At 36.7% G+C, this 288358-nt stretch overlaps 2 protein-coding genes and 2 long non-coding RNA genes across 8 annotated transcripts; 2 read left to right on the top strand and 2 right to left on the bottom strand.

Moving 5' to 3' along the window:
- The first annotated feature begins 2132 nt into the window (after positions 1–2132).
- LRRIQ1 (leucine rich repeats and IQ motif containing 1) lies at positions 2133–109487 on the top strand. 5 transcript variants are annotated; one of them, XM_034402877.3, is made up of 27 exons: positions 2133–2552; positions 3393–3532; positions 6377–6488; positions 8011–8105; positions 10499–10616; positions 11027–11256; positions 13529–13603; positions 15947–17347; positions 17892–18044; positions 20158–20308; positions 25140–25333; positions 26469–26596; positions 37935–38008; positions 43218–43311; positions 47107–47277; positions 50659–51111; positions 55276–55474; positions 56717–56836; positions 58802–58891; positions 60822–60937; positions 61499–61594; positions 62860–62945; positions 73160–73261; positions 94870–94999; positions 100241–100301; positions 104794–104914; positions 109155–109487. In XM_034402877.3, the coding sequence occupies exons 2-27, from the start codon at positions 3398–3400 to the stop codon at positions 109286–109288; spliced, it is 4839 nt and encodes a 1612-aa protein (XP_034258768.2). In that variant the 5' UTR covers positions 2133–2552; positions 3393–3397; the 3' UTR covers positions 109289–109487. The 5 variants fall into 5 exon arrangements, with proteins under 5 accessions (XP_034258768.2, XP_060550623.2, XP_060550622.2 ...); XM_060694639.2 differs by having other exon boundaries at positions 2468–2552; positions 6410–6488; XM_060694638.2 differs by having other exon boundaries at positions 2534–2833.
- A 22174-nt stretch (positions 109488–131661) lies between these two features.
- Positions 131662–168256, top strand: ALX1 (ALX homeobox 1). Its single transcript, XM_034402883.3, has 4 exons — positions 131662–134452; positions 139742–140046; positions 158235–158363; positions 167616–168256. Exons 1-4 carry the CDS (start codon positions 134230–134232, stop codon positions 167928–167930), a joined length of 972 nt encoding a protein of 323 aa, XP_034258774.1. The 5' UTR covers positions 131662–134229; the 3' UTR covers positions 167931–168256.
- On the bottom strand, positions 157314–158730 carry LOC148112818 (uncharacterized). The gene is made up of 2 exons (XR_015728937.1): positions 158652–158730; positions 157314–157439 (listed from the first exon to the last, which is right to left on the bottom strand). It is a non-coding gene; the product is annotated as an uncharacterized LOC148112818 (long non-coding RNA).
- Positions 159456–267009, bottom strand: LOC117655429 (uncharacterized). Its single transcript, XR_004588657.3, has 4 exons — positions 266701–267009; positions 265484–265641; positions 170087–170184; positions 159456–159637 (listed from the first exon to the last, which is right to left on the bottom strand). It is a non-coding gene; the product is annotated as an uncharacterized LOC117655429 (long non-coding RNA).
- Between the last annotated feature and the right edge of the window lie 21349 nt (positions 267010–288358).

Genomic DNA, 288358 nt, shown 5'->3' with positions numbered 1-288358 from the left:
CCATCATTGAGGGATGGGACAAATGTTAATTATTTCATAACTTTCTTCATGGAAATTTCAGACAAGGAATATCAGACTTGAGGAATGAGGACATTCCAAATTATTAGCTTGTGCAACCTCACCGCATATTCAAATTATTCACTGAACCATCTTCAGAGCCATAAGCCTTGTCTTAATAAGGCAAAAAGCAATAAGCCACCTATTGCTACAATTAAATTACCACAGACTTTGGAGTTCTCTACATTTTGGGGGGTCTGAAACTCAAAGAATTTCCCATCAGTATTTAAAATGAGATACTGAATATTGAAGAGAGCCAGTTTGGTCTAGCAGTGAAGGCACCAGGCTAGAAAGCAAGAATTCTGCCTTAGTCCTGAAAGCCAGTTGGATCACCTTGGGCCAGTCACTCTCTCTCATTCCAACCCCCTCACAGGGTTATTTATTTGCGGGGAAAATAGGAAGAGAAAAGTGTATTGGATATGACTACCACCTTGAATTACAAATAACAAAGGCTAGATACAAATAAATAAAGTAAATAAATAAAATATGGTTCAAGGAAGTCTGGAAGTTGCAATCCCAATATAAATGAAGAGATCCAAACTCAGCTTTCCTGAAATTGGGGAAAGCTGAGTTAGCACATCTCCTTTTTCTTTTAAATTAGGTGGAGAGAGTGGAATAGCTTATCAGTTCAAGGAAGAATTGCCCCTGCTTCAAAGGAAAAAGAAATACTGACATGAATGTTGGGCATATCCTGAATGGCTATCTAATGTTGCTACTATTCATTATAGCCCATCATGAAACTGCATTTTCATGGGCAGGGGACAGAATGTATCTGCCCTCAGTGTGGAAGGGATTGCCACTCTCTAATTGGCCTTTTTAGTCACACTAGATGCTGTTTTAGGACCTCTTTCCAGAGCACCATACCATAGTCTCTTGAGACTGAAGGATACCAATGATGAAACTGCATTCTAGCTGTTCAGGTAGTATTGATTTTCTTCTTTGAGACCTACAATAAGAGTCACCGTGTAACATGAAATTGCTGTATAAGGAGCACCATAAATTATGCCTTCCCCCAACAGCTGCTGCAGCATGAGAAAATTGCCCACAATTTACGATAAACCAATGGATATAAATAGTTGCAGTTTAAAATTATTTAAAATAAAGTCTACGGGGTTCCTACTTTCTTTATTTTTTAATCTAACAATGCTGTTTTTAAGTTAAAGCAGCCTTCTTTCTTTCATTGGTTCTGAACACATCTTTACATGGTGAAGGGCATCATACATACAAGAAAGCCAGTAACTTTTTTATTTTTAATGTGATAGGCATTATAACACAATGCTGCCACCTTGTGGGAGGTCAGTACTGGGATGGTTGATGGAAAATGGAGCATACAGTAACTTTGCCTTTTTAAAATGTAATTATAAAGTACACATATAAGCATTTATGTACTCACCCAAGAGTAAAAGCCTGGTTTCTATCAAATGAAATCTAAAGATTTTGAATACTAGAAATGTAAGACTTAATACTTGAAAATCTGACTGATGCTACAGGTAGAACATATGATCATCTCATTTCATTATACAATTATATAACTGCTTCTCACCAGGAAAACTCCAATGAAGATATTTAAGAAATATTTTATTATGAAGAGTTTCCCTTCTTTTCCCTTTATTATTTTTTTTCCCCATTGGCATCTGAATATAGGAGTTAACAACATCTTATTCATTGTTCCAACAAACCTGAATTGTACCACATATCAGGGTAATTTTGAAAAACTGATACTTCAGTTTAATGTATCATGTTTTTCTAAAATATATGATTAAACATTTTACTAATTTTTTTTTTTTAGTAAAATATATCAGTGTCTTAATCAAAGCTAAAAGTAAGCAGAAGGATCATACTTAATGTAGAAGCTGGATTCTGTTTTTCATTTGCCTTTTTTAATGATGCTACAGAATTCAAATACAATTTTATGGGAAGGCCTGATTAATTTTAAAGATATTTGGAGGAGTAGTGGTAGTGATAAAGAGATCTTACATGTTCCTGCTATGGTTGATCGGTCCATCCATTCTATCCAACTGTTACTAATGTAAAGATAAACATTCTTAAAACCAATAAATTATTTTTTAAATCCCAATAATTGAAAGTTAAGCTTTGAAATGACATAAAATGCTTTACATACATTAAGCTCATCAACTATTGTTCTGATATTGTTTCCTAATAGTCTTAACTATGGCTAGCTGCTTTTCAACAGGGAAGGGACAGGGGAGTCGAAAATCGGGCTAAGGTCTCTGTTCGCGAAAGGACACGAAATTGCAAAACGAATGTCTATTTTGATTAACAAAAAGGGGTAGAAATATCTCCCAAAACCCAGAGCCGTTCAGCCCCAACAAAAAAGCCACTGGCCCTCCACCACTCGCCGCTTCGCTTTCTTTCTATTACGGTCGCTTTGGGCTTCCATAGCAAAGGCGTAACCACCTACGTCTCCTGTCACTATGGTTACACTTCCTGCAACAGTGAAGCTCGCCGCTCTGAAGTCTTGCGTTCTCAATCAGGTTGGTGATTAGCGACGTCAGAAACAAGTAAAGACCGAGGGTTTCTGAATAACGAGAATAGGGATTATTCTAATCTACAATTTTTTTAAAAAAGGTCATGGAACATTTTTTAAGCGTCGTGATGATACGGGGCAGTCTTTATCTGAAAACAGAACTCAAAACTACGACTCCCAGCATTCAACGGGATGCTTTCAAATAAGCTTTTAAGGATTGCTTTTCAAAGGCACCATGGAACTGGTAGTCCTCACGCACTTAGAAGAAAGCGGAACTCTATGGGCAGGGTAGGCACGAGTTAATTGAAAATCTGAGCTAAAGCTTAGATAATTCCATCTATCTTTTCTATGCCAATGTAATAGTTACCGTGAGAAACAATAATTGCTTTAACTGAATTATGCACATGCCACCTCAAATCTGGATAGCCTGAAATTGGATAGATAGATGTTACTTTAACATAAACTTGAACGCTTCTATTTTATTAATAGATGGCAGTTCCAACTCCATTTGCACCACACACAGAGAGACATAAATACATGTAATATGAGAGGAGATGAACTAATGAGCATTTTAAATATTTATTTAAAATAAATATTTTAAATAATAAATATTTAAATATTCACTCAAGAACGATTACCTCTCAACTTTAAGATTTTGCCCATTTTAATTATTTTCCTACCACTACATTCACTATTTTTGAGACACATTCTTTTTATTTTAAAACGATTTTTTGTAATTAAAGGCTTAAAGATAACACTAAATAGAAAATAATCTGTATATATAGATGTAGATAGATGCATACATAGATATTTGTTTATTTATATGTATTCTTTGTTTTTACAATAGAAAGGATGGAAGAAGTGTATGATGATGTAGGAATTGAAGAAGAAATAGAACTTGAGTTAAGGAAAACTAACTATTCTTCATCTGAAGCAGATGATTGTGACACTGATTTATCAGTAGAAAGTTCAAGTGATAGCGAAACAGTAAGTATTCCAGAAGAATAAGAGCAATAAAAAGATTTTACTGTGTTAACATTATAAAATAATCTGTCATGTTTTGTGTGTGAATATCATTCACAAACTGACTGATAAAATGAAAGTTTACAGAGCATTTTGTGTCTGTGTACTGAAACATGTACAACAAACTATGACACTTAAATGATGACACACATTTATCATAATGCAAATGCAGCTATTACATATTTGTGTCAGACATAAGGACACAAATATGTAAGTTGCAGCATTGTGTAATAATGTAACACATGTTTTATTTATTTAGCCCCCTTGCTACATATATATAGTCTTTTCGTGTAGAATGCTGTTTGTTTTCCAATTTGGTTTCCCTTTTCTGAACCTTTTAGAGATGTACTTTTATTTATTTTTTTCTGACTCCAATCTAGGAATTTGATCCTTGCTCCTCCTGGTTGGTGAAAACCTCCAGGACGGTAACCAATAGTGGGTGGGTTCATGCAGTGGTAAATTCCTCACTGCAAAAGGAGGTATTCCCAGGACCTTTTAAGGGAGCCCTGGTTATCCCTCTTCTTTAAAAACTGTCAGCTCCACCTGCCCTGACAACTTTCGTCCAATTTCCCATCTTCTCTTTTTGCGGAAGGTGATTGAAAAGATGGTTGCTTGGCACCTTCAGGGGGTCCTAGATGAAATGGATTTTCTGGACCCCTTTCTGTCAGGATTCAGACACAGCTATGGAACAGAGACAGTTTTAGTCATACTTATAGATGATCTCTGGCAAGAGCAAGATGGGGGCAATACCACCATTTTCACTCTCTTTGACCTTTCAGCGGCCTTCAATATCATCAACCATGGTATCCTTTTAAGCTAGCTATGGTTGTTGGAGGTGGGAGGTACAATTTTGTGCTGGTTCAGCTCCTTTCTCCAGGGCCAGTCCCAAATGGTGTTGATAGGGAGTGAGAGATCATCTCCCTGACCGCTCGCTTGCAACATCCCTCAGGACTTGATACTTTCTCTTCTCCTATGTAACATCTATATAAAGCAGCTGAGTGAGATCATCTGTCACAGGTGATGGTCCCTGGAGGCTGTAGGACCTGAATGGGAGACAACAGGCTTCATCTGAATCCTAGCAAGTCCAAATGGCTTTGGGTGCATGGAGCCTCAAAATTTGAGTTTTTATCATCTTTAGTTCTGGACAGATTGCACTATCTCATTCAGATCCAATTCTCCTGGATTCACGGCTCCTGTTTGAAGAGCAGGTGGTGGACATGACTAGGAGAGCTGTTGTCGAGCTTTGGTTTGTACACCAACTGCGACCCTACCTGGAACTTGACTCCCTGCACTCAGTAACTGAAGCTCTAGTCATCTCTCATGTGGATTACTGAATTCACTGTACGTGGGGCTATCCCTGAAATCGAATTGGAAGCTTCAGCTGATTCGAAGTGCAGTAGAAAGAGCAGTCTTTGGGGGTCCTAGAATGGCCCATATTACACTGCTGCTCCACAAACTGCACTGGCTGCAAATCTGCTTCCAGGTACAGTTCAAGGTATTGGTTATGACTTTTAAAGTCCTTAATGGCATAGATCCAGGCTACTTGATAAATTGACTTGTCCCACTAGGACAAACCTACCACGTTCGTGCTGGCAGAGAGGGCCTACTTCGGATCCCATCAGTCAAAGAACTCTGACTATTGGGATCCAGAAGAATAGCCTTCTCTGCCATAGCACCTACTCTTTGGAACATCCTACTCTCCAAGTGAGATCTACCTCCAACCTCCTAGCCTTCCATAAGAGCCTGAATACCTGGCTCTGCCAGTTGGCCTCAAAGGGGGCGTACAGACTAGAGGTGGCTACTGGATTGATATCACCCCTCCCTCCTTGCTTCCCCACCTATCCATCTTTTATTCTCATATCACTGTCATTGTTTTCTTTTTCATTATTTATTCTATTGTTTCATTAGTTTACTCTTCTTATGCTTACACTTCTTTTCATTTCTCCATTTTTTGTTGTTGTTGTAAGCCACCTAGAGTAGCCCCATGGCAAGATAGGCGGCAAATAAATTAAATAAATACATTTATGCTTATTTCTCTTTTGGCAACAGTAAGGACCATTTTAAATCTTATTTAAATTGATTGTTTGTTTCCCTATGGAAGAGGAGAATATCCTTGTGTTTTTTTAAAAAAACTCAGAGTAGGTAATCTTTTTCAAATAGAGAGAATCACAGTGATGTCTGGGGAGCTATTTAGAATCTGCAGCAATTGGGGGCAGGATATGAGAGAATGTTCTCACACTTCTTCCCTGACTCATTTTCTTTCCCAGAAGAATGTAATACTGCTTTCAGAAATATGATTGATATTCTGCATGCTGAATTGACTAATAGACTTGCATTCCAACAGCCACCAAAGAGGTGAAGGGTAGAGCTGGGGAATATAAATTGATAGGAAAGGCTTGGACATCATGGTGGGCTCTACAGAGGCCTTCCACATGCTTGGGCTATCTATATATGAATTAAAGACAGAATTCTGAGTCAATATACATAGATCATATATTTGGGATCTTTGTAGATGAAATGGTTGACTTTGCCTAAAAGTGCACTATTAAAAAGTTTAGTTGTACTCCCTTCAGTAATTTATTTTATCTTAAAAAGAGAGTAAGTCAAATTTTTCTTCGAACTATCAGCATAGATTGGGCTAATTCAACTTTCTAAAATTACTGTTCTATCTAACAGAGCTACTAAATGTTGGCTGTAAAAGTTCTAGTTTTATCTTGCACGTGTAGGGACAGGTTGAAAACAAATCTAATTTAAGGATAATTAATAGTAGTAACTGTCAATTTTATATAATGTAAAATCTACATCTAGATTCCAGAAGAATTACCAGAATCTGTTCTCCAGTATTTAGATTTTGTGAGAAGCAGAAGTCAAAATGCAGAAAAGCTTCTATTGCAAGATTTGGAAAATGTTGGACTCTCAAGTAAGTAGTGATTTAGCAAAGTGTTTTTTTCATATGCATATGCAATATATTCTATAAAAATTCTTCAAGTAATACTACTTTGTATCTACATTCAACTATTGTAATATATATTTCTACAAATAATAGACTACTATTTTTATTCTGAAGCAGAATATTATGAGACAAAATAATATATTACTGCATAATTTCTGCTGAACTGTCTAGTGATCACATGTTAGGGCATACCTATTTTCTCAATAACTGGGTTCCAGGGAGAAAACTGCTGGTGAGCGTTGAGGACAGTGAGGAAGAATAATATTTAACCAATTTGTCCTGTTAAGGGAGAATAACCACTAAACCAGTCTGGTTTAGTGGTTAAGGCCCCAAACTAAAAAAAACAGGAGTCTGTGAGTTTTAGTCCCACCTTAGGCATGAAAGCACACTGGATGACTTTGGGCTAGTCCACAACATCAGGCTTGGACAACAAGTCAGTCAGTCAATTTATGTCATAACCAATGGATCAAGGAGCCTTGGTGGCGCAGCCACCTAAAGTGCTGTTAAGTAGCACGTAGCTGCCAGCTGCCTGCAATTACTGCAAGTTCAAATCTCACCAGGCTCAAGGTTGACTCAGCCTTCCATCCTTCCGAGGTAGGTAAAATGAGGACCCGGATTGTGGGGGAAATAAGCTGACTTTGTATAAAAAGAACACCGCTTGGGGGGGGGCAAAAGCCCTACTAAGCAGGTATATACAAAAGTATGAAGGCTATTGCTTAACGCATTGTAAGCTGCCCTGAGTCTCCAGAGAAGGGTGGCATATAAATCGAACCAATAAATAAATAAACACTCGGTTTATTTGAAGAAAAAAAAAAGCAAACCCTGTATTTGAACAAAAATGCTAGGGGGAAAAAAGTCCTATTGAAGGAGAACACTGAAAATATTTTAGTGCTTCTGATTTCTGTAAATTGAAATTAACTGTAAATTTTCTACTTCTTACTATATCTTTCTGTAGTATTTGTATTATTTTAAAATGTGTTTTAAAGAAGAGAAACTGATTTGGTATGAGGTATTTATAATCTTTGACTTGATGGGGTAGAAAAATGAATAATAATTTCAGATAGACTGACTATTTCAGCAAAATAGGGAGAATGGGGTTGTGTTCTCTCATTTTGTTGTTTGTTAGATGATGAAAGTCCTGGGAGATTTTTGGCAATCCTGCAGTTTGAAGGGATGCTTTTGATTGTCTGTCTTTTGGTAAGTTCATGATTACTCAAGTGATATAAAATTAGAAATGCAGTTGTTTAAAGACTTTTGGGTTGACACCAACACCCTAATACTAAGCATGTCTACCTGGAAGAAAGTGATAAGTAGATTGCCTGAAACTGTCTGAAGTACCGTATTTCATTTTTGTTTAATGTTGTTATCTTTGAGATATAGAATTATGTTCATCAGAAATTTAACTAACTTGCAAGAAATGTTTCATCTGAATATTCAGGAATTAAAATGAGTGGTCTTAAAGTCTGAGTAACAGTTTCTTCATTTGCAGGTGATGTCTATTATATTGTTCCTAACAATGCTTCGGAATATTTAGCTGAATTAGCTTCTCAATATAATGAAGATCCAGAAGAACTGAAAAAAAGGGTATTATATATATATATATATATTTAAAAATACATGTACTTGATTGCACCATTTTATCCCTCAGCCCTATTTTATAGCACTTTAATATTTTCTACTGTGTGAAATTGCAATAAATTCAGCGAGACCAATTTATGTTATCCTGTAATCAAATTATGTTGGTGAAAAGAAATCATTCAGCTGAATCTGAACAAGCAAACTCTTATTGCTTGAAACAGTGCATGAAACATCAATCTGAGGCTTTTGAGTATTGAACAGATGTTTTAAGGGCTAAAAATCTTTGCACAGTACATTTTTAGAGGTTTGTTTTTGTTTTTGTTTTTACTTAAAATTAAGTTACACTATCAATTAATAGCTAGTTTCTCTTTGTTTGCTAAAAAGAGCCTAACTTAGTTCAGTGGGAATTAACTACCAGATAAGCTTCTTTAATCTTTTGTTTTTTAAACATTTGGGGCTAGATCATCTAAGGGCACTTCATTCTTCAGAAGTATGTTTTATTCAGACAATCACAAATCTGATTTTAATTAGGAATTGAGTATAGAAAAGATAATTGTCTCCTTTTCTTGTGGACTTCAACCTCATTCATCAACCAGAATGACCATTAGCAAGAATTCTGGAAGTTCAGGTCCACATATTTGAGAATATTTAGAATAGAAAAGACTGCTGTATCATTGAAATTCTTTGTCCTCATAGTGATCCATTGGGTGATAATGATTGCAGTGATATTTAGTTTTAGGGAGAGATGGGAACAATTGAATCATAGATTTGGATTTTCTAGATTCTGAGTATATAGTCAGCCATTAAGTTATTATTTGTACCCAAAATAGAATTGTATAAATTAAGTTTTTTATATTTAATCTTCACACAATTAAGGGAAATTATTTGAACTGACAAGTATCAGTCTAAGATCATTGAATAAAATGTGGAAGTAATATTTATATCTTAAATTGTTTTTATTTAAATAGTGTATACTGTAATAATTTTTAGTTAGAAATTAGGATGCAGATGTAGGAAGAAATGTAAAATGTATTCAGATTATTAAAGGTTGTTTAGATTTTTAAAACTTGTACATTTTTTTTTATCTTTAAATATTCCCATCTTTTATCACTTTATGACTTTCTCATAACACTAAGCCAGATGTTGGTAATCTGTGACCTCTGTGTCCTTTTTAGTGGTCCCCAGAACTGTCTTTGTTCATGTCTGCTGAAAGTTATAATTTCCTGTCATTTTAGTATGAACTGCAGAAGAAGAAAATTTTACAAGGGGTAAAATACATGTAAAACAGTTAAAAAGCTAATGATGCCCTAACACTCCACTCTAAAACCCAGTCCCACCAACATGTTTCATAGATCCTTCAGCCTCTCCCCAAATTCAGATGTGACATTTAGCGACCAAATATCTACCAACAGCCAATAAACCCTGTTGTAATTTTTTTAGCCTGGATTAGCTACATGTTTAATGTGGTTTACTTCTGAAACAGATGTATAGGATTGCACATACATTTATAAATTTTTCTGTGAGAGGAAATATGTATACATGTACATCAGCTCCTTATAATTATTTTGTTTTTACTATTTTATCAGTATTTATTTTAAAAAATGTAGTTGCATTCCTTTTGGTTAATAAACATGACATATTATCATAAAATAAGATAAATTTTGGCAGTATAGTGTATCATGTTAGACCATAAATGTTTTGGTGGGATTTTTTACATTTATATGTGTGAAAAAATCTTCATTAATCAGATCAGTGGTGGGAGTCAAAAAAATTTACTACTGGTTCTGTGGGTGTGGCTTGGTGGGCGTAGCAGGGGAAGGATACTGTAAAATCTCCATTCCCACCCCATTCCAGGGGAAGGTTACTGCAAAATCCCCATTTCTTCCCTATCAGCTGGGAGTCGGGAGGCAGAGAATAGATGGGGGCAGGGCCAGTCAGAAGTGGTATTTACCAGTTCTCTGAACTACTCAAAATTTCTGCTACTGGTTCTCCAGAACTGGTTAGAACCTGCTGAATACCACCTCTGAACCAGATGCCACTAACTGACTAAGAAATCTTAAATGCAAACCAATCCCGCACTGCCTATGCAGATCCAGCTGTTGGGGTTGCACACAAAAGTCCCTGTGAGAAATGAATGATATCTCTGACCAGCAGTTCATAAAGAAGAATAAGGGAGCTGAACCCAGCTCTTCTTTCTACCAAACAATTGAGCCAAAAGAGTGCTATTTTTCTAACAGCTCTTTGTACAAACATATTTGGATTGTGGTTGATACAGGTGCTCTAGACATTTTCTTTTATAACAAAAAAATCCTGTTTTTTATTTTCTAAACAATAAAAATCATTTTATGGAGTACTAAGGTTTCATAATTTTAAGGTTCAAAATATTTGCTGGTTTTTAGGTATTATCTGAAATAGAAGATGAGGAGCAGATGAGCGAGTTATCAGAAAATACTATTGAATTAAAAACCAATCAGGATATTTCTTCCAACAATATAGCTGATGGCTATTCTTTGACAGGTAAACAAACATGCAAGCAAGTTTTAATTGCATTAAATTTGTCTTAAATCAGAATTAAGGAACACCTTTCTTTCAGGTCTCCGAAGGCTACTTTTACCCCCAGGCACTTTGAAGAAATAATGGGCACCAAGTTCACTATCCTAATTGCTCTTTAAATGTATTTCTTTATTAAATTTAAATCTATTTAGTATTGCAAATGATTATTATATTGTCAAATTTATTTGCCACCATCTTGTGGTCTGAGGCACCTCTAATGCAGCCTTTAGGGAAGTGTTAAAATGTATCAACACAGATAGAAATACAATAAGTGCCTTTTTATTTTAATGCATGTAAATCCCTTAAAATCATCATGAATTAATAATATAATTTTACTGAAAATCATATATTTATGTTTATATCTATTCTTTTAGATGCCAATGACATACCCATCAACTTTAGTTTCCAAGAAGTTGAAGAAAGGTGCAAGCAGGAGTATCAGTATTGGTTGGAACAGCAAAAAGTACTATTGAAAGAGAAAATGAATCAATTGAAAGCTAAGAAGGACATAGAAATCTCTCAAAATGAAGAAGAGAAGCAAAGACGACAACTACGTCAAGAAGAACTTGAAAATGAACGGCTGAACTTAGAAATGTTTAATGCGGTAATATATTTAGAATAAAATAACTATACTTATAGGTTATATTATATAAACTATAGCAACTGGATTTTGCAATGAACTATTACCATGTGAAGTGCTCCTTTCAGGATATATCTCTTTTATTTCCTGTTATTTCATTGAACAGTCAGATTTTCTACCGACTGAGCATGTTCAGTCCTCTTTGCAATTTTGAAGATATTTATCCCTTTAGGTTTTTATTTTTGCAAGTTTTTTGATTTCTTGAGCCTGTCAACATTTTTTTTCCTATATTGTCAGACCCAAGGAACCAAGAACAACACAAGGAGTTGCTTCAAAGTAGTTTCTTTATTGTTACTTGCCTTTAGACAGAAATCTTGCCAAACCAAAGCAATTATCTGCATAACTACTAGATATAGCCTGCAAACTACTGAGGGGAGTAAAGCTTTTCTCTTTAGCCATATCAAAGATTCCAGGCATGTTTGTCTTTTGGCTTTTTAGGGAAGAGCCTCTCCCTCCTGCGACTCTGGCCGACATTCTACCACATATATGTAGACACAGGTAGTCCTTGATTTACGACCACAATTGAGCCCAAAATTTCCATTGCTAAGTAAGACAGTTGTTAAGTGAGTTTTGCCTCAATTTACGATCTTTCTTGCCACAGTTGTTAAGTGATTGATTGCAGTTGTTAAGTTAGTAACATGGTTTTTAAGTGAATCTGGCTTCCCCATTGACTTAGCTTGTCAGAAGGTTGCAAAAGGGGATCACATGACCCAGGACACTGAAACTATCATAAATACATGCCAATTGCACCGCATCTGAATTTTGATTACATCATTGTAGGGATGCTGTAACGGTTGTAAGAGTGAAAAACAGTCATAAGTCACTGTTTTCAGTGTCGTCGTAACTTTGAACAGTCACTAATCAAATGATTGTAAGTTGAAGACTATCCATATTACCAATTTAGCTTCATAAGGATCAACACAATACATTGAGGATACTGTTAGTAGCAAGTCCTACATGTAGCCTGTGTAGGTGTTTTGATTCTTTCTAATGTGTTAGTCACTGATTAAATATTCTTTGTCAGCATTATTTATTTTAATACTGACCTACCTTTTATAATACTGACCTCATAAATTCAAGATGTTGAGCTCCTCCTATTTGCCCCACAACTTTGGGCTGAGTGAAAGTGATTGGCCCAGTCACCCAATAAACTTCAGTGTCTGAGAAAGACATAAATCTTGGGTCTTCCTGTTCATAGTCCAATACTTTAACCTATATACTGCAGTTTTACTCTTGAATAAAACTGATAAAAATTTGAAATGATTTTTAAAAGCAACCACCTTTTTGATAAGTACAAAAAGGATCTTTTTATCTTTGGTAACTTCACAAATCAGACCTTCATAGTTTTCAGAAACTATTTTGTATAATGGCATAAATAAATTTACAGAGATATGATCTGATGGATGGGGTCACAAAGAGTTGGACATGACTTAGTGACTGAATAACAAAGAATTGATGGATATGCATTTATATATTATGGAAATTACAGTTTCTCCATTTGAAGTACCCATTTGCTATCTGTAAATGCCTTTGAAAAATATTTTGAGGGAATTCTGTTTTTGATAGTATAATTTTGCTTTTTGAAAAATAATTTCTGCAATATTTAACTGTATAATTTGGGGCTCAGGAATCCTACATATATACATTCCTGTCTTTTTCTGGAGTAATTCTTCAATTAATTTGTAAATGGGACCCCTTCCTTCCTTCCTTCCTTCCTTCCTTCCTTCCTTCCTTCCTTCCTTCCTTCCTTCCTTCCTTCCAATGCAGAAATAGAATCCCTTCATTAAAATGAGGGATTCTGTTCACAAATGTTATTTTTAGTTGCGTATTAGCCTGGATTGCAAAATCTGTTTCTATTTATAGCATTATAAGTGCATAAGTGCACCAGCGTGCCGTGCCTACTATCCCTGTCCTAATATTCCTTTTTACTTACTCTTTTCATGTATTCAAATTATGTTTATACTGTTATGTTTATACTTTATAGATATAATCCTATAAAAGGATTGAGAAGAAATTAAATATATATATTATTCTTTTCACTAAATATAATCCTGATATTTCAATATGATTTTGGTATGGGAAAAAGGGGAAATGTTATTTTTCTTCTCTTGAAATCAATGGAAATAAAAATATTCCACTATAATGGGACTGCATAATGTATTGATTCCAGAGAATAATTAAATCCCAATATTACCATAATTAAAATAATGGCAACAAAAGTCTATATTCTGTACAGAAACAACAAACTGTGATGGAAGAGGAACTGCTGAAGGAAGAACAGATTTGGAAAGAACAACTGAAAGAACATGAGGTAATTTAGATTCAGGAATGTTCCCAATTACTTATATGGGACATGCATCCCTACAATCTGCATGGTTTGGCTTATAGGTTGTGCTAAAATCAAACTTTGAATGATTTGGAAGATTAAAACATATAATGAACGTATAGACTCCATCCTTCTTGCATACTTCCTTTCCTTGCTATTTGTATGATTCTCAGCAAATTGTAGTTTACTATTGTAAGAATATAGTAAACTGTGGTTTCTGCAAATCATAGGATAAATGGCAGACAGAATTTCAAATTCAAAGTAGAATCTGATTTGTAGGTATAATGTGGTTTGGCGATGAACTGAAAATTTAAGGGTATAAATCAGAACATATTAGAAAAAGAATCTCCACATATGTATTCTTTCATCCAAATTCTTTTAGGTTATAATTTGAAACCCTAAAATATTTAAATAAAATTTCAGTATTTGAAAAAAGAAAGTAACATTTTCACTTTTATAAAAATATGAAGCTGATTCTTTTTTCACCTGGATATTCACCTCTATACCATAGAAATTATTCTTAATGTTACAATTTTATGCATTTTCAACATGTTGCATGATAGTCTTGGAGAAGCTGTATCAGTGACTGTTTGGTTAGCCTGAAGGTAATTTTTTAAAAAATTATGCTGCTACTCTCCCCTTCTCCATGAAAAACTGGGCTGAATTTAAAAAGGTAAGGTAAAGGCAGTGCTGAATTTCATTTATTAATCCCATTAAATCAAAAACCAAAGAAGAGTTGAAATCCAAATAAACAGTAAAGAATAGGGAAGAGGCAAGAACATAAAGTTAAAGTAAATGCTGATCATTTGCCACAGTTTCCTTTATACCATAAAATCACTGAGAAGCTGATAAAATCCTCCTAATATCAAGAATGATTTGTTTTTTTAGAAATAGTATTGGCCCAGTTATACATTTTGACTTTATTTTTTATCATTAATTAAATTTATATGCCCAACTCCTATTGACTCTAGGTGGTTTACAAATTGTTTAAAATATGAAATCTCATCATGAAAATTACAAGAAACCAAAGGTGGGGGAGAAATGGCAGAATAACAAACGGGGTAGAAATGAGAAAACAACCCAAGTTAAAAGTAGGCTTCAGTCAGCCCCACCGACAGCTTGGGTAAGAAGCCAGGACTTCAGGCCTCTTTGAAACACCACCAGTTTGGGGGCTGTTTGAATCTTGGGAGGAACACCATTCCAGAGGCAGATTCTGCTACAGAGAAGGTGCACTTCTGGGGTCCCAATAGATGTCTTGCCTAAATCAAGGAATTTGGAGTATGCCAACTCTGCCAGATGAATCTACTGGAAAGATACTATGGGAGATAGGTGTTCCCTCAAGTAATCAGGCTCTACATGTAGGGCTTTATAGGTGACAACCAGCTCCTTGAATTGAACACTAACCCTAACCCAGAAGGAAACTGTGGCAACTGAAACCTGCCCGTCATTGTTCGCATGCTATTCTGGACCAGTTGGATCTTTTGGGTGTTGAGTGGAAAGTCAAGAATGCAATATAATATAAAATATTAATATAAATATTAATATAAAGCAATATAAAAGCTCTCCTGCGCGAGCTGCACTGGCTCCTGGTGGTCTTCCGTGTGCACTTCAAGGTCTTGGTTACCACCTTTAGAGTGCTCCATGGCTTAGGATCTGGTTACTTACGGGACTGCCTGCTGCCTCCAGTAGCCTCCCACCGGCCGGTACGCTCTCATAGACGGGGGCTCCTCCGGGTGCCGTTGGCCAAACAATGTCGACTGGTGGGCCCCAGGGGGAGAGCCTTCTCTGTGGGGGCACCTACTATCTGGAATGAGCTCCCCTCGGAGATACAGAGGATCCCGGATCTATGTGCCTTCCACTGCGCTCTCAAGACCTTTTTATTTCATCAGGCTGGCCTGGCCTAACTGTTTCCCTTTTTCCCCTTTTTAAAACATAAATTTTAATTCATTTTTAATTTATTGGGGTGTTTTAAATCTGTCTTCGGCCAAATTGTTTAATTCGATTTTATTCAGTTTTAAATTTTGTATTTATGTTTTTTATCCTGTGGCTGTTCACCACCTTGAGTCCTTCGGCAGTAGGGCGGTATACAAATCAAATAAAACTAAAACTAAACTAAACTAATATTAGAATATAAATGGGGAACATGGAATATAAACAGAAAGTAATAGTTCCATATGAAATACATAGAAAACTCCGTTTTTTAATCTTCAAGAAACTAATGAGATTTGCAGATATGTAAATTCATTATAGAAATAGTGTTAATGTGTAGCTATCCAGCTTACAGCTGTGGTATTTCTTATAAAAGCATCTTGTCTTGTTGGAATACAGGAATTCATTATGAAATTACATACACAAATAGAAGAAGAAAAAAAGGCCTTTGAAGAACAGAAAGCAAAAGAAAGACAACAATTGTTGGAACAGCAGAATAATGCAGCTATAAAAATTCAGACAACATTTAGAGCTTTCATGGTGTACAAAAGATTTGGTCCTGTCTTGAAAAAAAAGAAAGAAGAACGAGAAAAGGAAAGAGAAATGAAAGAAATAATGGAAAAAGAAATGAAAGAAAAGGAGGAAAGATGGAAAAGGTGGGCTTTAGAAAAAATGCAAGAAAAGAAGGAAGAAAAAAAGAGGAGAGAGGAGAAAGAGAAGAAAGAAAATGAAGAGAAGATGAGACGGCATGAAGAATATGAAAAAAAGAAAGATATAGTGCGACTTCAACGAGAATTAATTATTGGAGAATTGAAAAATGAAGAAAAAAACAAACTAGAATTTTTGACAGCAAAGAGTACTGAATCTCAAGATATAACTGAAGATACTGAACAAACTAAGAAACAGCAAGTAGTAGAAAAGGAAGTAGAAAACACAAATGAAAAAATCCAGAAAGGAGATGAACTTGAAAATGCAGCTAACCAAATAGAATCAGAAGAGGAAGGTAAAACCTTTGAAAATATAAAAGTAAAAAAGGAAAGGAGAGCTGCAATAATATTGGAACCCTCAAGTATAAATAAAGCTTTAGACATAACAAATAAAGAAAAAGAAACTAAAAAGTTAAAAGAACAAGAAGATAATAGTGACCCAAAAAAGCTAATTATGGAAAAGAAACATTTAAAACAAGCATCAGACCAAAAGTACAAGGAACAAAATGAACAAGAAACACATGAACAAAAGAATGATAAATTATGGAATGATATTGGAAGAAGTAAAGATGAAGAGTTAAAATCAGGAAGAGAAGAACATATTGAGATAAATAATGAAGAATCACTGGAGAATAATGTAAAAAATTCTTTAGAAACTGCAGAATGTCAGCAAGATAGCAACACAAATGCTCTTAGTTTTGAAACCAGTGCAATAGTTAATCAGGAAAGTATCATACACTACCTTCATGTTCAGTTAGATTCTGGGGACACTGGAAAAGTAGCCAGATCTTCTGCTTCAGAAAATAGTAAAATAGATTTTGCTCCAAAAGAAATTCATGAGGAGGTTAATAATCAGTGGGCCAAAGGGGAGAACTCGAACCATTTCTTTGAACAACCACTTGTATCTGATTCTGTTGAAACCAAAAGACTGGCTTGGATGAAAATGTATAAATCTTGGTCCAGAGTTTATCAGGAACACCAGACGAAGAAAATGGTTGAAAGAAGCAAACCTCGGAAATGCTCATCTGACCAGATGCCTCCATTGAGTGCTACTATTATAATTCAGGCGGGTCCCTGGAGTTCTCTGCAACAGGTAAATCAATGCTAGAAATCTATCCAATGCCCTGTAAATACTATTAGTATTTATGTATAGTGACTTTTAAAAGTTGTTCTTCTAGTTGTTACCTGAAAGTTATGCAGGTTTGAATCTGCAGGAAGGCCCGCAATCCTCCATTTAATGTCCAGGAGAATTTCTTGCACTCAATAAAGAGCAGTTTTCAGTAAGCGGGGTCAGATTCCTATTTGATTGCAGTATAACCTAAGCTGGCAAACAGCATGCTTTCATAGGAATATATTATTAACCATGTAGAAATGAGTGCCTGAATGAGTGATTAAAGATAGATTCCACAACTCAGGAGTGGGTAATATTCAGTTAGGCAGGCAACTGGCTTGGTATAAATGCAATTTCATGTGTTTTGAATAGCGTTGTCTGTTTGATCCAGGTTAGAAATATTTTTTTCCACAAGTACTATTTTGAATTTTTCTTAGCTCAGCTCAGCTATGTAGAATTGCCATTTTTATTGCTATCCAATTCAAATGTTATCAAAATGTATTTATTTCTTATTGGATACATATAGGTGACCACAGTTAACTTTCAAGATTTGCCTGGTTGCAGCCTGTCCACATTATCACAATGTGCAAGGCTTCAGTTTTTGAGCCTTAGACGCTGTGGATTGCTTGCCTTGGAAGGACTCAGTGACTGCAAGGATTTGAAATATATAGATGTAGAGGTAAAATGTATTTTACTGTATGTCGAAGTGAACTATTTTAAGTTGTAGCCATCTCTTCCAACTATAGTGATTGAGTTGTAAATGTGATGTTTGCAGACTATAACTGGATTAAAATTAGTTTTTATTTTTTATATTTTTGTTTCATTTTAATATATATTTAAAAGTGCATCCAAGAAAAAGAAGAAAAATCAGAAATAAACAAAGAAAGGGGTGAAAAGAAATAAAAAAGATTTACAAGCTGCATAAAAATGAATAATAATGTTCAAAGAGTATATCAATTTATCAATTTAATACATTTTTCAGTATCAAATAAAAATGAGAAAGGCAGCCACAATAATAAAAATCATCACTCAGAATAAGTGAAAGAAGTTTTTTTCTAATTTGAGAAAGCTGTTATAAAAAATCAGGGAAAAAAATCTATTATTTTAAAGGTTTATGTTAAGAAAAAAATCAAATTTGGGGGTGCTTTAAGTCCATGCACAGAATTATCATCTGTAAATGGTTTCCGGGTAAAATGAAATTCAGTAATATTTATGAATATAACTAGTAATATTCCCAGAAATTATTTTTTAAAACATGCTTTCGATATGCATAATTTGAGAAGCTGTAATGCTATCTAGTGTGCAGATCTCCCATTTTTTTCAATATTTGAAGAGACTACAAGGCTCACTTTTCTATTAAACTTAGAAACTGAGAATTAGCTGTGACATCATGCTTTCTCATTCTCTATCCAAACAATTTCCCCTGAACTGGAGAACAATGTTGTATGTAATTCTGCTGATAAAAAAGTCAGAAATGTTCCCAAGCTTACTGTGAGAATCTTTATTTAAAACATTAATACTTCAGCCTAAAAGGGGGATTTATGTAAACATGACTTTACATCCTGCCTCCAATCATTAAATTATTCTTGTTGTCTGAACTGGAACAAATCAGTAATGCTTATTGCAGCATGCCTTAAAATACTGGCTGCTGGGAACAAGAGTGGAATGGGACTATGACTTCTACCAATCTGAAGTTCCCAAATGCACTGGATGCTGAATTGAATCAGCCTATGCCTCTAGAGAACGCTATCAGAGCGTCTAGTGAATTACATCTTGGAGGGAGTTCCTTTTTCAGATGGCAAAAGAATGGATTAACTTGTGGGCAGCGGAGAAAGAAATAATTTAGAAGATTCCTCTGATCATTCCTATGAAAAAAAAAACAATCGGACAGTGACTCAAAATGTAGCAATTTCTGTGTCATGTCACTTTCTCCCAGTGACATGACACAGAGCAAAGCTATTACTAAGAGGATAGAAAGAATGCTAAAGGCCATGCTCTATATGCTACTTTGATTTGATGTTTTATTGTTTGAAAACTAGAGATGCATATTAAAAGTCAGGGTAATGGAACAGTGTAATTTTTATAGCTTAAATTGATCAGATGACAGAAGAATCCTATGAAGCATTTAAAATGTAATCGTTGTCCTATAATTCATAGCATTTTTTTTCAGAACTATTCTGAAAAACTATTCACAGTTCAGAATAGTTCAGAACTATTCACAGTTGCACAATAAAAACAAAAGTACTGTTCCAAATATTTTGCTACATTAAAGCCTGCAGCAATCAAGATATGAATATATTTAAATACATTTGAAATGTGAAAATTATGACTGGAAACTTAGATATGTTTGCATCAGTGTTCTAATTTGAGAAGAATGTTTAACAAGAAAGTAATGCAGTTCTGAATGACATACTACTATGTCTAAATATTTCTTTAAGATTATTACTATAATCAGACTGATTTTAATGATATTTCATCTTTTTCATTATAAATTAGAAACTGTCATCCTAATTCCAAATGTTATTCAAGTGGGAGTCAATTCCAAGTACCAAGCCAGCTGGCAAAAGATGATATGGAAATAAATTACCGTATATATTTATAATATATAAATATATATTTATATAATATACTATATTATATACTATAAATATATAGTATATAATAAATTATACTTAATTTAGTGAGACTTAATTCTGAGTAGATGCTCATGGGATTAAAACATAGAATACATTTTGTTTACCTTGAACTTGTTTTTATGTTTTTGATTTGCTTTGTTTCTCCCCCCCAAATAGGAGAACAAAATTCAGGTGATTAATTGTGAGAATCTAGAAAACCTCTGCATTCTCATTCTGAACAAAAATAATATTTCATCACTTCATGGTTTATATGGCTGCAGTAATCTCTTGAATCTTGAACTTTCCTATAATAAAATAACCCGAATTGGTAAGATACTAATTATAAATAATAGAGTTGCAACCTTTAGCATATTTAATTCATGTAAATATAAAATATTTTCTGTCTTAGGAAAAATTAATTCCTACTATTTGTTGAAATCTATTTTCTGTAGTATATCTTTTTTAAAAATACGTATGTGTTGAATAAGTAGGATTGATTTAACGATACTGAGTTCTCAAGTTTGGTTATGAATTTCTCCAAATTAATAATTTATTATGATGAAGGAAGAAGAGTTTGCATGTAATATTACAGGAAGTCATAGTAGTTTTGGTGGAGGGTCTCTATTCTGCCACATATATTTTGGATGTAGACTGTATGTTTGGTAGCTTAATAAACATAGCGTTTGTAAGATCCGTTAAAGGCAAACAAAATATGGAAATTAGTTTGTTCACAGCTGCAGACAATTATTACTATTTAATATAGTATTTCACAACTATTTAATCAAGAAGAGAAGCAACCTAGAACTAAGGAGAAATTTCCTGATAGTTAGAACAATTAATCAATGGAACGATTTGCTTCCAGAAGTTATGGGTGCTCTAACACTAGAAGTTTTTAAGAAGAGACATTTGTCTGAGAAGGTATAGGATTTACTGCCTGAGCAGGGGATTGGACTAGAAGACTTCCAAGTCCCTTCCAACCCTGTTGTTCGGTTTGGTTCGGTTTGGTTCGGTTCTTTCTTTAGAGTATATAGCTATGGACAAATTTAGATTTTAAATGGGACTTAATGTATTATTTACTGGGCATCTTATGATCCTCCAGATGGTAGAATTCAGTTTACATATCCCTATTCAACTTGACTAGTGATTAGGAAATATACAAGATGAAATAATCAGCATTTGAAGCCAAGCAGTTGCTCACTTATGTTGCAAGAAGTTTTTTTTAAGAGCTAACCTGGCAAATATCTTCTTCAATTATTGTGTGCTATTCATCTATACAGTATGGAAAAGACCCAGAAACTACGTAGTTAAAAAAAAAATAGTTTTCAGTGTGACCACATAACTAATTCATTCCCTTATTCACATCAACTGTCTTAAATATTCAGGAAGAGAAGGGGGAGGGGGAGGGGGAGGAGGAGGAGGAGGAATTATTTTATTATTATGGTTGGTTGCACAGTCAGCTAGATATTTAGACTGGATTTGGCATTTTTATTCATCTACTGAGTTCTCCCCAAGGATCTCTGATAGGTAAATATTGTTATTTAGATTTATATTCTGCCTGACCTCCAACAACTGTGGCATTAACTGAAAGAAATTCCTGCTTGACAAGAGGTTATAAATGGTGATCACATGACCCTGGAACAGTGAAACGGTCGAAAATATATGCCAATTGTAAACTGCCCAAATTTTGAACATGTGACCATGGGGATTCTGCAATAGTTGTTAGTCTGAAAACCAGTCATAAGTTGCTTTTTCAGCACCATTATAACTTCGAATGATCACTAAATGAATGGTTGTAAGTCGAGAACTACCTATACATCCAGTGGTGGATTCAGCTGATTTGGGCTGGTTTGGATGAACCGGTTGTTAAATTGCTCCCCACCCCATAAGTGCAGGGAAGCCTACTAGGCCCAAAATGGGGCACAGGGGGTGCACCCCCCCCGTGGCCCATTTTTGCTCCCAGGAGGCTGCAGGGAGGCCTACTAGACCCAAAATGGGGTGCAGTGCATCCCCCCCTGTGGCCCATTTTTGCTCCCAGGGGGCGTGCAGGAGGCCAAGTCCTACCTGTCACACCCCCTGGCCACACCCACCATGGCCACGCCCACCCAGCCAGTCATTAAGGCAGAGAACTGGTTGTTAAATTATTTGAATCTCACTACTGTGTACATCTGAATTGTTGGTGTAAATCTGTCAATGTAAATATGATCAGTCACAATTGGGACATTGTCTGTATCATCCCACAAAAATGATAAAATCCACAGATAAATTAAATAAATATGCAACAGATGTAAAATTCAGGCAAAGCATACACCACACATCTCATGCCAAACACCAAATAGAACAAACCTAACATGCATAACTGGAACATTTTTTCTTGATGCCATTTTATTGTGGATTATTCTTCTGAGATACTTAGCTATGGTTCAAAATGGACATTACGCCCCAGTGTCCACCTTTTATTTTAAAGTATGATTTTGTATCTCAATCAACAGAGACTCTTGAAAATAACTTGTAAAAGACAGTGGTGTTTTGTGTTTTGTTTTTGCTTTATACATGCTAATCTTTGCATTAATCTTTAATTGCACTATTTTTAAGTTAAATACAACTTAAACAACAATAATTAAGGGTATAATGTCTGATAAGCAGTAAAGGAACTTTTTACCTCGCACAGGAATGCTCACACAAATACAGGTTGAAAATATGTTTAATTATTTATTTAAATTATTTATATGGCCACCCATCTCATAGCTATAACTCTGATTTCACAACATTATACAAACTATAAGAATATTTAACACAAATGCATTATGATTATACATAATTCAAGCAATAAGCTAGACAAATATGAGGTCTGAATGTATCTGTAAAAAAAACTTTTATATGAGAAAATTACATGTTCTGTAGTATGTGAAAGACAATAGAGTTCAATGGTTATAAAAAAAATAGTCTTTACTGAGTATATTAATCTTGACAGTTAGATGCTTTTTACATTTAAAAATTTTAAACAGTCAATTCCATTTGCTATGATTTTGTTATTACTCATTTTAAAATGACATCGTTTTCTCAGCCCAAAGCTTCTAATGAATGTTGGTGTTCATTAAATGTCAAAAATCAGAAATCCAAGATAAACCAAGAACATGGACCAACTGAAATGTTGGAATCTATGTTGGAATCTGTCTTCAGTGCCAGTTCTGCTGTAAGGGATTTCTTGTTTTGGATAGGTTTCCTTAGGTAGAGTATCTGAAAGGTTAATATGAAAATGGCATAATACAAATTAATGTGTCTTGGCTATGAAGCCTACCCAGCCAACAGTGTAAAAGCCTCTTGTCCTGTCTGTATATATAATGAAAACATTGTGCTTATACATGAGAAGAGTCTGAATAAGAAAGTAGATTTTGAAGAAAATCAATTTGTTTTCTGTCTTCATCATCTGCTACTTTGAGGAAGTCTGGTTGGTAGGCTGTGTAACTTACATTTCATGTTACACATAAATATATTGATCATTTTAAAAACATGGAATCACACAAAAATATGCTTGCATTCCACTTCTTTCATGTCTAAATCCAATAGAATTTCCCATAGTTATACAGTACTGGAAATTGTGAAGCTGTCACTTTAAAATAAGGCTTAATAATATTTTAGTCAACCTAACTAATTTTTAGTGTTTCTTTTATTTCTAAATCCTCTGAAACAAAAAGGACCTTAGAAAAGCGATAAAAATGTGATTGTTAAGAAAACCTATTTGTTCTGAAAGAGTTCTAAAGAAATCCATTTCTAAAGAAATGTGATGAATCTATCAACTGTACTTCAAATAAATTATTTTAAAAATAGCATAGATGTGAGAGTAGTGAATTTCTTCAAAATAACATTTTATTTGCTAATTTTCATCAGTACCAAAGATGATCAAGATTTTCCTTCTGAAGATCATCCCCAAAGGTTCCCTGTGCTGTTTATTGCAGAAAACAAATGTAACATGGTAGAAAGGAGCTTACCCACATAGCCCCTTTTAATGATTTTGAGAGGCAAATTTTATTTTGTGTTGGGGGGGAATGAAAAGTTTTCCCCATGTCTTTTATTAATTATTTGTAACAATGTACAATCTTACTTAGTTCAACCTTCATAATAACCCTTGAGGAATATCTATTTTGTGTAGAAATCCAAACCAATATGTTAGACTAGGAGGAAGATATTTGTTGTAATATCATCTCAGGAAGTGTTTGTGGAGGTGCATTTGTATTTCCATTTTTTTCCCCAAACTGGAAGTTCAGATGAAATAATTCAACATCCTTCCACCAAATCTAAATGACTGTTTTTGTTCTATTGTTATATTTTATGAATCCACTAGGTGGTGCTGGTTAGCTTCTGAAGCTATTTTCATTTCAGACAATTCAACAAGATATATGCAAATTTGGGGGATAAAATCAGAAGCACATCTAAAATTATGTCCTCATAAGTAAAGTGGTCAAGATTAAAATATACCAAAAAATAATATTTTAGTTTTTAGCTTAAATAGTTTTTCTCTATTAAGAAAAGTCCTTGCAATTTTTATAGTGCAGCACAATCTTAGATAATGATACATATTAATGTATTATTGTATTAACGTTTAACATTTTTTTCCTCTTTCTTGGTTCAGCATTCAGGATCTATTATAAAATTCTTTTTTCCTATACATTATATTGTTTTGTGATATAATGACGTGTGGTAGATTTCTTCCCATATAGTCAGGCTCAGTCATCAAGTCTAATGTGATTAGGATGTACCTGTCTGGAAGGTTTATGCAGACAAAGTACAGATAACAAAAATCAAACTGATTTTCTTTACTGTTGTCAGTTTGGGTAAGTTTTAATCATGAAATGTGAAATAAGAATTTGTTGAAGAACAAAACATAAATGCTAAAGAAATGCATTTGTTTTTCATGAATAATATAGCGGTACATAATTTCAAAAATAGAAAATGAAATATATTGTGTACAGGCACTAAGCTAATATTTCTGGTTTCAAGAGAATTTGAATAATAATTATAGTACGGAAGATAGATTTTTATTTTATAAGCATATTTTATAAAAATATTAAAACCAAATAGTATACCATTATAAATAAATTAATCAAATACAATTAATTTCAATATGTCATACAATATGATTTTTTGTTTTTTGTTTTTAGGAGGCTTGGAGACATTGAAAAAACTCCAGCGACTGGCTGTGGATCACAATCAATTGATCAGTACAAAAGGGCTCTCTGCTACTCCAACTCTGTTATATCTAGATTGCTCCTTTAATCATCTCACTCATATTGAAGGCATTGAAGACTGTGGTCTTCTTCAGATTCTGAAGTTACAAGGAAATAATCTCAATGAGGTAAAAACTTGATGTTCTATGGCAAAACTAAATAATTAAAGAAATGTGTATAGAAGTAAATCCAATAATGCCCGATCAAAAAGCACTCTTCCTTTATTTTTGGATAATAAATTTCATTTTAGATAAATTCCTTGTTCAGAAAAGAGGGCACCTTTTTCTTAATTTGAGGGTATTTTATTGTCTTGAAAAGGATTTGTACAATTTCATTTTCCAAGTAACATTTCATATTTTATATTTTACTTCAAAAGGAATCTGTAATTTAGAATTCCATTTTATGTCATGATTTATATTACAGCAGCACTGTTAAAAAAGTATGAGTGAATATTTGTGTTTGTTGACATAATGATGTAAGCAGACATGTGAGTAAAAAGAATTGAGGAAGATATATATTATAGACACAGTGACATAAATCTATAAAGAGAAACATGCACACACAAATACATGAACAGTACATGAATTATCATTTCACTAGCTACAGTTGCCAGAAGTACCTACTGACTTTTTAAAATACATGTTTGAGCATGTCATGAATTTCCCAGCAAGCAAAAAGAAGCCTGAATAACAAATTGGCAATATGTTAATGTTCTTATATGCACTTCAGTGTGATAATTAAAATACAATTTCTGTTTTCGATTAAGTGTCAGAAGCATATCAGATAACTGAAAAAGTTATGAACGGGGCAAATATTTGAAGATAAGGAATATTCTCCTATGAGAGAGATATGTAGTAGCTGGAAATTTGTATCTTGGAGAGAAGGAATTTCAGCGTTCGTATAGAAGTGATTCAGTATATTTAGTTCTTGCATCATACTGAAACTTTAAAATGTCTCTCAACTATGTTTGTGATAATCAAGGTACCTGGTCTACCTTTCTCTGGAATTTGATGTAAACAGTACAATGGTATTATAATGAAACACATTCCCGTTCCATCACTTCACCTTTATATTAGAGACTTAATCGAAACTATGAATTTGATAGCTTTTTGCTGTAATATTTGTATTTAGGATTACTGCCCTAGTAACTGTAACTGATATACAATGGTTTGCATTAAGTAAATTAGTACATAAAGATTATTTATGAAGGAAAAAAATTCAGCTACTTTTGCATTGTTTTGTTAATTACTAATTTATATTTAGTTCCCCAAGTTGGAAAATCATGTTTTGCTAAGAGAATTATACTTGGAAGACAATAACATATCCAGATTGGGAAAATTTACTGACTACTGGCTGCCTTTGCTACAGATACTTTTCATCTCACAAAACAGGTAAAATTAACACATTTTATTGGCAGAAAGCAGTTACAAAAAAAAAAGAGAGTAGTACCCTACATTTTTCTGCTAACTGCCAGCATGGTAATACAAGTTATTGACATTTTAGCAGCCAGCTTTGAATGAAGTTACAAGCTTTTACTGTAAAAATTTCAAATTGTAGTGGGTTATGGGTCCACCCAAATCTTTTATTGTAGACTTAGAATCCTTAACACTGTAGTATTCAAAAATACATCTTGTCATGTACTGAATTTCAAAACAAATTAATGACACTGTACCTACTCTACATTCAATTGATTTTTGTAACTAAAAATCTATGATGGATTGATGGCGTACAACTTCTGTCATTCTGTGAAAATTACAGCACAAATCTAAGATGTCTATTCAGAAAGAGATCCAATTATGTGAAATGTAGCTTACTTTCAAATAAATGTGCATAGGATTGAAGTAAATCAAATTGAATTCAAAAGAGTTTACTCTCAAACAGAATATGATTGCAGTTTGAGTCTCAAAAATCTTTGAAAGAGGCGGGTTCTACATAGCGGTATTTTTTTTTTATTATTATTTTTGTATTGAACATTATTGAATGCCTTTCTTATCTATTTTATTTTTTTCTGATCTGAACAAAACATCCTTTGAAGAAAAGAAGCAGATCCGGATGCATTTTTCTGACAGGGATATTTTCCAGATCTTCTTTTTCAGACTTTATTTTAAAGTTGGAAATATAAAAGCTTGAGCCCAGGATCTTCAGGATATAAATTATATGCTGTACTACCAACCTATAGGCTGTCTTATATATATCAGTCCATGAAACTCTCTCATACCATCCCCCCTTTACCATTCTTTTTGATGCTCTGTGTTACAGTTGACAGCTGGTGAAGTACTTCCTGTTGTGTGGAAGGAAGCACTTTGTCATAATCACTGAGCAGATATCTGGCTGACATTTCTAGTAGCAAAAACTTCCCCTAAGTCTGCTCTATGTGTCAACATCTTTAACATAAATCATTTAGGCAAAAGTGAGAATGAGGACAAAATGAATAGCCATGACTGTAGATATAGCTAGAATGGATGACAGTATCAGCAAAATGCTGATTAAAGCAGTAAAAAAGTAATATCAGTAGCTGATATTTGTACTTGCCTTATCAATATGACTATGTTCTAAGCAGCTCCATATGCTTTTCTATGGCATAAGTGATTGGATGTTCTTTACAGAAAGGATTGAATGTAATGAAATAAGCTGTTGAAAGAAAAGCTGTTCCTTTGCTTTTATCCTACAATTGTGGGATTTTTTTCTCAAGAGTGTGCATTGACTGTCTTTTCCTCTTTTGTTGATTGCAGGAAATCCTTATTAATGTTAGGATTGTGAATCCATATATTTCTTAAGATTAAAGATCCAAATAGAAAAGTCAAATTTGCAAGTGATTAATAAAAACAAGCCTTCATCTTTAGTTTAGGAAAAATGCATTTTAAATGTTAATATGATTCCAAATAAAGTTTATTGATCATAATTCAACTGGTAATGCCTAAATATTTCTGGAAACATTGCTGACATTCCAAATATATTTTAAATGCAGACAATTGGACAATATACCCATTTGACTCACTATCATTGCTAGAACATTGAGAATTACTTGTAGAAACTATAAGAGGTGATTTTGCCCCAAATAGAAAATAGTTTCAAAAGTTTATGGTTCTGTTCACATACTATATTAAACTATGATCTATTTGTTTGTTTACTTGCTGGCCCCAAATACTGTACAAACTAATATTTGGGGCCAGCAAGTAAATTATCTTTTTGAATGGTACAGTTGATTCCAGTTCATTCTAAATTTGCAAGGGTGAAATAAGTAGGATTCTACTTAGATGTTAGTATATGTTTACAATACATAAATAAAAATTGCATACATCAATTTTTGTCAATAAAAACCAGAATCTTTTCATTGGAGTTTCCCAGTCATTGAGGATTGTCTGTGCAGATAATTAATTTAAGAACTTAATTCTTATCTTTCAGCATGCCTTGTTTTTCAGCGTGCCATGTTTTTCAATTCTTTTGCATAATTGTGCTAAACAAGCTTAGGGCTAAGAAATCAATTGGTCCTCAGAATTCTTATGAATAACATATTAGAATAATACATGTTAAATAGATGTAGAATTTTATATTGTTTAAATTTATATTTGCAAGCTCCATTACTTTTGGCAATATGATAAAAAATGGTGTCACACCATCTTAATGTAGGTTCAACCTCTTTATATATGTTAATAATACCATGATAGATATATAAAGGAGTCATAATTTGCATCACAATGGCACCACACAGTGGTGGGTTGCCCCCAGTTCAGACCGATTCTATAGAATTGGTAGTAAAACCGGTGGGAGGCTCCGCCCACTGACCCTGACATCATCAGAAGCTTCTGCACATGCGAAGCGACCACACACGTCCATCCCCGCTGAAAACCGGTAGTAAAGGTAAGTAGAACCTACCCCTGGCACCACACTGCTCTCGTCATTTCCCTTCCTTGCCTCTGCAGACACCTGGACACTAGTTACCCATTTTTCAAAGTCCATATTTAACGATTGGCACTCTTATAGATTTTTTTTATTGGATTCTATTACTTAAATTACTATTTCTTAGAGAAAGTAGTATATAAACATATTAAATTAGCCTTGTTATCAGCTACTGAAACAGTATGTGTACAACTGCTGCTACCCCTTGGCTGAACCAGAATATATCCTGATCATTAACATCTTACCATATAGCTGGTGCTTTGTGGCCTGCAGTTCTCAGAAGTTAGCATTTGTCAGGCAAGAGTAAATCCATCATACAGTGTATATTTCTATTGAGAATTTGGCAGATTTTCCAATGACATCAGTAGATGAAAAATCTCATCTTGAATCCTGCTAATAGTAGTTTTATTCAGAAATTAAGAAATTAATTCCTATGAAATAAAATCGAAGGCATTCAGTAGAGTCAGTCAGATAAGACTGATGTGGAATACGATAGCATTCTTTAAATATTATGAAATGTTGTAATACAGTAGGAGTGATTATATAAGAAGAAGAGAATAGAAGCAAAACCCTTTAGTAAAAAGTGCAAAGGACGAAGTTCAGGCTAGAATGTGAGAGGAAATTTCTGGCTATTGGCCAGTAGAACATGCTGCCACCTTAAGCTGTGAGTTCTAGGCTTGCAAACACAAAGTGAATGGCCATTCTCTTTGTCATTGAGGCAAAAATGCTTTTTGAACTTTAGGTACTGTACAATGGATTTACATGAAAATAATTTTTATACAGACAAGTCAGCTGCTAACCTGCCATTTTGTTGTGAACGTTGTAAAATATGATTGTGTCGGTGAGAAGTGAATTGTGTTGTGATGTTTTCATTTTTTTTAAACTCTTATGCACAAGGTACCTTCAGGGTAAAACAGTTGAGAAGGACTGTTTTAGTGGATCCTGTACTGAGCAGGGAGATGCCCAGAGGAAAAATAAAATATTAGTAGGTGACCCTCCTGGTTATGACCTTGGCCATATCTATTTCCTGCTCAGCTGCATGTTGCAGTTTCTAATTGTGGCAACTTTTCCACTGGCACTGCCTATCTTCCTGGAGAAAGGAAATGCATTGTCCAAGCTCCTCACCAGCTTGCAAAAGAGATGTGGCTTTCACAGCTATGTTTAATGGTTGCCTGGTTGAATGAAGAAGAGAAAGGTTTGCCATGTCTCTCCTCAGAGAATGGGGGATTACCTATTCACTACAAACTCCGAGGTCCCTTTTCTGATACTATAGTTCTATGCAATACCTGAAAAGTTATCAAAAGAAAGTCACAATCTGCTCTCTTTTATTCCGTATTCTATATAAAATATATATTTAAGTTACAGGACGGTTCATTCCGATTGAGTATTTGAGAAGAAGGGTCTTTATTTCAACATAAATAACTTAACCAGAGAGAAATGTTCAAGAAACGACAGCCTTCTACTGGGAATGCTGTTTGTTTCTATGAGGACAGAGTCAAAGGATATTGCCTCTTACAATTCTATAATTCTGCATCACACTAAAACTAAGTTCAGTGAGATTTATCTTCAACTTAGAAATTGGTCTAACATTGAAGCCTTAACCATGTGTGTATCTCTTAAAATATGAACTAAAATATTCATCTGAATTGTTATATTACCCTACTGAATATTTTGCAAAATGTGTTAAGTGAAACACAAAATAAAATACATTTTAGTTCATTCCTTTTTGTAAAAGAAAAGTATGTTGCCTTTTAAATTTTATAAATTATTCTATTCATATATCTTTAATTCATTGTTAAAATGAATATGCTATCATTATAAATAATCTGACAAGTCATCTCAAAGATCTAATGTTTAAACTTCACTTTTTGGAAGAAAAATCTGTTGGTATCATGGAAAACCTGCTGGCATCAAGCAGGCAAACAGTAATTGTATTTTGGATCCAGGGCATGTTTAATATGTTTATTGTAGACTTTAAGAAACTTTTTTTCTCTTCTGCATATGTGTAATTTCAAGTATATTTCAGATTTACTTTTTTTTATACTTGTGTTGCTAACTGTCCAGTTTTTGTGAGTGCTTTGAGTTTAAATGATACCAGAAAAAGGAAGCTATTGGATTCTTAAAAAATATCTTTTTGGTTTTGTGTCGTCTTTGTAATTTATATCCTTTTAAAGCCCAGGGCTAGTGGGACAAGGTCAAGTGGTATTAAGTTTTCTGTAATGTCTTTTGTTTTTCTGGTTTGAATTTTCCTTTAAAAGAAAAAAGAAAAGGACAAAGACCGCCAGTGAAAAGGAAACTATAGAATGACAAACTGAAAAGGATCTTATTATTTAAAGTAGAGCACACAATATGAATTTTATATTAAAAAAACAGGTTAACCATTGAGTTTTCTACATCATGCTACTCTAAATGTCATTATTGAAACGTAATATATGATGTGAAATTTACCAAACAGATAGTTACTCAAATTAACTTCTATTTTACCTTGGTCTATAATTTTACTGCATAGACAATACTTATTTTACAAATAAGTAGTACACTCACCATAAAATATGTTTGAATAGTGATTAGGAACACCATCACATCAAAATTTGAGTTATCAGCTGCTGCTCCAAGTAATTAAGCCTCTATAATTCATGATAGCCATAATTTAAGTTTTTAGTAATGGATGTGCTTCATTAAACACTTTGCTGAGCATTACTGTTAATTGTTCTGTCCAAAATTATAAACTGTCAATCTGCAATTTTTAACTCTGGTGGAGTAAATATAACATTTGGAAAGAAAGGATAAATTGACCTGTATCTGAAACATCTCACAAATATTGCCTTGCAATCTATCCTCTACAAAAAGCTTTCATAGTTTTCCATTTATATTAGTTTCTCTCTTTACAAATTTGGGGAATGTAGTAACATTTATCAAAACTAAATATCAGTTTAAAATAGCAAATCATATGCAAAATATTTTGCCTCACCTCCCAGAATCTACTTTCCAGAATTCACAATTACCTATAAGAATGAATTTTAAATACACTTTAAGCAGATAATTCATTACTGAGTTATTTTTGCTGAGAAAATCAATCAAGGAGTAGCAGAAAATCAAAAGAAAGTGATTTTAAACTAGGTACCGTATATTCTGCAAATTGGAGGTAAGAAAAAGTTGTAACATTTTTAACAAAACTTACTTAGAATAATAGATTAGAGATATTCCTTTCCATCACTAAATATTTTCAGTAATCTCTGATCAAATTTCATATATTTGAAATAAACAAAATGCAGTTTTTATTATTTAACACTTGCAGTACTTTTCAATTAGATTTAGAAATAATAGATAATATAACACCACTGTAAAATAAACAGAAGCATAAAGACCAAAGAGAATTAAAGATGTGTGATGTTCAAGCCAGCTGATTTTCAGTTAATGAATCTCAGTCAGAGACATTGATAAACAAAGAACCCTAATGACACAATAAAAAAAAAACCTCTATACATATTCAGGTTCAGTACACCATATTTTCAATTAATTCCTTCCTTCCTTCCTTCCTTCTTTCCTTCCTTCCTTCTTTCCTTCTTCTTTTTTTAAAAAATAGCTGTTTTTTGTCACCTTCAAGTTCAAAAATCTTCCAGGTAAGGAAGAGTAGAATAACAATGCCTAAATTTGGGCTTAAAATGTAAAAGATAAGAAAAAGATGGGATGGGTGGGATGAACAAAAGCAAACACAGAACCCATTTTCAATGTATAATTCATATTATGATTTGCTGTGAGAAACAATCAAGTAACCTGTGGAGGTGTCAGACTGGAAAACTTCAAATGAGGGACTGGCAAATTAACTGAAGAAGCAATAGAATGTCTCCTCTCTTTTTCTTCATCTGCTTTGCAACTTTTTAGAGTAACTATTCCTTGGAGAAGTTTACATTTCCCTTTAGTTGCAGTTTTCTTCCATAGATTTGTCAAATGAAAATAAATAGCGGTGTATAATTTTCTTATGTACTATTATATATATATTACGCCTATGTAGTATTATACTTTTACAGCTATTTTAAATTGAGCTTGGCCCGTGTAGATTACACAGATACATCTGTGTTAATCATGCTTTCATCTACAATGTTTTCTTAGCAAAATATAGAAGCAATTTGACATTTTGTTCTTTGTAAGTTTTCAACTACCCATTTTTGTCTTCAGCCCTGAAATGCCCTGGTGTTTGCCCACCCAAATACTAACCATGTCTAACCCTATTTGGTTTTTTGGAGACCAGTCAAAATCAGATAGGTTCTGCAACCTGTTATGATGCTTTCTTTGTTATCTTGTTTCCTATAAATTGGATTTTCCATTTATTCATGATTTCTGCGCTCCAGATTTATAAATGTTGTACTCGGTTTAAATATTTTAAAAGTGTTTTTATCTTATTGATAGTTCATTTTCAGTTAGGTGTGTGCTTAAAAGGCATTATGGCATTAACTGCCATAGTAAAACTATGTGCCTGTCCAAGTTACTTAAATTCTTCTCTATTTTTAGTTGTGAGGAGGTGTCTCTTTAATTTAATTTAGTTATTCAGTCTTGTCATCATCCGTTCAGGTGATCCTGAGCTCAAGCCTTATGGTATATAGGTACAGAGATATTTGTTGTAGAACAGATTTAAAACATGTGTATTTACTCCACCAAAATTTTATTAAATATCTTAGAAATCTATAAAGTGGGGAGAAACCAGAAGCGTCGCAGCAAGACCAGCTGGAAAAATAGCAGGCTCTGATGAGCTCCACAAAAATCCAGCTGGACAAACCGCTGTCGGGGGGTCTTCGGACCGGAACCATCCTGTAGGGACGGTGAAGAAGGAGAGGTGCCTTGGATGACCAAGAGGAACCGGCAAGTTCCTTGAAAGGTCGGAGGCTGCTCTTTGAACTGGTGGCGGGGGTGGCAGCCATTGAAAAATGACTGCTCTGAAGCTGGGGCAACCGGACTAAGTTTTTTGTGCAGGAGCGGAATCTGAACCAAAGCCCAAGAAAGAAAATTTCACAACTGGATTTAAAATTGGATTTGGAGAAACAAAAAATAATATAAGAAAAAGAAACCTGAGGGAAAATACTTTTTATGTGGATTAAAAATATTTTTGACAGCTTCGATACTTAGTTGCTCTGAGAATATTGTGGATTTGAGAGAGACATCTGCAGGTGGAAAGAGAGAACTGCAATCTTGGTTGGAAGGTAGAAGAGAAAATAACAGCTGTGACCTTGACTAATAAAAGATAAATTCAGAAACTATGAGAACTTTTAGGGAGTATTTGTTTTTCTGCTTAGTTTCGATTTTTACCGGTTGTGGAAGATAATAAAGTTTTAATTTGGAGTGGATTGAATAAATATTCCAATTGGATACTATTTGGAATTAAAAAAAGACTATATGGACTTTAAAATTTTAATTAAATATAAATCAAAAGTCTTAACAATTTTTTAAAATTGACAATATGGAATCTTGGATGTGTGAGGAATTAATTGAGATGTTTAAAAACATATGTGAATAACTAAAGGGTAATAAAAAGTCAGAAATTTTGCTGGAACAGACAGAACAGGAAAAAGGGAGCATGAATGAGGAGCAAGAAATAATATTGACGGAAAAAGAATTGAATGCAAAAAGCAGTTAGATAAGAGTGGATGGGGGGAATATCTCCCCCAAAAAGAATCAATCAAAGGGAAAAGAAGGAAAGAGTGGAAAGAGATTAGGAGAAAGCTTGGGGAGAATTACTTGAGTAATATATCTAAAAGTGAGAAAAAGGATTCAGGAGAAAAGATATAATAAATAGAAGAAGAAAAAGAAGAAGTTAAAAGAATGGGATAAAAGGAGAAAATTATTAAGAAGTGGAATTTTGGAGAGACCAAGAGAAAATGGTTAAAGAGAGGAAGAATAGTGGAAAGGAGGTAGGGAAATAAGCTATATATTAGTAGATTTAAGGGAACTGTAGTAATATTATTAATTGTGGGTCAAATAAGTTAAAGGGTTTTAATGTAAGAAGTGAATATAATGATGTATATTGCTTATATCAAAACAGAATAGCAGATCAAATATGAAATGGCAATGGAGTTTAATTATGAAGACAAATTAAATTAAGAGACAAAATTTAAATGTTAAAAAGTGGGATGGGATTTGAAATATATATACTGTAAATGAAGAAGTAAGATAATTGATGTTATTGTAAGAAATTAGGAATTAAAGAGCAGATAGTGATACTGTTTATGTATTATGTGTTAAGAAGAGATTAAGATAAGATAAAGAAATATGGCTGAAATTGGAAATATGTAAAATGTACTTGGGGGGAGAGATGAAATAACAAGATATGGTGAAAAATGATGAATTTGTGATAAAGAATTATATAAAAGGGATGAATTTGGAAAAAGCAGGAAGAGAATAGATTATAAAAATTAAGATGTATAAGATGTGACCCGGTCAACACTCTGTTCATAAAATATGTATGATGAAAGAACATTTTTAATAAAACTTGTTTACCAAAAAAAAAAAAAAAAGGAAATCTATATGTGGGCTAGTAGAAAAGGAAGAGTGTGTGGCGTGTATGTATATGTATGTTTGAGGCCACATAATTGAGGCCTTTTGTTGACTGATTATTACTTTCACTAAACATGTATATTGTATAGCTTTTTATAATAACTACATTAATTCTTCATTTTAAAGTTTTAAAAAGAACAGCCAAGAGAAAACAGACTATTTCAGATGAGTTTAAAAAGAAAAAGAAAAAAAAATTAAGAAATCTCCAGTGAAGATAAGCATTTCTCATCAAAGTAAATGTGATGAGATTTGAATGAACGGCATGATATTCTGGGTTATCAGGCTCTTGTGATAAATGTTTTGAGGATAAATTTATGCAATTTTTGCAAAATATGATGAATCTTATTTTAATGGTGGAAAGATGCTCGACACTTAGATGATTTAGAAAGATGCAAATTTAGCATTAATACCTAAAGATTTGACCAGTATAATTATTGAATTATTTTAAATTATTCACAATGATTCTAGTTGTTAGATTGTAAATAATGTTACAAGAACTTATTCATGAAGATAGTATGGGTTTTTATCTAAAATAGTTAATAGTTATTCTACAACATAGAATTGTGCTAGAAATTTTAGAATATTTTGAACACCTTAATTGTATGCAAAGAAAACATTGAACAATCTGAATTAGACTTTCTATTCAAACTTTTGGAAGAATGAATTCTGTAGAGAATTTATAAAATGGATAAAATAAATTATATCTCACAGTAGATATAAAAAATCCCTAGTGATCTTAAATAGAATAGAATAATTAGAATAATTTTATTTCTATACCGCCCTTCTCCCGTTGTGACCTCACAACAGAGAACCCATCGCTTCTAAATGAAACAAGAGCCTGAAGATGACAGGGTTGTGAGCCTGTCCAAACGTTGCTATAAGAAAAACTTTTAAAGTCACTGGTAGGATTTTAGCTGAGGTTTTAAAGACCTTGCAGAGTGCTCTATAAGGATTTTTAGAAGATTTTAAGCTGGGATTTTAACCAGAATTTTAAATATTTTAACCAACTTATTTACAATGACGCGGGAAAACACCCGAGATTTTAATTTTTTTGCATATGCACACCCGTGAAAACTTAAGAAGACATATATATATATTTGTGTTATTAAAATTAATATTATGTCCTGTTGTATTTATGTGTTGAACTAATGATGATGTGTGTTCTTGCTTTTGTATTGAGTTTTTGTGTTCCTCGATGCGCACACTCATTCTTCTGTTGGTCTGTCCAATGTATGTTGATGGGCAGGAAGCACACGGGATTTCGTATATGCCTTGATCTTCTAATTCTGTTTTGTCCTTAGGGTTTCTCAGAATGGACGATATCTTTCTATCTGTGCAAAATATGGTTTTGATGTGTCTATGCAGTACTTTGCTAATTTTATCTGTTGTTCCCCTTATATAGGGCAAGATGGCTTTCCCATTGTTTTGTTCCTCTTGTTGTTTTTTCTTCTGTCTAGGTGTTGCATGTTGGATCATACTGATGATTTTATTTCTACAGAACCCATTTGATGTCAGTACATTAGTTAGTGTATATAATTCTGTTTGTAAATGTGCTTCATCAGCCAGACGTTTAGTTCTTGTGGTTAATGTTTTGGCAACAGAGTTTATTTGTGCTGGATGGTGGTGTGATTTGGCGTTGAGATAGCGGTTCGTATGTGTCTTCTTTTGATAGATGGTATGTCCTAAGGTGCCATCAGATTTTTTATAAATTAATACATCGAGGAAAGGTAACTGGTTTTCTGATTCTATCTCCATGGTGAACTTTATTTTGGGATGGAGGCTGTTCAAATATATTTTCTAGTTTATCTCTTCCATGTGGCCAGATCACAAAAGTGTCATCAACATATCTGAGCCATAATTTTGGTTTGTTAACAGTTTTTTCTAAAGCATTGGATTCGAAATCTTCCATGAAAAGATTAGCGATGACCGGTGATAATGGTGATCCCATTAGTGCGCCTTCTACTTGTTTATATCTCTGTCCTTTGTGTATGAAATATGTGTTGGATAAACAATGTCATCTCGAAAAAAAAATCATTCATTTCTTACTTTGAAAGCTGCAGCTCTTATGCAATTGCTGGCACACTGAAAAATGTTACCTTGCTACTTAAAGGAAGTATCCACAATTTAAGGCAGTTAATAAGCAATTTATAAGTTGGTAACAGATGATGAATCATTGCCTGACTTTTAGCTACATTTGGCCTGTTATATGCCAGCACCTAGAGGGTAGGTTTAGCACAAATGTTTATAAAACTCTTGGTTGATTTCTTCTTTTTTTTCTAGTTTGACACAACTTGTATCGCTTTGTTCGTATGTGTCATTGGAAAAACTAAATATAAGCAACAACTGCTTACTAGGTAAGTTTACAAGATAAATGGGGAAAAATATTTCCAGTTTCCAATGCCGCATTATAAACCGTATGTGAGTTTGATTACTAACATATATATCAAAAAAGGCTCATTCCATTATATATAAAGTTCAGTTTTACAGCCAGATTCATATGTTGTTCATTTTTTAACATTGAGCATTCCTATTAAGTTTAACCACGGCGGTTTACTTTACTGGTAGTCCTTAACTTATGACCAGTTGTTTAATGGTCATTTGAAGTTAAGGCTGTGGAAAGAGTGCTTTATGGCCTGTAAAGCACTTCCAGCCATCGTAAAATATTGTGGTGTTCCCACATTACCACTTCTTGAGCATTTGACAACTGGCTTGCATTTATGAGCAGCTGCAGCATTTTGCAGTCGTGATCATGATTTGTGATTTTTTTTTTATGGTTCTGACAAAGACACCGATTCAAGAGAATGGATTTGTTTAATGACTTACAGCCACATGATTTCTTAACCATCACCATAAAAACAGTAAAAAAAAAATTGGGAAAAAGTCAGGGCTGGTCATGTGGGTGCCTCAACTTATGACCACAATGACTTACAGCCAAAAGCCTGGGTCCAGTTGTGGTTTTAAGTCAAAGACTACCTGTATTCTATAATGTCTAATACTTATAGTTAAGAGGATTTGAGCCAAGGTTTTAATCCTTTTAAACTCTATATTTACTAATAGTCCTTGTATATTGTGAATTATAATTATGTAAATGAAATTTAATATTGTTTAAGAATATTTTAAAAGTGGAAGAAAGTATTCTGATTATTCCACAATTCGTTCTTCACCCCATAATCATCTTAAAATATATGTTTCCAGATATATTTTATCTTAAAATATTAAAAATACAAGACCATTCCTTGTATTTCTAAGTTTAATTATCCATTCTGGTGTAGATTAATCTTTTTTTGGTTATATAAATTTCAAACTTGATAAATGACATGTGTCAGTTGAGGAAACAGTCCAAGGGGGCAACATTCAGTATTTCAAAGATAAATTTTGTATTCAAAGCATTTATGTACAATTAGGATTCTAACAGATTTTTTAAAGGAGACTATATAATGGAATGTTAAATTTGAAACAGAAAATATACCCAAATTAGGATCTAGAACCCTCCAATGTCATTTATTGCTTTTTGAATTTGACCAAAATGGTTTCAATGATTGCAGTGTTATTAGAATGGAGTACTGTACACTAAATTAAAATTTAGGGATTTCATTTCTTCATTCATCTTTCATTCATTTTTCATTCATCTTTCATTCATCTTTAAAGACGCTTAAAAGAGTGTTCCTAGACATAAAGATTTCATTGTATTCAATATTTGATAGTTATTTGCTATGATCCCTGTTAATATGGGGGGGGGAGTGCGGGAAGATCCCTTGCAGGCAGTGGTGGGATTCAATTTTTTTAACAACAGGTTCTGTGGGCGTGGCTTAGTTGGGGGTGTGGCTTGGCAATCATGTGACTGTGTAGGCGTGGCTAGCTGGTCATGTGACCGGGTGGGCGTGGGTATGTGCATAGGGACTACTCAGAGGGCTGAAAAAAAGTCATTTCTGACTAGGCCTCGCACTTTTGACCAGTCCTCACACTTATGACCATCCTCACATTTATGCCCGTGAAGCTTTCTTAACAACCATGTCACTCATTTCACAACTGCTTCTCTTCACCATGGTGACAAGATAGGGCAAAAACGTAAAATGTGAGGACAGTCGTAAGTTCGAGGACTGGTCAAAAGTGCGAGGACCAGTCAGAAATAACTTTTTCAGCCCTCTGAGTAGTCCATATGCATAAAAGGATACAGCAATAGAGAGGGATGAAGGAAGGGAAGAGAAATTAGAGTAGGAGGGAGGGTAAGAGAGGGAGGAAGAGAGGAGGAGAAGGAGAAAGGAAGAGGAAGTAGGGAGGAGAAGAAGAGGGGGAGGAAGAGAAAGTAAGAAGGAAAGAAAAGAGAGAGGCGGTAGGTTTGAGGAGAAAGATTGCTGTACAATAAAAAAGATGAAAGGGAAGAAAGCCAACCCCAAACAAATATAAAGATATTAAGATAAAAGAATGAATTGTTAAACTTTAAAGAATAAAAGAGAACATATATGAATAAATAACAATAATTAGAAACACACATACAAACATACAATATATTTTCTTAGAATAGAGTATTTGGCCGGTTCACAAATTTAAACAGTGTTTAGTCATTTCAATTAAATTTACAATTTCTATATTTCCTTTTTGCCATATTTATTCCTCATCTATTTTTGTAAAAAACCAATATTACCCTTCTTCCTCATCTCTAATCTTAATCAAATTCAGTTTTTCCCTTCTATTCTATATTATACCCCTTCCCATTGTCATCTATTTTTATATCCATCCTCACATTGGTTAATTATGTAATATTAATTGTTTAATATAAATTCAACATTTTAATATAAATCAATTAGTTATATAACTATCTTTTTTGTATATTAATAAATATGAACATGAATATTCCAATTATTTCCATGCAATCCAATTTCTTACAAATCAATTAATTATATTTACCAATAATAATAAACCAAATAATTTCCCCCATATATTCCTCCAAACCACAACTTAACCATTTCTGCTTTCAAAATATACAATTAATAGTATCTCAATTATTACAATTCCCTAGTTAAATAGAGCTTTTTTTCTTTTGTGTTTTAAAATCTTGAACTCTCCTCTTTTTCCCTAAATTTCCCATTGTTTGCACCTACCTTTTTTGGTGAGGAAAAAGAAAAGAAATCGGCCTGCCTAATTATCCAACCTTGCAGCAACAGCAAAACAGTTTCAGTTTCGTTTTTCAGGATAGCTAGGGGGGAAAAAAATGCTCCAGCAAGCAGCAGAGCCCTGAGCAAAACAGCTGAGACAAATCAGCTGAGACTTGGGAGCCGATCTAAGCAAGGGCTAATTAGCCTATGCTGAAGCTCCGTGGGCCAATAAAATTACAAAAAAACACCGAACCATTTGTTAAATTGCTGGCTCGCCTGCCCTTCACCCACCACTATTTATTGGCAATAAATAGTGGTGCGGAGGGGTGGGGCAAGCCAGCAATTTAACAAATGGTTCGGCTGCACCACTGGCTATAGGGCGGCCCTTTGAAGCCCCGCGGCAAGAATTTGAACAGTTTTTTTTCCTCTAGCCATCAGGTGGGACTCCGGAGGCAGCAATAGATTGGGAGTGGGGGGGTAAGTGAACAGCCGCAATCCAACAGAGCAGAGAGTGAGGGTGAGTGAAGGCGTGGAAGCTGCTTTCTCCATCCTGCTCTCTTGCGTCTGGAGCCGGTGGGGAACCACGTGGCAGCCCACGTGGATCCCAGGCAGCGGAACTCAGGCTAGGGAAGGGGTGGGCAATTGTGGCTCTTTTACAACCTGTGGCCTTCAACTCCCAGAATTCCTGAGGCAGCCAAGCTGTCTCAAGAATTCTGGAAGTTGAAGTCCACAGGTTGTAAAAGAGCCACAATTGCCTACCCCTGGCTACGGTAGGCTGGCGCCGCGCAGGTGGGAGGCGGGGCGGGGCGAGTGGCGGGCGAGCCAGCAATTTAACAAACGATTCAGTGTGCTGCGGGGCCAATAAATTACAAAAAAACACCAAACCGTTTGTTAAATTGCTGGCTCGCTCGCCCCATTTATTGGCAATAAATAGTAGTGCGGAGGGGCAGGGCAAGGGGCAGGGCGAGCCACCAATTTAACAAAGGGTTCGGCCGAACCCCCTAGAAGCCCCAGAATCCCACCACTGCTTGCAGGGATCCTTGCAGGGTCGTGCTGAGGATTTTGTGCAATTCCTGCATGATAAAGTCGCTCGGATTCAGGATGGCTTGGACTCCGATTGGATGAGTCCAGGGGAGGAGACGAGGGTAGGTCTTGAGAATGTTATCTGGGAGGAGTTTGTTCCTGTGGCTCCCGAGGTTGTGGACAGGGTACTGGGTAAGATTAGTGCCGCCATGTGTTTATTGGACCCGTGTCCCTCCTGCTTGGTACTGGCCTCCCGGGAGGTTACACGAGGCTGGCTCCAGGGAATTATAAGTGCGTCTCAGAGTGAGGGTGCCTTTCCTGCCGCCTTGAAAGAGGCAGTAGTAAGGCCCCTCCTCAAGAAGCCCACCCTGGACCCGGCTGAATTAGCCAACTACCGTCTGGTCTCCAACCTTCGTTTTGTGGCGAAGGTTGTTGAGAGCATGGTGGCACGACAGCTTGATACCGCCCATGGTATCATGCTGCAGCGGTTGAGGGGGTTAGGAATGGGGGCACCATTCTGCAGTGGTTCTCCTCCTTCCTCTCTGACCGCTCGCAGTTTGTGTTGGCAGGGGGGCAGAGGTCGACCTCGAGGCGCCTCACATGGGGAGTGCCACAAGGGTCGGTCCTCTCGCCCCTTCTGTTCAACATTTATGTGAAGCCGCTGGGTGAGATCATCCGTGGCTTTGGGGTGAAGTGTCATCTGTACGCTGATGATACTCAGCTGTACATCTCCACCCCAGACCACCCCAACGATGCCCTTGATGTGATGTCTTGCTGCCTGGAGGCCGTGCGGGTCTGGATGGGGAGGAACAGGCTCAGACTCAACCCTTCCAAGACTGAGTGGCTGTGGCTTCCAGTGTCCCGATATAGTCAGCAGGCGCCATCGCTGACTATTGGGGGTGAATCTTTGCCCCACACTGCACTGCACTGCACTGGCTCCCAGTGGTCTTCTGGGTGTGATTCAAGGTGTTGGTCACCACCTTTAAAGCGCTCCATGGCATAGGACCCGGGTACCTTCGAGACCGACTTCTGCCACCAATAGCCTCCCACTGGCCAGTTCGCTCCCACAGAGAGGGTCTCCTCAGGGTGCCATCGGCCAAGTTATGTCAGCTGGCGACACCCAGGGGGAGGGCCTTCTCTGTGGGAGCCCCAGCCCTGTGGAATGAACTGCCCCCGGAAGTGCGTAAGATCTCTGGCCTCCGGGCACTCAAGACCCTGTTGTTCCACCAGGCCGGGCTATCAACATAATAATTTTAAATTGGGTGTTTTAAATTTCTGGGGTTTTAAATTGAGCCGAATTATTTAATAATTTTAAATAATTTTAATTGATGTTTGTCTTGTGCTTTTAATAGGCTGTACACCACCCTGAGTCCTTCGGGAGAAGGGCGGTATAGAAATAAAATTATTCTTATTCTTATATTTGTTTTGTCCTTAACAAATGCAGACCTGAAGACTCTCATTCAATGCCTTCATGGCTGTGATAGCCTGAGGGAGCTATCCCTACTTGGAAATCCTCTTCTTCAAGAAGACAGCTGGAGGTAAATAGATAAGAGAAACTGGGTATGAGACATGTGTACAAAAAGGTGGATAGCTTTGTAATATAACATTTAATAATATTATTATTGATACATTAATAGAACAATATTGGTTTAGTTCATCTATATTAATATTCCAATAATGGATTATATTATAAGATAAACATTGAGAAAATCTTTTCATCTTCCCCAATATTTTCACTTGTTGGATGTTTTATAGGAGTAGGTTTGATCGTGGTTTTCAAACTTTTTCAAGTCCTGGAACGGTACCTGTTGGTTAAAAGATAATAATTCTTGGAATTTTGATCCCCAAAATGGCAGCCATTATTCTTTTTCACAGGAGAATAAGCCCTGCCTTTTTCCCCAATACCTTAGAAAAATTTCTTTGGATGCCTCTTACTGTGTTTGAATAAACTTTTTTTTCATCTTTAATCATTCATAAAATCCCATCAAATTCTCCTTGAACTTTAAGATTCCACAAAACAGTTTAAATAACAGGGAAATGGTAAGAAGAAGATAAGAGTAAAAGCATGATGATTTTATGTAGCCTTTTTCTGGAGAGGTTTAGGGTAAAACATGAATTTAAGGTAAAAATATAAGAATCTGTTACCAGTTATGATTAGTTACAGTAATTATCACAAACCAAGCTAGTCCTGTAGTCTGGAAGAAATATCAGTTGCACTTACTTTTAACTGAAATGAGCATTCCTTAATGACAAATCAGCAATGTTTAGTGACCATTTTTTCTTATTGATTTCAGTGTGAATGAGTTCATCCTGTTTCAGCACTCTATCACTGGCAGGATAAAATAGTTCTGAAGTATTAATGAGAGCAGATTAATTCACATTATTCTTATAACTATAATTTACAATTACTGGAGATAGTTTAGAAATACCAACATGTGCAAATGTCAGAAAAGGCAAGGGCTTTGTTTTACATTTGTTTTGTTTGTTAGCTAACTATATTAAATACTTAATGGTAGATTACATGGAATTATTTACATTTCCCTCTTTAGAAACTACATCTGCTTATTATCATCAGAATTCATACTTGTGTTGTTTTGCTTCCATACTAATCATATTTTATTCTTTTCTGTTAATAAGAAAGTTGGAACAACTTATGTTTGATCTGTGCTTTGATTAGGAGGATATTTTAAACAAATTAAATTCAAATTATATTAAATATGTATAACAAATTTTACTTTCGATTGGATTTCTATACATTCATTTTGTTTTGTTTCCTAAGCTTTTAAAATTATCCCATTTTAATCGTATTTTCCATATTCTATTCATTGATTTATTCATAGTTGTTAAATTTTCTTTTCAGTTAAACTTAATGTACATCTAAGTTTTGTAAATACACTCATAATAGTTTCACACTCCTATATTTAAATTTACTTTAGCTCAGTCTGATCTGATAGCTGTTCAACATAATCTTGGATTTGAATAAGTATACATTTGTCTTTTTCAACATCTCATATTTATTTTCTTCCTTTGTACTTTTTTTTGAGGGGGGGGAGGCAGGGGGAGGATTCTATGCTAATTGTAGAAGGTAGAAAGTTAGAAGTAGAAATCAACTCATTTTGAGTTTTTAAAGGCTTAGAACTTCCATTTCTGTTTTGCTACAACAGTACCTTCTTTTGTATTGATTCTGTCTAGTTCAGTACTAACTAATAAGATTGAAACAAATTGTCAGATGATTAGGAGCCTTAAGTACTCTACAAATTGTATTTAAATGGAAGCATTAGTAATCATAGATAGAATCTATTCTTAATAATTTGCCCTGTATTCAGTTCCTGTTTATTTTCATTTTCATTTCTCAAATAATTTAAAGTTCTGGGGGGTTTTTTTTGGCAGCTGGATTGGTCTTCTGCCATTTTCCTCATTTAGCTTTACAGTTTGTTTATACCTATGCTTCCAAACTTTTTGGATTATTTTCCCATTGTCTCTTTTCCCCATTGAGCTTGGCTGACATAGTTTTCTATTTTTCTAAAGCTATTTTTCTAAACCTAGTCATTTTAACTGTGCATATGTGCTTAGGAATTTCATTATTGATTGCAAAGTTAGAAAATATTAAATAAAGCTTGAAAGCCTTTAAACCATGGGATCAAAAATCCTTCTACATTAAATACTGCTAATTTCTTACAAGTAACAAAAGAGAAATAGAGGGATTTTTAAAAATTGGTACATTGTTCTTAATTTGATGTATTCTTAATTGGTGTATAATTGCTATTCCACCTAAGTTCAGTTTAAAATAACTCTTGAAATTCCAGAGTCATCAAGATCCTCCTACACTGCTTGGCCATCTGAGCTTTCGTGATCAGAGAAAGATTAATTTATCTAATGGGATACTATAAAGTATGGATTTGTTGAATTCAGCATTGACAATAACTGCAAGCAATATGTTTGAATGAACTTTACATAACCCCCTGATACCAACAAAGGAATTACTTATAAAAGTTCCCAATTGGTTTCTTACTTTCATGTCCAGCCAGTGATAACACTGAAGAAACAGAAGTACTGAGAAATCACTTTTTGGAAATTAAACCCTAAGATCTGTTTGAGCATTCCTAGGGGAAATATGTTTCATTGCAGTAATGATTAATAGAACCTCTTAAGTGACAGAATATTCACCAGGAAGTTTTCACTAAATGAAATATTGATTCAGCCCTCACTAGCAGAAACCCAGCTGGAAAAACTAGATCTAAGATCCCATGGCTCTAAGAAACCATGGTTTCCAACATTAATCAACTTGATATGGCACCTTTTGAATATCTCATTATTCAACATTGTCTCCAATATCTCCAGACAGCATATTCACAGTTATTCATTTAACGTTACCATCTGACATGTATGCACTTGTGAAAAGGAAATTCAGATTTTAGATTTTTTTTGTTCTGATATAAATTGTAATTATGATTCTAATGATATATATTGAAAAAAGGAATATGAGTCAGCCAAAATTTGAATCCATCATGTTAACTTTATATTTGCTTGTTTTTCTATTCAAATATCTGGAATTCTTGGCCAGATTTTATCTAAATTTTCTTTGATAATTGATTGTAAAATTTGGCATAAGAGTCTATTCAAGCTAGCCTGGGGGTAAAAAGGGTTTAGTTCAAGAAAATATTCCAAATCCTATAAGTCCTTTTCATGAAATATATTGGACTGAATTGCAATTTTTTCCTTTTCCTTTTTCTGGATGGCATTTTGCTATTGATGCTGTGAGGAAGGTTGTTTTTACTTAATCCTTACAGAATCATCATTGGAAATAGTTCTATAGACCATCAAATACAACTCACTTTGTATCATCTGTAGGAACCCTATGTAAAATATTATATCCTCAACAAATGTCTAACAAACATCTGTTTGAACATATCCATGAATGGGAGTCCACCATCTCCTTAGTTAATTAGTTCCATTATTAAACTGTTTTTGCTATGAGGAAAATCTTCAACTGTTTTCCTTTAACTTTAGACATTATCCCATTTCCTGCAATGTGAGATGATAGAGAACATATTGTATCTCTTCAGTTACCTGATATACAAAAATCTCATAAATAAACAAGGGTTTATTTAATAATTGGACTAGCTCCAACATCAAGGTGCCAGTTTCAGCTGGAGAAGCAAGCATTTACAGCAGTATTTAACCCCTTGTGCTTTTCCTCTTGAAATGCCAAATTCTGTATGGTTAAGATGTTGCTGCCTTTGTGTTTTGAGGTTTTAGTCATGGATTTTCTATGTAACATGCTTCCTAAAGCTAATTTATGCTAAAGTTATGGTTTCTATGTCATTTTAAAGATGCTCCTTACTCAAAAATTTGCCCACTTTGAAAATACTTAATGATGAAACTGTAAATTGTGGTGCAGAAAAGGTTTATGAAAAAACCTCGAAGTCAGAAACATTTGCAGCATTTTGTCAAGCTCAGATTCAAGAAATGGTATCACTCCACAAAAAAGCTACAACTAGAGTGTAAGTATTTACAATTAATTTCAAGAAATTAATTTTCAAGTTTTTTGTTCCTTGATGCTTATTATTGATTTAACAATATATACATTGGAATAACAATATGGTAGAAAAGTGATGAAAGTCTATTTTAAATTTTCATTGATTATTAATGGTTTTTGACACCTTTTAGAAATCTGATCAGATGGAAATACCCTTCACATGAAATAAGATTACATGAAGTAATCTTTCTTCATTTCTACTGTTTTATGTGCACTAATCCATTAGAATTAATTACAGATACTTAGGAATTAAAGATTCCTAATGAAGTCTTGTGCAAACTGAACTGCACAAAACCAGAAGACTCCTAGATATTAGAAAATAAATAGAATAGGGTTGTAATTTTTTGCTAGTATCTGGTAGTCATCTGGATTTTTTGGATCTAGTAACCCTACTTAAGGAGCTTAATTAGTGCTAAATCTGTATAGGACAAAAGTAATATATGAAATGAAAATAGTATGATATTATATTACATTTCAAGAATATTGAAATATGTGCAACTACTATATCTTGCATATTATATCGTAGGTATGAAATACCTTTGTGTTCAATTATGTAAGTGTAACTGTACTATGTCTATATAGGGCACCCATGGGCAAATGTACAAACTGAATGGAAACAGAAGTGGGATAATTGTTGAAAAATCCATAAAGTAACCCATAAAGTAGTTACTTAAAACATTTCAGTCATCTTGTAATATCATCATTCTGCATAAGAATACTCATAGTTATAGATGGCAGAAGCAATGGTTGTGAGGGTCAGGAGGAAGAGCTGCTAGCAAGACAACGGTCAGATAAAGGGAGCCCGAGCCTCAGGAAAGAATGTAATATGAATAAGCATCCCAAACAAGCCCCTCCTTAGTTCACAAAAAGATAAATGGAGAGGGAGGACAAACTTATTTCATTACTAAAGTTTACAATGAAAATAGTACTGACTTACTTAGCATTGGTTCCTATTCTGCTGTATCTTGAAGAGCTTACAGTAGTAGATTTGAATTTCAATAAAGGAGGTATTGTTTTCTGTGGCAGTTTGGTAATAAGAAGCTACCTATGTTATTTAAATTTATTGTAGTATTTTTCTTGAGATCATGTCTGTGATATGTCATATAAGAACTGCTATGTTTTATAGTAGAATATGTGTGTTAAATGCAAATCATTGTTGTAAATACAGTAGTGGCCAAAATTGTGGAAACCTTTTGGGAAAAGTATTTTTGAGGTTTGATGGCTAATAACACCACTTTTTTGAGGTGGGGAGTTTCAAGATAATCACATTCTACTGCTGGAATGGCCTTGGAATAGCCCAGACCTTAACCCAATTGAAAATCTATGGATTTTCTACTAAAGAAACTTGTTAGTCAGAAGTGACCCAGCAATAAAACCCAGTTAATAGAAACAATCATTCAATCTTGGTTTCACATTATTACAGCTGCAGAACTAAAAGACTTGGTTCACTCCATGGAAAGACATTGTAATTCATGCTAAAGGTTACCCAACTAAGTATTAACTTAATTCAAATAGACAAGCATCTGACACATGATATCCCAGACTTAACTATTATTGATAAGAAAGACAAAGACCTGCAAATAGAAGTAGAATGACTATGACAAAAGAAAGCAATGATAATACCGATAGTAATAAATGCCTTGGATACAATCCCAAAATATCTGGAGCATTCCTGAACACCATCGGCACTGACAAAATCACCACCAGTCAATTGCAAAAGGAGCTTTACCTGAAACAGCTGTGACAATACTTTTAACACCACCAAACAACATCTGCCTATCCCAGGTCTTTCGGAAAGATTCAATAGGTGGATAAAATGTTAAATCCAGTATAAACATCTCGCTGATTATGCAACAACAATATTAATAATTGCCTTCCATAGGGCGCAATGGGATTTTTTTTCCTCTAAAAAGAGTCCATAAGATTGTAGCCTTAATATTATATTCCTAAAGAACAATATGAAACCTCACAAACATTTTGGCTATTTGACATTTCATTAAATAAAAGATCCTATAGATACAACCTGAAGTAAGTAAGCTGGCACATATAATCATAGCCATGTTTACTAAGTTGTTTTTTATAACAGAGATGTATAGCTAAATTTGGATGTTCCATCCTGATTTCACATAAAGTGAGCTTGCTCTTGTTTAAGAATTATATGCTTTTTAAAATTATTCAGATCTAATAAAGGTCTGTCAGTTAATCTTCCAACACCTACTTGAAAACAGCTATGCAAAAATGTACTTCTGTTTCAGTGTTTTGACTTTCAACAGGCCTTGTATAGAGGATTGGAAATAAAAGACCCTAATGGAAGCTGAAACCCTTTTAAAAAGTCACAGTTTAAACAGGTGAAAATAACATTAAAAGCTTATAAAAGGAATTGAAACTGAAGAAATATAAACATTAAAACTCTTTATGAAGTTTAAAGGCTTTTTACAAGAAAGAAGGAGCAATAGGAATATTAGCAGATACATCCAGTTATATAGAATTACATAATATTACTGTATTGTTTATTTGTGATGGCTTTTATTGTTGGTAGAGATATAACACACATATGCTCCCTCTGTGTGTATGTCTCTCTCTCTTTCAACAAAATTTTCTTCTCTGCAAAGCATTCTGCTCAGAAGACAATTATTTGTTCTCTCTTAAGTTGGAGAACATAATATAGTAGATAGTATTTAAGTTGTTCATGCTTTCCTGCTAAATGAAGATATGCTGATTTGTTTGAAATAAAACAATTATCTAATTCACACAAAAATATATAACTTTTAAATATTATACAATATAATTGTTAATGTTTTATTTAAAAATTAAATAATATTTAGTGCTGAATTTTATATCAGATCACATTAATCTTGACTGGACATTAGTGGCACCTAGGAGGGATATAAGAAAAAGAATGTCCAACATCAGCACCATTGTAGCATCTCAATGCTTTTTTTCCTATATGTGTTGTTATAGCCCACAGATGCCTCAAAGTTGGCAGAGTTTTCAATGAAGAGATACAATGCCACTTTTAGCAGATTGATCCCAAAAGCAAGTTCTTTTCTAGATATTGTCAAAGACTTATTTGCTGGCCCACCAAAAACAGCAACTAATCTGGCTTGTCCAGGATATACTGTAAGACTTTATCAGTAAAGCTCTCTAGGGTGATATATATTTCACCAACGTTGTATTTTAAGATATATTGATTTTTTATTATTATTATTTTAAGATATATTTAGAAAAACTGTTAGTTAATATATATGTAATGCATTTTCATGTTATTAATCTTATAAACCATTTTGGGAGAGCAGTATGCCTGAAATAAATAATAATAGATATGTTTTAACTATTCCTTTTCCAGAGATAAATTTTCTGAAGACTCTGTACAGCTCCAATGTTGGTATTTTAAAAAGCTGATGAAACTTAGTATTGAACATCGCTATGCACATGAGTATGGAGTTCTAAACATTACAAAGACAGAAGAACCAAAAAATCAGGCAGATCGTTTGACTCAAGACTTCATAGAGAAAAATAGCTTCTTTACCTCGGGTGTAAAAGAAAATAAGCAGGACTTGTTGAATATGCCTGAAAGATGGATCACTTCTGGCCATACTCATGCTGAGCTTATTAACTCCTTCATGACAGTTCCAGAAACAGATGAAAATCAAGTATACATACAAAAGAATACTCAATATACTACAAATGACAGTGAGGAAAGCAATGCATTAATCAGTCCTAAGAGAAACAAATTCAACAGGCAAATTACAACCATTGAAAGAGGAAATTACCTTCAACATTTTGACAATTCACAAAAGTAAGATCAAAGGGTCAAACTTTTTAATGGAAATATAACTGTATCTCTGTGTAATCTTAAAGCAGACAGCGTCATCCCTAAGTACATATACTGTACATCTACTTTGACAGCACATCAGTAATAATAGAAACATTTGAGCAGCACACCATCAGCAAGAAAAAATCAACTACCATGTTGCCTTCTATTTCTACTCTTTCTCTATTCTGTATAAACATAATTATACTAATTGTACTAAGAATATATCCATAAACATTAGGCTATGCAGTGCATTGCAAATTATTCCTTTGTAAAGCTTATTAGCATAAACAAATCACCTGTCCTTGAAACATTTAGGAAGCTGAATCTCTTGATGTATAGCAGGCTGGGGAATTCTGGGAGTTGAAGTCCACATGCCTTAAACTTGCCAAGGTTGAGAAACATAGATGTATAGGACTGTTCCAAAGGCTATTCCTAGCATAACCACGTAGCTTTTCTGGTGCTCCCAATGGAAGAGAAGTTTATACATGCATACACAAAAACCTAAAGAGTCTCTAAGATCATTTTTCTCTGTTTTTTCTTCTGTTTCGTTCTTCTATCTCAATACTACTTCCTTCTGTCCCTAAGTATTCTAGCAAACAGAATAGTCTCTAATCAACTGCTTTCTCATTCATTTTGCCCTAGATTCTTATACATTTGACATCTGAATGAAATTAACTTTATAAGTGACTGAAATATTATTTTGAATTGTTGAGACATTTTCTAAAATGAAATATGAAATAAATATAATTAATGAAACTGAGCAATATTCAGGAATTTTACCCGCGCAACACATTCCAACTCCAACCTCCACAGTATACTGTATTATAGGACAGTAGATTTATAATTGATTCAGTGACCTATTTTCATATAACTGCCAGATAATGAATTTATCAATTTTAAAGTACTGTCTTCTATACTGTTGGCTACAAGGATGGCAAGAAAAACAAAAGTTTTTCTCAGTATTTTCTCTTTATTTTCTGTTTCTCAGTATTTCTCTGTAGTGTTATTACCTCTTGTTTATTTGGTATTTTATTTAAAACATTTTTGCAAATATATACATATCCTTCTTAGATGAGCTATCTATGGTGAATTTGTGCTAATGTTATCAATTTTCATAAAGCATTTTTTTGGAGAAGGTTTAAGTAACATAATATGAGTACTGTTGTATGCTGCTATTAGTCATTCTTCTGCTCCTCAGCCTGAAGGGCTTTCCCTGTCTCTGTGACTGCCCTCTTTGTTGCATTCCTGGTAACGCCTATACCAAAATGGTGAGCTGTGTGGTTTCACTGTATCCGTTATCTTCCTAAAGTTGCTGGTGATATAAAACTACAGAAATTAAGCTAGTTGATTGGTGAAATAACATTTCTGACAAAGATAATTCATGGGTATTAATTTAGAAGTTTTCAGGATAGTGTGGGATGGGTTGGCAAGGCTATAATCTATAATTTGATAGTTGTGGAAAAACTATTAATACATTTTTGTATGTTTTCTTTTGCTCTATGTGGTAGTTTATAACAGAAAAATTGTACAGCAATTGTAAAATGTTTTGGATATATTTTGACAACACCTTTTAAATTATGTGACAATTTCTCAAGATTTATTAAGAAAAGGGTCCAATTTATTATTGCTGATGTATGCAAATTGCTTTATGTTAAATCTGAATTTAGGTCCATTTATGTCAGTAATATCTATACTGATTAACAGCAATACTCCGAAATTTTCAAATGAAATTTTTTCTCATCCATCTAGGAAGGCCAAGGTTTTAATGGGAGTCAGCATGCATGAAACACTACCAATAATCTTTCACATCTTTATTTATTTATTTTAATTGAACATTCTGTAGATGAATAAATCTTTTCAAATGAGGATCGGAAGAAATGGATACACTTAGCCAAGATTTGAAGCTCACTTACTTAGTTGTTCAGGCATGTTTCAGGCATGACTTCCAATCAGATAATGTAACTTTTTCATACTTGAATTCAGTATCGCACAAGTGCTTCTGGAATGTAAGGTTTGTTTCCATAATTAAATATTTGAACCTGACTGCACATTAAAAACTAATCTGATTGTTATAATATCTAAGGCTTTCTGATAGTTCTTATGAGTGAACATTGCATACAAAATAGTTCTACCAAAATAGAGAACTAATTTTGAGAAAAATATATACCAGTCTACTTTTTTTTTCCCTAGTACATAAACCTATTTCGCCAATAGCGAAAATACTCCAGGGCTAAAAATCAAGGAAGATGTTTAAATTTTAAAATGCAATCTGTTATCAGCCATAAAGGAGACAAACTCTTATTTAATTCAGATCAAACAAATCCTCCCGATCAGTGAAAAAGTGGTACTTTGCTGTCTCCTGGTCTAAGCTTATATACCCCTGAAGATCACCCCTGGATTCTACTTCATAGGTAACACACAAAATATTCTGGTACATTTTTTTAACAGGAATTCTTGAAAATATTTTCTAGTTGGCCACTCAACTCATCTGGGATGAATAGGGCACAGATCTGCAGTCAGAGATGTCCTAACCTTTAAACCTTATGAACTGCTTTCACTTGCTTTCTTGCCTTATAGTTTACTGCTGAACAAAGAAAACCTTTGGTGTAGTGGTTAAGGCATCAGAATAGAAAGCATAAGTTTTAGTCCTATCTTAGATACAAAAGTCAGCTAGGTGAGTTTGTTATTTCTCTCATCCCTAGGAGGATGGCGAGAGGAAACCATTTCCAAAAAATGTTGTCATGTAAACTGCAGGATCTAGTTAACATTGACTTGGAGGCACAGAAGAAAATGATCAGATCAGAGACCCTGAGTTGCATTTGAATACCTTGTTGCATTTTATGCTGCTGTAAACTGTGAAATGTAAAGATTGGCCTTTTCAGGATTTTTCAGGTTCAGTAAGTACATTCTATACATGTTCTTATTGATATTGAAGCAGCAGGTTACTACAAATGCTATTTACTGAGTGATGCAAAGTATATGCTCAGCTTCTGCATTTGGAACAGAAATGAGCTTCAGGCCAATAGTGAGAGAAATGTACTTTTTTCTGATACTAGTATTAAAAACAAATCATCCTATGTATTAATTTTTCCTGGATTTCTATGACTGAACAAGCTGCAAAAAATGTCCTATCAACTCAGGTTGATTCCTGGCGGCTGCGCAGGTAAAGGCTGCCATTTGAATCTTTCCCAAATAATAATTGTCATTCTTCCACAGATATTACAATATTTTCTTCACTCCACCCATCCATCTTATTCGATATCTTCACTTCTTTTCTACTAGAATAGTATTTCTAGTCTTGTCATTCATTTACATCAGATGAATGTTTCCTTGTTGCCTCAAGGGAGCAGTTGGTCTTTCAAGATCAATTGATTAATTCTTCTTGCAATTCATAGTATCCATAACAACCGTCTCCATATCTATAATTCAGAGTCATCTGTCTTACCTCTCTGATTCTTTCACACCTGGACATTTCCACTGGAAAAAAAAATAATGCTTTGAATAGTCTGATTGTTATTTTCATAGAAATTATCTACATTTCTTCTTCTCCATATAATTGTTTTCCTGATTACCTCACTGATATACTTCCATTTTTATTTGCTCTTGAGCCAACTATCCAAACTAACCTTCATTACTTTGATTGTGAGATCATTAAGCATGCTGGTTGCCATTACCTTGCTTTTAATATTAACACTAGTTAACACTAAAACTACCAGTTCTAATGACAGTTAGAATTGGAAATTATTGTTCAAATACTAATAATTTCTGGTTCTGATTTGAATTCTGATTCTAAGTGTCCTATCTTCCAATTCTGACATTTCATATTTGCTGTTAAATAAATTTAACAGATATGAAGATTAATTCTCTAATATTAAAGCTTCCTTGCATTCAATAGTCTTCTCTCTCATGATAGAGATGATTTTTTCACCACAAAGTGTACATGGGGAAAAGACTAAATTGGGCTTTTTTCCAGGGCTCAACTTGTCCTTGGTTTCCAGTAAAGGCGCATTTATATTTGTTAGATCTAATCTTCTTTATTTGGTCCATAAATAGTATCCCACGCTAAAAAAAACCCAGCAGTATACAGTACAATTATTGGCACAGCCTATATGTTTAAAGTAATGTTTTTTTTAATTTTATTTATAGCTCAGCAGCCATAATTATCCAGTCATGTTGGCGAGGTTATAGAGTTCGTAAAGAGATCAATTTTTATACAAGGCTACATCTGGCAGCAACTGTAATCCAGTCTGCTTGGCGGAGCTACTGCCTCAGAAGAAAGATTGTCAGCTGTGGAAAAAATAATAATCATTTTTTGGATAGGCATAAAGCTGCTACTATACTTCAGGTTAGTGAGCTAAGGTTGGTAACACGTGCCCTCTCACCTCCTTTTTGAGAACTCAGCTAAATGGATTTAAAGGTACTTTTTCAAAGAAATAGAAATTAGCTGTTGAATTCATGCAAACTGAAATATAAAGTTGCATTTACCTTAAATCATTCTGGAAAGTCCTCTTGAACTTTCAGGAAAGAAACTTACTGAAAGACCACAGTCCGCTTGTGGTCTTTCAGTAATACAAGTAATTGGCTTGTATAACTCAAGTCTCTTTTGAGTGATTCTTTATGGGTTACTTGAGCATAAGAGCAAGCATCACTCACAGTGATATGCACAAACCAGAATCTTGAGTCATTTTGCTAATGTTAATCTTTAAAGTGTACAATCTCTTCTTTTATCATTGTTGCAACAGACCGCAAATTATCTTACCTAATCATACAATATAAATCCATTATTATATATAACCAAACCTCATTGGTTATTTGAAGGAGCAATTCTAACTGGCAAAGCCAATTCTGTCAGTGACAAGAACAGCAGAATTACAAATTCAGTGTTTCATTTTTAATTTAATTTAATTTCCCAATCTATTGGGTTTGAAATATTCTCAAATGTAGCCTCTCAGAGCTTTACACTAGAAAGCAAATGATTAAATTGTGTGTACATATCTCGGGGGGAGTCATTAAAAATAAATATTTGCAGAAATGTTTAAATGTATTGGACGTTTTAAAACATTTTATTGGGAAGTTTATTTGAAAAGTATTGAAAAGTGGCAGAAATTATTTAACTGTATTTAAAAAAGTAATAAAATTAATGCATACATTTATGGGATGTTTACTGTAAATCATTATTCCAGATTTCACCTCCTCATTGGCTTTGTTGTATTTTATTTTTCAGTGGAATGAATACACATATACACACACTCACACACACATTTTTCTGCACTTATTGTAAGTCCTGAAGGAATTGTCAAATAATTAATTAGTTGACCTTAGTTTGTAGTTGAAGGAGTTTAGGATTCCATTCTGCTTGCTTGAATCAAACCTCCAGAGTGTTCTGAGCTCTAGGCATATGCTGATATTTAATTTGTCTTCTAGTTTTAAGTGTCACATAAAGTTCAAAAAACAGATCATTGAGCTATTGCTAGGCAAAAAAAAAAAAGAGTCTAAAATGTTTTATCTTTCTAATGGGATAACGTAGAGAATCTGGATGTGGACTTGATCTATGGCTTCATATAGCATGCTTTACATTTTTCTTTAGGCACTTTGGAAAGGGTTCCGTTTGAGAAAGAAACTAGCCAGTGCTTTGGCAGCTGTTAAAACTGATGAAGTTGAGGATGACTATAAAGAAATTAATGTGGACGAATTTGTGTTTAATGAAGTAAGTAGGTAATGGGATACAACTTTTGATTATAAGTCCTTTAGTTAGCAAATGTTTAAAAATGTTGTATTTTTTGTGCCAAGAAAGCAACTTAAAAGTTGATAAAACCAAACAAGGAGTTGAGTTGTTGTTGTTCCTGGGTTTTGTTCTGGTTGTTCTGGTTGTTATTTTGATCTTCTGGCTGTCTTTATTAGGGGGGGGAAAAGAAATTAGGAAAAGATTGGGGAAAAAAGGAAAACAGTAACAACATGGAAGCCTTTCTCCCAGCATGAGAAAGATTATAAACCTGACCCAAATTCAGTTGCAGATAAGAGAGTGAGAAGTCTTTAGGGAAAAGACTTTGGCTCAGAGAGATCATCTGAGTGCCCAGAATAACTTTTCAAGGGTTACCTTGTCATTAGAACTAACCAATAAACTAGGTTAGCAAAATGACATTCTCTGAGGCTGACCTCTGATTACTTTACAGACACTTTCATGTGATTAGCAATTATTCAAAAGTGGCTTGCCAGAATATTTTTCAACTTCCCCAACCAGTCAAGAGCCCTAGAATTCTCTGATTATGGCCCATTCAATATTAAGTACACCTAAATCTGCTTAATTTATGAACTCGATCACCACTAGCACTACCATCTGATGTCAAGTAGTGGTGTTAATTTCGTTCTGCATCTTTTATACTTTTATTATTAATTAGGCTACTGGCTAAAGAATATTCCTATCTAGAGGATCTTTTCACCTAAACTGTGGACAAATTTATTCTTTTCTGAAATTGCCAGGAGCCCTTTCCATACAATGAGTATCTATGTGGAAATCCTGGGCAGATGGAAAAATTTAAGTTACTATACTATGCTGTTTCAGCACCACCACTTTCAATAATTTTTTTAAGTCTTGCTGTACTTTGTCAGAGTGCCCTAAACATTCTGGTTTATAGGTTTCTGATTTGAGTGACTGATTTGGGAGGCATTGCTTGACTGGATGTGTTTGCTTCTATGCTTTGATAATAGTTGCTCAGCTTTTATGTTGTAAACAAACATTATTACAAACATATTACTTGTCTCCAGTGTGCCTTCTTTTGAGATTACAATTTCAAAGGTATAGCAAAGGTAATAGATGGAACTGTAACTTATTATGTACTTCTTTGGTTTTAACTGAAAATGGAGAAAAGAAGAAAGTATATGTACTTCAGGGAACACAATTGGAATTATTTTAATGTAAATAGTCTCAAAAGTCAATCATTGTGATATTTCACAGCTGTAATTTTCAACTTATAAATTTTGAAAGCAAATTTTAATTTCAAAAAGTAACAGTTGCCTCAGGAAACAAATACTAAAACCTGATTTTTTTCTTGGCCATGGGGCCACAATGATTTGAGTTTCTGTTCAGAGAAAGGTAGAAAGGTGGGCCTCTATTTGCCTAGGAATATCTGTTCAATATTAATTGAGACTGTGTATCTTGTTTTGTTTTGTTCTTTGTTTTAATATATGCCTTCCACAATTGCAGTGTTCAAGTTTGGCAGCTGTGTACATTCTTGAGACAAACTAACTAACTAATTAATTAATTCTCCATAATTCCATAAGAATCCTGTACTTTCGGTTTTCCTGTGTAATTCTAACTTTCACAAAATTCAATTGTGCAATTTTACATAAAAACACCTATAACATGCAGGAGATAATTTTCTGAGTTAAATCCAGTCCCTGGCAATATCTGGAGCTAAATATGAATGAAAAATAATTTAGAACCTATCTCTATTAGTGTTACTATTAATCAACAGTAAGTTTTTAAGTATATCATTAATCCAAAACTATTCCTTATCGCTCCTTATTGTTTGGCTGCATGATGGGTGACAATTCTAATATATGATCCAGGAATACTGGAAAACTCATGCAACATAGTTAAAATGTTACTTTATTGAAGTTATCAAAATGACTTTATATTGTCCTTGCATTCACTGCCTTTTTTTTTAACCAGGCTGTCATTGAGAAAGAATGGCCAGCCTTGGATTCCAACTGCTTCCTTTCACAAACAGTGCTTTGCTCAGACCAGTTGCCCTCGCCAAAGGTAACATGTCATGGAAACTTTATTCATCTTTGGCCTTTGTTCATTCCTTTAGAAACGTGCTACACTTGGTATGATTAATACCACAATTTATTGACTGAAGAAACATAATTACTTTTAGAAGTCTGTAACTTCCTCCTCATCCCCAGATATAATTTTTCATGTAGCTTTTCTTTGATTTGCTTAATTTTCCCCCCTTTATTTTGGATTTCTTTCAACACTTTACTTCACAGTAGCAAAACAAAAAATGATATGTCTCAGCTGCACATTTGGCAGTGGATTAAAAATGGCTAGTTGACAAAGTACTTTTAAAAAAGACTGAAGTATACATTATATAGCAACAGCTGAAGGTTTTCAGAATATCTAAAAATCGTTGAACTGTAATATTTGTTAGTTACTTGATAAACTGAAGTGTAAACATTCATTATATTTTCTAAAGTGTATCTTAATTATATGTGTAGTGTATTCCTTCCAGTAGTAAGAGAATGATCATAAGATGCAGAGAGTAGTGCTTCATATCCATTAATTTTCCTCTTATGAAAGTAGTTAAGATTTGCATCCTTTTCTAAACCCATGCCCTTGAGTGAATTCATTGATTTTAAGTGTGACCCCTATCCCAGTAAATGTACCATAAGCTGGAATGAAAAAATACTGCAAATATGTTTAAAAATTAAATTCATGATCTAGCAGCAGTGTAAACTGAGGTTTAAATCTGCTCACACCATAGGTATATTGAGAAAATTTAGTGCATTCCAGTTTATGGTAAAATGACTGGATCCTGTTAAAGTCTGTGGCTGTGATCCAACAAAAGAGACTATGGGTATAGGAGAATGTTCCACAATGCCGGATGTTTCTTTGAAGTTTTCAGTTGGGCTGCTTCTACTGCTACAGAGGCCATTGTTTCATTAAAAATTTAAAATGCATCCTGTCTTTGCAAGATGCAGCTGTTATAAAAACCTCAAGCCTCTGACTTCACAGGGTTCTCTCTACACATAACTTACTTTATGTCAGGTCCTAAGAGAATAGTAAACAAAAGCATCCTATTCTTATTCCATGCACTTTAGTGTACTTACTTGCCTTGTCTTCCATGTACATTATGCAATGTCTTGCAAATCTTGTGAAAACTTTATTCAACAGTGCTACATATTCCTAAAAGTATAATTTATAGGTGAAGAAATATTCCATACAAACCAAAAAATTATATAGCAGGCTGCATTAATTATTAAATCCAGATAAAGAAACCCTACCACATAAGAACAATGTGTTATGGAAATACTGTAAATTACAGTATGAGATTACTTTGAATGTAACCTGGAAGTTTCAGCTAATGAAAAAAATCTAATGACTGATATATAAGTATTTTGACTATGATACATAATTTGATCTGGCTGGCTGTGCATTTCCGTACAAAATTAAAAATCCTACTTCGCTGTTGAGAATCTTTTTTCTCTATGAGACTGCATATTTTAGAGGCCTCCTCTTAATTATATTCCCCATTAGGCTTACTATCTATTCCAACAGTGCAAGCTCAATTTTTAGAAGCAGACCTTAAATAGGAATTGCCCCAAGGCAAGTGTTAGTGATTGCCTCCATTCACTCAATGTCACAACTCAAGAGTATTGCTACTTTTATTTCAGTTTCTGTTTCAACTGACTGAGTTACTTAAGTTTTGATTGACTTGAAATTGCCTGTGTTGGCACTGGTTTCATTCTTAGAACTAGTTGAAGCTTCATCTTTTTCCTCTATTGTGGTTTTTTTGATATTAGTATTTTCTTTAGTTATTAATTTATTTGTAGATTATCTTGGCCCTAAAGAAGCAGCTTATAAAAATTTCAGTAAATGAAAGTGGTACATAATTCAGCCCTTCTTTCATATTTCATGTTCAGGCAAAAGTGAGGTAATTATTGATTTTTAAAAATTCTCTCTTTACAAGTGCAACAAATCAACAGGAAGTGAGGACAGCTCATTTCATTTAAAATCACCTCCCCATAAAATGTGGCAGTTTAGGAAAATGACAACATTATCAGAAAACAGCGATGTTAGCAACCGGTAAGTCAAATAAATTGCTTTATTTGTTGCTCTGGTTATTTGCATACTGACAATACCCAAGATGAACACTGGACAAATAATTGAAAACATCTAGATGCTTTGCTATTCTAATTCCTGCAAATAATTAAAAGCACATGTGTTCATAACTAAAATGGCACACACCAAATTCAGAATTTTAACTTTTCAAGCTAAGCAGTTGACTTTTAAAGCCATCCTTTATGCATTTAAAGAAAAGCATAACAGTACTAATTTCTCAAATCCTAAAATTTTAAGACAATAAAAATTATATAGAGTTTAAAAGAAAAATATCTAACATAAAGAAAGCTTTACTATACCCTATATTTCTTTGTAAAAAAAAATCTTGAGATATGTTTGAAGTACAAATATAAATATTTTATATAAATCTCTAACTTCTATTATTCTTCAGCATAAAGCTTTCCTGGAGCTTAGATTTTATTTCTTAACTTCAGAAGATAATGGGAATTTATAGCACAGCAAAAGCTGCAGAGATTTAAATCTTGTTGGACTAGCTTTTTAGCATCTTGCTCCTGCTCCCCTTAGGTCAGGAAGAAACACTGCCTCACAGCTTTCTGAGGCAAAGTCCTCCGAAAAGTTATCATTACGATCTGAAAAGGAGGAAAAAATTTCAGAAGAATGGTATGTTTGGGTCATTATTTTCTTTTAAATTTGTTTTATTTATTCATTTTATTTTTATAGCTGTCCATTTCAACAAAATGATTCTGGGTGGCATACATCATAAAACATAAACATAATTTAAAAACAATTAAAATAATTAAAATAGTACAAATAAATATACATGGCACCAAGTAAATCTGTTACCCTGAATATTAATACAGCCAGGAAATGGGACCCTTAAGACATTGGGGTCATAGGCACACAATGCAAAAGGCCAACAGGCTCAGGGTCATCCTGATACCTGAAGGGAGAGGGTCTAGGACAAGTCGCTGCAGCCAACTTGCTGCTCACCATGGCCAATTCACCACAGGCCAGCTCACCTCAGGACAATTCAATGCTTTATTAATCATTTAATTCAGTACTTTTATTATTGGTGGCCATGTTTTTGTCAACATTATTGTAATTCTTATATTTCTGGATTGACTTTCTTTATTTTATTATTGGCCATGCTTCCACCAAAATTAATTTAACTATTATACTTGTTGAATTGTCCCGTGGCAAATTGTCTTCTAGCAAGTTTGGCTGCAGCAAGTTGGCTGTGGCAAGTTGTCCCATTCCAGAAGAGAGAATATGCCAGAGGAGAGGAGCTACAGCAGAGAAGACACATTTCCTTGTTCCCACTAGCCAACATTCCTTGGCTGACAGCACCTGTAGCATGCCCAACCTAGGTCATGACTAGTTTTTAACCATAAATGGTGGGTTGAAAGTATACAGTATATTTAGATGACAGTTTTGCACATGTTGACATTATGATATAAAATAATTCTGCTATTCTGCTCAGCAATATTGTGTACCTTCTTCATAAATGATAGCTAGAGCATTAGGTATTCTTTCATCAGCATTCCTAATGGTAACCATATTGTTAGGACATATGTATATAGTTCTGAGCTCTATGATTATAAAATATGTTTTGAATACCCATAAAATCAAAATTATGTTCTATAGGTTGCACTGTAATATATGCAGCAAAATCATATATTTTGTTTTAGAATTGGATAGGAGAAATATATGGAACCCAAAGAGTCACATGAACTTTTTTCCTGCATATTTAACATTTTCTCTGCATGTCTCCTGGCTTTACACTTCCTTGAAAAGATCAAAAGACCTCCCAGAGCCAAATTCAGTGTTGCAAAAGGGCTGCTGCTAGCATCCAGAAGTTACTAGCCTGCATGCTTATTAAACAAACATCTATGTTTGCATGTGGAGAATAACTGTTTCTTCTCTAGGGGTTTTAAAGACATTTCTACTGCACAGCTGATGCTAAAAAGAGCACATAAGATGAAAGCAAAAAAATATAATGCTAAAAAAGTTGGTGAGTACCTTTTAAATCTAATATAAATATAAATTATGCATATTACTTTTTCTAAAAATTGTATTTAAAATCAGCCTTTAGCATGATGGCATATACTAAGATGTTTAATAATAAAGAAAGCTCTGCTTAATTGATTTTAAAATATATATATATATAGCTAAATCTTGGTATTGCAGCCAGTTGCAATTGAAAGTTCAGTTCACAAAACTGGAGAACAAAGAGAAAAGCATATATGACAACCTCACACTAATCTTTTTCCCCCTCAATTTAGTGATGGTCAGTAGGATTATTTGTTGACTTTGAATATATAATTCTGTAGGCAATAATTAATTCTCAGTAGAATATGCTCTAGAAACTCTTAAGTCATCCAAATATATACTTTTAATCTACCCAGAATTATGGAGTTGAATGTTCTTCATCGCTATCTGAATCTATAGAGGTGGTTACAGTCCTACTGAAGCTATCTATTTTCAAATCATTTTTACCATTTTTGAACTCAAAAAAGTACGTTTATGTTTTACTATTTATAGAAATGCCAATTAATTAATATTGGGTGATGGTAAAGTATTTAAGGACTGTCATCACATACCCTTAAATATTTACAATACAAATTAGCTATGATGTAATAACCCAAAATAGGTCGTGGAATAATAACTATATTTATGGAGGTCTGGAGTTAAGTTTGAGTTTATATGGTGTGATTGATTGATTTTTTATTTATTTAAATGGTATTATAAGGAAGAGTGATCAGACACCAAATAAGTTTTTTGTCACCTGATAACAGTGCTGGTCAGCTTCAAGAGAACAGCAGCTGGAAACAAATTACAAATGGGAGCCAAAATGGAGGCTCGTGGGATGAGTTCTTATGGCTATAGCAACAGGGTCTTGAGGTGGCTCTTCCAGTGGCTTCATTTAGCTCTGCTGATTCTTGAGTCCCTTCTCAGAGTTGGATGTATGTCCAGACCTCCCATATGAGTGCTGAAGGTTTAGCACTTACATAACTAGCTGGGCTTTTCCAATGATCTAATGACAAATTCAGAAGAAGCTTTGGTGCCTGCCTGGAGGGGCTTTGGATTAGATGGTTCCTACAGGGTTTCTCTGTGGGTTGATCCTGGGGTGCTCCTTGGTTTTCTGAGCAACTTCAGAAAATGAAATGCCAGAAAAGACCCCTAGAGTGCAGATGGGGGAGGATGAGATGTGAATCCAACCAAACAACAACAGATCATATTAGATGTTACATAGGTATTTTTCCACTCTTATTATATCCACAGACAGTCATTGAGCTGCCCTTTTTAAAAGTAACTTTTAATTGTTGAGGAGGGAAAAACCACAGGATCATCTGCCAAGTCACTGAGAAATATTCTAGGCATCTGGCAGATAGAATAATTCAGTTTCACATGGAATAGATTTTGACTAGGCAAATCTTGTGAAAATATCAGAGGCAAGGTCTTATGTGATTAGCTGCTTTAAGCATGTAATTCCTAAGGAAGACAGCATCCTGAGATCTACTAACTCAATCACCTGTTTATTATCCATTCTTCTCCTCATTGGTAAAGGTAATCTACAAGGTGGTTTAGCCAATGCTAAGCCAAATGGTTTTGAACAATTTGGTCCACTTTCTAAAGAAAGAGAAGTTGGTTGGATTCCAGTTTCAGGGTGCTTCAGAAGAAACTTGAATATATAGACCACGGGTGTCAAACTCACAGCAACACATTGGCGGCACATGACATTTTGTGATGTTTTTCCCATTTGTGGAGCTGGGGTGGGCATGGCCTGTGTGATGCCAATTTGACACCTGTGATCTAGAGCCTTTCCAGTCAGGCTTCAGACCAGTATATACTGTAATATTGAGACAACATTTGTTCCATTTGTTAATGATGTCTAGTGTAGAAGAGTGAGAGTAGTGCAACCTCCTGGTTCTCCATGGTCTCCCATTAGTTTTCAATGTCATTGATCATAGTAGCGTTCTGCATCATTTGTGGGGATTGGGTGGGCGGTGTTTACAGTGTTGCAGTAACTCTCTGTTCTCTGCAGTCAAGTCCAATTGGTGTTGGTAGCAGAGAACAGGTAGATCTCAAGGTGTTTAATTTGTAGAATGCCTAGGGCTCAATACTCTTGCCTCGCCTGTTTGACACCTTCATGACACCTACATTGTTAAGGTCATATGTTCATTTGGCATTGGGTACCATGAGTACATTGACAATACCCAATTGTACCCACAGACCTAGGCTAACTGAGTGATTGTGTCAAGATCTTTTTCTAATGTCTGGAGGCTTTGGGGGGCCTAGATGGGAAGAACAGACTCAAGAAGAGCTCTGAGAAGTCCTGTGATTATTTGGATTTCCCAGGACCAGTGATATTCCTGAACAAACCTATGCTTCTGCCTTCAGAACTAGTGTGCAATTTGACAGAGCTCCTTTTCAAGGAGAAAGTGATTACTGTAACCAGGTTTTTGCATAAATATATGTTGTTTACCAGTTGGGCCTTTATTTAGCCTGGCAAGTCCTTTGGCCAGTCCTTTGATCAGTTTGTGTATAGATTATTGCAATGTGCTCTATGTGGGGCTGCTTTTGAAAACCAGTCAACACATATATGCTTTCTGAGTTTTGCAGGCTTCCAGGTACTGGTTATTATCTTTAATATCCTTTATGGTGCCTGGTAGCTGAAGGACTGGCTGTTTCATAGCTCTCCCTGTTTTGTACAAGCAGGCAGAGATGGCCTGCTCCAAGTCCCATTCATTAAACTTTGTTATCAGTAGGACTCAGAAAGCTTGTCTTTTCTATTTCAGTGTGTGTGTGTGTGTATGCATGTATGACACTGTGTCCTTCTTTAAAAGAGTCCTTAAAACCTGGCTTTCATCTCCATGACTTCAGCTAGAGTGAATAGCAAGCCTGTTGTATGCTATGTGGCAGTTGTTGGAGATTTGTGTGGGTCTTTTTGTTTTGTTGTTGTTTTGTTTTGAATACTTATTATTATTTTGTTTATATTTTTAAATTGTTTTACTATTGTACATCTCCAAAGTCACAAGATCAAATAGCCTTATTGATTGATTGAATAAATGAATGAATGAATGAATGAATGAATGAATGAATGAATGAATGAATGAAATACAATACTAACCTTTCCATAATGAGTATTTTTAAAAAAATAAACAATTCTTATGCCAGATAATCAAATTTCTTTATGTGTTATCTGTTATTGCTTTAATAGAGTTAGGGAAGTGTTTCATATTAGTAATATTCATATCAATCTCCTAACCATATGCATTAATATAGAAATATGTTCTAATTTTTTGTTCATATAAAGTAAGTGCCTATAAAAGCATTTCTTTAAATTATTCTGCTTTTTATATTATATTATTATTATATTATTTATATTATATTATTATTATATTATTTATATTATATTATTATTATATTATATTATATTATTATATTATATTATTATTATATTGTATAGTATTGATTTATACTATAATTGGAAAATGTTGGATTTTAGATCTCTTAAATTCTAATTTCAAGTGTTTACTAACTTGGGCTCATTAGGTTGGCCCATCCTCAAGTGACTATACAGATAAAAGCTTATCATCTTGACTTCTGCTCGGGGTTTTCCGACTATTATATGTTTCTGCAAATTGTTTTGTTTCTATCTTCTTCTAGACCATGAAAAGCTGTTGGGTTGTTTTGAGTGTGGTACATCAGTTGTCTGGATAGAAATCAGGGAATAATTTATAAATTGCAGGGAGTGATTTATAATCATATTCCAGATGTGTTCTGAAAACCATTTGGATTTTTTTGAAATCCAGCTTTTTCCTGCTGTTTGTTTGTTTAAACCTACTGTATGCTGCCTATCCTGATTACTCTAGACAGTATTGTTGTCTAGTATTGCTTGTCTTCCCATAATTTCTCAAGATCTCTTTTGTATAAATTAACTTTACCAAATCTTTTCATTCACTAATCTTATATTCTAACCAAATTTCTTCCACACCATTCATTAGGTATTCTGATAATACCCACTCTCTTTTAAACTAATTAAAGTTTAAACTCTAAAGTCTAATTAAATTGTATATTTAACACTAGTAAACCATGTTCAGCTCCACAAATTGTACCAAGAAATGTCTTGGCTGATTGAATTGCACATCTTTGGTTTTCTGTTATATAGTTAATTTGATTCCAGTGTTATTCATCCAGTGATGACCAAGTTTAAAATGTTCATTTATGTTACCTGAAGCAGATGAACAACCACAAAATGCTTAATAAAGTTATTTCCAGCATTATTTTATTTTTTTTAATCCAACTCTACTTGTAATTCCAGGTTCTTCTATTTTCCTAACTTTTAGTTGTACATTTTTTCCAGATTTTGTAGTACTCATCTCATACACTTTACCATAGAGTTCATCAGGGTCCTTCACCATTGTATCTGTAGTAGTTACACAGACTTGTCAATATTAATATCCATTGGATATCTACTAATCTTGTCATTTATTGGATTATAGCAAAATATCACTATCACTTTTCTTTATCATGTAATATTTAAAATGGCCCATTCCAGTTCACTTGATAATATGTTCCTAAAACATTCACTTCATTTCCATTTTGATATTTTCTTGTTTAATGCCTTTAATACAATTCGTGTTTCAGTAGTGATCCCATTGGTGATTAGATTTCCTTTCTGCTTTTATCTGGCTATATCGTTCACTCTTCCCAATAACCAAAGAAATTATTTATTTTTTTTATTAGTTATATTTCTATGCCGCCCACTCTCCGAGGACTCTGGGCAGCTTACACCAAAGACAGTATACTAAATAGCATATTGCCCCCAACAATCTGGGTCCTCATTTTACCCACCTCGGAAGGATGGAAGGCTGAGTCAACCTTGAGCCGGTGAGATTTGATCCGCTGATCTGCTGAACTAGCAGTCAGCTGAAGTAGCTGCAGTACTGTATTCTAACCACTGCGCCACCTCGGCTCAATGTCTTCCCAACTGGAGATCTTTCCATCTGACACCCAAACTCCCCTGAATGTTACAGTCATAAGCATAGAGTTTCCTTGGCAATTATGAAGAAGTGATTGGCTTATCCATCTTCCAAGTTTGATTTTGAAGTACTTTCTCTGGGAGGATTGCTTTCTATTAATTCCTACAGAGACTTGTCTTGACTACTCTTGCCCCTGTTATAGGTTATAGCTTACCTTCATTGCTTCCTTTTCAAACTTAGTGAAACACATTAGGAGGTCTCACTCCCACTGGCTTCAGAGTCATTTACTGAGTCCTTGTATCACAATAGTTATGCTCTGTGAGTGATTATATAGAGTGATCGATGGATTATGTGACATCAAGTTGTTCTTAACTCCTAGCAGCCACATGGATAGGTTTTCTCCATAATAGTAATAATCTAGGGTAAGCTTTCTACAAGTTTACTTAGAATAGGCTGAAATAAATATGCCTATGTTGAGAATGAATTTACCTGGATTCAAGCAATGCCAGAATGACATTTTTTATACCTTTTGTAACTGACATATACCAAAGCTGAAGATGCTCATTTAACACTTTGGTATTAAATATTTAATCCATTATCGCTAGTATGATCAGGTTTGAAATTATTAAATTAGAAAATTATCTGGCCCCAAAAGGCTGCATAAAAAATAGCAATTCTCATGGCCTTCTGCCTTATTCTATTACACTATTTAGAAAAGAAGAGAAGGAAGGAATCCAGTTGAATCTTCCACATATGTTCAACTTGGTGGCCCACATATCATTGGAATGTATCATCTTTTCTCCACATGTGATCTGTTTTATGTAACTAGTGACTAATCCAGCCATAAATATTTTTTTCTTAAAGAATATCAAAGTCAGCTATTTTGTTTTTGTCATCTAGGAAGGGGCTTCTGGGGCTTCTAATATTAAGGGGCTTAATATTAACAATACTGAAAATACTTTTCTTATATGTTTGCTTACTAAAAAGAATTCCCAAGTAGATGAGAATGTAATTAATATAAAAATAGAGACCAGCTGTAGCAGAACAGTGAAAGAGCATCAGATACGAGTTGTCTGGAAATTATGGGTTAATATTTAAATGGATATTAAATAACTATTTACTGAGTGGTAGTCTCACCCATAATACAGAACTAATCATGCAAAGCATGTTAAAATGATTACTGAGCAATAATACATAAGGTACTTTAAATACTTGTGAAAAACTGTAAATAAATAAGCTTGATTTGTATTTTTTTAAAAAAAAATCTCAACAAAAAAAGGAGAGTGGTAATGTAGTCCATTATTATATTTTTGTATAAATGGCTCAAAATGAAATCTTAATCATGTGTATCAGGTAATATCAGGTCTGAACAGGTTTTGGCTTAGATATAAGTTAGAACTAAGGAGAAATTTCCTGACAGTTAGAACAGTTAATCAATGGAACAGCTTGCTGAAGTTATGGGTGCACCATCACTGGAGGTTTTTAAGAAAAGATTGGACAACCACTTGTCTGAAATGTTATATTGTCTCCCATTTGCGCAGAGGGTTGGACTAGAAGACCTCCAAATCCTGGGGAGGGGAGGGTGGGTTCCTGAAAAAAATCCAAACATATCCCTATTCAAAATCAAAATAACTAAATCCAAGAATGGGAAACATATAACTGTAGTTTACATCCCATTAGCCTTAGCTAGAAAGACCAATAGTTTTTTCTATTGGGTAATGGGAAATATACCTAAAAAAGAAATTTAGGAGCTATTTATTTATGGATTTATTGATTTACCATTTCAGCCTTTATGGACTTAGGCAATTTAGGATATTAAGGTAGCTGCAACAATAATTCATATATTATTAAGAATTCAATAATAGTCTTAATGGTTAATAAAAATAATAGAAATGTATTTAGGCATTTGTGTATATATCTATTTCTGCATGCACATAAACATAAACTTATGTATTTATTTTGGTGAAGACACACACACATACATATGTCACCCAATTTCCCCAAACTGTGGCCCTTGTGACTCACAGATTTACTGGTATAGACTTACCATTAACATGGACTTGAATAATGGATGGGAACATACAAAGGATTATTACAAAATGAGAATATTAAGTGAAATTAAACACAGTTTAAACAGAAATTAAACAAAGTTTTTAATACTTTGCAAAGCATTTGTATAAGTTAATACTTTTAGCATGACAGAAACTGGATTTAGATTGATAATACATACGCCTAGCTGTGCCAAATATAATATAAGGAGTGGCAAATACTGAAGCTCCCTATTTCAACTTCTAGTCTTTTCTCATTAATCTAGACAGCCATAATTTCTATTCCAATCAATTAGTAGCTAGGTGTTGATTTCCATTGGTTTTGTTTAGACTTTCTCAGGATTATATCCTTTTATCTGGACCATCTCCCATTAAAACATTTCCAATGCAAATTATAATTTCTGGTAGGAAATTATACATATGGTACATCCGGATTCATGAGCATATACGTTCATGTCAGAGAAATCCTAGGTGGTGGTAAGTTCCCCAAAAATGGATATGGACAAAACACAAACTTATGTAGTAACCATTTGCAGAATATGTAAAGGACGTGCTATTTCTTAATTCATCTAGTCATTTTGTGCATTTCAGGCTTCAGAACTTAGTTTTAGATTTTCTGTTTTTTAAAACATATTTACATATTTTCTATGAACTAAACTTCTTTCAAGAAACAAACCAAAATAAAACCAGCATTTCAAAAATTCATTTTTTATATCATTGTATTCACTAAATCACTTGGGGAGACTTAACTTACTGTTAAATCTCCTAATATAATGACATTTGTAGAAGCATAGTAGGAATTAATAGATTAAATCTTTTATGACGATATAAAATAAAGAACTTCCCTTTTACCTCAAACCAATAAATTTGCTTGCCAGTTCTAAGGGTTGACAAGCTCTAATTTAAATTAAATACTCATAGTTTGTTGATATTAAATATACCTTTGACAACATATCTCTAATTCCATGAGAAGTAAAGCAGTTGTTCACACTAAAAACAGAGTACTAACTTGAGCGCAAAATAAAATTGGTGACCAAGACCACTTGCATATCATATTATTTTACTCAGTATGTATTAATGTCTGAAAACTTACTTGAAGGAAAATTAAATTCAAAAAATATAAAGGTTTTGTGGCTTTTATCAAAAGAAAAGATGACTCCCAGCTTTGCTTTCCATACAAGTTGTACTTATCTGATGGCTGAATATATGCATGTGGATCAATGCTGTTAGATAGTGGCTCAGAAGGCTATTCTTCTTTAGAGTCCATGATAATGATGAATTTTATTCAGATAGTTAAATAAATTGTGGCCACAGTTTAATTAAACCAAATGTGTGCTGTGATTTATTCATCTACTGTCCACTACAACTATTTTTCTCTATTAAGGGGTAATAGAAAAGGGGTTGGCATCATACTGGAACATTTCTAACCAAGAATATTGGCAAATATTCCTTAAGATACAACTGTAATCAAACAGTAGAGCATAATGCACCTCTTTGACCTTAAATATCTATTATTATTATTATTATTATTATTATTATTATTATTATTATTATTATTTATTGGTTAATCTTTAGTGAGATTCACAGCTTTTGAGGCTGGTTAATAGCTCAGCAGCTCGAGTCCTAACCAAGGACCTAGGAACTGTTAAGGTATCGTCGGAGGATGTAAGCTGTTCCGAGTAAGGTGGTTTTTTGTAGAGTCAAAATGTTCAAGTCCGGCAAATTTAGAATTTCTAAATAGCGGGGTAGCCCTTTGGGTATTGCTCCGAGGGCTCCAATTACAATCCGGACAACACACGATTTCTTTTTCCACAGTCGCTCAACTTCAATTTGTAAGTCCCGGTACTTTGTGATTTTTTCTTGCTGCTTATCTTCAATTCGTGCATCACCAGGTATTGCAATGTCAATGAACCATACTTTTTTCTTTTCAACTATTGTTATGTCAGGTGTGTTGTGGACCAAGTGCCTGTCAGTCTGAATCCTAAAGTCCCACAAGATCTTGAGTTTCTCATTCTCTAAAACTTTCTCAACCTGATGTTCCCAGTGGTTTTTGCCGTACTCAAATCCAAACTTCTGGCACAATTTCCAGTGAATGATTTTAGCAACACGGTCATGGCGTTGTAGGTAGTCAGTTTGTGAAATTTTGCTGCACCCACTGATCAGGTGGTCAACTGTCTCTTCTTTTTCATTGCAGAGGCGGCAATTATTATTATTATTATTATTATTATTATTATTATTATTATTATTATTATTATTATCAACCTATTTTATTTTTTACCCTCTGAATTCCACTAATTCAGTCAGAGTAATTTTGAAGTTGGATTGGGAAGAGGAGCAGGAACTGTTTCAAGTTAACCTCAAGTTAAAGATGTGAAGAATAAGCTTTTTAAAAACACTGATTGGACAAAATTATTGTGCCACAGTTGGACTATTTCCAACTCTGGTGGAGTATAAAAGCAAAAGAGGTATAGATTGTCATAGATTATTGCCCACTCCTCATGTAGTTCTCCTATTTTCAGAATCCCAGCTAGTTGGATAACCCCAACTAAACTGAGAGGAAAGCTCAGTGTTTTAGAAAGTAGCTATGCATGAAGACAAATAGAGAGACAGTGCAAAGTAGTCTCTTGCATTAGATTGTTTCTTTAGCTTTAGCATCAGATCATAAGATATTTAGATTTTTAAATCTCAAATTAGACTCTTGATTCAACTTAGTAGCAACCTTAATTACTGAATTCCTTTAGGTTATAATACTGTTCCTACTTACATGAGAAAAACTTCCATTGAACTCTTTTATTTTATTTTATTTTATTTTATTTTATTAGTAAATGAGAGCAAGAATATATACACTATAGCTAAGTGTATATTTTGCATTTTTTAACTTAGTAGAAAATACATGTTCAAACCAGAACATTCAGCTATTAACTCAAGTATACTTTTTATTGTAGTTTTATGACAGCAATTTTGTATATTGTAGCCAAATTAAAACAATAGTTGTTTTAAGATATATGATTGAAATTGAGGCGCTCTAACTTTAACTCTTTAATGTTAGAAATAGTATATTTTCCTTCCTAATGTAAAACCTACAAGGATATTCTGTTTCTCTTAATAAATGGCTAAAAGGCGAATATTTCTTTCAAGGAACGAATGAGCAAGATCTGACCTTTTGATTTTAACTTGTTCTTGTCGTCTAGACCCAGCTGTCCGACTGGCGTTGTTCAAAAACAATGAAAATAAACATCCCCCCATGAAACCACCAAAGAAGCCACAGACTACAAAAATTGGTTACTTTGAAGGTAGGCAAAGACATTTCATTCTATTTATCTTTTGGACAAATCTTCGAAAATTATAAAAGTCGTACCAATATTTTGATCAATTTTCTTAAAATACTTTGCTTTGGTTAATAGGAAGAAAAGCTTTAATGCATACAATTTAAATCTGCTAATGATGCAGGTATACGTATACATAAAATGTTCAGGTGAAAATTTTAAATTGTAATGCCTCAGGAGCTTCATTCCAAATATATTTCCTTTATTTTTTGAAAGTTAGAAATACAGAGTGGAATTTAACACCATGAGCAAGTACACATATGTTATTTGTTAAAAGAATTGCTAGTTTGGAAAGGGTATGCCCTAGGAAGTGAAACAATTAGATTTTTTTAAAGATTTTGTTAAACTGGAATATATCACCATCATGAAAAATCATAAGACATCTGAATATATGGTGTTTCCGGAGAAATTCTTCTTTTAGTCGCTAACTGATACAACGTTTATCAGTATTAAAACTAATCCTAGCATAGTCTAGAAAAGAAAAAAAGGATTTCTAATTGGCAACCATATGTGAAAGTGCTTTTGATGCTGTGGTAAGAACCTATGACTAATTTATTTAAATAAACAATTTTTTTATATTGCATATTTTCTGGATTTAAATATTTTGCATCTGATAATGTATATCATAGGAAAAAATAAAATTATTCATATACTATTAAAATATCACTGAACAACTAATATTGCCTCATTTTAACAAATAAATCCCTGTTTTGTTGTGGAAAGATATTTCAGTTCCCCTGATCCTTGAACTGCAAATGAACTATTGTACAGTGGTTCACCTTTTCCCATGTATTTTTATATGAATATAACTGATCTCAATGTTATGGTAACAAAAAATATTTAACAAGAGAAATTGTTAGAATCTTGTTTTCTCCAAATGAAATATCAATCACATGGATGCATGTAATACGCAGGAAGATGAACAGATTCTAAGAACAATACAAGATGTAAAATGCGTTATACCAGTAGATAAAGAAAATATTTTACATTAAAAATGTAACCTACGGTTAAAAATGTACCTACAGTTGCATCTTTAATAAATAGAAAAATAGATATATATCTGTCCCACATCACTCACCTAGTTATCATGACTAGAACATCCTAATTTTATTATTTTCTTTCCAAAAGTTAAGTTTTATTCTCTTATTTTTTTCCTTTCTTTTGTTTTACCTAAAGTAGAAGTTTAACACTTTTTCTATTGTTGCTATATATATTTTAAATTATGCAAAAATTTTAAAGAACATTAAGCGGCTTTTTTTATTCTTTTATATTTTTTACATTTCTTTTTGCTTTCAGCAGTTAGATGAGGACTTTCCATTTGTAAGCACACTGTATGATTGGTTAGTGCCTTCTATTGCTTGAGGCATTACAAATCCTTAAAACTCTTAATTATGTAGTACTAGTGTTACTTAACTATAGTTGAACTGCTTAGTTTTTAATTAGTTGGATCCAGAGTTAGACTTATAGTAGCTCTAATTAAATAAGTGATCATTGTTAACTGTGACTTTGCCATTAATCTTGGAAGGGGGTGTCTGTAAGCATGGCTTTTTCTATTATGGATCTAATTATTGTGCATGTATCTTTATATTGTATTGTTTTACATTGTCTGTAAGCTACTCTGGCAGCTCTTTGTGTACCTTTTAAAACAAAGTGATGGATAAACTACATATTTTTTTAAAAAGGTTCAAGTTTAATGAATTGAAAGAATGCAGAAAAAAGACTCTATTATAAAAGGACATATTGAAAATACAATATATTTATATTTATATTTACAATATATGCATAGCCCATTCAAGGGTTTTTTTTATTTAGTGGGAAGGATCAGAGATTATTTGGTACATAATCCTAAATGATAAATAAATAGGTGTGTATGTGTGTGTGTATAATGTAATATGATAGTATGAGTGTCAATGAATATGAACATTTGTATAATATACCATGCAGCTTTTTTCATTTGTTAGAATGAGGAAGTACTTTCTATTCTATCTCTCTGTCTTTCTCTCTCTCTCTTACACACACACACACTTCTGACAAACCCTTCTTCTACTTTAGCAACACACACACAGTTCTTGAAATAATGTCCCCGTGGCTCAGTAATAACTAGAGATAAATGCCAAGTCATACTTGTGTTTATCTTACACTGTTACAGTGTATATAGTAAGATAGTAAAACTACCACATGGGGTGTGGTGCAAAATGTGCACATCATATGAATTATAGAATCCCATATTTTTGCCAGACATTCATACAATAGAAGAAACATAATGATCTCATATAACGAAACCTCATATTTCACTTTCTTACCAGTGCTCTTGCTATTCCATCTGAAACTTCACTTCTACATTTTGTCAGCAAGCTCTGTTTTTTATATTATCTCTCTACATCAGTGCTTGATTTCAATGGATACATGGTTATCACAATACTTTGGCTTTGATACTTTTGGTCTTAGACTTGAGTTTTAAACTAGTGGATGAATTTTTGGCTAATTTGAACTATTATTTAAAAAGGTCTGGATCAAACATTATTTTCACTTGTTTATAAAATCATAAGTACAACCAACTTGCATTGTTTAAATTTGGTTGTTACAGGGAAATCTAATTAATTTAAAAACAGATGTGGATGCTTCTAGTCCCTATACAGTCATGTCAGAAGAAAAACATGCAGGAGCCCATGAAGCTTGTATGTGCTCATATATGTGTACTGCCAGAACATTCGTTAGGATTACCTTCTAACTGAACTAATTATTCATTTTAGAAGGCTGAAACCAAACTAAGCATTGTATATTCTTTATATCCACATTTGTTGGAAGAAGGACAAAATAAACCTGTTCTAAAAAACAGGTTCCTATTTATATAGTCAATATATGAATTAATGGTAAATTAAAAAGTGTTTTGGAGCATGCTTAGATGGGCTCTGCTTCATATTCACATGTCTCAGGTTAGCCCTTTAATTTTGGATATTATATTAGAACCGGCCTGTATTTCTTTGAACTAAGAGTTGCAATTTACTATTTTCCCTGTTGTAACACAATTAGAATCATAAATTCTCTTAAATATATATAGTCCACAGAAATAATTTCTGTATAATTTCCCCAATACATAAAACATATAGCTTGAGTGAAATTTGGAATATATGTATATTATCAGTAGCACCTCTTCTGTTGGAATCTTAATCATTCATGCATTCCTCAATTTTTCTAAATTCCATTTTGTGTTATATAGAGTCAGAATGTAATATGAACTCATGAGTTGCAATAAAAGGTTCATGAATTGATTTTAACTAAATGCAATGACTATATAATTATCTGTGTGTGTGTGTCGGGGGGGGAGAGAGAGAGAGAGAGAGAGAGAGAGAGAGAGAGAGAGAGAGAGAGAGAGGGTACTAGACTAGAGAGTACTGGCACTAGACAAGAGTTAAAGAAATTCAAGGGAGGCTAGACTTGGATTGCTTGTGAGAATGTAAGGACTCTAGACTGATTACTCTCTTGACTCAGCCCCCAAGCTCTGCATCTTCTCCTAGAGAGAGTGAGAGACAGAAATATAAAGGGCTGGAGAATATGCAATGTAGCTCTAACTAATTTTCAGGTTATCTGAAACAAAGATTATGCCATAGTCTGATATTTCTATTATATCAAAAAGCAATAGACTTTTGTCACATTCATAATTCCTCTAAAAATAGAGCCTGCTTATGACTCTTCAAAATTAATTTCATTTAAGGATGATTCATCAACACTAGGGAATAATATTAGCTTTTGGAAACCACAATTTACTTTTTGATTGATCCCAAACTTAGATGCTGCATTATTTAACTGGCCGGTGTAATATCTCACCAATTATTATTACAGCTTATGCCTTTTTTATAAAGCCTAAGATCACTGTCTCCTGATTATTAAGAATGTTTTTAAAAAGATTTCAAGACAGAAAGGAATCTTTCACTCAAGTATCATAATCCTATAGCTTGTTTCTTATTATCTAATGTGAGCTCACAGAATTGTGCATTGAAATATTTAAAGAAATTAATGGCTCTCTACCAGTTCTTTAACATGTAAAATGAGTAGGTTACTTGTGTCCAGTACATCCAAAAAGAGCCAGGATAAAATAAACATAAAGAGTTAGATATCTTGGAAAAAATCTGTCATGGGTTTGGGCTAATCATCTCCAGAAGAAATTCAACTTGATGCCTGAAATGTAAGACTTCTTGGAGAACTCCGCAAAGCCTGAGGCTGTGTTGATCTGAAGGAGTGCTCTCCATGGGTCAGAGCTGCTTTGCCGGCAAAGTGCAAACCCAGTTCACAATAGAACTGCTCTGAAAAGTTGTAAGACAACAGGGCCTTACATGCATTTGTTGAAGTTTCAGTTACATTGTTGAAATTGTCTGCTTTCTCATTGTTTAAAAAGGGAGGAGCGGCTGTTGTTAAGGTAATCTGTATCTCAATTTCTAATGTCCCTATGAATAGCAAGAGAGAAATAGAAATACTGGTGAGGAATGAAATAGTGTAAAACCATAGTATCAGATTAAAATAACAGTTAATCAAGCATTTTCATGAAATATTCAGTCAATCAATAGTCAACCTTTATTACTATAAAAAAACTCAATATAAAACATTAGAAGTGATAAAATACGACTGCATAGTAAAAATTATTTTAATTTTCTAATATGTGTATATTTACAGAATCTCTTGATTTTGAACACTAGTCATTCTTCTACATAAAGTATTGAAGGGTGGAAGTATTGTTATGCTGCCATAACATAAGGATTAATACAAAGGAACATTTGTAGCTAGTGTCATCAAAATTCTGCTATTACTTCCTTTCTGCGAGCTCAGAGATTACACCTCCAAATACCCCCCTCCTCTTGTCTTTAGGTTGTAAGAGACTGGTATGGAAGAGTAAACTAAATATGAATTCAGGAAAGATAAAGTTTGTATTTATACCAGGAGTTGAACTTCAGGGTTCAGATATATATGCTCTGGATTGGGTTCCACTCTCACTTAAGAAACAGATACACGTTCTCCAGATCTTTCTAGATATAGTGCTGATGCAGTAAGTCTCTTTTGATAATGCAGTCTACTTGGGGGGAGAGAGTAGTCCAGCTCTGAAAGTTAGGTAACTTTCAGAGCTGGACTACTGCAATGATCTGAGGTGGGAATGCTCTTAAATGACAAGAAATTCAACTGGCCTAGTATGTGGCTACATGAACAATTGCTGAAGCATCCTTAAAGCCCTTCATTATTTCTCATATTGAACCAACTTTCTGATTCCCAGTTGTTATCTGAGCCCAACCCAATTTTTAAAAAAGGCAAACTACTTGCAAAGCTCAACAATTCACCAATATAATTTTGGTATTTGACAAATTCATGGCTCAATCTTTTAATGGAATTATCTATGACAGATAGTACAAACATTTACATTTGACAATTTCTCCGAACAAAGAAGCATAACACACACACAATACAAATTTCACACAACATTAGGTTTAAGTCCATTAATACTTAATTTCCACATCATAAAGAATTTAAAAACTACAATATAATTATATATATGGCAGACAGCATGCTTTTTCTTATGTCCAGCTGATAAGATTTCTGGAGTCACTTACATTTCAGCACCATGTGGCCTCAGACCCATGCACCTCATTTCACCCAAACAAGGCAATAACTAGATCCAGCAACATCTACATTAGCTATGGATTTCTGGTTGGATTATTAGTGGGTGGCTGTGACAGAAGTTGCTAATTGTGAGTCAGCCTCCACTTGTGCATACTAAATGCATGTTCCCAGCAAGTAAATTATCTTCAAACAAACAAGGAAATGGAATGAGGGAAACCTTTTGGCAGGAAAGTAGGAGATGTAGACTAGCAATGTCAGGTAAGAAAATATCTTTGTCTCCATCACTCTGCTATATTTTTAACCAGTCTTAAGTGCTTAACTAAGCAATTAAAAGTACACAGTATTATTAACTGTAGGGAATGAGAGGAAGGCTGCTTGGGTAGATAACACTTGACTCAGCAATGAATCTCAATCTTCATAGTTGACTATGATTTTCAACTTGTGCCTTTCAATGAAAGAGCAAACCAATATAGTTCTCAATACATAAACATGAGTCTAAATGACTCTCCCTCACTCCTATACCATAAACTGACCAGCCAAGACAGTTGAGAAGAATGTGTGCTTTTTTCTTTATTATTCTTTATTGCTTATAGAATTTTTTTTAGCTGACTACAAAATTAAAGTACATTCAGAAAAGATTGGACAACTGACTGTTCAATATTCTGTGCTCATAATATTTATACATTCCTCTAAATTTTAGCCTAAACAATTATCTTTGTCTATTATCTAGCATATTTTCATAAACCTGAACATATTTACATTGAATCCAATGGGACTCTACAAGAACTCTGGTGTAGAAATGCAGATCACTTACTTTTTGGATTCACTATTAGACATTTTTAAAGAATAAAAACCTATTGAATTCATATTAATTTATGATTTATTCTTGCCTCTAAAATTTTTAGTCTTTATCAGATCACATAAATGTGGTACATCAATTATTTAAGGTTTTAATTTTGTGCCTCCATTACCTGAAACTTTGCTAAATTTTCTATAGCCCACATAAATAAATAGAAGTGAAAGAAGAATGTTGACATATTTTATAGCATAAGGCAGATATTTGGAAGAATAAATCCTGAGTGCTGAAGCATTTCAAATCCTTTTCATCTGACCAGTCAGTGACCTTATGACTATTTCCTCCCTCTAAGTAAGGTTGTGACCCAGGTCTTAGAGTGCAAAAGACATATAATTTTAGTAACAACTTAAAATTCAAATAGATTTAGCTAACAGGAGAAGGAAAGGGACAGGTAAACAAGTAAGAATTTTTGAAGAAATATTAAATAAAATAATGGTTATACATTATAAAAACTCTTCTAAACATCACATAAAATGCTGTATTTTATTTTTATCAGTTCATTAATTATCTCAGTTTTTATTCCTAACATGGTTATTTTCTGCTGTTTATCTATTTTATGTTATTTTAAGTCTAGAAATGAAATCAGTTGCCATTTAAAAATCATTTTAAAAAGAAAATAGTATATGTCTATTTACCTTTCACATTGCAGAAAAGCTTTAAAATCTGCCATTCTTCAGTCACATTCTTAAGCAATACAAAGTAATCACTTTTATGCTTTGGAAAAAAAGGCTCCCATTTTCATGTTTCTTCCAACGTAAATAGCAAATGAAGAGGACCATTCTAGACTAGGATTAAGAATGTGAAGGATTTAAATGTTGTCATTCTAATTACCCAGTTCTTTACTTGCTAGTTAAATAAATGGCATTTTGTTTGCACTGAATATTCTTATCAGGACAATGTATACCATCCTCTGCATTAAAAAATTAGATTACCTAATATTTACCCTGTAAAACCTATTAGGTATTATTTGTACCATAATCATAAAGGTTGGCTAAAGAGTCCATTCCTACTTTTTCACATGGAATTTTGATGTGAATGTTATTCTGTATTTGTACTGAGATTTGTAAATTCCAAGTGGTACAAAATGTGTACAAAAATTACACATTTTGTTGTGTAATTCCCTGATAAGTATATACTGACAAATGGTCAGAAGATAAATTATTTATGAATAATAAATGAATTTTATGAATAATAAATAATTTTATGGTGGCATATACAGACCATTGACTTTTAACTACTTGACATATTCTTAAGCTTTTTCTCCTCAACAGAGGATTTTTTTCCTACTGAAATCTTTACGACATTATATTCCACTGCCTGCAATTTCTACCCTCCATTTTGCAACTATAGTTTAAGAAATATTTATGACAAATTATAGTTACAAATGATTCAAAGACCATTTCTAATGGAATTATATAAGAATATAACTCTATGTCTCTAATAAGGATTAGATAATGTGTTTTATATACATGTTCTCACCTTTTGTTTCTTCACATTGAATACAGTTAAATATGCACTATGAATATAGCTATATATGCCAAAGAAATGTCAGATGGTATGTCAGCAATTTTTGACAATTATTTATACTTAATTGCATTCTGTATATATATGGCCCAAAAACAGCACAATATTTAGGGGTACATTTGAACTGAAGGTCAGGACGCATTACATCAGAACATATGTTGGTTTACTGATAACCATAAAGGGAAAGACAGTCATAAATAGTGTGGTATTATAGATATATATAAATTAGAATATATATGCATTTGGAAACAGCAAATAAGTATTTCACATGTGCCTAGTGAAGTCAGTAAGACTAGTAAGATGTAATTATGAGGAAAAGGGACAGAACTACAAAGACAATGAGATTTTGAACAAAGAGGTAATTATTTCATGAACACAGTTTTTTTTCTAGGGAGCTACTTGCATTTCCTTTCCCAAAGCTCGGCTCACATCCCAGTGTCTTTCCATGGCCTTCTAAATGTTCTGTGTCTAGGCTAATAGTGTTGTTTCCCAACAATTTGTTTTTGTAATGGTGCAGTTGAATAGCTGAATTTGTGCTTTGTTTTTTTTTTTCCCCCAGGAAGATGTATTTTGGGTTTTAACTTAGCTCCACAAAATCACCTATTAAGAAGGTCAGCCTTTGACAGGTTGTTCAAAGGCAGAAGAAGGGAAGGAAGGCCAGTACTGAATGTTCTCATTCTCCAAGAGCTAGTGCATATTGCTAACATATAATGAATTAACCATCTGTTGTTTGAATCAGTATGATTCATTTTGCATGAGGAGAATTAATCTATCCAATCGCTTTTGGACAGTATTGTTGGGGTACCTATTTCCAGAAATGTAATTTTGATGTAGACTTTTTCTTTTACATATGAGCAGAATTTAGGGAATACAGCAAACAGTAAATAAAACTCTTATCTAATAAAAGGAGATATCAAAAATGTTAACTGCCTTTTTCTTTTTATAACACAAAACGAATATAGCTATTCATTTTTATTTATGTTTATTTATTTACATTAGAGTAGTAGGGGATAATAAATGCCATTATAATTCAGAGATTTTACTGAAATGAATAAAATTAATTTTATTACAAAATTATTCTGTACCACTCTTAAGTCAAAACTAAAGCAAAGAATGTTAATAATAATAATGCATCTTGGAGGAAAGAAAACTATATAATTAAATAAGGAATAAAGTGAATGTTAGCAAAAAATCTGATTTAACCTATAGATGACCTGGTGCTGTTTGTTCAGATGACAGCTCTAAAAGTGTACATGGAATATTCCCTTGTAATACAATGATTTGCCGCAAGCCCTGACCTACTGACTGTTAGGGAGCAGACCTGAATTGGCCCTTTCTCTGATATTGTGACACTGCTTCTGTTGCCTCGATTGTGACCTCTGATTGAAAGGAACTCCTGGGACTTCTGTATAATAAGCATGACTCCTGACTCTTAGCCAGGTCTGCCTTCGTAGATTTTTGTCAGAGTTTTCTAGTAGGCCAAACTATGCTGAAATTTACTTGAGCTGTCAAAGTGCTCTGTGCACTTGGTGCACTCATTGAAATCTTTTTTTTTCTTTTGGACTGTTGTTATTGTTTCAAAGACATGCATCTTGTAAATAGGATAATATTATACAGTTATGTACTACATAAATCACTTTCTTAGTGTGTGCATGTGTATGAAAAGCAGACATAAGAGAGATTTATTTTACCACAGCTATAAGATGGGAATGCTAAAACTCCTAGCTATTTACAATTTTTCATTGTTTTATTCAAACAATAAAACCAATTTATAAAGAAAAGTAAATAAAACCTCCCCAAAACCTCTGTGCCTATTAATAGTAACAGTCTATAAATGAAAGGGCTTCATCTTCCTAAATGATAAAGGGAGGTCACCACATGAATGTTTAGAGCTAAGAAATTCCAAAAGGATAGAATCATTATGATGATGAAAAATTATCTCCCCTCTTCCCCCTAATTTCAGATAGGGAAACCTTTAATAACCCAGCCCTTCACATGTAAACAGAGTGTTTGCTTCTCCTGGATTAGTTTGAATTTATGTTTTTGTTGGGTTATTTTTTTTAAAAAAAAATGTTCTTTAATATTGAAACCCTATACATAGCAAAAATTTAAATTTAATTTAGCAAATAATTCAACTCTTCACTTTTGAAAAAATAATTTTATTAAATATTTTAAATGGAACAATAAAAATAATACAAACTAGAAAAGGTAAAAGAGAGAGGCGGAAGAGAAAAGAATAGATACATATATACACACATATTCCCACTTCCCCTCCCTAAGAAAAGAACTTCCCACCCTCAACATGCCAGGTATAATATAGATAATAAAGTAATATAGATAATATAGCAATATAGTATAGTAATAATATAGAACCTCTTTGGTCTAGTGCCGTGATGGCGAACCTATGGCACGGGTGCCACAGGTGGCACGTGGAGCCATATCTGTGGGCACGTGAGAATTGCCCTACTCAGCTCCAGTGCGCATACACACGCCGGCCAGCTAATTTTCGGGCCTTCCCGGCCCACATGAAGTTGGGAAATGGGCTGTATCCAGCCTCCGGAGGGCCTCCAGGGTGGGAGGGAAGGCCGTTTTTTCCCTCCCCAGGCTCCAAGAAAGCCTCTGGAGCCTGGGGAGGGCAAAAAAATGGGCTTACCGGGCCCACCGGGCCATCATGTGCCAAAAGTGGGGGTAGTGTGGGGGAGTGTCACACACGCATGCGTGGGGGGTGGGGCACATTGGATTATGGGTATGGGCACACACGTGCGTGACCCCCCCCCCGCATGATCCCCATTTTTGGCACGCGATGGCAAAAAGGTTAGCCATCACTGGTCTAGTGGTTAAGGCACAAGGCTAAAAATCAGGTGATTGTGTGTTAAAATCCTGCCTTAGCCATGAAAACCAGATGGGTAAACATGAGCCAGTCATTCCCTCTTAGACCAACCCACTTCACATGGTTGTTGTTGTGGGGGGAAAAGGAGGAGGAAGGAGTATTAGATTTGTTCACCACCTTGAATTATTTGTAAAAATAATAAAGGTAGGAATTAAACAAACAAATTTCCGTGATCGTTTCATCTGCTTTTAACTACCAAATATAAAACTCTTCACCCCATAGTCCATCTCTTAACAACAGACAAATCAAATAGATAACTTCTTCAATCCAGTTATTAGCAAAAGATTCAAATTCAACAGTAAAATTTAAAGTCTGAAGAACAAAGCAATGATTTTTCCCCCCCTTCTATTCATTTGAATCCCATTCACAGAGACTGGACTACTCCTTGCAGGTTTTTTAAGCAAAATTTTTCAGAAGTAGTTTTCCATTGCCTCCTTCCTGGAGCTGAGAGAAAGTGACTGCCCAAGGTCACCCAGCTGTCTTTGTGACCAAGGCAGTGCTTCTATGCCTTTCTTGGCTAAGTCTTCTCACTTTCAAAAAAAGGTATACCTATTCTGGATTACTGATTATATTAGGTATATTAGAAATGAAGAACTATAGTTCAATTCTTATTTGGTATTTAGTAGGATCTCAATGCATGGTTTTAAAATCTGGATAAATAGATATCTAAATAAATACATACCTGTAAATCAGATTAGGGAGTATCTACACTTACATCAGCAAGAATCAATGAAGAGAGGCAGCAAAATGTGAATTCATAGCTGTGTTATTCATTCCCAACTTGCTAAAACATAATAAGGCCAGGAATATGCAATTGAACTGGGCCATGTCACTCTGAAACATATGCTGTTTAACAAAACCATTCAATTGTAATCAGACTTACCTTTCTATGCAGTTTCTTACAGATGTCAAAGCTGTTCTGATCCCTTGGGATAGATTATACTACATTGTTGACAATACTGTAGGCAAAATGCCATTTTTCAGTTGTAATAAGATCCCACATCTTGGAAATTTCAAAAGAAATAACCAAAATTAGGATCCAACAATAGATTAAAGTTATGAGTCGTCCTACTATAATACTTTTTTGTTCTTTCAGGCATAGTAATTATTTCTGAAAGTGCAAAAACATGTACTGGTGCAAATTTGTTTGCCTGAATCATTTGATATCTGCAATACACATATCCTGTTTATATTGTGTGTATGTTATACATAGACATGTAGATAGCTTTATTCTAAGTGCACTCATTTCCCAGTTTACAGTATTGACTTTAAATCATTGTTTTATAATGTAATGGTACAATAAAAAGGATATTAGATAGATGTGATTTTCTTATTTAATTTTTTAGATATATAAACACTTTCCTTAATGTAAACTTTGTTTTCAAAATCTGCAGTCACTATGAACAAAGTATAAACCACTTTTATAAGTAAAAAATCTCAATTACTATGCTTTGCTTTCAAACCACAAATAAGATTCTTCTGATACCTATCTTTTTTTAATGCAACCTCAAGCAAGCTGAGTTTTTTGTTGTTGTTGCTGCTGTTAAATTAAATATAGATCTAGATGTTGGCACAGTAGTACAAGGCTGTGAAATTCATCCAGGATGTAGGAATTGAATAACTACCTTCTTTATTAATCTTATCCTGACAGCAGTAGCATTGATATTTGTGTGGGTCATAAATTATTCCTAAAAATCAGAAGATTAAATAGCTCTTTAAATTTTATAATGTATGTGGTTACCATATATGCACATTTTTATTCAGCCTTTCTCTGTGCCCCTCCTTTGTACAAAGATCTATTTTGATTTTTTAAACTAGTTTAGTTTCTGGGAAGATTGTTATACTGAAACATTCATCTTAAATAGTTGTGTTAATATTGGAAAATATTCATTACCTTGTTTGATACAGATCCTATTAATATATTGAGTTAAGATTAATGTAGTTATAAAAATAAACTTTGAATTCTGATTCTGTTGATATTATTATCAGAACATCTAGAACTGTAGATTGGTGGTGCACTCCCATAAATATTTACTCAGAATTGAATTCATTGGGATTTTATCCCGAATCAATCTATATGAGTAAATCTGTGGTATTTTGTTTATTTACTCATGTTTCTAATTTGTAATGCACCTATAATGAGTGTGTTAGAAAAGGATTTTTTATGGTTGGATGGAGCAGAATGTTTGTAAATGTGGATTGGCATCCTGAGCAGCTGGCCAAAAGAAAACCAGCACAGAGTATAAAGAAAGGTTTTATGTCTGTAGACCAAATTTCCAGAGTAGGTTAACTAATCTTTCTGCACTGCTTCTTTTAAATAACTATAGATCTAAATAATTGTACCACTGTTTCTGTTGATACAACATTGATTTTTAGGGACTTCCGGTGGCACCGCAGGCGCCGAGGACGCTCTTTTCTTGAGCGCCAGCCCCGTGATCTCGTAAAGCCGCTAGAACAGCGCAAATCAGCTGTCTAGCGGCTTGAAAACTTTCTCCCTGGGAAAAGGGGAGGAAGAGAGCAGACGGGCGTAGGTAGAGCTCCCCAAGGAGCCGCAGGAACAATTCTGGGGCTTAAAGGGTGAGAGCTCCCTGGAAGCCCGACAGAGCTCTGGATCCGGGACGTTTCTGCTTCAAGCAGAAGAAGACGCCATGGCCACCCCTGCAAACAACGTTTGAATAAACATCATTCGGAAGCAGGCTGAGCAAACTCAGGAGAGATTAGATCTGCAAGTACTGAACTTTAACTCCAAATGTGTATTACTTCCTTCTGACTTATTAAGGGGAGAAAGTGAAACCAAGATGGTGATTGAGCTTTAATGGGGCGTGAAAGTGAAAGTTAAAAAGGAAAGTTTCTTTTAGTGTTGGCAGCCCCTGTTCAAAATTAGAGATTTGTGTTTTTTTTTTAAGAAAGAGAAGATTAAAGATTACAGCAGTGATTTTTTTAAAAAAAGGATTGATATTATTTAAAGACTGATTTCTGGATTTGGTGGATCTACTGTTCTGGCAGCTGATTAAATTTAAATTGGAAACCAAAAATGGCTTCAAAACAAATTAAGGCTATTGTCCCCAAAAGTGCTGGGACTTCGCCAGCTCAAACGTCCAGATTGCAATCTCTCTCTGTTCCAATGGAACCAACAATATTAACATTTGAAATGTTGCAGGAAGCCCTCAAAACACAAGCCTCTGTTACAGAAAAAAAAATACTTCAATGTTTCAGGAGCAAACTCGAGAAGTTGCTGAAGAAATAGCTCAGGTCAAAGAGACTATTCAAAAACGAAACCAAGAAATTAGAGAAGATATTATTATGGCAGTACAAGGATTGGCAGGACACATTGAAGTAATAGATGAAAAAGTGGAAGAAATTGGAAAATAAAATGGGGGAGGTCCAGGACAAGATGGAAAGATCAGAGGCGGATGTGATAATGATACAATATAGAGACATGGAATTTGCTCTGAGAATAAGAGGCCTCAAGGAAAATAAGCAAGAGAATTTGAGAGAGATCTTTTCAGAAGCATTTGCACAGATAATGGAAGATCAAAAAGCAAATTTTGAATGGCAAATTGACAAAATTTATCGTGTCAATTTATGGGTGGCCAGACAGAAACATCTACCAAGAGACATTGTACTTTATTTTACAACAAGGAGATTACGCAATGAAATCCTACAAGTCACTTTTAAAAATAAACTTCAAGTGCAGGGGCAGGAGGTTTTAACACTGAAAGAAATTCCCTCCAAAATGTTGAGAGCCAGAAAGGATTATGCCTTTCTGGTGAAAGAACTGAGAAACCATCAGATTCAGTATAGATGGCAAGTTCCAGCTGGTCTAGGGGTGAATTATTCAGGACAAAGATACCATCTCAATTCAGTGTGGAAGGCAAGAGATTCAAAATATTCTCAAAAAGAAGATAAAATTTACTCCACAGTTTTTTCTGTTAGGCATAATTACAGATTGTATTGTTATAGAGACTAAGTTGATTTTAAATTTAATAACAGCAGCCAGACTCTTGGTGGCACAGTACTGGAAAAAGGAAGACTTGCCTACTATTGAAGAATGGACACTAAAAGTAGTGAATTTAGCAGAGATGGCTAAAATTTCAGCGTATTTGAAGGACCATTCAAATGAAAGATATATATTGGAATGGAGAAGATGGATTGACTATATTCAAAACAAATATCGGACTAAAACGTTTCAAATAGTTTATGAAAGAAATCTATATTTCCTTTTTGAATTATGTTTAGTTAGTTGAAAGGGGAGTTAAAGAGCAAGGGGGAGTTTGGAGACCACAGAAAGTTAGCTTATTTTAGCTTATGTTTGTTATGCTATACCCTGTTTTTGCTCTGGGAAGTCCGGGGGGTGGGTGTCGGTGGGGAGGGGGGTTGGAGGGAGGGGGGGTGAGAGGGGGAAAAATTGTTGTAATGATTGTTAAAACTTTTTAAATAAAAAAAAAACATTGATTTTTAAAAAGTATTTTTTTATAAAGTGAACATGTTCCACTGAAGGCTATAGAAACCTGAGTGGATGTCCATAGAATTATTGCCTTCTGGTGTAAAAGCTAGATATGCTATTATTCAGTATGGTTAGGATGGCATCTGAAAATGCTTAATTAAAATATATTTTCTAGGAGCTGCTTGTTTGCTCAGATATGTCCATTAGGCCTACTTTCATAGAATTAACTTCTGCATGAGGAAGGATAAAGTATTAAAATTCAAATCTTAGCTAAGGGCCATACATTCACTATTAGGCACATCCCTAAATAACAGTCTAGAAGGCTGGATTGGAAGCAATTGGGGTTATGATTGGGGCTTAATTAAGAATATAAAAGGAGGAGTTGGATTATATTGATCCAACTAAATGGAATTGCAAATATGGAAGAATTGTACATAAAATATAGTATTGAGGTGGAGCTACAGAGTGCTATGAATTCACTGTAAATAACTAGAAAACTTTTTTAAAAAAATTATCTAACTCAGAGGTAGATAGTTTGCAGCATGCATGTACCACTCCCTGGGATTTTGATTAGCCATCAGAACCCACAGTGTGAAGGGTTTTTGCTTGAGTTCAGTGGCAGTTCCTAGTTATCTGCTTCTCACTTGCCTTTCAAAGCATAACAAGGCCTGTTAAAGTATCCATTGACTTCAAACAGTCAGAAGAAACTCATCAATCACCATTCTCATTCATTCTTGAATTTCCACAAAGCCCATCACTTTTACTCTACTCATTCAATCCCATTATCATACATCCATTCATATCACCATACCTATCAAAACATTCCCCCTTCCTCTGAATTGTATTGATTCAGAATGTTACAGTTTTTCCTAATTTTGCCTCTGGTTCTTCCATTTATCACCATTCACTGGAGCATAGTATGCAATTATCATCAAATTACATGCAAATGTTAATCAACTTATATTTGTTATATATTTTAGCCCTTTAATTTATACATAAACTTACTGCCTTATTCCCATGAATGTATTTTTCAATGCAGATCTTCATAGTTTCATTCATTCATCCCTTTCTCTCAGTTTTATAGAAACATTCATTCATATTTACTCCTATTTATTGCTCTTACTTTGCAATTTTCTATGTGCCATGATCATTATCGGATGGGCACCAAAGATACTGATCCCTAAGGCACATCATGGCTTTTGTCAATTGAAGTTTTCACAGAAGGTTCTTTCTTAAGTCACAAAAATTACATATTAGCCTCACTTATACCCATGCCAATACAGGATTCCCTGCAATCAGTTTTGGTATATTTTGGTCAATGCACCATAGTCACAATAAAAATCTAATTTGCTATAGAGTACTTAGTCAAATCTTCTTTTGAAATAAAGATATACTAACCTTATTGTTACTCTATAGTCAACTAAAGAGGGTAACACATTAAAAATGAAATTAGAGTATTCTGATAAGACTTGCTTTTGGCAAACTATCACTAGGAATAAGCAAAATTCTTATTCTGTTCATCAAGTTCAGAACATTGTGAAATCAATACAGCCAGCTTCAAACTGTAAAGAACTATTTCAGAGTGCTTTACACCCCCATAGTAATTATAATTTTAAGTGTACTTTCATAATGTTTCTTCACTATTTGTCTAGATCAGTGGTTCTCAACCTTCCTAATGCCGTGACCCTTTAATACAGTTCCTCATGTTGTGGTGACCCCCAACCAGGGGTGGGTTCTAAATTTTTTTACTACCGGTTCTGTGGGCGTGGCTTATTTTGTGGGCATGGCTTGGAGGTCATGTGACTGGGTGGGTGTGGCTAGCTGGTCATGTGACCGGGTGGCCATGGCTATGTGAATAGGGACTACTCAGAGGGCTGAAAAAAGTCATTTCTGACAGGTCCTCGCACTTTTGACTGGTCCTCACACTTATGACCATCCTCACATTTATGCCCGTGCAGCATTCTTAACAATCATGTCACTCATTTCACAACTGCTTCTCTTCACCATGGTGACAAGATAGGGCAAAAACGTAAAATGTGAGGACAGTCGTAAGTTCAAAGACTGGTCAAAAGTGCGAGGACCAGTCAGAAATGACTTTTTCAGCCCTCTGAGTAGTCCATATGCATAAAAGGGTACAGCAATAGAGAGGGATGAAGGAAGGGAAGGGAAATTAGAGTAGGAGTGAGGGTAAGAGAGGGAGGAAGAGAGGAAGAGAAGGAGAAAGGAAGAGGAAGTAGGGAGGAGAAGAAGAGGGTGAGGAAGAGAAAGTAAGAAGGAAAGAAAAGAGAGAGGTGGTAGGTTTGAGGAGAAAGATTGCTGTACAATAAAAAAGATGAAAGGGAAGAAAGCCAACCCCAAACAAATATAAAGATATTAAGATAAAGAATGAATTGTTAAACTTTAAAGAATAAAAGAGAACAAATATGAATAAATAACAATAATTAGAAACACACATACAAACATACAATGTATTTTCTTTGAACAGAGTATTTGGCCGGTTCATAAATTTAAACACTGTTTAGTCATTTCAATTAAATTTACAATTTCTATATTTCCTTTTTGCCATATTTATTCCTCATCTATTTTTGTAAAAAACCAATATTACCCTTCATCCTCATCTCTAATCTTAATCAAATTCAATTTTTCCCTTTTATTCTATATTATACCCCTTCCCATTGTCATCTATTTTTATATCCATCCTCACATTGGTTAATTATGTCATATTACAGTTGTTTAATATGAATTCAACATTTTAATATAAATCTATTAGTTATATAACTACCTTTTTTGTATATTAATCAATATGAACATGAATATTCCAATTATTTCCATGCAATCTAATTTCTTACAAATCAATTAATTATATTTACCAATAATAATAAACCAAATAATTTCCCCCATATATTCCTCCAAACCACAACTTAACCATTTCTGCTTTCAACACAATATACAATTAATAGTATCTCAATTATTACAATTCCCTAGTTAAATAGAGCTTTTTTTCTTTTGTGTTTTAAAATCTCCTCTTTTTCCCTAAATTTCCCATTGTTTGCACCTACCTTTTTTGGTGAGGAAAAAGAAAAGAAATCTGCCTGCCTAATTTTCCAACGTGCAAAGCCAACAGCCTGTTTTACTTTCTCTTTCGTTTTTCAGTATAGCTAGGGGGGGAAAAATCAGCACTCTTTGCAAGCAAGGAGCAGAGCCCTGAGCAAAACAGCTGAGAGCAAATCAGCTGGGGGTCGGGAGCTGATCTAAGCAAGGGCTAATTAGCCTATGCTGAAGCTCCGGGGGCCAATAAAATTACAAAAAAACACTGAACCATTTGTTAAATTGCTGGCTCTCCCGCCCCTCGCCCACTGTTGTGGCCCCGCCCTCTGAGCCTGTCCCATCGGAGGAAGAAAGCTCCGAACATGAGGAAGAGGAGTCAGCCAGGCCTCCCTCTCCAGGCCCCTCCCCTCTGGCATTGTCTCAAGTGCCGGCCGAGGGAGAGGAGACAGCTGATTCAGATCAGAGTGATAAAGAAACATCATTCCTGGACGCACACCTCCGAAGGCATGATAAACGTTTGCAGCAGCTTAGGAGGTGTGCTAGGGATTAGAACTGAGTCACTGGACCACACCCCAGAGACTATATAATAGAGGGTGGTGGTCAAGGATTTTTGTGACGAACAAAGCAAACCTTGGATAGTCACTAAAGCCTCGTCCGGAGCTGCTGAGAGAAAGATTTAAAGTGTCGGACATTTGGACTCTTGAGTATTTGTCTTTCTGTTTTACTTTGAAAATAAAGTCACTTGGCAGACGGTGTGTCTATCACTGCCAAGTGGGAGATAAGAACTGGGTGCGTTCCAAAGTGTTTCCTTAACCCTCGACTGGCTGTGTGTGTGTGTGTGTGTGGGTACGGGGACAGATCAGCCCACCACTATTTATTGGCAATAAATAGTGGTGCGGAGGGGCGGGGCAAGCCAGCAATTTAACAAACGGTTCGGCTGCACCACTGGCTATAGGGCGGCCCTTTGAAGCCCCGCGGCAAGAATTTAAACAGTTTTTTTTCCTCTAGCCATCGGAGGCAGCAATAGATTGGGAGTGGGCGGGGTAAACGAACGGCCGGCGATCCAACAGAGCAGAGAGTGAGGGTGAGTGAAGGCGTGGGGGGGCAAGAGAGGGCTTTGGCTACCCCTGTGAAATGGCCGTTCGACCCCCAAAGGGGTCGCGACCCCCAGGTTGAGAACCGCTGGTCTAGATCTTTCCAGAATCATTGTCGGGGAGGCTGATTTACAGTTCACTGGGTCTTCTTTTGTCCCCTTTTTCAAGGGGACAAAATAGATAGGGTTTATTCCCCTCCAATTATTTGGATCTTCAGTTTTCCAGAGTTTTTCAAAAATAATACTATGTTTCCTTATACGTAAAAAAAAACACCAAACCTTCACATATAAACTTTACATAAAACAATTGTTGCTGGCAAGGAAAAAAGGAATTAAAAATAGCTAAAATATAAAATGTCTTTATTACTCTTGAGACTTCCAAGTTTTAATAAAGGATGCTTTTCTAGCATATAATCACGTGAAGAGATTAAATATTCCCACAGACTGCCCTGAATCAGTTTTAGGAAACAGGTGCTAGACATGTTACTTGATTTTGAACAAGTTCGCGCTATAAAAAATCAGGAATTAATTAGGATGTTCATTCCAACACCTTTCACTAAGTGTTTTTTACACATTATACAATTAGCCAGAGGATACAAGCTTCCTGGACTGACAAAACAAAAAATAAAAGACATCCCCATATATGTATATGTAAGATATAATACTACATATTCTGATGTGAATTTCTTCATTCATAAATGGAGTTTTACCAGCTGGTGGTAAGTAACTTTTCAATATCTCCTGCATTTCTGAAGCAATGTCTGCACAGGAGATTACCTCACTTCTGTCTGGTACACTATTTGGTTCACACATGTTTAGGTATGATGGTTTCTTTCTTCCCATCCTTCTGTTTTACAAATTCATCTGTTGGATAGAAGTATCAAATTTGGCTAGGTTCTGGTATGCGTTATACCTACCATAGTTTTCTCCCTCCTAATTTTGTATGTCAGTAAAGAAAAGTATAGCTTTTAAAGTTGTACTGTTGTACTTTTAAAGTTGTACTGTTGTACTGTTACTGCAGCCCATTCCTACATTCTTGTCCACCACCTATTCCTATTCTTTGTTTTGATTTGGCTATGAATAAGGTAGAAGTGATAGGATTCTATGCACAGGCAAATTGAGGAGAAAACAGGAAGATAGAGGAATATCTTGGGGCTCAGTGAGAACAGAAGAGAGTGTAGAAGGTAAATAAATGGCACCATTAAGATTTTCATAGATCTTTCCCTTTAACTCCACAGAAGTTAAATCTCAGCTGTTTAATACCACCATTTAGGGGAGAGCTGCCTTCTTTTATGATCTGAGGAAAAATCTCTGCGTATCTGTAATATAAATGAAATTATAGAAGTAATGTATGGAAGCTGACTTATGTATTTCTTTTAAGTTTTTCTATTCTTTTGTCTTTTATTTTTTTTTAAAGGAAATAATAAGAAATAATAAGAGTTCTTATATAAATACATGCACAGATACAGATATATGTTTTCTATATAGAGGATCATTCTGTAAATGGGCATTGCAGTAAGATAACAAAGAATTTACATGATCTATTGCAATGTGCTCTACTTGTGGCTGCTCATGAAGCTACAGCTTGTTTGAAATGCAGTGGCACAACCAGTAATGAATGCCATCAGTGTGCCATGCTGCCTTGGATGCTACTTGGCTTCCAAATGCAATTTGAGGTGTTAGTTCTTACCTATCAAGCTCTGTATGGCATAGGACCTGTATACATGACAGACCACTTGTCTCCAATTATTTCTGCTTAACCAGTCATTCCAGCAGGGTGGGTGTGTTCCCGGTTCCCTCCATTAAAAGTTGCCATCTTGTGGGACTGAGAAACTATACCTTCTCTGTTGTGGCCTTCATGCTCTGGAACAGTATCCCTCTTCACCAGAGATAAGGACAGCACCCTCTCTTCTAGGGTTCCAGAAAGTTTTGAAAATCTGGCTTTGCTCTCAGGCCTGGGATTAATATTTTTAAATGTAATATTAATTATGCACAAATTCAAGATGGTTTACTATATACCATAGCCATATCCAGAATGTCCATCTTATTTTGGGTCTTCCACAAATAGTTTATACAGAAGATCAGTACTCAATATATCTCTCCTTCACAGGTAAAGGAGAAGAATTTTCTCACTTAGATTTTGCAACAGAGAGGATACAAAGAAGTAAAGAACGTACATGCCAATGGCTTTATACACAAGTTTGGGATTATGAAGAAGCTAGTCCCAGAACTGAAAAATGGTGAGATCATTGTTTTTAAGTTAAATGTTTGGATTTTTCTAATATTGCATGTAATACAAAACCCATCTTAATTATTCTAAAAGAAATACACTTCCCCCATCCCCCCGTCCCCAGGGTACTATTACTAAGTTTGAAATGTGCTCCTGTTATGAATTAATTTAATAAAAATTTCATCTCATTCTGCCAGTTTTTAAGCTATTGCTATAACACACCAGCATCTCTTCAATATAACCATGAACATATTTTGTGTTAGAAACTAGAATATTTTTTATGAACAATGCAGGACAAAAATATTTTCCTATAGTTTTTAAATTATGGAATGAATTTAAATAATTATAATTTAACAGCCAACCAGATACAATAAAGGATGCTGTGATATACTAAACTGTGGCAGGTGAAGTTTTTGAACTAAACAGGGACTAAGCTGAAGAGTCAGCAGCAAAGTGAAGGACTAAATTTGAGTGAATTATAAAGAAAAGTAATTAGGTCAAAAATAGAAATATTTGTATTCTTTAAAAATCAGGTAAGTATTCTTGTTTCTATAGCTAAGAAAACATTTTTCTTTCGATTTCTATTGGTTCTTTTTAACATTGTTTTAAATCAAGAAAAAACACTTTAAGCAAAATATGTCTTGGCCTGAAATATCATATCTTGTATGGTATGTATGTCTTAAAATGAGGTATAGATATTTTTGCTGTATTCTGTAAAAATGTAGAAAATCAATATAATCTTTTCAACTGTATTTTAAATGATAAAAATTAAAAACATCAATTAATGAAGCATTAACTTTGAAAAATAATTGTTATGGTTAGATACTATTTTTTAAATCAAATATCCTGCTTTCCTATGTTTTCTTGTCTGGATGTATATTTTAGATGATGAAAAAAATACTAAATTAAAACTTTATGCTTTTTTCATCTTTGCATTTAATTCTTGAAAAATAATTCATTTAATTCTTTTCCAAGAATTAAATTTGAATTAAATTATCTTTGCATATAATTGCATTTGAATACTTGTTGGCATGCTGTTTTGTTTTTAATCTTTTTAAAAAATCTAGAAAAATATTATGTTAAAAAATGTTAATGATGGTAAAGCTCTTTAAAGAAAAAAGTGTGTTCAACACGCTGTTAAACATACTGTATCTGACAAAATCCAAGATTATTGCAGCAGAGGTACACTTTCAATTCATTAGTAAATTTGATAAAGTTGTAGTTACTCAATAACTTATGTTTTGAGATTTTTCTTACTGCTTACTAGTAGTACCAAACTACAGGTAGTCCTCACGTTACGACCACAATTGACTTCAAAATTTATGTTGCTAAGTGAAACATTTGTTAAGTGAGTTTGCCCCATTTTATGACTTTTCCTGCCAAAGTTGTTAAGTTAGTAACATGGTTGTTGAGTGAATCTGGATTCCCCATTGACTTAGCTTATCAGAAGGTTGCAAAAGTCACTCACGTGACCCCAGGATACTTCAACTGTCATAAATATGAACCACTTGCCAAACATCTGAATTTTGACCATGTGACCATGGGAATGCTGTAATGGTTGTAAGTGTGAAAAATGGTCATAAATCACCTTTTTCAGTGCTGTTGTAACTTTGAACAGTCACTAAATGAACTGTTGTAAGTCGAGGACTACCTGTACTTATTTGTTCTGGTTAAATTGTTAAAAATATATGTTTAAAACAGGAGACAAATTTGTTAATGATAACATATTAAAATGTTAACATTTTAATAAGTGGGAGGGGCAGGTATGGCGGACGCAGGGGGCCATATCAAGTGTCGGGGGTGCGCATGCGCTGTCTTCAAGCGATTGCACACTCCGGCCCCCAATGCGCAACTCGTGTCCTGGGCTGCGCAGAGTTTCAGGCTCAGGGTCCACGGCTGATGTTGTGTAATGCCAGGTCGGTGGTTAATAAAGCCCCCCTCATTTGTGATCTTATTTCGGAGGGGGGTGCGGACCTGGCAGGTATTACGGAGACCTGGTTGGGCCAAGAGGGGGGTCCCCCTCATCGAAATGTGCCCGCCAGGTTTCCGTGCATTTCATCAGCCAAGGGCCCAGGGGAGGGGTGGGGGAGTGGCGGTGATTATTAGGGAAAGTCTTTGTCCGAGGGAGACCACTGTTCCTCAGATAGCCGGATGTGAGTCCCTTTGTGTGAAGTGGGGCCGTGGGGTGCAGATGGGTTTGCTGGCCACGTACCTGGCTCCCTGCCACGTGGCAGCGACCCTGCCCGAGCTACTCGACGTCATTGCCGGGGTGGCGGTTGATACCCCCAGACTTATTGTCATGGGGGATTTCAACCTTCCATCTGCGGGTGAGGCGTCAGAGGTGGCTCGGGAGTTCATGGCTTCCATGACGGCCATGGACCTGACCCAGGTAGTTCAAGGCCCCACTCACATAGGGGGACACACTCTGGACTTGATTTTTATCTCTGGTCAGTGGTTGAATGATCTTGGTAGAGGGGATCTAGACATCAAACCCTTGTCATGGACAGATCATTCGCTCCTCCACCTGGACTTTCCTACTACTTTCCCCCACCGCAGGGAGACGGAACCGACCAGATGGTTCCGTCCCAGGCGCCTGATGGACCCCGAAAGGTTCCTGATGGAGCTTGGGCCATTTCCTGATACTCTGACACACGACTCGACTGAAGAGCTGGTGGCCGCCTGGGAAAGGGCGGCCGCTGGAGCTTTGGACCGCGTCGTGCCTTTGCGGCCTCTGACCCGATGCCGATCTCAATTGGCTCCTTGGTTCTCTGAGGAGCTGAGAGAGATGAAGCGTCGGAAAAGACGCCTAGAGAGCATTTGGAGGACTAGTCAATCCGATTCCGACCGGACACAGGTGAGGTCTTATATCAAGACCTACCTAGTGGCGATAAAAGCAGCAAAATCTAACCATTTTTCTGCTCTTATCGCATCTGCAGAGAACTGCCCAGCCGCCCTGTTTAGGGTGACCCACTCCCTTCTTCGGGGGGGAGTGCGGGAAGATCCCTTGCAGGGTCGTGCTGAGGATTTTGTGCAATTCCTGCATGATAAAGTTGCTCGGATTCGGGATGGCTTGGACTCCGATTGGATGAGTCCACGGGAGGAGACGAGGGCAGGTCTTGAGAATGTTATCTGGGAGGAGTTTGATCCTGTGGCTCCCGAGGATGTGGACAGGGTTCTGGGTAAGATTAGTGCCGCCACGTGTTGGACCCGTGTCCCTCCTGGTTGGTACTGGCCTCCCGGGAGGTTATACGAGGCTGGCTCCAGGGGATTATAACTGCTTCTTTGAGCGAGGGTGCCTTTCCTGCCACCTTGAAAGAGGCGGTAGTGAGGCCCCTCCTCAAGAAGCCTTCCCTGGACCTGGCTGAATTAGCCAACTATCGTCCGGTCTCCAACCTTCGTTTTGTGGCGAAGGTTGTTGAGAGCGTGGTGGCACGACAGCTTCCCTGACACCTGGATGAAGCTATCTATCTGGACCCGTGCCAGTCGGGCTTCAGGCAGGGGCACAGCACAGAAACGGCATTGGTCGCATTGGTGGATGATCTCTGGAGGGCTCGGGACAGAGGTTGTTCCTCTGTCCTAGTCCTATTAGACCTCTCAGCGGCTTTTGATACCATCGACCATGGTATCATGCTGTGGCGGTTGAGGGGGTTGGGAATAGGGGGCACCGTTCTGCGGTGGTTCTCCTCCTTCCTCTCCGACCGCTCGCAGTTTGTGTTGGCAGGGGGACAGAGGTCAACCTCGAGGCATCTCGCATGGGGAGTGCCACAAGGGTCGGTCCTCTCGCCCCTCCTGTTCAACATTTATGTGAAGCCGCTGGGTGAGATCACCCGTGGTTTTGGGGTGAAGTGTCACCTGTACGCTGACGACACTCAGCTGTACATCTCCACCCCAGACCACCCCAACGATGCCCTTGATGTGATGTCTTGCTGCCTGGAGGCCGTGCGGGTCTGGATGGGGAGGAACAGGCTCAGACTTAACCCTTCCAAGACCGAGTGGTTGTGGCTTCCGGCATCCCGATATAGTCAGCAGGTGCCATCGCTGACTATTGGGGGTGAATCTTTGCCCCCCACAGAGAGGGCTCGCAATCTGGGTGTCCTCCTGGACTCACGGCTGTCTTTAGAAGAACATATGACGGCCGTGGCCAGGGGGGCCTTTTATCAGGTCCGCCTGATTCGCCAGTTGCGTCCCTTTCTGGATCGGGACGCCCTGCGCACAGTCACTCACGCCCTTGTTACCTCCCGGTTGGACTACTGCAATGCTCTCTACATGGGGCTCCCCTTGAAGAGCACGCGGAGGCTCCAACTGGTCCAGAATGCGGCCGCGCGGGTGGTTATGGGTGCAACCCGTTGCGCCCACATGACACCCCTCCTGCGCGAGCTGCACTGGCTCCCAGTGGTCTTCCGGGTGCGATTCAAGGTGTTGGTTACCACCTTTAAAGCGCTCCATGGCATAGGACCCGGGTACCTTCGAGACCGTCTTCTGCCACCAATAGCCTCCCACAGGCCAGTCCGCTCCCACAGAGAGGGTCTCCTCAGGGTGCCATCAGCCAAGTCATGTCGGCTGGCGACACCCAGGGGGAGGGCCTTCTCTGTGGGAGCCCCAGCCCTGTGGAATGAACTGCCCCCGGAAATTCGTAAGATTTCTGACCTCCGGGTATTTCGCTGCGCACTCAAGACCCTATTGTTCCGCCAGGCTGGGTTAGCAATATAATTTTAAATTGGATGTTTTAAATTTTTGGGGTTTTAAATTAAGCCAAATTTATTTAATATTTTTAAATTATTTTAAATTGATGTTTATTCTGTTTTTAATTAGGCTGTACACCGCCCTGAGTCCTTCGGGAGAAGGGCGGTATAGAAATAAAATTATTATTATTATTATTATTATTATTATTATTATTATTATTATTATTATTATTATTAACCAATATCTAAATGTCTTTCCCTCCCCTCCAGTGTAAATTCTACTGATTATTGATAAACTTACTAGCAAGTAAACAAATGCAGTCTTAAGTCAAGAATCAAGAATTTTTTGTGTGCTCAAGTAGAATTTAGATTTATCATGCAATCTCTATATAAAGCTAACTTGTAATATAATGTAGAATAAGTTATAGGTGGTTGCTAAAAATCATAGACATACGTTCCTAAGTCTGTGAAGTTGTTTAACTAGGGAGAGAAATATATCCCACTTTAATTAACTTGGATGCATGTTGGACTATCACTGATATTATACCTATTTTCTAATCACTATATAGTAAGCACTTCTTACCTGAGATAGATCCAGAAGTTCTCAAGGGAGGAAGAGTCCAGCTTGTGGTAAGATACTTTTTCCATGATAAAAGTTTGCAATAAATGATTGAAGCTGTAATCCTGTGCATGCTTATCAGCACTAATAACAATAATTACTTCTAAATGAAGAAGTGTAGAACTATATTGTAGTAATTCTGAAATATGTATTAAATACTTACCATACTTATTGGAGTATAAGACGCACTTTTTCCCCCACAAAAGAGGGTGGAAATGTTGGTGCGTTTTATACTCCGAATACAACCATTTTTGGCCTCCTGAAGCCCTGCCCCGTGCATCCCGTTTTTCACAAAAACAGGGCATGCAGAGGCTTTGGGAGGCCTGCAGAGTGCTCCTGTGGGCTGGGGAGGGCAAAAACGCCTCCGTTTTTACAAAAAATGGCCCTTTTTTTGCAAAAACGGCACGCAAAAGCTTCGGGAGGCCTGCAGAATGCTCCTGGAGGCCGGGAGGGCAAAAACTTTTTTTTTTCTTGCTTACTTCTTAGAAATCTTGGTGCATCTTATAGTCTGAAAAATACGGTAGGTTCTAATTTCTGTAATTTTATAATGTTTTACAATGTTTTACAATGATGTTTTACAATGATGTTTTACAATGTTTTACAATGTTTTAGGCCCTAACCACTTTGTCACCATTTATTAAATTTTAAATTTATATAAAGTTTAGTTTCTGATTTCAGGGAGACATGCATGAACATTCCTATCGTAGCTGTCAGAAATGCATAAGCAGTAGCTCCTAGTATTTTTTTTCAGCTTGCTTATCCATTTATGCTTATACTTTTTAAAACTCTTTGGGAAAAAAATTCAATTTACTGGCTTCCGAAAGGAGAGACTTAATAAAAAATACATACATTTGTGAGGTATTTGCATAATTTGATTTTCATGTTTTATTTATTATCTATGGAGTCCTAGGATAGAACATTGTAAAAATCCTCAAGAAGTTCAAAATAAGAACATGAAAAAGAGCAGGGGAAAGGAAAGATTTTTTGCTGGAAATTGTAAGTAAACACTGAAAACCAGCAAAATATGCCAAAAATTGTGACAATGTGAGTGTGGGATGCTGCAAATGGCGTAAATGTAAGCCAGTTGCCAAGCATGCAAAATGCAGTCGTGACCACAAGGGAGATGCAGCCATTAGAACTTAGAAACCGGATCATAAGTATCTTTAGGTGGGGTCTGTTGTGACTCCGACCCCCGATCCCGTCTTATCGGAGGGAGAAGACTCTGAAAGTGAAGGAGAGGAGTTGGCAAGGCCTCCCTCTCCAGGACCCTCCTCTCTGGCAATGCCTCAGGTGTCTTCCGAAGGAGAAGAGATAGGCCAGGAACCAGGCATCTCCGAGCAGCCGCAGTTAGACAGCGACGGAGATAAGTCTTGGCTGGATCCCCGCCAGCGTTGGAAAGACAAGCGCATGCAGCAGAGAAGGAGGTGTGCCAGAGATTAAGCTGAGTCACTGGACCACACCCCACAGGGGATAAAAGGGGGTGTGGTGGCCATTCAGGCTTTGTGACGGACAAAACTGAACATCTAGCAAGTCATATTGTGTCTCTGGAACTTCGTTATCTGCCTTCCTTGGATTTATTATGGACTGGACTTGACAATTCTTTGGCTTTGTGAATTTATTTTGGTTTATCTGACGGAGGAGGAACACCTCCCTCTGTGAGTAAAGTTTTTGGCAAGGAGCTACTGGGTTGCTGCCAATTCTGTTATCAAAGGAAATTATTGTCTGCAAGTTTATTTTAACTCCTGGCTGACTGTTTGTGTGTGTGAGAGAGACGGGGACAGAACAGGGTCCATCATGATGTTGAATGGTCTCTAAGCAACTGGTCATTAAGGAAGAACTTTGTTCCCTATGCCATCTGTCTGGTAAACTTGCAAGATTCATTTTTCTTGCCATGTACATGTATACATCCGAACTAGACTGTGTTGTTCCTCTATCTCATATAATATTTTTTTTTATTTTTATTATTTATTTATTTATTTATTTATTTATTTATTTATTTATTATGTTTATGTAGTGTATATTGGAAGTGGTGACTCTTTGAGCTGTGTGCAACAAAATTTCATTTTAATCTATGCCAATTAGTGTACATTTAAAGTGGCAATAAAGTTATTCTAAGTCTAAGTACCTACACTGAATTAGAAAATTTGTATATGTGTGTATTCACATTCATGTTTGCACAAACACTTTAGATCAGGGGTATCAAACTCACATCGTCACAGTGGTGTCACATGTCATATTGGCACTTTTTCCCCCTTTGCTAAATCAGGCGTGGCCGGCGCGTGACACATCCGGCCCATAGGCCGGGAGTTGGACAGCCCTGCTTTAGATTCAAAGATGGAGTCTTGACTTCTTGACTTCCTGGACACTTTTCTTGTATTTGGCTCATGGAAAAGAAACAATAGGCCACTTAATGATGATTCAAATTTATGACCAACACCTCAAAACTATATGCAACCCCTATTTCAAAGTTACAACAGCTGTGGTGCCAACCCCTGCCTCCCTTCCCCCCCACATCCCACCTGCAATGCTTGGGCTGGTTCCCCATTCCTCCATTTTCAGGGCCCCAACCCTTGCAGAAATGGCGAGCGCTTTCAGAACTTTCTGCTGGGAAGTGGGAGGCTGCAAAACTCTCCTTTCTCTTCTCTGGGTTTGGAAAGTCTCCCCTTGCATAAAATGCAGCTTCAGGAAAACCTTTCCAAAACCTTTCCCTTCCCTCCCTGCTCCTTCCCTCAGACAGCTACATTTCCTCAATGAAAAACAAAAAAAAGATCTTTCTTTCCTCCCCCAAATTAGGTACTAAAACTCTCTCTTTGGTCTCTGATATGTATCCCTTTTAAAAACCTTACATTGACTCCAAGCTGAAGAGTAGAGGAACAAAGCGAGGAAGGAAATAAAATCTTTCTGCAGTTTTTTTCCCTAAAGAAAAAAAAAAACATCTCTTAAAAGTTGTGCAACCAAATGGGGGACTCTGAGTCTTTGCAAGCTTTAGCTGTCTGCCTTTAAGTCCTAACTGGATTCTACAGGGCGTCAGAAGGACAGGTAATGCGTGCAAAGACCCAGCATCCTCCATTTTGTTACACAAATTGGAGATGAAAGATTGTTTTATTTTGTTTTTTCAGTTTCAAGGGAAAAGTGCAGAAAAATTTTATTTCCTTGCTCACTTTGTTCCTGAAGTCAAGGTAAGGCGGGTCTTTGTTTTAAAGTATGTCAGCTTCCCACTTCTTACACCTTGTATTTTTTAAAAATATACATATCAAATAAGGTAGGAAACTTGGTGGTCATCAAAAGAGTTGTCTGCAAACATATTGACAGCCTAAGCTCATTTTAGGAATATATCAATACCATTCACATGTACATTTTATGGTAGCACTGATTTTGCCATAAATATTAAGCCACACACAAACTGATATTTATATCTATATAATACACACACATACAGATTTCATAAATACGGATAATCCTCAATTTACAACAGTTTGTTTAATGACCATTCAAAGTTACAATGGTACTGGAAAAAATGACTTATGACCAATTTTCACACCTTCAACCATTGCAGCATCTCTGTGGTCACGCGGTCATAATTAAGACACTTGGCAACTGACTCATGTTTATGACAGTTGCAGTGTCCCAGGGTCATGTGATCATCTTTTGGGATCTTCCGCTAAGCAAAGTCAATGGGGAAACCAGATTCACTTAACAACAGTTTGACTAATTTAACAACTACAGTGATTCACTTAACAACTGTGGCAAGAAAGGTCGTAAAATGGGGCAAACTCACTTAACAAAGGTTTCACTTAGCAACAGTAGTTTTGGACTCAGTTGTGGTCGTAAATTGAGGATTACCTGTATTACATTTATAAGTCATATAGGGCTTTTTGTAGAAATCAATTTTAGCAAGATTTTAGCTTCAGAAGATATGATCCTTATGTGAAAGTAATTCTTCTTTTACTTAGAAATATAAATTTGCTTATACATCTATACCAATAATTGTGTAATCTAAATATCTATATCTACATCTATATCAAACTGTTAGAGTTTAGTTATATAGTGAAGGTGAAATAACTTAAACCACTATAGAATTGATAAAACAGACACTTACATAGGATTAAGTGGACATATGACAACAAGAATCAGATATAACATTTCTGGCATTCAATTCCAACTTTAAATTACAGACTGCCCAGTAAATGATCTTAAGCTGTTTAAGGTTTCATCAGTTGTCTGCAAGATTTATTTTCTTCAAAATTACAGTACTAAAATGTTGTCTTTTGTTGCTGCGCTGATTCTGATCACAAACCACAATTTTAAGATCGCCTCCCATTTACCAAAATGCTTTGACATAGTGCATTTGTTCAGAATGGGCAGCAATAAAGGATTGTGGGATCATTCTGAAGAAGATTGTTTGACAGAGCTGGCTTGTTTATTTGAGAGTAATGTGAGCTGCATTCAGAAAATGTCATATTTTGTTTCTTGATTGTGTACATTCTCTCTCACTGATTCCAGACAAGCCCTGTAAGGAGAGAAGATACGGATTTAGAGCTTGTTTCCCTGACCAGTGGAAGTACTTTGACTCAGAACAGAGAAAAAAATAATCAGCCACACAGACACTCTGCAGAATCTTCAAGTAAGCTGGGTTTTTTTTTTCTTTTTAATGATAGTAGATAAAATTCAAATCACCTGATTAGTTTCCATATTACAATTGTTTTTAGTAGTGTGGTCAAGTTTTTGCTTTGGATCCTGTCCTTCTTTGAAATGTTATTCTGTATATTTCATGTATATATAGAGTATATAAAACTATATATGGGTACATTTAAAATGTATAGACTTGAAAAAGTTTTATTTCTGCATTTCTCTAGCATGTGTGTGTTAACTAATTAAATGTATCTAGAAAAAGGGGAAAATCTTTGTATATTTAAGTTTATATGTGCATATATATTGCCTTATAAATTCAACCATGTGAAAAATTACAGTTGTCAATGATTTTGTTTAACTTGAAAACTAATTTAATTACTTATTCCTGTAGGCCTTACCAAACCCTTAATATTTAATTTCCTAAGGCAGGTACTTATCTCATTTTTAAGCCACAGTCCTAAAACCATTTGCTTTTTGGCAGCTTTCACTTAAATAAATGACACATGCTCATGTGCTTTGCTTTTAATGATTTAAATAATCATTATTTATGAATAAATGGGAAGACTACTTTTTATAATTTTAATTTCTACAGAATGTAATGAAGTGGCAGCTGCAACAAATTTATATTCTATTCTTTTTTCTAAACATCTTATAATTTTGATTTGCAAGTGAGGGCACAAATAATTATATTAGGAGTATTGGAGAGCATGAATGAACCTTGTGATTTTGTTTCAAATTTCATGCTTGTGTGTGTGTGCATGCACACATGCATACACATGCATACACACACACTATCAATAATTAGCATTCAAAAAAATCTTGTGGAGATAATTGCTAAGGAATAGAAATTTAGCTCCTTTATTTGGAGCTATCCCAAATGTTTAATACTACATCCTAGGTACATTACTGGTAAGTCTTGAGAACTAGAATGGATTTACTTCTGAGAAATTATTGCAAGGATTACACTATATGGAATAGCACTTTCCAAAATATTTTCATAAGATTTATTTTCATGAGAATATAAAACTCTATAGTACTTTGTTTTGCTCCTGCCACTGTTAGGTAATTACAATTATCATCAATGCAGATAGTACTCATTTTACTTGGATCAATAGAAAATCATATGCATTATATTAAATGAGACATACTGAAGTTTGGGGTGCTCAAATTCTTCTTTTTAAAAAAAATAAATCTAGTATCATCAAAGGTATATTTATTTGCAGCAGAAACAATCACCTGTCAATATCTTCTGTTTTCTTATGAAGCATTAAAAGTAATTCCAATACCCAAGTAACATATGTAAGGAGTAAATTCTATTACTTCCCTATTGTAATTTAATCTATTACTATATTTTGGAAGTAGAGAAAATAGAGTAGATGCATAATATTAAATTGAAATTGTAGATAGTAGGTACTTTAAATATATAGATATTAATGGAATTGCAAAGAAGAACTAAACATTTCATGCTTTCAACCCCAAAAAAGCTATTTTTTATCTTGTTGTCTAATCAGAATCCATATCCATACTTATATAAATTTTTGAATGAAATCCAGCAGGATTTTCTATTTCAATGTAATACTAGACTAAATAGGAACTGTTGGGAACATAGCTGTGCTCTCCCACAATTATTTTTCATTTCAGTATCTTTTTTGAAGATGTCTTCATGAGTTACATCTTGTGGTTTTAGATTTACATAGTTATCTTATAGCTCTTGAGACCAGATGTTGGTGTTTGTTTTTTCTTTCCTTTTCTTTTGTAAATGAAAACAGTTCTAACTTTATCCAGTGGATAGGAAGTAATTAGTGTAATAGATGGACAAAGAAACAATTTATAACTATATAATATTTGTAATAGGTAGCAACATGTAGTGACAAATATGGAATTCATATCTTATGCAAAAACAATAGCTTTGAGGGGGTTTTAAGACTAAACTCATTCATAAGAAAATATCATTTTCAAAATCTCCAATGAAGTTCCTCCCTTTTTTTCAACATATTTGAAATTTTGCCAAATTTAAAATTATGCCTTAAGATAAAGAATCTAACTCAATTATATTTTCTCACTTGGCATAATTAGAAACCTCATCAAAGACATTACTCAATATCAGCATTTTACATTACTGATCAGCTCTTTATATGTAGTTTCCTGTGTGGTTCTTATAATTTCAGTGAAGAGTTCGCTGCATATCCAAAGTTGTTCCTACTGATATTTTAGTGCATTATAAACATTTCCAGTGCTTTAGAATTAACTTTAATGCTTCTTTGCATTAGTAGAGCTTTAATTGATCAACAGACAATGGCTAAAACCCACCAAGAGATAGCACCAGTGTTAAAAATTCTAGAAAATAGAATCTGTTTTGGGCTTAGTTGCTTGGAAAATTTATTCCATAAGTAGACTTACAGCACTTACGAACATGTAGTTCAGCTACTTATAGAGATGAAAACCAGGTATTGACTGTTATTGCCTGCAGCTATTGTATATCAAGTTTCTTTTAAATGTAACATGGGAAGATGATATTCATAGTTTGGAAACCAAATACAGCACATGGTATCTCTGGAAAGCTCTCTCTCTTCACATGGCAAGTTCATTTCCCATCTGATTGTAGTTTTTTTTAATTAAAATAAATTGAATGAGAAGGTGACATGCTACAATCTCTAACTCTATCTTTGTTTATATTAATGCTTCTGGATGGTTCACTAAGCCTGTCCTTCCTACCCACTGCCTGTTGTCTCCTATTCTGCAAATTGTCCTCTTCCAACGAACAATTTTCTCAAACAGACACATTGAAAAGCATGGAGAAGAAGAATCAGTAATTACTAGGAGGAGACCAGCAGATACTAAAAGACAGACAAACAGGTGTATATGCCAGTTTTGGAGAGCTGACTATAAAATACTGCAGCTGAATTGCCTAAAAAAATACAATAGCCATCAAACTACATAGATCGACTTATTAATTTATTTTTCAATTTTTTCCTCTGCTGCAGCTTTCTATAATAACCCATATTTAATTGATATTCTGCCTAATTGTAGGCTGGCGGATTGACTGGCTAGCTGGTTGGTCTGAGGAAGGGAAATTACAATAAACAATTGTGTGCTGAGTGGAAATTATTTAGTATCATAAAAAAGAAAGAAAATACTTTTTGCTGATGTTATTGTTGCTTGCACATTAAGATCTTTATCTCTTAAACTGAAACTTTAGAATACCATATGGAAATACAGTATTTTACTTGAAGTCTAATGTATATTAATTGATCATGGTTTTTAAGGTGAATTCTTGTTCATAATCTATCATCAATAAATCATATTCAATGTATGGCATAGAATTGGAATATGCCAATCATACCAGAAACAAAGCTTTAGTAAACTTGGAGTGCATTCAATGGTATCTATATTCATAGATACATATAGAAGCCATACCTTTACTGCAAAGCAATATTATGTCAGTGGGATAATGCTTATAGCAGCAACAGGCCGCAATAACACTTTCCTCACCAGTTTATTCATCCACAATATCTCTATTGACACTTGGGTTTTTTTCCACTGAAAGCATCATTTACTTTAAAGCTATGACCCCCCAATGCAAAAAGTTTCAATTTGATATCTATCCACCCTGTTTTATGCACTATTTCTTACTCTTATTACCTTGTTTATTCTTGATGGGTTAAAAAATGTCCAAATCTGTGAAATTGATGTGCAAGAAATAATTGTAGGGAAATTACAAAAATAAATGGATAAAATATTTTTAAAGATCATAAAATATATATTTGCTTAATTTTTCAGCTTCTTTATATCCAGCTAATTCTGAACATTTTGAGTTCCACTAAAACTATCAAAAAATCATTAGGTTTTAGGAAGTAGCAGGTAAAAGATTAAAGATATCAAGGCAATTTATATATGGTTATATACTTGTTTAAAGTAAATATATTTATGCTCTGATGTGAAAGATAGTTCAGCATTAAGTACATTATTATTATCCAACATTTTTCTTGTTTCAGTATGTTGAATAGATGCATTGTGTTGCAATTGTAATAAATATTTACAAATCAGCATTTGTGATCTAAGTTTTATAATCAATAAATGATTTAAATGTAGTTTGGATGCAGTGTCCCAATGAAACCTTACTGCATAACAAAATCAAAGCATTCTGGGAAGTTGCTGTTTTCTCATTAAGCTTAAAGGAAGATGACTGGATTCAAATGTTATCATTTGAATAACATTTTCTGTTTCTGTAGAAAAGGATATACCTTCACCTGAGAAATCACAACTGAGCCCTGCCCACAAAGAACGAATATCATTTCGAGACCATCCAGTTCAACTCAGCGCTGGATGGGGAAGTGGCAAAAAGAAAACAAAATTATTGAAATAGTAATTGACCTTCAGCATTTAAATCTAAATGCAATTTCTTCTCAGTTGGCATACAAATTATCATCATGTTTTAATGGCCCAGATGCAAAGAACTTAAATATTGTGTGTGCTGTATTTAATTTTGCTCTCTGTGATTTTCCAACTTTTCAGTTTTTGGCAAAGAAGTTTTGTAAATGTTAAATAAATGAATGTTACTGAAATTTGTTTTTGCAATGCAATTTAAATTTCAAAAACTTATCTGCAATTATAAACAAGTGATACATAAATGGAAGAATAAATTTGGAAGAAAACATATAATAATGGGTATATGATTTTATTGTAGTGTACAGTTGAAATGGTTTGCATAAAATACTTGTATTAAGACATATTTGTTCAGATTATATATATCAGTAAAAAAATAGTATGTCTAGATATTTTGCTTGGCTACTGTGTAAATTGGAATATATAACTGTTAGGAATATGTATTTGTAAAGAATAAAATATTAAGTTGTCATATCTCTCCACACATATGAACACTATAAATACATTTTGTGTACGGAACTTTTCAGAAAGTGCTCATAGTACAACACATCTAGATAAGATTGAATGAGTGCATACTTACAATGCTTTTAAATTCAGCAATGTTAAGTTTTATTTCATATTGCTAAATTATGTTCATTCTGTGGTATTCTGGCAGTCTTTTTATTCTCCAGAAATAAACAGTTATCAAAAACTACACAATTATTTTGGTCTACTCTAATGATTATTTGTATTTGTTAAAATCTTGGTTTTCAATCTCATAATAGTTTTTTCCAATTCCATGAAATGATATCATTCTAACTGAAGCAATATGATGATTAGTGCAACAGAAATTAATGATAAAAACTGAGGTGAGGATAATTACAATGATCATCATCATCTATATTTGCTTATATATAATTGCATTCCACATTCAAAATAACTGTCAAAATGAAAAAACAAGAATGAGCAAAGATTCTGATCAATAAAATAAGCATGATATCCATAGACAATAGTATGGCTCTGTGTAAAACCTATTGTACCTTCCTTGACATACTAAAACTCCCATATTTTCTGTTTATATTAGTGTCTTCAAATTAATATGAATTGAATATATTTTTAGAACATTGCAAGAAAGCCACAACAATAGAGGTAATCAAGGGCATCAGATATGTTATGGGTAAGCTGTAGAAAAATAGACAATCACTTCCCAGCAACTTACCATTTAAAAAATTAAGTTCCGTATTTTAATTTATCATATCACTGTGTATTTTTTTTAATGGTACTGCAGCCTAAATAATTTTAGCTCCCTCAATTTACTTTTTCATGTCTTCAATTTCAGAATTCTGAATGCACGTCAATTGAAAGCTAGTTGTGCAAAAAGTGGAGTGTAAAATGATTGATTTCAAGTTCAGATTTAGATATTTCCTGTTCTTGATTTATGGAATGCAATTCTAGATTAATTTTTTACTTTTCATTTTTCTTCTGTCTTTTTTCTTTTGTCATTCAATTGTCTTTTGTCATTAATATAAGTGAATTTTACTTAATGAATACTGTGAATATGTGAATGAGAACACTATCATGTCACAGTCTCAACTCAAAGTTGTCACCTTAAGCTTACTAGAAATTTCAGATCCTTTGGAATTATTTTTATTTTTAAAATGTTAAGACAAGGGAGAATGGTTGGAAATAATCGATTTAAAATGGTATAATCATTGTACATTAATATCTAAAGGTATTTTTAAAACTTTTGAAAAGCTACAAAGGGAATATCACTTTTTAAAAACAGCCAAATGGCAATATATTCAGTTAAAATACTTATTATGTTTGGCTATGACATTCTTACCAGCCTCTAAAAGTCCAGATGTTTTACCTCTATTGATGAAGGTTTTTACAGGAGTAAGCCTAGAATTCATTATTACAAAAACTACAAAATTCTATAAAGATGGATTTAAAAAGTAGACTAATTTAGACTACATAGTATCTTTTATTGCAATTATAATTTAGGTTTTTTAAAACCTAAAAATGTGACTATATTTCTTGTTTAAAAACGATGATGATGATGATGATGATGATATATTTTGGACACTATCATAGATGTTTGAAAAAGAATGTTATCTTTTTATTGCAGATGGAACAATTTTGAGGGAACATTAGTATGTATGTTTTGGCTATATCCACTGGTAGTTTCTTCTTGGTTAGACAATAAATACTATGTTGGAGCAGTTTCTTGCAAGTAAATTAATGCTTTAATACAAATTAAACATAAATTATATTTGTACATTTTAGAACCTGACTGTATGAAAGCTCTGAATGTATTATACATCAGTGGTAGTACAAAAGATTATTTGAGATCATTCTTAGAAAGATTTGTAAATATCAGATTTTAAGTATAATTCAATTAAACCTGTCAGCTCTCATACAAGATCAGATAATATGATTCATATCTATGTTTAATTTGTAGTTTGAAAATTGAATACCACAATATTATTTGAAATAGCCAAAACTGGTTTTTATCTCCCCTTTTTCTATTCTTTTCTCATTGTTTGTTCACCTCTTTCTACTGTTTACTAATGCAGCTTTTTGTGATATTAATTTAAATTCAATGAAGTATAATCAAGAAACAAAAAATACACCTATGAATATAATTGTTTGAAATTTAATTATAATAATTATGGGATGTGACTATGAACATGTATGTATGTGTGGTCTTATTCTAGTTTTCTCTGCAACTCCAAAAAACACAGTTAATTAAAATTGGCAGCTGAATTACAGAATTACATTTACAGTCATAGCAATTTTTTCTTACCATCTTTTTGAAGCTTCATTGCATCATAAAGATATCTGCCATGGCAGCTCTCACTCTTCTAGAATTTGATTATTTTTTTCTCTCTTTTTCTAATTAATTTGTTAGAAAATAAAACCCACAAATAAATCAGTAGGATTTGCTTCAGATTTGCTACAACTCAAGCAACCTGCTTGAGTTTTTAAAATATCCCAATTTGTATACTATAAAAAAGAGCTGGAGCATTAAGGATAAACATTGTCAAATCTCTACTTCAGTATTAGAATAGAATAACAGAGTTGGAAGGGACCTTGGAGGTCTTCTAGTCCAACCCTCTGCCCAGGCAGGAAACCCTACACCACTTCAGACAAATGGTCATCCAACATCTTCTTAAAAATTTCCAGTGTTGGGGCATTCACAACTTCTGCAGGCAAGTTGTTCCACTTATTAATTGTTCTAACTGTCAGGAAATTTCTCCTTAGTTCTAAATTGCTTCTCTCCTTGATTAGTTTCCACTCATTGCTTCTTGTTCTACCCTCAGGTGCTTTGAGGAAGTTCCTATTAGTTTCATCAAAATTTGTATCTCAATGAAATCAGGAGTAGTTGCTGAGGAAGGGGGTCTTCATTTCCTATTGCAGGACAAGTCAGCATCTCCTGCAAACTCACTGAAAAACTATTTTTCCCCCATCCTTCATACTCCAAAACAGATCTAAAGACCTTTTACTTTCTTTCACATCCTATCAGGCCCAAGGTGTAACATTAATTTAGCATATTTCCCCTCCATCTTCTAGCTTTCCCCAGTTATAACGGAGGCAATGCAAAATTGTGTTCAATATTGGGTGATGCTCTGTGCTCCTATGTCACTAATAGGAAAATCATTGATGAAATATTAGCAATTATAGAGAAGAAGAACTAGTTTCAAGTACCTTCCTCATATCACTGCAGAATGAGGGATTCCTAAAACTGTGTTATTCTCTCCCGTTTATCTTTAGCCCAATAGAAGTACAAGAATCTTATTGGTTGCAAAGTACCTGTCAGATTAGAACTCTTCAGTGTTTTCTATTATTTTGGATAGGAATTAGACTTCATATATCATGGATTATCTAGATTTCTTGATGATTTATAATGAAATAACAAAAACAGGATGCTAAACTGGTCTAAAGCAAAGGATGAAGACTCTTTTCTAAATATATCCCCTATTAGTTTCTTAGCCTGGGGGGATCTGGCTTAATTTAGCTTGAAAGTCCAAATTGGGTGGCTTGAATCAAACCCTGGAACAGCAAAGCTAACGCATTTTCTCCACCAGCTGCAAGCTGCCATAGCCCTTTAGCAGAAGTGATGGTGATGTCACATGTGCCATGCTGTCATCTGGCAAATGTCAAGAATCATGTGGTCTGCATTATTTGCACCATGATGTCATGAGATGCCTGGCGTCACATTTCTTCTGCAGACACCAAGTCTGCACACGTGGTCCCCATGAAAATTAGGTAATCCAGGGACATTGTTTCTGGTATATCTAGTAGCTGCTCCTAAAGAAATCAAATTTAGGTACTCAAACTCAAAAGCAGCTAAACTGTAAGTAGGCTTGATCATATGTGCCAAAGGACAGTTTCTTTCTCACTAATCTGTAGGCAATCTGTCTGATCAGTGCATTGTGAGTGTTCTTTGATTGTTGTGTGGAGGCCCATTTAATTCCACTGGAACACATTTTATTTTCTTAGACTGAATTTCAGAGACTTCCCTTCAGGTCGGGAGGAGGTTTTGATTCCTATCTAAGAGAGCATGAAAGAACAAATATTAAAATCGGGTTTTAAGTAGGAACAGTAGGCAGTAGCTGGCTAATTCAGCCATGTCACTTTATATCTCTGAGAAAGAAAGAAAAAAAACCTCTTAAGCAAAAGAAACCATTTAAGTCATAAGATTTCGATATTATGCCATTTTTCTACAAGCCTTTATGTAAGCACGTTAAGAGGAAGGTGATCGGTTAACCAAAAAGTCTCAGCAGTTCTATTTCCACTCTGTTGCTTGTGGGCGCTAACTTTCCTATCAGACCAAAACTGTCCCATCCATGGAAAAAGATTTGGTAATTCTGTAGGACTGTAGTCTAAGGTTGCTATAGGAGCAAGGAAATATGGCTGGGGAGGGGAATTAAGTGAATGACACTCAAAAAACGGAGGGGAGGGTGGAGAAGAGGAATCGTTCTTGGTTACCAACTGGGTGACTTTGAGCCAGTCATTTTTTTTTCAGCCCAACCCACTTCACAGGGTTGTTGCTGTGAGGAAAATAAAAGGAGGATTGTGTGTCGATTTGGTTTGCCACCTTGAGTTATTCGTAAAAATAATAAAAGTAGAAGATAAACAAGCAAGCTATATGGGGTGTGTGTGTGTTAAAACGTCACACAGAAACATTGTGTTGCATCTTCCACTAATAAACCACCAACCCCGATCTGTACTAACCAGTCATGAGTAGGTCCATGCATTATATGTGTGTCTGAGAAATATGCATGAATGACACCAATTGAAACCTTGAACCAATCCACGTTTCTCTTTGAGGAATCCCAATGAAACAAAATCGGAACGATGCAAAGTGCTGAGGTCAGCACAGCAGAGGCTAAACGAGCCACGCTGGTCTTTCAAACTGAAGCTAAGGAGAAAAACCCACCGTGGAAAGCGACGAAACCGGCACCAACGTGGTCGGGATCTTCGTCGATCTGGCCAAACAAACGTGAGAGAAGGCGATTCTTCTTTTGGTGCCCACGAGGCACCCTAGAAGTTCTTACAATCTCGATTTCTGTTCTTGTTCCTCATAAGTTTCAGAGAAAATCACGAAGAATACGAGTCCTTCAGAAAAGCTCTCAACCTCCACTCCAATGTCTCGGTTTTCTTTCAAGAAATGGGTCTCCCCGCACTTTTTCTGCCGCTCTGGTTCAGAGCAAGGCTGGTCACAACCGCAGAGGCCAATCCTCCAGCACCCAAAACACCAGGCAGAACCAAGAACCTTTCTCTCCAGCCCTCGCAGAACCGGGCAAGCTAAATCTCTGCCGGCCAAGCCCAAATGGCTGCACCCAAGATCTGCATGGAAAAGCGAGGTCTCCGGTAGTGGTTACTTCTGTCTTCAAGATGTCTCCAGAGAATGGGCTCCTCTGAGTTCGAAGAAGCCAGCCCAGTTTGCCCGCAGAACCCCACGTGGTGCCCACTCGCCCCAGTTCGAGCAAGGGTTTTAAGGCATTTTTAAGGGAGGGGGCTTTAGGGGCCCATATCCGACACTTGTCTATCCCCGGAGTTTCTTCTTGAAGGAGCAACTTCTATTGGCCCCAACCATGAGACAATGTCTACAGAGATTCTCAATCAACCCAACCCTGGGAATGATGGGGACCAATAGAACGGGCGGACGGGTAGAGAAAGATCTTCAAAGCATTTATTCCGAAGTAGTTACTCCTAGCAGCAAAGAGGCCTTTTGGCCTTAAAAGCTCACAGTTCTAGAAGGTTCCTTCTGTGTGAGCCCTCATGCTTTATCTCTAGCGAGCAGGTTGTGTTTTTCTCTCTATCTCTCTTTTCGGGGATCCTTCACACTCTGGATCCAAACGATCTTCAGCGTCAGTTTTAATCAGATAACCGAATCAATGAAGGAAAACATAACAACCGAACAGTCACCATCGGCCAACATGGACTAACTTTCTACCCGAACAAAAAGGGGGCGCCGACTATCGGAAGTCACTTTCCTAAAATTCAAGTCGGGGACTAAGATGACATCCGTCCGACTTTGTTTGTCCCAGGAGTTCATCCACGCAATACAATCCCGAATATCTCTATTCGTCAGAAAAGCCAATGTGGTCAGGATCGGCTGCCAGATGAATGCGGATGAATAGGATGGTGTCTCCTGGACCTCCTTCTCCTTCGGGGCAAAACAGTGTCATTTTCTCCCCTACAAAAATTTAAATCTTTCTTTCTTTCTTTCTTTCTTTCTTTCTTTCTTTCTTTCTTTCTTTCTTTCTTTCCTTCTTTCTCTTAGAAATTCTCTCTGCTGCTCTGGACGGATTACAATGAAACTTGGGCCCTTGTTTCAATCATGAACTGGATCAATAAAATAATTGATGCTTCACTGTGGGTGGCTTTAAAGGTCTCGGCCAGAGACGAGGGCTTATTTGTGGAGCGAGAGAGAGGGTGTCTATCTTAATTCCCAAAATTACCATCTTTGGCTGTCCTAAAATGGCTTCTCCCACCCTTCCCCCCTTCTGTTTTGCACTTAGAAACCTATAGGCTTCGGCTGCCACGTGGAAATAGAAAGGAAAAGCCGCAACTCCGGAAGTAGGAAAATTATTACCACAAAACCCCAGGAGGCTAAGCCAGCAAAGCCCTAGGCATAAGGTTAGCTGAGGCATACATAGTCTTGTCAAAGTGGCTAAACAAGATGTCCTTCAGAGGCTCCAGACACACAAGAGAGGGAGCCATAGTAGAGGTCCAGCCCCACAGCAAGTGTGGTCAGAAAGAAAAAGACGCTAGTAATCCAGAATCTGTCCAACAGGTTATGGGGCCTTGGACTTGTGCCTGAACATGAACAAGCCAAGATGACTATACCCTGAGGACAGCTCCGAAACCAGATTGGGGTCACAATCCATCAACTTTCTGTTCCTGGACAATTTACACATGAACTTGAGCTTAAAGGAAACTAGATTCCAAGGAAGCAGATTCAAATTTGAATTTGTGGATTCCTGCACAGAGATAGAACTTGGTTTTTGACCAGTCATGGATAAGAAGACTGCCACTTGCCTTCATCTTTTGCATAGGTAGCATTACACAACTGAAAGGAAGATAGTCATGTCTGACAAAGGAAACTTGGCTTTAGCCTGGTATTCCACATCAGCCCTTTCTTTATACAAGGCAATGCTTAGCTTTCAGGTCAGTAACAACTGGAAAAGATTTGCCAGAGCTGCGCAATCCAATCCTTTGCCTGTTTGTTCGGAAGTATGTTCAACGAGCATCTCTTGCTTATTTTAATTCTACTCAGTATATGAAGCATTTGTTATTCTAACAGAAGAAAAACAAAGAGGAGGAGGAGGAAGAAACAGCAGCTAATTTCTGAAACACCAGTCTCACCACATTTAGTTATTTATAGCTGGATTCGGTCATAAATCTTGATGCTATCAGACACACTGCTTCCTACGCGATGCATATTTGAAAGTGTCAGGGAATGTAATATTCTACAAAGAGATTTAATTCCAAACCAAAACTCTCTGGAGAAAGTAGTGACATCTGCAAGTCTAAAGCTACAATATTACGCTCTTTACCGCATGAGTAAGTTACAGAGGCTGGGCTGTATTACTGCCATTTTAGAATTCTTACTGGAGGTGAAAACAGCAGTAGCAGCAGCATTTTGTGGCAAATTAAAGATTAGAACACACATATGGAAATATATCTTGGGGTATGTGTGTGTGTGTAGTGTATATAATATTCATACATATGTATGTATTCTAATGTATACATACATACATACGTACGTACATACATACATACATACATATAATTGAATTAATTTCGAGCCATCATTTTTGTGCTGCTCGTTCGCTTGTTGCTGGTAAAATATTCCGATACCCTGCTGGAAAGTGTTACCTAGGAAATAAAACCAAAAGGGCTTGTTATAATTAACGTTTATATGACTTATTACAAACCTACAATGTGCCATCCTGATAACACATCAGCCCAATAAAGCTGAATAAAAAGAAAAGATACAATTTGAGGAAAAGATCATTTAGAGAAAAAAACCTCTTTATGAGAAATGATCGTGTTGTGTACAATTTGCATGTCTGTCTCAATCTCTGGAAAGAAATGCGTAGGCGCTCTTATTTCTCCAAGTTTTTGCAAACATTTCCTCATTAACACTATATTCTTGTCCCAACCAGAGTTCGAGCTGATTTGTTTTTCATTTGTATTGAAATTCTGATCCCAGGCATTTTTTCTTTAAGGACAAATGGATACCTGTGTTCTTCCCCTATTTCTGAAGGGATACTCCCCCCCTCTTCCCGGAAAAATACGAAGGTTGAGGAGGGCGAATCAAGTCCGCCCTGTCCGACTGCTTCTTGGCCAGGTCAACCAACTGTCAAACCAAGCGCCCACTGCCCCTCGACGGTTCTACTGGAGCAAATGAAAAGAGCCTGGTGGCCAGCAGACTAATAGCCTGTTATTATCATTCAGCTGTCTGCAATTACTGCTAGTTCGAATCTCCCCAGGCTCAAAGTTGACTCAGCCTTCCATCCTTTCTAAGGTAGATAAATTGAGGACCCAGTTTGTGGAGGCAATAAGCTGACTTTGTATAATATATACAAAAGTATGAAGGCTATTGCTTAACGCATTGTAAGCCGCCCTGAGTCTCCGGAGAAGGGCGGCATATAAATTAAATTAGCGGCTGCGATTTTCCCGCTGAACTTATCTGATCGTCCCAGGGGCCACTGTGAATTCAGGTTACCTATACTCTTCTTGTTGGGAAGTGGGACCCACCCTCCGTGCTCCTCCCCCCCCCCAATTCTGCGTCACCGGGCTCCGGGCGGAAAAGTCAAAAGAAGGAAGGCAGGAAAGGCGCGCTCCTTCGAGTTTCTGGCCAAGCCCGATCCGAATTACGGTCTAATTCGCAGAAGGCAACCCGGCTAACAGCTACCTCCTAATACAAGCATCCTGTTTGGGGTGCAGAGGCGGCCTCTCCCTGGCTTACACTACTACACGAAGCCTGGGAAGCGAGCTAGCAAACTGCATCGACTCCTTAAAAAGTTTGAACGCAGAAACAGGGGAAGGTGGCTCTTTTGGACAAGGAATTGTGTCCCCCCGTGGTTGAACTCTCGCACTCTAGATATTAAGCCGGTTAGTGAGGATGCCGAAGCTCGCTTTGCTTCCGTATTCTAAAATCACAGGCAGGAAGCGGGATGCCTGCCAGATCCCACCGGCCGCAGCCGGCAGGGCCAAAGGTAAAGGCTCTGGGAATCGCAAATAGCTGTGGGCGCTGAGTTGCTTCCTCGATTCGATACGACTCTTAATGCTCGAGGTTTTAAAATGCAGAATGCTGGCTGGGGCCCCGAGGTCGCCAGCTAGGATACCTCTTCAGACGACCAAGATTTCTCCATCAGAGGCCTTTCTCTGCTTGAACCGAGGAGCTAAAATGCTCCGTTCTGAAGTAGGATTAGAAGACCGGGGAACCGTTTTCCCTGCGGAGCTTTGCAGTGGGTTGAGCCTAGACCCAGACCCAGTTTTCTTACCTGGTTCCAAAGAAGAAGGTCACCGCTCAGGGTCTTTAGTCTGGGCACCGCTACAATCAGGACTTTGCTCGAATCTAGGTGCCCACCCGCCACACGCCCGAAACCGAAGGGCATGTGTGCTTGTGTGTCTGCAGACACAGGCTTCAAGGTACCTGCCAAGGAACACTGTACAGGTAGTCCTCGATTTATGGATACAATTGAGCCCAACATTTCTGTTGTCAAACCAGACATTTGTTCAGTGGATTTTGCCCCATTTTTACGACCTTTCTTGCCACCGTTGTTAAGTGAATCACTGTAGTTGATAGGTTAGTAACCCGGTTGTTAAGTGAATCCGGCTTCCCCATTGACAGAAGGTCACAAAAGAGAATCACATGACCTTGGAACCCAGCAACGGTCAGAAATATGAACAGGTTACCAAGCATCTGAATTTTGATTGCATGACTTTGGGGATGCTGTAAAGGTCATAAGTGTGGGAAAACGGTCATAAGTCACTTTTTCCAGTGTCCTTGTAACTTTGAATGGTCCCTAAACGAACCGTTGCAAGTCGAAGACTACCTGTACTGATCCCCGAGGTGTCAGAGCAGAAAGGGTCGAGCTGTCAGGTCACTTCCTTTCCAAACTGCTCCATAACCTGGGCTTTGAAACAGGGGTGAAATCCAAAATTTTTCCATACCGGTTCTGTGGGCGTGGCTTGGTGGGCATGGTGTGGCTTGGTGGGCGTGGCTTGATACGCATGGCAGGGGAAGGATACTGCAAAATCCCCATTCCCACCCCACTACTGGGAGAAGGATATTGCAAAATCTCCATTCCCACCCCACTCCAGGGGAAGGATATTGCAAAATCTCAATTCCCACCAGAGGGCCAGCCAGAGATGGCATTTACTCAAAATTTCCGCTACCAGTTCTCCAGAACCTGTCAGAAGTTCCTGCTGGATTTCACCCCTGCTTTAAAACCTGGTTCCTGCTGGTGGTCTTAGATCCCAACCAGGATAGGACTGGCCGCTTCTCTTCCTTGCCAAGAGCCGAAAAGGCTTTGGGCTGATTGTGGAGCCTTCCCCGAGGCCTTTTAAGCCACCCGATTCCCTCGGGGTGATTCTCCGGAGGCCTGTAAGACTTTAAAAAAAAAAAAAAAGCTGGACAGCCGGATGGCAGGACAGAAGGCGAGTCCGGATATTCAACAGGTTCCCTTTGCTACCCCCCTCCCTCCGGAATATGACACGGAAAAGCGAAAAAAAACTTTTTAAGTGGTGAAAAACCATCTGAGCGATCCGCTGAGCAATCCAGTTATATCGTATAAACTACACGACCTTGAACCGGTGCGTGTCGTGGGTGCTGATTCTGTTTCTTAAAGGCTCGGCGCCTTCGGCTCAGAAGCAGATTTCTGCCTTAAAACCGACAAAATGCAATCGCTCCGGCTTTTTTTTTTTTTTTTATTATTATTATTATTATTATTATTATTATTATTATTATTATTATTATTATTATTATTATTATAAAAAAGGATTTAGTTTTATTTAGCAGCAGAAATGGCGCCATTCAACCGGCCTTTGCTGAATTCAGGGAAGTTTACTCAGGATTAACTGCGTGTCGCCTCCGGGTCATATTGGCTGCATCCATGCCATTCATTTCTAGCCTTGGACAGCGGAGCTCTTATGGAGCGGATTGTCAATTACAAATCATATCATTTAGCCAGCGTTGCCCCTAGAAAAAGTTCACTTCGCGCTCTCCTGCCTGTAAGTCGACTTGACTGATCCGGGTCCCTCTTTGACTAGTAAATGTGGATCGAAAAGGCAGCCGAGATGCATATTGTACATTCTTCTTGGTAGGATATGAACTAACTCATATATCCTGCTAAACACTTAATATCAACTAATCTGAATCCCAATTACTTTTGGCTAGCCCACATGTTATTATGTAACATTTTAATACATTTGTGGGATTAAGATTGCACAGCAATCAATTTTTCTTTTCCTTTCCAAGAACAACAATGAAGAAAAAAAATCTGAGACATTAAACAGGAACATATTGCTTGGTCTATTTAAGAAAGGAAAATATTTGCATTTAATCTTCATATTATTAGTCTTGGAATTTATCCTTTCACGGGTATTGATTGGTTCAACCAGAAATTGAGGCCTATGCTTTTTTTCTTCTGTTGGTAATAGTGGGATTTTAAAGTCTAGAACAGGCTGGATCTCATAGACATTTTAAAATAAATAATGGGATTAGATATTGTGAACATAGAATTCAGATATAAAAACAAAAATGTTGTGCAAAACATAAAATACTTCCTGCACATCATAGACAGCATACTGCTAGCAATGAATATAATAACTTAAAACAAAACAAAACAAACAAACAAACAAACAAACAAGGAAAGTCAGAAGGTAGGGAGTCAATAACTTGCTTTACAAGTCTTGGCTTAAAATGCTACATTTTGCATGAGCAGAGAACTATAGTTTGCTAAGTATTTCTTTTAAAATCATATTTCTATCTAAAACTAATTATGAATTTTCCTCAGGAACAACCAGTTTAGCCTAATCCTCAAAACTCATGTGCAGGAACTCATTCATTGCACAAGTCTGTTAATTCTTTGCACAAAAACTTCTTTGGAATCTTGTCACTTTTGAAATTAACAAGAGTCAGTAATGTAGGTTGGATTGGATTGCACAGCACTTTCCACCCGAAAGCTTTGCTTTAAGTAGAGCTCATTGACACACTAATTTTCAGGATTTCAGAGAAACTGAAAAGGCATCATGGGGGGATGGGGGTGGCAAAGGAGAACGGGAATGTCTGAAATATATACTCCATTGTTGGCTCCAGAGGAAATAAAGAATCCTCCAATTGTAATGCCTCAAAGAATATATCCACTCCTGTCTGATGCTTGCAGGAGACTGACATAAGGCCTCAAGCTGGTTTCAGGATATCTAGATAAGGAAGGACCAAGTCCTATAGAAGTTAAGGGGATTTCCATCCAGGTAGACATTTGCAAATTCACCTCTGGGACTCTAACCTCATAAAATGATGCAAAATTGGATGGCTGGGTTTCCACCAGAGGCTTACCTAGATAGTTTAAAGAGTTAGCAATTGCATTTTGATTTGTTAAACCTGATCACTTTAACCGTGGTTAAGCGCTTTTTGGTAACTTTGCATTGTTATACAACCCATATTTTTAAGGATCGGAGTATTATACAAACCCAGGAAAAAGTGGTTAATTCAGAAACCAAATTAGAGGGACAATTGTGAGGATTCAGTTAATGAGTTTTATTATGAGTCACGTTTCTTAGGGTTCTCCTTCAGAGCTGTGATTTTGTGTGCTTTTTTTTTTTTTTTTTTGCAAATATTGAGATAAGGACATGTAGGGCATGCTACCTGATTGCAATCTTGTGCATATTTCCCTGGAAGATCATAAAATGACTAACCATAATATGGTTTGGTTGGATTTCTTTTAGCATGTCATGTGAACTCAGCCGTACTTTATGCCTTAGGATATTGATGTCTTCTCAACCAATAGTCATTTGTTCAAGAAACCATGGTTAAACATGGGGTATCTGATTATGGATTTGTATATGTGGAGTCCTTGGTGCTCTCTGAGTTTGATTCAGAGGTTTCATTGCCAAACTAGGTAACATCCTCAGTGCAATCCAACAGTTCAACCCTGAGCTACAAATATTGTCTTCTATCAGTATTTGTGTGTGTGTATCATGTGTGAATAATTGAATTGATTAAATCAGTAATGTTAAATAGAGTGCCGTTTCTGACAAGTGGCAGGTCTGTCTTGCAAGTAAAAGACTGATAAAAGACTAGGAGACTAGGCATCTCCACTGGAGACTAAGCTAAGCTTGTGGGTCCACCTCTAGTGTCCACCCAGGGTGCCCTGCTACAAGAAAAAGGATACTCAGAGCCTGATGCTGTTTGAATTAAGAGGAGGATGACAGGTCCAGATTGAGCCACATTTGGAACCTCATCTCTTCTTATATGTTTCAAGCTAATTTTTTTGATCCCTTTGAGAGATATCGGGGTGGGCGATTGGGTCATCCAGATAAAAACCTGATTTTAAAGGAGTCACCTTTTCCACCTTAAACAGTGGAAAGAGAAGTTGTTCTCACAAACTCTTTGATGTCAGTTACATTTGGAATTTGCTTATAACACAGTATTAGAGTTGGTGGATTGATGGATTGTATTCTGAATGTCCCAAGTTCAACCCTGGCTTCTCCATGCTATGGGGGAAAAAATGGCAAGACAGACTTAAGGTCAAACTTGGTATAAGCCAGAATCTTATGATTCACTAATTCACATGAAAAACCCAACACCCAATAAGGGTCATGGCAAGGAAATACCTTACCTCTGTTTTTAAGCCAAATCCATTAGTCTCTCATCATTTCCATAGAAGATGTGAGCTGTTTAACAGAGAGAAGAGTGGTAAAATAACATTATTGCTGAATATTTTGTGTAGCAGTAGATGTACCAAAATAAACTTATATTCAACTGAAGTTCTGTTCAGTAATATATCATGCATATTTATTAGCATTAATACGCTATATGTGCTTTCCCTTTTCATTTACAATGGGGTCCCATCTGGAGCTTCCCTTGCACTAATTGCTATTGGAGCAGGACAAGGAGAGTTTTCCAGATATTCCAAGACCTCGTCTATCAATGGTAGAATCGGCTACATCATTTACTAATATGGGGGAGGGAGTGGGGAAACCTGCACTATGACTTTTTCCCTAACTTCATTTTTGTTTCCTAAGACACCTGCCACCAAAATACTGGGCTGCTGCAACTGACAAGCTGTTTTACTGAATTCAAGTGGAAGTTTCGGCAGGTCCAGCAGTCTAAGCTTAGGGCCTATGGAGGGGGCACCAAGGCATACTGTATATAGATTAGCCAAATATGTTTCAATATCTGCTGTGATCACCTATATAGGGATGATTTTTAGTTGAGGTAATCAAAAATAGTTGGCTAAAATATTTCAGTTATTTTAGTTTTCTGCACATCAAATGAATTATTAGCCTTTGGTTTCAAGGGATACAAAATAACAAATAAAAGTATTTGCATAGACATGGACCCAGAGTAGATTAAACATCTTGCATAGATGTTGGGTGCGTGCACATGTCCAGTAGAATATTCTGCACTTGATTTTCCCCAAATGGTGAAAAGATCCTGTTGGTGCTGCTGATTTGCTACATTTGGGGCTCCCTGTCCAAGCAAAAATTGAGAGGGCAGTTATCTTGAAATCAGATGTATTTTCCTTCCTTTCTAGTGCACAGGATTGTGATATAGTTCCCTGGGCAAGTACAACTGGGAATCAACTACATTAAATTAGTAGATTGTAGATCATTTGGGATTCTGACTTATCTTTTGAATCTCACATTTACACATTTTCTTCTCTTTATCTCCCAAATCATCGCAATTCTTTATAGGACAAGATCAGTGAGTGTGCTTGGTGATTTTATTTTAACAGATTACTTTGACCATCTTGAATAAAACGGATCAATCCACATGTTTCTTTTAAAAAAAAACTGATCTATACTTTTCATAGTGGTTTTCTCCTGATGTGGGACATGGGGAAGTTTCTTCTGGTACCCTTCCAAAAAGACTAAAGAGGATTTTGTGTCAAGGTGAATATTCACATTTCCAGTTTCAATCCAAGGGAATTGTTTGTACGCTCTGCGCAAACGAGATTGCCAAGTGAATTTCTCAACTTCGGCTGATTCCTGCTCCAAATCTGTACTGTGACTTTCTCATTGTTATCTCGAATTACATCTCTCCCTTCCAATATGAGCACATGCCTTTCAGGATAGAGGTCACTTTCACTACTCACAAATAAACTTCATAGATACAGCTTATATTGTATCTGGACAGTATAGATTCCATCTGGACCTCTTCAAGCTATGTTGGAGCAGATTTCCATTATCCTCAACTACAAGGACCAATGATGATAGGTGTTCTAGCTCAGAACATCTGGAGGGCATTAGATTGGGGAAAACACTGGTACTTTTTAAAGTAGATTCATTGCCATCGACCAAGGTTTAAAAACCCTTTACCTTGCACCACTTCCCCAGGAGCAAATCTCACAGAACTAAATTTGGAGTAAACCTGCGTAGAAGCAAGCTGCAGTTTAATGCCCACTTGCCAGAGAAGATGCCATCGGAACTCGCTGGGATTTTAAAGGAAATGTGTTGGGAACCAGGCGAACGCTACTAGGCAAATAAATCAGGAGGTGGGGGAGGGACCGCCGACCGATCCGTCTAGGCAAATAGATAGATGGCAGGTCCACCGACGGATCCTCCGTGCACAGCAATAGTACATCCCCAGATCCTTGAAAGAAGCACTGACAGGGGCGGGAGGGAGACGAGGTTCATGCCCTGCATGTGAACTTTTCAGAGCATCTGGAGAACTGCTGTTGGGAAGAAAATATAGAACGGGGGGCTCCAACTCTCCTCAAGCTAACTTGGCATTCACTCCTGTTCAACTCCATTGTGGGATTTTCGATCTCTGGTCTTTGGACGGACTTTGGTCTGGATCCAGAGGGGTGGTGGTGGTTTATATTTCTTCGGCCCCTCTCCCGAGCCCAGCGGGGTCGCTTGAGGGATTAAAGTAAAGCTGACCTTCGCCGTTTCCGTGAAGGATACCTGCCCATCGAGACAGAAACCAAACCGGTCGCCTCTAATTCGAGAAGGAACCGAAGACCGTAAACCAGAGAGATGCTTAACGCATTGTAAGCCGCCCTGAGTCTCCGGAGAAGGGCGGCATATAAATCAAATTATAAATCAAATCAAATTATCAAATTATAAATTATATGCATTTCGACTTTATGAAAGATGATATACGTCAAGGAAACCCCTCAGGAAGAGTTTTCTTGCAGTCCCTTCTGAGCCAAGGGAGGCAAGAAAGCGCTGGAGTCTTTTAGACGGCTTAGGCAAGCGGCCAAGCCTTGACGACCGGCCTCAAGTCGGTTCTTGTGCGTTGAGATCTCCGTTTTACTCCTTCTCTGCCCGCGTGCGGCGGGACTCCTGCTTCGGAGAGGAAGGGACCGATGAGCACCCCCCGGCCTTCACGGCAGAACTTGGGATGCCCATTCCTCGGTGCCTACTTCCCACTGGGCATCCGAGGACCCTAAATATAGCCGTGGCAATGAAAGCCAATTTTCTTTCCCTTCCGACACCAAGGAGAGACTGGCGCCTTGGGGCTCTGTCCTCCAGGGCAGAGTCGGGTCCCTTCAGACTAAACCGTGGGCGGGCCCAGAAATTTCATCAATATAATTTCCCTTTAAACCGCTTTGTAAAGTTATCAGATGCTGCCAAGTTGCTGTGTCGTTTTTAAAACTTAAGGTTAGCAGAGAAACTTTCGAAGGCTCTCTGGGGAGACACGGGCAATATTTAAAGGGGTGCTAAGGCCCCTTGGCCCTTTGGAGTCCTGCGGCTGACTCTATCGGAATTGGATGGTTTAATTTTATTCTTGAAAGAGAATTTCCTATCAGGATGTTCCTCTGGCTCACTCCAGGCACGCTAATAGCTCTCCGTGCTCTTTCCCACCCACCCACCCCACACCCCGCTTCCCCAACTGAATTTCTTTTCACGCTCATAGCTGAGCGAGCTTGTCCAAAACTAGCACAGGAATGTGAAGGAAAACGGGAAGCGTTGGGATGCGGACAGATCTGCCCCGAAGGCTTTGAATAATCCTCTTTCCAACCGGACGATTTACACCCTACCCATCAATCGGAAATGAAACCACGTGCTTTCCTTTGATTTCTTTCTCTGTTGGGATACCTAGCAGACCTAACACCTATTTTTAGCAGAAACTATTTTTATTGGTGTGTAAGTTTGTGTACGTTGTGTACTCCTACACCACTAAGAACGACTGTATCGAACGCCATGGGGTTTACCTGGGCGGTTGGGTGGCAGTGGCGCGTAAACCTACCGAGTCCTTCCAGTTCGAGGAGACGTGTTGAATGTGAACTGCGCGAAGGCAACGAAAGAGCTTTGCAAACCTTCAAGTGCTCTAATTCCAGGGTATTTGCAGGCGTCTTAGAGCAAGGCTCTCCAACCTTGGCAACTTTAAGCCTGGCGGACTTCAACTCCCAGAATTCCCCAACCAGCTTCGCTTCGCTGACTGGGGAATTCTGAGAGTTGAAGTCCTCCAGGTTTTAAGTTGCCAAGGTTGGAGACTCCTGTCTTAGAGCAACGTCGGGATCTTTACTGGGCAGGAGTTTAAGAGATTGTTAAATCGGATCTGGTGATAAAGTAGAGCGGCAGATCCAAGCACATTTCTCACAAGTTCCCCCAAAGTTTGCTCCATTCTTAGAATGTAATAGCCTACATCTTAATGGCATTGAGTATTTCAGAAAGCACTATTATCCTTACCAGGGGATCGTTGAGAAGTAGGGAACTTTCTTTCTTTCTTTCTTTCTTTCTTTCTTTCTTTCTTTCTTTCTTTCTTTCTTTCTTTCTTTCTTTCTTTCTTTTTCTTTCTCGAACTGCGCAGTCCAGCATCTTAAAATCATCCTGTGTAAACATTTTCTAGTAGTTTAGCATCTGCCCAGGTAAATCTGTACCTTAGAAGTGTTTGGTTACAGTACCACTGCTTATAATACCACTCGAAGAACTCGAGTTGAACAGCACATTTTAATTATTCATAATTGCTAATGCCATCATTATAAGAGATCCTTGCAATGAAATCTGGACAAGAAGAAAACACACACACACACACCCCCAAACTATAACCTACCTGAATCTGGAGACTATATAATAAGCAACGCATGGAAGATATGAGGTAGGGACATTTTGTCCTTATTTACAGAGTACGAACTAGTCGAATAGGTTGCTCCGCTTCTTCCTACCTCGCCTGTCTAGATTCGAAGCATTTTAAAAATATCCCTCATTCTCATCAGGCTTCTTAGTGAATAATCCTGAGTTTTTTTATATTCCAAAAAAACCCCGGGAAAGGGATCTCTTTCTGAGCGAGTCTGTGCTTTCCTCTGCCGCTCATTTTGAAGAAAGCTGGAAAACCTGGACTTGGTGCCCGTTTTTCCTTCCACAAATATGCGCCTCTTTGCAAGGCGGGTAATAAAATCGATGCCTTGTAAGCAAGACAGAAGGCAGTGAGAAGGCCAGCTCTAAACTTTAACTAGGGCATTTCTCTGAATGCTGGGTGTGGGAGGGTGGGAGAGAAGCAGGGATGGGAGACCGGACCGGAGGAACAAGCTCCATTGAAACTGGAGAGCTGGGAGACCCTTTTTGAAATTAACGCGGGCTTTAAAATTGACATAGTTCTTATTCATTTTTGGGGCTTGCCTCCCTTAATTCCTGTCTTGGATCTTTATCTCTATCAATATCTGTATCTTCACCATTCAGACTGGATAGTTCTCCCATCTCTACCCTCCTATTGCTTAACGCACTGTAAGCCGCCCTGAGTCTCCGGAGAAGGGCGGCATATAAATCAAATTTAAAAAAAAATGCCAAGTCTCCAGAATATCCACCCACGACCCCCCTATCTCCCTTTCAAAAGTATCTTCCCAGTTATCTGATTCCATTTTTAAATCTCTTTAAAGTGCTTTTCCTTTGGTTTATTTCATCAGTCATTCTTATCTTTCTCATCATCATCTTCCTTCCCATCTTTTGGTTTTGTTTGCTGTCTGTCTTTTCTTCCATTCTTTCTGCTATCTCCTCTCTTTCCTGGACTCTTATTTGGCATAACCGAATAGTAGGGTTACAATAAGGGGAGCTGACCACTTAATATAAAAGTAGGCGAGCCTAGTGATTTTTCTCTTGTTTGAAGAGCGTCAGCATGTTGGAAAGAATATCCTCTTCGTAACTCTCTCGGCCTGAGGGAAAAGGAGTCGCGCCAACCTTAAAGGATTTCTAGGGATTATGTCGGAGATTGTCCGCGAGAGTCTGGATCCTGTGAAACGGGGCTGAGTGGAAATGAAAAGGTGAGCTGAGCGGGGGCGCTTACAGGAAAGCAGGGATCTCAAAGAGTTTTCCTTCCCGCTTTTGAGCCACAGGGAAACCTATATTAAAAGGCTTAAGTGCTAGCGCTAAGAACATTATAACATTTGAACTGGAGCTTTTAAATCGAAGTATCTAATCCTTAATTGCAAGTCTTTTAAAAATCGAAAATATACTAAAAGAGCTGTGGGTCCCCCCTATAATCTTTCTCTCCCCCCCCCTCGCGCTTTTTTATGTGGAAGATAGTTATCTTAAATGCGTAACGGCTTTCCTTTCGGGTAACTCAGGTTTTTTAGCAGAGGCGGATGATGAATACACCCCCCCCTGGAAAAATACACACTGCTGCTCCCCTTTTCACTTACTGTGTTTCCTTCCTCCTCTCCCACCCCCGTTTTCTTCCAGCGGCTTGCCAGCCGCGTGCTCCCCCCCTTCCCCCCTCCTTCTGAAGCCAGTGGCGAGGTGTCTTCTGCTCCTGGAGCTCATTAGCTGCCCCAATCTCACCCTCTGAAGGGCGAACAGTCGGGGCCGACCCGATGCTGAAGGCTGACGCAACTCGTCAGCTGCACTTTTCAGCGCCGTCCCTCAACAGGAGGGCTCCTCGCCGCCGGCCCGGGCTGCGGGGAGGCAGTTTGCCCAGGATGGCTCCCGAGATTATCTCAGGAACTGTTTTCCTCCTCTCGCACACACCCCTCCCGCCATGAACCGTCTTCCCCATCCAGCCGACACCCTTCTGCAGCCGGTCCGGGGAAGGCTGCATTTCTGGAACACAGCCCCACATCTGCCTCTCGGCCGCTGAGAGAAGCCTGGCCGTCTGGCTTTTGCAGCCGGAGAAGGCGCCCTTCAGAGGATGCTCTTCGGAGCGATTGCGCCTCTGCTCGTCGGAGCGGGCGGGCTGAGGTGGGAGAAGACGTGACAGGATAGGACAGGACAGGAAAAGCAACCGGGCCCCTTCCTTTCCTCCCAGGCTTTCTTTCCCAAGCGTCCTCTGGCGGGATCTGTTTTGCGCGCTTCTCCGGTTTTGGAGATGCGAAGAGCCTGGGGAGGCGAGGCAAGGAGCAAAGCTGCGAACCAAAGGTAACTTAGAAATCGTTGCGAAGAAAGACTCCAGCGGGGCTTCTGGTCTCCCGATTCAGCGAGCCCGGAAAGCAGGCTCTTTTTCTTTCCCTTTTCCGTTCCTTCCTTCCTTTTTCCTTTCCTTTCCTTCCCTCCCCCTCTTTAGGGAAACATTCTGCTGGTCCGCCTCCCTCGCCCCTCCCTGGGCTCGATCTTATCACATCCAAGGCTTATAAATCACGGAGCTTGTCTGGCGAGAGGTCACACCGCCTCCGTAAATCCAGGGCAAAGCCGGTGGAGACTGTGCACAAAGACAGCGGAAGAAGACGAGGGGATCCTTCAGATTCCCGGCGGCTTTGAAAAAAAGAAGCTGGGTGAAACAGTTGGGTGTTTGGCCTGCCCAACCCTCCCGGGGAAAGGGAGGAAGGACGAATCGGAGGGTCCTTCTTACCCCCCCTTCATTCTTTCCTCGCGTGGGCTGCCTTTGACGGCAAGGAGGAGGACGCACATCACTTTCATTTCAAAGATACAGAAAGCCGCATCTCTCTGACTGATGAAGTCTGGGGAGGGAAGAAGGGAGGGTGAGGGAACTCCGAACTCGGGAGGTTATCCTAAGGTCCTGTGACGATTTTTCAAAGCCACAGTCCGGAAGGACTGAACTTTAGACACCTTTTTCCTTTGTGTAACTGCACAAAACTACAATCGCATCCCAGCTGTTAACATAGTAAGTTGCTTCTTGCCCGCAATCCTCCCTCCCTCCTGTGTCAAAATTTGTGATTCTTTCTCTCTACCTTGTGTATCGGGAGGCCACCAAGTCACCCCCGAACTTTGTCCCAAGATCGATAGAAACTGATTCTCAGTCGCAGCTATTTCTGATCGCAGCCAGGGTTTTATGCCCGAGACAAGCGGTTGCTTTTTGGGAAGAGCCCACAAAGCCAGCAAACAGTCCCCGATGGCGCATCCATTACTTTGTGGCGGAACTCTTTGAACTAATAATCCAACCCAACTTCTAGTCAGTTAGGATAGGCTGTTCCAAACGAGCACAGGATTTAGGACTGACCTTAAGGGGTTCTGACTGGCTCCTGCAAAAATCCGATTGGAATAGTTCGGAATTTGGTACCCAACTCTGCGAAACGCTTATCATGGATGTGTCGTTTAGAGGGGTCGTCAGGGACAGAAATGCTGGTATTGTTAAGGATTCTACAGTATATACAGAGGAGCATCACCTTTACTCAAAGCCCCGCCTGGACTGGGCAAATCGCGGCTAACGCAGAAGAAGCCAGAGGCAGATGGGTGACTGGTACTCAAGTTCGTCTAACAGGCACATTTCTCTCCAAACGAATCTGGTTCCCACCTCGCCTTTATTTATTCACCACCAACAACAGCAAGAATATCCCGAAGTGACTACAGTTGTGAGGGTTTGAAGACGCAGGTCCTTTCCTACTTCAGGCTTAGAAAAGAAAAAAAAAAAAAAGCGGTCTCCAATATTTAGCAAGAAGCGTCTGGAGCATCCGGAGTGCTGTAAAATGCCTAGCAAAATGCTCAGTGTTTTCGAAGCCGTGGGAGAACTGGCCTACTGAACAGCCTTACCTCTTTTCTCTCAAGGTCCCACTTCCCGGGGCAGGCACCCAGCAGCTGTTGCCGCCAGACTCGCCTTATAAAGAAAGGGAGGTTCTGATAAGGCAAAATAGCATCAGTGTTTTACGAGTTTGTTATTTCATGTAATAAAAAGCAAGCGACCCCACCCACCCACCCTTACTTTCAAAGGAGGAGCGGGAGACTTCACGACACACGCCCAAAAGTTTCTCTTATCCCTGGAGTTGCAAAGTTCACAGTCAAGGGAAAAATGCGGCGAGGAAGGGACAGATATCCTGCAATATCAACGCAAGAAATGTTTCGGGCCAAAGGCCGCACCAAAGCAAAACGTGTCTATACTGCACACCATTCCCACGATCCTGGGAAACGGAGGGGGGGAGGGAATATAAGAATATAAGAGATTGCCCGTGTAGGGGGACTGGAAAATCTGCTCGACCGCCGTGGGAGATGCAAGAAGGAATAAAAAGAAGAAATGGTTGTAGCAGCAGCATCCCCCCCCCTCTGTATTTTTCTGGAATGAAAGAATTAACAGCAGATAAAGGTTTAGAATGGAGGGTATTATTTTCTTAACAATAAACCAATTTTACTATGCTCGCCACACTTATGCACGAAGCAGGTTTGCTTAAAATAAACAGTATGAGACTTTTAGCGTCTTAAAGATTAAAGATGCGGGGTGGGGAGAGAGGAATAAAGGACTTTCCTAATTCCTAGGTTGCAATTCATGTTCAGCTCATTAGCTTTCAAGATGCTTTTCAATTAATCGCACAATTGTTATATCTATCATCATCATCATCATCACCACCACCACCACCATCATCCCATTTCCAAAAGGGTTCACAATGTACATAGGTCCTTTCTCTGCAATCCCTTGCCCCAGATCCACATAGACCCATCCTTCTGCATTCACTTGAAATATTAAGCCGCCTAATACTTTGATGGAAGGAGCAAGATATCAGACATCTCTCTAGGGTCTTTCGGCGGGTGGGATGCTCTCCTGGGAAATCGCCATCTCACGGTTTACTTGGCGATACCTGAGCCCTCCTCGAGTGCGGAGGGGCTTCTCCAGATCCCCAGAGCTCCCGCAGGCTGCCGAGTTTCTGCGGAGTCGAGTTCTTTGGCCTGCCAATCTATTTAAGTTAGGGCAAAGCTGCTCCTGACGGTAAAAAAAAGGTTGCTCGAAAATAAACGCAGGAACAAGGCTGCTGCACTTTGAAACCGGAGATGCTCTAGATTAGAATCCTACTCAGTCTTAAATTTGTTTCGGATCTTGGAGCCAGAGCCAGAAGTCACTAAGAGGACCGCTTACTTCCAGAGAATTTCAATCAGAATAGAGCTGCAAGGGACCTTGGAGGTCTTCTAGTCCAACCCCACACTCAAACAGAAGACCCTCTACCATTTCAGACAAGTGGCTTTCCAGTCTCTTCTTAAAAACTCCAGTAATGAAACACCCACAATTTCTGAAGGCCAGCTGTTCCACTGGTTAATTGTCCTCCCTGTTAGGAAATGTCTCCTTAATTCCAGGTTGCTTCTCTCCTTGATTAGCTTCCATCCATTGCTTCTTATCCTTCCCTCTGGTGCTTTGGAAAATAGGTTGACCCTCTCTTGTTTGTGGCAGCCCCTCAAATGCTGGACTACCTCTATGGGGTCACCCCTAGGCCTTTGACATTTCTAGCAGCAACAGCAGCTGTTTTCCACCGCCGGCCTGGCAGCGCTCTCATTTTTATTATTATTATTTATTATTATTATTATTATTTTTGCTGGCTTCCCCAAGGCATTTCCTTCGAAGGCGGCCAGAGAAGTTTCCCGGGCGATTTCGGAGTGGCGCTCTCTTGCCGCTTTGGAAACGCGGGCGCAAAGCTCAAGCGGCCGCCCCCCTCACGTTGCCGCCCCCAAGCTCATCGCTCCCTTTGTCTTCCTCCTCCGGTTTACCGGAGCCGAAGCGAAATCTTCAGGTCGACACGGCGTCGCTGGGGCAGGGGAGGCGGGGAGGGGGCAGGCCGGACTCCTCTGGGCTGGGAAGAAGCCGGCCCGAAATGTGAGTCGGTTGCGGTCGACGAGGGGCTCTTCCCAGCCGCTCCCCCTCCCCTTGGCCGGCGTCCCCTCCGCTGTGGGCCGAGGCTTGGAAGAGGGGAGGGGGGGGAAGGGGCCAAGAGGCTGGGTGGAGCCAGCGGAGGCTGCGCGCAGGGAGGGTTGCGCAAGGAGCCCCTGCTGCGCTTCAAGATATAAAAAGCGCCGTCGGGGCGCCTCCGTCGCGGCAGCCAGGGGAGCAGGTCGGCAGCCGGGCGGGCAGCAGCTGAGGCGAGGGCGGCTCCGTCGAGGATTATGGAATTCCTGAGCGACAAATTCGGCCTCAAGAGCCCCCCGGCGGCGGCGGGCAAAAGCGGCGAGTTCTACCTGGCCCCCGGAGCCCCTTTGGAGCACGTCATGGAAGCGCTGGACGGCGGCGAAGCCTTCTACGCCAAAGGCGGAGGCAAATGCGTGGGGCAGGCCGCCTACGCTGCTCACGGCCGGCTGGAGAGGACTTCCCCGGCTAGGGACGGCTCCGGTAAGTGAGGCAACGGGGGGGTGGAGGTGGGTGGGAAACGGGACGGTTGAGGATGGCTGTCACGGGCTCCTGTTTCCCGAAGAAAAGCCGCGCCAATGGAGCCCAGCTCGCCTTGGGGAAACGGGAAGCGATTGTGTGTGTGTGTGTATGTGTGATCTTTGTCAATTCTTCTCCCTCCCCTAAGTACACAAACAGTCGGGCTCCGGGCAGCAAATTTAACTTCTGATTTACACACTGGGGTTTGCCTTAACGTCCCTGAACCGGAAATTATCGGGAGAGTTGAGAGAGCACAGCAGGCCAGGCAAAAATACGGCTGGCTAGTTTCAGGGTTGATGCTGTCATTGGCACTTTGGGGGCTCGATCCACCTAAAAATTTCCCGACGTCTTTAGATTCCGGTTCGCTTTAGGAGCCGTAGGGAAGAAGATTGGGGGGGGGGGGAGGGAGGCGGATGTCTGACAGAGGCCTTTTGACAGATTCGCATTATTTATGGGCAACGGGGTGGGGGGGGGCAGAGAACCTCCAAAATTATTGAAATCAACAGGCGTGACTTCGGAGAAAAGAAAAGAAAAATATTTACGACTGGCTGCTATAATTGTGAATTAAAGAAAATCCGCGCGCTTTCAAAATCGAGAAAATATATCGCGTATTTCTTCTCCGTCTGCCGTTTCATTTTAAAGTAGTTGACAATTTCTGATCCATGCTTGCAGTTACATCCCTGGCACACTGGTTCCACATACGCATACATACACACGCACACGGTCTTCCCTCAGGCTGAGCTTGGTCTGGAAAGCGCCCGGGAATATTTGAACTCCTCGACTGTTTCCAGACGCTCTTTCTTTAGGATCCTCTGGGAGGAACGTACTTTAGGAAATCCTCGGAAAACGTGGAGGCTGCTTTAAATTAAACATACACACACTCACGTACCTTGGTCCAGACGGTCCGAATTCTGCCCTCTTGGTTTTCTGGATTCATCTACTCGCCGGTCTTACACGGAGGAAAGAAACAACCGCTTTTATTTTGTAAACCTCAACATCGCATCTTCCTTTTTCTTAGCAAAACGAAAGTGAATCCGCAAAGGCTCCGCAGGCAGAGTCCGGGATGCTAAACTTAACGTTATTGACCGGGCGAGGGCGGGGTGCGAGGGAGGTGGGGGGGGGGGAAGGATGGCAGAAAGCAGCAGTTGTTTGTGGGGGGCAGGGGGGGTTCAACCGACGCCCCGAAACTTCATTTTACTTTGGACACCGGTGCAGCAGCAACTTTTCATTTTCATCCTCTGTTTCAGCTAACCGCCAGGCCGCTGTGATCTGAATCAGCTCGATTTTTACGATTGAATATCTGAGTGGAGATCTCAGCCCATTATAAGAGCACAACATTTGTATTTTTTTTTTAGATGGAGAGAGAATAAGACTACTCGATGGATAACTTATTAGGCAGAACGAAACAAAGCGACGACTGAAGGAGCGGGGAACTTAATTATGGTTTGGGGGAATATTGTTCTGCTGTGGAGTTTCTTTTTGCATATGGTCAACTGGCCAGTCGCTCTGAATCTATTTTCTGATAGCTTTCTTCCCCCCCTCCCTCCCTTTTAACTACCGGTAACATACAAAAGGCATCACTCGGACCAACTCTCCATTTACAGAGGCATCGGTCAACACGATTACATTGAATTATTATTTTTTCATTCATTTTTTTTAAAAAAATCTTTGCTGCTTCACAGATAGCTTCATCTCCATATTTCTCCTCTACTTACTTCCTTTAGCAAACAGTTTCTTTACATTTTATTTTGTGTGCTCCCTAAAATAAATTAAATGAAGGGGAAAATAAACGATTATGTAGTTAAGTAGTGGTCCTGCTACTTCCTTTCTCTCTCTCTTCCAAACCAGCAGCTGCCCTTTCCGTTAATTTTATGTTGCCCGGAAGCTCTGCGTAGCTTCTCCGCTCTGCCTAGTTGCTGGAGGTTGAAGAAACAGTCCAGCAAAATGAAATGTTGGAAACCAGAAACCGGCCAGGACTTAAAACTATCAAAAGGGTCAGACTGTTCTCTCTCTTTCACCCAGGAGCAGTAACGGTGGCAGAAGCAATTAGTAGTACAATAGTAATAGTAGTAGTAGCAAGCAGACTCTTGCAGAAATGAAGTCCTTGGTTTGCCATTAGATGCTCATACTTAGCAAGTGAAAAGTAAGAATTCAATGGGCTTCAACGGGCTCCTGAAGCAATTGTGCATTGCACTGAGGTTTTCGCGCGCCTGTTAACACTTTTTCAGCCTGGAAAGTCATTGGAAGTTGGTGACTGCGTGAACCATCTTGCCTTTGCGAAGCTTTGTTCTTACAATTTTTGTTTTCATTCAAAAAACTAGGTTACCACACAGACACACAGACACACACTTCACCACTTTTCCAGCAAGCCAGGTTGGCTTAAGAAGAAAATTTTAAATTCTTTTAATCAGTCTGTGATTTCTTAACTTTCGGACCAAAATTTATATATATTTTAAAATGTTTTTTAATATTCGTATTCTATGTTTTTTATCTTGGCTGTACACCGCCCTGAGTCCTCAGGGAGAAGGGCGGTATATAAATTGGAAATTAAATTAAATTAAATTAAATTAAATTCTAACTGATAAGGGTATGTTGGAATTACAGTTTGCTTCTGAGATTTATAGGGAACACATCTTCCACTAAATCCAACTATTTCACAGTAGCTTCAGTGTCATCCAAAACTCTGTAACAAAAACAGCAGCAAAACATCCCTTGCTCTTCCTAACTTGCAGATTTGCCTCCTAAACCTTTCCCTAAGCCTCTCCCACTTTCTCCTCTTATCTATCGCAGTCTGTAAATCTGACAAACCAAGTCAAGAAGAAATGCTTTGTTACCTAGTCCTTCAGTTTAAGTGGATTGGAGTTCTCTTTAGTCATGTAATTAGTGCAAAAACTCATCACTTAACAAAACAAACAGTCCGAGGTTGGCCTAAAACATCTAGTAACCCCCCCCCCCCAGCTTTCTGGGATTAGTTAGCATTTCTGTTCTTTAAATGCTACATTTATTTTCTCGTTTGCAATGTGTCCTTTGCCATATAATTCACAACAGAAAGATGACTTGCTCTCTAATTTTAGACTCAGCCAACTGGTTACAGTTTTGACTTTAAGGCACTGTATTTGTAATTTTTTTTTAAAAAAAGAGCATAGAATGAAAAATGCAACCTTTTTATAGCTGAACAGACACAAACATCAAATTGATAATTGATAATTTATTCTAAGCAAAGGAGTTTATAAAGACTTTGAATCTGTAGAATATTTCTTAGAAATGTTGCAATTAAAACAGCAAAGGGAGGTATTCAATGCATTATGGTGAGAGACATTTACATACCAAACAAGTGTCAAATAAAGTAAATATGTTCAATGATTATTATGTTTTGGTAAGTTTAATTTTGAATCATAGTATAATTTCCCTTATTATTAAAATTAAGGATTTATCCTTCCATTTGTAATGTTCCTAAGAAAAAAGTTCAAATGATTTCAAAAAGAATCACTTCTCAGCACACACTCACACATCCCCACATACATATGGAGAAACGCAGGGAATATCTAATGAATCTACCAATTTCATAAAAGTATTAATTAGTTTGCTATTTGTTAATGCCTAATATTTGGCCAGAATTCATACATGTTTAGTTATTGTTTGCATTCATAGAAGATGGCATCAAAGTTTTACCAGGAAAGGAACCAGAAAGTACATTGTTGGCAGAATTTAAATCATTATTTCTCATCTCACTTAAAAGTATTTAATTTTTTATATATAGTTTTATTTTATGTGTGTAGTTCTCTCTCTGTTTGTGTGTGAGTGTGTGTGAGAGAGAGACAAAAGAACAACTCCAATCCTAATTTATAAGTTAAATACATAGATATATTTGATGAGTAGAACTTTCCATTGAATTTGCTTGGAATCTCACCTAGAGGTAAGGGCACTAGTGCAAATTGTAAGCCATGCCTAGTTAAAATCATACCCAATGAGCAGACCAGTGTAGTGAAATTACTGGGAGTGACAGAGAACACTAAAAACAAATTCAAAATATCAAGTTAAATTCCTTTCATTTTAATGCTTACTGTTATGGGTAGATGGAATGATTTTTTTTCCTCCTAAACTTGTGATTCCATCCCAACATATAACATCAATTATCTTAGAAATATGGCATTTTTAACAGGGGGTGTGGAATAATGGGAATTTGTTCAGAAGCTAAGTGGGAGCGGGGGAATACTTTAAGCTTTATCTTGGACAGTGAGTGTTTCTGAGCAGATAAATAGTTCTTGTAGGACCAGGGCAAAATATAGGAAATAACCAGTTTGACTGAGTTATGATTTTAAAGAGCCCCCTCTCCAAGTTTGCACTAATAAAGAAACTAATTGGAAGCAAAGCCACTCAGCTAAGATTTAAGAACATTATTTTTTGGTGAAATATTTCCATTTCTTACTAACCTTGACTCAGTATGTTGCATTCTTTAACAAATCCTTGTAATACATGCACCCCTAATAATTTTCATGATTAAATAATTTGCAAAATAAAATAACTGGACATCATCCATCCAAAGGAAAGCATTTAAAAACTCTAATTGATTTTTCCTCAAATGGAACATGTTCAGATTGTTTCTCTGCATATTCTTTGTTTAGCAATAAGTTTCATTATCCCCAATTGATCCTACTCCTAAGTAAATTTGGTTATGATTATATTTGATAGTATTGCTTGTCTACCTGAAAATAAACTCTTTTGATTACGTTGTAAATGAAAAGTAGACATAGGCTTCGCAGTCTAGCTGACCCTTTAGAGATATTGAAGAGAATAAGGCTTGTTCTAAATGAATAGATTTAATACAAAGTTAACTCCCCATGAATACAACAAGATTTATTGCTAAGAAGCTATGTCTAGTACGGTGCCATATGTTTGTACTATTACATTGATCAGATTTTCCATTCTAAGTATGAATCAATTTATCTTTAGTAGAAAAAGAAATAGCACTGGTGGAAAAGTGCATCTTACTTTGAAAAAAAATCAGACTTAGATCTTGATGAGACTAAATTCAAAATCCACAATAATACCCTTATCTCATCCACTAATTTCTAGATACTCACATAAAAAGAAATCTGAGCATAACAAATCTCACCCATGAGTAGACCATGTACCTATAAACATTTCACACATTATTCTTACAAGCAATCTATGGTTTTTCACACATTTTTTAAAAAAATGATGCTAAATTTAATATGAATGCAGACCAACTTCATTTATTTTCTTCTGCAGTGAATTTTGGGATTACGAAAGTTGAGAGTCAACCACTGCACTCTGAGATGGGCAGACCGCTGGACACTTGCAGCAACCTCCGAATGTCTCCTGTGAAAGGGATTCCAGAGAAAAGAGAATTGGATGAACTTGGTGATAAGTGTGACAGCAATGTTTCCAGCAGTAAGAAGAGAAGACACCGGACCACTTTTACCAGTTTACAGCTGGAAGAACTGGAGAAAGTGTTCCAGAAGACACATTACCCCGATGTTTATGTCAGAGAGCAGTTGGCTCTGAGAACGGAACTCACTGAAGCTCGAGTTCAGGTAGGTGCCTCAGTTCCATCCAAAACAGAACAACATAATCTACTCAGTGTTTCTCAAACTTGGTAACTTTAAAACGTGTGGCTTCGTGCTCCCTGGGGAATTCTGAGAGTTGAAGTCCACAAATCTTAAAGTTGCCAAGTTTGAGAAACACTGAATTACTGAATGACTACAAGAAACAGTTGAAGCAGTAGGGTCCTGCAAAAACCAAACCAAAAGTTATAAATTATCAGTCAGACAAAATAAAATAGGTTATTTAGAACTGATGCTGGGCCTTTACTATTTGCTAGCAAGGCATGCCATCTAGTTAACACTGAGTAACTTCCCTAGCTGCTGTCCCCTTCCCTGCCCCCCCCCAGTTCTTCACTTCATGATCTCAAGAGTTTGTCTAAAGGTCTTGGTAAGGTAAAGCAAGATGGTTTTATATTCTATTCAATCAGAAATGGCAAAAGAACCTGTAGTACAGTGGACTAAAGCACTGTTATTAACATCTGCTGCTTGCAATTACTGCAAGTTCAGATCTCACCAGGCTCAAGGTTGACTCAGCCTTCCATCCTTTCAAAGGTAGGTGAAATGAGGACCCAGATTGTGGGGGCATTAAGCTGACTTTGTATAAATATACAAAAGTATGAAGGCTATTGCTTAAGGCATTGTAAACCGCCCTGAGTCTCCGGAGAAGGGCGGCATATAAATTAAAGCAAAAAAAAAAATAAAAAAAAATCATAGTGTCTTGCTTTAGGACATCTGATATCATACTAGATTATGGACTGAGGACTTTTGGGGTTCAACCGGAGCTGTGACAGCCTAAAGCCCCGCTGCTAACAGCAATCATGGAAAGATGAGAAAAAGTACGTTATGATATCACTCTCAAGGTTCCGACTAATGAACCCAACCAATTCAGCACTCCGAGACTTGCAGCTTTCTCAACGGACTGTTTTATTGAATACATCATTTCATCATGGATGAAAACAGTTCTTTGAGAAAGCTGCAAGTCTCGGAGTGCTGAATTGGTTGGGTTCATTAATCGGAATCTGGACAATCACAACTTGATCCTTGCTTTTTTTTCTGTGCTTGCATCTCTGCATTGTAAGTCATGTGGGTTGCATCATGATGTCACAACACACATTTTGTCGTATGCTCTGCTTTCCCTGGATCTCCCTGTCTGTGGCAGCAAATGGTTCTGTTGGACAGCTTTAACCATGCTTCATTAAGGTGCCTTTGTACCTCGGTTGCATGAGCTGCATTTTGGAGCTAAATTTTTGTTAATGAAGGACATAGAACAGAAGAAGCCATGTTTTCAATAAAAATAATTACATAGTCCCATTCCTATGTAATTTATTCACATTTGGGACTCTGGAAATATAAAGCGGATGTAAATATGGTAAAATTATTTTAACGTAATGATTAAGGAATGCCAAATTGTGCAGGTAGTTAAAGGAATATATCTGCATTCTGAAATTAGGACTAACCATCCTTCTGTTCAGGAAAATGATAACTTGCTTAAACAATAATAATAATAAATAATAATAAAATGACTCTAGTGAATTGATTCAATTCATTATAGAGAATTATTTTATTTTTTATTGTTGATTCTGAAATGTTTTTTAAAGAGAAGAATAAAGAAAGAACATGTTATATTGAACAATGTCAAGCATTTTAGCCCCTGGCATACTCATAGCCAGGGCCGGATTTTCCTATAGGCTAACTAGGCTTCAGCCTAGGGCCTCAAGATCAAGAGGGGCCTACATTCAAATTGTTAACAAAATTAAAATTACACTTTCACTATAGGTGAAAGGGCCTCATAAGTGGAATAGCCTAGGGCCTCTTTTCATCTAAATCCGGCCCTGCTCATAGCACTTGAGATCTTTTGAATACCACTATCATCACCCAACTGGCTCCTCCCGAGCTGAGAAATCTTGGACTTTGGCCTTGAAGTTCACACGTGACTCTTCTACCATCTGGAAATCCACGAACTTTAGCTGGCTTTCTATTGAAGTGTGATGCCAAGATTTTATTGCATGCTCTATGAATCAATAGCATCATCAGTGACTGATTTTGAAAAGTACAGAGTTCTGGATCCTCCACTAAAAACACCGAAATTCTGTTTATAGGATCTGCTGCATTAAACTGTCAAGATTAATGTAGTAAATGGTCAAGTAACAATGTTCTGCTAATCAGTATTCTTGTGCTTCTTCAAATGCAAGTGTAAGCTCTCGGTTAAAGCTGTTTCAGATTATTGTATATATAATATCCTCCTCTTCATTATTACAAGCATGCTTTTTATGATGTGTTAAGCATATACTTAAACATATATATGGTGAACAGCAAATGTATGGCATGCTTGTATTTAGAAGTGCATATATCTCATATAGAACCACCAGATTTTCCTGAAAATAAGACCCTGTCTTATATTTTTTTGAACCCTAAGGCTTGGCCTTATTGCCATGCTCTCAAAAGCCCGATTGGGCTTATTATCAGGGGATGTCTTATTTTGGGGGAAACAGGGTACTAATGCATCTAGGAGCTCATATCCCTGCAAAGCTGGCAGTATCAGGTTGAATATTATATAGTTTGCAATATATTATATTAGTAATCTGTAGTTGGTAAAGGAGCTGCAATACTACTTAAAATTACTACATTCAGTTCCCATTCCTGGCAGCTATTCCCACTGAAATTAGTGGAGGCACGGTCATACTTGGGCCACTAGAAGCTTGGAAACTTCCTACATCTTGTGATGGCATAGAAGAAATTAGGGTGTGTTTTGGAATTATTTCATTATATAGATTCTGTCCCAAATAGAACTTTATTTTTCTTCAGTTGATATCTTCCAGATGTCAGACTACAATTATCATTGCCATCCACCAGACTAGGGGTTATGGGATTTATAATCTAATACATCTGAAAGGGTTGTTGCATTAGTTGAGGCTGCATTAATTCATATATTCGGTCAAATCATGTAGCACTTATGGGGTGCTAACAGAGACTTGTTGGATGTAGGTATTAATATAGGTAGTCCTCGACTTACAGCAGTTTGTTTAGTGACTGTTCAAAGTTACCACAGTGCCTTAAAAAGTAATTTATGACCGTATTTCACACTTACGACTATTGCAGCATCTTCATGGTCACACAATCAAAATTTAGATGCTTGGCAATTGACTCATATTTATGATGGCTGCAATGTCCTGAGGTCATGTGATCCCCTTTTGTGACTTTATGTTAAGCAAAGTCAAATTTTGAGCTCAGTTGTGGTCGTTATATTGCAATCCTAAATGAATTAAATATCTCTGAGACAAACTCATAAAAAATCCTGCTAAGTGAAGCAAATTCCATTGAATGCAATAGGTTTAAAATGGTAAAGTAGTTAGTACACTGGGAAATAGCTGATAATGGATATATCAACAAATCCAAAATTGTACCTTAAACTGTAGAGAATTCCTATAAAGAAATACGATACCTTGGATCCAGACTTAATCATGCTTTAAAAAAACTACTGAGTTTAATCCTTCCTGTTTCAATAAGGCTAACCAAAAGTTAACTTAAATCTGGAGTATTGGACTAATTGCACCAATCTAAATTAATCTATTCCAAATATGATTAAGACTATATATTCTGCTGTGATGGGTGAGGAATAGGTATTTGTCTTTTACAGAACGCCTCTTATTATTTATTTTATTTATTTATTTTTATCCTACCTTTATTATTTTTATAAATAATGCAAGGGAGTGAACATACACAACACTTCCACCCCCTCCTATTTCCCTACAACAACAATCCTGTGAGGTGGGTTGGGCTGTGAGAGGGTGACTGGCACAAAGTCACTCAGATGGCTTTTATTCCTTAGGTAGGTTTAAAATTCAGTCTTCTGGTTGTATAATTTAATACTGTTTTATTTAAGCAAGCTAAAACTAAACTTTTTAAAATCCAGAATATTTAGTAGTTACCTAACACCCAAAGTGTCCTTTTTCTCAAATTTTTTTTAAAAATAGTGTCAATAACAAATATTTTTGAAAGCTGTGTATCTAATTCAAAATTTGCTGGACACAATTTTCAGAATTACAGATTATGGTTTTGGTTTGGCATTTGAAGAAACTGCTGTACCGTTCATGCTAACATCATATCTTACTATTTGAAGGAATAGCAAGGTTTGGTCTAATTCAGCAGGCAGCTGCTTAGGTTTTGCTAAGGCTTCTCAAGTCATTATGGACAGATAAAAGAGTGGCAGAGCCAGAGAGAGAGGGAAGTTATGGCTTGTATATATTATATTCTCTCCTTGGAACAAAATTGCTGGTTTCATTTTTTTTCCTGAGAATGTTTATTCTACTCTTTGTGTACATAGAGATTTCCGTGCTATTGAAGTAAATGCCCTAGATTTTTGCATCTCTGATCAGTCTACTGAAAAAGGCCAATGTAAGAAAACGGGGATCATAATCCCACTGAGCGGCAACAGTATTCCATCATAATATTAAGCAATTTTCAAAGGCTTTACATCATTAGAGACCGGCATCTGGTTAGGCAGGGATAACAAGCAGCAGATTGTTGCTTCATTTTATATAGGCAATGGTTACTTTATCTTTGCCAAGAGTCGGTTTTGAGTAAATCGATGTAAACAGAAACATTTTGGGGGAGTGTCAGGGTTAAAAAATGTGGGTTTCTTCCCCTCATAAATTCCTTCCTAAAATTCAAGCAAATTGTTTGATTTAAAATAACCAAACGATTGGCTGAATATATGCAGTGCACATCTCATTTTGCCAGTATTTCATCAAGAAGTTTCATCCTGCTTACATGCAGAAAGAGCCTGCCTGAATCTAATTTATTGAAGTGAATTTCTTTTTCTGTTGCATGTCAGAAAAGTAACTGGCACCCAGCCTAAGGAGACGGTCAAGACATTTACAGCGACAGGGGCCTAAATATTAAATATTATGAGTTATTTGTTCTTAGTGCAGACACAAAGGAGAGGCAAAAAAATGTTTCCCAGAGCCTCCATACAGCACAACAACTTTCAACAATAACAAAAATAATTTTTTCCTGCAATTGATTATGCAGTTGGGTAAATTTTATTGACTAGTGGTTGCTATATATATGATCATAATATATTTATTAGCTGTGTTTCTCCTTTTGATGGTTTACAGGCACTTTTCAAAAATTGTTCTATTAAATTTGCAAGAGGGTCTGTGGAAAATTAATTCTCACACTGGTGTTTCAGCATGGCAGTCACCTTATTCAGTGAAAGTAATTTCAAGTGGTTTAATTGCTTCTTAATTGGCTAATCTTTAACTGCCCTGAAGGAGTGTTCTTGTTTCCAGCAGATTTGTTATTATGTAATGTTAACTATGAATGTGGTGGAATATTGGTAACGCTAGAATATATTCTGTCATTCAGTTGAAAAGGAACAAATATGAAATAAATTATTTGTGCAATTTGGCATGCTAACATGCATCGTACAACAATAACTTTGGAAGATCACATGCAGCTAGTAGCTTTCATGAAATTCCAGTCCTGTCATGACTTGGGTATAGCAGCTCCAATAAAGCAACTATTCCAGTTTATATTTCTTTGAGAACTGCAGATAAGCCTTTGTACTGATACTGGAGAACACAAAAGTAGCAAACCTTAAGAACATAAGTTCCATCTGCTTCATATCAGCTAGTTACAATATGCTTGACGTGGGGGAGTGGTTAGACTGCCTTTGGAAACTTCAGTTGGTTTAAAAAAATACTGTGCTTCTTTCATTTAGTGTAGCTGAATAACTGACTGGATCAGCAAGTTTTTAGAATCAGTATGGAAGAAGGGAAAAATTGGGATTGCTTAAAATATAGCAAAGACATTGTATTCTGTCCAATTTTTTTTGCCAATTGTTTTTCTTCAAGATGATTTTTTACTTAAGTTTCCTATTTTTGTTTCCCAGCTTTTCTCTATTTCTTTAGCTGTTGCTATTCTTACTAATATTGGGCTGTTTTTTTATTTTAAAAAGTAAAAACAAAACAAAACAGAATTATATGAAAATGGCCAAGGTGAGGATTGAATTGCAAAACACACCACCATTCTTTGGAAGCTAGTACCTAATTCCAGAAAGCTAACTAATTCAAACCAGAGACAAGAATTTGTCCAAGGTACTAAATAAAAGTAAGAGTAGGGATTATGTCCCAGATCCAAAATTGCAGTTTGTCCCCCAGCTCCAAAGAACATCAGAACACCCTTGTCACAGTAAAAAAAAAACAAAAAACCCCCCCTGGAAAATAGAGAAACACATATATTTAAAGATGCATAGAAAGATACCCCATATTAAAACCCATCAATCAAAACAAAGCCAATAAAAAGAAGGAAAGCAGCCTTCATTGTATACATGACCCCCAGGTAGAAACTGTAAACACGGTAAATGAAACTATAGAAAATGAACATCTCCGTGAAAGAAAATAAATAGACATGTCTTGGGCATGGACAAGAACTTCTCATTACCTTAAAACTTCCTCTAGTTTCTTTGGATGTTCTCTGCCATTGCCATTTTGTACCACAGCTTGCCATTATTGTTTATTTATTTATTTATTTTATTATATTTCTATACCGCCCTTCTCCTGAGGGACTCAGGGCGGTGTACAGCCAGGATAAAACATAGCATATAAAATTTCAAAACATTTAAAAAACAATTAAATAATTTTGGCCCGAATTTAAAACAACCCAATTAAAACCAAATTCGATTAAAAAACTGAGAGGATGGGATCAAGCCAGCCCAGCTAGATGGAACAAGTGTGTCTTCAGGGCCGGACGAAAAGTCCGGATGTCTGATATCATGCGTATCTCAAGGGGCAGGTCATTCCAGAGGGCAGGTGCTGCCACAGAGAAGGCTTTCCCCCTGGGGGTCGCCAGCCGGCACTGCCTGGCCGACGGCACCCTGAGGAGGCCCTCTCTGTGCGAGCGAACCGGTCGGTGGGAGGCTATTGGCGGCAGAAGGCGGTCTCACAAATATCCCAGCCCTAAGCCATGGAGCGCTTTAAAGATGGTCACCAACACCTTGAAGCGCACCCGGAAGACCACAGGAAGCCAGTGCAGCTCGCGCAGGAGAGGTGTTATATGTGAGCACCCCGTCGCTCCCATAATCCCCCGCGCGGCCGCATTCTGGACCAACTGCAGCCTCCGGGTGCACCCCAAGGGGAGCCCCATGTAGAGAGCATTGCAGTAGTCCAGGCGGGAAGTGAGTGGTGCTTGAATGACCGTGCGTAGGGAGTCCTGATCCAGAAAGGGACGCAACTGGCGTATCAGGCGAACCTGATAAAAAGCCCCCCTGGCCACGGCCGTCATGTGCTCTTCTAAAGACAGCCGTGCATCCAGAAGGATGCCTAAGTTGCGAGCCCTCTCTGTGGGGGCCAGTGATTTGCCCCCAATAGCAAGCAATGGCACCAGCTGGCTATATCGGGACACCGGAAGCCACAGCCACTCAGTCTTGGAAGGGTTGAGTCGGAGCCTGTTTCTCCCCATCCAGGCCCGCACGGCCTCCAGGCACTGGGACATCACTTTAAGGGCATTGTTGGGGTGGCCTGGGGTGGAGATGTACAGCTGAGTGTCATCAGCGTACTGATGGAACTCCACCCCAAAGCCACGGATGATCTTGCCCAGCGGCTTTACATAAATGTTGAACAGAAGGGGCGAGAGGACCGACCCTTGTGGCAGCCCACAAACAAGGCGCCTCGGGGTCGACTGCTGCCCCCCTGTCAACACGGATTGCGACCGGTCAGAGAGGTAGGAGGAGAACCACCGCAGAATGGTGCCCCCCACCCCCAGCCCCTTCAATCGGTGCAACATGATACCATGGTCGATGGTATCAAAAGCCACTGAGAGATCTAACAGGATAGAGGAACAACCCCTATCCTGAGCCCTCCAGAGATCATCCACCAACGCGACCAATGCTGTTTCCATGCTGTGCCCAGGCTGGAAACCGGACTGGAGCAGGTCTAGATAGACAGCTTCATCCAGGTACTGGGGAAGCTGCCGCGCCACCACACTCTCAACAACCTTCGCAACGAAGCGAAGGTTGGAGACTGGACGATAGTTAGCCAAAATAGCTGGATCCAGGGAGGGCTTCTTGAGGAGGGGCCTCACCACCGCTTCTTTCAAAGCGGCTGGCAGGACCCCCTCACTCAGAGAAGTGTTAACAATCCCCTGGAGCCAGCCTCGTGTAACCTCCCAGGAAGCCAGTACCAACCAGGAGGGGCACGAGTCCAATAAACATGTGGTCGCGTTCAGCCATCCCAGGATCCTGTCCACGTCCTCGGGAGCAACAGGATCAAACTCCTCCCAGATAACACTCTCAAGACCTGCCTCAGTCATCCCGTCCAGACTTACCCAGTCAGAGGCCAGGCCTTCCCGAATCTGAGCGATCTTGTCATACAGATACTGCACAAAGTCCTCAGCTCGACCCTGCAAGGGATCATCCCGCGCTTCCAGATGGAGGAGGGAGCGGGTCACCCTAAACAGGGCGGCTGCGCGATTATCTGATGACGCGATAAGAGCGACAAAATAGCTAGATTTCGCCGCTTTTATCACCACTAGGTAGGTCTTAATGTGAGACCTCACCAGTGTTCGGTCGGATTTGGAGCGGCTGGTCCTCCAACTACTCTCCAGGCATCTTTTCCGGTGCTTCATCTCCCTCAGCTCCTCGGAGAACCAAGGAGTTAGGTGAGTTCAGTGCCAGGTCAGAGGCCACAAAGGCACGACGCGGTCCAAAGCCCCGGCGGCCGCACTTTCCCAGGCGGCCACCAGGTCTTCAGCCGAGTCATGATGAGATTGCATCAGGGGTGGGCTGCTGGGGGTTCACATGGTTTCGGGAGAACCTCTAGCTAAGATTCTGTGAGGCTTGGAGAACCCCCAAATCCCACTCCTGGCCTGCCCCACCCACCCCTCTCCACCTCTCCCAGGAGTCCTCACGCAGCCCATTTTGGATGCAGGTAAGTGCAGGGCATGCAGGGAGGCTCAGGGAGGGCGAAAAACGGACCTACCAGACGTTCGGGAAATGGGCCCATTTCCAGCCTCCAGAGGGCCTCCAGAGGCTCGAGGAAAGCTTCCAGAGCCCAGGAAGAGCAAACCCCCTCCCACCATGGTGCAGGAGTCTGAGTAGGCCATGCCCACCATGGCCACACCCACCCAGCAACCGGGCAAAGAACCCCTTGCTAAAATTTTTGAAGCCCACCCCTGGATTGCATAAATAAAGAAGATAGTAGGATCAGGAATTTTTATCTGACAGCTTGCCAGTTTTCAATTACTATTGTGAGGGAGGGAGGGAGGGAGAGAGAGAGAGAGAGAGAGAGAGGGAGGGAGGGAGGGAGAAAGAAAGAAAGAGACTGATCAAAATTACTACTCTTAGTAATTCCAATGTTATATTTCATTCAGTGTTCACTTTAATATGAAATGTAAATTTCAAACACCTTTTATAGTTTACTCTGAAGGCAAAGAGGGGAGAGAGAGAGGGAGGAGGGAGGGAGGGAGGGAGGGAGAGAGAGGGGGGGAGATGGGACAAAACAACAACAACAACAAAAAACAAAACCACAGACGGGATTAAGTGGCTGTCATCTTGACTCCATCTGAGGTGTCTTGCTCTGCTCTCTTTCTTTGCATTTTCCTTTCAAGGGATATATAGAATCTTCTCCTGTGTAACTTCACTTCTGGCTGCCTTTTGGTACACATGGAGTTTTGCTGTAAAGTTTGGTTTTACAAATGCCTTTTACTTATGGAACTATATTTTAAATGCTATATTTCCAAGCACAATGTTTTGATTGTGTTAATGTTTTAGACCAGGAGCAGACAATGCAGGGCCTTCTTGACTTGCCTGACTTTATTATTATTATTTTTAAAATAATATTTAATTGTTTTAAAAATTGAAAGCTGGATAGTGTAAAATAGTCTCTGGCATCATCTTTATTTTCAAGACTGCTTCTGGAGCCCTAAACCAGTCCACAAATGTTCTTAAAGATGGTGGATGAAGACAGCCCTCAGATCTGTTTGGAAATATGTCTTCCTTTTACTTTTGGAGTCAGAAAGAGTGACAGGGAACAACTTCACTAGTTTGCCTCTGGTAAACAGATATTGCATAACATGCCACTTGTCCAAAAACATACTGTCCTTAGTGTAATCAGTGCTTCTCAAACTTGGCAATTTTAGGTTTTATGGACATCTTAAAAGAGTCACTTCGGAAAAATACTGGTTTAAATGGTAATTGATACTTTTGATTTTCATGAATGAAGGCAAATATACATGTCCCAGGATAATGTTGCAGGATCAATCTGGGTCAGTCATCGAGACCAGAGGTTTAGTCTTCTAAGCTTTCAGACTTGAGCTGGAGCCCATCCTCAGGGAATTTCTCTCTCTACCAGAATACGTACTTTGGGCTATTCTATTCACAGTATTTATGTGGTCCCTGGTTGGATGTGGCTTCTTATTGGTTAATTGGGATGCTGATGGCCAGCGATTAAGACATTAGTTTAGCTATTATTTCTTTGTGCTGCCAAGTCCTCATAAGTAATAATACTAAATAAATAAATACATGTGAAAATATTTACAGACCCCTCGCATCCTGGACATAAATTGTTTCAATTCCTACCCTCAAAATGACGCTATAGAGCACTACACACTAGAACAACTAGACACAAGAACAATTTTTTCCCGAACGCCATCACTCTGCTAAACAAATAATTCCCTCAACACTGTCAAACTATTTACTAAGTCTGCGCTACTATTAATCTTCTCATCGTTCCCATCACCCATCTCCTTCCACTTATGACTGTATGACATACAAGCAACAGCTTGTATCCTTACAGTTTATATTGATATTGTTTCCTGATTGCTTATTTGTACCCTATGACTATCATTCAGTGTTGTATCTTATGATTCTTGATGAACATATCTTTTCTTTATGTACACTGAGAGAATATGCACCAAGACAAATTCCTTGTGAGTCCAATCACACTTGGCCAATAAAAAAAATATTCTATTCTATTCTATTCTATTCTATTCTATTCTATTCTATTCTATTCTATTCTATTCTATTCTATTCTATTCTATTCAAATGCTATTAGAAAAATAGTGTCAATAGACTTGTTCGATGCAGCGTTTTCACAAACCTTCAATTTGTACAAAAAGCGGTATCTGTGAAATGCAACAAAGCAAAGTGCAATAAAACAAGAGATGCCTGCATTGCTGTGAGACCATTTTTAAAACATAAGTTCATGAAATTCATGGGATCGTAAGGTGATGATAAGTCTTTCAAATATCCTGTTGTATCAAGAATGCATGGTGGAAGAGAGATGCATCATATGCTATTCCAGATAATGACACTTGAATTGAGGTATGAAGTAGGGAATTGTCATCTTAGCATATGTCCACATTCTATCAAGCATTCAAGTAGATGATGTTTGTAATGGACACCCTTCCTGTCTGAGCTCCAGCCTGATTATTTGAAAAGGACTTATGAAATTATCCTGAGGGTGGCATGATATTAAACTAATAGCTGCCCGAAACCCAAAAGTCATTGGCGGTCAAAACTGTGTTAGTCTGTAAAAAGGAGTTTAATGGATTTGGGCCTGGACCATAGTTTAGCCATCCTTGTACTTTCTTATTCTGTCTTCATAAAAGGCGTCCATTAAGAAGTCCTTCCTCTGTCTGCCAGTAACATCTTTCACTGCATGTCTCAGGAACAGTGTATGATGGTATCTATCAAGATCAGAACATTGCTAGTTTCTAGGATTTCATTAAAATCCAAAACAGAGTAAAGAAGGGACAAAAGCAGTGGTGAAATGTAAAATTTGATACTACCGGTTCTGTGGGCGTGGCTTGGTGGGAGGTAATGTGACTGGATGGGCATGGCCAACTTTTTTTTTTACTTTTAAAAGTATTAAGAGGTTGTAGAAAAAATGCTTTTAAAAGTAAAACAAAAATAGCCTCTGATGATCGCGTGGCTCAGCTGGGCATGGGGAGGGGAGGGATTTTTGCTACCGGTTCTCTGAACCACCCGCCGCCATCGCTACCAGATCGGGCAATCCAGTCCGAACCGAGAGCATTTCACCCCTGGACAAAAGAATAATTTTTTATCTACAAAGTGCTGTAAATTTAAAGATGCTTATTAAATAATAAGTCAAGGAGTGACTTTTTGGCTATGTTTCTCCTCAGTGCTTTGAACCAAGGGCTGTATTTGGTTCAATGAATGAAATGAGAGAGATGTGTGTAGCAGTGCAAAGAAATAGGCAGGACCAGAAGAAAATATTTCTTTTAAACCAGATTGATTAAACATAGTTGATATGATTATACACCAATGAATTTAATACGATCCATTTGTCACATTAAGCATATTGAGTATTATGAATTACCATTTTTATTGCTTGTAATGAAAGCAATAGATAAGCAATCACACAGGAGTAAAACAATGCTTTATAATGACCAACATTTTTTAAAAAAGAGAAAGTATACACATATCAAACATTTAAGAAAACAGCCCCTATCTGATTATAATCCTTATTTCAGAACACTTGCAATCTTTCTCAAAGAGGGAGCATGTAACTTTCTTACTGAAATAGCAAACTGGACAATTTGATAAATGAAAAAGCAAAAATGTTGAGTTCCAACTGCTCTACTAAAATATTATCCCGTAACTATTCTGGTCTGAAAATTAGATTAAATAATGCAAAATATAACCAGAATTTTATTTATTTTTATTTTATTTATTAACTTTCTATGTCACCCATCTCACTAACACAACGGCTCTGAATAGCTTATCATATCATAAGCTATAATAAGCTATAAGCTATTTGACTTATCATATAATATAATAAGTCAAGAAGTGCTAAAAACAATTAAAACTAGGATTAAAAAGATTAAAAGTTAAAAACCAAGTTGGTGGGCAGCCTGGGGGTGAGAAACATCTCTACACCATTAGCCACTCCCAGTATAGCAGGCCCCTGTCAGGACACCAGGTCAGTGGCAGAACCAAGTTTTTAGGCTCTTCTAGAAGGCCAGGAGTATGGGGGTAGATCTCATCTCAGATGGCAGAATATTCCAGAAGGTGGGTGTCACAGCTGAAAAGCATCTTTTCTTACACCCCACCAGCGAAAATTCTTTGGCTAATGGAATCTGAAGTAGACTTTTTAACTGGAATGAGTGGGGTGGGTTAATTCCATCAGAATAAGGTGATTCTTTCGATTCCCATATAGGAGTTTTAAAGGTGATGACCGATACCTGAATTGGATCTGGAAACAAAGCGGCAGTCACTGGGGCTCACATAACAGCACTGTCACATGTGCCACCCAACGGGCTTCCAGAACTGTATAAATTATGATTTCACAAATACATGTTTCAGAGTATTTTAAAAAATAACTTTAGTCGATGATTGCTGAGGTCATTAACTGCAGTCCTAACACATGGGAAAATTACTTTATTTGTAAATGATTTTTATGGTCACCCAATTTGCGAATCAGTTAATTCCATTATGATTTTTAAAAGAGAAATATCATCTGCTTGAAAACAGTTGATTATTTCTATGTCTGTATTAAGTTAAAATTATAAAAATGAACCTACAAGTTGACTTTTACCTGTTAGTGATAGGGAAGAATCTACAGTTTGTGAAATTAATACATATCTGCCAATTCTCACTTTGGAATTGCCAGTTGCTTCATTGCCATTCTGTACAGGTAGTCCTTAACTTATGACCATTCATTTAAAAACTGTTCGAAGTTACAATGGTGTTGAAAAAAGTAACTTATAACTCACCCTCGAAGTTAGATTGTTGCATCATCCCCTGAAGTCACATGATTGCAATTTAAGCATTTGGCAATTGGCTTGTATTTATGATGTTTCAGCAACTTATGGTCATGTAATCAGAATTTGTAACCTTTTCAGATGGCTTCCAACAAGCAAAATCAGTAGGGGAAGCCAGATTCATTCAATGACCACATGATTCATTCAACAACCATGAAATTCACTTTAGCTAAATGGGCAGCATAAAAATTTACTCAATCAATCAATCAATAATTCACTTAATGATTGTGATAAAAATAGTCCTAAAACTGGGTCTGATCACTTCATTACTTGCTTAACAACTGCATTGCTTAGTGCCCTAAATTCTGGTTCCAATTGTACTTGGGTGTACCTGTAGCAAATTCATATTGCTCACATTGTGAAACACTTAGAGGGGCATTTTGCCCGTCTTGTCAATAAATGTCTATAAATCATTTATAGACTTGTCTCAAAGGTGCTTTTTCAAGAGGCAACTGGACTTTCTGGTTTTTCTTTGAAGACATTTTGCTTCTCATCCAAGAAGCATCTTTAACTCCAGTCTTCAAAGAAAAAGCAGACCTGGATGACTGAGAATCTCCACAGATATTTATAGACTTTTAAACTTATACCAAAGCTCTGGCTTTGAATAGCTTGTTATTAATTTCTTTTATTGGCAATACTCTTGAAAGTTTTCAGGTCTAATTTTATAAGAGGGGGGAAAATCCCCTGCTCACACAAGAACTAGAATTTTCTGACTTTATATTGTTAGTGAAAATATGTAAGCTAAGTTTTGATACAAAAAACCATGTGAAAAAACCCTGAATCAAAGTATATCCATTTTTAATCTTAATATTTTATGTCCTTTGAGGGAGATCCACCTGGTTCCAATTTCATCCCAATTCAGTTGTCACATTGCAATTTTTGCACTTCATTCAGCATTTTGTTTTTTGGCCAGAACAATTTGGCTCTCATTGTTGCTCTATCCACTGGCTGAAATATGGATTAAAAATCATTCCTAGCAGTCTTTAGGTGTATATAGAAAATACTAGTGATTCTTATACTGTATCAAGACTCTTCAAGGAGCATAATTATAGCTTGTACTTTCTGAAAAAAAATTGCTTCTTCCTTTTTTCCTATTTATACATTTTATATACAGTTTTAAATGCTGTATCTAATACAAGATATCATTTCATTTTTATTTCCTTTTAATGTGTTGGGACAACTGTACTCCATTTCCAGCCTAAAGGAATAGTAATGTTGACAGTATTTATATATGTAAATGACTGAACAAATACTGGAGTACACTATTCTGGTGCCAATTTAGAAATTTCTGGCAAAACCTATTTTCCTTTCAGTTTTATAAAACTGGAGCTATAATTTGTTAAGCATTTGCTGGAATAATAAGAGACTATTCCAATAAGCTTTTTTCCTATTAGACTATATGATTTTTAGATTAGAATTAACTACTGAAAATGCTTGAAATTCTGTTTGGAGTGGCTTATTAAAACTGAATTTATTCACCTCTCAGCATTTCTGCTTATTTTTCATAAGAAATCCCAAGACTGTTTTCCCAATATCATGTATGGATTCAAGTTTCCCTTATTTCCATTAATCATAATTTGGTAGTATTCATTCATTCATTTCTTTCTTTTTTCTTTTTAATCTACTGAAAGAGTATTCAACTCATGAAACTATTGGTAAAACTCAGTAGGACTTCCTTCAAGACTGAATATGATCTAAAGCTCCTAGAAATCACTGGAAGTGAGATATTTACTTCAACAATTGTGAGAGGCTATTATTACTTTATTTCCAAGGCATAAAGGATGGAAGTAAAACTACGGTTGCTCTTATGTTTGTATATTCATGTCCATGTTAAAATGGAAGCTACTTTTATGTGACTTTCATTCCTGGTATTTATTTGGACAAAATAAGAAAAACTCAATTTTAAATAATTTGAGTGGTGATCACCACAGCTACTGATACACATAAAGTCCTTTTCTGTGGGTGGCCCTGGGGCGCCCCCCCTCCCCCCCATTGCTGCTTATTCCATCCATTTGTATTCTCTGACTGGGCCAGGTAAGGGAAACAGAAATAGTATATTTCCAGTAGTTTCATTGGGGAAAAAAGAGCTACAAATCATTTGTACTAAGTTAATAAGGCTCACATTTCAAAGAAGAGTTTAAGAGGGAATAGAGTATCCTAAGTTTGATAATTGGAGTTAATTTGACAGATTCAGCTTGATTAAAATGTGCAGACATGCAGGATCTTTTCTTCCAACAGTAACCCTGTACAATACTTAATAGAAATTGGCTGCACTAGTTTCTGCTGAATGTACCATCAAACATATAACATTAAAGTGACTATCAAAGTGATACTACTTGAATTAGAGGACCACGAATTAAAGTTTGGATGGCACAATTATTTATGGCATGATAAAGTTAAAGTTAATGTTGATTTTAATAATCACTTTGCTAGACATGCCATACTAAGAGTTTGGAATAAATATAAAACAAGATTCTCTACAAAGTTGCCTCTTTGGGCATCCCCCCCAGGAAACTTTTTTAAAGAAAAGAAATGGTGGCAAAGCCAGACTGCTGGACATATGGTAAAATATTATCTTTCAACTCTGGTGACCCAACACTCAAGTCAAGGGAAGAACTTGAATCAGAAGGTTATGCTGGCCATTGGTTTATATATTAACAATTGAAAGAACGATTTAAATCAGATAAAAAGATTTATGGGTTTGGTTTTGCTAAAAACAAATTGTAAATTTTACTGTGTGTAGTGATGAGCATATTATTGCTAAGATTTATAAAATGTTATTGAAATTAAATTTGGAAAGTGAACATATAAAACATTGTATGATTCAGTGGGCAAGGAATTTTGGATACAATGTGAAAATATATGGCCGAAAGGTTTAAAATTTACATTAAATTATAATTTAAAATCAAATCTTTTTAAGATGATGTATCACTGGTATTTAACACCAGATACATTATCTAGAATGCATAAAGGTATTTCAAATGAATGTTGGAAATGTAAAAGCAAAGAAGGAACTTTTTATCATTTATGTTGGACATGTGATAAAGCAGAGAAATTTTGGAGTAAGATTCATATTATAATACAAAAAAGTCTTAAAACAAAAATAAAAATAAAACCAGAGACTTTTCTTTTGGGTTTAATGAAAAAAGACTTGGAGAAAAAGTTTGGAATTTTGATCTTATATACAGTATGTTGAAGCAGCAAGACTATTGTACGTGCAAAAATGGAAGGACATTCTGATTCCCACTGTGGACGAATGGCTACAGAAGCCGATGAGTTGATAGAAATGGCTAAATTGACTGTTTTGGTTAAAGGAAAGAATATAAGTACCTTTGTTTCCACATGGAGACCGCTTCTGAAATTTGTGCCTGAAGTGGAAAAAAATGAAACTTTGATTTTGGGTTTTACCGATTAGATTGGTATGTTTTTATAGAAATGGCTAATTTATATTATTATGGAAAAACAAAAAGTTGTGGTTTGATGTTAATGCTTTATTTTACTGCAACAGAGGAAGTTGTAACTCAATATTTCTTCTTTTCTTTTTTAATGTCCTTCTTTTCTAGTTTAATGTTTAAACTAAAAGTGACTATCAAAGTTTGAATCTGAAAGAGGGAAAAGAAAAGAAAATGAAGTCAGCATTAGTAGCTAAACCAATCTTAATTTTTCTTTGGAATTAATCACTTAATGTGACAACATTACTCTTAGTATATTTTCTAATCACTAAAATACCCCTCCCTGTGCAAGATTATTATAGAAACATTCTATCTCCCATTTTGAATTTAACATTTATAGATAACCAAAAGTTTACAGATGGTAATAATGAAATAAATATATTGGGATAAATGTTCCCACTGCTATTCAGTTACAGACATTGCAAGTCAGATTATATACAAGGTCTCTATCATTCCAGATGAAAGTATCTTCTCATGATATTTCTAAGGTGTGTTAAGACATGGATTTTCTTTGAAGAATCAGAAGAAGGTATCCAATGGCTATAATCACCTTTTCTTGATAGAGTTCTACCTTAATTAAAGAAATTTCAAGCAAAACTCCTTCTAGGGCTACCACAGACAACATGTGGGGCCTGTGGTCCAGGAAGTAGTGGGTGAACTAAGAAACTCTACCTTTACATATTAAAATTTAATACACTTTTATTGACTGAAATTAACATGTAATGCAGTTCATATTACTATTTTTATCTTTTTGTCAATTAATATTTATGAAGTGGACATAATTTTTCCAAGTGCCTGGCGGATACATGCAGGACATTCAGGAGTCAGCTGCAATCCTGGGACTTAAGTAATTTATCACTGATCTATGGGCTGGCAAAACAATTAAGAGGGAGGGCAACAGAAATGGTCTTTTGGACAATCTAACAATGTTCTTATTTGACATAGGTCTGGTTCCAAAACCGAAGAGCAAAATGGAGAAAGAGAGAACGTTATGGGCAAATCCAACAAGCAAAAAGTCATTTTGCTGCCACCTATGATATATCTGTTTTACCACGGACTGATAGCTACCCCCAGGTATTAAATATTGAATATTTATTGTTTTGTTTCTTTTCTCTGGAAGACAAAAATGTATAATTCATATTTATTTATATCACACACACGCACCCCAAGTAATTGCTATACAGTAAATTCATTTTTCCTATATTATTTGAATCTAAATTGGGGATTTTGTGTGCCACATGGAATACTTGTCTGGAACTATTTCATTCTGAATGAAGAATCAAAACTCTCAATACAAGAAAACCTCTTCTGCCTCCTCTGGAACTGAGATGCAGGCAGCAGAGTTAACCAGGGAACACTTACTCAGGGAAAAGATGGCAGTTCCTTCAGTTGTGAGATGTTTCAGCACGAGAATGTCTGCTTCCCAGTAGATGTGGTCTAGCTGTGATGCATGGAAGACATTTTAAGTAGAAGTCAAGATGAAACCCATAAGCTTATAAAATCATAAAAAGTTTTGACCAAATTACAATAGATTTTGTTCTTTTAATTCAATGCAGTTGTTAATTATTAAAAGAAATCTGTCCTTGTGTAGCATGATAGGACAGTGCTTCGGGACTCTTTTTTGGCAATCTATAACCTGCTCAAACAAGAATTTTATAAAAACAGTAATGAAGCCAACCATCTGTTTTCTTTTTATTCCATTCTGTGAATTGTTAATTGTATAATTTTATTTTCCTTCAGACACATTTTGGAGAATATTTTTCGCCCCTTTGCCTTCCATAAATGTCAGGAAGCATTGTAATCAGAACAACTGAAGTGTTTACAGAGATAAATAATTAGCTGTTGGAATATTACATGAAAAGAGAGTCAGAGGAAACTTCTTTCAACTCTTTCCAAAGTCCCAAAGCTGGCTTGCTAGCAAAATGTCAGGCATTGACCTTTTGTCTGGAAATTTTACTTCTTTTTTCTGTTTTGACAAGCTGGTGGAGTCTTGTAGATGATTTAGAGTCATCTCACATATTATAAAACCAGCTGTAATTATGCTAATACAACATCTTTTCTTTGTCAATATTGTGTCCTAATAAAACTAACATAGGTGCTTTAGAATCTCCATTTCTCTGAAAGTAGGAAAAGCATGGGATGAACTTAGGGGTGGGTTCTACTTACTTTTACTACTGGTTTTCACAGCGGGGCCACGTACGTGCATGAGCGAAGCGAGCGCGCACGCGTGATCTTCTGCACAAGCATTTTGATGACATCGGGGTTGGTGGGCGGAGCCTCCTGCCGGTTTTACTACAGAACCGGTGCGAACCGGGGGCAACCCACCACTGGATGAACTTCCAAGTAAACTATTTAGAATGGAGATTTCAATGCAAAAAAGTAAAACAGTTGCTCATATTGTTTTTATCGTATCAAAGATTTACTTCTTGCCTAGCTTTGGTTAGAGATCAAATTGATTGATTTTGTAATATCTTATGTCTGTTTGCTGCAGTCTTCCTCACAATGGTGCCTACCAACTCTTTGGAGTGTATCATCTCTCATCATTGGTTATGATGATTGGAGCATATGAAAGTTATAGCATGAAACCAGTGCTTGCAATTCTGAATTAGAAAGGAGAACTAGAAAATCTGAGTGACTGTACAGATAATTCATGCATGTGTAACTCTTTTCTTCCTGTGATTTCAATAAACATATATAGTGAAATCTTCTATAGTTACATAGAGTAAAGACTATTTATGAGTCATGAGCCACTTTCAGTATTTTATTTATTTAGGCTAATAATCTACTTCATTCATGAATGACTCTAAACAGTGTACATTCCAATGGAGTAGAAATGTTAAAGCAATAAATAATACAGTACAAAAGCAAACAACTAACAATAATGTTCACTTCCATCATATTATGTAATATTATTGTTGCAACATTACAATTATAAAGGAGCATCTGCAATTTGAATGAGAAAAAAAGTCCAGATGGTACTCTGTGATTGACATATGTTTAAAAGGACAGGGCTTTGATTGTGCACCCCCACAGATGCCCCTACAATCATTTAATGATGGAGAGGGAATCTCTAAAGTTTTTCTGAAATAGCCTGGTCAGAGCTTTGAAGTGGGACTTAGTGGATAACTTCTTCAAGAGAGGCATTATTAGTGTCCTTTGGATATTAGGTGAAGTTACTTTTCTTTTTCTTTAGTTGAAATGTATTTGAATATTAGAAGCTGGGGCAAATAGATGGGGAAGAAATGGAGATAGTGACAGATTTTATTTTCCTGGACTCCAAGATCACCACAGATGGGGACTGCAGCCAAGAAATTAAAAGATGCTTGATCCTGTGGAGGAAAGCTATGGCAAATCTAGACAGCATACTAAAAAGCAGAGACATCACCCTGCCAAAAAAAGTGCGTATAGTCAAGGCTATGGTTTTCCCAGTTGCAATGTATGGGTGTGAAAGTTGGACCATAAGAAAGGCTGGGCGCCAAAGAATTAAAGCCTTTGAACTACGGTACTGGAGAAGATTCCTGCGAGTCCCCTGGACTGCAAGACGATCAAACCAGTCAGTCCTAGAGGAGATCAACCCTGACTGCTGTTTAGAAGGCCAGATCGTGAAGATGAAACTTAAATACTTTGGCCACCTAATGAGAAGGAAGGATTCACTGGAGAAAAGGCTAATGCTGGGAAAGATTGAGGGCAAAAGAAGAAGAGAACGAGGTGGCTGGATGGAGTCATTGAAGCAGTCGGCACAAGCTTAAATGGACTCCAGAGGATGGCAGAGGACAGGAAGGCCTGGAAGAACATTGTCCATGGGGTCACGATGGATCGGACATGACTTTGCAACTAACAACAACAAGCTGGGGTTGGTAGTTAGGCTGTTGGTTTGAGCTCCGAACTTGGCAATTTGATTGCAAATGTTTCATCACCATTTGAGAGACATGGTCAGTGTGTTTTGAGTTGTTTGGAGTGTTTCTTTAGTTTCATCACACCAAAGTTTTGATTTATTATTATGAATAAATCAAAAACAGCAACTTAAAAATCATTGATGTCAGTTGCTAAATTATTTAAAAATAGCTTAGATTCACTTGCTGCTTGGGTTACTAAATTTGTGTTTTAAACTCTGATTCTTGGTTCCTATAAAATTGCAGGTCAGAAGTCAAGGAAAGTGAAACTAAGTATAAAAATAATGAGCATGGTTGTTGTCCAGAAAACAGATAAAGTGGGGTTGGATGAAGAAGACAGGAAGACATAGAGGCAATGGTTGAAGTGGGGTCAGTTATGGATGTGGGGGTAATTGGGGTGATACAAGAATCTCTCCCTGGTAATGGTGACAGATAAACAATAGAATATAGCAAGGCACACAATTCCAAATTATCAGGTTCTTGCTCTGATCAAGAGTCTGTTTTTTAGCATTTTGAAAAAAACTAGGGGTAAACATGGATTTATTCACATTGAGAAAAAATTCCCTTTGTGAAAAACAATGCATGTCCTCTTTCTTTTTGTACTTTCTGGGGATCTTCACAAAGTGCAAATTTGAGGGTCTGACTTTTTTTTCTAAATCTCTGAAAGACTCACACACAGCTTTAAATGTCATCATCTTAAAATTTGGTCTTAAATGCCAAGCTATGATACTTTAAGCCTGATACCCTTCTAACTTTTTTCATTATCAGTATAAAATAGTAACCAGTTTGACTAAGTAGCATATATTGACATTCAGTGATAAATTACTGAGGTTCATTTTCAAGGTTAGGTTGTTTATAATTACTTTACAATGTTTATAATCTAGCCAATGGACATCAATTGTGAAATTATAAAACTGCAAAAAATAAAGAGAATCTACTAATTCAGTGTACAGTTGATAACTAACCATCAGAACATTACATTAGATTGGTGTGGTATTTGGACCACCCAATCTAATATAATGTTGGGCGACACAATATTGCCTATAGCTTTTTATTTTCTATAAGACTGAAGACGATTATTGTTCTTTTGGTTTAGTTTTTGATATCAGCTGGCATGATATACTTTTTCTTTCTTTAACTTTAACTTTAACTTTTATTAAATTTCTATAACGCCCTTCTTCCAAAGGACTCAGGGCGGTGTACAGCCATATTAAAACACAGTTAAATTACAAAATTTAAAATTAAAATTTAAAATTTCCTCTGTCATTTAATTTGAAGTTCTTGAAATATGTCTAGAATCTCATAGTTTGTAGGGCATCTATTACTTGTAGTTATATATTTCCTTTTACTTGTTCCTTTTCCTTTTACTTGTTCTTCAAACTTACATTGCTGCATACTGGTACGTGAGAAAATTAAACAGTCCAGAAATCACTTGGAGGACAGGGCTTGGTATTTCTATCTAGCAAATAGTGGGGGCTGCTATCTCAAAGGTGCTTTTTCAGAAGGCAGCTGGACTGTTTTATTTTCCTTGAGGAAGAAGAAGAAGAAAAAGTTTTGCTCCTCATCCAAGAAGTTTCATCAATTGAGCTTTTTGGATGAGAAGCAAATCATTTCCTCTTCTTCCTCAAGGAAAAAAAATAACTCAATCCAGTTACCTTTTGAAAAAGCACCTTTGAGACAACTATGACCTGGATGATTGAGAATCTCCATAGACAGTGAGGCTGCTAGTTAATTAAAGAATATTTGAAACTGATTAATAATCTGCATTTGCAATGGTTGTAACCAAGTGCGTTTAAATATAAATGTGAATATATATTTATTGCTTTTCTTTAAGATTGTAAAGGACATAGTCTTTAGTTTGATTTTTTTTTAAGCAGGATAACATACTAGAGCTAAAATAACTTCAAATTATGTACCTTCTGCCAGGTCCCATAGATTAAAGTTATCTTTACCTATTAATTGGCTAAAATTGTAGATGATGCACAGATGAGTTAAACTGTTAAAATCTTACAGATCCTATGCAACATACTCAGACATAAACACACACATGCACAAACACACTAAATGATACTTTGGTGATTTTATGTTAACCACAAGAGAAAAACTTAAAATGTTTGTGATGTAACAGAAACCAGAGGTGAGATCTATGTGTAGGCTTATTCAGAAACTCCCTGAATTACCTTTTATATACTGCACGGATTACAGAAAATTTAAACAAGAATAATTATATTTACATTCAAGCACTGTTTTCTTTCCCTCCCATGTACCAGAGTTTTCTCCTTATTGTAAAGTATTTTATTTATTTTGAATTCCAATACAAATTTTAGGTTTAGAATTTTGTTTTACGATACTTACACTATATAACTTGCTAAGTAATGAGTCTTCAGCATGTATTCTTTTACTTAAAGAAGTGGAACAGATAAAACTCACAGTACCATAACTTTTAAGGTTCAACTAGATTCACGAGCCAAGCAGTAAGTGTTGTGTTGTGCTTGTGTTAGCCAATTTATATTTTCTCCACTAAGAAAACTTTTCACAGTTGTTTGCCAGCTTTATAAATTCTTAAAGTCTTTGTCTGACATAAAGTTTGTGGTTAAATTTTCAGGTTTCACAGCAAATTAAAATGATAAGTGTACAATCAATTTGCAATAAAACATGGAAAACATTTGCCACTTCCTCTTAAACAATGTGTTGCAAAAGGGATTATCGGCTGTGTATCTAAAACCTTTAAACAAGAAGATAAAAACTATGACAAATTAATACAATGTAAAGAGGAATAAAGAAAAAGAAATAAAAGAAAAAGCAAAAAGTGCAAAGGAAGAAAAAAGTTGAAGAAAAATAGAAAAGAAATAAAAAAGGTATAAAGAAGTAGCAACCGATATTCTTCATTGTAGCTATAAATGCAAATATATTTTAGCCCCTCTCTCTAAAGTTACATCATAGTCCTCTACTTTCTATAATCCTATGTAATCATCAAAACTGATTATGATCAGAAGTTCACATTTTTCATTTTTATGCAAAAAGTCCATAAGAGCCAGTCATCAATAAATATTCTTTAATCAAAGGAATTGATCAAAATCTAGCAGTTTCATCAACTATTCTTCCATAGTGGAAAGTATCAAAACTTTCTATTTCTGTGCATATAATAATCTTGCAATAGTAATCATATATTGAACTAATCTCCGATGGCTTTTTTCTAACCGTGTTTAAAAGGGTTGAAATTTATATTGTGTTATCATAGGGATGTCAAACTTGTGTCGTCATGGCATTGTCACATGATGTATCATGACTTTTCCCGCAGGCCACGAGTTTGACACTCCTGTGTTATCATCTGAAAGACAATTTTTATATTAAAAAAGTATTGTTGGTACATGACACCAGAGAAATTATAGAGAATGCACTTTAAATGTATGTTGGAAATGTGAACAACATGAAGGGACATTTTATCATACTTGATAGATATATTAAAAAGGTAAAAAATGGATTCAAATACATATTTTAATACAGAGTATTTTAATTTTCAATAAAGAGTCAATATTCAATTGAAGCCAGAACATTTTCTTTTGGTGTTAATGGATAACCACTTAAGAGAAGTCATGGAAGATTATTTCAATATATGATTATTGTGGTTAGGTTAGGTTTATATTCACAGAGATAGAAAGATTTTATACTATTCACTATGGAGGGATGGTTGGTGAAGTTGACTTATTTTGCTGAAATAGATAATTTGACTTCTTTGATTTGAATAAGACATAGGCTTGTTTTTGTCATGGAAATCAGCCATGAATTCAGTGTTTGTCCATTTCCCATGTGTTTTTAACATCCTTTTAATGTTCTTTGGGAGTTCAGATACACACCTTGATAAAATGTTAGATCAAATGGCAAATGGTAAAGCCAAAGTCCATTAGATGTTAAAAAAGTTTGGATGGCACTCTAAGTTAAAATTTACTACCTATGCTAAAGCAAAAAGGAACTTAGTTATTTAGTTTGTTAGCCACTTGTGTGGAAATTGGTTTGCATGGTTTAATTAGAACTGGCTGTTACAAGCAAGATTCTTGCTTTTTTTTTCTGTGCCAGTTTTTTGGAAAAGCTAACCCAATTTTGGATTATACTGATATTAATAATTATTTGTTTAATGAAAGTCTAAGATAATTATTAACATAACGGTTGCCATGTGGAATGTTATATATTTATTTTGAACAAAATTAAATTGAAACCTAATCGTGGCCACATGTTGTGTCTTCCTCCATCCACCCCCCAAAAGGATGAAGGGTTAGACTTTTCTAGAATTTTTGAGCTATTTGGAACCATAACTTTATTAATTTAATTACTGTAAATAATATCAATGTTCTAAAATATATTAACAGCAGAAATGTTTGTGGTTCTGCTTTGATTTAAATATGTCCAGCAAATAAGCACACACAATTGGTAGTATTTGACCTTTGGGGATGTGTCGACAGATATGAGTTGGTCTGGGATGGGAATGCTTGTTTGTGTGACATCCATGGGGCAAGCGGGGCAGCATACCTACAGCCACATGAATATAATCCTAAATGTGGCCCAACCATGGGGGTTAGTAAGTTGTTTCGTGAGATGATATGGTGATCTCTTAGCAACCATAAAAGTGGTCCTTACTAGACATAAGGAATGCCAGTATGACTTCTCTGACATTCCAGAAGTGCTCCATTGGATGTTGGAACATCTGTACAAGAGGATTTTTGAGAAATGGAATATATGGAAAGAGGGAAGGATGCTAAGAATCATGTGAGTAAGGAGCACTTTGTATTCTCATTCTTGCCATTCAAATGTTGCTATGAATCAATCAGAAAAGAGAACAGAAATATACGTCAGACATCAGCAAATGTACAACCACATGTACAATCACTTTTGTATCCCTTGCTGGGATTTTCTATTTATTCCTATAGTTCCTGTGCATATACAGTTTTATATGTGCAGAAGACATTCTCAAAGAAGAATGCAATCCTATTTCCAGTTTATTCATTTAGTCACCAAGAATTTGATAGGGAAGATTAGGATAACAAAAATTGACTTTTCCTCAGTTACTCTGGCTCCAGCTTGCAATTGTTTGAAAATATCTCCATAAACAAAGGTTTCTAAGCATGGCACTATTTCCTCACCACAGCTGAAATGAATCTGTCCTTTTGTTGTCAGACAATAGTAGTTGATATTCTGATTCTTTCTTTGGTCCAAATCCAAGGTCAGAGGACAGGGTTAAATTCTCCCTACATATTGATGTTTAGTTTTATAGATTGCTTCCATTTCTGCAGTGATTTTCAGAGTAGTTGTACATGTTTGCTGCTGTATACAAAGCTAATTTCAAACTAAGGAATGAACCTACAGCTGTGCACAAACATCTCCTGCAAATCTTTTACACTTTCCATGGGCAGAAGAATTAAGTGATCATTGACTGCATTTCTCCAGGGAGAGAAGAAATTTTCCAAAAGATTTTTTTGAGAGTGACACTTATCGTATCCAAATAGTAACTGTTGGCTTTCAAGCCATTATGTAGATCCAGATCTGTTTGGAGTATATGGCAGTCATTCTTAATAGGATAGGGGGAAAAAAAAACCTCTCAAATTTATGCCATCTTCCAGTGGCTAAAAAAAATTCAGAAGGCATCACTGAGCTATACTATCAATAGGAAATAAATATATCAATAGTTGTGAACAGTTATGAATGAAAATGAAAGTTTTCAAAATGAATGAAAGTTCTAAATACATTAGATACAACTTTATTTTCAAGGTTGAAATGAAATGCAGAGATATCCTTCTTTTTCATTAAATATATAAGTTTCATTATTGTACAAGTCAGACTTATAAACCAGAGTTGCCCAGAAAATATTCCATTATATGCATGCATTTCTGCAGGAGAATCATCATGTTGGTATCAGTCTTCCTGCAAAAATGGAGCACAAAGTTGCTCATGACATTGACTCAGAGTTTCTGTTAAAATTCTACCTCAATTTATTGTAAAGGGACTGTAAGCAAGATATTGATTTCCTCAGAAAAGACAGGCCCTAATCTTAGGGGCAATAAAACAAGTGCTTCTACATTCCATGAATGACTATCAAGTATTTCATCAAACTTATTAGCATTACATTCATTGTCGAATTTTACTTTGGGGAAGATGGTTATGACCAAACATGGCCAAAGCTATTTTCTAGCCGAAGACAAGTCAACAAATGATACCCAGTTCCCTAATGAAAGACAGAATATCCAACATTAGCTTTGTTACTTTGTCAACTCCTTCAGAAAATTACAGTTCTCATTTGAATTTCTATTTTTCATTTGCATAAACTTAATATTATCCTATTGCCAGCTGTATTGACAATAGATTCAATGAAAAATGAAACTAGAGGAAGAAAAAGATGTTTGAAATATACATTTAATCTTCTCTTGTTTATATGTTCCAGATTCAGAATAATTTGTGGGCAGGAAATGCAGCTAGCAGTTCGGTGACTTCCTGCATGCTTCCACGGGATACTTCCTCTTGTATGACCCCTTATTCCCATTCTCCTCGGACAGATTCTGGGTACTCTGGATTTTCAAATCATCAGAGCCAGTTCAGCCATGTTCCCCTTAATAACTTCTTTACTGACTCTTTACTTTCTGGAACTAATGGACATGCATTTGAAACAAAGCCAGAATTTGAACGGAGGTCTTCCAGTATTGCAGTTTTACGAATGAAAGCCAAGGAACATACTGCTAATATTTCCTGGGCTATGTAATATAACAGAATCTCTTTCCATTTCAAGGTCAGACATTAAAAAAAGAGCTCTTCTCCTCCTCCACCACCATTCTTGTTTCTATAATTAAAGGACTCAACAATAAGCTGCTGTGTGAAGAATTGCTAGGGGTCAGGATGTACAAAGAAGCCTGCTTAAATAAATACCCAATATGCTATTTAGCATTTAAGCATCAATGTATATGAATGGAACCACCACACGCCAATCTCCAAAAGCCCTCTTAAAATAGCCAAATATGTTTTGTTGTGCCAGTTGATGAAATATAATTGTAAAATCTGCAAAAAAATAATAAACCTATTAAACAAGTATGTGTGCTGCATATTGTTTGATGCCAGTGCAATGTCAAGGTAGATGGCTTATTTATAAGCAGGGCTGATACAGAAAAATGCATTTGTTACAACAAATGTTTAGAAAGGTTTTCTTTCTAAAGGAAACCTTTTAATAAGTGGTGTGTTGAATGAAAAGTTTTTTCCCCTTTCTGTTTAACAAACAGAAGTTGTGCATTTATTCATTTGATAATGCATCCTTCTTAAAAATTATTTCCCATGAACATGATGAGTTTTTCTGGAACTTTGGAAGCTGTCTGCTTTACAATGTATGCAATTTCAAGCATATAGTACCACTAAGCACCACTAAGCACCACCAGGGCAATTTCTTACTGTTTCTTCAAATTTGCCATCTTGCTCTTTCAGGTGAGCTAATTCTCTAAACTCCTTAACAGCTACAACTTACACTGTCAATTCTTTATTTGCTATAAAAAAGTCTACATTTGCTGCATGATATTAAGAATGTTTGTGCACCACAACAGGTAAATAAAGATAGATCTGCATGAAATGCTTCATATAAAATATATCTACATATAAAGGATATCAAACTTCATGTGTAGATATAATTTTGCATATGAACATAAAATATGAAGCAAAATGTTTCAATGAGAGGAATCTTGTATTTGGCTGTCTTACCAGGTGGCCATGCTTTCTTTTAAGATGTCCAGGTTGCTTCCTCTATCTAACAGCAAGGGCCCATAGAGGCACAAACTATGACCTGCAAACTGTTTTTTATATGGCTCATCTTCGTGATGCTGCTTTTGTTTCACCTCCACTAAACAGATTAGGTATTTGCTTATTTGGAGGCCTTAATATGATCTACAATCAATCTCCTTGATTTTGATGATGCCTCGCTTAAGTGCCAGAATCTTCCTAGCGCTTATTAGCCATGTTGGTTACTGCAGGCAGCCTTCCACGACCAGTTGGTCTGATTTGAGAAGAGATGGGAAATTGGCTTCCAAAGAGGCAGCTATACTCATGATGCCTGATCAGGGCTTCCCAAAGTCCTTTCCAAATCAGGAGCCTTAGGCACATAAATTTACTGATCTTTTGAAAGAATATTGCCTCAGTCTGTTTGTTTCGTTTCAAAAATATGGTTTCAGTGGACATTTGGAAGAACCCTAGACCTGGGCTTAAAAAGCAGGACTCTCTTGACAGAATGCTAGTCTTTTGTGCTTCACAAAAGGCTGATTTAAAACCTAGAAATAAGGTTGGTTCTGTCAGGCGGGTGTTGCTGGTTCTGTCACCATTGATTGGTTTACATGTTTTTGACTGCTTCTGCTAAAAAGGGAAGTACGGTGTGACTCTAATTTCTTATTATTATTCCGGGGGTGGGGGTGTTGTCACCAATTTATATCAGTTTGCTATTCAGGGGTTCCTTTCAGAAGCTGTTGAGCATGGGGACTTGCTATCATGCTCTTGCTGTGGTAGATGCAAATAAAGCACACTCATCAGTTACTGCCTCCTGCTTCACCCTGCTCTGCTCCTCCATCTGTGGCCTGTCAGCCAGGCTATTTTTAGACACAGGTTTAGAGCTCTTTCAGAGGAATTTCCGAGCCTGTATTTTTTTTTTTTTTTAAAGAAAACAGGCTTGTGCTGAGACATTGACCAGTTGACAGGTCACAGGCACAGAATACCTCTGATCTTTTTTTCTGGGCAAATTGGCATGGTGCTGAATGTACCACTCCAAGTCTCTATCTCCACTTGTCCCAGTTAAGTTAGGAAGAGCAATTGGCTGTGGTTTCCTGCTAGCATATAATGTCTAGTAGGAGAGAAACAAAGTCAAAGGGATGCATCAGTTGCTTTACTTACCTGGTCCACATTCAAATTTTAAGGCAGAAACTGCTGCAGCTGCTGTTGATGCTGGATACATCTCAGGCAAATTTTATGCTGGCGTACTTTTCTACCTGCTGAGGAATAATGGATAGCATTTTAACACAGCTGTCTTAGCCTTCACACTTAAATCATTTGGCTGTTGAATTCCTCCTGCCACTCCTTGCAGTCCTCCCAATAAATTTTATTTTTGAATATATTTTTAGATTGTGAATAGAAGACTCTATTTAAGTTACAAAAAATATACCCAGACAAAGTTACGATTAACATAGTGAAAAAAATGGTATAGCTTCATTGAGAGAGCATCTCAGTAATGATAAAGGGGAGACATCCACAGGAAAAAAGGAAGTGTTAGAGGTACGACAAATAGGTGCAGAAGTGAAATTACATATTTGCTGGCTTTGCTATTTAAGTGTGAAGACTAGATTGAGCAAAAAAAGAAAGAAAAAGAATTAGATGTTTTTTAATACTGGAATTGCATTCTTCTCTGTTGGTCCAAGTTACTGATTAAATTTATCAAATATTATTACTGATATGTTTATATTGAGCATCTTGTGAGTAATGAGGAATTAGGAAGTGGTAGTATCTATGGCAAACTTATCTACAACAGATTTTTTTCTTAATAGGTCTCCTAAATGAACCTGTACTTCAACATTTAAAAGGTACAATGGATTTTTAAAAGATATAATTGAATCTAGGTTCTGCTAATTTTAATCGTTATAGGAAGATGAACATACATTTTTTCTATAGTTATTTAATGACAATCAGGAGACATTGATAGTCTAAAATGATCTGCGCATTCATAAGAAGTTTGAAGAGAGTTGTGTAAAGCATTATAATAATTGAGTTTTATGTTTCAATATAATATTTACTAGCAATCAAAACCAGACATTTTTATTATAACAATCTATTCACTTGTAATATGTTAATGACAGATGAAAAGTACGGTACATTTTGAAATAAAATTATAACTTATTTTGGTAACGGTAATATGAAAATGAAAAGTCCAAATGGACCTAGCCACAAATGGTTTTTTTTGACAATTTTTCTGTTAATAGTGTAGACCAGGGGTGTAAAACTCGCGGCCTGCAGGCCACATGGGTCACGTGCTGGCCATGCCCATTCCCCGTTTAGCAAAAGGGGAAAAAGTTATGATATATCATGTGATGTTTACGTGATGCCACAAGTTTGACACCCCTGGTGTAGACAGAAAAATTGCTCTGATTTTCTTATAGAAAGAAGAAATTTTCCAAGTATTTCTCAACAGTAGGATACCTCTATTAAAACACCAATAGTATCAATCTAAAAAAGGGAGAAAAAAGGAGTTCCCTAGACATCACTTATTTGCATTATGTGGATGATTATGTAATGAAATATGAGATATTCATACATATTCCTTGGCTACCATTTGTAAATATTTTTAAAAAATCTTATTATCTTATTTAATTTTCTAAAAATATGACAATTAGTAGGAAAATAAATATACAAGAGAATATCTTTCTGACACTACGCATAAATCTGACAAACATACTTACAAATATGCTGGTAAAGGATTTATCTTTAAGCAACATGGGTTGATCTTAAGTACAATAGCCGTTAATAGCTATTCTGCAATTGTGGGACATGTTTTTTAAAGAAAATTTAGAAAAAGATTTCCTATACCCTTTTTCAATGGGATCTTAAAAACAATAAATAAGCAGGTTCTCTTAAAATTTTAATACACTTTCAAAAAATATTTAATGGATATTTATTTTGTTGTCAAGGATTATGTCTGTCCTGTTACTGGGTTAAGATTATAAATTAGGAGAAAGACAAAAATGAAATGATTAAATGATTAATTAATTTCTGTTTCCTACTTTCCTACCTTTGCCAACTATTACTCATTTCCAACTCTTTCCTCTCCTTTACACATTTATAACACTTCTAATTCAGTTTTGGTGGTTCCCTCATTTTTAAAGCTTCTGGATTTTATAGTGCGCATAAAACACTATGAATACTCTCAGTATCTGTAGAAGTTGTGTTTTTTTCCCATCCACAATACATGTCCGTAGTAACTGAGTAAATATTTGATTTCTCCCCATTCACATTGTAAAGAGACATGTTCCTTCTCTCTCTTGTATTGAATCTAAATTCAAGGTAGTTTTTTTATGTATGCTTCTCCTCACAAAGAGTTTTGCAGGTCACAACCAGTGGTGTATTAACAATTAAGCAGACTAAGCATGTGCTTAGGGCACCAGGCCCAAAGGGGGCACCACAAAGTTGAAAAAGAAAAAAAACCCAATGAAGATTGGTTCTTCATTGAAAGGAGGGGACACCAAGATTTGTCAGTGCTTAGGGCACCAGTGAGCCTTAATCCGCCACTGGTCACAACCCATGAAAGCAAGTGAAGGGCAGAGGAGTTTCATCCACTCTTCTATTCCCTGCAGCCTCCTGTACTATATCCAGACTATTGTTGTATGGGGCGGGGGGGGAGGGGGGAGGGAGGGAGTCTCTGTGAGTAAAATTCTGCTCAAAGGCTCTCTCAGTCCAGTTCATCATTTACTATTAACTAACCCTTGACTATATATTTCATGCTTGGGAGCCATTCTTCAATACTAAAGGCATCTTGATGAAGAGACTCAAAACTCTCAGGACACCCTTTTTCTTCTGCATCCTAAGGCAAGGTAAGAAAATGCAGGCAATGTTGCCAATTCCAGACTTTGACTAAGCTGAAAAATGAATTTACAAAGTTGGAAGAAGAGCTATAATAGTTCAAACTTGAGTTGAACTTTCAAACTGACTGCAGTCCATCTTAGTCAAGGTTTGTCTGTGTGGTATGTTGAGTTGCAGATGATTCAAGGCAAAACTCCCTCTGGCTTTTCATCAGGAGCAAGACAAAACTGCTGCTCCTTTACAGGATGTCAGTGCCTCTGTTATATGAAGGAATTAAATTGTCAGCAAACATTCTGAAACTTCTGGTAGGAGAGAAAAAAAATAAGGCATGTGTGTGTTGGGATGAAGGGAGGGAAGAGGGAAGAGGGAGGGGGCATTGAAGCAAAATACTTTACATCTGGTGAATTGCTATCTGCTTTGATTTACTTCTCCTCCCTTTCCCCTGTCACATTCCGGACTCCTTCTGATGAACGAAATATTCGCTTCTTTGAAAGAAACATTCTCCCAAGTTCAGAAAGGCAAATACTTAATTGAAATAAAGGAATACTTGAGATTGGGCCTTGAGTAGAACAGGATACAGGCCAGCCTTTGCTCATTCTTGCTTTTTTTCTCACAACCTCTGAACTTCAGACAGGAAGGGAAGACAATCTCTTTGCAGAACGAAAGTCTAGGCAATAAAATTACAAGAGGACAAGAGGAGATGCTGCATCAAAGACTGCGGACTACCACATTATGGTACAGTAGTTCCTTCTACTATTAATATATTGTCAACCAAGCATTGGGTCTTTAAATTCCAATTGGCATACTTTCTACTAAGTCAGCACATATAGGCACATTGACTTTACCTATAAGTTTATTTAGAAAAATTGATATGGCGCCCAGCGCTTTTTAGTTCTAAGTGGCTTGCAAAAATACAGTAAAAACAGTCATAAAAACAACATTAAAAGCATGTCAAGTATAAAACATAAAGCTAAAATAATAACAAAATTAATTTTTTAAAGATAGATTTGTTTCAACTCCAATGACACTTAATTCATAAAGATGAATTGCAATACTTGAGGGCTTTTGAAAACAGATTATCAACAAGGTTTACTCTCCCTCCTCCTCCCAATATACAGGAATCTATTTCACAATATCTCCTTGCCAAATTCAAGTATGAACCAAGATTGGAAAGGATAAAAACAATCCATTTCATCTCAGAACTTCTGATGCAAAACCATTACTTCTTTAACCGATTGCCAAACGTGGACATAGGTTTAATGAACGGGGTCCAAAGTTGAGCAAAACTTTCAGTTTTGCATAACTTCTTTTAAGGTCCTAGAAAAGATTGCCTGGGAAAAAAAATGTGTGTGAATTCTATTCTTTGGTAGGAAGAAATTCTTAGGGATCCTTGTAAGCCAAATGGTAAAACCACATCAAATGTGCAAATATGGATGCAAACAAAGCCAAAAGCCTTATCTACTTCCTCAAGAGAAAAGTAATATATCTGATACAAACAAATATTATTAAATGAGTTGTTACGTAAACTAGGTATGGTACTTCCCATACCAAAGTGACAGAAACCCCACATAAGCTTAAAATGTTTTGTCTGCAAATATCTGTCTAAACTATTTGCAGTGGAGCTCAGTGATAAGAAAATCTGGCTAGAATTATAACAGGCTAAATCATCTTCCACACAACCCTCAAAAACTCTTTTGGATGGTTTTCCTGAATGCAGTCAATGCAGCCAATGAGGATACACATTATTTCTCCCTGATTGCCATGACATATCTCATAATGATGCCTTTACTGTCTTTGGATATGGTTCAAACTGACTGTTTTCACTTCTGGAAACTCTTGGTAAGCAGCACAGTGACTTCAACATGGGGTTAACCTGAACTGGTGAGATTGCTCTGCCATCCAACTGTTATTGGTATTGCATTCTAGATTGCAATTTCCAAATTATCTCCAAAAGCTACCCCAAGTAGACTGCATTGCGGTAGTGATCAAAGCATACGTTATCGTTGCCAGAGAAACTTAACCACAACAAGCACAGGAACCAGAGACTTTTTAGCAAGAGTTGTGAAGACAGCCCTGCCTCATGAACCAGATCTTTTGGGAGGAAATGTATCCCCAAATAATATATTTGTCAGGGTCAGCATTAGCACAATGTTTATTGCAAAATTCTGATCATAGTAGGATATAATATGAACTTATTTCAACCTTTAACAGCTTCTGGATACTGATTCAGACTTTCCATAACCCTTGTAGTTTGGCCTGGAATGAGAATGTATAATTGTACATTGATATCTCATCCCAAACCCCAGCATATTATTAGTTTATCCAACAACTTCATAATGATGTTAAATAACAGGATAGAACTCTGAAACATTCCTGTACTGGAACATCCGAGAATGTGAATGCTCCCTTCAGCTGGTAATGGCAACTGGCAGATTTCTCTGTCTTCCTCCTGTGATTATTTATGAGTGTGTGTGTATGTGTGCATATATCCATACATTTACAGCTTAAACTTGTTGGTGCTTTTACTACAATCTGAGGACACACCTTTCTCCAACTCAGACTGAAGTCCTTTCCTCACTTCCGCAGATCAGCTAGATATGGCACTTTGAATCTATTTGATTTATTACATACTTTTACATCTTATTCTTTAACTCAAGGGAGCTTCCAATTCCTTTGAGGAAATGTAATTCAAAATTAGTATAACTAACCAATATCATCACCACATACTGGTAAGAGCAGCAAGAAGGTTGCAGGGCAGAAATGCAGGCCGAAGCACTTCACTTACATCTTTAGGGCCACAGTTAAAAATGTAGTGAAAAATATTGACTAGATTATATTAGCACCTAAAAATAATAAAATTCAATATAGCTAATTTGATTATTCAATCTCATGCCTATAATTATTCTTCTGTCACATTAAGGTTGATCACAACTTTTAAATGTGGGGGGACATGTGGGGTTCTTGGGGTTCAAATCCTGCAAATCTATTCTACAATATAGTTGATTTGTTTATTACATTTATTTGTTGCCTTTCCCCCATCCCCCTTCCCAAATCCCCCTATTTCAATAAGCAACCCCATGGGGCAACTGATATTGAAAAATGACAACTGACCAAAAGTCAATCATTAAGTATCATGTTTGAGTGGGGGATGCCATATTAAATCTAGAAGAAGAGTTACATATACTGAGTCATTATCATGACTACCCCCTTCCCCCCTGATACATGCAGTAGCTATTGAAATAAAACCTTTTGTTTTCAACTTCTAATGAATGCATAGATAGATTTTCTCCATGATCGCCTATCCTTACATATCCTTAACCAAGTTTTTTAAGTCTTCCACTGAACCCACCCACTTTGTAGCTGGTTGTCCCCTTATTCTCTTTCTTTCTACTTTTCTCAACTTTACACCCTTTTCCAGAGAGCTGGGGATATTTTGGGGATGTGTTAAACATATGCAAACTTATGAAACAAAGTGATGACTTATGTATGCTGATAACTGAGCACAAGCATTGACAATTTTTGGTCACTCGCAGAAATTTAGAACTCAACATCCATGTACACTTCACAATATAATAAAAAATTCTATTGAATAAGATAATCATTTCCAAGTAAGTAAATATCAGAAAAGTCATTTCCACCTAAAAATAATGGACAATAATTTCTAAACTTTAAAGAAGGCCTTATGAATGTTGTAGTACATATATACATATACTGTGTACTATATATAAATATAATATAATATATATATATATATATATATATATATATATATATATATATATATATATATATATATATATATAAAACAAAAACAGATAAAAATGGGGAACTTGTTTTATTGAAGGATATTTGTTGGGAGAAGCTCACTCTTTAGAGGGAAATTTGTTTTTCTAAAAATAGAATAAACTTCACTTCAATAAAATTCACTATACTGCAAATCTAAAGAAAATCTCCATGCTCATGGTGCAGATCTTAAATGTTAGAATGGCTCTTGTCTGAATTAAAATAATCAAGCTTGAAGCATATTTGCTCATTTCTAAGATATACTATCACTACCATGTTCAACACAATGAGATATTCTTTCTTGCCTATAGCTGGTTAAAAATTACAAAAACCTATAGAGCTATCTCAAAACATCTTGCTTGGGTAGAAATTGGCTAAGTTATATTAATTCTCATTCATGTTCTTGAAACAATTAGCCCAAGATCATAAACAATAAGGATAGTGCTTTGATGAATCAGTGATTGCAGTGAACCTTATCTATGTCCATTGACTTGAAGAACTGAACATATGGTCAGAGAAGTGCAGTATAATAGAGAATTCTAGGGAAGAATATTGTTGAGAAGCACACAAATTGTTTTAGGTGGTGGATTTGCATTGAAAATAATTCATCCTAATTCACTGCAGTAGTATATATATATGTTGTGCAATTTATAGATTACATTGCCTTCAGAAATTTCTATGATGTTTCTTCTTCAAAACCAAGCAATGAACTTTTCAGTCACAGAATTCGCCTCAGAATGATGCATATAGAGAGCAAAATAAGGAATTTCCTTATCTTCTATTGATGTATGCTTTTATTCCTACTGAAGAGGAAGGGAAGGGAAGGGAAGGGAAGGGAAGGGAAGGGAAGGGAAGGGAAGGAAAGGAAAGGAAAGGAAAGGAAAGGAAAGGAAAGGAAAGGAAAGGAAAGGAAAGGAAAGGAAAGGAAATTTGGTTGAAGCTTTAGAATGGTTTAGGGCTGGAGGAATGAGGGAATAAATGAGCAGTCAGAATCATTTATGGAACCCTTAAAACTGACTTGGAAAAAATATCCAAATACTGGTTTTTTTTAAAGAGCAAGGTCTCCAATAACTTCTTAAGTGATGTGATTCAATTTTGAGGACTATATCTATATTTAATTATTATATGATTAATATGTAATATTTCAGGTCCCATTTATATACTGGAAGTTGTTCAAATGTAAGCTTATAAATATTTACCATGGGCAGAGAAATGTGCTTCTTAAATCGATATTCCAGCTGGGAACTTGAAAGTTATGTTCTTTCTAAAGAATTACGATTTAGTCAATCACTTTCTTCATGAAGAAATCCTGGAACTCTTTTTTCTTTTAAAACAGTTAAAAATAATTTTAAAAATTACCTACTGATAATGCACTTTAAATGAGTTTTTATACAATTATTCATGAGGAAAAATGTATTGTCCTTGCTTGCCATTTTAAATTCAATATTGGAATTCTTTTTGAAATCATTTGCTAACTGCCATCTTATTTCTTCCAAAAGCATGTCTACAATTACTTTGGAAAAGGTGGGGGATGAAAAAAAGCCCTTCAAGATTAGTAGAAGATAAAATTACTTTTTTAAAAAAATAGTAAAGTAAAATGTCAGAATTTAGTAATGATTATGTTTTCATATTACAAGGGAGTAAATGATTATTATGAAGTGGTGCTACTGAACTATAAATCCAAATATTTCTATGAATTCGTTGGTGAGAATTTTCTCCTGCATTGAGGGAAATTAGAAGAATAAATACAAGCATTTTCCAAATTAAGTAGCAAAACTCTTCTTGAAAGTGTTTTTCATTTTTTTTTGAAAATTTCCACAGAATCTTGTTCAAAGTATATTTTCAGATAATTTTTATCAATACTATTAACAGGAGAGCAAGATTTCTTTCCCAATGCTTCTAGTGTTTTAAAGCCAGAATATCCTCTGGTCATTCCCAGAAAATGTTACTTATTGTTAGTATTATTTACGATGATGAAGTACAAAGCAATCTTGATAAGCTCTAAACAGCAAAATTCCTACCAATAGACAGCAGTAGTGGAGACTTTGCAGCCAATCAACCATTGTGTAAAATTACTTCATCTGAGGGGAAGAGGGTGTAGATGCAAATTTCCTGCCATTTCTAACTAATTGGAAAGACTGTGTTTAAATTAAACTTTCCCTCAGTATGTTTATGGTGGAAATTATTCTGGTTACATACTGCAGGCATACCCTGATGCAGTTAGACAAGCAGGTATTCACGATCTTGCTGGAGCAGAAGCGTGATGAGATGCAGACACCGCTTTAAAGTTGTCATGCCTCTGCACACAGCTCCATAGCTGCAATGAATGAAAGTCTATCAAGGCAGCTTTCCACATGATGAATGGGGAACCAGATAACCCATGTCAGTTTGAAGCCATTAGATTGCAGAGTTATGTTAGATTAGTCTTTATGACCTTAAAGAGTCATAAGACAAGAATCACATTTTTTGAATCAAATCACTGATACAATATGTGCTTGTTCATTGATCTGGGAACTTTGATATTGAAAGTGGCCTCATTCAGGAATGGAGAATTTTTATGTGGTTGAAGACTTTGGAAGATTCTGAGGGACATGGTGAGCAAATTGTGTAAAACAACAGGGCTTCTTTTTTCTGTTTTTCTTGGGGAAGACTTCCTTTGTTTTATTCTGCTACGTGGAATATATTCTTGGTTTTACAGCTCTATTTTTGTGTTTCACTTGCTTCAAAATGCCTTTGAAGCAAGGGAAATGATTATGGCCAGGAGAGCTCCAGGGACTGCAGAAAAAAAGGCTAAGAAGTTCCTGGCTGTCCAAGCCTGTTCCAAACCTCAAAACGGTCAAGTCTTAAATGCAGAATCATAGGGTGATCATTTACCATGCAATTACTGAAGGGTTATTTCATGTGAATAGTTGCTTGTGTGAATCAGGTCACAAGGTGCTTACATGCTCATTTTCTGTCAATTGCTAGTCTGCCTGTCATCTCAGATAGGAATGCAATAATGATCCTTCTTATAATGGACTCTGGACTCTGTTTCAAAGTGCTTGTTACCAGGACATTGAATATATGAAAGATGTTTTAAGCTATAGCAAAGCCCACTGGAAAATGTTTTGCCCAAAGTTGACAGTTAATATAATGTATAATCCCATTGATACAGGACTCTTCTGCTTTTTCAGGATGAGGATGATGATAAATCACACTATTATTGTGTAATCCTGTTTAGATCTATTTAAATATAAGATATTTAGATAAGTGTGTATAAATTTCAGTCTGAAATAAAACCTTGTTTGTCCTATTTCAAATATAAATCCTACCATTTCATTGGGTCTTACTTCCAGATAAATACTGAAAACATTGCATCCTTGATTTCCCCCCCCTCCCATTATGGTGCCTGTATAGTGTTATGGTTTAGATGTTCAACTAGGATCCAGGTGACTCAGATTCAAGTCCAAGCTTAGCCAGAGATGGTCCCTGAGTAACTTTGGGCCAATCAGCATCTCTCATCCTGATCTACCTCACAGGCAGTTGCTAAGAGAAAATGGGAAAAGGGAACAACATTGATTCATTTATTCAAAATCTTTTCATTTCTGTGAACGAGGATAGGCAACTTATTTCCCAAAGCCAATGTGGAGTCTTTGTAAAACCTAGTTTTGGTTTTCAAAGCACTCCTGAACAGGTTGCCAAAATTTAGCAATCAAATGGCTAAATTTTAGTAGCATATTTTTTTATGTTTGTTTTACAGAAATAAATGGAATTGCATTTTTTTAAAAATACAGTAAAAAAAAGAGAGGATTTCATGTTTTTTCACTGGAATAAATAACACAATTTCATCAATTTTGCAGTGCTAGCTTTTGCAGGATATCTATTTAAATGGTGGTGATTGACTTGTAAAAATATGATTTTTTTCTCCATTCTTTTGATGCTAGTGTTAATAGAATTAAAATTGTCTGTAAATCTCTGGATGGTTTGCAACATTTAGCTAAATATGTTTTGGCAGAGATAGCAATTGGAGGCTTATATTTTCCAGCAGAAAGCAAATGAGGCTGACTTTTAATGCATCGTTAATACTGCATAATCCAGGATACTACTTTCTATAAAGATACAATATTCTGATAACTGAAGCGGGTGAAGAATGTGAGCAGCCATAGAGCTACACTGATGACAGTTTGGCCCACACATTTCTCACGAAAGCCATCACTCGGGGCCAGGAAAAATTAAATTGCAATGCCAAAATCCTGTTAGATTTGCAAAACAAGTATGTAGTTTCACCTTCCTTTCCTACAATTTGCTCACACATAAAGCATATATTGCTTTCACTGGCCTTTTAGGAGACATCAATTGAGTATGTACTTTATGGGAGGAAAGCTGAGATGATAATGGAAATCCTTCCCTTTGACTTTGAAAAAGAAACACATAAAGTTTTGCCTTGATGAGGGACATTCTGTTCAATTATTTCTGCCTGTTAGGATAGAACTAAATACTCCTTGGAACCACATTGTCCTTTATATCTGTAGTGTCCAGATGTTCCAGACTCCTGTAGAATTTTCCACTACTAACTAAACTTCAAAATGTGGTTAGTCAGAACATGAGAAGTAACATTTCAAGTGCAGAAGCTAATCTATAATTTAGGAACAACACAAACTGAGACAAAGAGACTGGGATGGATAAAGAAACTTTTTTTTTTTAAATTTGATTTATATGCCGCCCTTCTCCGGAGACTCAGGGCGGCTTACAATGCGCTAAGCAATAGCCTTCATCCTTTTGTATTTTTATACAAAGTCAGCTTATTGCCCCCACAACTGGGTCCTTAATTTACCTACCTTAGAAAGGATGGAAGGCTGAGTCAACCTTGAGCCTTGGCGAGATTCGAACCTGCAGTAATTGCAGGCATCTGGTCTTAATAACCAGCTTAATAACAGGGTGCCTTAGACCACTGTGCTACCAAGGCTTCTTGTATTTGTATCCTGCATTTCTCTAGGAGCTCAAGGGGATGCATGTACTACAATTTGATGAGATATGTGAAATTTGGGCTCAGTTTCATAATAAAAAATTGATTGTTAACCATACTTTATTGAAAACTGCAGATAGCTGAGTGTACTCAATAGACTATATATTAAACTATAATTTAAAAATGATAAGTTTTACTTACGAGACCGCCTTCTGCCACCAGTAGCCTCTCACCGACCAGTTCGCTCCCATAGAGAGGGGCTCCTCAGGGTGCCGTCGGCCAAACAATGTCGACTGGCGGCCCCCAGGGGGAGAGCCTTCTCTGTGGGGGCACCTGCCATCTGGAACGAGCTCCCCCCAGAGATACGGAGGATCCAAGACTTACGCATCTTCTGCCGCGCCCTAAAAACGTTTTTATTCCAACAGGCTGGTCTGGCCTAACTCTCCCTTTTAAATTGGGTTTGAAATGTTTTACATAAATTGGATGTCTTAAATTTGTTTTTTGAGCCCAAATTATTTAATCTATTTTTAATAGTTTTTAACTTTTGTATGTTATTTGTATTTTTATCCTGGCTGTTCACTGCCCTGAGTCCTCCGGGAGTAGGGTGGTATACAAATATGATAAAATAAAATAAAATAATAAATAATAATCTTGAATTCACACAATACAGAAGCCCAAACCGAATTACAATAGGATATCTTCCCAATAGCTTTAATAAAGCAATAAAAATCATGTCCTGAAAATATAGTTTTACTGAACTAGGCAAATAACAACTTTATAAATCAGAGTGCAGCATTGTATGAAATATAAATGTTATAGAGACAAGGCTTGGGTGAAAACCTGCTATAACACATTTAACAGTCAGGGCCAGCATAAAATATATATTTTAGTATAGCATTAAGTTATAATTCATTTGTTCTCATATAGTTCAATCATTTGATTGATAGTTTATTTGCCATCAAATTAAGTAACCACATAGATAGATTTTCTTCATGACAATCTATCCCTGACCTGGTCTTTCATGTCTTCCAATGATGCTCACCTCACCATTGTAACTAAGTCCATCTTGCTGCTAGTTGTCCTCTTCTTCTCTTTCCTTCCACCTTTCCCAGCATTACAGCACTCTCCAGATTGGTAGGTCTTTCTATAATTTGTCCAACGTAGGATAATTTGAGTCAGGTCATTTGTGCCCGGGTTGATTTGTTTGATGATGCATATATTTGTTTTCTTGGCTGTACACAAGGTTTCAGGAATCTTCATCAAAATCAAAGTTTAAAAGCATCAATATTGTTCCTCTCTTGCTTTTTCAAATTCTAATTGTTCAATCATATAACTTACTAAATTGTTGAATTAAATCTTGTGACTTAATTGAAATTTACAGCCATATTTTCTACTCCTGTTATTGTTTATCAATTAGTATGCATTTACTGCAGGTAAATCTCCAAATTAAAAAAAAAACAACTAAAAAAAACCATTCCAATGGAGAATATTAGTTTTTCAAATAATCAATTTCTATATCCCCTGAGTCTTTGGGTTGAAAGCCAGCATGAAATATTATATACATTAATTGACCTAATTCTCCTCTGGACTGTCAGCAAAGGATATAACAAAGCTACTCAGAGAGCCACTTAAACCTCTGTATTTATCCACACTTCCTATTTATACTACTAAATGTTTAAAACAACACTGGCTCATTCATTTGCTCTTTCTTTCAAATTCCTTTGGCAGGGCTGTATGTTTTGAGGGTGTCACTGGGCCTCCTCTCAAATAAATAAGGGTTGTGAAGAAGAAGGAGAAGAAGGGAACAAAATCTGCAGTTACAAAGTAGTTTGGACTCATTAAATGCAGATGGCCCACAAGGGGGGTTAATTATAAGGGAGAGAACACACATCATGCTGAAATATAGCCCTGTTTTCTATCACTTGTTACCATTTGACTGTCTGTCTCAGGAAAGTGAATTTAATATATCTTCCTGGCCATCAGTTGCCCTTTTGGTTACTCCTTTTCCCTCTGATGTAGCTAGATTTTCTTATAGGACATACAGAGATGAATGAGCTCTTACAACACGTAGAAGTGAAAGAAAACATTTCTTTCTGCACCAGAACAGATGAGATTCATCATTAAAAGAATGGATTTGACCTTGTCAAGTGGACCAAAGCAATTTATAAATAAACTCTCTTTTTTTGGGGAGGGGGATACTTTCCATCAAGTACTAAGTTAGAAGAGAAATAGTAATGTCTGTAGCTACCTTGCAGTGGGTTGAATCCAGCTGCTATTCTGTTTAGGGTAGGCTTGTTGAACTCAATGTACTTCCATTTTTAAATGTATGGGATTTAAGTTAATTGTAACTACTCCGTTACAATTAACTTAAATCCCACACATTTAAAATGGTTTATCCTTGTATCTTAATTAATAATTATGCTAGTAAATAACTGCTTGAAATACATAATATTAAATTGTTTTATTGCATTGTTAAAGAAGTATTCAGAATGACAAATTGCAAATAGTTGGAATGCCAATAGGGGCATTGCAGGAATGCTGAAGTGCATGGGACTTGTGGGCTAAAATTGAATGCTACTGCTATTCAATGCATCTTATTCCCAGCTAAGGCTGGACATAATCCTTCATATTTCTATATAAATACTTATATGTTTTTACATGCTTTTACTTTACTAATGAGTAAATCCAAAGATTATGGTTTTCTCCTTCACTCCATGTCCATAGCAGGAAAAGTAAAAATGGATTGAATTTTTATGTTGCATGAAAATAATTCTATTTAAAGACAAGATAACTAGGACCAAACAAATGCCAAATGATGACCTATGAGCAGCCAACAATGGTGTCCTTCAATAGAAGTGAAAAACTCATACCATGAGATGAAAACAATTGTAATATTATATCTGACATCATTTTCAAGCCAAGTTTTTAAACTTTACTCACTCACTGTTCCAAATAAAATAATTTTTTAACAATGCAGATTAAAATCAAACATGGCAGATAAGAACAATTAGAAAATGTTCAAGTAAAATGGAGTGTGGCAATAGAAGAGTTAAGGACATGATAGCTGGGGGGTGGGGGAAACTACTGTGAAACCCTTTATTTTCTTGATTCTCTAAGCAGGTGCCTGTTTTTCTTAATGGTTAATCCAGGGCTGTTGTCCTAGCTGAAGAATCTGTCAGTATTAATCTGCAATTTGTCATTGATCTAGCATTTGGAATATACTTATTGTTTGATTATCTTTCTTATATTTAATCTGAATAGAATAGAATAGAATAGAATAGAATAGAATAGAATAGAATAGAATAGAACAGAATAGAATAGAATTCTTTATTGGCCAAGTGTGACTGGACACACAAGGAATTTGTCTTTGATGCATATGCTCTCAGTGTACATAAGGAGAATAAAATACATTCACCAAGAATAAAAAGATACAACATTTAGTGATAGTCAAGATTACTAATAAGCTATCAAATCGTACTAGGAAACAAGTAAAAGCAATATAAATTGAAAGATACGAGCACATGGTTATAGTAATAAGTGGGAAGAGACAGATACTAGTAAGGAAGAGAAGAATAATAGTAATACAGTCTTAATAAATTATTTGACAGTGTTGTGGGAATTAGTTGTTAAGCAGTGTGAGGGCATTTGGGAAATGCCTATTGTCTAGTTGTCTTGGTGTGCAGTGCTCTATAGCTTCGTTTTGAGGGTAGAATTTGAAACAATTTATGTCCAGGATGCGAGGGGTCTATAGATATTTTCACAGCCCTATTTAAACCAGTGAATTGCAGTTATTTTAAAATTGAGCCACAAAATGTGAAATATAGATCTTGGACCTAGGTTTTCCCTCTCCAAAAGAAAACTAAAGTAGAATTCTTAAAACAGGTAACATCCTAATCATAACTACTTTATGAAAAATGAAAATTTTGCTGGACAGTGGAGTTTGACCTTCAGTTATTCCATAAGAATGTTATATATTCATTGATTTTTAAAATACCAGGCTCAATGTAGAGGGCAGGAGTAAAAAGAAGTGACCCTAATTCTTTGTTGCTGATATGTTGTATATAAGCAGCCCACTCTAATGTCAAACTTCAGAAAAAATCTTATGTACAGTAAACCATCTGTGAAGTCTGTGGAAAAGATAGACTATGAACTCTGCTGTGTGACCACAAAATGAGATTATTGACTTTCCGTCAACAATTAGGGCTGGAACATGACCAAAAGAGAATTTCTCAAGCAGTTACAAAAGGACCACACTGCAACTGTTCATAGCTCTTCACAAGATTTATGTTTTAATTCATTAATGGGTCACATTATCAAGTGCAGTCCCACTAAGACAAAAAGACTGTGGGGAAAAATATCTGTTGCAGATCTACATTGCTGCATTATGACTCATAGATTTATAAGCTATGCTAAGCAGTTTAAAAGAAAAATATTCAGACTTTGCCATTACAGTATTGGCCTTGTTAGATCAAAATAAAGTTGTACTTAGTACAACACAGTGTTTCCATCAGCAGCTAAACTGGATGCCAATAGAAGTCACAAGCTGAAGTGATGTCCTGTTATATCTACCACTTTCATCCCCTCCCCCCACAAATAGCATATATTTGAGTATACCACTTTTGGACTTGAGTTTGCAATTAGTTATAGTAATTAATAATAGTTCTAGCCTTCTTCATTCTGCCATACTTACATTGTCAAGCCTCTTAGAGACAATGACTGCATTTTTATGAACTCACATACTAATGGAGTTAGAAAAAAGAATGAAAGTCCCTAGTGCAACGCCTTGCTCAGTGTAAAACCCAAAGTATATGATGCAATTTTAGTAACTTTACTAGATGCCTGTCCAGCTTACTCAACTTATTCAACAAAATGGTTACCCACACAAGTTTATCAAAAAGTTCCTGACCACTCAATCCAATACACCACAACCAACACAAACCCTAAAAAGAATTGCACTGCCATACATCAAAAATATCTCAGAAACCACCAACAGACTCCTACAACCACATGGAATTAGCATAGCACACAAGCCAATGAAAGCCCTTCAAAACATCCCAAGCAAATCAAAAGACCCATAAACCCCAAGAAAAAACAAACAAACAGGAGTTGTCTATATAACATACAATGTAAGGACTGCAACAACTACTATGTAGGACAAACAGGCCGAAGACTGGCAGAATGCATCCATGAACACCAACTGGCAGTCAGAAAACATGACAAAAAATATTTAATTTCACAACACACAGACAGATTTAACCATAGTTTCAATTGGGGAAATGTGACAATTGTAGACCAGGCCAGATCCAAAAATGCCAGGGAATTTCTAGAAACCTGGCACTCTGACCAATCAGCCACCAATAGACACATAGACATTAACAACATCTATACACTATGCAAAAGAGACAATCAACCAGCTCAAAAGAGAACACAATGACTCCTGGATCTCTCCACCAGTAATCAGCACCCAGATCAACACAAATTAACTTCAAGGTTAATTTCAGACTAACAATCAAGTAAACAATACCCAAATCAAGAAACTGCCAAAGAGCCATCAATAAACAAGCCAACCAAAGAATATCCAAGACCACCCCACTCACACAGACAGGTAAGACACCGGAACATAAACCGACAGCAAACAGCACCCCTTACTAGCACTGATGATGTTACCTAGTTAGAGTAATTTTAAATTTTTTTAAAAAAATTAAAATGTCCTTTATTGCATAACATTCTCAGAGACTCTTTCCATCCTGCTTACAATCTTTTTGGACTGTTGCCTTCTGGCAGAAGATACAGAACAATTAAAACTCAGGCTGCACGTTTTCTGAATAGTTTTTATCCCAGAGCTATAATTGCACTCAACAATGAACTAAAGGGCCACCATCAGTGAGCTGTTGGGCAGCATTACTTGGTCTGTTGTGTGGATGTTTGGGTGGTTTAGGGGTGGGGAATTGTGGTGGGTGGGAGTGTTTGGGGATTGTTATGTGTGTTGGACCTGGTCTTTGGGTGTTAAGTGAATTTCGTTGTATGGGTGTACTGTGTATACATGTACAATGACAATAAAGTTATTCATTCATTATTGAAACTTCTCTACATTTTCCTCTTCTTCAATTAGCAAGAAGTTCTTGGGTACCATTAATCAGAGACCTTTGGGAGCAGAAGTCACTGAAGCTTTTGCTTTTTAACGTATTTGCAAATATATAAATAAAACATTAGTTTTCAGCAAACAGTTTTTATATTCATAACAATGCAAATTAGTATTGTGCTTTCAGGTTTCACAGCTTGATCTATATTCCCCGTCTCTCTGCTTCAAAACTGCAAGAACTTGTGTTTCTTTCTGCTTTGGACATAGATATGCTTTACTCATCCTTCCATTCAACCAGAGGTTGGCTGCTGAAATTCTCTAGTCAGAGCATTTCAAGCTAACTTCTAACTACTTGGGTTGGCTTGAAACATTAAGTGTTTATTTGCTTAAGGAAAGATATATACAGACTATAACCTTAATGGATGAATATGTACTGCCTGATTCCGCAGTTTAGGATTTAAATAAGGACTAAGTATGACTTTCCCTATTTCATCCACACACACACAGAAACACAGATAAAAAAGTCTTCAAACTAAAGCAAATGCATTCAATGCTATGATCCAGGAGATGGATATTTTGTACTACTAGTAAAGGAAAAAAAATCAAATAATTAATAGCAGGGGTTGAAGTAATTGGAGACACAAAACTTCATCAGAATCATAGTTTTCAACATATCTTTGTTTTAAAAAGAGATGGGCTGGAATCTGGTTATCTCTACTTTAGTGGTCAAGTGTCAAAGAAAGAGCAGTACAAATATAAATGAACATTTCAGAGTATAGGTCATTTGGCATGTGGAGGAGGAGGAGGGGGAGGGGGAGGAGAAGGAGGAGAGGAGGAGGAGGAGGAGGCTTCCTGGCTTTTACTCCTTCCTTTGTCTCCTCTCCAGAACCGTTTGCAGATATTTTAATGACTATTTTTATTCTTTTGTGTCATTATATCATCCTCACTTCCAATAAAGCAATAAATGTCCTTCCTTCCTTCCTTCCTTCCTTCCTTCCTTCCTTCCTTCCTTCCTTCCTTCCTTCCTTCCTTCCTTCCTTTTTCTTAGTCAAATCTTGCTTTTTCAGAGCCTTTGAACTTGATCTCCCATACAAGTGATGATTCCACATTGCTGTTATGCACCAACATCTTCTAAGTTGTTGCCTTTCAATTCTCCATGTCCTTCTGGCTGTTGCTGCAAAAGGCAGAGGAGAATGATTTCTCTCCTCACCAGTATCAAATCTTAGATAACTGACATTGTAGGAGACAATATGGTCAACAAAATGGAGCCAGCTTTGAGCAGAGAAGAAATGTGAATAGAAGCTTGTGTGTAAATGGCCACTTCTTTTCTAGCTTTGCATTCTGGGATGATTTTTTTTTTAAAAAAGTGATCCATATTCTGCATTTTTAGGAAATCTGAGCTATAAGCATTGTTGTGTATTGAGCAGGTTCCTTGGGTTGTGCCCCCTGTTGGAATGCATGAATGGGCTATTATATTGTGATTGGTTCGCTGGGCTGACAGCTAGTATATAAGAGCTGTCAGCAGGTTTTTCTCTCTGTTCGGTTCTGAGGAGACTGTGTTCCAAGTCTCCTGTTCTGTGTTAAATAAAGAAGTTACCTCAGGTGTTATCCACTCATTGTGGAGTCATCATTAGTGCCCAGCTGACATTTATTACTGGCGACAAAGGTGGGATTGCCGAATCTGACAGAATAAATGGCTGTAGATGAACTGAGAAAGGTAACAGTGAAATTAGACACCATGGCAGCATCGCACAATTTCCCTCCATTCAATCAGGGAAAGGAAATGTGGGACGCCTATGTAGCACGATTCGAATGTTTCCTGATCGCCAACGATTACACTAATTTGTCACCTGAAAGGAAGAGGGCTTATTTCCTAAGTTTTTGTGGCACGGAAATGTTTGACCAGCCATGACTCTCATGGCCCCTCAATCCATACATTCCGGGACTTGGGAGGAATTCATGGGCAAGCTTAAGTGGCACTACGCGCCAGCTCCATCCAGAATAGCACAGCGCCAACATTTTTATCACCGCGACCAAGCTCCAGGGGAGTCCATTAATCAATATGTAGCGGCATTACGTAGGGCTGCCCGCCACTGTGAATTTGTAAATCTGGACGATTACTTGCTTGACCGCCTTGTTAGTGGGGTGCGAGATCAGAACTTAAAACAGCGCTTAATTGCCAACCATGAATTAACATTCCAGGTGGCGCTGGACGAGGCAGAATTAGCCGCTTTGTCTATTGCTGAACTTCCCCGAGGTCAGAGCCCGCCTAAGACGGAGAAGAGAATAAGCTGCGCTAACGAAATCACAGCCAAGAATTATTCTGACTCAGAGGATGAGCTTGAAGTTTGTCGCATTAGAGAGACTAAAAATAAGATCCCTGACTCTAGGAACTTGCCTGGCAGGCACCTGGAATGTCGCAGTTGCGGGGGTGACCACATGCGGGCGTCTTGTAGATTTAAAGAGGCCATATGCAGATGCTGCGGACGCCGAGGACACATTGCCAGAGTGTGCCGGTCAGCGCAGCCGCAGATGAGCTCCAAATTCCCTACTGAGGGATATTCCCAAAGGAGGCCCGGCCCGCATGCGCGGCCGCAGAAGGGGTTCTCAGCTGTCAACAAAGTAATGCCACCTAGAAATGTGGGAAATCATATATATATATATCATATATATATGAATTTAAATTTTTTCTGTCTTCTTGATGGCGGGGGAGACTTTAACTTACAGATTAAAAAAGAGAAAAAAAGAAACTAAAAGAATGTCTAAGATGTTTCATAGAGATATCATTTCAAAAGTACTGACTCAGTCATTGTAGAAACAACTTTATATTTGTTCATGTAAGACAGGGGTGTCAAATTTGATTTCACTGAGGGCTGCATTAGGGTTGTTTGACCTCAGGGGGCAGGATGAGCATGGCCAGCTTGATGTCACTCAGGTCAGGGGCACCTGTGGTGGCCTGAGCCCTCTGCCAGCGAAAACGGGCTCCCGAGCTCCATTTTTGGCTGCAACGGCCTCCTGCAACTCTCTGGCAGTGGAAACAGAGCTTGGGTGGGCCGCGGGCTGTCCTCCTGAGCTCCATTTTCACTGGCAGAAACACTGCAGGCTGGTCCTTGGCTGTTTCCAGGGCAGCCCCGCGGGCCATATCTAAGCACCCTTTGGGCTGGATTCAGCCTCCGATTCTTGAGTTTGACATCCCTGATCTAAGAGAACATCTAATGGAGGAAAAAATGTCAGTCTGCCTCTTCTAGTTTTAATATATGCAATGGCACTTCATTCCCTAAAACACAGTTTAAATCAATGAGAAAGCCAGTTAACAGGTTTTTTGTTTTTTTTTGCTGTAATACATAATACCTTATCTGTCTGAATTTTTGTGCCAGCATCAGTACAGCTATGACTGAGAAACTAGCAGTTCTGTCTACTATCAGGTTGCATTTTTAATATGTATCATGTTGTAGCTGAACATGATAGATGAAGTGTGAGCTTATGAACAGTTCTTTGAAACCTACAGCGGCATTCACAAAAAAGATGGAGAACTTTATTGTTTACCAGAGGCAATGTGAAATACAGTTTATAAAGGACAATATTTTTAAGCCAATGCATGACATCACCCTCAACTAAAACCTCTCTTACTAGTAGTGTGTGTGTGTGTGTGTGTGTGTGTGTGTATACACACACACACACACCATATGTGGTTCGTGTATGCATGTGGTTCGTGTATGCATGTGTAACCACCATATGTGGTTCGTGTATGCATGTGTAACAGCATTTAGTATTTTGCAACAAGACAACAGGACAAAATATGAGTCCATTTCATGAAAAATTTAATTTTATTTTCAAAATTAACACTTTTATGTTCAAAAGTAACACAGATGAGTAATGGTTACTGTCCATTTTATGAAAAGCAATCTTGAGTTAATTCAGTCCAGATAATAAACCTTAAACTGTTTGAAACCCTTATTGATCAATGCATCTGAGGATAATCCTGGAACATTTAATGATAAACAATTAATCATAAACCATTCTATCATCCATACAAGAATCGTGCTACTTTATAGTAAGGAATTTATTTATTTTACAAGTTTTAATACTGCCCCAATCTTTAGACATGTTCTGTCTACTTTCTTAAACTTACACATTTTGTCCAGTTAATAAACAAAAAGTATATTCTAAACAGTTTCACATCATGAAAGATTCAATTTTAGTATTTATGGAGATTTATACTCCTTAAATTCTGATATAAAGAATAATAAGCAAATGTTAGTGTGTTGGGCTGCATAGTAATATTGCAATATTTAATGATAAATATATCCAAAGTAAAGTTTTTTTCTTGGAAGAAAATTTTGAATACAGTTGTGTTTCAGATTTCATTATAGGTTCAAGGTATATATATATCCCCAGGGCTAATCAATAAAGTAAAGTGTGTGTGTATGTGTATGTATGTGTATATATATCTATATATCTATATAAAAATAAATGCAGTCTTGCTTTGGAAAAGAAGAGCTATTAAAGATACTATTTATAAAAATGTAATAGAAGTTTAGAAGACCATTAATGGCAAAATAAGATGATATGCATTATGCAAATGTAAATATGTAGCTCTGCAGTTAGAAAGTCTTACTGTAATTAGTGGAAAATGCAGCACATATATTCTTTTTAAAGAAGATTGTGGCCAGATGGTCTGTGTTCAATCTGCTATTCAGGTCCTGACTATTAATGGGCAATCTCAAGGACACCCAGTTCTCACTTAATACAATTGTTTATCATGTGAAGATGTGATAAAGAATCACATTAAGAAGTTCATTTGGAACTGCTTGCCTCCCAGAATTGTGGGTGTTTCATCACTGGAGGTTCTCAAGAAAAGATTGGACGGTCATTTGTCCAGGATAGTATAACAACTCCTGCCTTGGACAGACACAAGAGAATGAAAATGATGTATGCAACTAGTTGTACCCATACAAGTAAGTTCTGATTAGCTTCAGTGTCCACTAAATATAATGCTTGGAATCCTCCATGGACTTCCTTTTAAAATTGAGGTCCTCAAGGTTATTCTGGCTAGTCTCCAGCCATCATCTTTATTTCCCAAAATACTAGCAGATCCTAAATAGAGCCATATGATGTTTTCTTAGAAATAAGAATGATGAAGTGGTTATGGTGCAATTTTTAAAATTATTACTATCATTAAAATTAAGTTCACGTGCTCCAAGAAAAGGATAAGATAGCAAATGTAACTGGAATCATTCTCCAGGAGTGGGCAACAAGAGATAAATGTTGATAAGCCAGTGCCTTGTAACTGTAAAATTTCTCATATAATTTTTTTCCCCTTTTTGATCACAAATGCCAAACATGCCAATCAATCTCACCAAATTCGGATTTCTGGTTGAAATAATCTCAGGCATTATGAGAAATGACATTACTAAGAAAATTAGTAGGAACCACTGAATTTTTTTTTATAAATTACTTTGACAGTTCGTATTTATTTGTAGCTACATCCACTCAAGATGATTTGGAAAGTTGCACATTGCCCATTACTCAAAAAGAAAAGTCCAGATTTTATGGGCAAAAATATTATCCTAGCCTGATTCTAAGAATTCCCCAAGGAGTGTATTTTATAAGAAACCTGCAGCGTACAACAAACCAAATAATTGTCATGTTTGTAGGATTTATTTTTAGCAAACCATGTGATTGTTATATTTGTAAATAAAATATGGTCTAGGCAAAGCTTTATTTTATTCTTGCAGAAATGAATCAAGATCTGGTTCCCTGTAGCAATTATATACGAAGAGGGAGTGAATGTTTGCATTTCAGTTTCTTTGGCCAATGTAAGCTAGACAACAAGGCAGCCATTGATCTCCAAGGATTATCACAAAACAAGTTTGCTTTGCTTTGGGGTTGCCATTTATCATTCCAGACAAAAACCTGATTATGTTTTTTTTTAATATTTGAAATTTGGAAGCGGAGGGGAAAAATGGAATGATATAATTCCTGTGCATGAGGTGAGGCCAATTTCTATTAGTCCTTGGCATCATGATTAAGACAGTGTGTGCATCAGCTATTGATCTGCCTATTTTTTTCTGCCTCTTTTCATATGTTTCTTTGTTGCATCCCACTTTCCATGTCAGGGTTCCAAGTAATAGACCCATAAGCAAAACCCATAAGCAGATGAATCCTTCAAAGAATAGCTTTATTGAATATTTCATATTGGCACAAATTGGTGAAAACCTACTCTGAAGGGTCCCACAGTTTTCTAGTTAAAAGTAAAAGTTTTTCCCTCAACCCCAAACAATCCGTTACATGGTCCAATCACCGCACCATCTGGTGACCCACTGACATGACTCCTCCTTCCTCTGGCCAGGTGTGAGAACATCCTTGGTTTTCAAGAGAAAGTATTTTATTTTAACTACACAACCCCAGTTATCTCTAATCAACCCCCCCTTTCCCTCAACTCCAGTATAGCAGCACTGAAGTTCCAAGATGGCTTCGGCCAGGCTAGCTTCAGGGTTGACATTCCAATCTCCCACTTAAAACAGTGATAACAATTTGTTGCACATTTGTTTTGATGACTGGAAAGAGAGAAATGGAAAAAGGAAGTTCTCTTGCTTTTATTCTCTTACTTTTGTTTATCTAAATTGACCATCCAATATGTTCTTCCTTACCATATCTTATTTTCTGGTCCCATTAGAATGAAGATTTGCCCATTTCTTTTGGTTTTCTGAACTATTCCACAGAATGTTTGAAGATAAACAGACTGTTGCCACCTTGTCTTATTTTCATTTTCAACTTAATTAATTAATTTGCTTGGTATTTGTGATTGTATATTCAACAGTAATTTATCTATTTGTGGTTATTTCATATTTTCTGGAAATGTTGATTTCTTAATTCTTTACCATGGACATTTTAATGGCATGATGGTTCATCTTTATGGTTGTAACTGACAATGGCCTTTATTGATTCAATGGTATTTAAGTAGAATGAATGAATAATTACCAGTGAGGGTTGCATTTAATAAAATGTTCAATTACTTCACTTAGCTTTAGTTATACAATTCAGGCAACCTTATGTTCATTAACATCTCAGAATTATGGTTAACTGATGTCAATCTTTCACCCCTTTATTTTTGGAGGTATAAATTGTCTGACAATTTATACAATTTGGCAATGCCTATTGAGCAAATGTGTCCAGCTGATGTCTGGTTAAATATTTAAAGTTTTAGGAAAAACCATAGGAGATTGAGAAACATTTGATATAACCTTACTAAACAAAATTCATATGGGAGTTATTTTTGACCCTCTGGCTAGCTTTAATTTTATTGATCTCCTAGCTTTTCTAAGTAATTCATAACTTCTGGCTTAGCTTTGCAATTATGTATGCTTCTGTATACAAGTTGAATTGTATATATTTGTTACTTCATTTTACTTGGAAAAGCAAGTTTATTTCTAGAGACTAACCTTTAGAATAGCAGGTATTTTACAAATATAGATTAGTCCTGAAGAGCAATTATATCAAATGACAAGATTTTTCTTCCTTTTTCACTGTGGGAAAATGATGTAATATATGATACATTATTGCATATATGTATTTACCCGAAACTTTTCCCATTATATTAGTTTTAATTGTGTCTTGAAATTTGCCTTGAAATAATATTTTTTTAAAACCTGGAATTAATAGTTTTGACATTTTTGCCATTTGGTGTGAATGCCAGAAAAGGTTACACAAAAAATATAATTGTCATTTGCTTGCTTTAAAAAGTTTCATTAAATGCAAGAGGCTCCTCATAACAAAGTAGCTAGAAATCAGAGGAAAAGCATGATCTGAAACATAAAGTTACAGCCTTACCAACCTCCTTCCCTGATCCTATCCTATTCAAATCAATAATGTGTGAGGAGCTGTAAATTCAGTATAAATATGGATCAATGTTCCAGCATACTGAGACATTTCTTGATATGATCACTTAATTTCTACAATAATCTGAAAGAAATATATGATGATTTTCAGAGGAATATGGTTAATAATCTTAGCACTTTTACAGTACAGCCTTTTCTAGTCAATCCAAACTACTTCAGATCTTCATGCTGAATATTTAAAGATATTAATATGGGATGTTGTGGAGAGAACTTATTTGAGTCCCTTTCCTTCCTATGAAGAACAAGCTTTGCTATTGCATGAACAGTATTATATTATGAGTTTCTACTCCAAAACCAAGGTTTGTTGCAATCTGCCTTTTAGTCATAGGCTGGGTCTATAAATTGTGCTAAATGATATATATATATATATATATATATATATATATATATATATATATATATATATATATATGGCACAGGGACTTGAATAAACATATTGGTTCAGTTTAAAAAAATGGTAAGCCATGTTTCCAAACCACAATGGCAGCTTTACACATCTTGGTAAGCCAAAGCCAAACAAATCACATTATGCTATACTATGATGCGTGAACCCCAACATTATATTGAAAGACTTTAAGCCAAGAGTAATTATTGATTTCAGATAGAATATTCATTATAATAATCATTCAATGCAGATTGGAACCCTACATGGAAAAAAGAGATGCCAGAGTCCAAGCTGGTTTTAGAAAAGACTGAGGAACATGAGACATTATTGCTGATGGAAGCTATGGAATGTGCTCAAAAAAGTTGGAATCCCAGAAATTTAATTATCCTCAGGAGAAACGTATATACAAGTCAAGAAGCCGCAGTCCAGACACAACAAAATAAAACAGACTGGCTTCCAAGTTGGCCAGAGAGTGAAACTAGATTATGTACTCTTCCCATATTTATTCAACTTATATGTGGAATATATACTGCTCAAAAGAATAAAGGGAACACAAGCAGAAGACATCCGAGATCTGAATGAATGAAATAGCCTTATTAAATACTTTGTTCATTACATACAGTAGTTTATACACTGCTCAAACAACTAAAGGGAACACAAAACTACTGAATGTAACGAACAAAGTATTTAATAAGGCTATTTCATTCATTCAGATCTCGGATGTCTTCTGCTTGTGTTCCCTTTATTCTTTTGAGCAGTGTATATAAAAGGAAGTTGGACTGGAAGAAGATGAGCATGGTTTTAAAACTGGACAAAGGAAGATCAATAACCTGTATTATGCTGATGACACTATTCTGATAGCTGAGTATGCAAAGGATCTGTAAGCCCTAGAACTAAAAGTCAGAACACAGTGAATAAGCAGGACTATAATTAAATACAAAAATAATCAAATTAATGACAACTGATGGAACAATCAGCTTTAGAATTGACAATGAAGATATCAAAGTGGTGGATAACTCTGTCTTTTAGGACCTGCCTTGTAAAGGAATAAGCAGTCAATAAATAGATCACAGATTAGCACTCAGTAGAGCAGCCATGAAGGCCTTGGAAAAGATATTAAAATGCCATGATAGCTTATACATATTAGAATCATGCAAGCCATGGTATTCCTTATGATACTCTATGGAAGTGAAAGTTGGATTTTTAAGAAACACAATAGGAATAATATTAATGCTTATGAATTTTGGTGTGGGAGATGACTCTTGAGAATATCATGGATGGCCAAGAAAATAAACCAATGGATTATCAAACAAATCAATCCAGAGTTCTCACTCAAGGCACAAATGACCAGGCTCAAATTCATCCTACTTTGGACACATTATATGAAGACCAAGCGCTTTGGAAAAGGCTCTAATGTTAGGAAAGGTAAAAGGAAAGGAAAGAAGAGAAGAGAATGACCAGCAGTACAGTGGATGGACTCAGTTACAGATGCAATGAGTGGAGACATGAAAGAAAAGATTAGGAATAGATCATCTGTGAGAAAATCTATTTGTGTGGACTTGATGGTGCATAATCAGTCAAAATGAGTGGTGAAATCAAAGCTCTTCTCCCTAAACGGTAGCAATGTCAGTCTTTTCATGAATACATGATTGTAATATTCAACTAATCCCAGTCAATTTATGAGAATTATAATATGTAACTTTTCAGCTATTTCTTCTAGCTATTTTCTGTCAGATTATCTCTCAGATACTAAACATTTTCCCTCAAGAGTAGACATTGGATTTTAGAGTCAAAGTATACTGATACACCACAGAATATGAGAAAAGTAAAATTTATCTTGCTGTATAAACATTATAAATTAAGATATATTGTGTACATTTTCATTCCATTTGACATACATCTCCATCACAATATTCCTTTTCAGAATAAGCAATTTTATGCAAAGTGCAGAAAGGAATTAAGAAATAGTAAAACAAAATAATCAAGGGCATAGGTAAGAAAATAAAGAAAACATATCTAAACTAGGTATAAAACACTTTGTTTCCACCCTACCATAGGGGGTCATAGGTTACCTTTTCTTCTTAAAATGTCTTAACTTTCTTTTCTTTTTGAGGATTTCCAACCACATTTTTTTCAATCTTTCTGCTTACCTGTGAAATGTTTGCTGTTCTCCCTATATCTATTTGGTAGTTTAATCCTCATTCATTCTGTTTATATGGTCAAATCACTTTTTTCATAGTCATTGCTCACTTTAGCATTTAATCCAGATTCATTCAGCACCCATTCAGTCTTGAACTATCTCTTTTTGTTACGCTACTCATAGTTCTTAAATGCCCTCTTTCCATTACATGTATATTTTATGTTTCTTATGTTTCTTCAGAAGAATCATATATTTTATGTTTATGTTTCTTCTGACATATCAAACTCTCTTTGCCATTAACAAAGGAAGAAACATGTTCTTATATCCAGATGTTTTCACTTTTTTCAGCAAACATTCCTTCTTCACAACACACTATATATCTACCCCCATTCTATCAGCGTTTGCATGTATTCAAACCTCTTCATCCATTTTCAATTTTTAATACGCATTTTATTGAGATATACAAATTCATGTTCTTTCCCTAGGGGTTTTTTTTTTTTTTTGCTGTTTACATAATCTGCAATCATTTGCTCTATTGACTCTGCTAAATATAAATAGCTTTATCTTTGATAATAGCTTTTGCTAATTTTAAGCCCTCTCCTCAGTGAAACATACAGTTTGCTTAATATTCAGTGCAGATCATTTGGGTTCTAGACAAAATTATGATATTATTTCCATACAGTTAACAATGAGAAGGGATTACAATAACAGTGTGCAATCTCCTTAATTATGTCATGTATTTCTGCACACATTCATATGGAATTTTTTTGGTGACAGAGATTTACTGATCCTACCCTGAGGCAGAGTGAAGCAACCACCTCAGGTAGGGAGGAATGGTAGTAAGGCGTCAGAGAAAAGAACTATATGTGATACAGGGTATTCTCTGTTTCTCTGAAATTGTATTACAGCAGGCAGAATGTTGTCTCACACTGAAAAGTTAATTGTAAGTCTAGTTTGCTGCTGTACATGAAACAGAAGATAGCATCTCTATTTCACCACTTTCTTAATGGCTATCTTTTGGCTACCATTTTCCTCTCATCTTTTCCTTTCTCTTCTCTTTACAATGCACTGTACTTGTTTTTATTTAAATAAGAAGTTAAGGTAAAAGGTAAATGAGCACCTACGACTCCACTAGTTGTTGCCGATGACATCTCCATTTCAAGGCAATTGAGCTAGCACATTCTGAAACCATTTCTGTGGTCATGTTGCCAGCATGATGTCATGATGTGGCTAGCAAGTGGTACCTATTTATCTACTTGCATTTGCATACTTTCAAACTGCTAGGTTGGCAGTTGTGGAGCTCACCCTGTTGCATGGTGCTCGGGTCTCAAACCCAGGCTGCCAACTTTCCAGCTGACAAGTCTAACATCTTAACTGCTGAGCCACTGCGCTGCCCTAAATAAGAAGTTAAGGAATGATTAATTTATGCAGAACATATTCTCTCTTTTTTAAATGCAGCAAAGTAAGTTCAACAATCCAATGACTTGACGGCAAGTTGTTTCTGAAAGTGTTCTTACATTCAGAAGTGGTATTTTTAATTAAATACAGAAAGATTTCACATAAATCTTTTGTGAATGCCTAGAGCACAAATTGGAGCCCAATAATTTATGCATTCCTCTTTGACTTTGAAATTTTTAATGTTTGTGACTTATGGAACTGGGCAGTCTGTTAGTTACTTCATGCATATTTTTAACTTTTAAGTTTTACTTCCTATGTGCTGAAACACATTTAAATAGCACAGTTAGGACCCCTGGGATTTTACCAATGCTAAAAATAAAAGTATACTATAATGGCCTCTGAGGAAGAAGAAACAAGAATTTATTAACTGTCCAATTATTGTATGTAGATTTTTATATTATTTTTTGAAACTTCAGTGGGATTTGAAGGTCATCTATTTTAACTATTGTACAAAAACAAAGTTATGTATACTGAATATACAATGTATATTGTCGGTCTTCAAATTGTGGTTGTCTTCCATTGCTATCTTCCCCTATAATGTAAATGTTTACCTACAGTACAACATGTGCATAATTCACATCCTGTGGCCATATGTTGTCTACTCTGTGGATGAAAGTACTTTATTTGGGGTCAAAATATTCTATTTGAAAACATACTTGATTTGAAGATGTGTCCAGTATAACATTGTAATAAAGATTTTTAAAAGTCATTAGAATGGAGAAAAGGTAGTAGAGTAGCTAGTCATGAACAGTTAGAACTAGGGAGATATTAACATGAGCATTATTTTATTTCTGTTTAAATATAATGTGCCTGAGATATGTGTGTGTTTGTGTGTGTGTTTGTATCTATATATCTATATATAATACAATATATGCAAGTATATATCTGCTTTGATCTTTCTTCCTCCAATTTACCCCTAAGGGAAAATAGAGAGTAAATCTTATGGTTTCTTTTGTTATAACATTTCAAATTATTTCTGCCAGTTCTAGATCCTTGAAGTGGGTAGCGGAAATAAGATCAGTGTGGTCAACATGCCTTCATATGCTCCAACAAACTTTCTTTTCTGGCACTGGATTCTGATAAACAACTGTCCCCATTTTGTTTTAGAGACATACTTTTAAAGGCATGGAGGGAGAATTCTTTGCATATGCCCAGTTCAATATGACAGCACTCACAGTTAACAGAAACCACAGTAAGAACATGACATCAAAAGGGAAGCTTACGTTTTTCAAAGCAGCAGGAGATGAAGTTGAAGAAACCTCAAACTCTCCACTCTGATAATATAGGAATCTGGCCAAATACATACAATGAGTTTCATGTCTCTCACACTTGTTATCAATTCTCTGCCGTGACAATTCCTTTTGTATTTGTGAGGATTTCCCCCCTAAGATTGATGGTTTTCTTTTCGATTACATTATTGTTATTCATATACTATTCTGGTCTCGCTTGGGAAGAAGGGAAAGAAAAAGATGCAACAGTAGTAATGTTATGATATATAAGCATTTGAAGATAGCTTTTTTTCCTAGAGCAAGAAAAGTTACAGTCCAAAAGTTCTAACTGCTACCCTTCAGAAAGTGCTGTAATTAGATATTTTTTCCTCTTTAAATTTAACCGGTGGGGGAAATCCTAAAAGGCCTATTGAAACAGAGCAGCTAAAGCTTTAAAGAGCTATGATCATGGAAAGGTTATTAAGAGTAGTCAAGATTGCATTATACTTGTCTCATGAAACAAGGTTTAGGGCCCAGAGTCGTTTTTCAAATGTTATTAATAGATAAAAAGTAATCCACAAGTAAATGATTCCAGACTGTAGCTACTGTGTGTATCTGGGCTAGACATATATATCTCTACGTATTGTTTTTCTAGTCTGACTAATTGTCTTTGTTTTTAATGACTCTCGTTTATATGTCTGTTTTATGTTTCACAAATATTTAACCATGGCATTTTTTGTCACCAAAAAATGTTTGATCCATTCTTGTGAGAGGTAGAAATTGGCAATCCTACTTCAAACAGAGTATTGATGAGAGTACATACAGTTGTGTGAACTAATACATACATTGCCACTGTTTAAAAATAGCCCTGTAAAAGGAATACATAAGATGACATTAACACTCTTGTAGGAAGGATGAGTCAGAAGCCAGGTATACTCCATGAGCTTCTTTGAAGTCAGAGAATGGCAGACTGAAGCTTGGACTGGAATGTAGCTATATCGGTCTTGCAATTTGGATTTGGGCCTGAAAAAGTTGAGCAAGTTCAAACAAGCGTAGTGTGTGATATTGCACATTTAATACATCTGCCTATGGAGATTCTCAATCATCCAGGTCATGATTGTCCCAAAGGTGCTTTATCCAAAAGGCAAGTGGATTTTCTAGGGTTTTTTGTTTGAAAAAGCCATATGAGGTGAGAGTACAGGTAGCCCTCGACTTACGACCACAATTGAGCTTAAAATGTCTGCTAAGCGAGACAATAAATTTTGCCCCATTTTATGACCTTTCCTGCCATCATTGTCAAATGAATCAGTGCAGTTGTTCAATTAGTAATGCAGTTGTTAAGTAGGGCTTCCCCATTGACTTTGCTTATCAGAAGATCGCAAAAGGTGATCACATGACGTGGGACAAGCAAGCATCATAAATATGAGTCAGTTGCCAAGAGTCTGAATTTTGATCAAGTGACCATGGGGATGCTGCAATGGTCACAAGTGTGAAAAATGGTCATAAGTCACTTTTTTCAGTGCCATTGTAACTTTGAATGGTCACTAAATGAATTATTGTAAGTTGAGGACTGCATATATAGAATTAAGAAAATATGAGGAATGTCAATTTTAGGGAGCAAGACTGTCAATTGGTCTTCTTCCTATGTTGTGATCAACTCTTTTCTACAAGCATGTCATATAAGTGTACACAAAACCTCAGATAACTAGTCCTTAAACTGAATAATAATAGGGCTAATAAAAATTTATGTCCATCAACCAACTATAAGATTAGGAATAGGCTGGCTAAATGCAAAAGCGTGCCCCAGAGCAACTTTCATACACCTTAGAGACTGTACTTCTTATGACCACAACATGCATTTACTTTTCCAGACCAATTGATCATTCTGTTTCAGCTGACTATATATGAATCCAATGGTCTCAGATTCTTATTACAGTTGGAATCTGTCATTATATTAACTACAGTGGTTCCTTTTCAGCTTAAACCACTTATTGTAGGTTATTCAATATCTGCAGTTATAAGACTCAATATGAAATTCCAGAAACAATTACATTTTAAAATTTTATAGCATTTAGACTGACTAAAGCTATAGAAATATTTAGGGAACAGCTACAAGAATCTCAATGTAAAAAACATTTAGGCCTCTGAAAGCGTTTGGGAATGTGCCATGAGAATTTAGAATTACTATTTTTTTTCATTCTGTGATATAATTTTACATGACAACTTATTTTTTACTCCAATCATTTCCAAATATGTTTTGCTATGGACTATGTGGGAGCAGCTATGTAAAAAGGCCTTGGAAGATGGCATTGTTTTATTTATTTTTTTAAAAAAATTTATAATTAAAATATATTAATTATACAGTGCAAAATGTTTGGTTTCTATGTTCCTTTTGAATCTTATCTAACCTTATGATAATAGTTTTGTGCTATAATACACCAAAGGGTGTAGTTCTATATTTTGAAGTACATTAGCATCTTCCTAGTTTAGTGAAAATATCTGCCTAATTAATGATCATCCTAAAGACTAAGAAAATATTGTGGCCTAAATCTCACTCAAGCATTTAGAATTTAGATTTATTAAACTTAAATGGGCTATAAGAGCAGGTTGCTATAGGGTATGAATCCCGTCCTTCTTTTTCTCTCATCTATGTATCTATAATCTCATATATCTATAATCTCGTATATCTATCTTAAATAACAATTATTTACAACTCACCATCCAATTTAGTGAAATTTACATACAAAGAAGATCAAATTCAATCCACTGAATTTAGATAATTTAAGTTGATTTATTACAGATCCTGTGAGAGATAGCTCTCTATATTATGCTCTATTACTGTTAGCATAGTATTAAAAGCTTAAATAAAGGAAGATATAAATGGTGTAAGCCTAACACAAAACCATGGTTTGATTACAAATTTGTTAAAACCAAGAAAAAATAGAGAGCATTTTTCCCACTGTAAGGCTAACATAACTTCAACCTGCTATGCAGTTGATGCTAGTATATGGTAACGATAGGTTCATTGCAAGGTTGTATATAGTTACCCATATTATATGTCTATGTTCAATATCTGGTGGATGAAATTCTAGTTTACTAAATTAAATTACTTAAATTACTAAATATAGTATTAATGCAAATATTAAAAACAGTAAGGCTGTTAACAGTACAATCTTGTTTTTAAGGACTCTTGTAATAGAGACCACATCAGAATGCTGGTTTACCACATTACATTTTCTCTTGAATGTTTTTCTCATAAATCTTACAGATAAGAACAAGCACTTAATGACAAATTGTTATGCTTCTAAGCTTTCTGCATAATTTTGATCTAGTATAAAGAACAATGTAAATTACAATGTAATTTATGTAAAATCCATAAGTGCAATATAAAAGACATGACTTTGCTACCAGGTAGCATTGTTCAGTGAAAGATTCTGACCCTGCAGGGCAATTGTGGAAGAATAATGGGCCTGTATTTTTCTGTACTATTTTTTCTTTAGAAACATCTGTAAGCACCCCAAAACCATCTTTAATTGTGAAATATTCCAGATAATTTTTTTACCTAAACTATTTACTTCCAGACTAAAATTCCAAAACCATAAAGCATGTAGAAAAAAAAATTCTGTGTATAAAAAAGCAGAGTATAGGAATGTTTTCCTTTTTGCTATTACCTATTGTACTTTGCATGGATCTTATGTAATTTTATATAACACTCTGCATATTACTATTATTTGAAGGGTTGGAATAAAACTTTGATACTGTTATGAGATTATAACACAGGTAGTTCTCATTTATTGACTGCCTTGTTTAGCAACTGTTCAAAGTTACAATGGTTGAGGATGTGAGGATTGGTTGCAATAGCTTTGCAACCAATCCTCACATTTATGGTCATGGTGCATCCCATGGTCACTTGATCACCATTTGCAAGCTTCACAGTTGGCTTCCAACAAGCAGAAATAATAGAGAATGTGGAAGTGAAATCAGAAATTGTGGTCACAAGGTGTCTCTCTTAAGAACTGTAGTGATTTGCTTAATGATTGAAGGGCAAATGACGTAAGTCTGGTGTGATAATGTGATTCTTTTGGCTTAGCATTCAAACTGCTTAGCCACAGAATTGCCAGGCTTAATTGTGATTAGTAAGCAAGGAGCTCCTGTAAAATTAATTGAGTCTTAATAAAAACCGTATGAGGAGAAAAATGTGAACCTCTGATCTTATCAGTTTGATTGCAATGTTATATTTTTTTCAAAATATTTTGATGATAATTAAAAATAAATAATCCACCATCAGATCCAAGGTTAGAGTACGGCAATATATGTATCTATGATATATTTGGATTGACAAAATTAACATTCTGAACCCATCAGAAGCATAGGTTTATGCCAAGAACCACATAGTCCTTCTGCATAAGTGAAGGATTTAGATGGAAAAAAGAAAAAAGATGTTTTGAAGATAAATAGTGATGCAGGCATTAGTTAAAATAATAATAAAATTTTGAGAGTTTATGTGTTGGAAATTAAGATCACTATATGGCAAAATGCCCATAGACCTGTGAAAAGGAACAATATGAAAACATTTTTTCAATGTTTATAATGTTTATAATATCCTAACTCTAACTTAACATATCCTAACTCTACTCTACCAGGAGACAAATTAGACTGTTGGGCAATGTTTCCAAAAGTTTCTAAAATTGGAGGAATGAATAGTGAAAAACAGCTGTAGATCTTCCTCCAGACTCTTGATTTTTTATATGTATTTATTTGTTTGAAAAATAGAATTTATGTAAATGAAAGTATTTTGTTTGATTGATTTACCTGTGCTGGATTTCTGATAGTCTGAATTTTCAAGTTGCTGCTTTTACTCTTCTATATTCATAGATAAAATGTTCATCCTCAGTGAAGAATAGAAGAAAATATTTGTAGCCCAGGAATGAACTATGGAATCTTGGTACTCTCAGAGCTTGGTTATTTCCTTACAGATGTTTTATTACTAAGGTGACCAGATTTTAACATTGGTAAAGAGGGACATTGTGGGCGTGGCTTATTTTGTGGGCGTGGCTAGCTGGTCATATGACCGGGTGGCCATGGCTATGTGTATAGGGTAAGGTGAACAGATTTTAACATTGGTAAGAAGGACACCATTGTGGGTGTGGCTTATTGTGTGGACGTGGCTTGGAGGCCATGTGACTGGGTGGGCATGGCTAGCTGGTCATGTGACCGGGTGGCCATGGCTATGTGTATAGAGACTACTCAGAGGGCTGAAAAGTCATTTCTGACAGGTCCTCACACTTTTGACTGGTCCTCACACTTATGACCATCCTCACATTTATGCCCGTGCAGCATTCTTAACAACCATGTCACTCATTTCACAACTGGTTCTCTTCACCATGGTGACAAGATAGGGCAAAAATGTAAAATGTGAGGACAGTCGTAAGTTCGAGGACTGGTCAAAAGTGCGAGGACCAGTCAAAAATAACTTTTTCAGCCCTCCGAATAGTCCATATGCATAAAAGGATACAGTAATAGAGAGGGATGAAGGAAGGGAAGGGAAATTAGAGTAGGAGTGACGGTAAGAGAGGGAGGAAGAGAGGAGGAGAAGGAGAAAGGAAGAGGAAATAGGGAGGAGAAGAAGAGGGTGGGGGGAAGAGAAAGTAAGAAGGAAAGAAAAGAGAGGTGGTAGGTTTGAGGAGAAAGATTGCTGTACAATAAAAAAGATGAAAGGGAAGAAAGCCAACCCCAAACAAATATAAAGATATTAAGATAAAGAATGAATTGTTAAACTTTAAAGAATAAAAGAGAACAAATATGAATAAATAGCAATAATTAGAAACACACATACAAACATACAATGTATTTTCTTTGAACATTTGGCTGGTTCACAAATTTAAACAGTGTTTAGTCATTTCAATTTAATTTACAATTTCTATATTTCCTTTTTGCCATATTTATTCCTCATCTATTTTTTAAAAAAAACAATATTACCCTTCATCCTCATCTCTAATCTTAATCAAATTCAATTTTTCCCTTCTATTCTATATTATACCCCTTCCCATTGTCATCTATTTTTATATCCATCCTCACATTGATTAATTATGTAATATGAGTTGTTTAATACAAATTCAACATTTTAATATAAATCAATTAGTTATATAACTATCTTTTTTGTATATTAATCAATATGAACATGAATATTCCAATTATTTCCATGCAATCCAATTTCTTACAAATCAATTAATTATATTTACCAATAATAATAAACTAAATAATTTCCCCCATATATTCCTCCAAACCACAACTTAACCATTTCTGCTTTCAACACAATATACAATTAATTGAGATACTATTAATTGTATATTGTGTTGAAAGCAGAAATGGTTAAGTTGTGGTTTGGAGGAATATATGGGGGAAATTATTTAGTTTATTATTATTGGTAAATATAATTAATTGATTTGTAAGAAATTGGATTGCATGGAAATAATTGGAATATTCATGTTCATATTGATTACAATTACAATTCCCTAGTTAAAAAGAACTTTTTTTCTTTTGTGTTTTAAAATCTTGAACTCTCCTCTTTTGCCCTAAATAATTTCCCATTGTTTGCACCTACCTTTTTTGGTGAGGAAAAGGAAAATAAATCTGCTGCCTAATTTTCCAACGTTGCACGCAAACAGCAAAGCCAACAGCCTGTTTTAGTTTCAGTTTCGTTTTGAGCTTGGTTTGCACAAAGAAAAAAAAAACTGCTGAGCAATTTAGCAAGAGCAGAGCCCTGCGCAAATCAACTGAGAGGGGGAAGCCAAGCTAATCAACGTAGGGCGGTCCTTTGAAGCCCCGCAGCAAGAGTTTAAACAGGTTTTTTCCCTCTAGCCATCAGTGGGGACTCAGGAGGCAGCCGGGACTCAGGAGGCAGAATGAAAAATCGGGACTTTTTTACAACGTCGCGGGACGCGGGACAAATTGCTCAAAAGCGGGACTGTCCCACCAAAAGCGGGACGTCTGGTCACCTTATTTATTACCCAACTAGGAACCCACTCCATTCTAGCATTTATGATGCTATCACATTGCAGAATTTATCATAGGATATAAAAAATAAAATAAAAATAAAATCCAAGCTGTCTTCCCCAGATTTGTCTGGGAAATATCCTCATCCAAAATCCTAAATTGTTGTAAATTACTAGCATCTATACTGAAGAAGAATTCCAAATAAAATCAATGACCTTAATTACATGTTTTCTGTTTAGTTATGATGTTGGGCGTCAGAACACATGGAAAGTTAATTGCAGAGAGGAAGGTGAAGTATCCTGGTCTCTTAGGCCCTGGTAACTCTCAAATTTTAACAGAACTCTGTGATCAGAGCCACGGTGGTGCAGTGGTTAGAGTGCAGTACTACAGGCTACTTCTGCTGATCACCAGCTGTCAGCAGTTTGGCAGATTAAATCTCACCAGGCTCAAGGTTGACTCAGCCTTCCATCCTTCTGAGGTGGGTAAAATAAGGACCCAGATTATTGGGGCAATACGCTGACTCTGTAAACCACTTAGAGAGGGCTGTAAAGCACTATGAAGCGGTATATAACTGCTATTGCTATTGCTATCAATAAGAGCTAATAATGAAATGGAGAAAGTTTTCTGAACAGCATGAAATTCTTTCTGAGTTTTTCAAAATGGTAAGTAGCATAAAATGTTTTAAATGCATGTATGCATGTATATCTTTACTTCCAAAAATTAAGCCACCAAATTAGGAACCACTTTCTTAACAATTCAACACTTGAATTATGAAACAGGTGGCTATCCTAGTTTAACCTGAAGAAATAATGGGTAGAAAGCTTTGGTTTTAGATGCATATTGAAAACCAGAAGATAAGATTTGGCTATTCAAATATCCCAGCAGGATGCTAAATTACCAGAGGTCTGGAAGGCATTGCTGAACTACGGAAAATGCGAAATTTTTTAGGTATGTGCATGTGCATGTGACGTGTATTTGCATGTTTGTGTTTATTCCTTACTATCAATTTCTTTTATTTTTTTATTATTTTTTTATTCATAAATATTTTGAATACAGTGTATTGTCAGGGTATATCATTTACAAAAGAAAAACAAAGAGAGAACAAAAAGAAATATTAACACACATAATGGTAACAATAGTAATAATATAACAGAATAGTTTTGGCTAAATTTCTCTTTATATTAGCTTATTTATAATTCTGTTAATTATATTGGCATATTTATAATTATAAACCATCTTTATATTTAATTCATATATATAACAATAATCTTTCTTCATCTAATTTCTACCTCTTATCTCTAACCACTCATAAAATCTGTTCTGTATCAAGTAATATTCTGTGTCTTCTTTGTCTTTTATTTTTAAAGTCAATCTGTCCATCTCTGCACAGTCTAATATTTTCCGAATTACATCCTCACCTTACTGTCAATTTCTATTGCTACAGTTACAGATATACTCTTTACTAGTATAAATTATTGTAACAAAATATAAGACATTATCATAGTGAAATGAATTCTCAGAAACCGAGACTTGAATATGCCACCAAGATATCATTTCTTTGGCCATCAGCTGATGACACTGAATCTTCGCCATGTTTTCGTTTTTGAGAAATCAGTTTGATATAATCTTTAGAAAAAAAAAAGATGTTTGACTTAAAATGTATTGTTGGAGTGGGTATTTACATTATCTAAATAAGATGTAAAATAATTTAAATCTGGTCAGGAAAAGAATACTGGTTGTTTTCCATTGAGAGTTTAGCCCATTCACATATTGATGTAAGAATAAATTGGATTTATTCACTGAACTGTAATCTACATTCCGCTGATTTCATAAGAATTTGTTTGACATCTAAATTTGATGGGAACTACAGACGTTGGTCCACATTCTCTAATTACTTTTGCATTTGAAGATACATATAGATGTAATGTGAGACCTGTAATTACAACTGTCATTGTGGTTTTACTTTTTCTCAAAGGACTTCTCCATAATTAACAGGAGTTAATTAAGCCTATTATAAAAAGGCAGATACTTATACTGCAATTAGAGTATGTAATATCTGCAATAGTGTTTGTAGTCATCATGGTAATCTGGGTTGTATGAAAGAATCTTCTGCTGTTTTACAACACTGAATACTTTCGCAGAATATGCTTTGAGAATCTATAATTATGATTAAGTAGATTAAGTATTTACACCAATACATACATTAATTTTTATTTTGTTTCTTTGTGGTTCTTGTTGTAAGAAACTATTGGAAACTATTCTGCTACAAACCAACTGTCATATCTGAAGTGTAGTTTATCAAAATTTCCCAGGATTTTAATCCAGAATATTCTATAGCATAGCTATATTGAAAGCAGAAAGGGATGGAGGAAAACTCTTACATGCTGTGATCAGTATAATTTGAGTTTGAGCAATTGGAAGCATACCTCCCAAATTCATAAACTATAGTAACTGAAAAAGGATGGACATTTTTATAATAATCTTATTATAAAATCATCTTATCTTAATATTTGTAAGAATACATTTCTCATACGTTAGCTGAATAAATCTTAACTGTACTTGAGAAAAAAAAAATAGAACCATATAACTAGAACCACATTCTTTGTTTTGGTTTGGCTGAAAGTAATTAGAAGTCAGGTATTAGTGTTTTCCTAGTGAATTAAGAGCAATGATAGTTCTTCCCTGTAACTAATCCTAATGGAAAGCCGAAGAAGAATATTAAGGCCAGCTGAGCTCAGGTGGTCATCCAGCAAATATTTGGGTACGTTCCCGGATGACCACGGAGCACTCAGCATGGCTTCCCACTTGAGAAAGGAGGTGCTAATGCTTTTAATCCAGTTTATAATTCTTGTTAGCATTATTGGCAGTTGATCTCTTGGAACAACAGGGACTCAGCAACAACATCAATTTAATTCTGCTCTTAAACAAGGGATCCAGGTCAAGGATTGTCTGAATAGCTAAGTTAGAAGTTGCACACATGTTAAAAATGGCAGATTTTTTTTTCCAAATTAACAATTGAGACTGGATCTTCCAATAACAAAATATGGTATAAAAGAGACATTACAAGTATGAAACCTTATTTAGCAATGTATTTTTTTTCAGATAAAATTATGGGTTGACTCCACCCTTAAGTAATCAAATAAATCTTTCAGATATAATTAACATGAGTTAATTATGACTAATTTTATCTTAATTTCAGTGAATCTATTCTTAATGGGGCAACTGTCCACAAAGAGACCTTCTGGTTCTTATAGGAGATTCAGTATTCTAATGAAAAAAATCCAATCACAGAGACATTATAGAAAAAATATATCCAAAAATTTGAATTGGCATATTTGCTTGGCTGCAGAATCTCTACTCCTGTGCTATTGAAATTATACTGAAATAAAGAACATTTTCCTCAGTTTTTCTAAGCTTCATGAGAATCTTCTCTAATAACTCTTGCTTTTTTATTATGTATTCAAAATACCAAATAACACCCATACAAACCAGTAATTAGTTACCAAATTCAATTGTTACACATTATTAAGTTTTGTATTTTAGCTCTTATTTATTGCATGGGAAGAAAAGGAGCTGTATAAAAAAAAACAAGCTAGTCATTATGCAAAAATAGTACATTTTGTATGTTAATTTAAAAAAAATATTATTGCATTGAAAAACATGAATAATACATTATAGAATACTGAGAGTAATTAAATACAGAAGTATTTATATAATAGAAGCTGGTAACACTGTGATGATTAAAATGTATTAAACTTGTAAAGGTAAAAAAGTGTCAATCTTAAATTTGATTTCCAAATGTTATTTGATCATATACTGTAGTTGTGCACTAAATACCCAAATATGTTGCTGATAAGGAATTGTAAAGTGCATAAAATTATTTTATAGTATAAAAAAATTAAATCTTTGAGTTTTAAATATTTTAAGTAGAAACCTGAGAATTCCCAGTCAGGGTCAGAATGACAGAACATAGAGATAAAAATTTAGTGATGGGTGCCAAGATGGAAGACCTGAAGGAGCAAATTGTGTTGGAAAAAGTCAATACTAACTTGCTGGCATTGACAATCAATCCTCATCCCCAATTTAAATCCCTCTTCCTCACCCATTTAACTACCTGCCCACATACTTGGTACCAATGACATCTTTGACTATCTGGCTATCTTTTCCAGGCAAATAGCTCTTTTAGAGCTGGGGTTGACATTAATACAACAGTATGGAAGGAAAGGTTAAATCCATCTTTATGAACTCAGTCAGACGTCTTCACTAGTTCACTTTAAATATTAAAAACAGATATGTGGAATGCATGAATACATTCCATGAAACTACCAATTTGGCCAAAGGTAATGGAGCTTTCATTCTTTAAATAAGAAAATTTGATTCAGCAGCTTTGCTGACTTGATAATTTTAAGTATATTTTTGTAAGTATTAAAAGTTATAGTAGTTAGAAATATTTCTTCAGCCAATGTCATATTCTGTGCATTTCTGTGGAATGTTGAGATATATGCATATGTATGTATTCAAAAGTGGGCATATAGAAAATCTAACCCAGGATTGTTATGACATTTTGTGCCAGAATAGATACTGTTCAAGCATTTCTTTCTTTCTTCAGGATAGTTTGTTTGATGCTGCCACCTTTATTCTCACTGGTATGTAGGTTTCTTATTGATACATCTATTATCACTGGACTATAAAAGCAAACCTTATTTGTTCTTATAGCATTCAGTCCTATATACTTTCATAGGTACATTTCAGTCCTACATACTTTCACCTATTTGTTTATTACAAGTGTATGCCATTTCAGTCAATCAAATTGAAGTGGCTGGAAATATTTAAAAATAAAATCTGCATATACAGTATGTGTGTGAATTGCATGTATAGATTGTTCAGCTTCAAGTGTAATAGCAATAAATAGTACCCAGATACCCTGTGTACATATTTCATCAACACTTCAGTAGCTGAATGCCTAGCTAAAAAGCAAGGTTTTAACAGGGAGATGCTCATCTTATTTGGTGGGTAATTTATCCCACATGGGGGAATTCTGGCAGATAATGCTCACCTCTGAATACTCTCCCATCTTCCTGCCTGGAGAGAGGGCTCTCAGTATTCACTCCTTACCGACACTCCATGGGTGGGCAAATTCTACTTGGAGTAATCAGTCTCACAAACAAGATTTTATGAGCGCTTTCCTATTTTTTTGTTATGTTCTTTTACTTTTGCAGAATTATTCTTGTGAAAGAGATGACAGAAGTTGAAATGCACCGTGTGAAGCAATCAAAGGCCAGCTGCTTATAGGAAAAGCATGAAATCATTTGTATTAGTTTTGCTGACTTGCCTCTTTATAAAACTTAATTTATGGTTTTTCCAAAGACAGATGTTTTACTCTGCTGGATTAAATGCTTTGGCTTTCAAATAGGATTTGCCAATTTATATGGTGCAGGTAGAAAAAACCTCAGTAACTAGTGCTAAAATGTTTTTAGTGGAAGCAGTGGTGGAAGAAAAAAACAACAAAGCCATATTTGGACTTGGTAAACAAACCTGCAGATTGTTTAAGAATCATGGTTCTCTTTATCTGTGAAAATGGAGAAGAGCACTAAACTCAAAAAGACAACAAACATTGCTGAAACATTGGAAATATACACTTTTGTCATCTGCTATAAATAAAGTTAAGCAGTATGGCTTAACTTTAAATTTTTATTTGCAATTTTTACCACTGTGTCCAAGCTGGGGCTTTGTGTTTTTGGCTTGAATATGAATGTGGAAAAAAATAATTTTGTTTTAGCTCTTCTTCAATAAATAGTAGTGTATAGTTGCAAATTCTTGAGAATTTAAAGGGCACTCATATTTAGAAGAATTGATACTGACTTATTAATTTCATATGTGAGGAGATTACTGAATGCAATTTTACACAGTTGTACTAATGTGTTTGAAGATGACATCTGGATAATTTTGGTGGAGATGTAGATATGTCACATGTAGTTGTGTCACAGCAGGTCAATCATGCGTCAAATGTTGACACATCAAATCACGAGAATGTGCTTCGTATATTCAACATATTAGAAGTTTGGAAGCTGTATTGTACAGTAAGTAGCTGATATTCAAAGATGTAATGCTGCATCTCTAAGCTTTGTAGAACATTATGACAGTGTGATTTTGCTTTGACCAACCTTTGGTCCATTGAGGCAACTGCTTATACCAATGGACAGGGTGGGTTTTATGTCAAAAGTATATATTGCTTGGAGCTTCAATGAAACAAAGCACCTATATAAACCCAAGGTACCTTCAGACACAAATCTTTTGGAATATACAGAATAGAAATTGTCACAACTTTTGAAGTTCTCTACCATAAATTCTCTATGGATATTCTCTGAATATCAAGAAGAAACTGCTCAAAGGTAGGATTCTACCATAGTGAGGGCTGTATTGAAAAAGTCCACTAGGAGGAATTTAATGCCTTGAATAAGAATTAAAGCATGGAAAGCTGGGGCAGCTACTGGAGAGATTATTGTACAAAGAAAGGAGTAGTGGGTTTCAAAAAATGTTACTACCAGTTTTGTGGGTGTGGTGGGCATGGCATGGCTTGGTGGGCGTGGCTTGGTGGGTGTGGCAGGGGAAGGTTACTGTAAAATCTTCATTCTCACCCCACTCCGGGGGAAGGATACTGCAAAATCTCCATTTCCTCCCGATCAGCTGGGACTCGGGAGGCAGAGAATACATGTGGGCAGGGCCATTCAGAGATGATATTTACCGGTTCTCCGAACTACTCAAAATTTCCGCTACCAGTTCTCCAGAACTGGTCAGAACCTGCTGAAACCCACCTCTGAAAGAAAGACTAGACATTTACATATACTGTATGTCTTGATTACTACAAACTTAAGGACAGTCAGGAACACCATATTCAATGCATGAAGCATTCACATACAGTCTCTTCTGAGAGAATTTTTAAAGCAAATAATATTTTGTCAAACTAAACTTAGCTAAGGAAAAATGTAGAGTTTATCTGTGGGTCTAGAACAAATTAGTGCTAATTTAGCCACTTAGATAGGAATATTTTGTTGCTTGGGTAAAGGAAAGGAGGTATATTTCTAACGCATGCTGACAATAGTACATTATGCTCCACTTATTACATCTAAGAGCATACCATTTGGAACATTTAGCTGGGTCTTTTCTTTATTCCCCACCACTGCATGCCTAAAGTACCCTATTAGTTTGCTTATGGCAGAGTCTGTTTTAAAGTTTGTTTCCTAACCAGCACACTGGGAGTAGCAGTCTTCTATTGGATGGGAAAGAAGATATCTAAATCATTATCAATCCATCCAGAATGGATGCCTGCCATTTACCCAGAGAGCCCTTTCTTATTAGATAAAGCTACTGAATGGGAAACAGTAAGAATATTTAATGCTGTCCTTTCCAGCCATTTTTTCTAGCAAACAGAAAATACAAATTAGAAGACCATCTTGAAGGAGATAAGTGTCTCTTACTACTCTAAGAAGTCTAAAAACTAATTGATCATTAGAAACATGACATTAATGTCATTTTTAGTTCAGTAAGAAAAAGCACTTCAGTATTCATCTACTTCTCTTAAGAACTTGCTATGCCTTTATTTCCAAAATAATGATAAAAGAAAAAAGAAAAACATTAAAAGACAACCCTCTCTCACAGGCGCAGAAATTCCTTACAATGCATAACATTCAAAAATGTCAATAAAAGTAAACAATACATTTCCCCTTAATAACAAATTGTATTCAGATTATTGTACAAGTTACATTTTTCTTCCACTTATGTTTCAAGTCTTTCTCTACATTACATTTGTGAACTCAATTTAATAGGATTGCAGAGGAAAAAAAATGATAAAAAAGAAGAAATGCAGTATATTAATTTATAACTCCAACTGATATGGTTTCTGTTCATCTAGGTGCAGAATTTTCAGTGTATATCATCTTCACTATTAGCCTGAACCACATTTCACATCAGACTGGCAATAAATATTCATATTTCCAGGCCATAAGTAATTCTTTGCAGGAAAAGAGATGAAATTCTTAGACTGCATCCTATGTCTCCTGGGGTGTATCTTCAGGCTGCTGCAGGATATGTGTGATCATTCTTCAGAAGGTGAATCCTGACCCATAAATCTTCATCTGAAAATTCTGCAACATTTTTTTTTCTGAAGGGAAGAGAGGATGGGGGTGGGGGTGAAGAGAGAGAGAAAGAGAGATCTCCTATGTATACTGTATGCTTAGAAAATACCAATCCATGGTGGTGGTGGGGAAAGGAACCCCTGAACTGGTGCTGGGTGGCGGGAATGATGTGAAGGCCAACAAGCCCAGGAGCAGCACGCCCATGCTCAGCTGGCTGGCGGGGAGGTGGGGCATCCCAACACAGGCAGCTCTGCAGGAAAAGAAATTCTTTTTTTTGTCAAGCTGAGCTGATGCAGGGTCACATTGTGTAATGGGCTTCAGGAGGAGGACGGGACACCATCCCCCCCATTGTGAAGCGCATGAGTGAAAAAGTTCACTCAATCAATTCCAACTTCACGAGATCTTTTTCTTTCGTGAGAAGTTGGAATTGATTGAGTGAAACATGATGGAGAAACGCGATTGGAGCTGGGCTGGGGTGACTGCATGCGTGCCCACAGAGAGTGCTCTGCATGCCACGTTTGGCATGTGTGCCATAGGTTTGCCATCACAGGTATAGTTATTTCATGTACAGTATATGCATTACATCTGAATGTTTCATTGTAGGAAGCAATTTTGGCGTCTGGCTTTGAGAATCATTAATTCCTGTTGTGGACAGCTGATTCATTTTGAGCTCAGCACGTTCCTGACCAAGTCTCTTGCTTGTTCCTGGGTAATTTTCAAGCTATTGTACAGTATTGGATTATGGATTGTCCACTTGACTTGAGCTTTGGTGGCACAATGGTTAGTATGCGGTATTGCAGGAGGACTGTGCCTGCTACCAGGAGTTCGATCCTTACTGGCTCAACATTTACTCAGCTTTCCATCCTTCTGAAGTCAGTAAAATGAGACCCAGATTATTGGGGGCAATATGCTGACTCTGTAAATCACTTAGAGATGGCTATAAAGCACTATGGAGCTGTATATAAGTGCTATTGCTATTGTATTATGCTTTCTCTTCAGCTTCTAGTAAGCCATTGTGCTTTTCTCCTGCTTCCACAATTTCTCTTCCTCCCCACCTGTCTGCTGCCATCTATCCAGACAAGCTTTCCTGAGTTGCTGCAAGCCTCACTCCCATGCTCCCAGTTCATGCCCAAAATTTACTTGCCAACTACATGGATGTTTCTGTCTTTTGAAGCCAGGTCATGAAATGAACTTTCTTCCATTACTTTTTAATATTTTATGTTGACTTCCCTATATTTTCTTGAACAGCATTGGAGAAAAAAGGTGTCTTCATGAATCTGAAATGCTGTTTATAAAGGCTTAAAATTGCAAAACAGTGTATGCCATTTATTCCCTGAGTATGATTAATGATGCATAGGGTTTTGAAATACATTATTAAAATCAGAAGCCTTCATTATCTTTAACAATGATTTTGAGCTCAGGGTCAGTGCTATTACTTTTATTTATTTATGTTGCAAGATTAAACTAAAATAAAACAACATGCTCATAAAAATAGGATACACATGTTTTCAGTATGGTTTCATCTCATTTACAATTTTATGCTTAGAAAAGATAGAGCCATCTGTAAAATACCCAAAGTGAAATTTATCACTGGTTTTATAAGCATGCACATGGCTATTACATTACACAATATCATTTTAATACATAGATTGAGGAAATTAGGAATTGTATATTTATTTTCTCAGTTTTCTTGCAAAGTAGAAATCAACATAGCACCATATTCTGATGGCCTTAATTTTTATTAAAATTGGAGATTCTTTAAACAGCAAAAAAACAAAAGCAATGAAGAAAAGTTTTCATAGATTTGGGACACAGAATAGAGGTACAGTATTTTCATATTTTGTAAATGTGCACATGATTAATATGAGAAATAATACAGGCAGCTCAGTTACAAAGCCATATGCACAAGCGTGCATATGGTTTTGTAAATGGGGCATGCATAAGTGCACCAACGTGCCTACCGTCCCTGTCCTAATGTCCCCTTTTATTTGTATCCATTTCATGTATTAATAACCATGTTTATACCTAAATCTGTTATCTACATGCTTGACAAAATAAATAAATAAATTAAATTAAATTAAATTAAAAAATATGCTGTAGCCTATAGAATTTGCAAATACAATGTTTATATAATTATCTGTTCTTGGTAGCAAAAAATTGTTGGAAGATGACATGGAGTTAACTAAAACATCCATGATGACTTTTTCATAAGATTAAAATTTCTCATTTTTATGATTTGTATTATTAATAGGTAAAAAGGTAACAAAGCCATTTTTAACAGGATTTATTCATCTGGTATATTTATGAGATCTTGACTTGTCATACAAGTTAATAAAATCAGAATGCAGATTACTTTCTTGAGTTTGTACACCAAGCAATATAATCACATACTGTATTATATATCAGTATAAAGTCATGTACTGATACTGTTTGGTTCTTTCTATTCAGTATTCTGGCATATGCAGTTTGCATTTGATTGGTTGGTTCAATAGATATTTAGTACATTGGTTACAGAAAAGAAATAACTGACCAATTGCAAAGCTCCAGTAGGAATAGTCAATACTTGATTCTTCAGATGCCAACTCCAAATCTTGTCAAGCCTAATCACATAGCTAATAGTGAGAAATGTTGGAAACTATAGTCCAACAATACTTGATAGGCCACTCTAATGTTTTCTGGCAACAAATGTGTGTGTGCATGCACACACAAACATAATTTCAGTTTGGCTATTGAAAATGTGCTGACTTTTTGGCTACATAGTTGGTAAAATGGACATTAGCCTTTGTTACAAAATAAGCAGATACAGCTGATTGACAGGGCTTCCTAGTGTGTTGCTATATCGTCTATTTGTCTTTAACTGATAGCTAGTGAAATGTAACTCCAACCCTGTAGGTTTTTTTTATTTTCAAGAATGTTTGTTGTGTAAACAGAAGGCACAAGTCACAGACTTGCTTTGTATGTTTGAGTTGTGTGTCTGTGTTTCCACTTAATTTGAATTCTTAATTTGTCCCGTCTTCCTTAGAAACAATTTCTGTTTCCAATTACCAAGTTCTTTTAAAAAAATGCTTGGTTTTCCCTTCCTCTTTCATTCTCCTGAAGAATGAAAGAAAGAAGAATGAAAAAAAGAGAAAAAGAAGGGGTTTTTTTGCAAAGGGAAAAAAAAATCAAACAATGGGGAAAAATAATAATTACAGCTACACTGTTAGCATGTTGCCCTGGAAGTGCATCTCATTTATTATGTGGGATCTTTTTCCCAAGTAACTACTACAACTCAGTAAATCATCTGTCATTTTGAATTGTTTTTGTTATGTTCATAATAATGGACTATTAGGAGAATCAAGACAATGTGTGAAGCGTTTATATGCCTTAGTGTTAATGTGCTAGTTACACATGTGGATGTGTACAGATAAAGAAATAAAAATTAAATTAGTTTTATATAAGAAAATATTAGTGTATCATTCTAGCTGAAAATGGTTTACTATTGTGATTTAATTTTGTATTCAATTTCCTAATAGTGTGGATCTGAAAAATTATCAGTCACTAATGCTATTTTGCATATACATGCATTAGAGCAGAGTTGTGACTTGCAACTGCCCCAACCCATGTTTCTGATCTCTATACATTACTGGTTTGATAGGCTGTGCTGTCGCATTTTATATACTACTGAATTAGGATTAGAATGTTTGTGTGTGTTTAAACAGTATGTATGAAGTAACTTATTTTTTCATTTTAATTGTTCTTCAAAAAGAAAAACAAAGTGGGATTAGGATTAGTCCATCATGCCTTTGGTGATGTCATTCCATCGATGGTCCCTCCTGCACATAGCTCTTAGAAATGGGGAAAAAATAGTTTAAAAAAAAATATGCTCTCTGGATCCCAAAAATATGCCCATCTTTGTGTTAGAACTACAATCTGGTTATCTATAAAAAAAAGAACAAAACCTATTTCAAGTTTTCTTCTGTAATGTTCTATCATGAGATACATTGTGTATGAATAAGGGCACTTTTTTATTCAATCATTTTTATTTCTTCCTGTTTAATGCAACTTTTTTTTTTATTTTAAATTTGTATACCACCCTTCTCCCTGAGGACTCAGGGCGGTGAACAGCCAAATAAAAACATAAACTACAAACATTAAAATACAATTAAAAAGATATATATAAATTTGGCCCCATGATTAAAAACAATAACAAACAATTAAAATTTTTAAAAAAGTGTTAGGTCAGACCGGCTTGCTGGAAAAAGAAGGTTTTAAGGGCACGGCAGAAGGCACCAAGGTCTTGGATTCTCCTTATCTCTGGGGGCAGCTGATTCCAGAGGGTAGGTGCCCCCACAGAAAAGGCCCTCCCCCTGGGGGTCACCAGCCTACATTGTTTGGCTGATGGTACCTCGAGGAGGCCCTCTCTGTGGGAGCGCACAGGTCGATGGGAGGCCATCGGTAGCAGCAGGCGGTCTCGAAGATAACTAGGTCCTATGCCATGGAGCGCTTTAAAGGTGATAACCAACACCTTGAAGCGCACCCAGAAGACCACTGGGAGCCAGTGCAGCTCACGCAGGAGAGGTGTTGTATGGGAGCACCATGCGGCTCTCATGACTACCCGCGCGGCTGCATTCTGAACCAGTTGGAGTATCCGGGTGCCCCTCAAGGGGATCCCCATGTAGAGAGCATTGCAGTAGTCCAGGCGAGAGGTGACAAGGGCATGAGTGACTGTGCACAGGGAATCCTGATCAAGAAAGGGCCACAACTGGTGGATCAGGCGAACCTGACCAAAAGTCCCCCTGGCAACAGCCATCAGATGTTCGTCCAAGGACAGTTGCGTATCCAGGAGGACTCCCAGATTGCAAGCCCTCTCCGAGGGGGCCAAAGACTCACCCCCAATAGTCAGTGATGGAGTCAACTGACTATATCGGGATGCCGGGAACCGCAGCCACTCAGTCTTGGAAGGGTTGAGCTTGAGCCTGTGTCTCCCCATCCAGATCCGCACAGCCTCCAGGCACTGGGACATCACTTCAAGGGCATCGTTGGGATGGCCTGGGGTGGAGATGTACAGCTGGCTGTCATCAGCGTACTGATGGTACTTCACCCCAAAGCCATGGATGATCTCGCCCAGTGGCTTCACATAAATGTTGAACAGAAGGGGCGAGAGGACCGACCCCTGAGGCACTCCACATATAAGAGACCTCGAGGTCGACCTCTGCCCCCCGCCAACACGAGCTGCGACTGGTCTGAGAGAAAGGAGGAGAACCACTGTAACACAGTGCCCCCCAATCCCCAACTCTTCCAACCGGTGCAGCATGATACCATGGTCGATGGTATCAAAAGCCGCTGAGAGGTCTAACAGGTCCAGAACAGAGGAGCACCCCTGTCCCGAGCCCTCCAGAGATCATCTACCAATGCGGCCAATGCCGTTTCCATGCTGTGCCCGGGCCTGAAACCCGACTGGAACAGATCTAGATAAGACGTTTCCTCCAGGTACTGCAGAAACTGTTGTGCGACCACACTCTCGACAACCTTCGCCAGAAAGAGAAGGTTGGAGACAGGACGATAGTTGGCTAATACTGCCGGGTCCAGGGAAGGCTTCTTGAGGAGAGGAACTTTCCTCTCAGTTCTACTCTTTGAACATAATACTTTTCTTTGGTACAGCCTTCCCACAAGATTCAGAGGGCCCCTACCCATTTAGTTTTCCAAGATCTGTGAAAACATTGGGCTAGAATAGAAATAAAACCAGGAAATGCAAGTGTAAATGTAGAGTTTTGTTGTGGTGCTGTGATTGGGAAATATAGTGCAGACATGGAGTTAAGTCAGTTTCATTTATTCTGTTTTTATTGAATATTATTATGAATCACCTAGGATATCATTTATAAAATAGGTGACAATATACATTTCTAAATAAATAAAATACATAAGTAAAAGAATAAATTACAATGCTGTGACTGCCTCCAAACATCCAGTTCTTCTTTTCTTATAAATATTTGATCTTTGACTGTAAATCAATAAACTAATAAATTACGTTCTGTGGAAGAGAACCTTGCACCACAGAAGATAAGCAAATGCAGATATGCTATCATTTGCAGGATGACTAGCTTTTGACATAAAATATGCTACTGAATATTTTAGGGGAACTGCAACTCATTCCAGAAATAATTCAAACCTCTGTTCATGCAGATGCTCAACCTTTAGAATCTATATTTTGTCTGAAATAACTTTAATCTTGTTACTCAGATCCTTCCCAAACATCTTCTTGACAGAGTTTCAAGATTTCCATGGTCTTCACTTAAAGAAGTGTTTGAGAAAAGTCAGCTGTTTGCATATTGATGTCATCTTAAACTGCACCTGTGCATCAGCACTTCTCAACCTTGGCATGGAGGTTCAACTCCCAGAATTCTCTAGCTAGCATGCTTCATTTGCATGTAAAAGCATAAGAACAGACCATTCTTGCTCCTCTGGACTTGTTGTCTCCAAGTAGACATTTTCAGGCTATAGTCCTGGAAAATTTTATCTTTTAATGCAAATGAAATGAAACAAGCCTGGTCCCCGGATTTTCCTTGAGCTTGCTTAATTAGCAGGTAAAAACAGTGTATTTTGGATCTGGACAAATGATTTAAAGCTTAGTCAACTGATGAGTTAATCTCCCTCTCATACACAAGCATGGAAACCAATAACTCTAATGGAAAACCTGCTTTCTGAAAGACGGGCTGCTCTAAATTTCCTTGGCAGACAAGATGGTACTGTGCAACATTACATGTGGTTAATGTTAGTCACATCCTTGATGTAACATAACACAAAGTCACAAAAGTAATAGGATGTGACATATGACAGCATGGCAAATCAGTCTGGCAAGTTTCTTCTGGAATGTATATGAAATGTAGGCTTATTTCTACAGTGTTTACTGTGGTAACTGTTCCCTGCTATAGCTATTAGCTGCTAACTAGAGTTCTGTGCTGCAATGATTTAGAAATAGGGGAAATGCCCATTTGGAATATATAGTTTGGTCCAGATGGCAAGATCAGACAAAGCCGCATTTGACAAGAAGGATAGAATGGATTTAGATAAAGTCTGCATTTTTACATTGCCTTTCGCTGAAAGGATGGGGCGTAGGAGAAATGATCTTGGCTTGGAATTTTATAGGCAAACCAGACACACAAAGCCAAGTTACAATTGTATGCAGTTGTATAGAGAAATCCTGATGACAATATGTATGTAACATCAATTATACTTAAACAAATGTATTTATTTTTTTAATGTAGAATGCAGGTCTTATCAATACCCATATCATTAAGATCTCATAAAATTTGATGGATTCTGGATGATTCTTATAATAAAATGTGGGATGGATGGTAGAAATGTAATATCACATCCAGCTATGCTGATCCTCCTTGCTATCTTATCAAATATGATTTCCTTCTTTATGGATGGGGGCTTTGGAGGGGACATTTTTAGTGCCATTGATTCATAAGTAATTATTGTAACCATTTTTCTCAGCTTCCTTCCTAGGACACACATCTCCCTGGGAATTTATTAATTAAAAAAATCAGGGTTGGTAGAGATATGAAAAAGAAATAAAAGTAAAATAAAATTTACATACTATGGCTCTGTGTCAACTTAAGCAGGAAATAAATTATGCTTATTCTGAAATGCTGAAAGAATCAACATAAATATACTTGTACTGCATTGGGGACAAGCTAATGCTTGTATTGCACAATTAAAGGGGATCATTGGAGTTTCCAGGGTGCTCAAATACTGATATACTGTAATTAACAAAAGAGCTAGTGTGTTTTATACTGTACTTAATTGACTTTTTTTCTTTTTTTAAAAAAATCTATATTTGATTATGAAAATAAATGTTTGACACTGTCATATATTGACACACAAATCATATAAGAATTTGGGTCTTAATATAACAGTCAATTTAATTTTGATACCCTTCATGTAACCCTAACCCAGATTTGCTTCAATGTAGATATGTGCATTTTAACCTTCAGCTTTCCCCTCATAATCAAAAAGATGTAGAAGTTGACAATTTTATATAATTAAGATCCCAGTGGTAAAAAATTGTAAGTTCTATGAGACATGATTAATCTTGAGAACTTTTGGTTTAGTCCATTAAGCTTAAACTGTGGGGACAGAGCTGTGCATTCTTCATGCTTATGGTTTTGTATCACTTATTTTCCCTCAAACAATTACTGTAGAAAAAGAAGGCCATATTAAATTAGCTAAGATTATGGTAACTGAGGCAAACTGATTTTTGTTTTTGAGTTTACCTTTTTCTTTCTGGGGAAATTATTCTCCTAAATTTGAGATAGATATGTGAAATAAATAATACAGTAGCTCTGGATACTTATGCTCTTGTACTTATGCCCATGTTTTAGTTGGTTTATTTTTGTACTATTCTACAAATAATGGAGAATTATATTTCATCCGTGATTATGATTCCAACTGTGGAAGAATAGTAATGCTGCCAATATAGAACAGCAGTTAAGAGGAGGACTGGGATTGGGGGTCCCTGGTTAAGATCTATCCTCATTCATGAAAGTTAGATTAGATTAGAATTCTTTATTGGCCAAGTGTGTTTGGAATTTGTCTTTGGTGCAAATGCTCTCCGTGTACATAAAAAGATACATTCGTCAAGAATCATAAGGTACAACACTTAATGATAGTCATAGGATACAAATAAGCAATCAAATCATACAAGGAAACAATCAATATTAATTGTAAGGATACAAGCACCCATGTAACACCTCTCCTGCGCGAGCTGCACTGGCTCCCGGTGGTCTTCCGGGTGCGATTCAAGGTGCTGGTTACCACCTTTAAAGTGCTCCATGGCTTAGGACCTGGGTATGTATGAGATCGCCTTCTGCCACCAGTAGCCTTCCAGCGGCCAATACCCTCCCACAGAGAGGGACTCCTCAGGGTGCCATTGGCCAAACAATGCTGACTGGCGACACCCAGGGGGAGAGCCTTCTCTGTGGGGACACCTGCCGTCTGGAATGACCTGCCCCTGGAGGTTCGTATGATCCCCGACCTTCGTACCTTTCGCCGTGCCCTTAAGACCCTGTTCCAACAGGCCGGGCTGCCTTAGAATATGAATTTTAAATTGGGTTGTTTGTCAATTTTTAACTTTGTGGGCCAAATTTAATATATTCATTTTAAATTATTTTTAAATTTTGTGAGTTTATGTGTGTTTTAATATGGCTGTACACCGCCCTGAGTCCTTCGGGAGAAGGGCGGTATAGAAATTTAATAAACTAAACTAAACTAAACTAAACAAGCAACAAAGTTACAGTCATGCAGCCAAAAGTGGGAGGAGATGGGTGATAGGAACGATGAGAAGATTAATAGTAGTGCAGACTTAGTAAATAGTTTGACAGTGTTGAGGGAATTATTTGTTTAGCAGAGTGATGGCATTCGGGAAAAAACTGTTCTTGTGTCTAGTTCTTCTGGTTTGCAGTGCTCTATAGCGTAGTTTTGAGGGTAGGAGTTGAAACAGTTTATGTCCAGGATGCGAGAGGTCTGTAAATATTTTCACAGTCCTCTTTTTGACTCGTGCAGTATGCAGGTCCTCAATGGAAGGCAGGTTGGTATTCACTGTTTTTTCTGCAGTTCACTAAGTGACTTCAGTGCCACCACTCTCTCTCAGTATAACTTATTTCATAGGGATAACATTGTGGAGAAAAATGAAGAGGAAGTACATTTCCTTGAGCTTTTTTTTTTTTTTTAAGGCAGGACATAATTGTAAAAAATAAATAAAGAATAATTTATTTTCTTGACCAGGACAGAGCAATTGAGCCAATTATTTTTAAAATTGATGGAGGAATTCACCAGACATAGGACATAGGAAGAGGCCTAGATTCTCTTGAAGTCTTTCTTTTGGTTAGGAATTTGATGATCAGAACATTGCAAGGAAATTAATTGCTTGTTCCAAAATCCTCTTACTTGTAGAGCTCAAATATCTGCTGCTGTCAATTTGGGTATAAAATTTCCTGGAGAGAAGCTTCTGGAGCATTTCTCTCTTTGGCAGGTGTTATAGCTTCTGTCTTCATTGATTCCAGACAGTCTCCTTCAGTCTCTAGCCTAGGTAACATTGTTGGTTTTCTTGCTCATGTTAGTCTCAGCCTGCCTGCACTGTTTTTACAGAATCCTGGATTCTGTATCTCAATCTCTGACCAATAATCTTCTATCACTTCTTTATGAAATATTGACCTATAACTATGAGCCAATGGCAATTAATAAAGCATTTATTAAATGGCTTATCAAAACTTGATCATGTTGATTCTTCAGGGCAATTGAAAACACAAGGAGTAGCTGCAAATTCACCAACTGCAAACTACTGTAGTATTTTCACTGCAATGAGTTATGAAGCAACATTGTAAGAGGTAACAGTCAGTTGATAGGAATGATTGTATTCAAATATATACTTCGAACTTTTAAGTATTCAGCTTTCATTTTAAATTCACAACAATATTATATTCTATATCATATTCTGTTTTAACATTCACCTAAAGTGTAAGGGACATGGTGGCTCAGTGGCTAAGATGCTGAGCTTGTCAATCGAAAGGTCAGCAGTTCAGCAGTTCGAATCCCTAGTGCCGTGTAACAGGGTGAGCTCCTGTAACTCATCCCAGCTTCTGCCAACCTAGCAGTTCGAAAGCATGTAAAAAATGCAAGTAGAAAAATAGGGACCACCTTTGGTGAGAAGGTAACAGCGTTCTGTTGGCATTTGGCATTTAGTCATGCTGGCCACATGACCACAGAGACGTCTTCAGACAGCGCTGGCTCTTTGGCTTTGAAACAGAGATGAGCACCGCCGCTTAGAGTCCGGAATGACTAGCACATATGTGCGAGGGGAATCTTTACCTTTTTAAAGTGTAAATAATCCATTCTCCATTAGAGGCAAGACTGCTATATTTTTCGGAAACTCTGTAAATTGTCTTCTTTGAAGTGAGAATTCCAGAGTGGCTACATTCAGGGCAACCTCATTGTAGTATTTGAAACTTAAGCTTATGAATATATCTTTGGATGTCTAATGAAAACTCATCTCTTTATATGAACCTGCCTTTTATGTACTGATTTTGGCTTTCTTTCTGCTTTTTCTACTCCTCCCATTTTTTAAACAAAACATATTCTTTTTATACTGGTTTAATCTATCAATTATATTTGGTCCATTGATTGCAAACTGATTCAATATTTATTACAATAGTAAGCGATGTGTAAATACAGTACATCAAACAACTTAATAGATTATTTCAGGTTTCTTGATTCCTTCTTGCTACTTGAATTATTAAGTGTAAAGATAGTTTAACACTAGAAAACCTCTTTGTGGACTTCGTGAGAATGTCTTACAATCTACTATAGAAACATAGCAGTATACACAGTATCCAGTTTGGTCTAGTGCAGTGATGAGTAACCTTTTTGCCATTGCGTGCCAGGAGTGGAGGGTGGTGGTGGTCATGCGCACGCATGCCCACATCCATAATTTTATGCACCCCACTGCCACGCATGCATATGTAACCTCCCTGCTCCCCCCGCTCCTGGCACACAATGGCCCGGTAGGCCTCTTTTTCTCTCTCACCAGGCTCCAGAGCCTTTCTAGGAGTTTGGGGAAGGTGAAAACGGCCTTCCCCACCCCCAACTTCCAGTGGGATGCCTGGAAGACAGCAAAAAATGGGCCTTCCGGTCCCACCAGGAGTTGGCAAACGGGCTGTTTCCGGCCTCTGGAGGCCCTCCGGGATGGTGGTGGTAGAGAAGGCAGTTTTTGCCCTCCCCAAACTCCTAAAAAGGCTCTGGATCCTGGGGACAGCAAAACAGGGCAGCAAAACAGGGCTTCCCCATCACCCCCTGAGGCCCTCCAGAGGCAGGAAACAGCCTGTTTCCCTACTTCTGGTGGGCCCAGAAGGCCTGAAAATCAGGAGCTGAACTCGTATGTCCACCAATATGGCTACGTGTACCACCTTGGCACTCGTGCCATAGGTTCGTCATCACGGCACCAGGCTAGAAAGCAGGAGACCATGAGTTCAAGTCCTGTATTAGTCATGAAAGTAAGCTGGCCAGTCACTCTCAGCCCAACTCATCTCACAGTTGTTGCTTTGGGGAAAATAGGAACAGGAAGGTATGGGGGATATGTTCTCCTCCTTGAGTTATTTATAAAAATAATAAAGGTGGAATAAATAAAATAATTTAAAAAACAATAGGTAGGTTAGGAATGGATAATGTGGGGTACCAGCTACCAAAATATAATTACTGAGCTCCTTTTTTGCAGGGCCCACATTTTTGACAACTGTTATTCTAAACTGGCAGCATAGTTTTCTCCCACTTTGAAGCAAAAAGCAATATGAATGTAATAGTGTAAAGATTAATAGAATTAAAATAATTCATAAAATTCATAAAATCCTCTCTCTTTATGAAACACTAGGAAATAGAAAATCTAGATCTCATACATGTGTGTGATGTGGATTTGCCACTTTACATCATTATTCTGCCGGTTGCACTCCTCTCCTTTTATGGTTCCTGGCCGCTAAATGGTTATTGCTTGGCTAGATGATCCAACCACCATGGATACTATAACATATACATTAAAAATGTCTGCAACATTTGCTACCAGATATATTAGTCAAAATGGCTAAATTCTTCATCCAGTGCAATATATTTACCATAATTTTATTTATTTGTTTTAGCTGGCTATCTCCAATGAACTCTGGGTGGCATTCAAATAAAAAGAGTTCCACAAACACATATAAAAATCAAACCACGCAGTCAACCCAGACTAAAGCAGCCTTTTAAACAACAAGGGCCTCAGAAATACAATAATACATTGATACATCAATCCCAGACTTGGCACCAAAACCAGACTTTCAGAACTTTCTGGAACCCTAGAACCACAGTCCTTAGCTCTGTAGAGATGCTGTGGGGATGACAGAGAAGGTGCATTTCCTTGATCCCACAAGATTGCAATATTTAATGGAGGGGACTTGGAGTACATACTCTGTGTACTTGAATTGCCTTTGGAAGTCAACTAGCAACCAATGCAGCTCAAATAACAGTGATTCATGGGCAAACCAAGAGGTGCCCACAGTAGTGAAATCCAATTTTTTTTTCCTACTGGTTCTGTGGGCGTGGCTTGGTGGGCATGATGTGGCTTGATAGGCGTGGTTTGGTGGGCATGGCAGGGAAAGGATACTACAAAATACCCATTCCCTCCCCACTCCAGGGGAAGGATATTGCAAAATCTGCATTCCCACCCCACTCTGGGGCCAGCCAGAGGTGGTATTTTCCGGTTATCCGAACTACTCAAAATTTCCGCTACCGGTTCTCCAAACTGCTCAAAATTTCCGCTACTGGTTCTCTAGAACCTGTCAGAACCTGCTGGATTTCACCCCTGGGTGCCCACTGGTATTTATGCTGCTGCATTTTAAATCAGCAGTAGCTTGCCCATGTTCTTCAAGGGCAGCCCCATGTAGAGAGGATGGCACTAATTCAATCTTGGAGTGAAAAGGGCTTCAGTAACTGAATAGTCTCTCAACTGAGGAAGAGGCATAACTGACACACAAGTGGAACCTATGTAAAGGCTCTCCTGGCTACAGCTGTCACTTGTTCTTTGAGCAGCGAATTTATAATTTATCAGGTGTTATCTAACATTGTGGTTATATCACACTCATTTTTTAACACATGCATATCAATAATTTATGTGCATTTGACCATACTATTCCAGTGGTAAGTGTAATATATTCAACTTGGCCATGAAGCAGAAAACTATGTATGGGAGTATAATATTTAACTTGTAAAAACCCAGATAACCCTTACATAGGAGCAAAACTCCAATATTTTCTTGTCATCAAAAATTTGCAGCCCATTTATGATAACCCTAAGTATGCAGCTATAAATTTTTTTATCTCGTGGAACCCATAAACAAACAAAGGAATTAATGTTTTATTATATAATCCATCAGCAATAAAACTGCTTTACCAATTCCAATAGGATATAAATAAAAAGGTTATAGTGCTATATTTATGAAAAAAATACCAGAATTTCTCATGTCAAGACAAATATGTATTCCCGTTCAATTCTTAACAGAATCATGAAATTCTATTATATTTTAGAAATGAATTATCCATGCTATTTTATTTTGTCTTATTCAGTTTGCAATCGTAGGAATTATTTCCAGTCTGGAAATAATAGAAGCAGAAAAACCATTGTAAGAATAGAAATAAGATGGTTTGTATCACCTGCTTAACTTATTTTAATTTCTGCCTTTAGGCTTTAAAAACCACTTCCCATTTTTTTTTCTTTTAAAATAATGTACATCAGTTTAATTTATTCCAGGTCTTGACAGAAGGATCTGATTTTAAGAATTTAATGTTGTATTTTGCACTATGGGGATGTTTTTAAAAATGGCACAGTGTTGGTAAATCAACTTTAAATTCACCTTTTACTCAGCAAAATTAAACTGTTGAATATCATACCTATAGTATATTTCAAAACTACTAAACTACCTAGCCCATGTGATGCCATCAGCATGTAATTTTATTGATGATTATTGGAAATATTTTATTGTTCAAAGAAATATTTATATAAATATTATAACATATTTATAATTTTAAAGGGAAAATGAAAGAGAGAAAGAGAGAGAGAAAGAGAACAGTTCAAGAACCACATAGCCTTCTTTTAAGTAAACTTTTGCCCCTTAATTAAATAATGATACATTTTCAGATTCTCTTGGTATTTGTATGATCTTAATTGACTTTAAAATTGCAGTGACATACTTTGCACATTGATTTATTTGCTACTTTCTTGATACTATAAATAACAGGACTTGTAACTTTTCATTTTCTTTTACTTTTGAAACAATAATAATTTGGATCCAAAAGTTGCAGCTGCAAATAAAAAAAGTACTATATTTGGGCTGGGAAGAAAAAAGATTGTAGTAAAGAGCTAAGCTTGTATTTGCTGTCTTCTAATAATTATCTGGACTTTTAAAAATGCAAATAGAAGGATTTTTATTTATTCATAATCATTTCTGTGACCAATGGAACATTTCCAAGGGCAAAACAGAGGAGGACAGATTCTTTTGCAATTGGAGTTTTTGTACTGACATCTTATTCAAGTCATTGGCAGCTTTGCCAATAGAATAACAGAATTGGAAGGAACATTGGAATAAAACCAGGGGTGAAATCTAGTTACCTTCCCTACTGATTTTGAAGTGTGCGTGCCGTGCGTGATTTTGGACCCTCTGCGCATGCACAAAGCTTTCTGCGCATGTGCAGAGGGTAAAAAACAGGTTACTTCCTGGTTAAAACCAGGAAGTAATGACGTCTGGGCAGGTGGGTGGAGCTTCACGCTGCTGCCACTACCGGTTCACCCAAACCGGTAGCATTTCACCCCTGCTTCCAATCCAACCCCCTACTCAAGCAATAAACCCTATACCATTTCAGACAAATGATTGTCCAATTTCTTCTTAAAAAACTGTGGTATTGGAGCATTCACAACTTCTGGAGGCAAGTCATTCCACTGATTAATTGCTCTAACTATTAGGAAATTTTTCCTTAGTTCTAAGTTGGTTCTTTCCTTGATTAGTTTCCACACATTACTTCTTGTTCTGTCTTCAAGTGCTTTGGAGAATAGCTTAACTCCTTCTTTGAGGCAGTCCCTGAGATATTGGAACACTGCTATCATGTCACCCCCCTAGTCCTTCTTTTCTTTAAACATACTCAATTTATGCAACTGTTCTTTGTATGTTTTAGCCCCCATTCCCCTAATAATTTTTGTTGCTCTTCTTGGCACTCTTTCTAGAGTTTCAACATCTTTTTCATATTCTGGCTACCAAAACTGAATGCAATATTCCAAGTGTAGTCTTACCAAGGCATTAGAACTCGATCAACTACTTCCAGCACAGTGGAAGTGGTTGATCGAGTAACAACAGATCCCATCTCACCCCACCCCACCCCTGCCCTCTCCACATGCCCTTAGATTTTAATGTTTGATTTTAATTTATTTATACTTTAATGTACCCTGTTTTCCCCCAAATAAGACATCCCCAATAATAAACCCAATCGGGCTTTTGAGCACATGACAATAAGGCCAAGCGCTTATTTCAGGGTTCAAAAAAATATAAGAAAAGTTTCGGGGAAACATAGTATATGTATAGACATATTTTCATGACTGTAAGCCCCCCAGAGTTATCCTTTGGTAAGATGAGTGGCCAATAACTGCTACAAACAAACAAACAAACAAACAAACAAACAACAACAATAATAAAGTAGCATTAACACTTCATGTGATCTTGATTCTATCCCTCTGTTAATGCAGCCTAGGGCTGTGTTGGCTTTTTGGCAGCTGTAGCACACTGCTGGCTCATATTTAAGTGATTATTCACTAGGACTCCAATATCCCTTTCACAGTTGCTACTATTGAGCCAGGTACCACCTATTCTATACCTGTGCATTTGGTTATTCTTGCGTAAATTAGAATGCCCTTTTCTCACCATTGTATTTCATTTTGTTAGATAGGGCCAGTGGTGGGTTCCTCCTGGTTCGGTCCGGTTCGGCCAACCCAGTAGCGGTGACGATATGACATCACCGAACTGGTTCTCCCCCCCACCCTCCCACCCCCCCACATTATTCTTACTTTTTATTTGGTCCCACCCCCAATCTATTGCTGCCTCCTGAGTCCCAGCTGATGGCTAGAGGAAAAAAAACTGTTTAAATTCTTGCCGCGGGGCTTCAAAGGGCCGCCGTATAGCCAGTGGTGGGATTCTGCTGGTTCTAGGGAGTTCAGCCCAACCGTTTGTTAAATTGCTGGTTTGTCCCGCCCCTCCACACCACTATTTATTGCCAATAAATAGTGGTGGGCGAGGGGCGGGCGAGCCAGCAATTTAACAAATGGTTTGGTGTTTTTTTTGTAATTTTATTGGCCCGCGGAGCTTTAGCATAGGCTAATTAGCACTTGATTAGACCAGCTCCCGACTCTCAGCTGATTTGCTCTCAGCTGTTTTGCGGAGGGCTCTGCTGCTTGCTTGCAAAGAGTGCTGGAGCAATTTTTCCCCCCCTAGCTATGCTGAAAAACAAAACTGAAAGTAAAGCAGGCTGTTGGCTTTGCTGTTGCTGCAACGTTGGAAAATTAGGCAGGCAGATTTCTTTTCTTTTTCCTCACCAAAAAAGGTAGGTACAAACAATGGGAAATTTAGGGAAAAAGAGGAGAGTTCAAGATTTTAAAACACAAAAGAAAAAAAGCTCTATTTAACTAGGGAATTGTAATAATTGAGATACTATTAATTGTATATTGTGTTGAAAGCAGAAATGGTTAAATTGTGATTTAGAGGAATATATGGGGGAAATTATTTGGTTTATTATTATTGATAAATATAATTAATTGATTTGTAAGAAATTGGATTGCATGGAAATAATTGGAATATTCATGTTCATATTGATTAATATACAAAAAAGGTAGTTATATAACTAATTGATTTATATTAAAATGTTTAATTTATATTAAACAACTGTAATATTACATAATTAACCAATGTGAGGATGGATATAAAAATAGATGACAATGGGAAGGGGTATAATATAGAATAGAAGGGAAAAATTGAATTTGATTAAGATTAGAGATGAGGATGAAGGGTAATATTGTTTTTTTACAAAAATAGATGAGGAATAAATATGGCAAAAAGGAAATATAGAAATTGTAAATTTAATTGAAATGACTAAACACTGTTTAAATTTGTGAACCGGCCAAATACTCTGTTCAAAGAAAATATATTGTATGTTTGTATGTGTGTTTCTAATTATTGTTATTTATTCATATTTGTTCTCTTTTATTCTTTAAAATTTAACAATTCATTCTTTATCTTAATATCTTTATATTTGTTTGGGGTTGGCTTTCTTCCCTTTCATCTTTTTTATTGCACAGCAATCTTTCTCCTCAAACCTACTACCTCTCTCTTTTCTTTCCTTCTTACTTTCTCTTCCTCCCCCTCTTCTTCTCCTCCCTACTTCCTCTTCCTTTCTCCTTCTCCTCCTTTCTTCCTCCCTCTCTTACCCTCACTTCTACTCTAATTTCCCTTCCCTTCCTTCATCCCTCTCTATTGCTGTATCCTTTTATGCATATGGACTACTCAGAGGGCTGAAAAAGTTATTTCTGACTGGTCCTCGCACTTTTGACCAGTCCTCGAACTTACGACTGTCCTGACATTTTACATTTTTGCCCTATCTTGTCACCATGGTGAAAAGAAGCAGTTATGAAATGAGTGACATGGTTGTTAAGAATGCTGCACGGGCATAAATGTGAGGATGGTCATAAGTGTGAGGACCAGTCAAAAGTGTGAGGACCTGTCAGAAATGACTTTTTTCAGCCCTCTGAGTAGTCCCTATACACATAGCCATGGCCACCCGGTCACATGACCAGCTAGCCGCGCCCACCCAGTCACATGACCTCCAAGCCATGCCCACAAAATAAGCCACATCCACAGAACTGGTAGTAAAAATATTTAGAACCCACCCCTGGATAGGGCCCAGTGTTCAAGTCTGTAAAGATCCTTTTGTATCTTGAATCTATCTTCTGGAGTATTGACTATTCCTGCCAGCTTGATTTCATCTGCAAATCTGCAAAGGGCCTGGTGGCGCAGCAGACTAATAGCCTGTTATTATCATCCAGCTGCCTGCAATTACTGCTAGTTCAAATCTCTCCAGGCTCAAGGTTGACTCAGCCTTCCATCCTTTCTAAGGTAGGTAAATTGAGGGCCCAGTTTGTGGGGGCAATAAGCTGACTTTGTATAAATATACAAAAGTGTGAAGGCTATTGCTTAACGCATTGTAAGCCGCCCTGAGTCTCCGGAGAAGGGCGGCATATAAATCTAATTAAAAAAAAAATTGATGAGTTCCCCTTCTCCCCTCTTGTCTAAATCATTGATGAAGATATTGAAGAGTACTGATCCTAAGACAATGTCTCGGGATACCCCACTGCATGCTTCCCTCCATGTAAATGCAGTTCCATTAAAGACTACATGTTGAGTGTGGTTGATCATCCAGTTATGAATCCATCTGGTGATGATGCTATCTAACTTACATTTTTCTATCTTATCAAGCGGTAGATTGTGGTCTACTTTATCAAATGCCTTACTGAAGTTCAAGTAAATTATATCCATGTATATGCCATGTTGTAGCTAGGTGGTTGTTCATGAACATGTAAAAATCATTATGAGATGTTCCAGGTACTAAATGGTATTCTAGCTCATGGGTCAGTCCCCTACCTCAGTGTTCTGTTATTTTCAAAATGAGTGACCAGATTTTTTTTTTAAAAAAAACCCATACCAGTTTAAATGTTTTCAAAAATGATTGTGTGGTCTGCCATATTTTCCCCTCAAAGAGGTAATTCTAATTTTTGCAAACATAGTTTTCGAACTCAGATACATTAGAAGCCCAGACCTTTACCAGTCACATATATTAAACCAGAATTTATATATGAAATTAGGAATAATTTCTTTGGCATTCCAGAAATGCCAAAGCATACTGTGTGTCAGAGGGAAACCTCTCTGTTATATTGTCTTCTTATTGGAAGGTATATGGAATGTAAAAATTCAAGCTCCTTTTAACAAAGCATGGTCAAAAATAAGCTGGATACATGATACTGACCCTGCTCTTGTGCTACCCATTTAAGTTACGTATCAAGTCTAAATTTAATCAAGGCCACATTTTATTTATACATTTCATGCATTAAACTCATTTAAAGTTCTAGTCAGATTTCATTAGAGGAAATACTACCGTGCACATCATGCAGTAGTAAAGCTAATGTGCTTCAGGAATTTGAAAGGATTTAGAGATCGGAGTGTCTGATTTCAAAAAAAAAATTTTTTTTTCTTTAACTTTGTGCTTCTAGCCAGTCTGTGTGCTGTGCCCGATTTGTTTCCTAGGACACTAATACAGTCAGCATGCGCTCTACAAATGTGTAAACACAGACATTCCCTCTAATCAGTGAGTTTGGTGTCTTAAGGCAAGATTATGTTTTTTTAGGAAATGCAATTTATGTTTAGGATTAAATTTCTCCTGCCGACTGATAACGTCTGAGGTTGAGTGAGATGATAAGTATTGTGTCTTGGTTTCTTGTCATAACTGTTAAACCTTCAACCACCAGGCTATTATTTTATGTGGGTTTATTTTAGTGATGGAAGTGATGAGTTAGCCATCAGAGTTATACATATATAAATGAAGCTCTCCTTGGGGAAAATAAGAAAAGACAATGCCAAAGGATTGTTCTAGAAAATATGTACATATCTTAAATATTTCTGAACCACATCCAGGAATCACAGAATTGTGCTTTGAAATAACAAAAGATGGAAACAATAAAAATCAATCAAATATTTGGGAACAATTACTGGTGGAGGATGCGTGGGGGAATCCACCAGTATTACACTGCAACACCAGAAGTGGTAGCCAACAGTAACTTTTGCTATCATTCTTTCCTTGGCTATCTTTGCCAGCCTAGCACCACCATAAAGAATTGATTATCAATAGTTATCAGTATTTCAGTTTTCAAGAAAAACAAACCCTTTATACAATGTAGAAATGAACATCAATAGTATGGAGTCATTTTACAAGATATATTACATCATGCTTTGGTTGAAAATATTGAAAGAAATCTAGGAGAGGGAGAGGAAGTAACCTGTGTTTCTCTTCCTTTGATTTCTTAACATACCCAGAAGTCAGAAGATAACATCTATGCTGCCAACTCTGTCTGTAAACAACTTATCCTCTGCAAGCAGAGAAGTAATAACTTTGATAGAGGTGCTAAGGTTATTAGAAATCTAATGATAAACACATGGATTTACAGCTTTTGATTAGGATCCATATAGGGGCCCTATAAATGTAAGGACTTAAATTCTTGGAACTCTTAGAATGTCCATCCTAGTTGAAAATTCTTCACAGGCAGAGAAAGGTTGCCTTATACATTGTAACACAATGTTTTTGGAGATCCTGCTGTGCAGTTTGGATTTAGTTTGGACTATTTTGGAGGTTACTTAATCCAGCTATCAGATAGCTAGAGAGAAATGTTAGGGAATCAGAAAACATGATGCTTAAAGAGTTGGTGCTGATCTTGTAAATGTATTCCCTTATTTTAAAATAGACATAAAACTAGATTTTGTGCTCCCCTCCTTATCATTATTTCCCTCCCCCCATCCCTAACTCCCCTTATTTTTGAGAAGCGATATTTTGGAAACCATTCAATGAACCTGTTACAAATTTAGGACTGATAATTAAACTTGGTGTTATGGAAGCTTCTGTATTTCAAAAATTTAGTATATTATTTTGATTTAGCAATAATGAACATCTATGCGTTAAAGGTATTTTCCCACTAGGTGTCAGCATAAGGTAATAATATTGAAGTTCTTTGAAAAGTAAAAGGGAATGTTTTAATTAAGTTCAAAAAAAGACATGCAAAATAACTGCTAACCTTCATTCTTTTTGTTTTAAACATTATAGAAAAAACAATTCACACTTTCAAGGTATGTTTACAATTGATATAAAGGATAGAAAGTAGACTCCAGGAATTTAAAAAGCCTTGGATTAATAGGCAAATGAGCATCATTGGTCATTGCATAAAAAATCTATAAATTCTAGAAGTGAAGATATTTATTTAGCTGTAATGCAGGGGTCAGCAACCCACAGCTCTGGAGCCACATGTGGCTCTTTCATCCCTCTGCTGCGGCTCTCTGTCACTCAAAATATGTGTCACAACTGCCAATGTGTGACACCCGCCGGCACGTGATTTATTGAGCTTTTTGACTCCTTGTAGGTCAACCATGGATAAATCCAAGAAAAGAAAAGTTTCAGAATAAAACAGAATGTTTAATTCAACTACATATGCTACTTTTGTGGCCGCTCAGGAAATAGTCAGGCATGGGAAGGATTTTGTGGCTCCTGGTGTTTTCTTTTTTTTGGAAAACGGGTCCAAATGGCTCTTTGAGTGTTTAAGGTTGCCAATCCCTGCTATAATGTGTGATGTTGACTTTTTACCTGAAATAAGATGTAAATATTATAGTTTATAGTTTATAAGAGCTAGACAATGGCTCTAATAACTGGTCACTGGAAGGATATCTAACAATTCCTGAAGTTCCTGATCTTTTTGGAAATCATTTTTTTATTTTTTATTTTAGTTTTAGCTTTATTCAACCCCAGTACCACCAGAAATGACTGAAAATATAAACCAATCATTCCAAAGCTGGTTATTCTAGGTTGACTTGGAATTATTCTGAAGAATCAGAGTGAGAGTCCTGGTAAAATTTTATTTGAGCCAACGAATCAACAAATATAAGTAGTTCATCCCAGATTCAAGATAGAATATGTTAGACTTAACAAAGAGTTTGAAAAAAAAAACTTGATGTTTTTAATTGGATGGTTTCCACTAGATTTTAGTAAATTTTCTCAACATTACAGCAAATTGATCATTAGGGATACCTGAGAAAAAATTTGATGTTTGCTTCTAAGCTTTACAGGGAATGTATTCATTCATAAAGGAAGCCAAAACACAAAAGAAAAATGACCTTGGGGAAAAAGGAGAGCCTACTTTATATTAAATCTTTCTCTGTGTCACCTACTATATGTTTGTCATGAATGGATGTTATAATCCATCCTAGCATGGAACTTGCCATTTAGAATATTGAAACTAAAGTAGACAAATACTGCCACCTTAGCTGCAGGAAAGTATCTGAGATAGTATAATTATGGGTAGAGGGATTGTTTTATTCCATTCAAAGCATCAAATGTGAGACATGCTGATTTGGTTCAAGTCAATAAGCCGTAGTGTCTAATGTAGCAATGTTATCAGCTACAGTACACCCAACTTAATAAAACTTGCTTAAGAGGACTCTTAGGAAATGTATCTGTGGTTCAGAAATACTACAATAAGAAAAAGTTAAAAACCGTAGTAGTGCATAAGAATAAGAAAAAATATTTTGGTATATGGAAAGATGTGGTCATGATGTCAAAGATATCCTATGATGTGATTTCACAATGAAGGGAAATGGTTTAATTTGGATGCTTTGTTATAATATTAAAGCATATTTTTCCAGCTCATTCAAAGAAGTTATTTTACAATAACTACTCTTTGGTTCTTGCTACAATCTACTGTAGCAACCTATTAGCTTGTTTCTGCAACTTGATGTTAAACTATAGTAGGTTTTTCAGTGACCAAAGATATGTAGTGGTGCTACTAAGATTAAGGGGCCTTTGGGCAAAGTGCCCCCTTCCCTCTCCTCCCAGGAATTTAAGCCCCTAGTTTGTTTTTCTTCCAGTTTTCTGTCCCAATGACTTATTCAGGTATGTTTTCTTTTTAACACTTCTAACTTTCAGAGTGTGGGTGCCTGAAGAGCAAAGCTGAAGTTGTGCACAATCCCCATGTTTCTGTAGGTAATGTCTGTGAGAGAAAACAAGGAGAATGTTCAATAGGTCTTTTATAGATATTTTAAAGAAAAAAAAGTGCAGTGCTGAATTGAGGAGCTCTGAAAAGAGTGGTCTCTGGGCCTATGCCTGGTGGGCCTAGTTGGAGAGATGCCATAGTAATTGTATCTCACCCCAAGCTAACATTTAGTCAAGAGGCTAAAATATTAACCCATATCTTTGACAACTGACTAGAATTTTGGGACAGTTCCCCCCCCCTCACAGTAGTCTATTTAAAACACTTTATAAATAGGGGCTTAATATATCTCCATTATTAGCCCCTTACTGAAATCACATGTCCATTATATACATCATTTGAGTCAGATCATCCAAGGCTAATTTTAAGCCCCTCTGCAGCAATTATAACCCTATAATTGGCTGCCATTTGTATTTGAGGTGAATGAACTTCGTAAGGTTCACATTATGAAGGTAACATAATCTTATCCCCAAAGGTCCATTCATGAGGACTGACAGAGAACTAGGCTCAGCTGCTTTGCTTTAACATCTGCATAACTGCAGAGGCAAAATGCTATGAGAAATCTAATACGTCTGCCAAAGGTCTTCAACTTGACCCTGGCCTCCAGTCTCTTAAATCATAGTATTCTTCCATATATGCTTGCCGTTGAATATGTTACCAGGAAAGAAGAGTCAGGCTACAAGATGTAGGTGGTCTTTCTTATGCAATGTAGCTCCAAATAGAAACTTTATCTTAAGCCAGCAAGCTGATATTTCCCAAATAGCTTGGAAATATACCAGCCAGAGGTTTGTTGGTTAATTGCCATTATTGTTTGCATTACTACTTTTATTGCAGTAAAATGAAGAAAAGTGCCTTTTTGGGTGAGACTTAACTTTAGAGATATGATATTAATGTAATACAAATAATTTTGGTTTCTATTGAACATTGTATTAAATTAAGATCCAGCTTTCCTTGTTCTTTTCATTTCTTTATTTCTATACTCTGCTTCACAATAGATTTGTATACTTCAGTAAAACATTATTTGTTTCACTAAAGACACTAAAGATGGCCGATGTAGTCATTTTTTTGCCCTGCCCTGAAGGAAGTGAGCAAATGAGTGCATGAGGGAGAGAAGGCGATTCCTCATTATTTGCAGGAGCAGATAAACTCCTGCCTATCTACTCTGAGGTCTAATTGGAAACTTACAGGAGGTTTAGCCAGAGACTGGTAGCTGGGGCCATTGAGGAACTGAGCCAAAATTGCCAGCAGCAGTCACAATAAGGGAAGGTAAAGATGGATGCTCAGTTGGAGGTTGGCTGCCTCTGTTGTTGCCAAGGAATTGAGTTCTATGGTTTCCAAGGAATTCAGCCAGTGAGAGAAATGGTGGAAAGCAGGGTGGAGAGCTGGTTTGGAAGAAAGTAGGGTGGAGAGCTGGTTTGGAGTTGATAGCCAAACTGGTCCCAGTGTAGCTCTCCAGCCAGCACAGGATTTTGTTTTCCCTGCCATGACAGATCTTTGATCAAAGATTGGAGAGGAAAGTTGCCAGTGGTGAAACAGCAGAGGCAAGAGGCCAGCAAGAGGTAGAGAGCCAATCAGGAATTTGAGTCCTAGTGCATTGGTGGGATAGAGCAAAGGGATGGCCTGGAGCTGAAGCTAATCTGGACCGATGATTTACAGAGACTGATATCCAGAGCCAGCTCAAAGATTCGATGGCAGCAGCCCCTGGCAATGAGATAGAAGGCTGGATGTCAAAATTCACAGCCTAAAGACAAGAGGCCTCCAGAGAAGCAAACTGAATCTAGCGGTGATAAAGGGCCAGATGGAGCTGGAAGTCAGGTCCAGAGGTGGATATGGAATCCAGAAGGCACCAGAAGGGAGAAGACTGACCCTAACTCCTCTAAGAAAAAACATTGGGAAGGACTGGCCTCTACTGGCCTCTACTGATAAGGAATGACTGAGGGGTGATTAGGGGCTTCAAGAGACCTCACCCCCCCCCGGAGAAGATAGGGGAAGGCCCCAGTCTGATTAGAATGCTTTGAATCCTCCTCTCTGAGTAAAAGATGGGGTAGGAGGTATATATGTATGGGGTCCTCCCCCAACTGCTCAGTGGAGAGACTAGTTACTGGGGAGAGGTTATATTGATTCAATGAGGGGGTGAAGAGAGTGAAGGATCTGGCTGGCACTGAAAGTTAGCACTTAAATGCTGCTGGAGTTCCCCCCTTTTCACTTATCCCTTGACAAATGGGATGGCTGGGGGAATGGCAGGCCACTGGCCTAGATGGGAGGAGACCAAGGTGGGAGGCAGGGGATCCCTTCTTGAGGTTTGGGAGGGATAACAGATTCAAGTGGTGGCGGGCATGGTATGAGATCAGAAGGTCATTGAGGGGGAAGATGCCCCTAATACTTGACCTTAGGGGAATCACCATAGTAAAATGTTATCTATATATGAGGCTATAGCAGGCATGCCATGTTCTTTAACGTCAGAGAAATATCTTGGACCTTTCTTTTTGTGTGTGTTGAGTGGGTGCAATTCAATCCAAAGATTAACTACCATGCATTTGGACAGATAAACTATTTATTATATGACTAGATCCTATTTCTCTTTTTTGGACTGAATTTCAGTGCATTAGTTATTATAGTTTAAGTAAACATTGATTTAGGCAATTATTCTGAATCTCCTGGATCTGGTGAAAAGGTGTGATAGAGATTATGAGAGACACAGTAGGTTGCTGGTGCTTGTTTTAGATTTCTGAATGATCTCACTCACTCATATTCTTAGAAATATTACACAGTATCGGGTATTAAAATTGAGTTTTGTGTAATGCCATAGTATATAAACATCTTGAGGTCAAATAGAAATCCCCTATAATTACTTTGGGAGATGTTCAACCAGGCATGAATAGCACTTGTAAATCATCTCCAAAAGAACTGATGGTCTATGATATTGAAAGCTGTTGAAAGTGCCAGGATAATCAGTAGGATTGCACTTCCTTGCCTTGCTCCTGCCAAGATCATCAGCAAAGTTAGTTTTTAGGGCAAAAACCAGCCCTAAAAATCAACTGAAATGCAAGAGTATCTGGCTCTAATTAGCCACCAGATGCTTTAGTATCTTGTCCATGAGAGGGAAGTTGGCCACTGGCCTAGAATTACTTAGATCTTCTGGTCCAGTGCTGTTTTTTTAGGAGTAGTCTCCAATCAAATCTAAATTTTAAACTTTAAACAACTTTGATTAAGTGTATATAGAGAGTAGTAAATTGTCAATTCTTTCAGTACCTTTTTTATGTTAAAAATCTGAGCAGGAATATGTTAGGATGTTAGGGATTCAGCCACAGGAGGGCAGCAAGAGACTTCTGACTCAGGTTGACCAATAATTTATCTTCACTGATCAAAAAAATTCAATGGAAAAGGAAATAAAGGAGATTGTGTGCGTGTGTGATTTTATAGTAACATTAAAATGAATATTATGTATCTGTGTAATTAGGCACAAGTGAATATACTAATTTCAAATTGCTTCATTTTTCATTTTGTTCACCAATATATTAGTTCAGGAATGTTTTTAAAAATCAACAAATAATATGTATATTTTGGTTTTAACATTGCAGCCTATTTTTTTTTTTCTACCAATGACTGTCATCAATATAATTGATTTTAGTATTGGTATTTTAAGGCATTTTTTCCCTTAAATCTGCATCGTTATGTTTAAAAAAGTAGCACAGGGAATAATGCTGAAATGCAAACATAATCAGTACAGTTTTAACATTTTTAAGAACATCTGCAGTTTTGCTCCGAATACCTGTGTGCATTTTAGTTGGAAAATTCATTATTATATTTAGAATGTTTCAGTTTGTGGATGGATTTAGGAAAAAAACATGTTATGGAAAAGTTCACAATAACATCAAAAAGAATTTCTGTCTCATTATTAGACAAACTACTTTTTGCATTTTCCTATCCATATTACTGGCTTGCAAAATTAAGCCTCAACATACCTCAAGAACCAACTCTCTTTATTGGCCCTAGAGATGTGTGGCCATTTGAAGAGGTGTGGACTTCAATTCCAGAATTCCCCAGGCAGCATTCTGGAGAGGTGGAAAAAACAGTATCCTACCGTGTTTCCCCGAAAATAAGACCCTGTCTTATATTTTTTTGAACCCCAGTGCCTGGCCTTATTTTCGGGGAGGTCTTATTATTTTGGGGCACGTGGAACAAAACAGGGATCGTCTTGCCATCTTACCCGATTTCCAGCTCTATCTCCCTAACCCTAACCAGAGTAAATGGCGGGGACTGGCTGTGCATGCGGTCAAATATTTTTGGGGAGGGCTTATTTTTGGGAGAGGGCTTATTTTCAGGGGAGGGCTTATTTTCAGGGGGAGGGCTTATTTTTGGGGAAACATGGTAGATTATCATCAACGGTATTAAACGCATTTGGAAAAAGATTGACAGCAATTTTGTAGATTGTCAAAACCTGCAATATTTTTTTGTTTTTAAATTGAGTCAGTATATCCTCTGATAAAGAATTACAAATGTACCTAACATTTGTTCTTATTTTATCCTGGCTATGTCTTTACTGGTCTACTTGTTTTGTTTTTAAGCCAATCTGGACTCTCTAAGTGTTTGTGTGTGTGTGTGTGTGTGTGTTTAGTTAATTAGGTTTTTTTATACAACCCATCCCAGTAATTTCTCTTGAAACTTGGTAAAGGTAACTGTTGGTTTATGTCTGCTTGCAATCTGCTATGACTACAAGGCAGTGTTTAAGCCATTGTAATCGACAGCTTCTCAGTGCAAGAGCATTTGGTTTACATTGTAATTGGTCTCTTTCCTACAGAGAATTGATACTGGTTGCAATCCAAAGGGGCTATTTATATAAAGAAATAGTCTGTACAATTGGGGCTTTCTTTGCAAATTTCCATTACATCAGCAGTAAGCAAGTCAAACTGCTTTTTTAGATTATGACCACTGTCTGGTTCTGTAGTCAGAAAAGACCATTGATTATAGCAATGTAGGAATTAATGTCAGATTATTTGTTTGAATGAATGAATGTATGAAATGGCTTTACATTTGTGGTCCAGTGTTTTTAAACTGAAGTACCCTACGTAAGATAATGTGTGGTCTCTCCTTTTCAGAATGCTTTAAATCTCCGGGCCAGATTCAGTCTGTCTAAACCAATCCAACTGGATTTCCTTAGATTAAAATTGTCTTTCTGTTGACAGAAGACACATTCAGGCTTCAGGAAACAGGGAGGTGCAAAACGAAATTTTTATTTGTTCTCTGTACCAACCAGTCAACATTATAATAATGAAACTATAATGAATAATTCCTCAGAAACAAATTATTCCTGGTTGATGTTTGGTAACTTGAGGACCCAGAATAACAAACTACAAGGGAGGTTTCTACCAAAAAATAATAACTGAGGAGAAAAATCAGAACCCAAGTTATGATTTGATACTTGACCAGTGTAACAAAACAGATCAAGGTGCATGTTATGATTTCAAATAATAAAAATGTAAGATGAACAGTAAGGGGGACATTTGGTCAGGCCATCACACAGTGTGTATATTCTTCTAAAGATCTTCCACTTAGAATATGTTTTGATGCTAAATAAAGCCAATTCTCTGAAACATATTAAAACGGTATAGATTGAACCACATCTGTAATACACTAAACTTAACTGCCTCCTCATAAAATCCCAATTCTATAGAAAGTAGGGCACTTTTCACACACATCCCACACAAACTTCTAAGCCAAGAATATCTTGTTGCTTTTGGCTCATGCTGTTCAGATCTCTATTTTCTCTTCACTAATGGGAAAATAACAGTTTTATATACCTGAAAGGTAGAAAAGTAAATTTAATGAGAGCAGGAAATAGCTCCAGACTAAATGGCACAAAATCTTCCATATACCAAGTATCAATAACCTTTTACCCTTCCAAGTTAAAACCTTTATCTTTGATCAAAAAAGCTTATGAACCAGCTTCACAGGTAATCTGATTGGTTACACGCTTGCGGCAGCAAACCAGGGCCATAATAAAGGCAGAAACAGTCCTTGAATATTAAAGGTAGGTTTCAGATTGGAATATTTTACCAAAAGTTAATGTCGTTAAGAAATTTTATAACTTCCTTTTATCTGCCAAAGCTTCAATGAGCAAATAACATGCTAGAGTTGACAGTCCCCACATATCGGAACTCCCATTGCTTTGCATGTAAGAGAAGAGCACCATCTAGTGGCAGTGACCTGCTTTAATGCTGAAAATAGGAAAACAAAAGCAAACAAGTCAATTATTGTTCTTAATTGTTTACTGTGATTGGGGAAGGGCAGGACTGAGAGACAGGCAATAAAACTGGAGCAATGTCTTTAAAAGTTTTTTTAAAAATATGACTGTACATGGGGGAATGTAGTATCTTAAAAAAAAACTTCTTTTGCCCCTGTTGCACTGATTTTATTTAAGTCTATTTTTGGACTGTGTAGACATCCAGCTGGATATGTGTGCTTTAGAGTTTTCTGATTTCCATATAAATACATTTTGTAATTCACCTGATGTGTATGTTTTTCTTTCTAGTCCTAGGCAGTTCACATTCACCTTCCCTTTCCTCTCAACATAGCCCTGTGAGCAGCTTAGGACGAAAAAAAAAAAAAAAATAGCCAAACCCAGCTCCACAAATGGTTGCTGAGCTGAGCTGAGATTTCAACCTAGCTCTGCCCCACTTAAATTCAGTCATTTGGAAAAGCTTTCCTAACCTGTTTGTTTTCCTGCACAATAATGATAAACACAGCCTCCGCTGCTCTTCTCTGACTAGACATTTGGCCAATTTAGCTTTCAAATACTTTCTGCGCCCCCTGGAGGCATCAGGATCCGGTGAATGATGAGTCAGGTAAGGTTGTCATCACCGTCTGCCTCATCTTTCTGTTATTGCTTAATTTTTATTGCCAAGACAATCAAATGTGTTCTTTAGGTCTTCTTTAATTTCTTTCAAGTCCCCATATCATATAAAAGCTTTGTAAGAGCCAACTCTCAAAACGTAGCAGGCAAAAGCTCAGAAAAAGCTTTTCTGAGAAAAGGAAATTAGCACAAGACTATCTGACTGTCAAAACTGAATACACTCTTGTTTTTCTTTTTCCTGCCTTGAACAGGCTAGCAAGCCACATCTATAACTTAGGCTTTATGATTCCCACTTGGTTATGGTCTAGAGCCAATGGAAGACCGATGTATCCACATCAGAAAAGGTTTGCTCACAGAAAGCAAAAAATATGCCAGAAATGAAGGTGATCAGTATTCAGGATCCAAAGATAGAGTTGGCTTTCCACTGGCCTTAAAAGGGTTTTATTTTAAATGGAGCCATTTCTTTCACAGCTCCAGTTCAAACTGTCTGCTGCATCACATATTTCATGTTTCATGAAAGTTTGGTAACAACTATGTACTGTAGAGAGCTTACTTGGCATTTCACAATAGTTAAAAAAAAGGAGTTCTTAGTATTTTCAGCATGTCACAAAATGAAAAAGACTGAATGTGAAGAAAATAGTGAGAAAAGACCCATGATTGTGTTTGCTCATATATACTCAAATGGCTCTGCTAAAAGACTTAATATTCTTGTTAAAAGGGGGGGGGGACAACCAGAGTAAGCCAGTGGCAACGCTTGCAGACATTTGAGCAAATCAGATAATTGATTAGTGCTTTAAACTAAACTGGGAAAGAATGATAGATGGTGCTCTCTGAGTTTGGTTGTTTTCATGCAGAGATTTCATCAGCACTGATGATCAGCACTTATGTTATCAAGTTTGGGTAATGAAACATTTGAAGAAAAAAAAAAGCTCAGAAAGCATCAAGGACCCTTCCTTTCAACCCTGAGGTACAAATAAGAATAATTCATATTTGAATAATATGGAAGCCACTGCTCCTTGTGGGATGTTCATGGGCTTAAGGTATGGATATTATTCTTCCTTGTTCTGACTGCCTGATAGATGAACATAGTTCTGTTTTTTTCTGATTGCTATATATTCCTATTGCTATGCTATCTAATTGGAACATTCCTACTTCTATCTACTTGTATTTTTGCTATTGCACAGAACGTATTAACATGATTACTTACCCCAGAGTTAGTTTCCAGGTGTCTGTATAAGATGGGGATATTAAAAAGAATTCTTTGAAGAAATCTACACTTAAAGTGTGACATTTAAAACAGGAATACCACGTTCTACTCTCCTTCCCCCCAAACCAGGTTTGTCCAGAAGTCTGAGCAGAGTTGGGCTATGTTAGTAACAAAAGAAGTCCTATGCTCACACAATGTCCAAAATTTATTTTTAAACTGATAAGGATGACTATGCAGAGATTAAAAATAATATAGAATCTTACTCACTTAATCTTGTTTTCATATCACTTTTACTTTTATTTAGTCTGTTGATGCTTATTTGAATTCTCAGCCAGCGTTGTCTAAAGATATTTTCTGTGATCATGTGGCCAGCATGGCTGTACACCAAAGTTGCATGGAATGCTGTTACTTTTCCAACGAAGTGGTACCTATTAATCCACTCACATTCGTATGCTTTCAAATGGCTAGGTGGGCAGCAGCAAGGAACTGCAGCTCACCCCATTGCATGGCACTCAGGTCTTTGAATCCATGCTGTCAGCTTTCCAGTTGACAAGCTCATTGTCTTTAACTGCTGAACCATCACACTCCTATGTAGATAGATTTTACTATTTGACAAGTATTAAAACTCATTTTTACTAAAATCATGGCATCCAATGTTCTCAATTCCTGGCAAATAGATGGGGAAGAAATGGAGGTAGTGACAGATTTTATTTTCCTGGGCTCCAAGATCACCACAGATGGGGACTACAGCCAAGAAATTAAAAGACGCTTGATCCTGGAGAGGAAAGCTATGGCAAAGTTAAACAGCATACTAAAAAGCAGAGACAACAAAAGTGCATATAGTCAAGGCTATGGTTTTCCCAGTTGCAATGTATGGCTGTGAAAGTTGGACCATAAGGAAGGCTGAGCGTCAGAGAATTTAGGCCTTTGAACTACGGTGCTGAAGAAGACTCCTGCAAATCCCTTGGACTGCAAGGCAATCAAACTGGTCAGTCCTAGAGGAGATCAATCCTGACTGCTCTTTAGAAGGCCAGATTCTGAAGATGAAACTCAAATACTTTAGCCACTTAATGAGAATGAAGGACTTACTGGAGAAGAGCCTAATGCTGGGAACAATTGAGGCAAAAGAAGAAAGGGACAGCAGAGAATGAGGTGGCTGGATGGACTGAAGCAGTTGGTGTGAGCTTAAATGGTCTGCGGGGGATGATAGAGGACAGGAAGGCCTGGACGAAAGTTGTCCATGGGGTCATGATGGGTTGGACACGACTTTGCAACTAACAACAACAAAAACTCATTTTTAAAAAAACAAAGTTACAATCAGGAAATGGTACTCATGCATGTTTGAACTAACTGTATAATGAACAATTCTTGTAAACTTTATCCTTTTTCTGAATAACAGAAGATTCTGATCTGTCTCTCATTTATTGTAACATTCATTTTGTTTTATTTTATCTTCCTGGCATTCCATTCTCTGATAAGATTATCAGTGAAAAAGTGCATTGTTGTTGTTGTTATTTTGAATCCAGATTAATAAACTCAGAATAGAGGTTATCATTCAATGAACAAATAATCAAGGAACAAATGACTGTATTAGAGGTATCTTCAGTCCCACTTTATTATTCATGTAGATTGAGTCAGTTTAGCAAAATAGTTTGACACTGAAATGAGCAATGAAAGGAAGAAAAGTAAGAAGTCATTGTTTTAAATGAATAATAATAAAAAACCTATTAAATATGAGTATATGCATACGTTTCCTTTGCTTCAAATAGCAGTTTCTAGAACAACAAAACTTGAAAGAGAAAGATGTTTGTAACATATTTCTGGAAAGAAACATCTCCCCCTTCATCCTATTTGAACAGGCTGCATACCATTGCTTTTGATGCATATACAAATCTGTAAATATGAGATTTTATTCTGGTATGCTAACTTTAAAATGGAAAAAAATAGCTAATATACACAAATATTGATCTGGAAAGAAACCTTGTCTCCAAAGAATTCTCTAGCCACTGTATATTTTTTGGAATTCAAACATACCTATGCAAACAGTGCCAGGACTAAATTACTGGGCACAAACTTAATAACATGCAGATGTACTTTGGTTGGAAACCCGGAGGTGGGCTCAAATGTTGCCAAAATCAAAAGAGATTTTTGTTTGTTCATATTTCAGTTGAATAGGGTAATGATAAATAATAAAGGTGATCCAAGCTTTCACTTAACCTCAATCATATTGGTTCACAGCAGCCTCATCTACAAACCATTCAAGGCTGGCTTTGTGGATTGAAGCCAATCCAGCCTCAGCAAAGCAAATGTAACTAAACCTTGGCTACTTCAGCTCCATTAGTGTTGAATTGTTTTAAAACATACCTGAAGGAGCTTTGTAGAGATGTAGGAAAATTAGAGATTAAATTATATCTTGCATATTTTATAACATCCTTTTTGTTCCAACGAAGATGAATGCTTCAAGATTGGTTATTCTACCACATACAAGGAGGGTTTTATTTTTCTTATGTGAGGGCAGGAAAAAAAAAAACCCAAGAAATGCCAGGGACATCTTTTAAATGGGTATGTTTCAGTTTAGCTCTAAATGGATGGTTATTTAAAAAATTAAGCAATCACATTTCCTTTTCTTGGATTCTTCTTTTTCCCTACTGTAATTAATGTTATGCTTGCTGCAATATTAAGCAACTAGCTGATTTAAAAAAAAACAAAACAAAATAACTATAATTATCTAAAAGGAAGATGACCCTGAGATTAAGCCCCTCTCCAAAAGGGAAGATCAAGCAGAAATAGAAAACATCTACTTCCTTTATTACATTTTCAGCATTTCTAAGGTGACTCTGCAATCTTAATTTTTTTTGGAGATGTAACCAGCTTTCTTTTCAGATAAATGTAGGATGTAATAATTGCTTGCCATGTTCATAACTGTAAGGCTATGCAGATCTTCAAATGTGCATCTTGCTTTGATAAGGTTCAAGCAGAGCATCCTCTCAATATTCAGGGACACAACACTTCATTTAATCATCATTAAAATAATCTAAGTTTATATAGAGGTATGATCATTTTACTGTAGATGAAATCAGACTTAAGAAAAAGAGGAGATATAGTTTAAAATACTGATTAAATCAGGACTGCCTGTTCATATATATTTTCACCCCGCCATCCGTTGTGAAGTATATGAACTTCTGTAGAGGGAATAAATTTAATTTCTTTATGTCACAATCCTACCAAATTAATTTTCTAGAAAACCCCAGTATATTATATCCTTACAGTTATACCCTAATACAGTGGACCCAATGTTTATGGCTTGGTGGCCTGGCGAGGGGCGGGAGAGGGGAACTGGCCATGTGAGCAGTGGGCCGGTATACACATGCATGTGCAGCTTAACTTATGCAAACAGTAGACCAGCGCACATGTGCTGGCCTCACTCACATGACCCAAATAGGCCAGTAGTGGGCCATGGCCTGGGGTTTGGAGACCCCTGACCTAACAGATAGAAGCATAATAGCATTCCCAAGGACTTAGGTCACAGACCTTTATAACTGAAGTAACTGTTCTTGCTGAGTAAATGTGTGCTATTACTGAGCACATTGTAAGCCGCCCTGAGTCTCTGGAGAAGGGCGGCATATAAATCAAGTTAAAAAAAACAACAACACTGTAGTGAAACTTATTTATTTCACTCCAATGAATCTATAGTGAAACTTATTTATTTCACTCCAATGAATCTATAATCAATAGTTCAGTTTTCATTGGAAAGTATGTGGCTTGAATTTAAGAAATTTGTGTATAATTCAATGAAACATTTTCATTAGATAACTTTGAGAAAAATGATTCCTAATGAACAATGCAAAACTGATTTATAACCAGGTAATCATTTAAGAAATATATTATTTTATTATAGAACATTTCTGTTCATTGATTGCAATGCCACCAAATCAAGGAGATACAGCAGTTTCATGTTGATTCGTGCTGAAATATTGCACAGATCACAAGGAGGGCTGATAAAGTATCTACAGAGACCCATCACATCCTGAATATAAACTATTTCAAGTCCTCCCCTTAGGACAGTGTTACAGAGCATTTCATGCCAAAACAATGAGATACAGGGACAGGTTTTCCCCTTGTCAATCTGAACACCTAATTCTCATGTCTATGTATATTTACCCCTATAGTATGGTTGTAGTATTATCACTTATCCTTATTATCTTCTTTATGTCCTGCTCTTATTGGTATTATTATTATGACAATTATTATTCTGTGGCATTGCATGTACTGACCTGAGACAAATTTCTTGTGTGTCTAATCACACTTTGCAAATAAAGTATTCCATTCCATTCCATTCCGTAAGGAAGAAAGAACCAAGCCCTGAGACAGACCACAAAGTAGGACCTTTCTCCCCTACTAATACCAACTGGAATCAGTTCCAGAGGAAGCAGAACCAACATACCACAGTGCCATCTTCTGGAGCTGGTCCGAAAGAATAACATGATTGATGGCATTGAAAATTGCTGAGAGGTCAAGAAGAGCTACGTTCGATGCCCTACCCCTATTCTGCTCCTACCAGAGGTCATCCAAGCATGTGATCAGTGCTGTCTCCATCCCCTACATCAGGCTGAATCCTGTCTGAAAGGGGTCCAAATAATCAATTTCATCCAGAATCCTTTAAAGCTGCATCACATTCCAAGTGATGACCAAAATCTCAGTCAAACCATGTGCCAGAGTCTGAGGGGCATCGCCAAACTTCCTGTAAACCTAATTGGGTCTGTCCAAATATATAAATATGATGTTATTTCCATGACATATTAGTTTTAGAAAAAGAAAAGACTCTGGAAAATACATAAAATTAAATTATTCACTTTTTTTTCTATTTATTAAAAGCAAAAGAACAACAGCAAAACAATATTTGAAATGATGAAGAATCAAGATGTGAAACCATACTTTGATACCTCTGTTGCAGTGGTGGGTTGCCCCCAGTTCGCACCGGTTCTATAGAATTGGTAGTAAAACCGGCGGGAGGCTCCGCCTACCAACCCTGACGTCAAACTGGTAGTAAATGTAAGTAGAACCCACCCCTGCTCTGTTGGAAACACAAGTTATATTACAGGTGAGCCATTGTAGTTCTGCCGTATTTGTGAAGTTAAGATATGCTATTTACTTTATTATCTACTTCAGATACCCGTCACTCAAAAAATCTTCATAGATATTTTCATTTGTATAATTGCCTCCTGCTGACAGTTGCTATCCAGCAAAACGCTGGGTACTTTCTATGGTTTCATTTTGCATTGTAAAATATATTTATGTCATCTCCAAATCACAGCGGAGAATTTATTTTGCTGGAGTTCATTAACATTAGTATATTGCCTATGCTGATATTGAAACATATATCTGAACTTAACTGGGAAAGGAGTTTTTAGAGTTAGCAGTAAATGAATTGACTTAAATTGAGGGATCATTCTCTAGGGTAATCCTCCAAAAAGAAAATTGGAGTAAAAAACGGAATTGAACGAACTGGTGACTTTATACAAAAACTACCATTCTGTTTAAATTCAGTGGAACTGTATATTTTTGTTTCTTTGTTTTCTAATTTCTTCATTGGTTCCACCTGATTTTTTTCTAATCTGATGCTGCAAATAGATCATATTACTTATTTCTAAATCAGTTCTTTGTTAGCTTTTATGACTGCCTTTTACTTGGTTGAATTAATTGTATTAAGTTTCCTCCTTTTCTGTTTTCAGCTTTCCCTCACAGTAGTTTCCTCTGTTCACCATGGTTTCCAGCATCTCTAATCTGGTATTATTTGCAAATCTAATTGGTGTTTTGTTTTCTCCCTTCAAATAATTAATGGGGATGCTAGATTAGTTTGGATTTTATATCCTTCCAGGATTTTTCCTAAAATCATTGCACAATATTTGTAGATTATTACTCTATGAATACAATTAATTAGCTAAAGGTAAACTTTTTGTTTTGCTTCAGAATAATTACATGTAAGCTAATATTCAAGAAGAAAAAATTCCTCAATTTAAAATATACACTAAAATAATTTATTGTTAATTAATGAAATAACAGTGTTATTGACTTGAAGGTAATCTTTGAAAGTTAACAATTGTGTTGCAATATTTTCAGGATCAGACTCAATAAAGATAATAGGAGTTAAAGCTTTAAATATATTTCTTTTTAATTATGATAGGCATTCTATATTCACTGAATATTCAAGGTAGAAGCGACGAGAATGGTGAGGGTGGCTCCTTATATATACAAGGGGTGGAGCTAGGAATGGGAGTGGTAAGTTATGAATACATTAAAGTCCAAAGAATAAGTTAACCTCTGATGTTCCATATATACATTATTTACACATTGGAGAATAAGGCATTTACATCTGACAAATCCCCCTCTAAATGCCGGTTCGTTACACAACACCAATTACATTCTGATTCAGGACAATATAATACATATAATTTAGAAGTTAAATATTTGTGTTGTTTAGAAGGTAAGGGTTTTGTTAATATGTCAGCTAATTGTTCAGAAGTATCGCAATGTATTGCTTTAATGAATCCGTCTTGAGACAGTTGTCTCACATGCTTAAACTTTATATCAATATGCCTGGACCTTTGTCCAATTGCATCGGATCTGGATATTTCAATGGCCGCTTTATTGTCTTCATGCATAATAAATGGTAAGGTGGGTTTCTTCCAAACATCAGTGATCAGATCATTGAACCATACAAGGTTATTTGCAGCTTTGGACAAACAAACATATTCCGCTTCTGTAGTAGAAGTGGCTACTAGTTCTTGTTTACCAGTATACCAGTAAACTGGACAATCATTCAATAGAAAAACATAACCAGAAGTACTCTTTCTGCATGATGTATCACCAGCCCAATCTGCATCAGCATAACAAGTAATTTTTGGTTCTCTGTCATTATTGGGTTCCAACATTAAACAAAAATCTAATGTACCCTTCAGATATCTTAGAATTCTTTTGACAGCTTCCCAATGATACAAGGTTGGTTTACTAACATATCTTGACAATAGATTGAGAGGTAATGCAATATCTGGCCTAGTCCAATTAGATATATAAAGGAGTGAACCTATAACTGATCTGTAAAATGTGTTGTCTTTAAACTCAGGGGAAGATTCATCAGTGTTTCTAAGAAAATCAGTTTGCATAGGGGTGTCACAGGTTTTAGCATTATTTAAGTTACATTTGTTTAGGAGTTCGATGATTTTATCTTTCTGTGTAAGTTTGAATCCCCTTTTAGTTTTGTTAATTTGCACACCAAGGTATTTATTCACTTTACCCAGAGATTTCAGTGAGAAGTGTTCATTTAACTTATTTACAAAGATTTCCCTGCTCTCTTTATGCTTTCCAATGTATAAAATATCGTCCACGTAAATTAATACAAATTCAATATGATCATTACTCTTTTTTACAAAGAAACAGTTATCAGCAGTGGTGGCGTTGAAATCCATGGTCTTAAGTACTTTTACCAAGCAATCGTACCATCTTTTGCCGGATTGCTTTAATCCGTACAGACTCTTATTTAATAACCAAATTTCGTTCTTATTAGTGTATTGACTGTGTGGTGCTCTTACATATATTTCCTTATCTAATTTTGCATGTAAGTATGCGGTCTGTATGTCATATTGGAATACGTCCAGATTGAGTGCAGATGCTACTACAAGGGCTGTTTTGACACTCTCTGTTCTCACTGTGGGTGAATATGTATCAGTATAGTCTTCTGGATATTTTTGTGCATAGCCTTGTGCAACTAGTCTAGCCTTGTATAAGGTATTGCCTCCTTCTAAGTTCTTAATTTTATAAATCCACCTGGTACCTATAATTGTTTTATCCTTAGGTGCGATCGCAGGTGTGAATACATTTAATCCTTGTAAACTTTCCATCTCTTTTTCCATAGCTAGTTCCCATTTTTCTCTTTCTTCATGTGGAAGTTTCAATACTTCTTCATATGTATTAGGTGTTATTTGTTCTCCATTCATATGCATTATGTAATCTTTGTATTTATTTGGTATTTGGTTTCTATTGTTTCTAATAGTTCTTTCAGGCTTGCTATGGTTATCATGCAAATATCTAGCTTCCTTTTTTGTTAATGTGTCTGTCTTTATTTTATGCTGACTATTAGTCCAAGTTTTGGTTTTGTTCTTACTTTTGTTAATATTTTGATTTTCTGTTGTTCCTTCCTCGCAAGATATCGTATCTTTACATTTATTAGGAAATATTTCATTAAGGTGCAATTTTGACCAATTGGCCTGTTCATGGAACACAGCTGTTCTGGATACTATAAATTTGTTATTACTATCAATAAATCTGTACCCTTTGGTTCCAGTTTCGTATCCCATGAATCTTAATCTCCTGGATACGTTTTCTCCCTTTCTCCTCAATTGTTTAGGTATGTGTACGTCTGCAGTGACTCCAAATATGTGCATGTGTGATAATTTGGGTTTTCTATTGTACATCACCTCATATGGTGTCTTATTCACAATACTGGACCAGGTTCTATTTTGAGTGTAATTCGAATAATGTAATGCCTCTGACCAAAATTGTTTGCCTAAACCAGCATCCTCTAATGTGCACCTAATCATGGTTTGTAGTGTGGAATTTTTCCTCTCTGCAACTCCATTTTGAAATGCAGAAAAAGGATTGGACGTGAAATGTAACATTCCTCTATCCTTTAACCATTGGGAGAATTCTTTAGACATGAACTCACATCCCCTATCTGTCATAATTTGCTTTATTCTGATATTATGTTGTGTTTCTATACGTTTGTAGAATTCCTTAAATTTCTGAAATGTTTCATCCTTGTGCTTTAATGTGTAAACAAAACCATATCGGCTGTAGTCATCCACTATTGTTAGGAAGTAACGTTTTCTATAGGTAATTGAGGGACTTAATGGACCAACTAGGTCCATATGTACCAAATCAAAAATATTGTTAGTTGATCTGTTAGATTTTTTTGGTCTGGGACTGGTTTTTAGTTTGGTGGACTTACATACTGAGCATTCCAAATAATTTTCACAATTTTTTATTTTGACACCTTCTGCGTGTTCAGTCATTTTTTGTACTACAGGAAAGCTTGCATGTCCTAACTTCCTGTGTAAGATGTGAGCACACTCATCATGAATTGGTTTACCTATTTTTGGTTTCTTTTCCTTGTATGTATTTTTGTGATCATGAGTTATTCTACACTCATCATTGTCACTGTTACTGACATTTTCATCATCTGCTTCAATACAATCTTCCATATTTGAATCAATGTTATGTAAACATCTTTCTTTAGTTATCAGATAGGGTAGACCTCCTTTTATCATTACAGTACCTACATTTGTTTTGTTCTTTTCTATAGTTGCTTTCCCCTTTGAGAAAACTATATTGATATCAGATTCTCTGCTTAATTTTATGGCACTTAGTATGTTGTGAGGTATTTCTGGGATTAATAATACCCCCTCTATTTTCCCTAGACCAGGCAAGGTCACATTTCCTTTGCCTAGTACTTGAACCTTTTCTTGATTAGCTACCTTTATCACAAACTTATCTTCTATAAATGAAGATAATATACTTTTGTTGTTGGTGGTGTGATTTGTTGCACCAGAATCAATAAGCCAATTGTTATTCTCATCCTGCTGTGTTCTGGTGCTGTCTTGTTTATTTAGCCCATTCAGTGACCCAGATTTCCTCTCTTTTGAATTTTCTCTACCCCCTCTACCTTCTTTGTAATTTGGTGGGCTTCTATATTTGTGCCTATCTGTGGAAGATTGTCTGTAATTATATTTGCTCCTATATTCTGGTCTATGTCTCTCTCTTGAGACTTTGGGGCAGTCTCTTCTACTATGTTCCCTGGGTCCACAATTGTAGCATCTAAAGGCCTCATTATGTTTATCTTGAAAGACTACTTTCCTAAAAGGTTTGTGGTCTGTTTGGTTACTGGATCGATTTTTTCTTGAATTGTCTTCTGCTATCAATTTGTTAGATAGACTTTCTATGGATAAATATCCCAAATTAATGGTATCTAAGTGTGACATAAAGCTATCCCATGATGGATCAAGTGAATTGATAATAACACTTTTCATTGTTTGATCTGAAATCACTTCCCCCCTCAATTGTAGCTCAGCTCTTATTTTGTTTAGATTTATCAAATGCTCACTTATAGAAACCCCTGGTTTTACTCTAGAGGAAAAGAAATCCTTAGACATTCTTGTGGTTGTAGCTACGCTATCGCTGTGAAATAGATTAAACATGCATTGAATTATTTCTGATACAGTTAGGTTTGGTTTGATGCTATGATACATTGCAGGAGACACGCTAGATATTATTATGAAAAATGCTCTATGATGTAAACAATCTATTTTTAAAGTCCAAGGTCTTCTTGGAGGGCTAGTTATAAAGAATAGTAAATTTTCTTTCATGAAAATAACCTGAAGCTGTTGATACCACTCTTGTAAATTAATGCCATCAATTCTAAGTTTTGGGAAGTCACTGGGTAAGTTACCTACATTATTCTGTCCATTACTTACAACCTGGGGCAGTCCGTGATCTCTCAAGTGCAGGAAATTACAGAACGGCATTGGGATGCTTGCAATGAGTCTGCGCGGTTCTCTGGCCAGTTCAAGTCCTTCTGGGTCGTCTACGTAGTTTCGCACATGCGCGTTGCTCATTTCTTTTTTGGTGGCGTCGTGGAAGGTTCTCTCCCTTTCAGCTCTCTCGATCCGCTCCTCCTCAGATGAGTCGGTCTCTGGCTCGGTTTTTGGGGTTCTGGTGGTGGTGACGGTTCTTTTCTTCTTTTTGTGTGCGTTGGTATTCGATTTTGTCTGTGGTGTAGGGCGAAATCGGCATGGCTCTCTGGGCTCGGGCGTCGTCGCTTTCGAAGTCAGGATGGGAGCGTGCAGGTCTTGAGTCGCCGGTTTGATTTCTTGCTTCTTCGTAGATGTCTTGGTAATTTTCAGTCTTGGCCCAAAAGCAGCAAAAAGCGTTTTCATTGCTGATTTTACTTGAGATTTTGTTAAATCGTCTTCACTTTCTGATTTTGGATCATCTGAAGAGTTTGAGACTTCTTTCTCACTTTCTTCGTCTGATAGTGTTTTTCGCGCCAGAAATTTTGAACTGAGCGTTTTGATTGGCTCTGCTCCATTCTCTTTTGAAGTTCGTTGAAACCAAGATGGCTGCCATTCAAAATTTCGCGCGGGATCACATCTTTTCTTTTTAACAACTATTTTCTCAGTAGTCATCTCACTTACGATTTTTTGATCTTTGGGTTTTTCTTTAATGACGTTTTTCTCTCTCGCTGCTCCGCTGTTCTTCAGCATCTCCTGGAGGTCCGCGATGAGACTTTCATCATTCTTTTGGCTTTTTAGTATCTTTAATATCTCTGACCTGAGTTCGTTATTTTCTATTTCGATTTCTTTCTGGTCATTATTTTCACTCATTAGTTCTTCTTCTTCAGTGGTGTATTCTTCGGATTCTCTCGAAATCGCATTGGTGGATTCGTTGATCATCTCTTGATCAGTTTCTATTTCTTTGCTGTAGGCCCTGGTGTTGGGCCTATCTTTCTTGGACATTTTTAATTACTTATTGAGTCAATTAACCATCCTCTGCTACCAGCTTGTTGCAATATTTTCAGGATCAGACTCAATAAAGATAATAGGAGTTAAAGCTTTAAATATATTTCTTTTTAATTATGATAGGCATTCTATATTCACTGAATATTCAAGGTAGAAGCGACGAGAATGGTGAGGGTGGCTCCTTATATATACAAGGGGTGGAGCTAGGAATGGGAGTGGTAAGTTATGAATACATTAAAGTCCAAAGAATAAGTTAACCTCTGATGTTCCATATATACATTATTTACACATTGGAGAATAAGGCATTTACATCTGACAAATTGTTTCTGCTGAAGAAAGAGACATTATCAATTGTTTAAGTAATATTTACTTCTGTTGGATTATTGGATCAAGGAAATAATAGACCAGATCAAAAGTGCATATCTATTATTTCATCTATTATTAACATATAACTTACTGGAAGTATAGCCTTTCTTGAAAATATTGTACCCCATGGCAAAATGAATGTGTCATCAGATAGCGCTTTATATTTTGAAGCAACCACACATGTCTAATTCAAATTCCTGCATATGATGGATGAAGTTAAATATTACATGTTTTGCAAACGTTACTATGTATCTTAATATAATATTACAAATACATCACATGATTAAAACATATATAATAAAAATATTATCTCTATCATCTTTTGGACACTGCTCAGATTCATTTCATGGATGTGGCATGGAAAACATTTGTAATAAATATTTTTGTGGATCTTGTTAACTCTAGACGTTTTCTCTTACTAGGAAGCTCTTCTGAATTCATGTGCAGGTATGTCTGCTTCCTTTGACCTATTTCTTTAATATAAGTTAAAGGGTTTTAGGGAACAGTTGATTTATTCTGCTTAGTGAACAATAAGGATCTCCTTCTGCAGGGAAAATATGAATCCAGAATTTAATATTCCCACCCTCAAAACAATCAAGTCATTAACTTTGACTTGATTAAACTCTGGACTAATCGCAGCTTTTAAACTCTCTTGTTATGAACCTGTCACTAATGCATAGTTTCTAATTACAGACTGTACATAATAAATGTAATACAGCAGGAATGATACATTGTAGTTTCTTGCTGTTCAATTTAAAATATATTTCCACATAGGGAGAAAATAATTGGATGAGATTGGATAAAAATATCAATTTGTATTATGTTGCATTATGTTTGAATTTTGCGTTTATAAGCATTGAAGTGAAGACACAAGTGAATTTTATGTAATTAACAGATTATAAATTTCAGTCTACCTTCTTTATCCCAGACTATGATGTAATATCGCCTAGTCCTCTGAGCAAATAGCATGATTTAAAAATATATAATGTTATTCCACTAGATGGAGCTAGATCTCTGAAAGTGCTGGTTGAGTTGTTTAAATTATAATGAAAGCATGAGTTCTTTAAAGCTAGAGTGCATTTTTATTCAGTGAATGTCATTGAGTTTTAATTTAATTATTTCTGTAAGTGTGAATATAGCTTGGTTACATTTAAATATTATGCATACATGATATTGATTTGCTGAAGATTTTTTAATGTCTAAATTTTCAGCAAATAATCCCTCTGTAACTTTATTTGTATGAGCATACTGTGATATACATATTAATATGCTAAATATGAAATATGCTACAGTAAAATTATGCTTTATATATAAAATTGAAATTGAAATTAAGCATTTTGATATTTATTTTGTGAACATTTTATTATGCAAGATAAAAATGATACCGTTTAGATACATGGAATCTGATACAAATAAAATATGGGAACATCTCCAAAAGTATACCAAACTTGACTGCTGAATTTTTGCATTGCTATTATAGTGGGTGGCATTTTAGACAAATGTATTTCCATAAGTTTATTATTTCATTGGGAATACTGCTGTGAAGAGTTTGGCAACTTCAGCTCTTAACTATCTGCTTGGACATAATTATCCCCAGCCCAAGACTGAACTAAAACACCAATTCACCTTGTAAATTTAAGTAACGTTGATTTAGAAAAGAGATTAATAACATAATATGTGGATGCGGTTTCAGCTTTGAGAAAGTACATGTGACTGTGGAGCCTCAGATTTTGCACCTCTGATGTATGTGAGTATTCTCCTGGATTTCAGAGAATCATTTTTCCCAGACTTATCAGGATCTTAGAACTGAATCCAAGATCAATTGCATACAATTTATAAATTTCTACCATTCCCCATCCCACCATACTACATGAAGTTCATAAAAACATTGGGAATGGCCCAGTAGTGGGATTCAAGTAATTTAACAACCAGTTCTCTGCCCTAATTATTTTTTCCAACAACCAGTTTGGCAAACTGCTCAGAAAGTTAACAACCGGTTGTCCTGAAGTGGTGCGAACTGGCTGAATCCCACCACTGGAGTGGTCCCAGAAGCCTCTTGAAATAGTTATTGAACTTTATTTTCCACCTTCTCTTCAAGTACTTTCACACGTATTAATAGATTGTTTTGTTATGTTATAATTAATTTTGGGGATTTTTTTGGAAGGTTAAATGGGTTCCTCCTACTTCTGATGATACATCCTACAAGAATAATAATAATAAATTAAACTACACCTATATATCATTCTTCTCCAAATTTGATGACTGCTCTATAGATGTCAGCATGCCAGCACCAAAGGGGCAAAAGAGGAATGTGCCTCTAACTACACAGTGAAGTTCCATGGAACATCAAGTAATGTTCTCCCTCAGGGCTGCAAATGGAAGGTGGCCAGCAAAGATATCTGAAAGCCTCACTCAACATAATGGATCCAAGGAAACGTTTTGTGAATATAATTTAAGGCGTGTCAAGAAATTGCAAATCCTAGAAACATCACATTTTATTTTGATGAGAATAATGTGGATGTGGTTTTATATCCAGCTTCCATATACCCTATTCCCTATATATTTACCTTATAGGCATGATCTTTAAAATATCTAGTGCAGGGGTGGAAAACTATGGCTCTTTTATGAACTGTGAACTCCCAAAATTCCTGAGCCAGATCGTAAAAGGGCCATAGTTTTCTATCCCTGATCTAGTGGTATATTAAAAATTAACACACTGATCATGGTTTACAGTGTGCCAGGAATATGAAGGTATAAACGAAGACAAAGCCTGCAAAAATTAATGAGAAGGACATTAAATCTTGGTGACCATGCAATATTTTAGTCATTTTAAACAAATATTTAATTGAGAGGGACTACAAATTAGATAATTCAATGTAGAGAACAGTAGGTAGTTTTACAGCCGTTTCAGTTGTTAAAGTCTCAAACAATGAAATACAAATATCCAATAACATATACTGGGCTTCTTTCTTTGAAACCTTTTTACTGAATGTGGAGCTCAGCAGAGAACTGAGATATTTTATCCATTTATTCTTTTGCATTTGGGTGGTATGGGTTGAGCTCAGGGGTGAAATTTACTTACCTTTGCTACCGGTTCGCAAATGTGAGCTTGCACGCACCTCCTCCATGCATGCACAGAGCCTTCTGCGCATGCGCAGAGGGTATAAAACGGGACGTGATGATATCCGGGCAGATGGGCAGAGCCTCCTGCTGCTGGCACTACTGGTTCGCCTGAGCCAGATAGAACTGGCTGAATTTCACCACTGGCTGAGCTATGAAAATGGGAATATGGCATTGCCAGTGCTCCAGAAACATTACTGATATTTAAATATATATTGATATGAATACTATTGATGCATTTCAATGTATAAATATAGAAATCTAAATTGATTTTCAAGATAAAAGACATATCACCTATAAGGGATTCATTACATGGTTTCCTCAAATGCACATTTCCATTGCAAATGATGCCAGAACTGATATCCCTTGAAAGCCAACCTTCTCATGATGCACATATATAGTGTCATCTCTGCTATCACGACATGGGTTCCTTGTATAAAAATCAATTTGTTCTGCAGAACCCAGAAAAAACAATTTCCTATGCAGTAATCATTAACTTCATATTCTATTCAGGATGGGGGGGGGGGGACAGATGGTTCATGTTAGAACTCAGAAGTAATATGATTATCTCATTGCTTAATCCAAAATCTCTGATTTATGCTGTTTTTGTTATTATGGCAAAAATGGATTTTCAATCCTGTTTAAATGCATGTAAGGATTGCAATAGTTCTTGAAAATTTTCTTTTCCTTTCCTTTCCTTTCCTTTCCTTTCCTTTCCTTTCCTTTCCTTTCCTTTCCTTTCCTTTCCTTTCCTTTCCTTTCCTTTCCTTTCCTTTCCTCTCGTCTCCTCTCCTCTCCTCTCCTCTCCTCTCCCCCCTCCACCCCTCCCCCCTATCTTTCTCTACATGGTTTATACAGAAAAGCAAATTATCACAATATAATTATCATACATTGTATGACACATTATCACAATGTAATTATCATACACTGCCCTGTATTTGCAAGTAGATAACAATTACTGTTAGAAAGGAAATGTAATGCCATCTTTTCTCACAGGAACCCAGCTCACTCTAGAAGTGTCAATTATGTCAATTATGACTGAAGATACTATATCTTCTTTTTAAAACTGTCCTAATGGACTGTTTATGTATTGCATTACCTAGGTGAGAGAGCAGAAGATATACCATATGATTTCTGTATCCATTTATGCTTTAACATAGCATTTTGACTTCACAAATTTCAGGGACGGTTAGCCTTTTAAGTTGGAAATCTTTGATCTCAAGTGCCTTATAAAAATGGAAGCAGAGAAAGCAAAAGCAGGATTTTTTTCCCCTCATGGCTATCACAGTTTTCATAAAATTAGGATTATACAGCAGAAAAAAACACTGTGGGATTGATGTATCCATATCTTTTAAATTGCCCCAGTTTCTCATTTATTTCTCGTTTCAATTTTGATATCAATTTGATTTTTTAATTTTTTTAAAATGAAAGTTTCTGTGGAAAGGTGTTCTTATTTAGTATGTATTTCTTGTAATGTGTACCACATTCAGGTTCACATTTTATCTACATTTCCAAACTACAATGTACCTGTTCGTTTATTTTTACTTAATGTAATATTATATGTTTTACATTTACATTTGAAGAATTCAAAGCAGGGTAATGCCATGTCCTAATCAGGTTCTAGTTGTTATGAGAGAGAGAGAATTTGGCAAAAGCTATATCTTTATGATTCATTTATTTTCCTGTACTTATAGATTTTAGTTCCACATTTTCACAGTTAAAACAATCCCAAATCTATTAAAAAGATCTAAGAATACTTACCACTTCTTGAATAATTACATCCCTTAATTTTCTTTCTAGATTTTTGTAAATTTAGACCTAAGGTCACTTTGAGAAAATATTATAGTGAAATAGTATTTATTTCAGGTTTGCCTGAAGAATCCCAATACAAGTTAAGATCAATGCTTGATGTCACAGGTAAATCAACATTTTACAAAAAGTAGAATAAGATGAAGAAAGTATCGTATGAGAAAAAAAAATAACTATTCTTTTCTGAGATGATTAATTGAGACACATGTTTTGAAAAAAGAAAAAAGTTAATTAATTCAGATTTTTGTTTCATCTGTCTTTTAACACATCCCACAGGAGCAGATGGCCAAATTTAAATCGCAGTACTTCCTTGTCAAAATTCAGCTTGACACTAAATATTTATCTGGTGTCTACATTTTACATTTATGTAAAATCTCCTTAAGCCTTAATGGATATTTTTTTTTTATTAAACTTGAATAAATTAATGCTATTTACTTTATGGAACAGAAGGACTTAATTGGATGAAAATAATACATAGTAATCTGTATTAAATTCTGAAGATTTTGGCTAGTGTAAAGTTTTATCTTGTTGAATGCATGGTACTTAAGAATAATTAATTGATTGCATATTTGTTAATAAATTAAAAATGTATAATGGTTTGTTGAATATGATGTTCATAGCCAGAACAAAAGAAGATATGAAGTTGTATCCAACTGAAGCCTTTGATCCATTAAACCAAAAGCAGTTAATATTGATTGGTGATAGCTCTCTGGGATTTCAGATATGACTAACAGGAGATGATATGGATTGAATCTGGAAAATGTTTCAAACAAACCTTTGCAACAAACTAGCTATCATAATTTTGACCAAAATCCCCCTCTTTGACTTTCCTCTGCATATCAAAGTACAGAAAGGACAGACTCTCAGAAGGAACATTTTAAATGATGCATAGACTACAATAAGGAGTTAGAAAGGAAAATTTTGTATACAAGCTTCTGTAAACCACAACTTCTCTTGATCAGAATCAATTTGAATTTAATAATGAGAGAAAACCTTAAGGTGGTGTATAGCTTGCTGCTACCCCATGAGTTAGTAGAATTTATTTCTACACAGTGGCTACACAGTTTAGCATGGTGTCTGTAAAATGGACTTTCTTTTACTTTCTGAAACAGTAGCCTCGCTCCTAATTAATAGAGTCAATTGGGGTATTCTCCAACACACTATGTAACTAATCAAGCTTGTAGAAGACCTTTGGTTTTTATTTTTAAAATAATCACTTTCCTTTGTTCCAGTGAAATGTAATATATATAAAGGTAGAATCAATAAATCAGTGCACTGCACTTTCAACTGTTCTAATCTGCTGTGTAAAAATAATTTACAAATTTCAGTAATATATTCAGTAACATAAACAGATGCCAGCACCTACCCAAACATCTCTGGGCTCAGAAGTTAAGCAGGTTTGGGCCAGATTAATACTTTGTTGAAAACCCTCAGGAACCAGGAGATACAGTATATAGATTAGATTGGGAGATACAGAAAAACATTCCAGGAGAAGATAATGGCAAATCATTTCCATACAGCTGTCTAGGAAAAAAAAAAAACATCGATGTCCTATAAAGTTGGCAAAAGTCAAACTTGAGTTTAAGATAATTTATACATGGGCTGTATAAATAAGGTAGGAAAAGTACAGAGCATGTCTTTCCAATCTTTTAACAATATCTCCAATCTGGATTATGCCGCCAGAGTAGAGAAAGTTTAGCAGTGAAACTATCAGATGTAGTCTGAGCTGCTGTCAACTCCATAGAAATGCACAGGGGAATATTTAACTGATTTTTTGTTTGTTTGCTTCATTGTTTGTTTCTGAAAACCCTGGGCAGTTCTGACCGACTTTTGATGTACTTCCTGTCAATGACTACTTCAGCTTCAACCACAACAATACATGAGCAAATAATAGATACAAACTCAAGGTAAACCTTTCCAAACTCGATTGCAGAAAATATGACTTCAGTAATAGTGGTCAATGCCTGGAATGCACTACCTGACTCTGTAGTTTCTTCCCCAAACCCCCAAAACTTTAACCTTAAACTGTCTACTGTTGACCTCACCCCATGCCTAAGAGGTCTGTAAGGGGCGTGCATAAGTGTACCAGCGTGCCTACCGTCCCTATCCTAATATTCCTTTTTACTTACTCTTTTCATGTATTCAAATTATGTTAAACTTTTACCTGTTATCTTATATATGCTTGACAAAATAAACTATACTAAAACTAAATAAACTAAAACTATAAAGATAAAAGCTTACTCACTTCCAAGAAATGTGACAGTACAAATATGGTAAAACACTCAAAGAGTAAAAGCACACCATCTAAGACATAAACATTCAGATTCTAGTGCAATGTAGTGGTTAAGAAGTAAGACTAGGAAAAAAGGAATGACTTAACTTTATGTAGTTTCAGGTTTATTACTGGGCAGTTATTCTACCTTTAGTTAACTGGCTAGAATAAGGAAATTCAGAATTTACCTTTTTAGTTTAGAAACAGATCTAAATATATCTTGGAGATAAAACTTGGCCTTTGAGATCAACTCAGTTCTAACAAAATCACTTCAAAAACTTTTACAGAATTAAACAATGAGTTCAATATACCTTATCCTTCTTGGCAGTTTATTCAGTTTAAACACTTCTTATTTAGTCTGTTTGATGGTGCTGTTTCTGAAGTTCCACAGCTGTTGAATTTTCCGAAGAATTAACTGTGGCTTCTCAATCCATATCTTAAAGCTGATAAAATGAATATTTGTTATTTATGCAACCTTTGGAAAAGAAATCAAATGTCTCCTTGGTAAATCAATTTAGTCTCTCTTTAAACAGTGTGAAATTTGTTTTGTATGATCTCAAGATTAAGTTAATGCAAAAACAAAAAATGCTTTGGGTGTATTGGAAATGTCAGAGAACAATTATCTTGCTATGGGAGCTGCAAGTTGGAGTTAGAACATTATCAGCACATTATTATGATTGATTGATGTTTATAAAAGTATTGGCTGCATTCCCAATACTGTATTTGAAACCTATGAAGACATCAAGGACTGGATTTGTTTTTTGGGTGGTGCTGGCTGAAAAAATGTTTATACAACACTGGAAGGAGAAATCTGCAGCTATCTGTAGTATTGGTTTCAAGCAATGCAATATTCTTTTTTTTTCAAATTGTTACATTTATGACAGTTTTTGACTCCTTTTTCATTTTGTCTCTTTTATTATCACAGCTATTAGACATATAATATCATTAATAGTGAGGTTTGCTTGTATTATGTTAATTCAATTAGAAAAAGAAAATTAATTATACAAGATATTTGATTATTAATATAACCAAATATTAACAATATGTATACATTCTTTATTCTAAAACAGCCTTTTATACCTTTCTAATCAAGAAAAACAAACTATTTTTATTAGTGCTGAAGAATTTAAACAAAAATACCAGATTGGATTTTTAAATTTTGTTTTCTGAAAAAAACCCTGAAACATTGAAACATAAAGCCTGCTTTCTTGCATCGAACATAGACGTCAAAGTTAATATAAATGGTGACCAAAGCACAATCTGGCCCAATGTTTAATGCTTTGGGATTGCACTCAAGGTGCCTATTGATACTACCTTTGGTTGCTTTTGCCACAGTCCTTCTGTTTCTACTTGTAAGTCTTTGTATTTTGTTATCCTCTCCAGTTCTTTTTCTATTTTCCTGTCTCACATCCACTATCAAGACTTTTTTTGTCTTTCTTATTGGCAATTGTTAAGTCTGGGGTGTTATGTGGTAGATGCTTGATGATGATGATGATGATGATGATGATTAAATTTGTTTGCCATCTATCTCACCATGATGTTATTACCTTCAGTTGTTGATACTTAATTGACTATTTAAACTTCCCACTTTTCTCCCACTTTTTTAGTATAATTTATTTTACCTTAACAAGAGAAAAATAATGTCAGCTGATTTTGATATTGCTGACTGTTATTACTGATGAATAAGGTATCTGGGCTAGATATTGGGTCAATGTAATTTTGATGTTATGATTGCTTTTTTCATAAAATGATACTTCAGGGATTATGTTATATAATTTCACCGGACCTCTTTTTAACTAATTTACTCCTCCTATTCTATATGCTGGTGGAATATATCTGGATAAGAAAGCTGTCTTTCCAAAATCATGCAGGTGACATCACCAAAGGAATTTTCTCTCCTTTTCATTAATTTCTAATGGTTATTCTTAATTTGTCTTTAGGTGATTGAGAAATGAGTACATAAAAGAAAGAGGCTGTCTTTTCTAGATGGCTGTTGCCTAACCTTATTGATGTTTAACCTGCTCCAAAGAGTTTTATTTTTTTGCAAAAGAATGAAAAATAATCATAGACCAGCAATATTTTTTTCTATCTTAACATCCAGTGTATCAGTTAAGGACACATTATTTCCATCTTCTTTGAAGAAAAAAAACAGAAGAGCTCCATCATGGGAAAAAAAGGCTGGATATATCCATGAAAATCAAGAATTGTGACTCTGATGAAATTTTACTAAGATATTCCATCTGGCATCATCCAATTGGATCTGAAGAAGCTATTTATTTTTGTTAAGGAAAGTCCATTGATTCAGTTTAGCCTAAGAATTGTTTACTACCATCTTGCAAAACAGATGCAGTTATCTTCCAATTTTGACCCTCTGAGGAAAGAATATCTAATTAGTTAAGGCAAAATTTAGTTTTGCTCTAGATAAAAACATAATCACATTTAAAAATTAGTACACCTTTAGTATTTCTGGAAAAGCTATCTTCTTCACACAAATATGACTGTGGACAAAGTAGTAGATTAATGTTAGTGGTTTGATCTGTTAGATATACAGTATGCAATGAGCTTTCCTGACAAAACCTGAGCAACATCTTTGAAAATTACCATGAAAACCTGTATTTTGAATAGCTTAATATTTGGTGTCTTAAACAAAAAGAAATTCAGAATACACAAACTAGTGCAGGTAAAAGATAAGACAGCAGTGTCTACTAGTGACCTAGATGGAAGAAAGCTTTTGAATTCTAAACAGAATTCAAGGTACTGGTAAAAAATTTAAAAGAAAAATGATTATGTGCAAAGTTTCATTAATGTACCGTATATCGTGTTTATCTTAAATTTGATTGGAACGTAGAGATAAACTGGTCTCTTCCATGTATTTTTAAATGCAACCCAGTAAGTTGAAAGAGAGTTGAAGAAGTCAAAGAAGAATGAAAAAGCTGTTAAATTAAAATAAAACAGTGGGCATGTTAGAAAGAGAGAAAGATTAGCTTTGGGGCTAAACAAAGAGTTAAATCAGAGACATATGAAAGACCTCAAGTCAGGATGTGGCACTCAAGAGGGAGAGAGAGAGAAAAAAAGAAAGGAAGAATACTCATAAAATGGAAAGGCAGGGAAACCCGCCCTTATTGACAAATGAGTCCCTAACACAAAGAATGACACCAGACCCACACTCACGAGAGCCACATAGGATGTAGCCACCACACATCCACGCAGAAAGCAGACTCGAACCCACACTGATAATGAGGCACGACCCCGGACCAGAAGCCAGACCACAGCTGCATCATTAGCCACCTTAAACCCCTCCAATCCATACATGAAGCAGACTGACATCCACCATGAAGAGATAGCATGGCCATGAACGCGAAGCCAAACAACAGGAACACAGCTCACCAGCTCAAATCCCCCTGCTATTCAGACTGACCCGAGCACAACCAAGCCCCCACATAAACAGAACACACACCCAGCCAATTAAAGCACAGCCAGCCCCCCATCCAATCAGAGCACAGCCAAACCCGCCTCTCCTGCGCGAGCTGCACTGGCTCCCGATGGTCTTCTGAGTGCGCTTCAAGGTTTTGGTTATCACCTTCAGAGCGCTCCATGGCTTAGGACCTGGCTATTTACGGGACCGCCTGCTGTCACCATAGCCTCCCACCGACCAGTACACTCCCATAGAGAGGGGCTCCTCCGGGTGCCGTCGGCCAAACAATGTCAACTGGCAGCCCCCAGGGGGAGAGCCTTCTCTGTGGGGGCACCTACGATCTGGAACGAGCTCCCCCCGGAGATACGGAGGATTCCGGATCTGCGTACCTTCCGTCGCGCGCTTAAGATGTTTCTATTTCATCAAGCTGGCCTGACCTAAATTTTTCCTCTTTTTAAATGGAAATTTTAAATTTGGTTTTAATTTATTGGGGTTTTAAAATGGTTCAGCCAAATTTATTTAATTAGTTTTATCTCTATTTTAAATTTTGTATCTATATGTTTTATTTTATGGCTGTTCATAAAACATGGCTGTTTTATGCCCTGAGTCCTTCGGGAGTAGGGCGGTACACAAATTTAATAAAATGAAATGAAATGAAAAACCCCCAACCAATCAGAACACACCTCTGCCCAATCAGAACACAGCCAAGCTCCCACCCAATCAGTTCACACCCCCACTGGCAGTTAAAAAGAAGAAACAGCTGCGATCACACACATTGCTCCTAGAAGCACGAAGCCGAGAACACCAGCCTGAAGATGACGAATGAGACTTCGTTGAAACGTTGCCAAGAAACCTCCAATTTTACGCGGGAGAAAACCCAAATAACCAAAGACCTACATACAAACACCCGCGAAAACCTCAGAAAACATATATATAAATCTATCAAGCTGGTTTTTCTCTTAGTTTCAGGTATATTGCCAGCCATAACTCAGACTGCTTCATAAACATGATTATATATGTCTCTCTCTATATTAGCTTTATGCATATTTATGCTTCATGAGATGCTTCTGGAAAATAAACATCATTGAGGACATATCATTACTAGAGATATTCACCCTCCTACATAACCTGAATAGGTTCATTATTAACAGCAATTATTTTATTTTGCTTTTAAGCCACATTTCAACTACACCTAAAATAAGTATTCACATATATTTTTCTATACAAAGATTAATTTTCTGACAAGTAAGTTGATCTATTTTCTCTGCCATGAGATTCAGATGCTTCAACTCTGTTAGCCTTCTAGAAGGCCATGTTTTGTTCTTTGTATCAGATGCTGAGGTTGGATGTCAGAAGAGCCCAGTATATCTTGTGTTGATATGATGTGAGATGACTTATTAGGAGCCTCAGTTAAAATGTATTATTGTTTATTTATATTGCTTTAGATTGTATTCATTATTAGCCACTGAAAGTCATTGGATCAAGGTGGAGAGCATATAAATTCTTTAAACAAATAAACAATCATGTTTGTCCTACATTTTGTAAAAGCAATATTGACTGGAGAATGAATGCACCCTGCAAAGTAGACATGGTCTTGAAAATAATCAGATGTGACTTTTGAAAGACTTGATGGAAACTCCAAAAATCCCTTTACTGAACTAACATAAAGTATTTCCTGTATCGGATGTATGTATAATTAAACTGATCCCCAATTGGATGGTCAGTGACTCTGAACTAGGAACCTACACATATTAAGTCTTATTTCAGGAACAATCAGCGACACTACATCCATATAAATCAGATAAATATATTAAGGTGTATGCAAGAGTAATGACATGAGGTTCCTTGAAAGCAGTGCTAGAAGTTAATTCCCTAATTCATCAGGAGAAAGGAGGAGAAGAGAGAAGATTGTAGTTATTGTTTACGTCAAAAGCTCAGTGAGGCTTCAAAACAAAAATGAATGCTCCATGTTATGTGGGGGGAAATTTTAACTGTAGTGAAGTTTTCAATCCTGTGATGTATGTGAATAAAAATTACACATTCATTGCATTGGGAAACCAGTAATTGCTGGACTTCCAGTGATGATCCATGGTAAACTGGATGTCCCAGAAGAAGGGGAATGGATATTGCAGTGGAAATCAGTGGTCAGACAGGGAATTCTTGCTAGGAAAATCTCTCCAGAAAAAGGAGAAATTGTGAGATCATCCAGTTGCACTCTGGACAGCTGCTTTTCATGAGTAGACTACAGGATCTAAATTTTGCAGTTAACTAATGACTTGAGTGGCTGGGAGATGTGGGATTTTAATATAGCTCAACTGTCAGGGTTCCAAGTAATAGATCCATTGAAAGCAAAATCAGGAGAAAGTATTTTATTTTGACTACACAACCCTAGCTATCTCTAATCCCCCCTCCCTATCCCTCACTCCAGTATGGCAGCACTGAAGCCTCAAGATGGCTTCGGTCAGGTCAGTTTCAGGGTTGACATTCACAACCATAATCCAGCCTACATGGACATAAAATTCACTGCACCTTATTTCTTAATCATTTTCAGAAATTGCTTCTTAGCCTCTTTTCAACTATTAAGAACCTTTGGATTGACAAGTTTTATAATATCAAGTGAGTTCCTTTCAATTCTTAACAAAATAAATTTTAAATTTCAAAAAAATCTTCTTTAATTTACTTTTTTAAATGAACAACAAAAGGATAATTACAGTAATGCATACTGTGCTCTGTTTTTGTTTGCCTATTTAATGTAAAAATCAATGTATCCAGCCTTATTAACTTTAATTGCTTCACTATCATCTCCTTGTAATGCCATGATGAATCATTAAGTGTATATTCCCAAGGCTGTAACCTTTGTAACATAAATAAATGGACTTTGATTTACAAGAGAGAGAGAAAAAAAGAAACTGTTCTGACCTAGGCTCCCTTAAAAAGCAGGAAACAGGAATTGGTCCTGGCAAAACCTCTTTTATTTACACAACTGTGAATTCCTTTCATTCACAGTCAGCAAGGTTTGTCCAAACAGTTTTTCAAAGGAATATTTATCAACACACTTTATCTCGCTTGGCAAGCTGCCACGTTACTTGTTTCCAAATGCAGAGTAAGGCAAAACTTGGCACAGAGTCTCTTAGAATCACGAACAGAACTTTCTACTCTTGAAACTACCAAATGAACAAATGAATTGTTTCCTGCAAAAGCCCCCTCCCCATTCGCTCCTCTTTTGTTTCCTATGGGAGGGGCCAATCATCTCCAAGGTGTGGCTTTACTCACAAGTCGACCCTGCTTTCTGAGTTGTTCTTGTCTTCTGGCAGCTCTGCACATGCACACACTGGGAACGGGCTCCAGCTGTTCCTCTGCCTCACGGCTGTCTATGTCCCTCTCTGCCTCCGACTCAGAGCCCTCGTCCGAGCTTTCCCCAGTCCCCAGGACTGGCCCATGTTCCTCCCCAACCTCCTCACTGTCTGACTCTGCTCCCAGTTCCACTGGCTGCCGGTGGGCCACAACGGAAACCAGCGATTCCTCAAACCTCCTTTATTTAGTTAAGAAATGTCTCTGTATAAAAAAATGATTGAACCATGATTTTTCTCCTAATGCCACGACTCATTATACACGCAACAGACCTTCAGAAATTATTCTCCATGTGCTCAAATACCACATGGAGAATTGAGCTTAGAAGTATTTGCCCCATATCTCTGTTGTTGTCTCTCATGGCCTTTGCATCAACGGGAACCTAGAGTACACAGGAAACATTTCTTTAAAAATGGTTCCTGAGATGCAGTAAAATATGCCTGATTCTCAGCTTTGGAAAAAATATAATCTTTATTCTTGTGGGTTAACCATGCCCAAGATAGATATCGATTTTATTGTGAATGCAGATTATCTTTTCTTTTGCCTATAAACAGGATAAAGGCTTCTTCTAGTATTACCCAGAGAATCCTACAGATTTCCTATGACTATTTGTTATTAAGTTTTGTATGCAATTGCTTAATTAAGGTAATTATACACACATAAAATACAATTTTCATAGTTTATCATATGCTACTCCTAAATATATCTATCTATCTTTTATTAGTTCTAGAATGATATGCATTTCCTTTTTTGTTGTGGGGGAAAACAAAAGGTATCACACTGGGTTAGCTAAACAATATATGAAGCAGTAAAACATTGGTGAACTGCATTGGTGAAGTTTATCCCAATATTTTGGTTAAAATAAAAAATTCATCTGACAATTTTCTACCCTCCAGAGCATACATATATACACACCCCTCTGCTTTGGCAGGTTTTTTCATATTGCACAATAAATAAGAAGGAAACATAATACCACACAAGAGGTTTTTATGGATAATAATTCCAGTTGATTTGTGAATATGTACTATAAGGAAATGCCAGCAACCTACCAAACAAACTCAACAAAATAATAGCAACACAGGTTACAAACTAAGGGGACATACAATTTAAAATTCCAGCTACTGGTTATTAATTGTATTTATTTATCACATTTCTACCCCGCTCATCTCACCTAAGTTTCTTTCATTATCAGTATCAATACAAATCAAACCAAATCTTAATTCTATCGACAATAACATTTTGAATCCAACACTAAAATAATGAAATATATCTGTCATTACAAGAGAAACAAAACAATGGAAACAACTCTCCACTACAACAATTTTCATCTTCACCTTTCTTTTTCACCTCCCTTTCCACAGACAAAGGAAAACTTGGTGCAATGATTTTGACCTGAATATACATTTCTCTTGATCCCTCCAGGGATGACTCTTTTAGAAGTTAGGCAATTTAGTTAACCTGCTGATGGATGACACTGGCTCCCTCCTCTTGCCAGCATCTTTGTTATACTTCTTCCAAAGATGTGGACTCTATTCTTGTCACAAAATATGGGAGGAGCTGGTTTGAGGACAATAGAGAAAAACAATTTTTATGCTTAAGAGCCTGGGTGGCACAGTGGACTAAGTGCTATTAAAGTAGCACTTAGTTGCCAGCTGCCTGCAATTACTGCAAGTTCAAATCCCACCAGGCTCAAGGTTGACTCAGCCTTCCATCCTTTCGAGGTAGGTAAAATGAGGACTCGGATTGTGGGGGCAATAAGCTGACTTTGTATAAAAAAGAACACCGCTTAGGGGGGCCCGAAAGCCCTACATATACAAAAGTATGAAGGCTATTGTTTAATGCAATGCATGGTAAGCCGCCCTGAGTCTCTGGAGAAGGGTGGCATATAAATCAAACTAATAAATAAATAAATAAACTAATAAATGTAGAATCAAAATGCCTTATAATGCTTTGTGGAGGATGCTTTTATTCATCCCATTTTTATATTCTAGCCATAACCAACAGATCTAATGTCACCGATTATCTATTTATGTGCATATCTCTCTTGCTGAGTGGTACAAATGTATTATTCAATACAATTTTAATGTATGATCTAGATAGGATTTCTCATGAGCCGCGGAGGCATATTGGTTAGAATGCAGTACTGCAACTACTTCTTCTGACTGCTGGCTGCTTGCAGTTTAGCAGTTTGATTCTCACTGACTCAAGATTGACTCAGCCTTCCATCCTTCCGAGGTCAGTAAAAATCCCAGATTGTTGGGAGCAATATGCTCTGTAAACCGCTTAGAGAGGGCTGTAAAGCACTGTGAAGCAGTATATAAGTCTAAGCGCTATTGCTATTGCTACCTCATTTGTAAATGTAGCAAGCTTATGCAGCCACAATTGGGGCATTATTTATCCAACATGCATGACACTTTTGATTGGATATATTAGCAACCTTACCTCTTAGAAACCATGATGTACGGAATGTTTATAACAGAATTCTTGCTATTACATGAAATGACACTTGAAGTTCATTATAGTAAAACTACAGTAGCTATTTCAATTCTACGTTAGATGAGCTGGAATCTACCCTGGAACCTGGGGATATGTTTTTCAGAATGTACAGTAATACCGGTATGAGATTGTCAGTATGACAACTGACAACATCCCACTGCTGGCAATATAATCTGTGCAGCTCAGCTATTTTTTAAAAAAGGAAATATCTCCAGATTTATAGAGCTTATCAAATGTCAGAATTCCTCTTGTTTAGCTTAATCTCCTTTGTGTAAAATCTACATTTTATTGCATGCACAACAACATTTACCATATTTTCTGGAGTATAAGACACTCCGGACTATCTTCCGGCTTGTCCCAAGATGGCGGCGGTCGACTGAGCTCCGCGAGGAGATGGAGAGGTCGCTGGTGTCAGGGGTCTTCGGGAGCTGCTTTAACAATCTCCGGCTCCAGTCCCAATGAGGGGAATGCCCACCCTGCCTGCTGAGGGCTTTTTCGCCCTCCGGAATATCAGGGCAGGGCGGGACGCGCTGTTTGAAGCCGCCGCGGGAGATGGGGCGGCGGCCTGCTAAAAACAGCTGTTTCCGGCTTGTCAGTGCCGGGAGGAGTGGAAGCCGGAGCGTTTCGGCGGCGGGCGGCGTTACTATGCGGCGGCGGCGGCTTGGAGGTGCCCTTCATCCCCTCGCCCCTCACGGATCTCTGGGACGCTCTTCGGACGTTTTTCGGGGGTCCTGGAGGTGCTATGGGGAGCCCAGGGTGCTGGTTACGAGCCGGCCGTGGCGGTGGTGGCGGCGGCGCCGGCGGAAGGCAATGGCAGCCACGGATCATCCATCTGTGGAAAGAACTTGTAGCAGGTGGATGGGGGAATACGGACAGCCTTGCCTTGCCCTCAGGATTACCATCTGCTCTTTTTTGAGCCTTGACCCCTGTTATCCGGGGTTTGTTTGTCATCAGAGCTGAGACTGGGGATTTGGGGAGTTTTGGGACAGGAGAGGCGGGAGGCTGACCAGGGCTCTATTGGTCGCCTCGGGTGGCTTCTCTCCCCCCCCTTCTTCCCTCAGGTATGTGTGGGTGTTGGCCTTTGATGGCCACCCACCCTGGACTTGGACTGGGTTTTTTTTTTGTCTGCTATCCCTACTTTCGCCCCAGGGAAGAACTTGTGCCTGTGGGATTATCAACATTGTTTCTAATAACTTTACAAATTGCTGGCTTCTTGTGCGACCCCAAACTGGAGGAGAACTGGGCAAAATGGTGTGCAGGTGCTGAGGGGGCTGTTTGTCATCCGCCAGATGAAAGGATGGACTATTGTGACTTTATTGTCAGTGTCATCTGCCCCAGTCACTGTGAGAGGGTGACTGGGATAATTATCCTCCAGACGTGGGGGGATGTCACTGGCCCCTTTCACTGTCGTGAGAGGGCAGTGAACCAGCTCCTGATATGAAGATCTACTTTGACCCAGTATTATTGGACGATCTGGTGAAGCCCTGACCAATTGACTCTCCATCTCTGTTTTTGTGCGATGTTTACGGCTGCTGACCTGCTTGCGCTGCGAGACTCCCCCCTCTCGCAGGTTTGGCCCTCCTCACTATCGAGGGCCTACCTTGATGACGGATTTTGGAATCCCGAGAGGTGGCATGCGGCGAGGAGGGGGTTGTGGGGTTTTTTAGGGAAATTTTTAGATAAGGTTTTAAAGGTTTCTGGGAGGGGGGTGGGTTCGGTGGGTTTGGGGGAGAACCTGTCGGGGAGGAGGCCAGAGCCGGCTGAAGAGCACGGCACTAGAGATGCGGGAACCGGGGTCAAGGTGGGGGTTAGAGCTTGTGTTATGGATGGTCATTACATCAGTACTGTGGGTGGGAGGGGCAGATATGGCGGGAGCAGGGGGCCACATCAGGTTGTGGGAGCACGCGCCCGCTGGCTCCAAGCGGTGGCGCGCTCCGGCCTCCAATGCTCCTCTCGTTCCCCAGGTTGCACAGACCCTCAGGCCCTGGGCCTTCGGCTGATGCTGTGCAACGCCCGGTCCGTGGTAAATAAAGCCCCCCTCATTTGTGATCTTGTTCAGGAGGGGGGAGCGGACCTGGCGGGTATTACGGAGACCTGGTTGGGCCAGGAGGGGGGGGGTTCCCCTCGTTGAGATGTGCCCACCCGGTTTCCGCGCATTCCATCAGCCGAGGACACAGGGGAGGGGCGGGGGGGTGGCGGTTGTCATTAGAGAAGGTCTTGGTCCGAGGGAGGTCACTGTTCCTCAGACGGCTGGTTGTGAGTCCCTCCTTGTGAAGTGGGGTCATGGGGTGCAGATGGGTGTGCTGGTTACGTACCTGGCTCCCTGCCACGTGACGGCAGCCCTGCCCGAGCTGCTCAACGTTATAGCCGCGGTGGCGGTTGACACCCCCAGGCTTATGGTCATGGGGGATTTTAACCTGCCATCCGTCGGTGAGGCGTCTGAGGTGGCTCGGGAGTTCATGGCTTCCATGACGGCCATGGACCTGACCCAGTTAGTTCATGGCCCTACTCACACGGGGGGAAACACGCTAGACCTGGTTTTTGTCTCTGGTCAGTGGTTGAGTGATCTTGAGATAGGGGATATAGTGATCGAGCCCTTGTCATGGTCAGATCACTCCCTCCTTCGCTTTGACCTTCGAACCGCCGCACCCCGCCGCAGGGAGGCGGAACCACTGAGGTGGTACCGCCCCAGGCACCTGATGGATCCTGATAGGTTCCAGACGGAGCTTGGGCCATTTCCTGAGGCTCTGGCACACGGCTCGACTGAGGAGCTGGTGGCCGCCTGGGATAGGGCGGCCGCTGGAGCTTTGGATCGGGTCGTGCCTTTGCGGCCTCTGACCCGGCGTCGATCTCGCCTGGCTCCTTGGTTCACCGAGGAGCTGAGGGAGATGAAGCGCCGGAAAAGACGCCTGGAGAGTGGTTGGAGGGCCAGCCATTCTGAATCTGACCGAACACTGGTAAGGTCTCATATTAGGACCTACCTGGTGGCGATAAAAGTGGCGAAGTATAACTATTTTGCCACTCTTATTGCGTCATCAGATAATTGCCCGGCTGCCCTGTTTAGGGTGACCCGCTCCCTGCTCCACCAGGAAGCGCGGGAGGACCCCTTGGAGGGTAGAGCCGAGGATTTTGTACAGTATCTGTATGACAAAATCGCTCAGATTCGGGAACATCTGGACTCTGACTGGGTAGATTCAGCGGGGAGGACAGAGGCAGGTCTTGTGAGTATTATCTGGGAAGAGTTTGATTCTGTGACGCCCGAAGACGTGGACAGGATACTGGGCAGACTGAGCGCAGCCACATGTTTACTGGACCCGTGTCCCTCCTGGTTGGTGCTGGCCTCTCGGGAGGTTACACGAGGCTGGCTCCAGGGGATTATAAATGCTTCCTTGAGTGAGGGTGTCTTCCCTGCCGCCTTGAAAGAGGCGGTGGTGAGGCCTCTCCTCAAGAAACCTTCCCTGGACCCGGCAGTGTTGGCAAATTATCGTCCAGTCTCCAACCTTCGCTTCATTGCGAAGGTTGTTGAGAGTGTGGTAGCGCGACAGCTCCCCCAGTACCTGGATGAATCGTCGTATCTGGATCCGTTCCAGTCGGGCTTCAGGCCTGGGTACAGCACGGAAACGGCATTGGTCGCGTTGGTTGATGATCTCTGGAGGGCTCAGGACAGGGGTTGTTCCTCTGTCCTGGTCCTATTAGACCTCTCAGCGGCTTTTGATACCATCGACCATGGTATCATGCTGCACCGGCTAGAGGAGTTAGGGGTGGGGGGCACCGTCCTACGGTGGTTCTCCTCCTTTCTCTCTGACCGGTCGCAGTCTGTGTTGACAGGGGGGCAGAGGTCGACCCCGAGGCCCCTTGTATGTGGGGTGCCACAAGGGTCGGTCCTCTCGCCCCTTCTGTTCAACATTTATGTGAAGCCGCTGGGTGAGATCATCCGTGGTTTCGGGGTGAAGTACCACCAGTACGCTGACGATACTCAGCTGTACATCTCCACCCCGGACCACCCCAATGATGCCCTTGAAGTGATGTCCCGGTGCCTGGAGGCCGTGCGGATCTGGATGGGGAGAAACAGACTCAGGCTTAACCCATCCAAGACCGAGTGGCTGTGGTTTCCGACATCCCGATATAGTCAGTTGGCGCCATCACTGACTATTGGGGCCGAGTCATTGCCCCCCACGGAGAGGGCTCGCAACTTGGGTGTCCTCCTGGACTCACGGCTGTCTTTAGAAGAGCATATGACGGCCGTGGCCAGGGGGACTTTTTATCAGGTCCGCCTGATTCGCCAGTTGCGTCCCTTTCTGGATCGGGACTCGTTAAAAACGGTCACTCATGCTCTTGTCACTTCCCGCTTGGACTACTGCAATGCTCTCTACATGGGGCTCCCCTTGAGGAGCACCCGGAGGCTCCAGCTGGTCCAGAATGCGGCCGCGCGGGTGGTTATGGGAGCGACGTGGCGCTCCCATGTGACCCCCCTCCTGCGCGAGCTGCACTGGCTCCCGGTGGTCTTCCGGGTGCGCTTCAAGGATTTGGTTACCACCTTTAGAGCGCTCCATGGCATCGGACCGGGGTATCTACGAGACCGCCTTCTGCTACCAATAGCCTCTCACCGACCAGTACGCTCCCATAGAGAGGGGCTCCTCAGGGTGCCGTCGGCCAAACAGTGTCGACTGGCGGCCCCCAGGGGGAGAGCCTTCTCTGTGGGTGCACCTACCATCTGGAACGAGCTCCCCCCAGAGATACGGAAGATCCCGGACCTGCGCACGTTTCGCCGTGCTCTCAAAACTTTTCTATTTCAACAAGCTGGCCTGGCCTAACTCCCCTCTTTTAAATTCTTAAATTTTAAATTTTTTAATTCGTGATTTTATAAATTGGGTGTTTTAATCTGTGTTTCGGCCGAAATATTTAATAATTTTAAGGGATTTTTAATATTTGTATTGTCTGTATTTTATCTTGGCTGTTCACCGCCCTGAGTCCTTCGGGAGTAGGGCGGTATAGAAATTTGATTAATAAATAAATAAATAAATAAATAAGATGCACCTGCCTTTTTTGGTAAGGAAAAGAAAAAAAAGAAATCTGCCTCTTCCTCTGCCTCTGCCTCTGCCTCTGAGCAATTTTGCCTCTTTGCAGCAAACATCAAACAGCCTGCTTTACTTTCATTTTTGTTTTCAGCATAAGTTGATTAGCACAAGGGAAAAAAAAATCTGCTCCAGCAATTTACCTCCTTGAAGCAAGCAGCAGAGCCCCTGTGCAAAACAACTGAGAGCAAAACAGCTGAGAGTCGGGTGGCCGATCCAATCAACTTGTGCTAATTAGGCTGTGCTGAAGCTGAAAGGAGCTGTTTCTTCTTGCTGTTTGCTGCAAGGAGGTAACTCTGCAAGGCAGAGGCCAAAGGGTGGGGGCCAGTGGGTGGGCGGAGCAACATTTGGTGTATAAGACGCACCTAAATTTTCACCCCCTTTTAGGGGGAAAAAAGGTGCATCTTATACTCTGAAAAATATGGTAACTTATAGAGGAGGAATTAGGGACTGGAATGGAACAAAAAGGACAACAAGAAAATGACTGAATTTTGGAATACATGGTGTATTGACTGGAAAAGTAAAAAATCAGTAGAGGTAGCCCTCAACTTACAACAGTTCATTTAGTGATCATTTGAAGTTACAATGGCACTAAAAAAAGTGACTTATGACTGTTATCACACTTATGACCACTGCAACATCCCCATGGTCACATGATCAAAATTCAGACGCTTGTCAACTGGTTCATATTTATGACGGTTGCAGTGTCCCAGACCCTTTGTGACCTTTTGACAAGCAAAGTCAATGGAGAAGCCTTTTAAGAACAGCAGTGATTCACTTAATAACTATGGTAAGGAAAGGTCATAAAATGGGGCAAAATTAACTTAACAACTGTCTCGCTTAGCAACAGAAATTTTGGTCTCAGTTGTAGTCATAAGTTAAAGATTACCTGTAAGTCCCATTTGCTATATACAATACTTTTCTGTCTCTGGGCTTCACATATTCTTGAGGCAGTGTGAATATACCTGCCTGTGTACAGAGGGCTTAGCTGCACACCATTGCTTTCATCTTGTTGCTAGCCTGAAATCTGGTTTATTTATTCATTTATCAATTGGTACGCTACTTCACTCACAAAGTAACTCTGGGCAGCTTATGTTCTGCCCCAGCTATGTACCCCAAAGAACACAGCACACACAAAGTCTGTACAAACCTTAATTTACTAAATTAAATCAGTTTTTTTTCAAACAAAGGCTGTTAATTAACTTTTGTAACAGCCTACTAGAATCCAAAGAATAAATAATCTTAATTTTACTATGGTTGGCAGAAAGCCCAGAAGCAATTTGCAGAGAACTAAGATCAAGGCACGAAGGAGAGTGAACGAAGTTGTTCCCTGCAAATTGCTTCAGTCGGCGTTCCTCCTTAAATAGGCTAAGGGAGTGGCCAATTAGCCCCAAGCCTTACTCTCAAGGAGACCTCTTCCTGAGTAGCCACTCCTGCCTTTTGGCAGCTCTGCGTGCCCATGCATCAAGAAGAGGCTCCTCCTCTTCATCCTCTTCACTTAAGGGAGCTTCTGGAGGTTCTGAAGGCCGTGGCTGAATCCCCGCCTCTGGCACCACATCTTCTCCAGCCTCATTGTACAACTTGAGTGCCAGCTGCACAGGCTGCTGGCACAGCACTACACCAGCCTCCTCACTGTCTGAATCAGCCACCAGCCTCACAGGCCGCGTACGGGCCACAACAGTTTACGCAATAGGATTAAATGATAAAAATGGAAACTAAAAAGAATGAATCAAATGTCCTGTTAAATTATTGTTTTCTTTCTTATCCCAACATAATTCCTAGTGGACAGTTTAGATCAGGGGTCTCCAACCTTGGCAACTTTAAGCCTGGCGGACTTAGATCATATAGTGAAGGAGTGCTGGGATGATATAGTTGGCTCTTGGCTCCAATTGCCTGGTGGTAGATCTGACTGTTATCTCGTTTCCAGTCACTGGACAATTTGCCTGAATAACCATTTTTATTATGGCTGCAAAACTACTTTACCTACGCAGCCTATTTTTTCTTTTGAGGATGGGAGGTTGGACATAGGAATCTCAATAGTATGGAAAATAAAATGCAGTTTTTTCAGATGATCAATACTGTATTCTGATTGGGTAAACAAAAGAAAACAAAGAAAGCATTCACCACTTTACATCATGGATAAGCAGTTAGTTTCAATGAAGCATTTTTCAAAGTGGAGAACTTTGGGAATGTTGAACTATTCCATGAGAGTGACTTGCACTTTCTAGAAACCACTACATGGTTTCCGGTTTCTGACTCTAGACCAAAAGCATTTTGGTTTGTGAAATGGGGGAAACACCATATATTATTGAACATTTTAATGAAAGATGGCTTATTATGGTGCTGATTACACTGGGCCTTGAAAACCAATGGTTACTAAATGGGCTTATATAATCCAGATCTCTAAAAATGTAATTAATAACCAAACAACAACATTTATTAAATCATTTATTTATTTTGGTTATTAAGCATATAAAATGATAAATACATTTTGAAGAGCTGGGATTAATAGTTCACAAACTAACACACACATTTTAAAGAATGAGCAATCTCAAAGCTAATACGAGGATTTTGAGAATGTATCAGCATAAAGATAATGCAGATGTTGAACAATTAGCAGTTTAATTGTTGGAAAATTTTGCCTTTCTCTGGCAAAATTAAGAAAATTCCCGCATCAGGTCTAATTTACTGAGCAGTGAACTTACACACACCAATCCTAAGTAGGGATATTTCAGATAACCTGCTCAATGCACAATGTGTTCATCTCAGTGAATGCAGCTCAATTTGTGATGTCAAGGTCAAACTGACCAAATTGTACAGATATAGAAACAGGCCTTTTGGTTGTGTTTGAGGGACACATGGACTTATTGTTTTCCCATTTAGATTTTCTTGCTACTTGTTATTGCTTACTAATACAGAGCTTATCTCCATGCATATTTTGCCTGAGGAAAAAACAATCAGAAAGCATAATATTTAGTAGCGACCCACTGGTTGCTAAGAAAAAGGCAGTGTAGACATGCTGACATTAATATAGCGTAAACTCGTTGACATTAATATTCTTTACACAATGTTATTACCATTCAAAATAATCTCATTTCTTTTCATAGACATAAAATTTAGATATAGTAGCTTGTTTCAACAACATTCTTATGTATCTACTCATTCAAATATGTACCTGTTGCTGTACTTAATTAGAATTGCTGTGATATTGTGCCAATGGTAAATATATATTGGAACAGACAGGAGGAGCAAATGAATTATTCTGAATGGTGAACAGTTTCCAGAGTTTTAACATTTTTCTTACATATATATATATATATATATATTATTTATAATAAAGTTTTACAGGCTGATCACAACCTTTATACTCTAAGAAATTCCTGGTAAATTACTTAGGGAAACTCATAGTAATATAAGATTAAAAGCAGAGAGCAAAATTATGGTCTTTTTTTCTTGGGTCTAATTCCAGCAGAAGCTAACTTCCTAACCAGTGGTGGGTTTCAAAATTTTTTACTACTGGTTTTGTGGGTGTGGCTTGGTGGGCGTGGCATGGCTTGGTGGGTGTGGTTTGGTGGGCATGGATACTGTAAAATCTCCATTCCCATCCCACTCCGGGGGAAGGATACTGCAAAATCCCCATTTCTTCCCAAACAGCTGGGATTTGGGAGGCAGAGAATAGATGTGGGTGGTGCCAGTTAGAATTTTTACTACCGGTTCTCTGAACTACTCAAAATTTCCGCTACCAGTTCTCCAGAACTGGACAGAACCTGCTGAAACCTACTTCTGTTCCTAACCCTCATACATGCAACCCTACTTAAAATGTGTGGAAAATATGAATAATATACTGTATCCTAATATCTATGCTTCTTAAGTTACCCTAGTCCCACTAAAACCCGTCATCACGATGACAGAATGTTATTAAAGCAGTCCTCATTAGCAGCCATAATTGGGACCAGCATTTGGTTGTTACAGTAAGTGAAGCAGTGTCTAGGTGAAACTGCAACTGTGCTTATGATCTTTTTAAAAATGTTTTTTATTTTATTTTACATATACTGTACATATCAGTGTGTGAACAGTGTGGCACCTGGTTGTCATGCATTCTAATACAAATAAAACTAGTAAAATTAATCATAGTTATTACATTCTACCAACTTATATATTTCTAATAATAATACATATTTATATTAAGTTGTAGTTATCATTATTTAATTATTCCATTATATTTTATATATTGATCTAATGCCACTCACAATATTATTTGATCATACTTAATAATACTGCCATTCAATTTCTATGCTTCGCTCTTGTTACTGCTTTTGTTTTATTATGTAAAAATGTATACACTGATATTCCCCCTTTCTCTTATTTTTATATCTATTCTAACTTCTAATCATGTCACCCTTTTATTAAAATTTGTTTTCTACCTATCCAACATCTCTCACCCACTTTGGAGCTTTGAATCCTGTTGATTTTTAATTTACTTCCCATATTTCACTCTTTATATCTATTTGTATTAAGATACAATCATTCATTATTTCATTATTCAATGTTTCAATACACAGTTCTAATCCCAATCCCAATATTATTTAGACATACAAAATTATCCTAATCATATTCTTTACAATCATCAAATCTATATAATTCTGATAGTAACACATGTTTATATTAAAGTATATTCTTTCATTATTTAATTACTCAGTGTTTCAATCTAAGTATTTCTCCCATCTCTACCCTCTTCCACTGCCTAGCTTCCAAAGTATCTGTCCAAACCCCTATCTCCCATTCAAAAGTATCTTCCTGTATCTCCAATTCTCTTTTCAACTCGCTTAAAATATTTTCCCCCTGGTTTAATTCATCAATCATTGTTATTTTTATTATTATCTCCTCCTTGTCTTCTTCTTTTGTTCGCTGGTTCTTCGGTTCTGTCTTTTCCTCCATTCCTTCTGTTGGCTCCTCCCCTTTCTGAGTGTCTAGATCTGTGATGGCAAACCTATGGCACACGTACCAGAGGTGGCACAGAAAGCCCTCTCTGCTGGCATGCGTGCCATCGCCCCAGGTCTGATCTCTGAGGCATTTCTTTTGTGAGCTTCTGTTTCCTTGCAAACGACAAAAAAAAAGCTCACAAAAGAAAAAGACCTTACCTCTTGCCATGCTGCCAGTGTTGGGATGCCCCACCTCCCACCAGCCAGCTGGTCTTTGGGCCTTTGCTGTGCATGCACGTATGTCCACGCGTTCGCACATGTGTTCTCACATGCGTTCGCATGCGCACCTTTCAGTTTGGGTATGCATGTGCATGCAGTTTGGGCACTTGGTGTCTAAAAGGTTCGCCATCACTGGTCTAGATCTTTACTCATCATCCCACATATTTTCCATTTTTTCCATAATGTCCTTAAATCCTTTCTCCATGATATCCTTTGTGCTTTGGAAAATCAACACCACCTACTTCAAAGTTCCACTCATTTCTTCCCTATGAAGCATCTCATTTTTTTTAAAAATCCCACTTTTATCCAGTAGTCCAAGAACCATTTATTCAGACCTAAAATTGCCCTTCAAGAAGTACACTGATCACAGTTCTTTGTATCCCATAGGAAATCAATCAGTTCCGTTTAAATAGACCCAGGAATTAGCAAAAGCCTCTTTACATCTCCTTTACAGGTTCAATATTCTAGCATAACATTCAGGGGTCACTTTAATTAAATAACTTCCTTGTTCTCCTATTTGAGTCTCTAGTAGTCGTGGGATAGATATAACCCAGTAGATCTTTTCACAATCCTTCATATAAGTATTCCTAGACTTGTATAATTTCCTTTTGTCAGCAGGTGGCACTCTCAACTTAATTTTCAATGTTGGCATTAGTCTGTCTGATTTTAGTTATTTTGATTGTAATTTTAATTATAATTCAATTCTAGAAACAGGATAAGTTTTGTAAGTAAAGATTTCCAGTGTTTTAAAATGCCTTCCCATTACCCTGTCTTCTCAATTTAAGAGTCCAATCTTCTGAGTTTTTAGAAATTTATTGTTTTCTCTCTCTCTCTCACACACACACACCATACATGTACATATACTGTACATACACATGTACATACATACATACATGTACCTATGCTGATCACTGCAACATTCAGAAAATTTGCAAACTTTTTCTGAATGTGCTCCTGTCAAATATTGATGCTCATATCAAATCAGAAAATCTGTCTTATCTACAATTTCTAACCACATGGTATTCCATAAAAATATTTTTAATTTTTAAAAAATATTTTTAATTTTAATAACTGTTTTAATAAAAGTAATGCTGCACCCAAAATAATGGATGATTCTTATTATGTCTTTGCATTTTCTTATAATATGCTTGGTTATTTTTTCTCTTTGAGGATAATTAAGAAAAAGCATATTAATTTAGGAAGACAGTCAGCCAGACAGGATAGGATAAATCTATGCTTTTTCTCCTTGATTTTCAATGAACATTTCTAGACAGACACCCTCTGTGTACTGAAAAGATAGAGAGATAAATGCTGGAAATAAAGTAATTTTGTTGATTCCTGTGTAGGGAACAGTGTGTACAACAGAATGCTGAACAGACAATGCTGTTGGATGTCAAAATGCAACTTACTTGTTGAAAGCAATCAGACTTAGAAGAGGGAAAAAAAGGAAAATCTTTCAATCAAGCTTGATTCCTGAAGATTCCATAGAAATGTCCACGTTGTTGTTGTTGTTGTTGTTATTATTGTTGTTGTTATTATTAAAAACAACATGGAAGAGGCTTGCCATTGCCATCTTCCAGTTTTGACCTCAAGAAAGGTCAGCAACAGACTATCAGTTGCGGAGATCTGAAGAGAAAACACAATCTTGATATAATCATTATTTTCCAATCTCAATTTATAAGATTAAAGGAAAAGAAAACAACACAGCAACCCAGGTGACAGTGAGCAGTATGCCATCTTATTTTTATGATGTCAGTGCTTCTGACATAAGGTATCCTTGCTGTCTTCCATACTGCCAGCCACATGGATAGGCACTTTGCAGTAAATCTAAATTTGAATGTATCTAGTTTTTTATTGGAAGGGTATGAAAGTTGTTGTATTCTGCCCAGTGGTGGGTTCCACTTACCTTTGCTACCAGTTCGCAACTGTGACCGCATGTGTGTGTGCACGCGCACGCAAAGCAGACCCTCCGTGATGATGTCTGGGCGGGTGGGCGGAACCTCCCCCGCCACCGCTACTGATTCGTGGAAACCGGGGTGAACTGGTAGAAACCCATCACTGGTTCTGTCCTACATCAGGGCTGTTTTAAACATATTAGTTCAAACAGAATAGAATACCAAAATTACTGTAGAAATCTTAAATTTATTCTACTCAGGTCAGACAGGTTTCTGGAACCTCAGTTAGGATTTTTTACAAACTGCTACAAATTAAGATTATGGGGAAAGACACAAATCTCCAGAATCTAAAATTATGCATAGCACAAAACATTGCTGAACAATGTAGTAATCAATATTTCCAACTACAGTTTAAGCTTGACAAGTTTTTATGTGAGAAATTTTGGCTCAGAGGAGACATGCAATTGTTATTTACTTTTTGAATCAAAAATTCTCATGAAAAGATTCTCATGTTTCAATTAAAGATAATTAAATGG

This window comes from Pantherophis guttatus, chromosome 7 (assembly GCF_059756535.1).
Source record: "Pantherophis guttatus breed Tessera chromosome 7, ASM5975653v1, whole genome shotgun sequence".
Taxonomy (NCBI): Eukaryota; Metazoa; Chordata; class Lepidosauria; order Squamata; family Colubridae; genus Pantherophis; species Pantherophis guttatus.
Note: the sequence above shows the minus strand (reverse complement) of the source record. Positions and strands in the feature narration are given on the sequence as shown.

What these genes read in the sequence shown, in the direction of transcription:
- LRRIQ1 (XM_034402877.3), top strand. Translation starts at nt 3,398, where the DNA reads ATGGAAGAAGTGTATGATGATGTAGGAATTGAAGAAGAAATAGAACTT. An exon ending in TGATGGCTATTCTTTGACAG is followed by an intron (nt 10,617 to 11,026) that starts GTAAACAAACAT and finishes CTATTCTTTTAG; the next exon opens with ATGCCAATGACATACCCATC. An exon ending in AGTCCCAGAACTGAAAAATG is followed by an intron (nt 95,000 to 100,240) that starts GTGAGATCATTG and finishes ATCACTATATAG; the next exon opens with TAAGCACTTCTTACCTGAGA.
- ALX1 (XM_034402883.3), top strand. Translation starts at nt 134,230, where the DNA reads ATGGAATTCCTGAGCGACAAATTCGGCCTCAAGAGCCCCCCGGCGGCG. An exon ending in CCCGGCTAGGGACGGCTCCG is followed by an intron (nt 134,453 to 139,741) that starts GTAAGTGAGGCA and finishes TTTCTTCTGCAG; the next exon opens with TGAATTTTGGGATTACGAAA. An exon ending in TCACTGAAGCTCGAGTTCAG is followed by an intron (nt 140,047 to 158,234) that starts GTAGGTGCCTCA and finishes TATTTGACATAG; the next exon opens with GTCTGGTTCCAAAACCGAAG.